The sequence below is a fragment of the Sesamum indicum genome, linkage group LG10, assembly GCF_026168435.1.
Source record: "Sesamum indicum cultivar Baizhima isolate 11 linkage group LG10, ASM2616843v1, whole genome shotgun sequence".
NCBI classification, from domain to species: Eukaryota; Viridiplantae; Streptophyta; class Magnoliopsida; order Lamiales; family Pedaliaceae; genus Sesamum; species Sesamum indicum.
Window position 1 is genome coordinate 18017085 of NC_142666.1, and position 205488 is coordinate 18222572.

The 205488-nt window shown below is 33.6% G+C and overlaps 24 protein-coding genes and 1 long non-coding RNA gene across 42 annotated transcripts; 13 read left to right on the top strand and 12 right to left on the bottom strand.

Annotated features, from left to right (window-relative positions):
- Positions 1-5513: 5513 nt before the first annotated feature.
- On the top strand, positions 5514-10578 carry LOC105171735 (uncharacterized). Of its 2 annotated transcripts, XM_088885689.1 has the most exons (5): positions 5514-6006; positions 7165-8013; positions 8109-8294; positions 8588-8758; positions 10168-10578. In XM_088885689.1, exons 1-5 carry the CDS (start codon positions 5956-5958, stop codon positions 10270-10272), a joined length of 1362 nt encoding a protein of 453 aa, XP_088741815.1. In that variant the 5' UTR covers positions 5514-5955; the 3' UTR covers positions 10273-10578. The 2 variants fall into 2 exon arrangements, with proteins under 2 accessions (XP_088741815.1, XP_020553116.2); XM_020697457.2 differs by lacking the exon at positions 5514-6006 and having other exon boundaries at positions 6810-8013.
- A 7133-nt stretch (positions 10579-17711) lies between these two features.
- On the top strand, positions 17712-22374 carry LOC105171736 (uncharacterized). Of its 6 annotated transcripts, XM_011092939.3 has the most exons (6): positions 17712-18029; positions 18145-18215; positions 18377-18459; positions 19357-21185; positions 21329-21489; positions 21640-22374. In XM_011092939.3, the coding sequence occupies exons 4-6, from the start codon at positions 19494-19496 to the stop codon at positions 21665-21667; spliced, it is 1881 nt and encodes a 626-aa protein (XP_011091241.1). In that variant the 5' UTR covers positions 17712-18029; positions 18145-18215; positions 18377-18459; positions 19357-19493; the 3' UTR covers positions 21668-22374. The 6 variants fall into 6 exon arrangements, with proteins under 6 accessions (XP_011091241.1, XP_020552737.1, XP_011091246.1 ...); XM_020697078.2 differs by lacking the exon at positions 18377-18459; XM_011092944.3 differs by lacking the exon at positions 17712-18029 and having other exon boundaries at positions 18036-18215; positions 21329-21503.
- Positions 22375-22706: 332 nt separating this feature from the next.
- Positions 22707-24296, bottom strand: LOC148786750 (uncharacterized). Its single transcript, XM_088886259.1, has one exon. The coding sequence runs from the start codon at positions 24294-24296 to the stop codon at positions 22707-22709; it is 1590 nt and encodes a 529-aa protein (XP_088742385.1).
- A 1402-nt stretch (positions 24297-25698) lies between these two features.
- Positions 25699-30052, top strand: LOC105171792 (putative disease resistance protein At1g59620). Its single transcript, XM_011093022.3, has 2 exons — positions 25699-26728; positions 28109-30052. Exons 1-2 carry the CDS (start codon positions 25699-25701, stop codon positions 29857-29859), a joined length of 2781 nt encoding a protein of 926 aa, XP_011091324.1. The 3' UTR covers positions 29860-30052.
- A 37228-nt stretch (positions 30053-67280) lies between these two features.
- LOC105171793 (uncharacterized) lies at positions 67281-69566 on the bottom strand. Its single transcript, XM_011093023.1, has one exon. The coding sequence runs from the start codon at positions 69564-69566 to the stop codon at positions 67281-67283; it is 2286 nt and encodes a 761-aa protein (XP_011091325.1).
- Positions 69567-79059: 9493 nt separating this feature from the next.
- LOC105171794 (protein NDR1-like) lies at positions 79060-80040 on the bottom strand. The gene has a single exon (XM_011093024.2). It carries the CDS (start codon positions 79933-79935, stop codon positions 79231-79233), a length of 705 nt encoding a protein of 234 aa, XP_011091326.1. The 5' UTR covers positions 79936-80040; the 3' UTR covers positions 79060-79230.
- Positions 80041-84915: 4875 nt separating this feature from the next.
- LOC105171795 (protein NDR1) lies at positions 84916-85482 on the bottom strand. The gene has a single exon (XM_011093025.1). It carries the CDS (start codon positions 85480-85482, stop codon positions 84916-84918), a length of 567 nt encoding a protein of 188 aa, XP_011091327.1.
- A 7583-nt stretch (positions 85483-93065) lies between these two features.
- On the top strand, positions 93066-94290 carry LOC105171796 (transcription factor MYB58-like). Its single transcript, XM_011093026.3, has 3 exons — positions 93066-93255; positions 93351-93480; positions 93610-94290. Exons 1-3 carry the CDS (start codon positions 93123-93125, stop codon positions 94133-94135), a joined length of 789 nt encoding a protein of 262 aa, XP_011091328.1. The 5' UTR covers positions 93066-93122; the 3' UTR covers positions 94136-94290.
- Positions 94291-97961: 3671 nt separating this feature from the next.
- On the bottom strand, positions 97962-100038 carry LOC148786751 (uncharacterized). Its single transcript, XM_088885996.1, has one exon. The coding sequence runs from the start codon at positions 99881-99883 to the stop codon at positions 98054-98056; it is 1830 nt and encodes a 609-aa protein (XP_088742122.1). The 5' UTR covers positions 99884-100038; the 3' UTR covers positions 97962-98053.
- Positions 100039-103336: 3298 nt separating this feature from the next.
- LOC105171798 (putative disease resistance RPP8-like protein 2) lies at positions 103337-107151 on the top strand. The gene is made up of 2 exons (XM_011093027.3): positions 103337-104462; positions 105209-107151. The coding sequence occupies exons 1-2, from the start codon at positions 103472-103474 to the stop codon at positions 106972-106974; spliced, it is 2757 nt and encodes a 918-aa protein (XP_011091329.1). The 5' UTR covers positions 103337-103471; the 3' UTR covers positions 106975-107151.
- A 1543-nt stretch (positions 107152-108694) lies between these two features.
- On the top strand, positions 108695-111464 carry LOC105171738 (large ribosomal subunit protein uL14x/uL14z/uL14y). 2 transcript variants are annotated; one of them, XM_020697284.2, is made up of 5 exons: positions 108695-108840; positions 108926-109210; positions 110010-110062; positions 110885-110926; positions 111174-111464. In XM_020697284.2, the coding sequence occupies exons 1-4, from the start codon at positions 108828-108830 to the stop codon at positions 110900-110902; spliced, it is 369 nt and encodes a 122-aa protein (XP_020552943.1). In that variant the 5' UTR covers positions 108695-108827; the 3' UTR covers positions 110903-110926; positions 111174-111464. The 2 variants fall into 2 exon arrangements, with proteins under 2 accessions (XP_020552943.1, XP_011091247.1); XM_011092945.3 differs by lacking the exon at positions 110010-110062 and having other exon boundaries at positions 108696-108840.
- Positions 111465-113849: 2385 nt separating this feature from the next.
- Positions 113850-115160, top strand: LOC105171739 (acid phosphatase 1). Its single transcript, XM_011092946.3, has 3 exons — positions 113850-114336; positions 114470-114679; positions 114800-115160. The coding sequence occupies exons 1-3, from the start codon at positions 113951-113953 to the stop codon at positions 114975-114977; spliced, it is 774 nt and encodes a 257-aa protein (XP_011091248.1). The 5' UTR covers positions 113850-113950; the 3' UTR covers positions 114978-115160.
- A 134-nt stretch (positions 115161-115294) lies between these two features.
- On the bottom strand, positions 115295-117714 carry LOC105171740 (peroxygenase). The gene is made up of 6 exons (XM_011092947.3): positions 117411-117714; positions 116928-117077; positions 116421-116506; positions 115879-115973; positions 115673-115798; positions 115295-115588 (listed from the first exon to the last, which is right to left on the bottom strand). Exons 1-6 carry the CDS (start codon positions 117532-117534, stop codon positions 115435-115437), a joined length of 735 nt encoding a protein of 244 aa, XP_011091249.1. The 5' UTR covers positions 117535-117714; the 3' UTR covers positions 115295-115434.
- Positions 117715-124733: 7019 nt separating this feature from the next.
- Positions 124734-126755, bottom strand: LOC105171741 (peroxygenase). Its single transcript, NM_001304394.1, is given in 6 exon segments — positions 124734-125123; positions 125214-125339; positions 125415-125509; positions 125610-125695; positions 126029-126178; positions 126598-126755. Coding segments are annotated over 6 exon segments (738 nt in total). The 5' UTR covers positions 126725-126755; the 3' UTR covers positions 124734-124969.
- Positions 126756-129623: 2868 nt separating this feature from the next.
- On the top strand, positions 129624-138724 carry LOC105171743 (uncharacterized). Of its 2 annotated transcripts, XR_848595.3 has the most exons (3): positions 129641-129876; positions 136619-136693; positions 138046-138724. It is a non-coding gene; the product is annotated as an uncharacterized LOC105171743 (long non-coding RNA). The 2 variants fall into 2 exon arrangements; XR_016067837.1 differs by having other exon boundaries at positions 129624-129876; positions 136619-138724.
- On the bottom strand, positions 136643-138291 carry PGR5 (proton gradient regulation 5). Its single transcript, XM_011092950.3, has 2 exons — positions 138034-138291; positions 136643-136887 (listed from the first exon to the last, which is right to left on the bottom strand). Exons 1-2 carry the CDS (start codon positions 138289-138291, stop codon positions 136783-136785), a joined length of 363 nt encoding a protein of 120 aa, XP_011091252.1. The 3' UTR covers positions 136643-136782.
- Positions 138725-141056: 2332 nt separating the features above from the next.
- On the top strand, positions 141057-144662 carry LOC105171744 (uncharacterized). Of its 5 annotated transcripts, none has more exons than XM_011092954.3 (2): positions 141057-142489; positions 144286-144662. In XM_011092954.3, the coding sequence occupies exon 1, from the start codon at positions 141611-141613 to the stop codon at positions 142478-142480; it is 870 nt and encodes a 289-aa protein (XP_011091256.1). In that variant the 5' UTR covers positions 141057-141610; the 3' UTR covers positions 142481-142489; positions 144286-144662. The 5 variants fall into 5 exon arrangements, with proteins under 5 accessions (XP_011091256.1, XP_011091257.1, XP_020552742.1 ...); XM_011092955.3 differs by having other exon boundaries at positions 144323-144660; XM_020697083.2 differs by lacking the exon at positions 144286-144662 and adding an exon at positions 143185-144279.
- Positions 144663-146581: 1919 nt separating this feature from the next.
- Positions 146582-149088, top strand: LOC105171746 (uncharacterized). Its single transcript, XM_011092956.3, has 2 exons — positions 146582-147402; positions 148541-149088. Exons 1-2 carry the CDS (start codon positions 147170-147172, stop codon positions 148593-148595), a joined length of 288 nt encoding a protein of 95 aa, XP_011091258.1. The 5' UTR covers positions 146582-147169; the 3' UTR covers positions 148596-149088.
- Positions 149089-149564: 476 nt separating this feature from the next.
- Positions 149565-151164, bottom strand: LOC105171747 (FK506-binding nuclear-like protein). Its single transcript, XM_011092957.3, has 3 exons — positions 150917-151164; positions 150734-150828; positions 149565-150650 (listed from the first exon to the last, which is right to left on the bottom strand). The coding sequence occupies exons 1-3, from the start codon at positions 150998-151000 to the stop codon at positions 149879-149881; spliced, it is 951 nt and encodes a 316-aa protein (XP_011091259.1). The 5' UTR covers positions 151001-151164; the 3' UTR covers positions 149565-149878.
- Positions 151165-155569: 4405 nt separating this feature from the next.
- On the top strand, positions 155570-158601 carry LOC105171750 (heterogeneous nuclear ribonucleoprotein 1). Of its 2 annotated transcripts, XR_002287959.2 has the most exons (3): positions 155570-156018; positions 156448-157529; positions 158164-158601. XR_002287959.2 is itself a non-coding variant. In XM_011092960.3 (2 exons), exons 1-2 carry the CDS (start codon positions 155797-155799, stop codon positions 157438-157440), a joined length of 1215 nt encoding a protein of 404 aa, XP_011091262.1. In that variant the 5' UTR covers positions 155571-155796; the 3' UTR covers positions 157441-157832. The 2 variants fall into 2 exon arrangements, 1 of the variants encoding a protein (XP_011091262.1); XM_011092960.3 differs by lacking the exon at positions 158164-158601 and having other exon boundaries at positions 155571-156018; positions 156448-157832.
- Positions 158602-162258: 3657 nt separating this feature from the next.
- LOC105171748 (heterogeneous nuclear ribonucleoprotein 1) lies at positions 162259-165240 on the bottom strand. Of its 2 annotated transcripts, XR_848599.3 has the most exons (3): positions 164844-165240; positions 163327-164408; positions 162259-162685 (listed from the first exon to the last, which is right to left on the bottom strand). XR_848599.3 is itself a non-coding variant. In XM_011092959.3 (2 exons), the coding sequence occupies exons 1-2, from the start codon at positions 165063-165065 to the stop codon at positions 163416-163418; spliced, it is 1215 nt and encodes a 404-aa protein (XP_011091261.1). In that variant the 5' UTR covers positions 165066-165240; the 3' UTR covers positions 163024-163415. The 2 variants fall into 2 exon arrangements, 1 of the variants encoding a protein (XP_011091261.1); XM_011092959.3 differs by lacking the exon at positions 162259-162685 and having other exon boundaries at positions 163024-164408.
- Positions 165241-168826: 3586 nt separating this feature from the next.
- LOC110012746 (heterogeneous nuclear ribonucleoprotein 1) lies at positions 168827-171926 on the top strand. Of its 2 annotated transcripts, XR_002287960.2 has the most exons (3): positions 168827-169199; positions 169629-170694; positions 171337-171926. XR_002287960.2 is itself a non-coding variant. In XM_020697517.2 (2 exons), the coding sequence occupies exons 1-2, from the start codon at positions 168978-168980 to the stop codon at positions 170604-170606; spliced, it is 1200 nt and encodes a 399-aa protein (XP_020553176.1). In that variant the 5' UTR covers positions 168827-168977; the 3' UTR covers positions 170607-170996. The 2 variants fall into 2 exon arrangements, 1 of the variants encoding a protein (XP_020553176.1); XM_020697517.2 differs by lacking the exon at positions 171337-171926 and having other exon boundaries at positions 169629-170996.
- A 199-nt stretch (positions 171927-172125) lies between these two features.
- LOC105171751 (uncharacterized) lies at positions 172126-181896 on the bottom strand. Of its 2 annotated transcripts, none has more exons than XM_011092962.3 (25): positions 181757-181896; positions 181477-181669; positions 179980-180200; positions 179779-179884; positions 179593-179691; positions 179423-179482; positions 179194-179272; positions 178803-178950; positions 178168-178291; positions 177352-177532; positions 177222-177250; positions 176561-176709; positions 176207-176309; positions 175990-176085; positions 175821-175876; positions 175611-175734; positions 175287-175349; positions 175143-175202; positions 174896-175057; positions 174184-174257; positions 173603-173696; positions 173350-173486; positions 173181-173261; positions 172860-172965; positions 172126-172508 (listed from the first exon to the last, which is right to left on the bottom strand). In XM_011092962.3, the coding sequence occupies exons 2-25, from the start codon at positions 181648-181650 to the stop codon at positions 172434-172436; spliced, it is 2601 nt and encodes an 866-aa protein (XP_011091264.1). In that variant the 5' UTR covers positions 181651-181669; positions 181757-181896; the 3' UTR covers positions 172126-172433. The 2 variants fall into 2 exon arrangements, with proteins under 2 accessions (XP_011091264.1, XP_088741686.1); XM_088885560.1 differs by having other exon boundaries at positions 178803-178956.
- Positions 181897-186654: 4758 nt separating this feature from the next.
- On the bottom strand, positions 186655-194591 carry LOC105171752 (uncharacterized). Of its 2 annotated transcripts, XM_011092963.3 has the most exons (25): positions 194553-194591; positions 194259-194442; positions 193171-193388; positions 192923-193028; positions 192721-192819; positions 192580-192639; positions 192357-192435; positions 191953-192100; positions 191242-191365; positions 190868-191045; positions 190734-190762; positions 190016-190164; positions 189816-189918; positions 189595-189690; positions 189351-189406; positions 189144-189267; positions 188827-188889; positions 188673-188732; positions 188436-188597; positions 188264-188337; positions 188090-188183; positions 187666-187802; positions 187497-187577; positions 187198-187303; positions 186655-187027 (listed from the first exon to the last, which is right to left on the bottom strand). In XM_011092963.3, the coding sequence occupies exons 2-25, from the start codon at positions 194439-194441 to the stop codon at positions 186953-186955; spliced, it is 2604 nt and encodes an 867-aa protein (XP_011091265.1). In that variant the 5' UTR covers position 194442; positions 194553-194591; the 3' UTR covers positions 186655-186952. The 2 variants fall into 2 exon arrangements, with proteins under 2 accessions (XP_011091265.1, XP_011091266.1); XM_011092964.3 differs by lacking the exons at positions 194259-194442; positions 194553-194591 and adding an exon at positions 193689-193925 and having other exon boundaries at positions 186657-187027.
- Positions 194592-199767: 5176 nt separating this feature from the next.
- On the top strand, positions 199768-204271 carry LOC105171753 (protein unc-13 homolog). Its single transcript, XM_011092965.3, has 5 exons — positions 199768-200556; positions 201214-202095; positions 202194-202649; positions 202732-202918; positions 203002-204271. Exons 1-5 carry the CDS (start codon positions 199990-199992, stop codon positions 203970-203972), a joined length of 3063 nt encoding a protein of 1020 aa, XP_011091267.2. The 5' UTR covers positions 199768-199989; the 3' UTR covers positions 203973-204271.
- Positions 204272-205488: the final 1217 nt, after the last annotated feature.

The following is a 205488-nucleotide window of genomic DNA, read 5'->3' on the forward strand; positions in this document are numbered from 1 at the left end:
GTACTAAACGTAATAGTGTCAAAGACCACTTCAATTTTTTGGGGTTACTCATTGTCTACAAACTAGAAAATTTATTTTTTTAATTATGTGATTTGGTCAATACTGTTTGATTCGAAATTTAAAGTGTAAATACGTTTGAGCATAGGAGTGTTTGTGAAAAATTTTATTTTTGAATGAGTTACTTTTATAGATAGAGTGAAAATTATAACAGAATCAAAAAGTGAGTAATATTTGTGAAAAAAATAAAAAGTAAATAGAGGTTGAGTTGGATAGTAATTGGAGAAAAAGTATTTTTAGAGCAAGGTTAGGTCTGATTTATTTTGTGGTATGAGTTATTTGAGTTATAGTATAAATTGTTATGATTTAAAAAAAATCGATATTAATTGTAGGTAATTTACTTGGATTGATTATTTTTTAAAAATTATCAATCACATGTTTATGTGTATTTATGATATGAAGAATTAACTAGTGATTTACTTATTCACCCTCTTTTATATATAACAAATAAAATTATAAAAATTAATTATGTCGAATTTTCAAGAAATATTTTATGCAAAATTATGATGAAAATTACGGTTATTTGTATTTTCATTTGTAGATTTCTATCTATATTTTTATTTGTAGATTTATTGCAAAAAAAATAAGGTTGGAGGGGAAAAGAAGGGGGGGGAGGAAGAAGGCAAGGGGCAACGGAGGAGGAAGAAGGCAGGGGGCGGTGAGTGAGAAAGAAGGAAGGAGGGGTCGCGGATGGAGAGGAAAAAACAAATTTTATGATTAATATATCAGTTCAATCAATACAACAATATAATTAAGAACATTGAAATAAATTACAAATACCCATACACATCGGAGAGGCTCGAACCCAAAACCTTGAACTTGTCATAAACTACCCATATCATGTGATTAGTATACTATTAATAAAAAAAAAAATCAATTACACTTATTATGTAATTGATTGGATCCGATTAGCACCGGCCAAATTCAAAGAACTTCATTCCATAACAAAGTGCCTTTCCACTAGAAATGATCACTTACCATGTTGGCTAAAATCTAGTACACAATCTTATAGCCATCAAGTCACTGTTTGGAATATGTTTGTTCTATGTGACTAAGAAGGAACTAAACTGACCTGAAGTGAAGTTCACTAGCAAGAAAAGAACATAATCTGAGATTCTTGCTCACCTGATCTTTCACCAGACAACAGTAAAGGGACTTTGGATTGTCGAATTCTTGCCAAAAAAGGGAAGAGGAAGATGTCCTATTTCCCATATAAAGCTATGGGAAGTTGCTAAAATTGGCAATGCAGTTGCATGTGTAAATGCTATTTACCAGTCAGGCATAAACATAAGATCAAATCAAATAAGAATCTCAATCCTTAGTGTTTTAGTACCTTGTTTCGAATCAAGATTACCGAAAAAAAAAAAAAAGGAGCTTTTAAACGCTTTTAACTTTGTGTGCATTGTCGAATCCAAGTCTGTATAGCCAGTAATAGTACAAGAATCCAAGTCAGAGTATATGCCATGTCAGCTCAGTTTGAAATCCCCATTTTCAAATTCATGTTTCAGATTGTATTCTGATCGAATGTGTACCATAATAAATTCTAATTTTCTATAATATAGATATACTGTATATAGGTATTTTATTTCTATTTTCCCTATGAAAGAATGCTTCAAAGTATCGGCCAATGTTCAATAATTTTATTAATTTTTTGACATTCTATAACGCATGTTCTTCATATCATTCAGTAACACCTCGACACATCGTATCCGACATTCACAACTTTGAACTATGTAAGGAACCCTTCCGTTCCTGTGGTACTATCTCATTGTTACATACATAAAATCGCATGAATCATAGGATGTCTGGACAAATGATAGTGGAGGTGTTATTTGGTCAAAAATTTGAATGTAATTTGAAAGTAAGGCACAACAGATGCCATACATTAAGGAAGCAGAAGAGAAATGAAGGTCATTCATGATTTGATGCAAAGTAACTTAGGAATCCTTCATAGGCAAATGCGCCTTCTGTGCCAAGTTTTGGAGTATAGAGTGTAGGCCTCCTTTTTAGATTTGCCTTATTGTTTTTCTCGTAGGGAAAATCGAGAAAAGTTCCCGTAAAAAAAACAGTTAAAAAATCCAATTAAATTCAACTACACTATGTTTGGACGAAATAATTTGAATTTGAAAAAATGAATTCAAATGACTTAATAATAGAAGAATTTGAAATAACTCAATATTTCACAAAATATTTTCCGAAATAAGATTTGATATCGTATCAATTATCCAAATAAATATAACTGAAGTAACTTAAACTCTTTCTTCTTTTTTTTTTTTGATCGAAAGTCAAAAAAGCGACAAAAACCGCATATGTGTTGGTGTGGTAAGTCCAAGGTAAGTTAATGTATGAGCTAGTTAGCAAGTGCAAAGGTTAATGGCACGTTAAGGATGGCATCATGTCTGAATGTGGAAAGAAATAAAACAGTGAGAAGATTGTGCATATTGGGAACTGTATTGATTCTCCAACACAACAACCAAACTCTTTGCATAAATGATGTCCAACTTTAACGGATGCCTTTACTGTGATGCACAATGTGCCATTAACCTTAGCACTTGCTTTTACTGTGATGCATAAATGTACATATTGGGAACTTTTGCTTTTATTTACATTGTAAATGGTAAAGGAAACTCAAGAAAACTAAGTGTTTTCATTTTAATTAGAAGAAACAATACTCAATCTATCACAAATAGGCAAAATTATAAATATAATGTCACAGTTTAGGGTCATTTTTAAATTTAGCAACATGTTTTATATGCTTTTAAATTTAACCCCATATTCTATTAAAAATTACAAAAGTTGGCCAAATCGTTGCAAACAAGCCACAACACTTACTGGCGTTAAAACTAATAGCGGAGAATCTGTGTAAAAGTCTGATGAACATAAGTCGTAAAAATGGTCAGTTGTTGGTTTTAATGTCTGTTAGTGGGAGGGCTGGTGAGCTTTTTTCTTCTTTTACAATATATTGACCTCTTTTTGTAACTTTTAACGGGACATGGAGTTAAATTTAAACTCATGTAAAGCGTGAGATCAAATTTAAAATGATGTAAATGTGGGACTAATTTTGCGATTTTGCCTCACAAACATATGTTTTGTTTAGTTAAAATGTTTTTGTTGTAATTTTATAGTTTATGTTGTATTTTACTTGACATGTACAAGTATTTTTTAATAAAATATTCCTTTAAATATACAAGTAACAATGACTTTATATATAATTTTTAAAAATAATTACATATACACTCCCAATTTATAATCTATTTACATTTCTATTTTTTACATTATTATAAAAACCACCCCAAACATCCACAAAATAGGAATAGTTTGGTTAATGATGTTGATGTTTTGGGAAAATGTATATGTAATTTTTCAAAAAATATGGATCTTTTGTGTAAATAAATTCGACGTTTCTGGTGGATATATATATATATATATATATAATATTTTTAAAATATATGGATGGTCTGTATAAATAAACCATAAAGCAAGGGTGTAAATGTAACTATCCCATATTTTTATAATATTAAAAATTATCATTAACAATAATTAGTGATCAAAAAATTATGTATGAGCTCATCACTGTAGACAATACCTACACAAGTATAGTGACAATGCAATATTACTCAAAATTATGATTTACCCCTATACATCGTTACTATAAATGTGTTATTAATTATTTATTTTTTGACACGTCTGTGCACTATTTTTGTCATTAATTATAATATTACAAAAAGATCAAAATTATTATCACTTAATATAATATATATACATCAGTGACAACTTTAACATGCGCAACTTAATATTTTATCATTAAAATATTATCTTCTATCGTAGTGTATTGTCTTGTGGGCCGTGGCTCTAATTCTTGCGACTGAGAGAATTAAATATGAGCTGAACTTTTGACGAAAAATGAAACTTTAGTTTATTCATTTACATTTTAAGACATGATAATCTAATTTAAAGTATACTATAATAAGTTAAAATTTCAATAAACTTAACTAAGCACCCTCTTAATTATCACCAAATGATCACAAGGAATATTGCTTTGATTTTTCAGTTGTGCTTTCCTACTGCTTTTTCTTGTACTAAAAAAAGGTTTAGGAATAAAGTAAAAAATATTAAAAAAAAAGCTGTTATTTTGCTTTTATCATGTATATATATAATCTACTTTTATAATTATTTAACTTGTTAATCATTTGCTTAATTAATTTAGCCGAAAGTTAAATGCCTTTTACGCCGTTAGATCCAATTTAATTAGATCTTATTTTCGTAGATTAAATGTAAAAGAAAAGCTTGTGACTTTCTCTACTACTACTAACAAAGTAAATTCTATAATAGATCGATGAATATCAAATGCAAAATAGACGTAAAATCTATACAAAGGATGTTTTATTATGGGATATATTTGTTCACTTATATTTTGTATAATCTTTACAATGTTGTTTTGAGAAGGCACCTCGCTGAAGAGATGAGGACTTGGAGCTTCCAACCTCCTCATATGTAATTAATGTGAGACAGTTGCATCCATCTTCAGTACCCCAGACGAGGTATTTGGAACGGATTACATGACCTTGCTCCCACAAATGGTGCAAAATATTTGGTTTGATTGGTGTCCCACTGCACAAGGTATTATCTGTTTTGACTTTGTATCAGCTTCACAGTATTGTCCAGAAATATTATACCTAAATGTTGTCAATTTAAAATTATGAAAATTAATAAAGGAATAATTTTTTTTTGTCACTTAATACATAGATAATTTTAATGCTATCATTTAATCTTTTGACGATAAATATTTTGTTTTGTGTAGTGAAATAAAATTATCAATATAATTTTCACAATATAACATTTATAAATCTTTAATATTTTGGAAATAAAATAAAAATACAAGGTAACACATATTACTATTAATTATAAATGCTGGGTCGGTTGCTAAGATGCCTCCAATGTTTCTCATTTTTTATTTTTTTTCCCACGTGCATATAAACCATGTTTTATGAATAAGTTTAAGATCATATGTTCAACAATATAGTACTTTGATCAATATATTAATATTATTAAAAACTATGAAATAGTTCACAATAAATTCATATAAAGTCAGACAAACTCCTGCATGTTCTATGAAACTCAAACCTATGATCTTAATTTTATTCATAAAACCTCAACTTTCACCATTAAACTAAAATATTATTAATGACACTCGTATTATTAATACAAGTTTATTATAATATTAATTTATTATATTGTGAATTTAGTAATGGAAACAATATATATTTTTAATTTATTGATATTAAGGTAACATGAATAACATGAAAACAACGTGGGAGTGGAGAGACAAAAGAAACAAGAGTCAAGTGTAGGGCTCAGCGGCAACCTCGGTTTGACTCTCCAGTGTACGGACACCCCTCCCAGCTATATAATATAACCAAGTCTCAAAAATTAAAAAACAAAACTTTAACGTGCACCACATGTTTAATATAGCCATCTCCCATCCTCCTCCTACTTCTTCTTGATCTTCTTCTTCCCCTTAATTTCTCTCTCTACTTCCTCTTTCACTTTCTCTCTCCTCCCTCTAAAAAGAGGGCCCCCCTTTATATTGTTGCCCGATCTGCCTCAACTTTTCTCTTCCATTTATTAATTTGTTTTTCCAATTACGTACCATCCATCCATGAAATGAATAATTCCAACCTCACAATAATAAATCAAAGTCGTGTGATTCTCATTAGCAACAACAACGTTGTTACCATATCTAATTCTTCCTTCTTGCCCTGTCAGGGAAGCTGACCACCTCGTTTTTTGCAACCTTTTTTCTCCCAAGAAACAATTCATATTACTTCCTTTTTTTTTTTTTCCTTGTTTTCTTCTCTTTTTTTGTCATAAGTTTTAAGGGGGGAATTAAAAGCAAGAATGTTGCAGAACATGGTTCATCCTGATCATGAAGATCAACAGCTTTCCATTGTAATTATTATACATCTCTACGTTCTTGAATTCTCTAATTATATATGTATTTGTTTGTTTTTCATGCGATTTCAAGGTTCATGCATTAATTTATACAGAAAAAGGGTTTTGTTTTCTTCGTTGATTCGATCGCTCGCGCACATGTTTATACTACGTACGTGTCTGTCGAGTTGTTGATGAATCATGTTACTAAGAATCAACGTAGTTTTTCGCAGAATTGTTTAAATTTTTGCCGATGATTTGAATTATAACTATGTCCGTCTTTGATGATCTATCTATATGTTTCTGTTCGGGTTTTCAAGAATTTCGTAGGATGATCTTCCTGATGCCCTTAGTTTCTTGCACTCCCAGAAATTTAAATACAGTACAGACATGTTTATTCTGTATACTAAACTCATAGGAATATCAGAATCTCAAGCCCTTGTAGATAGCTTTTGATCAGCTTCAAAGAAATTAATACGTTAACGACAACATATGATTGTCGTTCCTGCAAATGAATGGATGCATAAATGCCTGATCATGAACCCACATCATGCACGGCCATGAAAACAGATTGAATTCTACCAGCTTTTCTGATGAATTAATTGTAAAAATTCCAAACAACAACTTGTGCTTATTCTTCACTCCATTTTCTTTCCAGGAAACGCTTCTCTTTTTCCAGCTTATTTCTTAAGTTTTTGCAGTCTTTGATTCCTTTATTCAGTTTGACTCAGAAAGGAGCTCAAAGTTGAGGAACCACTTCACATGCATATATATATATATGATGTAACGGGCTATTATGCTTTAAGGTTCCCAATGTTTGTCCAGAAATGGACATCTCTATCCTCTCTCCAAAAATACAATGAATTTTCACCTCCTACATCTCGCATGAAGCAGAATTCACTTATTTTCCTCATCAAGAAAAATTGAGTGGTTTCGATCAAACATAGTTGCACAAATTCTTGCAAAAATCCTCGACTATATGGTCAGAATGTCTGAGAAATGATGTCGGGATGAATTATTCTTGACATTATCATGCATGAAGATTTATATATGATTGATCATCAGGAAGGAAGCTGGATGTCATCAAGATTTTGTTTCAAGTGACAATATATGTATATACACACACACATATACATAATTTTGATTGTAACATCTGTAAATTCATGTTCTTGGCAGGACGAGATCACGAGCCCCCTCGGAGCTCAACTGTTCGAATTTTGCGAGTCCGAATTATTCCCGGAAACACTGCAAAATTCAGATGTCGCGTCGAGTTCAAATTGCTGCTATGAGGAGCACTCCTCCTATCCAACAAATCTCTCCACCACTCCAGATATGAACAAGTACCAAAACAGCAGCGTAGATCATGAGATCAAGCAGCCGCAGCCCGTCTCGGCTGCAGCCAACGGCGGCAGTAGCTCCACCGGGCCCTCCACGCCGACAGTCACCGCCACCAGAAACAGCAACCTGTCGATAATCTTGGACGACCCGGCGGAAGATCAGCTAGAGAACGACATCTCAGCTTCCATAGATTTCACCCCTTCACCATCCTTTTCAGCCCCTAATCATCAATACCTTAGCAACAACAATCAAGAACCATTCAGCAATATCTCTTCCCTGAACAACCAGCTTTCATTAGGAGATATGGTGCAGGCAGCTCATCAATTTGGGCAGGAACGGTGGTCAACGGAGGTGGCTCCACCACCCCCCGGAGTGGTCCCGATGCTGGGACCGCCACTTCCGACGGCTTACGAAGAGGAATGTCTGCCTTCTGTGCCATCTTATATCCGCCTGAGATCCTCTCAACCTGCCTGCTCCATAATGGACCCCATGATGGCGCCGTATTTGCCGTCAGGCGGCATGGGAGGTCCATTTTCTGCTGAAAATTCAGGGATTTTCACAGGAAGCGGGTTGATGCTGGGAACTGATCTTTCTTCACATCAAGAACTGGAATTTCAAGGAGATAATGGTGGGCTGTTTCTGCCTGATACAATGCAAAGGGTTTTCAACTGCTCCAGTGAACTTCAGGTACTTAGATTAAAGCTCATGAACTTATAATTTGTAAATTAGGGGTTGTTTGGATAAAATGTTTGTTGTTATTCTTATTCTCCTCCATTATTAAGGCACTTAGCAGTGAGAGTCAGCATCTAGTTCATGGAGGAGGAAGCACTACTCCTCTGGCATCAGAGATTTCAAGTCTTGAAGATCCCACTTTTAAGGTGGGCAAACTCTCTGTTGAAGAAAGAAAGAGGAAGATCCATAGATACATGAAGAAAAGGAATGAAAGGAACTTCAGCAAGAAAATCAAGGTCCTCTCTCTCTCTTTGTTGTCTGGGCCTAGACAAGAAATCTGTGTCTGATACATGTAATATGTTGAACATTGGTTGCAATATGATTAAACCTTCTAGTTAGTTCATGAAAAACTCAGTTGTGCATTGTGGTTTTTGAGTCAATATAATAGTGTCGAAACGTTTAAAATCGACATTAACTCGTGATATTCAAACAATTTCGGTGAATTTGCTGTCATGGAGTCGAAGTTCTTGATTGTCAATCATGTCAGTCCATAGACATTCTTCTAATGGTGAAAGTTGGCAAATTGCAGTATGCTTGCCGCAAGACGCTTGCAGACAGCAGGCCTAGGGTCAGAGGAAGGTTTGCGAAGAATGATGAACTGGGAGAACTCGCCAGAACTACCGGAAGCAACCACGAAGACGACACCGATGAAGATGTCAGCCTGTTTTCAAATTCGAATATCCCTGATCACCAAAGAAAGGTATACATATACATACACAGTTCAAAATCATCACATTCTATCTAGCAACATTGAGTGAACATGACATCAGTTGGTGGACATCTTACCTTTCCAAAATCATGATGACATCTTTAAAATGCCTTAAACGTATCTTTAGTGCCGTAATTTAAGATATTTAATGTTTTATTTTTTAATTTTTAGAATTGTATCATGCATTTTTTCAATTTTTGTTATTTCAATCTTTTTTCTTTTGTCGAATTTCACTCTTCTCACGGAAAGATATATATCCATCTTATGTGATCTTTTAAAATTGAGGTTATTATTACTATTGACTAATTTTTAAGGGCAAAATACCTTTTTAGTCCCATAAAACGAGAGTAGAATTTTGTTTGGTACAACAACAATGCTTTTAATCCCATAAAATTTAATCACGCATTTTTAGTCCTAAAAAGCAATGTGCATTGTGATTTTGGGACTAAAAAGACCTTATTTTGGACTAAAAAAGGGTTGTAGTTTTGAGACTAAAAAGTCCTAATATCATACCTTTTTTGGCCAAAAATTCGTGGTTTTGAGTTTTATGGGATTAAAAGCATCACTTGTCATAGTTGTGGTATCAAAAAAAGTTTTGCGTTTATTTTATGGGACTAGCATTTTGCCCTTTAACTTTTTAAGCACTAGAAAAAATATGACTTTCCACTACGATTAATTATTATAGCAAAAAAAAAAAAATTACGGTAAAAACAAATCAACCACGGCTGTGCAACGACTGTTGACCATTGTTTCTGCAAGTGTAGCCAAAATAATAGCTATAGTCAAAATCATGGTGAATGTTTTGACTATGGCTCAAAAAACCATAGCGAATATTAATATCGTAGTAATAAAATTAAGTTTTTGCTTTGGTTTTATTTAACCGTGATTAATAGTGTTGATTTACCATGATTTTGAGTTGTGATTATTAATAGTGTAGCGAAAACTCAATATTTTTTTTTAGTGTAGGTAGCATTTTAGTCCTACATCAATTTAATTTTTTTAATTTCAATCTTTTTTTCTACGAAATTCACCTTTCTCGTCATTGGAGGCGAACTTCAGTGAGAAAATGACTAAGAAAGCAAAAATTTTAAAAAAATATAAGACCAAAATAATATTTTAAAAAATTAGATAAAAATAAAAAATAATTTCGGTCACGAAACCAAAAATACATGTAATCTTGAATTTAAGTACTAGACTTCACAAAAGAATGTGGCCTACATGTCATGTAGCATGTTAAAGATATTAAACATTTAAGATTTTTAAATTAAACTCGTATGCTGGACTTGCGCTCGTGTTAACTAGAAAGAATACAATTAAAACTTCTTCTTATTTTTTTCAGAACTTAAACTTTTAGATGAGAAGATCTGTAATGAACATATTCATGTCTGATTCTTGCACAGGTGAATGTGAAAGAAGAAGAGGACTTGGACTCCTCAGACATCTTCGCACACATAAGTGGAGTAAATTCCTTCAAATGCAACTACCCCATCCAATCATGGATTTGAGGAGATCAGTACTGTTTTTCCCACTGTAGCCCTTTCAGCAATTTTGCATCATCAGATGAATACGTTCTCAAGTAGTAGGAAGAGGGAAAAAAATAAAAAAAAAATAAAATGACACACTTGCTTTTACAACATATATTTTTACAAAAAAAAGACAAAAGAGAGATGTGTAATAGTCATTTTACTTGTTGCAATAATAGTGTAACTTTGTATATACTATACAAGTGATCAATGACATTGTAGAAAAAACTTTAGCACAAATTAAACTAAACTTTGATAGAAAGCAATATGAGTACGTACGTACAATCGAAGGAGAAATCGAAAATGGTTATTGTTGTATTGTTTTTTTTTTCTTCTTAATTTGTATATTAGTCGATTAATTTCACATTTGAGTAAAAGGGCATCGTCTCTTTTAAGATACGTACGTACGAGAATATATTTTTCGGATAGATATTATCTATTTACATACATTCTCCAAATATATATATATAATTTTCAACCAAAATCTAGAGGTTTTGATTTTCAGGTTGAAGACACCTTTTTTATTTAAATTTATTTTTATTAATAATTGATTGTCAATACATAGTGTCGTAGTTGTGGATTATCGATAAAAAATTATTAATTCATTATTGTAAAGTTCGAGTTCTTCTATTATAAGATGGTGCTTCATCTTATATTTTATTTTAAATACACGACGTCATGCTCATAAATAAAATTGTATGGATTATATATCTAACGAACCTTTTATATATGCATGTTGTGTATATATTAAATACAATATCAAATGAAAGAATAATCTGAAATAAAAAATTTAATTTTTAGTATTTAATATAATTATATATATATACTATTATATTAAGCCTAAGTTTCTTAGAGTAACTAATTTGGTCCGACAAATATTACATTTACTATCTTATTCATTAGTCAAAATTTATAGAAAATTACTGACATTTACAAAAATATTGAATAAAAATCCACATTTATGGCCAACTGACTTATTATAGACTTATTACAACCCGAATAATTTTTTTATGATCAAACTACCATTATAATAGTAAAGATATGTTGAGTATCACACACAACAGTAGTAGGTTGCAGCAGCCACGGTTACGGAGTTGGAGCTCAAGGTTGAAGAAGAAGACATGTTTGATACTAGATAGTCGTGTTTTTCATATTACGATTTCTTTCTTTTCTTATGTGTGTGGCTGAGTTGCTGGATCTATTTATTGGATAGAAATAAATGTCATCGTATTGGTATTAGATGTAATTTTCTTAAATCATAACAAATTTTTATATAATTATGTCAAAATTTAGGCCAGAACCATATAATTAATCATATATATAAATAAATAGAAAAAGGTGGAAAATTAAATTTCATTCTTGAAAAAACAAATAAAAATCCCCAAGAGGTCTACGTTAGTTTCATTGGAACTTTCAAAAAACTTTTACAATGTGAGTTTTCCACCTTAAAATTATAAATCAGATGGCAAATGCATGACAGTGAATAGGGATATTTGTAGCCCACCTTACCTTGAAACATTAGTCCTAATAACATAATTTCTCGTACATCGTAATTAATGCTCTAATTTTGAAATTATCAAATAGCAGTTGACATGTTAATCTAGAGTGTAGACATAGACAAAGCTGTAATTATTTGACCATTCACTTTACTAATGTTTGGTTATGTATGTCCATTTTCAAAGTTGGCTTCCATACCATTCACTTCTCTTGATGTTTTGCATATTTAAATAAACAAAGAATGCACCATCTATGCATATCATATCACTACAAGATAATAGGGTTTTAGAGACGGATTTTCGACCTAAAATTGGAAGACGGAAATTTCTGTTTCCAGAAGTACGGCTCAAAGGGTTTGCAACAGTTTGTATTTTGTGTTGGGAATAAATTGTAAAGAAAGTTGTAAGTTAAACGATAATAAAATTGTAAATGTTTGAAAATAAAAGTTAAAAGTAAAAAAAAAAAATTGAGTCGGAGTGTTTGGAAAAACAACTTAATAGATTTAATTTTATGAATAACTTGCAGAAGTTGGTAAGGAGTTGCTTATAGCTTTTAATTAAATTAATTTAATTAAACAGTTAGAATAAGTCAAGATTTTATCTGCCTTCTGCAAGATAGAAATTTTTTTAATTTAGAATATCCCTATCAATCAAGATTTTTTTTTTGGATAGAAGCGAGAATTACATTATTACGTTAATGTTTGAATAAATTAAATAATTGAGCAAATTTCAATTCAAGCAATACACCAATAGAACTAAACATTATGAAATTATAAATTACAAAAAATTACATAAAAATAAAATAAACACTGATCATACATATAATGAAACTCAAATTCATAATTTCGAACTGGATCAGCAACTCTTAAAAATTTGAAACTACATCAAGAATTTGGAGCTATTAATTTAATTGTCCATATTAAGAGTTATTTGGGTCCCCACTTCATAAAAATTTGAATTTTTGAATTTCAGAAATGGATATGGGCAAGAAGAAGACAAAAAATCACTCCTGTCAATTGTTAGTGACCAGGACAAGTTAATTATAAACTATTATTAATGTTATATATATGTGAAAGGTTTGAATATGTTGATTATTTATCAATATTTATATACAAGAATAGCGATTTAACTTATTAAAAGTACATTAATACTCTTATATATAAGTCCGTAATGTTTTTGCATGGGATGTAAATAAAAGTGGATATAAGAAAAAAGAAAATTTTTGTCCCGTAACTTTGGTTTGAATATATTTTGGTCATTTATCTTTGATAATATTAGATTTAGTTATTTATTTATCAATTTCGCAAAAAATTGGTCCTTTAGCCTAATTTATGACTCTTTTATTCTTTTGATGACAAAGGCTAATAGCCCATTCTAATACTTTAAGTGTAATGTAAACAAATATTTTTTCAATGAGCCTAAACTCTTATACCATTTTAGGGTAGCATTAGCTACAAGATGCAAAATGAATGGATAAATATGGACTAAATTGCTCTTGAAAAGCTATGTAGAGGTAAAATTATTTGAAATTGGGTCAAATGACTAAAATTGAACAATGTTGAAAGTTAGCGGACTAAAAATAAAATGGGTAAATTTAAATAATTAAAATTAATAACATGCAAACTTATAGGACTAAACAAATAATCGAGGGTAAATATTAATTTTCATTCAATTTTTTTGCTGAAGTTAGCAAATTCTGTGAGTTTTACAAACAGGTGAATCTATATATTGAACAAAAACAAACATTAGGAGTACTAATTGTAATTTTTCAAGTCATAAGGAGTTTTCATATAATTATACCGAATCTTATGGAAAAACCGTGTAATTATCCCCAACATAAAATCATCAACACATGATCTTCAAAACATATGCCATCAGTCATACATCCTTTATTTTCCCATTAAGATAAGGATAAGGGATAATTACACTCTCCTCCTCTGAGGTTTGGTGTAATTACATAATATTTTATGTAGCTTGAAAAATTATATTTAGTACCCCTGAGGTTTGCTTCTGTCTAACAAATAAGTTCATACGTTAGTGAAAATTCACTGAATTTGCTGATATTAACCAAAAAATAAAAGAAAAATTATATTTACCTCCTACTGACTTATAGTAGGTCATAAATCGTTTTATGATTAAATTATCCTCATATATCTTCACGTGTTAATGCATCTGAGGAGGTATATCTTCACTGTTATAAGCGTAGTATTGAAAATAATTATTGACTTTCAATAAGTCAGTAATAAGTCAATTGAGAGTAAATATCAATTTTTTTATTTAGTTTTTTTTGTTAATATAAGCAAATTCAGTGAATTTTGATTGATGAAGGGACTTATTTGTTAGAGAAAAGCAAATATCAGAAGTGTTAGATGTAATTTTTCAAACAATAAATTTTTTTTAATATAGTTATATCAGACCTTTAGGAAGAAGAATGTAACTATTTCTAATGATAACTACAAACATTGTGATCCTTAACGCAGTGGGACTACACAAAAATCACAATATGCCAATTAAACTCATTCATTTATGCAATGAAACACAGACTAAAACCGGCATCACCTATGTATTTGCTAACCTCTGCAGCACCACAAATATTGTCTTAGCCCTACAACATTGTGGCCACCTATCCCTCAACTAGTTCATCACTAATGCTCACCACATGTTTGAATATTTGTCTCAATTAATTTGAGTTTATTATAATTTTAATTTATTGATCGAATCGATATATTAATCAATTTATAATATTAATATAATAATATGATCACTATTTAACAAATAAAATTAAATTATACAGCTAGAAATAATTATTCTATTAACACACAAAATATCAATTATATATCTATATTAATATTCGACTAGTATGAATATACATATATATTATTTTTATTCAAAAGTTTAGATAATAATTCGTCATTCTTTTTGTTACTGAAAAAAGATTATTTATTAAATATTTATTCAAAATTAAATTAATGTGTACTATTTATAAAATCATTTTAAATTTTTTTAAAATAAAATATGTTCAGAAATAACAACTTATTCGATTCTAATAATATTCTGTCCATTTTAATCATTTTACCAATTAAAAAGTTTATTATGCTAAACACCCTAACATCTTATAAACTTTAGCATCTTATTTTATCCAAACGATTTGAGAGCTTATTTTTAAAATAAGATCCAACATCTTATAAGCTCCTAAAATATTTTATAAAATGTAAGAGCTTATAAAATATTTTAAGAAAACTTAGCAAAACACCCTCTTAATCCAGGAAGCGACTATTGCAACATAGGCCAAACTTATACAAAGAACGACGCTTGCACTAAAAAAATAAATTTGATCTGTACACTGATTAAAATAAAAAATAAAAAGATCTGAATCTTACCATTGGATCAAAATTTTCTTAACAATACAAGCTTCAATTTATTAAAAATATTTAAATCAACACCAACATTTATTATTTATTTTTTCTATTAAAGAAAAAATAATAAATTTTAAAATGTCTCGTGCAATTTCATTAATTGTATCACAACCAAAGGTAGGTATACATGACTTGCAGACAACTGTAGTGAGTCAATTCTTGTAATTGGGAGGAGGGTCTAATTATTCCCCAACCACAAGTATACAACCACCACTACCACTTAAATTATGTATAAATTTAATTATGATAAATGGTCGCCAAATCTATATTCATATAAAAATAAATTTTTTATTTATAAACGACATTTTATGATACTACAATACTGTTTTATTTATTGTGTCGATAATATATTTAAGTTGAGTTTTTTTTTTTTTTTTTTAATATGATGTGTTGGTGTACATATTTGAATTTTATTTATAATATATTTTAAAATGTGAAAGATTATTTATGATAAACAGACATGAACGACGTACCATCTTGAGTAGTCTTATTTAATATTTAGTATTTTAACACATTGCCGTCGCATGAAAACTCCGAATGTACAACCTTTATTTTATGGATGATAATGAAATTCAAAATTGAAACCTATATTAAACAACAAAGTCGTCTAAAAATTGGAACGGGTAAGGGAATAATTATTTAATATTTAATATTTTAATAAAATTTAATGAAAAATGCGTATTTTTGTTAATGTTTACAGGGCTAAGCTATGCTAATTTTTTACCATACGGACAGTGCAAGCAATATACAACAAAATTACGCTATGCCTAATTTTGAACTATAGACTCAGACTCAGTGCTAAGTAATAACCACTATTTCTTTTTTTTCATTTTTTTTGAATAGGAGGTGGTGGGTGGGTGGGGGGGGGGGGGGTTAGCAACAGAGAAAAGTGATATTAGTTGAGCAGTTTTTCCCTTTTTGAAAATTTTATGAGGGAAGTAAAGTTAGGGCCTTAGGGGACTTTTTCTACAAAGCCACTTGTTTCATAAATTCATTCGACTTTAATCGCCATCACAAGTTGGAATATGTTTGTAAGATTGCGTGTTGTTTATCTAGGTATTTACAAATTATCCTAATAACAATAAAAAAAAAAGTCAAATACACAAATATCTAATTGAAAGTTATTCATTCTTACCAACAGAATCCAATCACCTACAAGTCAGGACATACCCTCAAAAGTACGATTCAACACAGTCCTAATAACAATAAAAAAAAAGTCAAATACACAAATATCTAATTGAAAGTGATTCATTTTTATCAACAGAATCCAATCACCATCACAGATCAGGACATACCCTTAAAAGTACGATTCAAAACAGTCCTAATAACAATAAAAAAAAAGTCAAATACACAAATATCTAATTGAAAGTGATTCATTCTTATCAACAGAATCCAATCACCATCACAGATCAGGACATGCCCTCAAGAGTACTATACACCGTTTATCAAGATACTTTCAAAAGTCCTCGCATCCATTAAAAGAATCAAATACACAATCATCTAATTGAAAGTGATTCGTTCTTACCAACTGAACTCAATCACCGTCACAAATCAGAAAATGCCCTGAAAACCATATGTTGTTTGTAAGGGCATGTATTGATTATTTTAATATAATTCTCGCATCCATTAAAAGAATCGAATGCATAATATCTATTTAAAAGTGACTCATTCTTACAGATTAAGTCATGATGAATTGGGTTGACCTGGCTTTTCACGTCCTACCAAACCAACCACAAAATTGTTCAAAGGTAGAGATCCAAAAGTCTCAAAAACAACAAGAAAGATGCCACTATTCTACTACCATACATGACAACATTAATCAAAATAGCATCCTATTTGGATAAGAGGTGCCCACATTAAATATCACCCTCATCATCACATTAAATTTTCATGTCCCATGAACACAACACCTCCAAATTTAATGTCCTTGTCCCAAAATTAGAGAGAAATATTTGGTTATAGCACTAAGTGTTTAATATAAGTTATAAAATTATATTGCATATAAAATTTTAGCAATAATCCAGACATGTTATTACAAAATAGTACCTATCTCGTATTTTATTTAATATATATATATTATTATATAATGTAAATTATATATCATTGTTTTAGAATAAATGTTTTACTATACTAACATATGTATATATATTATCTTGTTAATAGTGTACGATTTATTATATTATTTAATTTATTCAAATTTAAAAATTAATTTAATAGATTAATAGTTCAAATCAATAAATATATTTAAATTAAATAAAAAATAAATTATTTTAAAAATTAACATAAATCCACGATCAAGATTTAAATTTAAAAATCATGTATTTATGTCTAATAATGTGCGTATAAAAAATAGTGATCCACAGAGATTAAATGTCACATGTTTGAGGAATAGGACAACGGTCCACTGTGTCCTTCCTTTTGTCTTCGGACTTCATTTGTTTTTAATGGCCGATGCGTCTGTTCATATGCGCTCGCCTTTTGCCGCCTAGTGGGCAACAGGGCATATGACTCCTGTATCTCATCGTGCATACCAGCTCATACACATATACTTCATTCTCTCTCTCTCTCTCTCTCTCTCCACTTTCTCTCACCTCCTATACACACAGAATAGTTTACACTCATAAATATATATTCATTTTTCTGGAGTTTTCGGCATTTATCATCAGTTCTTATTTTGAATTATAGTTTATATCTAACACGGCCGCGGAATAGGGGGGCCGGAGGCTTGATTGGACCATGAAAACACAAGAATTTGTGGCGTGTGGGACCGACCATGCAAATTTTCCAAGACCAAACGTGGCTTACGCCATTGTATAACCATTTTTCAGTTGAGTTTCTCAGTTTGGCTTTCTAGATGGGTGCTTGTATTTATGTGGGGTATCTGTAGTTTGCTATACTGGTTTAGTTTTCAACAACTGGGATCTGTTTTTTTGTGAACTCAGTAATTTCTAGTTGTGGGTTGAAAAGATTGGAGTAGTGGGGATGAAAGCTTAAGTTCTTCTTCCATGTGAAGGTTGGTAAAGTTTTTCGCTTTTTTCTCTTTTGCCATCCCATGTGTTCTTGTTTTACTTTGAGCTTACGTGTGGTGTTTTTCTTGTTAATTTTGGTAAGTTTTTCACTTTGTGAGTATGTCTTGGGAATGAATTTAAAAGGGTTTTCTTTGATGGGTTTTAGCTTTTTCTCCTGGAGATGAATGCAGAGGTTGCTTCAAGTATTGGATTGATGGTAGTGTTTTGGCTTTGAGTCCATATCTTTAGGTGAGTAAGTAGTCCTTTTGATGCATGTTTATGATGTGTTGAATTGTTTTATTACTGAGTCTCTACTTCCTTTGTGTGTTTTCTTGTGGTTATTAGTTTGAGGAGTTATTTTAAGGTTCTAGAGTTCATTGGAAAGGTTTGTGACTTACACTTCTGTGATTGTAAGTGAAATTACTAGAATATTGTTAGTATTTTGTTGGATTTGATTGGCTAGGTTCTTCTCTTTTATGCTAGTAGAATCTTGTTGGAGCATATGTAGAATCTAGGCTAGTTGCACCCACTTCTCTGTATTGGTCAGTGCATCCTCGTCTGTCTGATGGTTTGTTTTGATATTCAGACAAGAATAGTTGAATAAGAACTCGTTATTTATCTTAATGCTTTTCTACATGGTTGATGATTAAGAACCATTTTATATTCCAGAGTCACGTGAAAGTTTTAACTCAAAACTTTTCCTGTTCGCTTGTCTTTTATCTGGTTAAGAATCTTGTGTTTTCACCTTCCCTTATGCTTTATCATGTAAGTGATATTTTCCCTACTGATGCTACATTGTTGATTGCATACAATATATAATGATTGTAAGGAGGAAAGGCGAGCAGCTATTCTTGAGTTTGAGTGTATGTTACTAATCCTATTTTCTTGAACATTGAGCTGCCGTCTTTCCTATTTGTTCTTATTGATCTATGAGACCATGTGTTAAGAGATAAGACCCCTTTCCAGAGGATTTTCTATTAATGTTTCTAGTAAAACCTTTTTTCATCTGATTCAGTGGTTTAACTTGTATGTTAATTGTTTATCGATTTCTGGCGCTCTGTGGGATGTTATTCACTTCTTTTCTGTTTGTTATGGATTGCCATTCAAACCAAATTGTACTAACTTCTTATTTTATTTTGTTTCCAGATTGGTTCAGAGTATCATTTGCTTGACAGAGAGCTCGGCGCTGAGTTTTTAATCTTAGTGGGTTTGTGTAATCAGAAGCTTGAAGTGAAAAAGTACTATTTCGCCATTAATGTATTCTTCTCCCTTGAGGACGGGATATGGACGGTGTAAGCATGAACGTCCAGAAAGAGAGTAGGAAGGACAAGAACACAGTGCAGTATGCTACTGAAAGTCTAGAACCGAAAGGAGAAAGACTTGTTTCCAACAGATGCGGGAGTGAATTAGATCCTCCGCAAGCTCCGATATCAAGTGTTAGAGGATCAACAGCAAGTTCTTCCTGCCGGGAGTTGTTTCTTGCAAATATTCGTGGTCTCCATAGTACTATCCCTGAGCAAATTATCACATTCGATGAAAAGTATGTTCTTCATTGCCTTGAATTGATACGGTATTGTGCATTGAGTGCTGCAGCTTGGAATTCTGTCCAGAAAGTGCGTGTTTTGCCTAATGACTCGAGTAATTTAGCAGAAAGCAAAACTAGATGTTTGTATAATATGGCTGGATTAGCTATTGAATGTCCTTTGGTTTCTGAAACCGACGTAATCGTTGAATCTACTGATGAGTGGCCTATTGGCAGCATCACGGGTAGCCAGAGCATGATAAACATCCTGAAGAGCCCTTTGCTTAAAGAATTTGGCTCGAATGACTTTGATGTCAATTTTAGTCGAACAAGTTTAGTTGATGCTGGCAAACCAGTTTATTCTGACTTCCCTGGCTCTCCACGTGATTTAAGCAATCCGTTATCGCATAAGCCCCAAAAGGAGGTACCAGTTCTTGATCATAGAAATGTATCTGCACTGGGGCATAAAAGGCTTGTTTCTATATCGAGCACAAACTCGAGTTCCTCTGACAAGTCATCTTCTTCTGCATCGGCTGCTTCATATCAGGGAATGCTGCAGTGTACGTGGAATGATGGGTTACCGCACCATGTTTTCAGCGTCGATGATAAGAACGAGGTTTATGTAGCCAACTTGTTGAGAGTCGAGTCTTTGGAATCCAAGGTTTTGGATTATGTCTACACTTTCCATTCAAGTAAAAAAGGCAAGAAAGACTGTGATATTCAAGAACTCGAGCTGGAACTTGTCGGCAAGATGCGCGTTTCTACTTCAATCACATTGTGTTCAAATAATTCAGAAGTCCGGGAGACTCAGTTTGTTCTGTCAGTTTCCAGTGATGATCCAACAGGGGAGCTTCAAGTCTCGACTCATGTCCAACGGAAGAATAAGAGATTGACAAGTAAGGTGGTCAATGCTCTCCTGCCCAGCCACTCTTATAAACGAAGATCATCTTCGAAATTTTGGGGGTCAAGTGCTATTTTTGAAGATGCTCCTTGGGAGCCATCTGCAGACATGCGTAACAGTGTCGATTGGGTCAAGGCCAGAGCAGAAAACATTTATTTCCTGAATCTTGAGTTGGCTGCCATTATCGTAAAAGACATCTGCAAGAACCGTGAGGAGGCTGACGTAGGAGGATGGGGGCTGAAATTCCTCAGAAAATCAGGGAATGATGCTTCTCTAGAAACTTCCGTACCTTCCAAATGCTCCCGAGATGATGGGGAATGCGCAACGAGCATAGACGTTCTAATTCCTGCAGGCCTTCACGGTGGACCAAGAACAAGAATCGGTGGCCCTTCAAGTCTTACTGAGAGGTGGATCTCTGGTGGCCGTTGCGATTGCGGTGGCTGGGATATCGGCTGCCCAATAACAGTTCTCAACATCAGGTCAAGTAGTGCGGATTCTTCATCTGAGATGGCTGATTCAGGGGAATGCAAGTCCACTGATCTCTTCATTCAGGTTTGGAGATCATCTTCCTCCATTTCTTTCTTGCCCGAATGAAGTTTACCACACCCATTCAATCAGTCAGTTTTCGTAGTATACCAATTACACGAAAAGTGCAAAACATAGATGTAACCATGCCCTTTTGCTAATTCTTACAGGGTTCAAAACAAGAAGTACCAGCATTGAAAATGGTGAATATCCACGAGGGTTTGTACTACATCCATTTCCAATCAACTCTGTCGACACTGCAGTCTTTTGCTATTACTGCTGCTATTATTCATTCTCGTAGTCCCCTTCTTCGATCAAAAGTGTACAGGAGGTGAAGTTATACAGGTTCTGGAGTTATTTTGTATAATTACAGCTACCACATTGATGTCACAAACTTAAATGATTTACATGTATGTTATAATCTTGGAGGTCAGCTTTTTTGCTGTTGCAACTAAATTGTTCTCTCTTCTTCACATGTCAGCGACGGAGCTGAAAACCCATTTAAATGATAAGAACCGGAACTTTAGAACCGTCTGGTCAACTTAAGATGCTGTTGTCCACGTTTGTCCAGGACCGACCCGTGAAGGTGGGACTAGAGCAACTGAAAGGTCCGGACATGAAAAGAACATGTGTAGGCTGTAAATTTCTAATCTAGATCAGATTTAACCAGATTGAAATTAATTATATGGTAAGTGAAAAAATACACTTATCGTGTAATTAGTGTAACGATGAAATAAAATGATGAATCATATAGTGATATATAATTTGTATTTACTTCACTGGGAGCCACTTGACTTGGAAGGAAGCTGATAGTACGCTGAAGAAAGGTGGAAAGTTGGGAGAGGTACGCTGAAGAAAGGTGGAAAGATGGGAGACATAGCAAGATCAGAGGGAGATTCAGAATCCTTGCAACAAACTAGTAACCACCTCTATAGAAAACAAACGACGCGTTGCTGAAGTTGGGATGATTTATCTGAACGGAACACCGATGTTTGGGAATTCATACTTGTCACATGTTCAACCATAAATGTTTTTATAAATAACAAGTCAAATATTGAAAAATTCAATATACACATGCTATGTGTACAAAATCTTTCTCTAAATAAAATACATTATGCGATCTTTATACACGTTACATGTGTATGTTGAATGGAGTAGGAGGTGAAATATGATTTAAAATAGAAATTCCAATCCGTTACCGGACCCTGTTGTATCAGCCACTTGTAGGGGGTTTATGAACAATACAAGGAATTATCATTTAAAACAAGAAGCTACCATTTTTAGTCTGAAAATTGGCAAGTGTAGAAGGAAAACAAGCCTGATCGGAAGTTGTGGAATTGACATCATACAAAGCTAGCAAAAGATGTTCCTAAAGCATATAGATTATGCTTCATGCATGATTTGATCCGAAGTCCATATGATGATTACAAGGACAAATGGTTTTTTGCAGTGGTTTTAGAGATGGACTTAGAGTAGCCATACATGATTTGGTGGAATTGAGTCATAATCCAATAATGTTTGTTTATTACAAATGTATTAAGAAAGAAATTAGGGCTTAGGAGGTCTGAAATATGACAATAAGGCCAAGAAAGTTTGAAGAAAAGTAAGAAATACAACCAAGTTAACAACTCCTTTGTAATGAATCCATGGGCTGGAGTAACCCCTGATCTGTCTCCTCAGCGTGTGAAATTCATGCGTCAATCTTATGTCTTCAGAACTCAGCCTGTACAGTATTCCCGGCAACTTCTCCACATCGTCTGAATTTCCTTGAATGATTCCTCTTTTTTCCAGGAGTTTTGCATCTTTGGTTGTCTGAATTATATCGCTCATAACCCGAAGGTAAGAGCTAACTTCTTGCCTATGTTTCCCCGGTTGCTGATGACTTATCTCATACGTCTTCAAGTTTCGGAATATTAACTCCGTATGATCATCAACGGGAAAAACAGGCAGATAAAGATATGCCCAGACATAGTAACTCTTGAAACAAATGCTTCTAGCTCCCCCACTCTTGAGTTTCTTGATATGAACACCAGCCCGTTTCAATTCTGTCGCACACGGAAAAACTCTTTTGCGATCATCAATTGCACTACGAAAGCCAATGGCATTGAGAAACATTCTTACACGATCAAAATTGTTAGGCGGGGAAGTTTCATTGCCATCGTCAATGGCTCTAGCAAAAATTCTTTCATAATCCCCAATATCCTCTTCATTGGCTTCCAAGTCAATGTCATCGTCTGCTTCATATTCACCAGAAAGATCACCTGATGTGCCCGGTCCGATCACCAGGTGTTGGAGGCCGTGGAGCATATCAGAAGGCTGCTGGTCTGCTAAGTTACTGCCCCATTTTAGAGGCACGTTTCTTTTAACTGCAGGCAAAATCAGCAACTCATACAAGGCCTTTTTACACAAATCTGATGGGGGTGTTTCCCATTTTCCTCTCGCAATCACGTCCTGGAAAAACTTTTGGTTCATTAATTCTTTGAGAATCACAAGTGGGATTTGGTTGCCGACGAAGAACATTGCCTCCAACCACTTCTTGATATCCTTCTTATTGTGTTTTCTGCCGAAAATGGGATCATTTGAAGGGTATTTGAGTTGCTCGGAACATCCAAGAATAAACAGCGCCAATTGGAGAAAGAAACAACCATCTTTGATCATCATCCATCGGAAATCAGATCCTGTTCCTGGTATTCTGTCAGCATACGTTTCCCTTGCTTCTTTTTCAACTTTCCTGATTGCTGTTGAGTAGATCTCCATAATTACTGAGGGGTCGTCCTCGGATGAATTTTTCAGAACATGCTTCCACGCCTTCTTCTTGGTGGCCTGCACTGCTTCTATGTCGATGCCGTACAAAGGGCCAAACCTTGGAAGTGAATCTTTCAGCCTCCCAACCTTATTATTGCCACTTGAAGCTTCTTTTTGCTGGCCGGGATTGTCACCGGATAATCTTGGCTGGCCGGAAGTTTCACCAGGATAACTCACTGGCCGGCTATCTGCGGCAGACTCTTTTACTTTGCTGGGACATCTAAGGATCCTTCGCGCAGGCTTTTCTGTGGATTCAGATTCAACCAGGGGCATGAGCTCGACTCCATTTACTCCCTTCAGAGCTTTGATTTGCTTACGTTTGCTGAAGTACATGATGTTACTTACTCCCAAACAGGAAAAAGTTGGAGCAATTTGAAAAGAAAATTTAGATAAACAGAGAAAGAAAGCATAAATTTCTGGCGAAATTTGGACTGGATTGTCTTTTTTTCTTGATGAATTTGTAAGAACTGCAAGAACACAGGCAGGTCAGGCCGACAACACCAGAGACTTGGGAGAAAATGTAGCAGTAAGCGAGGAGAGGAAAATGTGAGTGGAAATTCAACATTGTTGAAAATTTTAATCCAAATTCCAACCTAAACTTTTTGATAAGTATAATGTATCTATAGTGTTATTGATGCATAATTTCACAAAAATTAACAATAATGTAAATTTTGTGATTGGTTTGGTTCGATAAAATCTAATTGAAATATTTTTTTTAACATTTTTTAAATACTAAAAATGTAATTATTATCATTTAAATGCAATTTTTTATGAATTTATTGCAATTATGTTATAAATTTTATTCAGTAACAATCAAATACATTAATTTTTAATATTAATATATAAGGTAAATTACAGTCATTTTTTCTAAAATTTAAAAATAAATACTTACTCATTATTTAAAAAATTACAAATACTCTCTCATTTTAATGTTCTTTTAACATTAGACCCATTTCGTTATACTCTATTAAATTTTCATCTATTTTTATGCTAAATTGATAAAAATATATTTTTAGATTATAATTTTATATATTTTATGAACTAATATAACTTATAGATTTTTTTACATTACTCACTCTCAAGTTTCTTTTTATATTTTTTAAAGAGAAAAAGATTCAGTAAAAATAAAATAATAATTTCCACATCACCATCTAAAAGGTACATGATTATTTTATATTTAAGAAAAAATATTTGTAATTTTTTTAAAATAATAAAAAATATTTATAATTATATTAAGAAAGATAATTATAACTTACCCTAATATATATATAATTAATATTATAATAAATCAAATACCTCCATCAACTATTTCAACTACTTTTTCTCTTTTTCTTGCTGGTCTCCCTTCCCAAGTCAATAGCAACACCCAATGAGGCCTTTTGCTCACAATTAATTTTCTTCAAAAAAAGAAAATTTCCGTGGTGATTTTTAAGTCAATGGGGTCGTCCACTTCATTCCACCACACAAATTTTACATTATCTATATTTTATTATTAATAGAGAGTAATTCTTGTTTCGTGTATCATTTTGGTTTTATAGAGTGTGCGAATTCCACTGGATGCCAATTGTTGACTAAAAGCAGTGAAAAAAGAACTTCTTTTAGTTTTAACCAAGTTTTGATCTAATTAAATTAATTATAAAATATTGATCATATTATGAATCATGTTTTCTAGATGGAAAGACAACTTTGTATCCTTGCAAAGTGAGTAAATCTGGAAAGAAAACCTCCACCAAAGATGACGACGGTCTCCGCTGTGCGTACGGTTGTGGAAAGGCTTGATTATTTACTTTTGGCTGATGATGGAGTTCCGGCGAGATATGCAGGAGATTTGAGGGCTGGAATTGTACAGCTCCGGTTAGATCTCAGTGCAATAGAAGAATTCTTAATCGAGGCAGATGGAAGTAAAAATATCATTAATGGGGACTTGAGGAAACGAGTAACGCACCTAGCTTATGAGATCGAGGATGCTGTAGAATGTTACGCCCGACAGGAGGCTACAGGGAAATCATCAGGTGGTCTGATCATCAGTTACCTTCTCGAGTATTGCTTCACGGGCAGGAGCCTCCATAAGGATCTTTACATCTTCAGGAGCAGAATCGATCAGCTCAAACATTTCATGGACGCCGTCAATCCAGTAGCAAGAGCTGGTGCAAGACAAATATCCAGCAGCAGTAATTTGGATGAGCAAGAACAAGTAATTGGTGCAAATATTGATCATTCGCCGCCTGTCCTCATCGGGATGGAGGAAAATAAAGAGAGGTTGAGGTCGTATTTGCTGGGAGGAGGAAAACCTGAGTTGTCAGTGATTGCAATACGGGGTATGGGAGGTATCGGGAAGACGACTCTGGCAAAATTGTTGTACAATGACCCTTTGCTGGTGAAACATTTTGACAACCGTGCTTGGGCTGCAATAGGGCAGGACTTTCAGGCCAGAGATATTCTGGAGACTATGTTGCTCTCTCTTGCTTCGGGCCTGCGGAGTAAGAATGAGATCGCAGAGATGGAAACCATGGAGTTGATGGAGCAGCTTTACCAAGCCCAAAAGGGCAGGAGATACCTTATTGTTTTGGATGATCTCTGGTCTGAGGAGGCCTGGGACAACTTGCGGTTTGCCTTCCCGGATGACTGTAATGGAAGCAGAATTCTGATCACAACCTGGTCGATAAGAGTGGCAGCAATAGCCACAGATGTACTGGAGGTGCGCCCGTTGGGCATGGCAGAGAGTTGGCAACTGTTCGAAATCAAATCTGGACTGAATGACCCAGGTTTGTTTCCATCTCACTTCTATTATGTTCTTGGATGCATATGGTTGGAATCTTGAAATGTTGTATACAGATGCAACCGTGATCCATAGATATGCGATAGGTAGATGAACATTGGTTGGAATAGTATATGAAGCTTATATATACCAGTTAATTCAGACACCAAATCAAATTGTTACGCTAGAATAAAGGATTAATTACACTTGGATTTCCTCTAAAAATATAAAATTATATGTTCTCCCAAAAAAAATTTAAAAACCCCCTTAAAAGATTTACTGTTTACACCCGACCTTCTTATATTAAAATTTGGACGAAAAATATTGAGTTAACAAAAGGATTATGTAAAATTTTAGTTTTGTCCCTCATTTTATATTATCATGTAATAATTTGTACTTATAAGGGGAAAAAATGAAATGATATTAACCTCAATATTATTAGCTCTCTCTCTCTCTCTATATATATATATATATACTTTATATTTAGCCTTTTATAAGTATAAGAGTATATATGAGAATGTTAAATGAAGGGCAAATTTAAAAATTGATTTAATTTATTTTACTAATATCAGTATTTTGTGTCCAATCCCTAACAGAAGAGAGTTAGATGTAAACAAATATTTTTTGGAGGGGGTGTAAGTGCATTTTAAATTTTTTTTAAGGGAAAGTGTACTTTGCATTTTCGAATAGAGTTTAAATGTAATTAACCTTAGAATAAATTAAATAAAGAGTTAATTACATTTAGAGCGTCCACTGAAAATTCAAAATTATACTTTTCTTCCAAACTTTTTGAAATTACACTTACAACCCTTTTCAAAATTTTCGTTTATAACTATATCTTTCCGTTAAAATTTGGATAGAAAATGCAGCCGATAACAAAAGAAAATCACAAAATTTCTAATATTACGCCTCATTTGGCATTTTACATAAATTATCGATAATATGCCAAATTCTTGTATTAGTCTTTCATAAATTATCATTACATAACTTATTATTATCTTATTTGCAAGAAAGATGTGGCTTTTACCTCTTTGTTTTCGTAATTATAGATATAGATCTATGTACATCTGCTATCACTCACGACTCTGAAATCTTAATCAAATGTTTCAATTATAAATGTCAAGAAAAATTGTCTTCTATTTACAATTGTGCAAATTATATTGGGATTACATAAATCTCATTTGCTTTTCCTCTTAGCAATCAAACTAGGCTTGTTCTTGCTCTAAGCAGAACAGTGTCAAAGCATGGAGAGTGACTTTTCTGCTAGTATGTGAACTGAATTACTAGGCAGAGTTTGATCTATGTAATTATATCAAATCAAATATTGTAATCATATGGTATTTTTGGATTAAATGTGTGTACTGCTTTTATCTTTGGTTTTTGGCAGACATTGAGTACATTGCAGCTGATAAGATGGAGGTGATTGGGAAGGAAATAGTCCGACATTGCGCAGGCGTCCCATTAGCTATAGCTGTGATCGGTGGTATCTTGAGGGCGAAGAATTTGGAATACTGGGATCTGATACTGCACAGACTGCAGCAAGACTTTCAAAACCTGCACCAAGACTTTCAACGTACTGTTAAGTCGGTATTGCATACTATAATTTTGAGCTACAAAGAATTACCATTTCATTTGAAGCCGTGTTTTATTTACTTGGGACATTTCCCACCGGATCAGGCTATATCAGTCGAAATATTGTACTTATTGTGGATGGCTGAAGGGCTGATATCAGCGGGAGATGAAAGTGGTAAAGCAAGAATTGAAGTTGCTGAAGATTATTTTAACGAATTGGTGAATAGAAGCTTGGTGATAGTGGAGGAACAGGAGCAGGCGTCATCCTCGAGAAGGTTCAAATCATGCCAGGTTCATGATCTAATACGTGATCTCTGTGAATGGAAAGGCACACGAGAAGAGTTTTTTCAGGTTATTGATTTTGGACCTGGAAATAAAAAGAGCTCCTCAACACACAGAGTTGCCATATATTTGAACAAGTTTGAAGATAGAAACGACTTTTCTGTAAACGTTCCTGAGGCCAAGCATATTAGAGCTATTCTTTTCTTTGATACAGAAAAATCTCTGCCTAGATCAACCTGGCCTAGAGAGTTTTCTGACCTTAAGGGGTTCCAATGGACAAGAGTTTTGAACTTTGATGGAGTTGATTTTCGAGTTAGAAAGCTTCCAAGAGGTATAGAGAAACTAGTTTACTTGAGGTACCTAGGTTTCCAAGGATGCTATCTCCTGGAGTTTCCATCTGCTTTAAGCAACTTTCCGTTCTTGGAAACGTTGGACTTACGTGTAAGAGTTTCCTGTGTAATGACTATACCGAATGTCCTGAGGAAGCTATCAAGATTGAGGCATCTATACTTTCCTTCAGCATTTCAAAGTGATACTAAAGATAAGTTGAAGCTGGACAGTTTGAAAAAGCTTGAAATACTTGAAAACTTCAATGCTAGCATATGTGATGCGGATGATCTCCTACAGCTTGAAAACCTTCAAATTCTGACAGGGATTGTGGATGGGCACAATGTGGACTTAAAGAACACTATCAGCACTTTGAATAGAGTTAAATTATTAGGCCGGTCGTCAATTGTGGTGAAAAACTTCGATTCTTACTCGGTGGCAAGGCTCTCTATTGTGGCAGCATTGCTAGAGTGTAACGCGCTTAATGCTTTGGACATAGAGGGATACATTGGTGAGTTACCACTTCATCGGGAGATTGGTTCAAATTTCACTGAGCTGGTGTTTAATGGATCTGAATTCAAACAAGACCCAATGCCAGTGCTAGGGAAGCTTCCCAATCTCAGGAGCCTTGTCCTGTGCAATGATGCATTTGTAGGAAAGCAAATGGTGTGTTGTGAGCTAAATTTCCCCCAACTCAGACGTCTTAAACTGGTAACGCTGCATTTGATAGAGGAGTTGGAGATGCAGACAGGAGCCTTGGCAAGGCTTACTATTTTGACAATCGAGCAGTGTGATAGATTGGAAACGATCCCTTATAAACTGGCAGGAATACCAACTCTCACGACATTGATGATCGGATCAATGCCAGAAGGATTCCAGAACGGAGTTAATAAACTCATCGAGGAAACGAGGGAATTAGCCAACGATGAGCTGACCGTCACGTTCTACGATTGTTGATTCCACCTCCCTCTTGGGGGGATGATTGAAGGAGGCAATGAGGTACTTCTCTATAGCCGTTATTTTCATTTCCAGATATTTTCTTGTTTCTCCGAGAAAAAACATCAACAGTTTGAAACAAATCCTCTTCTTCATGATCATGGAATGTATGTACGCATTGAGATATATAGCATGAACCAAAGTTACAATGATAGTTAAACTTGTCCGCTGTTGAAAAATCATAACATAAAGTTCTTCAGAAAGGGATAGAAAAAGCTAAGAATTACCTTATCACGTACATCCAAGAATCACCTACCGTTCCATGTCACGTGCATATAATTTTTCCTTAGATAAAATTGGTAACGTAAACTTTACACACTTGGCTTATATGAAATAAAATAAAAGATGCAACAAAAATTGAAAATCCAATCCGCCATTACTGTGCCTACACGAGATGATTTGTTCTCGTGTATTTTCTTAATTTGAGTATATATAGGATTAAGAGATTGTTGATGAGCATACGAGTTTGGTCAAATTGAATCAATTCTTATCTTCTGATACGTCTAGGAATTTTCAATGTTCCGGACAAGTTAACAATTAGACCACATAAAAATAGTAGTACTGTAAGTTTATTACTCAGCAACTATTGCATTCAATATCAATAATAATTAACGTTTCTCTTCTTCTTTATCGCATTGTACTTTGATTAAGAGCTGATGTCTCTTAATTAAGTGAAAAATGCAAGCAACTCATATGTCATATTATAAATAAATAAATTATTTTTTATGAAGAAAGAATTAGTAGTCTACTCATGTATTTTGTAAAATTTAATAATTTACTTTCCTATATTTTTTTATAACGAAGTCAAAAAATAAATTATAAGTTTTTTTTTATAGGGCATAATTTGTTCATATGGGTAAATTGCATTAAACCCCTTAATTAAAAATAAGCTTAGGGGATGGTTGCGAATTAAGGAATTGATGTGAACAATTAAGTTTTGATCATGGAAAATCCAAGGAGGAATGATAATTAATTACAAGCATAATAATTTATTGGGTCAACTTAATTAATTTGCTGAATTATTGAACATAGATCTGATTAACTGAAGTTGGGCTCAACTGGGCATGGTTTTTATGGAAAGCCCAATAAAGAAAAAAGAGATGCAGTACAAAACTAGAATAATGAAATTTGAACAGTAAATTCCAAAAAAATTACAAAATAGCTCCCTTAAAAATCGAAAAACACTAAAAAAAATGACTATTGATTATAATTTTAATAGTTATGAATTGACCGTGTTAAATAAGTTTTATTAACCACGGTTAAATAAAATTATTGCAAATATATAGAATTTTCATTAAGAAATAGTTATTTGACATGGCTAAGAGCCTTGGTCAAAATATTTGCCATAGCTAAATGTTTTAGCTACCGTCGCAAATACCACAGTCAACAACCGTTATATGGTCACGATCAATGAATATTTGCTACGATTTTTTTACTTTTAACCATGACAATTAGACATAGTTAAATATTGCATGTTTTTTGTAGTGAAATCTAGCAATTGGGTCTTATTTTAATGATTTGTGTTTGAATCTTACTCATATGATATGTGGGTTATTTAATTATTTTATTGTTATATTGATGTATTGATCGATTCAATAGAATGCCCAATTTATTAAGATATGAATGTAATTATTATTTTAAAAAAAAGCCGAATAATCTTACATAATTTCAATATAAAAATATTAAGAGGTTGGTTGACTATGATCTTAATATCCTTGGATTCTTGAAAATATCTATTTTCATGAAATAATATTGGTCTAACTGTAAGTCATGTCTTCCACGTAATAGGCAAGCATGAACAAAAACTTGTCACATTAGCAAAAATAATTATCTATTGACGAGGAAGTTGTTACTTGTTGGAGGTTAGTAGGGCTTGTCCCGGAACATTACAAGCAAAAAGAAGACAAAACTTGGTGTACGATAATTAAAAATGCAAGTCTAGAACATTGTATATCAAGAAAAATAAGAGATAAGCAAATTTGGTAATAAGACAAGTGACCAGGGAAGTAGAATGCAATTGGACTTAATTTAGAGTCCCATCGAAATCAAATCTCTTACCCCAGTGTCGTCTTTCGGAGACTGTGTATGTTTGTGTAAATAGAAGTGTGTGTGTGGAGTGATTTTCCAAATAAAATACTTAGCCCACAAATATATATATATATATATATATATTAGGTGGGTGGTAACGATAAGTAGAACCAGTGAGACTTGCCTTAGGAGAATGGAAGCATCCAACAGCAATTTGGGGCGAAGAGAAGTTCACAGCAATGATAATGAGTCAGTGGTGCTGCATATGCCGCTGTCGAGATTTGGCCTCTGTATGGCACTGAATCGTCTAAAATCCAATGTGCCAAGCAAGTGGCATGGGATTATGTTCTGATATGCTCATAAAAAGAGGACAATGTTGCAGAGACTAAAGCGAAGTATGCATCTGCGGTTGGAAATGTTAGAGAAGCTGTAAGTAATTACTATGCTGAAAACACAAAAGGTATTTGGGAAGAAGACTTAGACTCGATGATGATTTGAGATGGCTGTTTCTTCCTTCAATTGTCGCTGTCGATACTTGAAAAGTCTGACCTATTGGAACGCCATCCAGGTGATGCAATTTTTGGTATGATAGCAAGTAGAAGTGATGCTGCTATGTTCGTAAAGTCGATGTTTTTCGTGGGCAACCAAGTTTCTGCCGTGGTCCTCAAAGTACTCATTTCCCAAAAGTTTTTCCACGACACATTCAAGAAAGAAAAATGGGATTCAAGGCCATCAGGTTTGTGCAAGAGAGCCTTGTTTGAGCTATTATTTTCCACTCCCCCAGAAAGAAACGGACCTCGTGACCTTCTTGATGCTCTGTACAACATTGTGGTTCAACCAGATCTGCCAGACCCTCTGAATGATACCATTGAAGCCAATAGAACACGTTCTCCAATGTTTTTTTTTTTTCCGATATTAAGAAAGTACTGAGTTCATTTGATAATGATCAGATTATTCCTTCTGCTACACAACTTAAGAAAGCAGGCATCCGCTTCTGAAAACAAGACAAAACTTGGTATACGATAATTAAAAATGCAAGTTAAGATATCAAGAAAAACAAGAGATAAGCGAATTTGGCAATAAGACAAGTGACCAGGGAGTGTATATGTTTGGCAATAAGACAAGTGACCAGGAAAGTGGAATGCAATTAGACTTAATTCAGAGTCCCATCGAAACCAAATCTCTTACTCCAGTGTCGTCTTCCGGAGACTGTGTATATTTGCATAAATAGAAGTGTGTGTGTGCTTAAGTGTGTGAAGTGATTTCCCAAATAAAATACTTAGCCTATAAATATATATATATTAGGTGGACAGTAATGATAAGTAGAACCAGTGAGACTTGCCTGAGGATAATGGAAGCATTCAACAACAATTTGGTGCCAAGAGAAGTTCACATCAACGATAATGAGTCAGTGGTGCTGCACATGTTGCTGCTGAGATTTGGCCCTCTGTATGGCATTGAATTGTCTAAAATCCAATGTGCCAAGCAAGTGGCATGGGATTATGTTCTGATATGCTCATCAAAAGAAGACAACGTTGAACAGACTAAGGTGAAGTATGCATCTGCGGTTGGAAATGTTAAAGAAGCTGTAAGCAATTACTATGCTGAAAACACAAAAGGTATTAGGTAAGAAGACTTAAACTCGGTGATGAGATGGCTGCTTCTTCCTTCAATTGTCGCTGTTGATACTTGAAAAGTCTGACCTATTGGAACGCCATCCAGGTGATGCAATTTTCGGTAAAATAGCAAGTAGAAGTGATGCTGCTATGTTTGTAAAGTCGATGTTTTTCGTGGGCAACCAAGTTACTGCCGTGGTTCTCAAATTACTCATGTCCCAAAAGTTTTTCCACGACACATTCAAGAAAGAAAAGTGGGATTCAAGGCCATCAGGTTTGTGCAAGAGGGCCTTGTTTGAGCTATTATTTTCCCCTCCACCGAAAGGAAACGGACTTCGGGACCTTCTCGATGCTCTGTACAACATTGTGGTTCAACCAGATTTGCCAGGTCCTCTGCATGATGCTGTTGAAGCCAATAGAACGCATTCTCCAATGTTTTTTTCCGATATTGAGGAAGTGTTGAGTTCATTTGATAATGATCAGATTATTACTTCTGCTGCACAACTTAAGAAGGATTAAAAGCAATTCTCGTCCTCTAACTTCAGGCCATTCTCGTTTTAGTCCACTAAGTTACTAGAGTTCTATTTTGATCCCGTAAAATTGAAAAAATCTCAATTTTGGTACAAATTTGATTGGAAATTTGAGTCACTCGCCGGAAAAAGTCACATGCTAGGCATGTGACTTTTTAAATTGGGGCTTGCATTGTGATTGACTGAAAATAAAAGGCTTAAAGACAATTTTCATCCCCTAACTTCATTCCATTCTCGTTTTAGTCCCCTAACTTCAGGCCATGTTTTCACCACATCATCTTTTTCAGCCATATTTTTAAAGTGGTGAAAGTGTAATTAACCCTTTTCTTTATTGCACTAATTCAACTAGCTTGCTATTTAAGTAATATATATATATATATATATATATATTTGTAGTTATTCTTTTTTTGAGCTTGGTCGATATCAATTTCAACTTCCTATTACATATTTTCTTTGGCATGCATGTACTAGAATCAACTTTGATTACGACATATATATTTACTGCAACAATCATGCACGTCCACGCTTTTATTTACTACACATATACTTAGTACATCTGGAGAAATATAGTTTTGATATTGAAACAACTTGAAACATTTGAAGAAATATAGTTTTTCATTATGGTTAATTTACTATGGTTAGAAGTAAAAAAATTATATATAATAAATACTAATTAATTATGATTGCACAACGTCTATTATATAGCCAGTTTTTGCAAGCAATACCAAATTATTTACTACAGTTAAAAGCTGTAGCAAATATTTTCATTATTTATAAAATTAATCATAATAGATAATAATTAACTGTGGTTAAAACTTAAATTTTTATCGGACCACAATAGAAAGTATTAATTTATTATGATTTTCAGAAATCATGCGTGGTAATATATAATATAGGAAATAATCATTTTTGTTTTAGTGAAATTAATATGAGAATAGAGATTACTTTATCACGGATAAAACACTTAAACGGTCATCAAGTCAGTCAAGTGGTACTCCAACCTTCATGACGATTGTATAAAATTAAAGTCCATAATATGTGTTAAAATTGGCTGACAATGACATTTTTTTTCCTCATTTCATCTCTCATGTCCAATAAAAAAAAAAGATGTTTTTGAAAAAGGTTATAGTAACCTTTCAATCGTATGCATGCATCGTTATTATTTCAGCCAAAGAAAATGCCTAGTTGGTTGGATGATGATTGGGCGCCATCAATCATCATCAACGTGTTACAAGCTGGTTATACATCGCGCATCGTGATCAATCACTTGTTATGATTTAATTTGATCATCTAGTATCGGCTTAAATTTTTGTCAAACTTAAATTTTATCCATTTAGATGGAATTCTTATCTAATTGAACCATAATCTATTTTGCCACTTTTGACTTCCCATTTTATTCTCAATTTCGGTATGTCAAATGTTCATTATATTCTTGCTTTTCTCCATATACAAATACATATTAAGTGGGTCTCAAATGGATAAGACCCACCTCTACCTAATTCTTTTGGATATGATTTGAGTAAGACTCTATGTGTACATTATAGGGTAGAGTACAAAGAAATTAGTATGGATATGTATTGGTGGGACCGAATTTGGATAGACGACAACCGACCATTAACAACCTTACCCTTTTGTTTCACACGATCTCTTCCCAGGCCAAAAAGTTGATGAAGCTGGTGACGTAAAGCCCCTTGCTCCTGGTCAGGTCCTTTGCCGATATATGTTTCTAACTGCTCCTTTAATTCCTTGACCCTTCTCTTCAAAGCTCTTTAGCCTTTTGTTTTCACACGATCTCTTTCTAGGCCAAAGAGTTGACACAGTTAGAAATAGTTTGTTATAATTAAGAACAGTTTACCTAATACTATACAAAAATGACATCATTTTGTTCTATTTGGCACGGGAGTTTGGCACGGTTACTAAATAGGAATAATTTTTTAAAAAATAACAAAAACCTTTAGAAAAAGTCTACCAACTATTAAAGTAAATGGGTCATTATCGACATCATCAAATTACCAAATCAAGCGCAAACTACATTAATGTGTTTTTAAATAGTACCATTTTTCCAAAAACTTTAAAACTTTAAATAAATAAATATTAATCCTCTCTCTCTCTCTCTATATATATATATATATCACATATATAAATCAAATATCTATATGAAAAATTACAACATACCTGATTACTAGATATCAATTGGGCCATGACTTAAAGTCATTTATGAGACCTCAACTTTGACAATTGAACTAGATCTCATCGATCGATCAACAACTACTTGAAGCATATTAAAATTAATTTATCCAACTCTAATTTATAGATTTCTCAATTCACTGATGATTAAATTTCACATGGCCTAGGTCTAATTACCATTAACATCATAATTCATCTTATTGATTGACTTAGGATATATATGTGATGCGTTCAAAAAACGCACGGGTCCCAATCAATATCGGCTATTGTTCCAAACTTGCACTAAGTTTTGCGTACTTCAAAAGGCTGCCTGCATCGCGCTGCAGCTTTCACCCCTACCAATTTTCTTACAAGTCCTCATCACTTGCTAAATTTTTCCTCATTTTGCTGTTTACTAAGTTCAAGTTGTAAACTACAACTGCCATTTTCAACACCAAAACTCATATTAAGTCGGTAAGATTTTCGTGCTTGTGGCTTATCTACGAAATATTTTGACCTTCTAGTATGGGCTTACATTTTTGTCAAACTTAAATTTCATCCATTTAGATGGAATTCTTATCTAACTGAACCATAATTTGTTTTGCCACTTTTAACTTCCCATTTTGTTCTCAATTTCGGTATGTCAAATGTTCATTATATTCTTGCTTTTCTCCATATACAAATACATATTAAGCGGGTTTTAAATGGGTAAGACCCAACTCTACCTAATTCTTTTGCGTAGGGGTGGCAGATGAGTCGAGCTGGTTTGATTTTGAGCTTGAGTCGAGCTCAGTTATGGCTGTTCACCAGCTCGCGAGCTGGTGAATATTTTATTGGCTAACAATAATGAGTCAGTGGTGCTGCACAGGTCACTGCCGAGATTTGACCCTCTGTATGGCACTAACTCATTATGGGGGCATGTTATGCTATGCTCACCAGCAAATGACAACTTATCACAGACTAAGATGAATTATGCATTTGTGGTTGAAAAAGTTAGAAAAGATGTAATCAATTACTATGTTGAAAGCGTAAAAGGAATTAAGCCAAAAGACTTGGACTGGATGATGATTCTGTTGGAATTTTTGTTTTTTGTTATCCAAAGTTTTGCAATACATCACCTATTTATATTACTAGAATTTTGAAGGACAATAACAAATTTTAAGAGACACTTTGACCAATACAAACAAAGAACAAAAAAAATTCAAACTTCACATTAAAATTTTGATTTACACCAACAATGCCTCCCCTAAATCAGATTTTCTTTTAACTCCTAATGCAGCAACATTCCTTGAGAACATAGGTCTGTCAATAGGTTTTGTAAAAATATCAGCAACCTATTCGTCGCTTCGGCAATATTCAAGTTTAATTTTCCTTCACTAACAAGTTCTCTTAAGAAATGAAACCGCAAACGTATATGCTTGGTTCTTCCATGTAAAACTGGATCTTTTGAAACTGAAATTGCTGAACTATTGTCACAATAGACAACTATAGGATTCTTTTGTTTGAAATTCAGTTGCGCCAAGATTCCTCTTACCGTAAGGTTTGACATCCAGCTGAAAAAGCTGCGATGAACTCCGCTTCGGTGGTGGAAAGTACCACAATTGACTATTTCATGGAACTCCATGAAATTACTCCACTTTCAAGAGTCAACACATAACCAGATGTACTCCTTGAATCATCAATACTTCCACCAAGGTCACTTGATATATACCCAACAAGTTTTACCGGTTCATGAGTTTTGTAGAAAATACCGTAATCCATCGTTCCTTTGATATATCGCAATATCCTTTTTGCAGCTTTCCAATGATTTGAATATGGCTTCTCCATAAATCTTCTGAGGAAACTTACAACAAACATTAGATCGGGTCTTGTTGCTGTGACGTACATCAAGTTCCCAACAAGACTTCGAAACATTGTTGTATCAACTGGCTTTCCTTCACCCTTCTTGCACAACATCAAACTTGCAACACATGGAGTTGCAACTGGATTTGCATTTTCCATTTTGAATTTTCTCAACAATCCAACAGCATTTTTTCTTGAGAAATGAAAATTCCTCTCTTTGATTATTGAATATTTATACCAAGAAAGTGGTGCAACTCTCCCAAATCAGTCATCTCAAATTCATCCATTATAGATTTCTTAAAATCTATTAGCATCTCCATATTATTTCCTATGAAAACAAGATCATCAACATATAAACTCACAAACACAATATTTGCTCTGGAACCATTTTTTATGTAAAGAGTGTGCTCATATGGACGCCTATCAAAGCCATTCTTGAGAAAATTATCATTGATTCGATCATACCACGCATGGGGTGATTGCTTTAGCCCGTATAATGCCTTTTTTAGTTTGTACACCTTTTCTTCTACTCCTTTTCTTATAAACTCGGGAGGCTGCTCAAAATAAATTTCATCTTGAAGAAGATCATTTAAGAATGCCGGTTTTACATCCATTTGGAATAATTCCAACTATTTTGAGCAGCAATTGAGATCACCAGTCGAACTGTGTCAAGTCTTGAAACAGGAGCAAACACATCACTAAAATCTTCTTCTTCCTTTTGTTTGTATCCCTTTGCAACTAATCGAGCTTTATGTTTATTTATTGTGCCATCCAAATTAATTTTCAATTTGAAAACCCACTTTACGCCAATAGCAGATATGTGCGGAGGCAATGTAGTAAGCACCCATGTTTCATTCTTTTCTATTGAGTTGAATTCTTCCTTCATAACATGAACCCATTTTTTCTCAGATGATGCATCTTCATAAGTAATAGGATCCTCTCCAGCAAAGAAAGCAAAGTATACTTGTTCCCCAATACTTACTTCTTCAGTTGTATCATAAATTTCCCGCAACGATCTCGTTCTTCTTTTCGGCGAAGCTGTAGAATTTTGCAACTCTTCAACAACTATATTAGAATCTTCATCAACTTTATTAGAATCCTACTGCAAAAAGTCTTCAATTGTAAAAGTCTTCCATTTTGCACTCCAACAGATTCTGAAAAATCATAGCAATTCTTTTCATCAAAGCAAACATCTCTACTTATCACAATTTTATTTGTTCTTGGATTGTAAAGCTTGTAAGCTTTAGTTATTTGGTTGTAGTAAATGAATATGCACTTCTCAGTATTTATTTGAGAATTTTGTTTGAAGGATTCTAGCCTCATGATCCTCCAATCTTCCTTGCACACCTTCCATAGTCATTGAAAAAAGATCATTTTATTCTTCAATTGCAACCACAATATGATCAAACTTAACTGGTAAACTCCGCAAAATTTTTCTCGACTACCCTTTGAGTCTCTACGACTTATCACGTACATCCAAGAATCAACTACCGTTTCATGTCACGTGCATATAATTTTTCCTTAGATAAAATTGATGACGTAAACTTTACACACTGACTTATGTGAAATAGACTAAAAGATGCAACAAAAATTGAAAATCCAATCCGCCATTAATGTGCTTACACGAGATTATTTGTTCTCATGTTTTTTTCTAAATTTGAGTATATATAGGATTAAGAGATTGTATATGAGTGTACGGGTTTGGCCAAATTGACCCAATTCTCATCTTCAGATTTTCGTGCAAATTTCCAGTGTTCAAAATAAGTTAACAATTAGACCACATAAAAATAGTAGTAGTGTAAGTTTATTACTCGGCAATTGCATTTACTTTTTATTACTTCTTCTATGCTGTAAACTTGAACTAACAGTATGTAAGAGAAGGGCATATAATTTTTCCTTAGATAAAATTGATTACGTAAACTTTACACACTGGCTTATGTGAAATAGAATAAGAGATGCAACAAAAATTGAAAATCTAATCCCCCATTAATGTGCTTACACGAGATTATTTGTTCTCATGTTTTTTCTAAATTTGAGTATATATAGGATTAAGAGATTGTTTATGAGTATACGGGTTTGGCCAAATTGACCCAATTCTCATCTTCAGATTTTCGTGCAAATTTCCAGTGTTCAAAATAAGTTAACAATTAGACCACATAAAAATAGTAGTAGTGTAAGTTTATTACTCGGCAACTGCATTTACTTTTTATTACTTCTTCTATGCTGTAAACTTGAACTAACAGTATGTAAGAGAAGGGCATATAATTTTTTCTAGATAAAATTGATTACGTAAACTTTACACACTGGCTTATGTGAAATAGAATAAGAGATGCAACAAAAATTGAAAATCCAATCCGCCATTAATGTGCTTACACGAGATTATTTGTTCTCATGTTTTTTCTAAATTTGAGTATATATAGGATTAAGAGATTGTTTATGAGTATACGGGTTTGGCCAAATTGACCCAATTCTCATCTTCAGATTTTCGAGCAAATTTCCAGTGTTCAAAATAAGTTAACAATTAGACCACATAAAAATAATAGTAGTGTAAGTTTATTACTCGGCAACTGCATTTACTTTTTATTTCTTCTTCTATGCTGTAAACTTGAACTAACAGTATGTAAGAGAAGGAAACGTACTAAACCCATCAATGCATACTGAATAAGAATGTCACAAATTTCTTTTTCTTTTTTCATTCATGGCTGGAGAAAATGGTCAAAAGGTGGAGAGACTTTTGTGTACTTCTTCTTCTTTTATTGAGATTTAGTTACATAACTCTTTTTCTATTTTTCCATTTTGTGTACTTCTTCTTCTTTCTTGATGTCTATATATACATATGTACATCAATCTAACTTCAAAGAACAAATCAGTGGAATCCACTCTTTCCCTGTGCATTCTCGATAGTCAACAAAGTACTCCATGCATTACATAATTTCTCTGCTTTTCTTCATTTTTTTTTTACTTTGAATCTAACATTCGTGCTTTACATACTTATCATCCAGTGAACTTTTTTTGTAGAACCAGTGAGACTTGCCTGAGGAGAATGGAAGCATCCAGCAGTAATTTGGTGCCAAGAGAAGTTCACAACAACGACAATGATAGTCAAAGGTGATGCACATGTAGCTGCCAAGATTTGACCCTCTGTATGGCACTGACTCGTCTAAAATCCAATGTCCCGAGCAAACGACATGGGATCATATTCTGATATGCTCATCAGAAAATGAAAACATACCGCAAACTATGGCAAATTATGAATATGTGGTTAGAAATGTTAGAGAAGTTGTAAGCAATTACTATGCTGAAAACGCAAGAGGTATTAGGCAAGAAGACTTAGACTCGATGATGATTCGAGATGGCTGCTTCTTCCTTCAATTGACACTGTTGATAATTGAAAAATCTGAACTATTGGGACGCCATCTAGGTGATGAAATTTTTGGCACGACAGCAAGTAGGAGATGATGGTGTTAAGTTCGTAAAGTTAATGTTCTTCGTGGGCAACCAAGTTTCTGCCGTGGTTCTCAAAGTACTTGTGTCCCAAAAGTTTTTCCATGACACATTCAAGAAAGAAAAGTGGGATTCAAGGCCATCAGGTTTGTGTAAGAGGGCATTGTGTGAGCCACTATTTTTCCTTCCATCGAAAAGAAACGGACCTCGGGACCTTCTGGATGCTCTGTACAACATTGTGGTTCAACCAGATCTGCCAGGCCCTTTGCATGATACCGTTGAAGCCAATAGAATGGCTTTTCGAAAGTTTTTATCCTTCTATATTGAAGAAGATCAGAGTTCATTTGATAATGATCAGATTATTCCTTCTGCTGCACAACTTCAGAGAGCAGGCATCCGCTTCCAAAAACTTAAAATGGAGGTAGTAGGGGTATCTACTTCAAAAGCTTCCATTTTCGAGCATATATATATTTGCCAGTTCTGGAAGTTGACCGTTACTTGGAGTTGATATTCCACAATTTGAGGAGCTATGAGGCAAGTGAGCATTTCGGAAGGCCTAATACGGGACAAACTAGCTCCTATATTAGGATCATGAGCAATATCATTCAACAGAATGAGGACGTACATATCCTCGCGAAGAGAGGAATTATTGAAGGAAATCCAAGTGATCTGGAGCAGTTGCCCCAACTCCTGCAAAGACTAAGTTCCCAAGACACAACGACACTAAATTCTCAATATCACTCTCTAATGTACTTGATCGAAGAATACACTACTCCGTTGACTAGATGCAGAAGAGCATTCAAGATATTAGTAATTATCGGTACAGTTCAAGCCATTATTGCAACTTTGAGGTATTTTTTCCCCCGTAAGGCCTAAACTTGTTTCTCAATTTTATTCTAAATATTAGTATTGATGGTTAATTTATGTTATAGATGATTACAGTAATTTGAAGCTACTACTTATATAATTAATATTCAATAATTGTATTTTAGCATGAATGCATTTTCATTCATATCATACTCGTGTTTAGCATTGTTAATTCCATTCACATGATAAGATTTTTGGAGCTCAACACAAGTACGTAATCCCTAGGCTAGCCAGTAGGCATATATGCAACTTATTGAAGTCTCAACAAAAATAGTTGATGAAGCTAGTGACGTAAAACCCCTTTGCTCCTGGTCAGGTCATTTGCCTATATATGTTTCCAACTACTCCTTTAATTTCTTGACCCTCTTCTTCAAAGCTCCTTACCCTTTTGTTTTCACGCGATCTCTTCCCAGGCTAAAAAGTTGATGAAGCTGGTGACGTAAAGCCCCTTGCTCCTGGTCAGGTCCTTGGCCTATATATGTTTCCAACTGTTCCTATAATTCCTTAACCCTATTCTTCAAAGCTCCTTACCCTTTTGTTTTCACACTATCTCTTTCCTGCCAAAAAGTTGATGAAACTGGTGACGTAAAACCCCTTGCTCCTGCTCAGGTCCTTTGCCTATATATGTTTCCAACTGCTCCTTTAATTCCTTGAACCTCTTCTTCAAAGCTCCTTACCCTTTTGTTTTCACACGATCTCTTCCCAGGCCAAAAAGTTGATGAAGCTGGTGACATAAAATCCCTTGCTCCTAGTCAGGTCCTTTGCCTAATATGTTTCCAACTGTTCCTTCAATTCCTTGACTCTCTTCTTCAAAACTCCTTACCCTTTTGTTTTCACACGATTTCTTCTCAGGCCAAAAAGTTGATGAAACTGGTTACGTAAAGACCCTTGCTCCTGGTCAGGTCCTTTGGCTATATATGTTTCCAACTGCTTCTTTAATTCCTTGACCCTCTTCTTCAAAGCTTATGCTACTCAATCAAACCCTCTCTGACGTTGCGCAAAAACTTGGTCACCATAATCATCTGACAAGTTCCTCACACCTACTGAGCCAGTCCATGTACGTACTTGGTTCCTGCTTCTTATAAATGAATAAATTATTTTTTTATGAAGAAAAAAATTAGTAATCTACCCATGTATTTTATAAAATGTAGCAATCTACTTTCTTGTATTTCTTAAAATGAAGTCATTTTAAAAAATATAGAAAAATAAATTATAATTTTTTTTTATAGGAGATGATTTGCTCACATGGTAAATTGCATTAAACCCCTTAATTAAAAATAAGCTAGGGGATGGTTGCGAATTAAGGAATTGATGTGAACAATTAAGATGGACCTAATACTGATCATGGAAAATCCAAGGAGGAATTATAATTAATTACAGGCCTAATAATTTATTGGGTCAACTTAATTTCATTTGCTGAATTTTTTAACATAGATCTGATTAACTGAAGCTGGGCTCAACTGGGCATGGTTTTTATGGAAAGACCAATAAATAATAAAGAGATGCATGTTCTACAAAACTAGAGTAATGAAATTTGAACAGTAAATTCCAAAAAAAAACAAAATAGCTCCCTTAAAATTCGAAAAACACTATAAAAAACTGACCGTGTTAAATAAGTTTTATTAACCACGGTTGAATAAAATCATTGTAAAAATATAGATTTTTCCTTCAGAAAAAATTATTTAACATGGCTAAGAGTCTTGGTCAAAATATTTGGCATAGCTAAATGTTTTAGCTACCGTCGCAAATACCACAATCAACAACCGTATGATTTTTTTACTTTTAACCATGACAATTAGACATGGTTAAATATTGCATTTTTTTTTTTAGTGAAATCTAGCAATTGGGTCTTATTTTAGTGATTTGTGTTTGAATCTTACTATATGACATGTGGGTTATTTAATTATTTTATTGTTATATTGATGTATTGATCAATTCAATAGAATGCTCAATTTATTAAGATATGAATGTAATTATTATTTTAAAAAAAGCCAAATAATCTTACATAATATCAGTATAAAAATATTAAGAAGTTGGTTGACTATGATCTTAATATCCTTGGATTCTTAAAAATATCTATTTTCATGAAATAATGTCGGTCTAACTATAAGTCCATGTCATTCACACGTACTAGGCAAGCATGAACAATGAATTGTCACATTAGCAAAAAGAATTGTCTATTGAGGAGGAAGTTGTTACTTGTTGGAGGCTAGTATGACTTATTCCGGAACATTACAAGAAAAAAAAAAGACAAAACCTGGTATAAGATGATTAAAAATGCAAGTCATGACTTACAGTATGCATGTGTGCTTAGTCTGCAAAGTTACCCAATCTGTATGGGGGATGATTTTAAGTGAAGCAACACGCAAAGATTCAAATATTATGGCAAGAAAATGATGGCCAAGATAAGAACAATCCAAAACCAAATTTGGCAATAAGACAAGTGATCAGGGAAGTGGAATGAAATTAGACTTAATTCAGAGTTCCATCGAAACCAAATCTCTTACCCTAGTGTCGTCTTTCGGAGAGTGTAAGTAAAAGTGTGTGTTTTTGAGTGTGTGGAGTGATTTTCCATATAAAATACTTAGCCTATATATATATATATATATATATATATATATTAGGTGGGCGGTAACACGTGGGTGTGTCAAAAATTCTATCCCCATTTGTATATTTTTTATTTCTTATTTCTTATTTCCTGATAACTTTTGTGAAATTATAATTTGATCCCTAGCTTCATAAACATTTATAATTTGCCCCCAAATTATTTCCTTCAAAATTTGATATGTATTCCAATTTCAACCTTTAAATTTAAATTTTTTAGACAATTTCCTATTAATCCCTCAATTATATATGAAATGTATGAGCATTACATCAATTCACATAATCAGCTTTTTTGTGTTTTCTAATTAGTGATAGTCACCACTTATAACCATTGAATCGTTAATAGTACTACAGATTATCCTAACTATCAAATACTACCAAAATTTCAACATCAACCACAGATACATTTGTGTAATATAATTAATTAAACACCGATCCATCAAACTTTAATTTCTTTTTAAAATATTACAAAATAATTAAATTAAGCCAATATTAATAATTATATATATATATATATATACACACACATATATTAATTAATCTTCTGTACTTATCAATACTAATTAATATTACTAGCTAGAACATGTTTCAATTAAAATAATTAAAGATATCGTATAATACTGCTTTTTATTGTTACTAAATAAAGAACATGTTATTGTTACTAAATAGTTAATAAAACTGCTTTTTAATTAGTGCAATTATACATCAATCATGCATGCGACAGGATTAAATAAAACAATGATTACGTACTTAAGTGTAGATTTACAATTAATATACAATCAAATTTTTTTATCCTTTTGTAGTAGACTTCGAATTAATTAATATTAATTAACTGCAATAATTATCCTCAATCCAAATTAAGGACTATACACACATATATATATATATACACACACTTACTAAATCCATCAATGCATACTGAATAAGAATGTAATAAATTTCTTTTTCTTTTTTAATTCATGGCTGGAGAGAAGGGTCAAAAGGTGGAGAGCCTTTTGTGTAATAAATATCTATTTATGATTTTTATTTAGATTTAATTACATAACTCTTTTTTTATTTTTTCATTTCTGTTACAATAAAAGGACTTTTGTCCATCTCTAAGTGTCAGCTATGTAGCTTTTCGTCTAACTTTTGATCCTATAAAAAATCGACATATTAATTAGAAAATTGTTAGTTTGCATGGCTTGCTATTAATTAAACATATCATCTTTTTTCTTATATTACTTAATATTTATAACCTTGTATATATCCATCTTTTTTGGGTACGTATTTACATTTCCAAATATTAATTATTTGGACGAGTTTAAATGCAGTGAGACTTTTTCTGTCGAACCAGTGAGACTTGCCTGGGGAGAATGGAAGCATCCAACAACAATTCGATGCCAAGAGAAGTTCACAGTAACGATAATGAGTCAGTGGTGCTGCACATGTCACTGCTGAGATTTGGTCCTCTGTATTGGCACTAACTTGTCTAAAATCCAATGTGCCAAGCAAGCGGCATGGGGGCATGTTCTGTTATGTTCACCAGCAAAAATGACAACTTATCACAGACTAAGATGAATTATGCATTTGCAGTTGAAAAAGTTAGGAAAGATGTAATCAATTACTATGCTGAAAACGTAAAAGGTATTAGGCCAGAAGACTTGGATTGGATGATGATTCTGGTGGAATTTTTGGTTTTTGTTATCCAAAGCTTTGCAATACATCACCTATTTATAGTACTAGAATTTTGAAGGACTAACAAATTCTAAGAGACACTTTGACCAACACAAACAAAGAAAAAGAAAACATTCAAAATTCACATTAAAAATCTGATTTACTCGAACAATGCCTCCCCTAAATCAGCTTTGCTTTGAACTCCTAATGCATCAACATTCCTTGAGAGCATAGGTCCACCAAGAGGCTTTGTAAAAGTATCAGCAACCTGTTCATCGCTTCGTCAATATTCAAGCTTAATTTTTCCTTCACTAACAAGTTCTCTTAGGAAATGAAACCGCAAGCGTATATGCTTGGTTCTCCCACGTAAAACTGAATCTTTTGAAACTGAAATTGCTCAACTATTGACACAATAGACAACAGTAGGATTCTTTTGTTTGAAATTCAGTTGCTCCAAGATTACTCTTAACCGTAAGGTTTGACATCCAGCTAAAGAAGCTGCAATGTACTGCGCTTCGGTGGTGGAAAGTGTCACAATTGGATGTTTCATGGTACTCCATGAAATTACTCCACTTCCAAGATTAAACACATAACTAGATGTACTCCTTAAATCATCAATACTTCCACCAAGGTCACTATCAGTATACCCAACAAGTTTTACCGGTTCATGAGTTTTGTAGAAAATACCGTAATCCATCGTTCCTTTGATATATCGCAATATCCTTTTTGCAGCTTCTCAGTGATTTGAATATGACTTCTCCATAAATCTTCTGAGTAAACTTACAACAAACATTAGATCGGGTCTTGTTGCTATGACGTACATCAAGTTCCCAACAAGACTTTAGAACATTATTGTGTCAACTGGCTTTCCTTCACCCTTCTTGCACAACTTCAAACCTGCAACACATGGAGTTGCAACTGGATTTGCATTTTCCATTTTGAAATTCTCAACAATCCAGCATCATTTTTTCTTGAGAAATGAAAATTCTCTCTTTGATTGTTGAACATTTATACCAAGAAAGTGGTGCAACTCTCCCAAATCAGTCATCTGAAATTCATCCATCATAGATTTCTTAAAATCTATTAGCATCTCCATATTATTTTCTGGGAAAGCAAGACCATCAACATATAAACTCACAAACATAATATTTCCTCTGAAACCATTTTTGATGTAAAGAGTGTGCTCATATGGACGCTTATCAAATCCATTCTTCAGCTAATGATCATTGATTCAATCATACCACGCACGGGGTGATTGCTTTATCCCGTAAATGCCTTTTATAGTTTGTACACCTTTTCTTCTTCTCCTTTTGTTATGAACCCTGGAGGCTGCTCAAAATAAATTTCATCTTGAAGAAAACCATTTAAGAATGCCGATTTTACATCTATTTGGAATAATTTCCAACCATTTTGAGCAGCAATTGAGATCACCAGTCGAACTGTATCAAGTCTTGAAACAGGAGCTTTATGTTTGTATCCCTTCGCAACCAATCGAGCTTTATGTTTATTTATTGTTTCATCCAAGTTGATTTTCGTTTTGAAAACCCACATTACGCCAATAGCAGATTTGTGCGGAGGCAATGTAGTAAGCTCCCATGTTTCATTATTTTCTATTGAGTTGAATTCTTCCTTCATAGCATGAACTCATTTTTCATCAGATGATGCATCTTCATAAGTAACAAGATCCTCTCCAGCAAAGAAAGCAAAGTATATTTGTTCTCCAATACTCACTTCTTCATTTGTATCACAAAATTTCCTGCAACGATCTCGTTCTTCTTGGCGAAGCTGGAGAATTTTGCAACTCTTCAACAACTATATTAGAATCTTCATCAACTGTATTAGAATCCTGCTGCAAAGAGTCTTCAATTGTAAGAGTCTTCCGTTCTTGCACTCCAACAGATTCTGAAAAATCATAGTAATTCTTTTCATCAAAGCAAACATCCCTACTTATCACAATTTTCTTTGTTCTTGGATTGTAAAGCTTGTAAGCTTTAGTTCTTTGGCTGTAGCCAATGAATATGCACTTCTCAGAATTTATTTGAGAATTTCTTTGAAGGATACTAGCCTCATAAGCCTCCAATCTTCCTTACAGACCTTCCACAGTCATTGAAGAAAGATCATTTTATTCTTTAATTGCAACCACAATGTGATCAAACTTAACCGGCAAACTCCGTAAAATTTTCTCGATGACCCTTTGAGTCTCTATGACTTCTCTATTTGCTACCATTTGATTTATAAGGGAATTAACACGGTTGAAAAAAATCTGAAATTTTTTCATTGTCTTTCATTTCAAGCTTTTCGAATTCTGCCCTCAACGTTTGTAATCGAATCTTGTTTACTTGATCATGCCCAGAATACGTGGTCTCCAATATTTTCCATGCATTCTTAGCACATGATGCTTTTGAAATTCTCTCGTACACTAGAATTTCCTATGCTTGGTAAATCTGAAATAGAGCCTTTCTATCATTTTGTTTTTTGTTCTTCATGAGGTCCCATTGTGCGGCGGTGAGTTGGGACTCGTTGTCCGTTGCACCAACACCTTCTTCAATAACACTCCATAAGTCTTGAGATTCAAGATTGCTTCAATAATCGTACCTTTCACCATTGAATTTAAGTGAAGCAACACGCAAAAATTCAAATATCATGGAAAGAAAATGATGGCTAAGATATGAACAATCCAAAAGCCTAGCTGGGATCAATTTTCATAACCTTGCTGTATCAAGTGTCAACTCAATTATAGGAAAGGAAGCAACAGTGTACATAGAAGGTTCAGTAACCTTCACTTTTATCATATAACGTAGTTCAGTGATATAAAGATTGAAGATTATTAATGTACCAATAATGGCCCAATAGCTCTCAGACAACCAAAGTGATATTCCTAATATATTATGTTATACTTCTTGCCACATTAGTAGCAAATAACATCGAAAATCCACAAATACATACACAAAAGAAGATTGTGTATCAAGAAAAACAAGAGATTTCCATGATTATATAAGCAAATTTGGCAATAAGACAAGTGACTAGGGAAGTGGAATGCAATTAGACTTAATTCAGAGTCCCATCGAAACCAAATTTCTTACCCCAGTGTCGTCTTCCGGAGAGTGGGTATGTTTGCGTAAATAAAAGTGTGTGTGTTTGAGTGTGTGGAGTGATTTTCCAAATAAAATACTTAGCCTATATATATATATATATATATATTAGGTGGGCGGTAACGTGTGGGTGTGTCAAAAATTCTATCCCCATTTGAATATTTTTTATTTCTTATTTTCTGATAACTTTTGTGAAATTATAATTATTCCCTTCAAATTTTGATGCGTATTCCAATTTCAACCTTTAAATTTAAATATATAAATTGTAATCGAACCTTCTTTACTTGATCATGCCCAGAATACTTGGTTTTCAATATTTTCCACACATCCTTAGCACATGATGCTTTTGAAATTGTCTCGTACACTGGAATCTCCAATGCTTGGTAAATCTGAAATAGAGCCTTTCTATCCTTTTATTTTTTGTTCTTCAAGAGGTCCCATTGTGCGGCGGTGAGTTGGGACTCGTTGTCCGGTGCACCAACACCTTTGTTCAATAACACTCCATAAGTCTTAAGATTCAAGACATAGCCTCATTAAATTGCTCCAATAATCGTACATTTCACCATTGAATTTAGGAACAAGAGAAACAAGGTTGTTAGCCATTTTTTTTACCTTGCTCTGGTATCAGTTTGTTGGAATTTTTATTTTTTGTTATCCAAAGTTTTGCAATACAACCTATTTATAGTACTAGAATTGACGGACAACAACAAATTCTAAGAGACACTTTGACCAACACAAACAAAGAAAAAAACATTCAAACTTCACATTATAAATCTGATTTACTCCAACAGATTCGAGATGACTGCTTCTTCCTTCAATTGACTCTGTTGATACTTGAAAAATCTGACTATTGGGACGCCATCCAGGTGTTGAAATTTTTGGCCCGACAACAAGTAGGAGTGATGGTGTTAAGTTCGTAAAGTCAATGTTCTTCGTTGGCAACCAAGTTCCAGCCGTGGTTCTCAAAGTAGTCATGTCCCAAAAGTTTTTCCACGACACATTCAAGAAAGAAAAGTGGAATTCAAGGTCATCAGGTTTGTGTAAGAGGGCCTTGTTTGAGCTACTATTTTTCCTTCCACCGAAAAGAAACGGACCTCAGGACCTTCTCGATGCTCTGTACAACATTGTGGTTCAACCATATCTGCCAGACCCTTTGCATGATGCCGTTGAAACCAATAGAACGCATTCTCCAAAGTTTTTTTTCTGATATTGAGGAAGATTTGAGTTCATTTGATAATGATCAGATTATTCCTTTTGCTGCACAACTTAAGAAAGCAGGCATCCGTTTCCGAAAACTTAAAAGTGGAGGTACTAGGGGTATCTACTTCAAAAACTTCTACCTCCAAGCATAAATATACTTGCCAGTTCTGAAAGTTAATTGTTACTTGGAGTTGATATTCCACAGTTTGAGGAGCTATGAGGCGAGTGAGCATTTCAGAAGGCGTAATATGGGAGAAATTAGCTCCTACATCAGGGTCATGAGCAGCGTACATATCCTCGCGAAGAGAGGAATTATTGAAGGAAACCCAAGTGATCTGGAGCGGTTGCCCCAACTCCTGCAAAGACTAAGTTCCCAAGATAAGACGACACTGAATTCTCAATATGACACTCTGAGGTACTTGATCGAAGATTGCACTCCTCTACTGGCTAGATGCAGAAGAGCATTCAAGATATTAGTAATCACCGGTATAATTCAAGCTATTATTGCATTCCTGTTGTATCTTTTCCCTCTAAGGCTAAGACCTAAACTTATTTCTTAGCTTTTCCTAAATATTAGTAATTGATGGTTAATTAATGTAATAGATGATTACATTAATTTGAAGCTACTACTTATATAATTAATATTCAATAATTGTATTTTAGCATGCATGCATTTTCATTCATATCATACTCGTGTTTGGCATTGTATATTCCATTCACGTGATAAGCTTTTTGGAGTTCAACACTAGTACATACTCCCCAGGCTAGCCAATAGGCATATATGCAACTTATTGAAGTCTCAACAAAATAGTAGGTAGACATCAATGAGATCACATAAGCTTCGATCAGCACCATAATTAAGAATCATTATGTAAAGGATATTAACATAAGATAACAAATGTAAATAGAAACTGTTCCTAAATTCCACTAGATATCTAGTTTAAATAAATTTGTACATCGAACTACATCTGTAACGGGAAAAACCCGTTCAAAAATTCATTTCAAAATTTTTAACGAATTTATTAATTCGATTACAAAAGTTTTGTGGCACTACTAGCATAGACGAGCTTTTGCCCATTACAAAATCCATCTCAAAATGCGACAACTCGTTCCAAATTAAACAAAATCTATTACTTTAAAATTAACGAAATTTACATTTACATAAGAACCAAAATCGTGAAAAATGCAATTTCAGCATTGTAATTAATGGAAGTAGCATTTTTAATTTTAAACGAATTGATTTATATAATTTAATTCTGCTACTTTAAAATTTTAACAATTTTCATCATCATTCAACCAATTTGGCTGGAATGTGATTTGCACATGATTCAAATAAATTATAATTTTAGTCCTATAACTTTGGGGGCGTTGTTTTTGGTCCTATAGCAATTGATTCACATGACTAAAAATTGAGTCGTGTGAAAGTCACATACATTTTTCTATCCAAATTGGCCAAAAAATAATAATTTAAATTACCAAAATTATAAAAATTAATTTGTAAATGACAAAAAATATCACTCCCCCTAAGTTATAAGACTAAAATTGTAATTTCTAACCAAAATAATATAAAGGAAAAAGTATTATTTTAGTCCGCTAAGTATGCATAATTTTAATTTTAGTCCGATAACTATGTCCATTTTTGTTTAGATCCAGTAACTTATGAAATTGCTTACTTTTAATCCTCTGGCAGATTTTCAGATAATTTTACCACTATACAACTTTTGAAAGGCAGTTTTAGTCCATATGCACTCATAGGCAGTGAAATATAGCAATTGGGTCTTATTTTAATGATTTGGCGTTTGAATCTTACTCATATGATATATGGGTTATTTAATTATTTTATTGTTATATTGATGTATTGATCGATTCAATAGAATGCTCAATTTATTAAGATATGAATGTAATTATTATTTTTAAAAAAGCCAAATAATCTTACATAATTTCAGTATAAAAATATTAAGAGGTTGGTTGACTATGATCTTAATATCCTTGGATCTTTGAAAATATCTATTTTCATGAAATAATATTGGTCTAGCTGTAAGTCATGTCATCCACATACTAGGCAAGCATGAACAAAAATTTGTCACATGAACATAAAGAATTGTCTATCGAGGAGGAAGTTGTTACTTGTTGGAGGTTAGTATGGCTTATCCCGGAACATTACAAGCAAAAAGAAAACAAAACTTCGTATACGATAATTAAAAATGCAAGTCAAGAAGATTGTGTATCAAGGAAAGCAAGAGATAAGCAAATTTGGCAACAAGACAAGTGGCCAGGGATTGTGCATGTTTGGCAATAAGACAAGTGACCAGAGAAGTGGAATGCAATTAGACTTAATTCAGAGTCCCATCGAAAGTGTAGTCTTCCGGAGACTGTGTATGTTTGCGTAAATAGAAGCGTGTGTGTGTTTGAGTGTGTGCAGTGATTTTTCAAATAAAATACTTAGTCTATAAATATATATATATATATATATATATTAGGTGGGCGGTAACGATAAGTAGAACGAGTAAGACTTGCCTTTGGTGCCAAGAGAAGTTCACAACAACGATAATTAGTCAGTGGTGCTGCACATGTCGCTGACGAGATTTGGCCCTCTGTATGGCACTGAATCGTTTAAAATCCAATGTGCCAAGAAAGTGGCATGGGAATATGTTATGATATGCTCATCGGAAGACGACAACGTAGCACAGACTAAGGCGAAGTATGCATCTGCGGTTGGAAATGTTAGAAAAGCTGTAAGCAATTACTATGTTGAAAACGCAAAAAGTATTAAGGAAGAAGACTTAGACTCGATGATGATTCGAGATGGCTGCTTCTTCCTTCAATTGTCGTTGTTGATACTTGAAAAGTCTAACCTATTGGAATGCCATCCATGTGATGCAATTTTCGGTACGACAACAAGTAAGAGTGATGCTGTTATGTTTGTAAAGTCGATGTTCTTCATGGGCAACCAAGTTCCTGTCGTGGTTCTCAAAGTACTCATGTCCCAAAAGTTTTTCCACGACATGTTCAAGAAAGAAAAATGGGATTCAAGGCCGTCAGGTTTGTGCAGGAGGGCCTTGTTTGAGCTATTATTTTCCCCTCCACCGGAAAGAAACGGACCTCGGGACCTTCTCGATGCTGTGTACAACATTGTGGTTCAACCACATCTGCCAGACACTCTGCGTGATGTCGTTGAAGCCAATAGAATACATTCTCCAATGTTTTCTTTGGCATGCATGTATTAGAATCAACTCTGACAACGACATATATATTTACTGCAACAATCATGCACGTCCATGCTTTTATTTACTACACATATACTTAGTACATTTGAAGAAATATAGTTTTGATATTGGAACAACTTGAAACATTTGAAGAAATATAGTTTTTCATTATGTTAATTTACTGTGGTTAGAAGTAAAAAAATTATATATAGTAAATACAAATTAATTATGATTTCACAACTATTATTATTTAGCCAGTTTTTGCAAGCAATATCAAAATATTTACTACAGTTAAAAGCTGTAGCAAATATTTTCATTATTGGTAAAATTAATCATAATAAATAGTAATTAACTGTGATTAAAACTTAAATTTTTATCATAGCACAGTAGAAAGTATTAATTTATTACAATTTTTAGAAATCATGTGTTGTAATATATAATTATACAAAGAGGAAACTTGCATTGGTAATAGGTTTAGTAGAAAAGCATACACATAACAACAATCTACCTTTGGTATCCACTTCCAACTCCAACTCTTAAGATCATTCCAGAAACAAGAAGTCCAGCAAATGGATAAAGAAATCTAACCCCCATTGGCCTTAGTCGAGGTGTCCAATGTAGAAAGGGAAAAGGAGAAAAAAGATAGTGACGAGGCAGTCCTATCGAAGACCGGTGGAGAAAGTCGGGGGATGGTCGGTAAAGAGTCGTGGGGGTGAGGGGACTCCAATGTCGACGCTGGTCGCCAGAATGGTGACTGATGGAGAGAAATTGAGTAGATTGGTGAAAAAAGGGGGTTTGTGTTGCAGTCTTAAGAAGCACGTGCGGGCGCGTGGGAGGGTGGTCAATGATGGAGTTGGGCAGCGACGGGTCGCCGGAACATAAGTGGGTCGCCGACAGTGGTCGCTTGCCAAAGTGCCTGGACGTGAAAGATCAATTTTGTTGATGATAGAAGAGAGAGACAGGGGAAAAACCTCTTTACTAGACAGAAGAAATGAACACTTCCGCAGAAACGCAACTGCGGAAAATCAAGAACACAAAGAAAACTACATATTATTTCATTTTTATCTCTTTATTTCTTGTTCAAATATATAATTTTCTCTTCTCTTCTCTTCGATTTTAATTCATTTTTTAGTGAAAATTGCACAATTTCGATTTTATGTAGCTTTTTGCTTGAAATTATATCATTTTTATTTTAGTGAAATCAATATGAGAATAGAGATCACTTTATCATGGATAAAACACTGAAATGGTCATCAAGTCAGTCAAGTAGTACTCCAACGTCCATGAAGATTGTATAAAATTAAAGTCCATAATATGTGTTAAAATTAGCTGACAATGAGATTTTTTACCTCATTTCGTCTCTCATGTCCAATAAAAAAAAAGAAAAAGATATTTTTGAAAAAGGTTTTAGTAACCTTTCATCCTAATGCATGCATCGTTATTATTTCAACCGAATAAAACACCTAGTTGGTTGGACGATGATTGGGCGCCATCAATCATCATCAACGTGTTACAAGCTGGTTATGCATCGCGTATCGTGATCAATCACTTGTCATGATTTAATTTGATCAAAATAAATTTATTATTTAATTTGTGATTCACAATTTTCCAACAATTTAATTATTTGTCTTCATCATCTTCATCCATACAAGCAAGATGTTTTTGTTACTATGGGAAACAAGCTCATTTGAGAATATCATGGACAAATTAAAATTAAGGAAGAAGATTTAACACTTGTGGTAACTCATTAACATCAAATGGTTGCAACTTTTTCATGTGAGAAGATAGCCCGATGTGTGAAAGAGTCAAGACTGTGACTTTCGATTTATTGTGCAAACACTATAAAAAAATATGTGATTTGGTATGATCAGGGCACCCATTCCAAAACCCGTTCCGTCTTGGCATGATTTTGGAACACCTAAGGAACGGTTATGGAAAGATGATATCAGGTGGAATATCTTTTTTGGGTTATAAATTTGGAATAGTCCAACCGTCTCAAGTTGAGTTCCAAACGAACCGTTCGCAAAACCCGTTCCACATTTGGTGCCACAATGGCAATGGAAAATCGTTGAAACATACTTTTAAACATAATATTAGATTTGAAAATGGACACAGCTTTACTGTTCCTATATCCGTTGCAAAATATGTCCCAAAATTTACAGTTCGAAAATGTATTCCTAAATGAGGTACAAATTGGAACTGTTCCTTCGAATTTTTGCTATTGTTACTGAGTTCGTTTCAAATGATCTTCAACGACTATATTTCAACGGTCAAAAAATATTTCCAAAAATCGTGTCAATGGTCGTTCCTGAAGTAGGAATTAACGGCTAATTTTTAACAGCTACCTATGTGTTCCTATGCTCGTTCTTAAGATCGTTCTAATTTTTTTTATATATATATGTGTTCAGCTCTTTCCATTTAATCTCACTATCTTCTTCAATTCTTCTTCTCTCTCTATTCTCGCTCTAATTAGAAAATTAAGTTTGAAAGTTATACTTCTATAACTTTGAAAATTAAGTTGAACTTGCACTATCAACATTGTTTTTCACTACTTCTCTTGATGACCTCTTACATAATTTCGTCTCGATCACTTGTAATTCCTCATCAACTCCAACCATAGTCTCATTTTCATAATTAATGGTCGGAGTTGATGAATAATTACTAATGATCGAGAAGAAATTACGTAAAAGATCATCCAGAGAAGTAGCGAAAAACAATGTCGATTGTGGAAGTTAAAACATAATTTTCAAAGTTATAAAAATATAACTTTCAAACTTAATTTTAGTTTTTGAAACGGTCAGAAATTGGGACACTGTTCCAACCACCGTTCCTAAGTGTTATTTATATTGAATACCCAAAAAATATTTTTTAATTTAGGCACGGTCACTTTTTCCAAACCGTTCTCCAACCATTCCTATATATAATATTTTTACACATTGGAACAGTCGACAACTACTAGGCCGCTCTTAAAACCGTTCCTATATCTGGCTGATTTTCTAAAAAGAGAGAGAAATTTGAAATTTCGGCACGGTCACTTTTTCCAAACTGTTCCTACGTATAACATTTTTACATCTTGGAACAGTCGAGAACTGTTAGACCGCTCGTAAAATTGCTCATATATCTGGCTGATGTTCTAAAAGACGAAAATTCAAAATTTAGGCACGGTCACATTTTCCAAACCGTTCCTAGACCGTTTCTATGTATAACATTTTTACACCTTGGAACGGTCGGGAACTGCTAGACTACTCGTAAAACCATTCCTATATCTGGCTGATATTCTAAAAAGAGAGGAAAATTCGAAAGTTGGGAACGGGCAACTAAATTTAACTGCTCCAAATCCGTTCCAATAAATTTAATTACCTGTCAAACGGAAAACTGAAGGAAAAATTAAATTAGGAATTATTTGATATTTTTCACCATTTCTAAATTTGAATTTTCCCAAACCTATTCCTAAGAGTGTCGATAAATATGTTCCAAAAATTTTTTTCACGGACCATTGCTAGATGATATTCTGAATCCGTGCCTATGAATGTCCACAACTTAATCATTTTGTTCTCGATTATAATATCTCTACATCCGAGGCCCTAATTAATGCCAAATTTAAATGTATAACAATACTTACCATATGTGAACATTTCTAGCGGTCCGGTCTAAGATCAAAGAGTCTGATGGATAGTTGCATCATGTTTAACATCGTCGATTGTGTATCAAACACGATATCTCAGCATTCGTATAATGAAAATATTCGGATCATAGAATGTAGTATTTTGTCGATTTAATAATATCCAACGGTCCGATTAAAATTTTAATGATCTAATTACGTGATCCAATACAATAGTATAAGATGTTATTTACAATCTATGTAAGACTAACAATTATGTACATGCAAATATACTTGATCTTTTGAACGGTTGATAAATTTTATTCGCAATGTTATATGTTTCCAATTGCCTTAATTAGTTAATTACTTGTTGATCCACTTTTTTCTGATCATTAACATGTTTGGGATGATTTTTCCTATATCTTTTATTTTTTTTAATTTTTGAAAAATTAATTTTGAGACACAGTTAGGAACAATTTGTTATAATTAGGAACGGTTTACCTAATACTATACAAAAATGACATTGTTTCGTTCTATTTGGAGCTGGTGATGTAAAGCCCCTTGCTCCTGCTTAGGACCTTTGCCTATATATGTTTCCAACTGCTCCTTTAATTATTTGGTATGTTAAATGCGTAATTTCTTTTGAAAAATTACACATATGCCTACCAAATCTTAAGGAAAAGGTTTCAAGTGTAAACGATAAATTTTTAGAAGAAGTGCAAGTATAATTTCAGAATATTTTTAAAGAAAAGTGTAATTTTATATTTTTAAAATGGTGAAAGTGTATTTAACCCTTTTCTTTATTGCACTAATTCAACTAGCTTGCTCTTTAAGTAATATATATATTTGTAGTTATTCTTTGTTTTTTAGCTTGGTCGATATCAATTTCAACTTCCTATTATGTATTTTCTTTTGGCATGCATGTATTAAAATCTTATTCAATATATATTACGACATATATATTTACTGCAACAATCATGCACGTGCATGCTTTTATTTACTACATATATACTTACTACATTTGAAGAAATATAGTTTTGATATTGAAACATTTGAAGAAATATAGTTTTTCATTATGTTTATTTACTGTGGTTAGAAGTAAAAACATTATATATAGTAAATACAAATTAATTATGATTTCACAACTACTATTATTTAGCCAGTTTTTGCAAGCAATATCAAAATATTTACTACAGTTAAAAGCTGTAGCAAATATTTTCATTATTGGTAAAATTAATCATAATAAATATTAATTGTGATTAAAACTTAAATTTTTATCATAGCACAGTAGAAAGTATTAATTTATTACAATTTTTAGAAATCATGCATTGTAATATATAATTATACAAAGAGGAAACTTGCATTGGTAATAGGTTTAGTAGAAAAGCATATACATAACAATAATCTACCTTTGGTATCCACTTCCAACTCCAACTCTTAAGATCATTCCAGAAACAAGAAGTCCAGCAAATGGATCAAGGAATCTAACCCTCACTGGCCTTAGTAGAGGTATCCAATGTAGAAAGGAAAAAGGAGAAAAAAGGTGGTGACGAGGCAGTCCTACCGAATACCGGTGGAGAAAGTCGGGGGATGGTCGATAAAGAGTCGTGGGGGTGAGGGGACTCCAATGTCGGGGCTGATCGCCGGAACGGTGACTGACGAAGAGAAATTGAGTAGTTTGGTGAAAAAAGGGGGTTTGTGTTGCAGTCTAAAGACGCGCGTGCGGGCGCGTGGGAGGGTGGTAGATGGAGTTGGGCAGCGACGGGTCGCCGGAACATAAGTGGGTCGCCGGCAGTGGTCACTTGCCAAAGTGCCTGGAAGTGAAAGATCAATTTTGTTGATGATAGAAGAGAGAGAGAGGGGAAAAACCCCTTTACTAGACAGAAGAAATGAACACTTCCCTAGAAACGCAACTGCGGAAAATCAAGAACACAAAGAAAACTACATATTATTTCGTTTTTATCTCTTTATTTCTTGTCCAAATATATAATTTTCTCTTCTCTTCTCTTCGATTTTAATTCAATTTTTAGTGAAAATTGCACAATTTCGATTTTATGTAGCTTTTTGCTTGAAATTATATCATTTTTATTTTAGTGAAATCAATATGAGAATAGAGATTACTTTATAACGGATAAAACACTTAAATGGTCATCAAGTCAGTCAAGTGGTACTCGAACATTCATGAAGATTGTATAAAATTAAAGTCCATAATATGTGTTAAAATTGGCTAACAATGAGATTTTTTTCCTCATTTCATCTCTCATGGCCAATAAAAAAAAAAAGGAAAAAGATGTTTTTGAAAATGGTTTTAGTAACCTTTCATCCTAATGCATGCATCGTTATTATTTCAACCGAATAAAACACCTAGTTGGTTGGACGATGATTGGGCGCCATCAATCATCATCAACGTGTTACAAGCTGGTTATGCATCGCGTATCGTGATCAATCACTTGTCATGATTTAATTTGATCAAAATAAATTTATTATTTAATTTGTGATTCACAATTTTCCAACAATTTAATTATTTGTCTTCATCATCTTCATCCATACAAGCAAGATGTTTTTGTTACTATGGGAAACAAGCTCATTTAAGAATATCATGGACAAATTAAAATTAAGAAGATTTAACACTTGTGGTAACTCATTAATATCAAATGGTTGCAACTTTTTCATGTGAGAAGATAGCCCGATGTGTGAAAGAGTCAAGACTGTGACTTTCGATTTATTGTGCAAACACTATAAAAAAATATGTGATTTGGCATGATCAGGGCACCCATTCCAAAAACCGTTCCATCTTGGCATGATTTTTGGAACACCTAAGGAATGGTTATGGAAAGATGATATCAGGTGGAATATCTTTTTTGGGTTATAAATTTGGAATAGTCCAATCGTCTCAAGTTGAGTTCCAAACGAACCGTTCGCAAAACCCGTTCCACATTTGGTGCCACAATGGCAATGAAAAATCGTTGAAACATACTTTTAAACACAATATTAGATTTGGAAATGGACACAACTTTACTGTTCCTATATCCGTTGCAAAATATGTCCCAAAATTGACAGTTCGAAAATGTATTCCTAAATAAGGTACAAATTGGAACTGTTCCTTAGAATTTTTGCTATTGTTACTGAGTTCGTTTCAAATGATCTTCAACGGCTATATTTCAACGATCAAAAAATATTTCCAAAAATCGTGTCAATGGTCGTTCCTGAAGTAGGAATTAACGGCAAATTTTTAACAGCTACCTATGTGTTCCTATGCTCGTTCGTAAGATCGTTCTAATTTTTTTTATATATATGTGTTCAGCTCTTTCCATTTAATCTCACTATCTTCTTCAATTCTTCTTCTTCTCTCTCTATTCTCGCTCTAATTAGAAAATTAAGTTTGAAAGTTATACTTCTATAACTTTGAAAATTAAGTTGAACTTGCACGATCAACATTGTTTTTCACTACTTCTCTTGATGACCTCTTACATAATTTTGTCTCGACCACTTGTAATTCCTCATCAACTCCAACCATAGTCTCATTTTCATAATTAATGGTCGGAGTTGATGAATAATTACTAATGGTCAGAAGAAATACGTAAAAGATCATCCAGAGAAGTAGCGAAAAACAATGTCGATTGTGGAAGTCAAAACATAATTTTCAAAGTTATAGAAATATAACTTTCAAACTTAATTTTAGTTTTTGGAACGGTCAGAAATTGGGACGCTGTTCCAACCACCGTTCCTAAGTGTTATTTATATTGAATACCCAAAAAATATTTTTAATTTAGGCACGGTCACTTTTTCCAAACTGTTCTCTAACCATTCCTATGTATAATATTTTTACACCTTGGAACAGTCGACAACTACTAGACCGCTCTTAAAACCGTTCCTATATCTGGCTGATGTTCTAAAAGAGAGAGAAATTTGAAATTTCGGCACGGTCACCTTTTCCAAACTGTTCCTACGTATAACATTTTTACATCTTGGAACAGTCGAGAACTGCTAGACCTCTCATAAAATTGCTCATATATCTGGCTGATGTTCTAAAAACAGACGAAAATTCAAAATTTAGGCATGGTCACATTTTCCAAACCGTTCCTAGACCGTTTCTGTGTATAATATTTTTACACCTTGAAACGGTCGGGAACTGCTAGACTACTCGTAAAACCATTCCTATATCTGGCTGATATTCTAAAAAGAGAGGAAAATTCGAAAGTTAGGAACAGGCAACTAAATTTAACCGCTCCAAATCCGTTCCAATAAATTTAATTACCTGTCAAACGAAAAATTGAAGGAAAAATTAAATTAGGAATTATTTGATATTTTTCATCATTTCTAAATTTGAATTTTCCCAAATCTATTCCTAAGAGTGTCGATAAATATATTCCTAAAAAATTTTTCACGGACCATTGTTAGATGATATTCTGAATCCGTGCCTATGAATGTCCACAACTTAATCATTTTGTTCTCGATTATAATATCTCTACATCCGAAACCCTAATTAATGCCAAATTTAAATGTATAACAATACTTACCATATGTGAACATTTCTAGCGGTCCGGTCTAAGATCAAAGGGTCTGATGGATAGTTGCATCATGTTTAACATCGTCGATTGTATATCAAACACGATATCTCAGCATTCGTATAATGAAAATATTCGGAACATCATAGAATGTAGTATTTTGTCGATTTAATAATATCCAACGGTCCGATTAAAATTTTAACGATCTAATTACGTGATCCAATACAACAGTATAAAATGTTATTTACAATCTATGTAAGACTAACAATTATGTACATACAAATATACTTGATCTTTTGAACGGTTGATAAATTTTATTCGTAATGTTATATGTTTCCAATTGCCTTAATTAGTTAATTACTTGTTGATCTACTTTTTTCTGATCATTAACATGTTTGGGATGGTTTTTCCTATATCTTTTATTTTTTTTAATTTTTTAAAAATTAATTTTGAGACACAGTTAGGAACAATTTGTTATAATTAGGAACGGTTTACCTAATACTATACAAAAATGACATTGTTTCGTTCTTTTTGGAGCGGGAGTTTGGCACAGTTACTAAATAGGAACGATGTTTAAGAAATAACAAAAACTTTTAGAAAGAGTCGACCAACTATTAAAGTAAATGGGTCATTATCAGCATCATCAAATTACCAAATATTAATGTGTTTTTAAGTGGTACCATTTTTCCAAAAATTTTAAAACAATAAATAACTAAATATCAATCCTCTTTCTCTCTCTCTCTCTCTCTCTCTCTATATATATATATATATATATATATCACATATATAAATCAAATATCTATATGAAAATTACAAATACCTAATTACTAGAGATCAATTGGGTCATGACTTAAAGTCATTTATGGGACCTCAATTTTGACAATTGAAGTAGATCTCATTCTATCGATCGACAACTGCTAGAAGCATATTGAAATTAATTTATCCAACTCTATAGATTTCCCAATTCACTGATGATTAAATTTCACATGGCCTAGGTCTAATTACTATTAACATCTTAATTCATCTTATTGATTGATTTAGGATATATCCGTGATGCATTCAAAAAATGCATGGGTTTAATTGATATGGACTATTATTCCAAACTTGCACTAAGTTTTACGTACTTCAAAAGGCTGCCTGCATCGCGCTGCAGCTTTCACCCCCACCAATTTTCTTACAAGTCCTCATCACTTGCTAATTTTTTTCCTCTTTTTGCTGTTTACTAAGTTCAAGCTCTAAACTAGAACTGTCAATTTCAACACCAAAACTCATATTAAGTCGGCAAGATTTTTCCTGCTTGTGGCTTATTTACAAAATATTTTAACCATCTAGTATCGGCTTACATTTTTGTCAAACTTAAATTTCATCCATTTAGATGGAATTCTTATCTACCTTAACCATAATCTGTTTTGCTAGTTTTGACTTCCCATTTTGCTCTCAGTTTCGGTATGTCAAATGTTCATTATATTCTTGCTTTTCTCCATATACAAATACATATTAAGTGGGTCTCAAATGGGTAAGATCCAACTCTACCTAATTCTTTTGGGTATGATTTGAATAAGACTCTATTTGTATATTATAGGGTAGAGTACAAAAAAATTAGTATGGATATGTATTTGTTGGGACCGAATTTGGATAGACAACACCATTAACAACCTTACGCTTTTGTTTTCACACGATCTCTTCCCCAGCCAAAAAGTTGATGAAGCTAGTGACGTGAAGCCCCTTGCTCCTGATCAGGTCATTTGCCTATAGGATTGAGGATAATTCTTGCAGTTAATTAATATTAATTAATTCGAAATCTACTACAAACCGATTAAAAAATTTGATTGTATATTAATTGTAAATCTAAACTTAAGTACTGAATCATTGTTTTATTTAATTCTGTCACATGCATGATTGATGTATAATTGCACTAATTAAAAAGCAGTTTTATTAATTATTTAGTAACAATAACATGAGTATTATACGATATCTTTAATTATTTCAATTGAAACATGTTCTAGCTAGTTATATTAATTAGTATTGATAAGTACACAAGATTAATTAATATATATGTGTGTGTATATATATATATCAAATTAATACCTGTTACGTTGTTTTCACCATAGTATTCGGTTACATCTTCTCTAACATTTCTAACCGCAAATTCATAATTCATCTCAAATACGGAAGTAGTTTTTAAGATAGTACGAGTATATATCAATCATATAGTACTATATACATCCAAAAAATACAAATTAAAGACTATATACATGTATATATATACGTAATAAATTCATCCATGCATACTGAATAAGAATGTAATAATTTTTTTTTTCTTTTTCGATTCATGGTTGGAGAGAAGGGTCAAAATTGGTGGAGAGATTTTTGTGTAATAATATCTATTTATGATTTTTATTCAGATTTTGTTATATAATTCTTTTCCTATTTATTCATTTATGTTACATAAGAGTAGTTTTGTCTCTAAGTGTCAACCACGAACGTTTCTATCTAATTTTTGATTGTATAAAAAATCGACATATTAATTAGAAAATAGTTAATTTGCATGGCTTGCTATTAATTAAACTTATCATCTTTTTTCTTATATTACTTAATATTTATAACCTTGCATATATCCATCTTTTTTGGATACATATTTACATTTCCAAATATTAACAGTATGTTTGTTTTCATTTCTAAATTATTTTTGAAACAAGTCAAAACATATTTAATGTTTGCCATCATTTAAAAACACCTAATTTTAGATATTTTTAACTGTTTTAGTATAAATACATACATATATATACACACATATATATAAATACATATATAAAAAAGACATGATTTGATAATGAATAGTAATTTTTGTCTCCCCAAACACAACATTAAACATATAATACTTATTTTAAATTATCTCCAACAATAAATCCAAACATACATACTATCTTTAACACACACTTATTTATCTTTGTTTTTCTCTCTCTATCTCCATAAAATACAAAAAAATACTTAGAAAACGAATCCAAACATTATGTAATTGTTTGGATGAGTTTACATGCACATATATACATATATATATATATATCATATTATTAGAAATAACAAAAACTTTTAGAAAAAATCGACCAACTATTAAAGTAAATGGGTCATTATCAGCATCATCAAATTACCAAATCAAGCGCAAACTATTATTAATGTGTTCTTAAACAGTACCATTTTTCCAAAAACTTTAAAAACAGTAAAAATAACTAAATATCAATATCTCCTCCTCTCTCTTTCTCTATCTATCTATCCATATATATATCACATATATAAATCAAATATCTATATGAAAAATTGCAACATACCTAATTACTAGAGATCAATTTTGACAATTGAACTAGATCTTATTTGTCGATCGGCAACTGCTAGAAACATATTGAAATTAATTTATCCAACTCTAATTTGTAGATTTACCAATTCACGGGTGATTAAATTTCACATGGCTTAGGTCTGATTACCATTAACATATAATTCATCTTATTAATTAATTTAGAATATATATATTTTATTGGTTAAATGCATTTACGTGACTGTAATTACCTTCGGTCCAGTGCGCGGTTTAATAACTGATCATTCAGGTAAGTTTTCTTTATTCCTCTTGTTATGTTCTTTTAATTAAAGAAATGGTTTTCATGTTAAATGCATCAAGTTTGCGACATGATATATATATATATATATATATATATATATTGTGGTTGAAAATGATATATTCTTCTTTTTTTATTTCATTATTGTTAAGTATGTTTTTAATTCGTCAGAATTAATATTCTGCTTTAAATGGGAAATTCCGCTTCAGTATTAATTTGATATGAATTTGATTTTTGCGATTAATGGACTTTGAGCATAAATGATTTGTTAGCTTCTGTTTTTGTACAAATTGAACGCATGTGGTCTGGATAGTTTGAAATCGGAACTAGCTCTAACCAACTATAACTTGTGCCACACCCTACCTACGTCTGCCTCTGCGTATAATTTTTTAATATTATTTAAAATAAGATATTTATTATTAATTTAATAAAGTATATATAAAATACTAAAATAATATTAGATATCTAAAAAAATAATGACAAAAAAAGATGCATAATAATAATAATAATAATAGCTATCAATCTCGAAAAGCAGAAAGATATAGATAAATAAAATAAAATAAAGATTTAAAAAATAAAAATACCAAAATGATACTCTCCCCTAATATTTTTTATAGATTAACGGGTACAAAACTTATTTCGACAGATCTCCATGTGGTAACAAATGAGATTCACATTTATGTCTAATTCCTGATCTATATATGGTCTATTTACATATATATTTATATAAATAATATTTAATATATTAATTTTATATATTAGTACACTAAAATCTCTATAAATTAATAAATTCTCTAAAATAATAAAATTTTTCGATCCCGACTTGGACCTTTGTAAAAAATCATCAAATTCGATAAGATAATAAGATAATAATTTTTCGAAAAATTCCTTTATAAATATTAGGTCCCATTAAAACTCTAAATTAATAATCATAAATATTAAAACTATAAATATTATGGTAATTTGCTAAAATATGAAGTTTGTAATGCTTTACGCATTTGATTATTCATAAATGATTTTGTGATGCCTTTTAGATGAGAAGACATGATTGGGTGTTATGAACTATTTTATTTTCATATTGAGAGTTATATAATATATGTTTCATTCATCATGCATGAATATATTTGATTGACTATAATAATTATTTAAGTGCAACGAATTAATGTAAACATATATATATTTAAATAATTTTAATAAATTGATACATGCGTCCACTTAAAAATTTTAAAAAGTTCATGCTGAACAATAATAGGTGGATATATATGTACGTACATAGACGTAGATATCCATAATTCCATATAGCAATAAATTATAAATGGAGGAAGCCGGTAGGTATATACAAAGATATAACTATAGAAGATCCCTGATGGCTAGATTATTTCTTCGTTGAAAATTCCTGACTGCAAATTGATCAGCCCTCCATTATTGTGATGAAGACATGGTCTCCACTATTTTCTGGTGGAACATTTTCGCTGCTGGACAAAGCGTTCTGTTGGATCCCGTTTTCCAGCTCCATCATAGAACGCCACCCGTCAATGTATGCTGCTTGTTCTGAATTAGAGCTGATTGGCAGTTCACGCCGCCAAAGCAGTTCAAGAATGTCTTCAGTTTCACCCAGAAGAAGAGCCGCCTCACAGACACTTTTCTCCCTTACTTCTATGGTGCTGCGGTGGCACTTTATGGTTATAACACGAGTTAAATTGGTAAGACAGGCTGACAGTATGTCTGCAATCATGTCAGACAACAGCTGGAACAAATGCTCGTCTGCTTGCTGCTGATCATCGTGGTGATCGCTCTGATTGTAAATCGATAGAATAGTTTGGCTTATCCTGTACATTGAGTTAGCAGAAACAATGTTGTCAGGCCAGTTAAGTGGGTTGCTCATCATGAGGCAACCCCCCGTCTTCCTCTTGAAATCCAGCACAGTCTTTACGGCTACTGTTGCAAGATTTTCTAGCGACTTCTTGGAGTTCTCGCTTTCACGAGATAGCTTGCCCAGATCCACGCCCTGCCATTTGCGGTAGAGCTCAACTTCTGCCCAAATTTCTGCAGCCTTTCTAATGTTGGCTAAATCTCCACTGTTGTACAGGCATTTCTCTATGAGCTTGGCGTAGCTGAGTCCTCGGCGGACACTGCTTATTAACCCATGGACACTCTCCCTTGGAACTCCGGGCAGCGAGATTGCAATGCTTGTCAGTGTCACCACCGGTAGAGACCAGCAGTTAGGTGGTTCTCGATAATGTAGACTTGGAACTTGATTGCTGTCAAAAGCAATCACCCCATTGAAGCTGTGGGACTGGCGTAGAAATTGTAATAGACTGTCTGATCGCTGCCTTCTACCAATCTCAAACACTTCATCAACCTCATCGGATATGCTCCTGAGGGTGTCATCAGGCAGCGGTACCTCACCGTCGAGTCGTAGAGCATAAAAACGAAGGTCTGCAACAGCGCCTGATTGATCAGCATCTCTTGGAAGTGAGTTTATACGACGCTGCATTCTCAATTGTTTAATGCGCTGGAAGCACAAGTAAAATGGACCTAACAGAGAGGTCGAGACTAGAAGAACTAGTTTGCTGGAAAGGATAATGAAGATCTGAACTTTCGTCAACAGATCAAGAGTCAGTCCTTTTGCATCATGAACAAATTTTCTTAACTTGCGGTGCCTGATTCCTGAAGCAGACGAGCTCCCTTTCCACTGCACAAGCCTTTCAGTCCAATACTCCCTGATCTTGAATTTGTCCCTGGAGAAACAATTGTTACGGTTTTCCCTTGAGCAACTGAACTTTATGGCCCTGCACCATCTGAACACAGGAGCGACACTGCCCACTATCACTCCGATGGACTGAACTATTAGAATCCAAGTAGTTGAGTTGCCATAGACGGAAGCGGTCTGCACTAATCTTTTATGTACCAGTATCATTCTTATCTCAGCTTCTGCCGTGATTAGCAAAACCACGGCAGATATGACACCACAAGCAGTACAGATTGCAGATCCGGCGATAACAAATTGAGGGTTGCTAGTTTGTGCCATTACCCAATACTTTTTCACTAAGGCTCTCAGTCCCTGGGTTGTAACTTCCCTCATGTCCCGGAGTTCTTGACTTAAAACCGCACTATGCATCTCCTGATATTTTCCATCTAGATATCTTTTGGTGGATAAAACCATTATGGCTAAAGAAACCAGCAGAAACAGCAAGAGAAGCATAAAAGCAGCAGCCAATACTTCTTCAGGGAAAACCAGATGGCGATGAATGAAAGAACGCATTTCAGCAATTTGGATGAACACATCAACGAAGACTGTAATTACGAGAATAAATAGTGCAGTAACACTCATTATAATGTCCTGGTCACCCATAGACCCCAGAGACGTCATGAAATTGGCGGTGGCAGTGGACATAAAAGCAAGGCTGCTCACCTTTGCTAACCGGTCCGTTACCGCCCACATGTTAGTGGTTAAGTCCACCGGCAGCTTCAGTGCTACAGCTAGCAGCGTCAGGGAAGTGGCGTTGAGAGAGAAGAATTTGCATGGAAACCAAAGCTTTTTGCAACGGAATCCATAGACAACATCGGCCGCCATTGCAAGCGAGCAAGCTACTGAAGCTGCAGCCACATATACGCCGATCCATGGCATAGGTGCATTTAGTCGTGTTTGAAGGTATTCATTGTCATCGTCGCCTGACAAATACGACACTGACATTACTATCATGAACATGGATGATTGAGTATTGTCCTACTGTGAGGGTCTATTTTCTTTCCAGGAATGGAGATGTGTGATGTTTATAATTTTTGCCGAGGTAAGGTGTGGAGGATGAGTTATATAGGAGCAAAGGGTTGGTGCCTTGCGGGGAAGCTGCTAGCGAATCATATCCTAATTTCGTGCAGGGCCTGAAGCAATCCCCGTCACAAAAGTTAACACCCTATTAAACAATATGATATTAGAACAAAAGGTTCCATTCATGAAAATGGGGTAGTTCTTGTGAATATAGATGCATTTTTATTGAAAAAATTATAATTGTGATCTTGTAAGTATAAGAGTGGTAATCTTGATCATGTTCAAACTAATTTCGACAATTTGATCCTCTAACTGAAAATTCATAGATTTGCTAAAGAAATTCTTGAATTAGCGTGTGGCGTACACAACATATGCATTTTTCTAGTCAATTTATAAGTTTTTGGCCAGAATTGTCCTTGAATTATAATTTTTTTATAAATTTTAAAACCAAACTCTTAAAATTGATTTCAACATGACCAAAATTATCATCCCATATACTTACAGAATTAAAATTATAATTTTTTTTCATCTCTATTTTTAGAATGGTTTTTTATGATCGTATTTTCTTCATATGTATTGTTTAATATAAAATCATTAATTAAATATTTAATTATTTTTTATATTTATTAAATATGAAATAATGCAACAATTTGTATCTGGTGAAAAGATAATGGAGTTTTGCATAATTTCTAATGCTTTAAAAGAAGAAAAATGTTGTCTATAGCTTAATTACTTTGTTTTCTTACACAAAGAAACATCACATAATATAGTATTTAAGGATTAAAGTTTACTGCATTGCTGATCCGACATGTAAGTTTTCAAGATCATTAACAAAATATATTACACCAAAACTTTTTAATCTATGCTTGAGAAAATTTTTACACAAATTAAGTTTGGTTAAACGAAATTAATCACAAAGCAAGTGTGATACACATGTCATGTAATTGGTCATTTCCCCTGAACTGTACACCAAATCACTCGATAAGTTTTTTATACTTACCATATAATTGATTCAACTCCTACATCCTTTTCACTAATTATTCCTCAATTCTGGCCTTATATAGGGGGTATCAAATTGATCATTGTACCTACCAATATATATTTTTATATAATAAAAAAATGAATAAATTTGTATTAAGGTTTGCAGAGGATTGATTGTAGGATTGGTGGTCAGCATACCATATTTTATATCAATGATATAAATATAAAATTTATCATCACTTCAACCACTAATATTTATTATTATAACAATAAAAATTGTATAAATTAATTTGTCTTGCAAGTTTTGCTTCCGGCCCTAATTAATAGCGTAAATCAAATATATTTCTTATCGATTTAAATTTTTTAGTGATGTTATATCAAATTAAATTTTATTTAAAAAAATTATTAATTTACGAATTGTAATATCAATTCTATATATATAAAATATAATAATAATTGAGATGAGAAAGACAATAAAATATATTTTGTGAGAATATATATAAATAAATACATTTTGATTTTTATTATTATTTTAAAAATTGAAAATTAAAAATGAAGTGTTAGTTCCATGCCTTGGCATCAGCAGAACTTAAATGACCAGTGCTGCTTTCTTTTCCGCAAGGTCAAGCCGCCCTCCAGCATTTGACTGTATATAATTTAATTGATCACTAATCTGCTTTATAGAGGTAAAAAGTTGGGAATAATTATCTTTCCAGGATAAAGTGTACTCATCTCCCAAATGTAAAATAATCAATTCTCCTAAATTTTATTTAATTGATATATATCACTATACAAGGATTAAATGTATTTTGTTGTTCTCGTAATTTAGGTTATTTGACATTTTTATTTTTTAATTTTTTAAAGTAGTGTTTTGCTCTTATATCTTTTTAATTTTTGAAAATTATAATTTTTTTTTAACCGGAGTTCATCTCTAACGGCAGGACAGCTGAACTCTGGTGGAATAAAATCGCGAAATTTAAAAGATATAGGATCGTAATGCTATCTTATAAAGTTAAAGGATAAAAATACTTACAAAAATGAGCTAATAGGAACTGTAATCCCAGAAGGTCATGTTTCCGCGATAAGAATAAACTCCAGTAAGAAAAAAATATTGAAATTGTGAAATTAAAAAAATATAATACCAAAATGCTACCCTAAAAAAAATAAAAAAGTTGAATGACTTAAATTACAAACAAACATACATTTAAGTGTACTACAAAATTTTGTTTTTGCAGAAAATGAGTTAATTACACATATATATGCATCAATATAAATTAGCTTATAGACAATTTTACATAACATTAAGAAAATGTGCTGTAATTATAACGATATAACTTACATTTTTTATATTTATTGAATATTAATTTACTTAATATGATTTTCATGTGACATGTGTATCAATTTCGTGGAAATTCTTATGTAAAAAAAATTAAAATTATCATTAGTAATTATATTATATATATATTTATTGATGGCAATTCTAACTTTGCTTCTGGTTGCTTATGGATAACACACACTAGAAAAAAAATTATTATTGATTACAATATTAATAACTATAATTAAAAATAATGATAAATAATTATTATTATACATGGTTAAATAAGATCGATGCAGAAAAAACATACTAACTTTTTTCCATGAAAAATTATATATTTGCCACACTTGAGAGTGTAACAAATGTTTTGACCACCCTCGCAAGATTACGGTCAATAACTGTTGTTAGGCTGTAGCCAATGACTATCTGTTATTAATTATTTATTATTTATCATAATAATTAATTATAATTAAATATTATAATATAGTTTAACTATTGGATGAGAGGTACGTGAGTGCTAAGTTGACCTCATGTGTATGGAGTCAATGTGTTTTCTCTGCATTCCATTTAATTAATGTTTTCTTTCTCTTGATAATTAAAAATTCCTTAGATTTGGTAGCTAAGGGTGTAATTTGATTAGGACAAATAACAATAAACAATTTGTTCACACATCCAGAAAACGACGTCTTCCAGCTCATACATTCATATTATGTTTGAACAGACTGATGAAAACACTTGTCATCCACTTCCAGAAACAAAAGTTCTTCAAGTCCTTAAGTGAGTGTAAAAAACAAATTCTTCAAGTCCTTAAGTGTAAAACTTTGAGCTCTGTCTCAAGTGTCCTCAAGTGAAAAGGACAAAGTCTTGAAGCCCTCAAGTGCAAACAACAAAGTTCTTGAAGCCCTTAAGTGAAAAGGACAGTTTCTCAAGAAAAGTTATAACGACAAAGTGTCGGAAGACAGCGAATCCCCGGAAAGAGCGCAACCTCCACACGGATTCTACTACTCGGGAAAACATACGTCTTCTTTTACTATATACTTTGCTATTATTACCTTTTTAAACTGCATCACTAACATTATTGTTATTAGGTTCATGCACCGCCACTCGCATAAATCTTCCTTCCTTTTTCTTTTCTTCCTTGCTTAATTGGTTAGTTCAATGAAGGAAAATTTTATTTCGAATTTCATTCCGTCAAATTTGAAGCAATTAGTTTATTTTGGTGTACAATTCGAAAAAAGTGACCAATTATATACATAACACGTATGTTATATTTGCTCTATAATTAATTTAATTCGATTAAACTTGATTTGGAAAAAAATTCTTTTAGTATGTAATGTTTTGGAAAAAAAATTGAATAGCTTTCAGATTATTCACCTTAAATTTTGTTATCGGGAGGCAAATCAAACAGTGGATCAACTATCAAAACTAGAAACCACGTCAACACATGATGAATCATAATTGTCCGAATAATTTGACGCCAAATTTGTAGATTTTATGTATCTAGTCTGTACATAAAGTCTCCCATCAGGCAGTATTATTAAAATTAGGGGCTAAATACAATTTACCCCTATGATATATAAAATGAGCAAATACTCTCCTGAATAAAAAAATAGTAAATTACCCCTCTATATTTCAACAAATAAAGCAAATTATCTCTCTATCAATGATTTAGATAGGGGGTAATTTACTTCTTTTTCCAAAACACATACAAAGAGTTTTTTACTCACTCTCATATGCCTCATTAACCCCACCATTTTGGAGGAAAAAGGCACATGATGCTGCAAAAAATTGAGGAAAAATTAGTATAAGTTAGAGCTTTCAACATCCCAATTTTATTTTCCCTTCATTTTCTTTTCCCACTTTGTTTTTTTTTTTTTTTCATCTTTTGATCAACTTTGGCCACAAACTATAAGAACTTTATTTTTTTTACAAAAATAAAAATATTAGAAAATTTTTATTTTAATATATATAATAAATAGTTAATTATAATTATTTTTATTTCAGATAATTTTTAAGATCTATTTTACTATTTTTAAAATTAAAATATTATTTGATCTAAAATATATTAATATTTGAGCACAAACTATAAAAATTAAAATTTATTTTGAATAAAAGTATTAGATAAATTTTATTTTACTAAATAATAGATTTATTTAGATTATAGTTATTTACACTAGAGATAAATATTAGAAATAAAACTAAAATTTATCGCTTACTTTTTCGGTCAAAAGTTTATTAAAATATTTTTAGAATAAATAATAATTTAATTTTAAAAATAATTAAAATATGCTAGAAATTTTCTAAAATAAATAATTGTAAATTATAAACTATTTTACTATTTATATTAAAATAAAATTTCTTTAATTTCTTATATTTTTAAAAGTAAGATTTTATTTCTTATAGTTTATGGTCAAAATTTATTAAAATATTTTCAAACAAAATAAAAGTTTAACTTAAAAAAATTAATAGTTGCTATGATTTATCTCGAATGTAAATAATTTTAATTTAAAAAGCAATTTTTTATTTAATAAAAAAATATATCTAATAATTTTACTCAAAAATAAATTTTAATTTTTATAAGTTGTGATCAAATATTAATATATTTTTAGACCAAATAAGAATTTAATTTCAAAAATAGTAAAAAGTATCTTAAAAATTATTTGAAATACAAATAATTATAATTTTAGAGCTATTTTATTATATATATTAAAATAAAATTTTCCAAACATTTTTATTTTTTTTAAAAAAAATTCTTATAATTTGCATCAAAGTTCGTCAAAATATTTCTTTTCATTTAACGATACCAAAAAAATACGTTCTTTTTATTATTTTGGTACCCTTAAACATAACCTTTAAAGTCAAGTCACGTGAGTGAATAGGAGGTGACGGCCGTTAACACCCACGTGCGAGGCACATGGCTTTTGCCGTTACTTAGGGGACCAAAAAGACGTATTTTTGTATTTTATGGTACCAAAAGCGACACTCGCCATAATTATAGTACCAAAAGAAAAAAAATAATGGGACCAAAAAAAGATTTGCCCTTTAAAAACTTATGCATTCCTATATTAATAGGTATTACAGATAATGTACAATAATTTCAGAAGCAAAATGATTATTAAAATTTTCAATTTGTCGGGTTGTTTTTTTTTTAAATAAAATTTATCAATTCTTATTTATTGAATAAATAGATGACAATAATATATCCAATATTTGTATCTAACAATAATAAATAACTATGAAAATTATATACTAATCATCAATATCAGATAAATATATCTAATCAATGACTATTATTAAAATAGATTAATGACACCTACCATTAAAGTAAAACAACATGCTCATACGTTGGTAGAGTTCGATTCCATAACCTTAAAGTCATGGGATCTCAATTAGAAGCAATCTATAAATTTAGAACGAAATTATTTATCATTGAATACATCAATTATAGATAGCTTTAGCGTTAACACAGGAGGGGTTAGATTAGGTTTGAATTTTTTTTTCATTTTTGTAGTTAGATAATTTTTCATATTAATATAATATTTTTTCTTAATTAGTCATATTTCATAATGTTTTATTACATTCCATCATTCATATTTATTTAAGTAATTAAATTCATAAATATAATTAATTAAAAATTTATTAAATTAATTTAATTATATATTAAAATATATAAATTTATTTATTTATTACAATTTATGAAGTATATGAATAAATTATAAAATATAAATAAATTATAAAATTATAAAATAGGAACGATTTTAGTGATGGTAAATAAATATTACGAATCTAAATAAATGATCGTTCTAATACCATTACTAAAACAGTTCTAAACGCGTGTTCCTAAACTGCATTGACCGTTCAAAATACTATTACTAAAATCGTTTCAAATAAGTGTTTCCAAAAGGTGGCTAATCATTCTTAATACCATTACTATTTCAGCTTTAAGTTTGTTCCATACTCAAAAAGCCCGTTCCCAATACTATTACTAAAATAATTTTATATACGTATTTTTAAATAAGACTGACTATTCCTAAAATCGTTCAAATTAAAAAATAATTCCTTTTGACAAATTCAATGTTAGGAATAATTTTCATAGAGTGTTATAATTTCCATCACAAATAGGTATGATTTTGCCTAAATCATTTCTAATATTTTGTAATACCATTTGTAAGGACGGATTTTCAACCATTCAAAAAATCGATCCAAATAAGTTCAGTGTTCTGCAAACTGTCCAAAAATCAGAAATTTTTGGTGCTTAAAGAAAATTCAAGTAGGTCAATATTAAAGCCTCAAAGTACTGAGAAATTTACATGTAACTTCAATTCCAACATTATTTTTCCAACATTTCTATAATTAAATTATAAAGAAATATATAAATCTTGGAAATCAATAGATGAAATATATACACAAATAAATTTACAAAAAGTCATCTTCATAAAATAAAATATTGAGTTTTCCATAATTAATGATTTTTTTTTAAAAAAAATACACCATTATTTGTGAAGCAATCAATATACTATTACAATATTCATTATATATTTTTAAATTAGTCAATAATTTCAGATGGAATAAAGAAATAATATTAATATACTACAATAAAAATCGATAACCCAATCCTGGCTAGCTCATCAAATGATAACATGAAATCAAGCAACTTGAATTTCACTTTGAAATACCAATCAAGTTTATTTTTATTATCCATAACAACATTGACCCAAGAACATTTCGAAAATATTCCCACGGGAGAGTGCGTTCTAACACTTTTAATTTTTTTTATGGAATTTTAAAATAATTTTAACATTGAAAAACTTAACATATATAGTTTTAGATTTAACGACATTTGTAAAATAGTTTCAAAATTGAGAAAACTCAACATAATTAATTTTTTATTTTATAAAATTTTTGAAATGATTCAAAATTAAAAAAATTCGACACATTTAGTCTTATATATGTTTTACGTAATTTTTAAAATGATCGAAAAATTAAAAAAAACTCAACACATTTAGTCCAGTATTTTATAACTTTTCAAAATGGTCCCTAATGGATATGGCCCAAAAGATATTGACCCAAGAAAAAGCGCTAAGCCCAGATATAAGACTGCCAGCCCAAAAGAGGGACATCCTGTCCAAGTGGTCATGTCTAACCCAAGAAGAGGACTATTTTTAAGATTCATTCATTATCCAATAATACTTTTATTCACTTATATATTTACCTTTCTTATGTTTTCTTCCTTTTGCATTTCTCAAACTTCAAACTTTAGATATATCATTCTATGTGACTAAAAATTTAATGTAACTTAGTTTTTTAAATTATTTTTATTCAAATTGAATTTGCATCAATTCGAATTTATTGATGGACAATTTAATAAAAGTAATTAATCAATATTTATTAAACAACATTTATATATGATTTTTCTTGGTATGGTTATATTTGATTAAGAATTTTCACAAAAATTGCACCAACCAATTAAAACAATTCAAAAATTAATGTTATACAATTTTCTGAAAAATATTTTAGAATATTCTGGAAATCTCTATCCACCATTTGATATAATTAATTTCTACCATTTATGTGTGCAAATGATACTATAAATAGATGTTAAATGTTTTTATTTGTGCTTAAGTTAGATGTTCGATGCAACTTCTTTTACCGAAGTCACTTAAGTTAGAGTTTTTTTTTTAAAAAAAATAAATAAATAAAATAAAAGCAATAAATTATTATTTTGAGTAAATTTATTTGACCTCCAACAAATTATAAAGTACCAATTCAATAGAAACAACATACTGAATTTTGTAATAAATACAATAGAATAAAGGGAGAGTTTCTTTCTGTTGTATGAATACTTTGGACATGTTGTTTGTAATATAAATAGTTATGGCATTACCAATCATTCTCCTTGAGGTCTCATAGTGAAATTTATAGTGAGAATAAAAAGAAGTAATATGAAAATTAGAGGCATGTTCGGGAATATGAAGAACATATTTAAGTCCAATGTTCTCTAAAATTCTTATTTTGCCTTTTCCAGCAGTACTTGATAAATTACCACATGAAATTTTAAACTTTTTTAACTATGGAACTAGGGCTGGCAACAAGTCGAGCTCGAGTGTGAACAATGTGAACAGTTATGAGATAAGTATTAGTTTGCTTACCTATTCTTGTTCGCTGTAGAAACCCAAATTTTGACATTCAAAATTGCATCATCTCTACAAGGGTGTCACTTTTGGCCCAGGTGCACGTTGGTGAGCTTGGGGTGCGGAGTCTAAACCTGCACAAGAAATATTTTTCTTTATCAATCGCGATGGCATTTACTCAAGAAGAGCTAGAAAAGATGGTCAAAGGACTCGAGGTGCCCACGTATGAAGAGAGCTGGCGAGTATTTAAGGTATTCGTTAAAAAGGAACTCTTCTTGTGCGGGTTGAGGATGCTGACGAGCATTATTGTGTTGAGTGTAAAATACTATATGCTTGTATAAATGCCTATGCATAGGCTGATCTTGATGAGTTTCTGTGTTTTATGCATTGGGGTTATGTTGTTGCGCCGTATGTGGAAATACAGTATTCCTTAATTATGGATGCTTGTGATTGTTTTGAAAACTAGCAATTGTGGGGTTTGGATAATTACTCTTGTCATTTTTGTAACCCTGTTTCGAGATTTGCTTTAAGATATTTGTTGGTGTTTGTTCTCCCACATTATCTGTAGATTTTCTTTATTGGTTCTTTCCCACCATGGATCTGATTGAATTTTAAGAATAGATGAGGGAGGGTAAGATAGACACATTAATAACAAGCAACTTAGATGATAAATACATGAAGCAATTTGTGGCAGTGAAAAGGCAATGTGTGTGAATGTAGATACTATATTTTTTTTAGTTATAGATGGATTGAACTATATATATTATTGATATATCAAATTATATTTTTTTATATGTGTTTGGCTTGTAGTTGGGAACGTATTTTCAATGAGAGAATACGTATAAATAGATATATATTCTTGCGTTAATTTCTGTTTGAAAGACTGAAAACTGAAAATGAAAACACAACCCTATTTCTTAACGTGCATGCAGCATAAAGGAAAAACACACAACATGAGGAACAGTTAAATTAAAGTGATTCAACTTGCAAATGTATAGCATAAGGTCGAGAAATAAAAATCACGAAAAAGGAAAAACATATAGATTTGCATACACTGAATTGGAAAGTTACACACACTGACAGATAAACAAAGCTAACACCGCCAATCTCATTCATCCAAGCTAATTGGGTCTTAATTGTTCTGAGCTAATCTTCTCACTAATTAATACAGCAGCACCAGAGAAAGCACGAAACCTAAGAGAACCTGCAGAACGCACATCCTCCCTGAACCACAGCGCCGCCCGTGTGCGGCGGCGGACTTGAGAGGGATCGGTTCTTTCTTGACTTTCTTACCAGTGGCGTCGACCTCCACCTTGGCCCCAACCCTTAGCCACCTCCGTTTGGAATACCAAAACCAGTACCTGAACGTGGGCTTTGCTACCAAATCCACCCTGAAAACCGCCCTGGAGCCATTCAACACCTTCCCGATGGCGTCGTCCCAAGGCAGATCGTGACTTTCCACCACGTCTCTGCGGTACGCCTTCTTTTCCTTTCCCTGGTAGAATCCAGGAACCCTGTAATTTGCTATGGTGAAGTTTCTATCAGGGCCATAATAGAAAGTCAGATTAATATCACTGTAACGGACGCTGTGGTCGTTCATCGTGTTTTCGAGTTCCAGGTCGAAGAAGAGGGTTGGGTTGATGACGCCGGCAGCCGCCGTGGCGTTGGAAGTATCAGAGAGGTCTAGGGCAGGCAGGTAAAGCTGTTGGAGATGGCATTTAGGCATATGAATGCGGAAAGTTAACATGAACCAGACTGTAACTGGTAAGGTGATAATTATGCAGATATATTTCCAAATGCAGTCTCCTATTCTTTCAGGTTCACAATCCTGTAGTGGTTCTAATAAGGAGGAAAATTCCTCAGCCATTTTGGTCTCTCGATCCAACGGTTGCTGAGAATCTGGTTGGAATATAGTTGGAGGGTTTCTACTGTCTGTGTGTATCTTTCTTATTTGGTTCTTGAATATGAGAGCATATATCTATATATATATAGAGGGGAGAGAGAGAGAGAGAGAGAGAGAGAGAGAGAGAGAGAGAGAGAGCTTTCTTAATTGGTTCTTGAATATGAGATATAGAGGGGGAGAGAGAGAGAGAGAGCTAATGGGAAACTTGTATCTAGGAAGTTTGTAAATTAAGAAAGACTGGAAGTCAATGTTGTAGTACTCCTATTAAATGTTTTCTTTTTCATGTATTATAGTGTGAGGAATTGTTTTTAGTCATATTATATCAATATTTATTGTGAAGAATTAAATATATATCTCGATAAAAATAAAATTTTTCACAATTAATTTATGCTATTATGAGAAAATTCAAATTAGTCATAATTTTAGGAGTTCAATACAATTTATCCCCTGTGATATTATAAAAAAGCAATTTATGCCCTTAAAAAAAAGTAGCTATTTACCTTTTTAAATTTTTTGGAATGAAAGAATTTATCTCCTTTGTACGTAAATTATTTTATTTAAAAAAATACAATGAAGCAATTTGTTGAATTTTAAAATGTACGAGGAGGTAAATTCATAGAAAAATGCGTGCATTTTCCCCTAATTTTTAGTATATAATGTGATGAAACCTATTCTGTCACATTTAACACATTACATATGACAAGATTTAATTTGGTGACATAAAGACTTGTTTTTGTAGTGTGGCCTTTTGATAGTAAGAATTTGAATAATACTTTTGGTGACTTATCAAAGTAATTAAGGTTCGGATTATAAAAATACTATGCGCAAATGCTTAATTCCGTCTAAAGTTTTTGAGTTTAGTGCATTTTTGGTGCAGCATCAAAGTAAGTAAACACTGCACTTAATTAGAAAAATAGAATTGATGTCATGTTGAATGGTTATTTCAGCATTAACATTAACATCAAATGTCAATATCACATACGCATACGTTCACACACATACTTTATTGTTGAATTTAGGACAAATATATATGTCTATATATATATACACACACGAAAGTCAATAGATCAGTAGAAGCATCTATATATTCACATGTTTTATTCATATACTTGAAGTCTCAAACAATATTTTTTTAGTCCCAAAATCATAATGTATGTGATGATTTGTAGCTAAAAATGTGTGATTATGAGTTTTATGGAATTAAAAGCGGCGCTTGCCATAATTATGGTATAAAAAAAATTACCCTTATTTTATGAGATTAAAAAAATATTTTTCCTAAAAAATTTTAGAATTCTTAAAAAGAAAGAGAGAAAGAGTGTATAATTAAGAATTAAAAGGGGTGTTTGCCGTTCGGTAAACAAATTGAAACAAAAAATTCAGTATGCACCGAAATCATACCAAAAAAAAAAAAAAAATGGTTCGATTGTGATTTTTAGTATCGGTTCACCCAATTATCTTACTTGATACCGAAATATTATTTTTATTTAATTTTTATATACATACTTTTTTATATGTTAATTAATTTTTATATTATTTTTTATTTTAATTATTTAAAATATAAAAAATAAAATAAACATAATTATTATTTTTAATTAACGAAAAATTCAATTTAATCGAACATCAAACCAAAATGGTAACTATCAAAACCAAATCAACTATATAATTCATCAACTTATTTCAAGTAATAATAGTTGATCGCTCCTACTAAAAAAAACCAAATCGACTATATACTTCAGTTCAACATTCAATATAGTATTTTAGCTAATGAATTCAACTCGATTTTACCTTATGAATGCATCCCTCATAATTTATTACACCAATTTACTAGAGAAATCATTAATTGTAACTAACAGTGATAGCAATTTCAATAAGGTGAAATTCAATTTTAGTTCTGTAACTTAGGAGGGGTGGTAATTTTGGTTTTACACGAATTAATTTTTGTAATTTAATCCTATAACTTAAAACATTTAACAATTTTCATCCTTTTTCAGCCAATTTGGTTGGAAAATTGTATATGACTTGCACATGACTCAATTAAATTGTAATTTTAATCCAGTAACTTAGGGGGCGTGGTATTTTTTGTCCTATAACTTGGAAGAGTTGGGATTTTTTGTCCTGCACGAATTTATTTATAGGACAAAATTAAAAGGAAATTGCAGTTTCCAGCCAAATTGATCGAAAAAAGACTAAAATTACTAATATTTTAAAATTATGGGATTAAAATACAAAAATCAATTTGTATAGGACTACACATGCCACCCCTAAATTATAGGATTAAAAGTACAATTTTCCCAATTCAATACTATAAAAAGTCTGCGTAATTTATGAACTGAAAGAAAGTTTATTCCCACAATAAACAAAGACTTTCAAGTCGGAAAAAAAAATGAAATGTTTAAAGTTATCCTTCGTAGTCTCTTAATTTATTTCTGAATGATCTATTGAAGATTTTGTTGTCTCTTAATTGGCTAAATGAACTCCAATCTTGGGGAGAACATTAATTTAATTAAGTTATTACAACCACCACATTCCCAAGGCATGTGAAATCAAGACCAAAGGGTTACTAGATAGTCCAAGACATGGCAAGAAGAGTATACCGTAACCACCGTACTTAAATAGCTAGATGAGTTCCCAACTACCCTATTTAAATTGAATTATAATTAAAGGTCATTTAGAAGTATATATATATATATATATATATATATGTGATCCACGTCTTTCTATTTCGGACCAGATCACATCTTTTTAGTCGAGTTCAAATTATAATATATTCATTTAAAGTGAAACAAATATCCACACGTTCAATAAAATTCGAACCCATGACCTTAAACTAATTCATTAAACTCGCTCTTCCAGTTTGAATTTCAATCCATGCACTTGTCTTACATGAAAATAAAGCAATCTCTATGGTTTATACTTCCAAGTCAAATATTATAGGGGGAAAAATGTATACATTGATTCTTATAGTCCCTTAATTTATTTCTTTGGCATGGAAAGTCTTTCATACTTATCATTCTTAATATATTTTGGAGATAATTACTCTTTCTACCTCTAAAGTTTGGTGTAATTACACATAAATTTTCTATGATTTAGAAAATTACATCTAGCACCCTTAAGGTTATCTTTCATCTAACAAATAAGTCATTTCATTAGTTAAAATAAACTGAATTTGTTGATATTAACAAAGAAAATTAGGGAAAAAAAAATCTATACTCACCCCTGATTGACTTAATACAGACTTATTGTAGGCTAAATAAATCTTTTTATGACCAGATTATCCCCATACGTTTTCACATGTTAATGCATATGAGGAGGTATATCTTCATCATTTTAAGGGTAGTTTAGATCAAAAAAAAATTATTTGACCTACAATAAACCAGTAATCAGTCAATTAAGGGTAAATATCAATTTTCATTCAATTTTTTTGTTAATATCAATAAATTCAGTGAATTATGACTTATGGAGAGACTTATTTGTTAAACGGAGGCAAACTTTAAGGATGCTATATGTAATTTCCCATACTATAGAGAGTTTACGTATAATTACACCAAACCTCAATGTGAAGTGTAATTATCCCTATTTTTTTAATTGTCTTTGAATAATAGAAACAATGTAATTCCTTTTATGAGTTGAATTTCGGGCGCAAAACCATGAAAGAAAAGAAAACAAAAAGTATATGAATTAATTAACCGTGAGCAACGGTATCATTAAAATTAAGGTTTAATGCAATTTATTTTCTGTAATATTATAAATGAGCAGATTATCCCCTTATAAAAAAAATGATCCCATGTGACGATTAAAATGAGAGAATTTACCCCCTGTCAAATTAATACAAGAGGATAAATTGCTGCATTTTAATAAAGGGGAATAAATTGCTGCATTTTAATAATGGGGAATAAATTGCTGTATTTTAAAAAATACAGAGAGGTAAATTACTTTTTTTTATTTTTATAAAATGATAATTTGCTCATTTACAATATCAGATAAAGTTACTCGTATTTTTCCCTTAAATTAATAATGTACAACTAAACCAATTCAAACATTTAAAACTCGAGTAAAAGCCATTGGTAGTCCTAGGTTACTCCACATGCAAGTTACCTACCGCATGCATCTTAAAATTTCACTTTAATTAGCTTGAAAATTAAGTTGAATATTCCATAATTATAAACAAAGACTTTGAAGTCAAAACTAAAAGGTAAAAAAAAGAAATGCTTTTTCGTCTCTTAATTTATTAATTTCTATAATGGTTGATTGATGAGTCTTTAATTAGTTTGCTCTTTCATTTCCAACTTTAATCAACACCTAGTTTGCATCTAACAACCCATGCTTTGTCGTGGTGGTATATGATTTAGGATTTCAGTTTCTGTCGTGGTGGTATACTTTTTTTTTTTTTTTTATGAAAGTGATAAATTATTATTTTTTTAATATGCCGATTACAATCATAAATTTCAATATTTAACAACTACCAATAATAATAATGATCATATACTCTTTATCATATCAAATAATATGATTAAATATAATGATTAAATAACTCGATTATAATAAATCATGTTAAATATCAATATCCAACAAATACAATTATAACAATCATTCTCTGATCAATAATATTATATAAATAAAATTATGAGATCTCAATTTCACCAATTGAACTACATCTCGTTAGCTTCAATTTAGTTGGAGACGCTATCGACGAATATATATAGTTTAGGCCCATGAAAAATGGGAAACTCATTGTGCTTGAATCGATGTATTATTAATCTATCCATCATCGTATCAGCAACCAGTGCGTGGATCCAATCAAGCGTTAGCATAAAATATCCCAACGATTTACATAAACAACGCAGTCATTTTATTCATGAAAGAAAAGCAAACTACAACAGGAAAAGGAACCGCGAAACTGGAGAAATTACATAACAAAAACAAACAATCAAAGCTCCCAACTTTTCATCTAAGTCTATTTGCTTTGTTGTTTTCCTTTAAACCTGCACTGCCGACGCCCACAATACCTCCCACCGTAAGCCTCTGCTTCTTGGCATACCAAAAATACTGCTTGGACTTAACCTTAGTAGCCAAATCCACCCGGAAAACGGCGGTCGACCCATTGGAAACTGCCGCAAAGGCGTCCCCCCATGGCACTCCACGAGTCGTGGTAACGTCTCTCTTGTGGGCTGTCTTCCTCATGCCTTGGTAGAATCCTGGCACCGTGTGTCGGGCTATCGGGATAAAGAGCGCGCTCCTGTCTCCACCGTAGTTGTAAGAGATGGTCAGGTTTACGTTATCGTAGCGAAGGCCATTGAAAGGCATTACGTTTTCGAGCTTAAGGTCGAAGAAGATAAAGGTGTTGGCTCTGGTGGTGCTGGAATTGGTATATGTGTTGAGGGCCGGAACAAATAAGTCAGTTATGTAGCATTTTGGCTTGTGGTTCTGAAAACTCAGGAAGAAGCAGATAAGGAGCACAAGGACGCCCAGCAGGCATTTGCAGGCGGCTTTTACCTCCTCGGAACTACTCATGCTTACACGGCTGGCCTGGAGGAGTCTAAGATGAAGAGATGGTGTGGATGCTGCTTTATGTCTACCTTCCGGGCACCATTATATAAAGGAAAACCTCAACCAACAGCACATCACAAGAAAGAAACAAAGTTAATTATAGTTGTTACAATCGAAATTTTAGTCCGACCCGTTCGATCAAATTCAGACCAATTTTTATGTGATTGGAATACAATTTAAGAAAAGTGACGAATTACAGAAAAAGTGTCACACACTTGCTTTGTGATTGATTTCATTCGTCCAAACTTAATTCGAGGAAAATTTTTTCTGTAATAAATCACTAATTTTAATTAAATAATAATTAACAAACATGTGTTATTATGAAAATAAATTTCACAAGTGACATAAGTCTATACATTCATGTGGTGAAAGCGATAAGAAAGTGTGAGGCCCTGGTTTCCTTGCTTGGTTTCATTCTCACTCTTTGTTATTTCAATTTTTAAAATAAGGGTCAAAGTAAAAATAGGTTTATTTATACATATTCTCATTAAAAATAGTTTATTATCATTCTTATCTCAATCACTATTTTTTTTATATATATTCAATTACCAATTTTTATGAATTAATAATATCTCTTTTCATAATACTTTGATATATACGACACCACTAACAATTCTATAATAACATAATTTAACAATTACGAAAAAAATTGATATTAAAATCAGCGTCGAGCTAATTAGTAATAAAACTGTCGTTTCTAATCTACAATTTTTAATATATATTTTTAAACAATCCGTTTTTACAATTTCAGACACGACGATGGGATATTTTCAAAAGATTTTAAAATTATTGCAATTTATTTATCAGGTCAAAATTCTTCTTAAATTAATTAAATAAATAGACGCAAAGAAATAAATTAAACATAAACCATCATAATGCCGTTTGCCTTTCGCATGTTTCTCCTCCTCATTCTTTTCCGTTTTCTTCTTCCCAAAGCGTATCAATTTCTACTTATAATTATTACTTTTAAACACTCCTAATTTTTATGTTTATTCACTTTTTCAAAAAAAATCGACCACTTTTAAAAAGTTATAAGTCTGCGTAACTTTTGAGTTAAAGACTATTTTGACATTTTCGTCTTTTAACTTTTTAGAATTTATATCAGTTTGATCCGACATTTTCTTAATTTTGCAATTTTAATTCTTTTCTTTGCCGTATTTTACTTTCATCGATGAGAAGGGTGAACTCCAACAAAAAATATTATTGATATTGCAAAAATAAAAATACAAAATCAAAATAATATATTAGAAAATTGAAGAGCAATAATACAAAATAATCTGAATTACAGAACTAAAATTGCATTTAAATCATTACTTTTCAACTTAAGCTTCCAAATAAACTAATAAAGTATTCCGCGAAATTTGGGCATTACAGTATTGCTCTAGTACTAAAATAGAGATAAGTCCACTTTTTTTACTTTTCTTTTTAAAAAATACAGATAAGTCAAACCTGCAAAGATCGATGGTCAATATTATATAGGAATTAGGGATAATTATAATCATGGTCAATATTATATAGGAATTAGGGATAATTATATCATGGTCCTCGTATATTGTGACTAATTCATTTTTAGTCTCTAGATCTATTAAAATTCTATTTTAATTTTTTAATTCTTAAAATGTTCATAGTTTTGACCCTTAAACCTAATTAATAATTACTTTGCCCTTTCAAAGAAAATATATATATAGTCTAACTATCTTTTTTTTTATGTTCATGATCAGGCTCAATATGCTTCCAAAAATAAAATTATGTCTGTATAAATTCGTACACCAAAAAAAAATAATATTCTACAATATTAATGACTATGGCTAAAAACAATGATAAATGACTACTATTAACTACGATTAATCAAAACTTATGTAAAAAATCAGTTTTTCCACCCGCTACAAGAAAACAGAAGATTAGTGACAAAAAATTCAAGTGACAATTTTAATATTGTTACTACCTATATATATTTAATGACAAGACTGTTTAATTTGTGATAATAAGAAATTTTATAATTTTAATAATTACTATTATTTTGTAAAAATTATTATTAACATGAATTAATGATAAAAATATGTCCACAATGTTGTCACTAAATACAATTAGTGATTCATGTATAGTGACGATTTAGTGATAACAAACAATAGTTGTTACTATCATATATTGTCGCTAAATTGTCACTATAAATATATCACTAATTGTATTTAGTGACAACTTTGTATATATTTTTTGTCACTAATAATTACATAGTGACAAGATAAAAGTTGTTGTCACTCAATATATTTTATTAATGATAACTTTAAAATTATCACTTGATAATTTGTCATTAATATCATACTTTCTTGTAGTGACCATTAAAAAATTATTTATCCCACTATGAAAAATGGTCAAAATATTTGCCACGATTAAGATCCATGGTAAAAATACTTGCCATGAGTAAAAGTCACCCTCACAAAAACCACGGCCAACAACCGTTGCATGGCTTGGTCAATAAATATTTGCTACAACTATTTGTTATTAACTATGATAATTAATCGTAGTTAAATGTTATAATTCTTCTAGAGATACCTTTCTTTGACTGCCTTATTCCCCGGGTCTTCCAAGTCCTCGATTTTACAGACTTTTTTCAAGTACACTATCCAGGAATACCGAGGATTTGGAATACTTGGGAATAAGACGGTCAAAAAAATGTATGAATTTATGAAGATTTAATTTCCTTTCTGAAAGCATGTTGGGATAAGGAAAAGATAGTTGGACTATATATATTTTTTATAAGGGCAAAATAGTCATTAATTAGGTCTAAGGACCAAAACTGTTAATATTTTGAAAATTAAAAGACTAAAAAAGAATTTCAATATATTTAGGAACTGAAAACGAATTAGGATGAAAATTTTCTTTTTTCCTTATGATCTTTAAGTAACCTTGAAAAGTTATTGGGTCTTTGAAAATGTATTTCTTGAGAATTTTGTAAACGTTAATTAAATATATTTCAATAGTGAATTAATGAAGATTTTAATGAATTAATTAATAGTAGATGAATAAGAAAACAATTATATTTATCTTAATTTATTATTACCTGTTGTGTAAATTATTTCTTTCGCAACAAACGCTTGACGTGAGGGGGAGGGATGGCTATATTTTTGGACGGCGAACTCCGGGCGAATATGAAGCGCATGGATACAAATTATGCGAAAGACAATTCCGAATCCACTTTGTCTACAAACAAGAAAGCTATAAGTAATGCAACTATGAATTTTATGGAGAGTTTGATCCTAGCTCAGGACGAACGCTGACGGCATGCTTAACACATGCAAGTCAGACGGGAAGTGGTGTTTTCAGTGGCGGACGTAAACAAAGAGACCAAATATATGTGTATTTTCACTTTTTTTTTGTTTGTTTCTACTTACTTATCATAGTTGAATTACATCTGTCGTCGTGATGAAAATTTCTGATCCTGAAATGGTTTCTGAAATGCTCCATGTGTCCGTTGACTAAATCATTAATTAGTAAATAATTTTTAGAATGTTTTTAAAATTTTATTTACCAATAGCATTAAAAACTATAAAGACCCAATGCTAACCAATAAATTACTATGAGGATTTATTTAAGTTAGATTGTGTATTCCCAATAACATAATCTCCCACCACGATATGATAAATTACAATGTGTTACCACTAATTATTGAACTAAACAAACAATTACGAATTTGCAAGTTCAATTGGCTAGATAATTATTTTTGGCAATGAACAATGGGCTCTATAATTCATAATAAGAGCACAAAGAATAATACAGATACTATTCATAATAAAAGCACAGAGAATAAGACAGATACTTATAATATGAATGAAAGTATAAAGTATAAATTAAATCTCATAATTCATTGAAATGGCATTAATTTGGATATATGTTTTTAGATATGGCATTAATTTGTTTGTTATCACAGTAGTTGAACTATTGAATTTTTTTCTTTTTTAAATTGATTTGTTGATTTGTAGTATTAATGTTATATGATTCTTTTATATGTAATAATTTAAATTTGTTTATACAGTGATTATTTAATATAGTTTTAAAGTCAGATCAAATAAGTAGTTCTGAATTTAATTTTCATTGCAATTCATTTATAAAAATAAAAAAAAATTACATATAAAATTTTATATCCTGCAACATTTCAAACTTTTTAAATGGATAGTCATTTAATCTTACATGATCCGTACGTGGATTAAATTATCAAATACTAAAATGTTTGGAAAAAATGAATTGCTGGCACACATACATATACTAAAGCTTACATTTTTCAAACCACAACCTCGTAGTGATGAGAATTGGATTTCGTAAACTATACTAAACCTTGTCGGTATAGATGTTAAAATTACAAACATGTATCAGTTCTTGAAAATAAAAAAATAAAAGAAAATCAAATAATTTTATGAAAATACTTGTTCTGAACAAATTGTTATCAAATTAATTGTTAATTACAAGTAGGTATGTGCATTTCGATTAATCAAACCGAATAAAAAATGATGGAGGGGTGCGCCGAACATGTTCTCCAAGCTGTGAATGCACATGCATATATTCAAGAATTATTTCTATTTTTTGTATTGAATAAAATTTTATTTATGTATAACGTTCGTACTGATGATCAGGATATAATAAATGATATCGTCAGGCCTCGTTTTAGTATTTAATATCTGTAATTAATGTTACTGGAGATGAGGACATAAAATAACATACTATTAAATTGGATTGTAAATAATAGAAATAATATTATTTAACAATGGACCCTTTTATAACTTTTATTTTTTTTGATATAGTCCTTTAAATTTGATACTAAGGATATATAGAGAAATTCTTTTATAACATAATCACTTGTCATCGAAGACGTTAGAGGGTATCATATAATTAAGTGTTGGGAAAATAAAAAAGAAAAAGAAAAAAAAAGGAAAGGGTATGGTGTGTAATTATATTAATTTTGAGAAGAGATTTTGTAATTAACCCTTTTATTGATGCTTTAGGTCATGCTGTTTGTTGTTTTCTTAAATTTGTTTCAATTATCCTAAATAGAAACAAACCCCTGTTTATGCGGTCTAGACAGCTTTATCATTTTCCTTCCAAGATCTATGAATTATTATTATTGTTTCTATTAATATTTTGTAACACTACTAGGAATGTAGCATTTAATTATGACTTACTTATAATAAATAGTCGCAATAAATAGTTATTGACCATGAATCAAGCAACGGTTATTAGACTGTGGTTTTTACGAGAATGGATAAAATATTTGTCATTGCTAAAATTCATGATAAATAATTTTAGCATGACTTTTAATCATGGAAAATATTTTTTTGCATTAATTTTATTTATTCATGATTAATAATATTTATTTACTATAATTTTTAGCAAAAGCCATTTATATTATAACTAATAGTAAAAAATTTCTAGTCAAAGCTAACAGCATAGATTTATTCATGGCTAAACATGTGAACAAAAATAGAGAACTAAAAATTCATTATTTCTAGATAGTAATACAATGATTAAGTTTGATATTATGGGTCAATGAAAATTAGTTTAATTGGCGAAATTGAGGCCCATAACATTAAAGATCATGAGTTTAAGACCAACCTTATATGTGGGTAGTTGTTTCTATTAAATAGTAGGCCTTGTCACTTTAATTGATGTTGGTTGTAACGGATTAGGGTATTGATTGTTGTAGTAATTTTTGTCAAATATTGATATTTAAAGGAAATTATTGTAATTAATTTATTTTGATAAATAATAATTGATCGTTTTATTTAAAAAAATAACTTTATAGATACAAAGTCCATCAAATTTTATGTGAATATATTATAATCTATTTTATGTGATCAAATACTCAAAAATAATAAGTTTAAGAAAAGATCATGTGAAGTGTGAACTATTTTGTCTTTTCTTAAATATTTTGTCTAGGGAACTACAATTTTGGGTTCACACTTGATTGCAATATACGATGACATGAGACTTGATTGCAATATAAGATGACATAAGACAACTCAATTCTTACATACGTCAGCATCATGCCCCATTATCGAAAATAAAAGAAAGAAACCCCAAAAATAAAATTGACCACCTACTATACTTGCAAGAAATATGTAAATACCTGTATGTTGGACATTTCTTGTTGCTACTAATTGGAGTGGGGAAAATCAATTTTAATCCTGTAATTTAAGAGTAGTGGTATTTTTTGTTCAATATAATTGCTTTTCGCGATTTAGTCATGTAATTTCATAATTAATTTTGATAATTTTAGTCCTTTTGATTGGTTGAAAATTTCAATTTACGTGTAATTTTGGCCCTGTAAATAAATTCATGCAGGACCAAAAATATCAACTATTTCAAATTATAGGATTAAAAATGCCAACACCCCTAAATTACCAGACTAACATTGCAATTTAATTTGGTCATGTGCAAGTCACATGCAGTATTCCAGCCAAATTAGTCAGAAAATGATGAAAATTGTCAAAATTTTAAATTTATTGGACTAAATTACAAAAATCAATTTATGCAGGATTAAAAATGTCATCCCCATAAATTACAGGACTAAAATTGCGTTTTTCAATTGAGGTGACAATATAAAAAAGTTACTTTTATTAAACATATCAAAAAATAGAATTAATTACACTTCTAAAAATATGAAATTATATCTTCATTAAAAAGATTTCCGAATAACAATTACAATCTTCATAAAAATTCTCCATTAACAACTGTATCAATTTGTGAGAGTTCGAATGAAAAATATTAATATCAGCAAACAAGTTACATAAATTTTTTTATTTTAGGCATCAGTTACTAACAATATAGTTAGCTTTTTTATACAATAACCGCTATTTTTATCCAATAACAATAGTTCGAAAACAATATCTTTAACTTTATATATTACAATTATCCTTTATAAGTATAAAAATATTATTAATGTATCTTAGTTAATAAATTATACGGAATGCTAAATGAAGGATAAAATTGAGTGTTTTTGAAATTTTTTACTAAGGTTAGCATTTTTCGTCCAAACACTAACCAACACGAAACATGGAAAATTCTCAAAGAGGGTGCAGATATAATTTTAAAATTTTTTGAAAAAATATAATTTTGTATTTCTAGAAAACTCTAATGTATAATTAAGTATAACTCTCATATATACAATTTAGGAAAAAATCTTATCTAAACCAAGTTGACCAAATAAAACAAATCAGATAAAAACTATAATACAATTTTCATGCAATTAGTCATTTTTTGGATCGTACACTAATTATACACGACAAACATATTATATCTATTATTTAATTGGTTCATATATGATTGGGATTGGATTAGAACTTCCTATCATTTAGAAAGCCAAGATAAGCACGTGGACAAATAAGAAGTCTCTTTGTTCCTTCCATTTTTCTCAATATTTTCAAGTCCCTTTCAAGTTTCAAGCGCATGGGTGTTGAATAAGCATAATATAGATTAGGACACTCCGGTTCCTATGTTGCTTCCTACTTGCGGTTCTACTATATAAGTAAGAGTGGGCTCATTTCAAACGTAGGGTGTGGAGTAAACTGATCTGAGATTGGACTTAGATAAGGAAATTAGGTGGTGTACTGAAAATGGTGAGGGCTGCTCGTGTTGACGAGAAGGGACTGAGAAAAGGCGCATGGAGTGAAGAAGAAGACAACAAGTTGAGAGCTTATATTCTAAGATACGGCCACTGGAACTGGCGATTACTGCCCAGGTTTGCTGGTACGAAATACACCGATCATTAGCTAGTCCACATCTATGTATTCATTTATATATTTATTACAACACGAATGATTATTCTGCAATATGTTTTCCAGGTTTAGACAGATGTGGGAAGAGTTGCAGATTGCGCTGGCTGAATTACCTGAAACCAGGCCTAAAACGTGGGAGTTACACCAAAGAAGAACAAGATCTGATCGTGAAGCTTCACGATGAACTTGGAAACAAGTATGATTTACAGTTCATAATCATGGACGAATGTTTCCTGTGTAGAACTCAGCAATTTCGTGTGTAATGTTACTAGATGGAGAAAGCAACTGAAATTGATTGTATATTAAGCTCATTTGTGATTTCCAGGTGGTCTGCTATTGCAGCGAAATTGCCCGGCAGAAGCGATAATGAGATCAAAAACTACTGGCACACACATTTTGAGACGCGCGGTAGAAAAGCTAATAAATCAGGCGGGCAGGCTGGAATTTTCCAGGAGGAGCAATCTTCAGAAATCACTCATTGCAACACAAGTTGCGGAAAAGCTTTTGCCCGCAGTAGTTGTGATGATAAACCTGATGATCAGGTGTCCTCTGATATGTACATTCTGGAGTCGTCAAGCTCCGAAACTGTGGTTTCTGGTGCTGTCAAGTGGGATTCAGATTCATCCGACGAACAAAACTGCTCTGAAATATTTTCAGGGTCGGATTCTTTATTTTTCTATTCGGGGGATTTTGCCCGTTTGTCAGAGTCAACCTTTGGATTCCACGACGGTTTCTGGAGTGAGCCATTTATGGTAGACAAATCCTCATGCGTCCAAGATTTCAATTGTTGGGCACCAGATGAGGAAGCGCTGTTTTCTCCTGGCCTTTCAAGTTTTGATGACTACTTGTAGAAGTTAGACAAGTATGGATAATTATTGATTTAGATATAACTGTTTACTAATCAAAAGCTGCACAAATTTATTCTAATTGATTTATGTTTACAATTGAATCCGCATATTTTCTGGACTAAATTACTAGGAAAAAGTGCAAGCAACTCTCTTATGTGTTAAGGACGTAAATTGTTATTCTATTTATATAAGGAATAATTTGTTTATTTACAATATCATTTGGACATAAATTGTTATTCACTCTGAATTACTATTAATTAGTTTCACAGATACGTATGGTTTTGATGGAGTATGAAGGATGATTCAGATCGTACATAGTCATTTAATCAAAGATCGATAATTATGATAAATCAAAAGAATTTTATAAGGTGATGTAATTGATTCATCAATTACTGTTAATTTACTAAGTATTTAGTTTGAATCTATTAACTAATTAAGATATAACATTAATATAATACAAATTATTGACTAAAAATATAACCAAAGTCGAAGTTGAATAGACACTAAAAAAAGATTATTAATTGTGGATTTTTTGGGCGGAAAATATCCGTCCCGATTAGCAGGCGCAAACAAGATGTCCTAAAATTCATCACCAAAAAAAGAATAACAACAACAAATTTTTAATTGTGATAAATAATTTTTTTATGATGAAAATATTAAAAAAAAAATTTTTTATTAATTTTATTTCATGGTTAATAATATTTATTTATTACGATTTTTAGTAGGGATGTGAATTTTGGCGAACCAAATTTAATTTTCGGTTAACCAAAAATTTGATTCGAGTGGTTTTAAAAACCGAAAATGTTTGGTTTGGTTTTTTGGTTAAAAAAATCAAAAAATCATTTTTTTCTTTAATAATATATATAATTAATTTTATTGAAAAAAATACATGTATCAAAATATCAAAATTTAATAAATAAAATATATCATGAAAAGAATATTTATGAATACAATTCAATGTTTCAAATGAAAAGAAAAGAACACAATAACAATCCATTCATTTCATTTAAATTCAAATTTAATAGTACAACTACAATATTCAATATCCAAATATGTAATGTATTTATTTTATATTATATTAATATTACTATATAATATATAACAATATATTTTAATATAATTTAAATAATAAAAAAAAAATTCGGTTCAATTCAATCACCAAGAACCGAAACAAAAAATCAAAATTTAAAAAACAAAATATTGAAAATGATCGGTTTAACCGAACTTTCACACCTTTAAATTTTTAGCCATAATCATTACTATTGTAGGCAAATATTTTTCTTTCATCCCCTATATATTTAAGATTATATTACAGATCAGACTTCCCAAGGCGCATATATATATATATATATATATATATTAATTAATTAGAATCCCAAGATGATTATTAATTAGAGAATTGATACTGTTCAACTAATTAAGAAAGTAGACCAACACTTTTCTTACTCAATCTAAAACTATAGTGGAGTCATTAATTAGTTCTTCACCAAAAGGGCTGTAAGAAAATGATTAAGAAAGAAAAATAGAAACAATGGGAAAATAAAACATATATGCCTATCATACAAAATCAATTTCCTCTGTAAGAAAAATTCAAAAGGTAGTGGATCATGTGGTTTAGCTCGATTCACAAAATTGTGGTCTTATAACTTTAAGGTCATAAATTTAAATTTTACCTACAAATAGAATGTTATTTTATTTTAATTGTTCTATTTTAATATTAAGTGTTGATAAATATAATTATATGATATTAGCATATTTTTTCTTCTCTCCCTCGATCACTCCCCCTCGTTTTCTCTCTCTCTCTTCTCTCTTCTCCCATTCGTCTCCCGTCGTCCGCTTCCTCGGTCCGTTTGACTCTTCGCCCATTAGCCTCTCGGTGAGTTTTCTTTTCTTTTTTTTTTTTTTCTCGCCCTTCTTTTTTTGATATACTTTTGAAAATATTTTCAAAAATATCTTCCCACCCATTTTTCTGAAAATTTTTTCAGTTAAAAGTTAGTGAAAAAATTTCTGAAACTATTTTCAAAAACAGTTTCTTAAAAAATAGTTTCAGAAATTATTTCTCAAAATATAATATATTTTTTGAAATTATAAAAGTTTCTGAAAATATGTATTTTACACTGAAATTAAAATATAATTTTCTGAAATTATAAAAATTTCTCAAAATATAATATATCTTTTTTGAAATTAAAATATATTTTTGAAATTATAATATTTTTCTGTAATTTTTATGTAATTTGTGTAAATTTCGAAAATTTATTGTATAATTGTATAATTTTTGAAAATTTATTGAAGAGTTGTGTAATTTATTGAATAGTGTAATTATTTGTGAAATTTATTGTATAGTTCTGTAACTTAAGCAATTCTTGTGTATTTTGCTCATATTGTTAAAATTTTTTGTGAAATTTATTGTATAGATGTGCAATTTATTGTATAATTAGGCTAGTTCATGTAATTCTTGTTTTTTTCATTAATATTATTATTTACGCAATATTAGGCTAATTTTTCTAATAATAATATTATTTACATAATGATATCAATAATCACAAAATTAGACCAATATTCCCAATAATGATATTATTTACATAATAATATCAACAATCACACAATCAGACTAATATTCTCAATAATAATATTATTTAAATAATAATGTCAATAATCACAAAATTCAGACTAATATTCTCAATAATAATATTATTTACATTATTAGTGAGTACAATAATAAAAAAGTTCAGGTGATAGACTAAAGAAGCTTAAAGCAATACTTGACTTGTTTGTATATGTGCAAAAATGAAGTATACATTTTTAAATAATTAATGAGTACAATAGCCATAAGTTTCATGATAATATTTCCAATGTGTAAGAATAAGACAACCTCTTTTTAATAATTATTAAATTAGGGTAATTTTTTCAACAATTACAAAAATTAATACATCTCAATAAAAGACTACATGAATTTATCCAGATTCTATTGGACCCGGTAAACATGAAACTTCGAGTAAGCAAACGAGCCTGGACCCAGATTTTATGTATTTCACGCCTATTTAAAGTGTAAAGCAACGGAAAGCTCGTCGGAACAGTATTTAATATAAATTAGAGGGATAATTAATTAGACCCAAGTTTGATGGACTTACACATGAATTGCTTGTGGTTTGAGAAATTGCATTTAGCATATATGAGATCTGCTTTTATCTAACTCCCAGTTTAACAAAATTCATCAAATTTGTTAATATTAACAAAACAAGTGAATGAAAATTAATATTTATAATCAATTGACAATTTATTTGACCTGTAATAAATCAGTAAGAAGTCAATTTACTTAACCTGTCTCCCCTTTCCCTTCCTCCCCAACCCACCGTTGCCACTTCCCTCCTCCCCACCGGCACCATCTCTCTCTCTCTCTCTTTTTATGTAAATATGTATTTTAGATATATTTAAATATATATTATTATATAAGCATATATATATTTTAAATATTACTTAGTTAAATCTAAAATATTGATTCAAATAAGATTAAATTTAGTCCATTGATCTATTAGTTAAACTTGAACCTTAGATTGAAATCAAGATCCAACCGTCTTTAAATAAGGGTAAATGTCATTTTAAATTTTAAATAAAAAAATAAAAAAAAGGCGCATGTAATTCACAAAATGCATCGGGGGCATTTTACTTTATTTTCTATAACACAATCTAAGGGGGTAAATTGCAGCTTTATTTTTCACATGGGGATAAATTGCTCGTTTCCCTTAACATTGGGGTAAAATTGCATCTAACCCGTTTTTGAAATGAATGTAACCGTGCTAGCTAGATGGCGACAAACAGGCAAGGAAACTAAGCCATAAATCTTCTCATTCTATGTATTCATCAATGACATCAAATATTTAAGAGCACAGAGGATGAAAAGATTCAGAACTATGATTATGACTAGTTGCTCTTGTAATAGGGGAGAATTGTGTAGACAGTTTGCAGCACTGTTATAACAAACGCGAAACTAATAATGTGCCAATACTTCTTCCATATCGGTGGCGAATAATCACTAATCTTTAGCTTCACAATGCGAAGATTCTGATTGTAGGTGTCCCTGGAAGCCAGCCCTCTTAAGATCCCAGGCAGTTTATGCTTACGCTTAACTTTCCCCTGAATGATCCCTTTATCGGTAATGAGCTTGGCATCATCGGGCGTCCTGATTAACTCACTCATGAACCGAAGGAAAGAGCAGACCTCCCTTTTATTCACGTCCAATTTCTGGCTCATTTCGTAGTTTCTTAGACACTGAAACATCAGCTCTGTATCATCTTCCATCAAGATTGGAGGCAAGTGAAGAATGGGATATCCATGGCAAAGGAACATAGTATTCGTGAAATGAATCCCTCGGCTGCCAATCCCTGGGGAAAGCCAGAAATGTACCCCTGCTTGTGTCAAATCAGTGGCAGATGATGACATCGTCTCATCTATGGCATCCGAAGAATTGGCTTGCTCATGTTGAGCTTCCAAGTCTTGATTTTCTTGCTCGTCATTATCGTCTTCTTCTTCCTCTTCTTCGTCTTTCTGATCGAGTTCTGGCCCAAGAACCAGCAATTGGAGGCCATGGAGCAAATCAGTAGGCTGTTGCTGCTGCAGCCAATGCATCCTTGACGCAAAAACCTTTCCCCAAAGCCCGTTCACCGCTCTCCAGGCTCTCGGCCTAAGAACTTCTACTTCAGGCAACAATAGCAACTCGTACAAGGCCTTCCTAGAAAGCTCTGAGGGCTGCTCCCATTTCCCTTCCTTTATCACTTTCTGGAAGTAGCTTTGCTTCAATAGCTTCTTGAGCACCACTAGCGGAATTTGGTTCCCGATAAAAAACATGGCCTCTATCCAATCCTTGACATCCCTAAATCTTGGACTTTTACTTGTCTTACCAAATATGGTATGATCAGGAGGATACCCGAGTTGCTGTGGTCCACCGAGTACATACAACGCCAGTTGGAGGAAGAAACAGCCATCAATTATCATCATCCGCCGAAACTGAGATCCTGTCAAGTAATCAGCTGCCCCATCAGCATAACAATCTCTCGCTGATTTTTCTATTCGTCTAATTTCAGAAACGTAAATTTCTTCTGTTTCAGATGGTCTGCCGGGGCTGTTCTCTAGCACAACCTGCCAAGCCTTGTCTTTAGCTGAGGAATCGCCTTTATTAAAATATATCGGACCAAACCCAAACCTCGGTTGAGATTTCTTGGGTTCTTGGTTCCGACATATCCTGCGACGGGGCTTTCTCGTTTCAATCAAAGGCGTTGGTTCACTCTCCTTTGCACCAGATTCAGGGATGGGCTCCCCGAATCTAATTTCTATCTCTTGTACGTACTCCTCCCATTTCACCACAGATTTTGAATCTCTCGCCGCCATGAACTTTGTATGCCAGCGGAGAGCTTCGCCTTCCAGGTGAATTGATGCAAGTTTCACCTTAGAGTCGTCGGGAATCGTCCTGTAAAGCTGGAAGAATTGGTTGCACTTATAAGACCAGCCTCTGAAATCTTGACCGCAGAACCTAGGAAACTCGATCCGGGGCAACGCCGCTGCGTTAGATGATCCACTGCTAGTTTCCATCTTCAAGGTGAGGGCGTGAACTTGGCTGCTCAAGTCTTGGATGGATTGGGTTTGAGTTTGGTGGAATGCTTCCATGGCCTGCTCATGCCTGTCAAAAGCTTCCTTGAGATGCGCAAGTTTAGCCTCCAGATCTCCGGTGTCCGAAGGGAAATTGGCTTCATCCATTTCCGACCATATGGGTCGTCTACCCACATACCATATCAATATGGTCAGCTCAGCTAGGTTAATTAGTCCAATCAATCTTGAGTAAGATTCTTCGTATGGTTTTGTGTTGAATTATGTGTTCAGTGTGGATCAATTCCGAATAAATTACATTCAACGTATAGGCTAAATTATAGTGTGACATCCGAAAATATGTTCAACTTTTTATCTAAAGTTTTTCGGGTCAATTTATTATTTTAATTTGATAAATTTATATTTTGTCCAATATGATCGTTTTTATACTTTGTTTGTGATGTTTTTCAAAAAGAAAAATTTATCAGAAAACGATCATATATAACAAAATGTAAATTTCACAAAATTAAAATGATAAATTAGTAAAAAAGAAATTAAATAATAAAATATAAAAATTAATATAATTCAAATAATAAAATATAATTTACCCTAATTAATTTCCAGGGCATTTAGATATGATTTAGATAAATATTTCTCTTTTTTCACATAGTTCAGACAGAATGGTAACATTTAAATTTTACACTTAATTTGGGGTTAATATTGTTGCGTGCATCTTAGATCTTTCATCGACTAGTTTAGGTGGGATTAATTATTTAAATATTAATAAAAAAATATAACTAAAATAACATATATAATAGAATACGATGAGCCGTGGACATTCACCCGAATTCTCTTTTTTCTTTTCAATTTTCGTGCTATCCACAATTGCAAGTGGTGGATATCATTTGAGTCAATTTTTTTTATTAATATTAAAATAATCAAACCAATTTAGGTGACCAGAAGAAATTTGACTTTTTATTTTGATTAATTATTATAATTAAAATAAAAAATTATGATGAATATTAATTAATTAATTGCACAATCACTACATTTAGCCCATCAATTTTGTAAACAATGCCGAAACATTAGCTACAATTAAAAATCATGTCTAATATTTTGACCATATGTGAAAACATAATAAATGTTGATTAATTGTGATAAAAACTTATGTCGGTAGCTTGGCACATCAATTTTATTTGATCATAGTAGATAATATTGATTTGTTATAATTTTCAAGCCGTGGTATGATTTATTTTGTATGTAATAACTTTTTTTTTGGGAGTCGTGTACTAATTAATCAAAATGCTTGTATATCATTTATTTATCAAATGTGTGTATACTGCTGCAAGAAATATAATATTTAATTATAATTAGTTACCATAATTAATAATAAATAATTATAGCAAATAGTCATTGACTGACGGTCACGTAACGATATTTGATTAAAAAATCATGGTAAATATTTTTACCATAACTCTTAATTGTGACAAATAATTTTTTCATAATAAAAATATTAATTTTTTTGTATCGATTTATTTCATCATGATTAATAATAATTATTTATTATAATTTTTAGTAGTAGCTATTAATATTGTAGACAAAAGTTTTTTTGTTTTAGACCCTCATACTTAAGCTAATTAACTAATGCAAATGGCTGTCCCCTACATATTTAAAAACTATTGGAGAAAGTAGACCAAGACTTTTCTTACCAGATCTAAAAACTATTCTGGAGTCATTAATTAATTCTCCTGGAAAAGGGCTGTAAGAAAATGACAAAAAGTAAGAAAAATAGAAACAATGGAAAGATAATATAATATGAAAAATTCTTGCCCGAATTAGATTTGGTCAAATCAAATCAATAACATAGCAAGTGTATATATTTGTTATATGATTGGTCAATTTTTCTAAACTGTACACCAATCAAATAATAAGTATATTACGCTTACCATATAATTGTTTCAAATTCGAGCGGATCGAGTACAAAGTAGAATTGCTATATGATTGATAACTTTATTTTAATTAGAATTGGTAATGGTTCATGTTCAGATCAGTGGATTAGCTAAAACTAATAATAGTTCATTAAACCAAACGAATCTCGAACACGGGGTTGACTAGATTTGTTAAACTCTACTAGTCATTTTATAATTTTTTGGGATAATTATAATTTTTAAAGGTTTGGTGTAATTAAAAATAAATATTCTATAATTTAAAAAATTATATTTAGTACTTTTAATGTTGGATTTTATTTAATAAATAAGTTCTTTTGTCAGTTAAATTTACTAAATTTGTTAATATTAATAAAAAAATTAGATAAAAATTAATATTTATTATCAATTGACTTGTTACTGACTTATTGTTCGCCCAAGTATATTCTGGCTAAATTACTCTTATAATAGTGAAAATATACCCCCTCACATGCATTATCATAAGAAAATATATAAGAATAATTTAATCATAAAAATATTTATTTGACATGCTATAAATTAATAATAAGTTAATTGGAGATAAAATATGGATTTTTGTCCCATTCTTTGTTAATATTCAAAAATTCGACGAATTTTGACTAGCTGAGTGACTCATTTAATTTGTTAGACGAAAGCAAAAATATCAGAAATACTAGATATAATTTTTCAAATTATACAGAGGTTATGTATACATCGAACTTCAAGGGACGAGAAAGTAATTATCCCCAATCTTTAAAATTATTTATTAACTTTATATTTTTAGTTTTAATATTTTAAAAGTGTTATAAACGTAGTTTAATTTGTTATGTGCATGTTAACTAATGTACACATGTGTTTCCAAATACACATTTACATACAAATGAGTAGATCACTTATTTATTTTACTTTCATTATTTTTTATTTAATTTGACAAAATGTATAATAACCACACATTCAACTACTAGTGTATATATATATATATATATATATATTTGTTTGTTGATGCTATTATGGTTAAGAACAAATTGTGCTTAATAATTTTTTTTTTCAGAAACATGTACGTACGTACTGTTTTTTTCTTAAGGGATAATTATATTTATACTACTTTATTTATTATTTTTTTATACAAACCATCACTGTCTTTTCAAAAATTACAGAAACCACCCCTGACAGCTTTTAAAACCCCAAAATACCGTTGTTGACTTGATCAAACTTTAACTTAATCTTTCAATGCAAAAATGCCCTTAGCGGTATTCTGTAATTACCAAAAGGTGGAGGGGGTGTCAAAGTAATGTTTATGGGGATAAATAATATGATCCCATATATTTCTTTTATTATTTATACTATTTTTAATTTAAATTTAAATTATTGTATTAACTTTTTTTATTAAATCTGAATATAAAATTGTACCTTTTAAAAATTAAAATATTAAATTATTTAATTAATATATTAATAAAAAATAGTTACTTGTTTCTGAATTCAAATTAAAAAATTATCCACTTGTATAAAAAATATATAAATCGCTGCATTTAAAAAATACATAAAAATATTTATTATTTTTTTTATAGAAGGCATTTGTTTATTTGCAATTAGTTGTATTTTCCGGGATGATGTTCACATGTTGTACCTTCATCAAGTATATATGATGAGTAAAAAATTTGCTTGTCTCGTTTCCAGCCGCCTAGTTTCTTACATCCAATTTCTTTCCTTACTTCTGTCGTTTAACTTCTTTCTTGACTACAGATTTCAGGCGCGGTTTCTTTCAGTGATCGGCCTCAAGTTCCCTTGAAAATTAGTGTGTGAACATCACATCAGAATGGCCGAGTCTGTGGCTTTCGCTGTTTCCCAGTTTCTCGAACTGCTCGATGTGCGTCCCGGACTACAACACAACAAGGAGACCTCCCGAATACGAGAAAAGCTGCTGGTGTTTGAACAACTCTCTCAAAACCATCAAAATTTAAATCAGGAAGGGTTGAGTAAATTGGCGAGGGAAATTAGAGAGGTTAGTTACATGTTTGAGAATCATGTGGAGGCCTCCATCATCAAGGCCGGAGCAACAGACCCTGATCAGGAGGACTACTCTCGAGGAAGAATAGCTGGAAAAAGCGTCCTGATGTTTTTGTGCAGAACATGGTCTTGCTCTCCGAAGAAAGCAGCATTGCTAGATATTCACCAGAGGCTTGTATCTGTCCAACGTACATATCAACAATACGTAGAACACTATTCTTATGCTCTTGCTCCCGCAGAGAATCTCACGTCAAGGAACGTAGCATACAGACGGCCCTTTGAGTTTGTTAGAAGAGAGAAAGAGATGGAAGTACTGCTTCCATATTTGCTTCCGGACAACGACCTGTGCCAGGTTGTTTCCATAAGCGGTGCGGCTGGTATAGGCAAGACCATACTTGCCCAGCAGCTGTTCGAAGCTCCCGAAATACAGTACCAGTATCCTACAAGAATCTGGGTTAATGTGTCAAAGAAATCTCGGAGGGAAATTATGGAACAGATTGCTAAAAGTCTACTGACGACCTCAGTAGAGGAGATGTTTGCGGAACAGTTGGGCAGATTGATTTTCTCTCATCTAGATAAATTGAGGACATTACTTGTGTTGGATGAGATCTCGTCGATGGATGATTTGGAATTCCTGGAGCCTATCCTTCCAAGGACCAGTATGCGACGGAGCAAAATATTGATAACAACACGGTCGAAACAAGTAGCGGAAGTTGCTCATACGACGGCACCGAGATGCGTCCACCTCAGGAGGTTAACCGACGATGAAGGATACCAACTACTCTTGAAGAACGTTCCGGGTATGCTCAATTTCTTAACATAAGATATGGTGGCACACATTACCTACTTGTACAATTTTTTATAGTAATGCTTTTATTTTAGAATTAATTATACTCTCTTCTTTTATTGTTGGGTGTAATTATACGTAAATTTTTTGTGGTTTGAAAATTATATCTAGTATTCTTAAAATTTGCTTCCATCTAACAAATAGGTCTATTCGTTAGCAAATATTCAACGAGTTTGTTAATATTAATAAAAAAAATTGAATGAAAATTAATATTACTTATTGTAATATATTAATTTAGTTTGATTATTTAATATATACACGCAAGAACAGCGTGAGATAACGGCTTGCAACAGTGTAGAAGATAGACGAAAGGTCAGAGTGGGTTAGTATAATTTTCAGTTTTATACTAAAACAAAAAAGAGAAATTAGCTTTGGTCTAATTACACATTGACCACCTCAAGTTTAGAAAATTACATCAGTTCCTATATTTATTTGTTATTAGACCTAATTATTAATTATCTTAACAGAGTTTGGTGCCGTTGGTATAAATGAAAATCCAATTTTACCCCGAGATAGTACGATAGTAATCATGACACTATTGTTATTGATTGTTCTTGGACATAGCATATGTATTTTTAATATGGTGTGAAGTACTGTGAAGTGCTAAGAGTTTGATATGCTTGAGAAATTATAGCTTCTGTAAAGATTTGGTTGTTACATTTTCATGTAACTTCATCTGAAGTGTTATTACGTTTGCAGACTTTTTGGTCCGTGGAATTGAGGGGGAGCTGGGAAAGAAAATAGTTGATTTCTGTGGAGGCCTGCCGATGAGCATTGTTCACTTCATAAAATCAATGGCAACAAAGCATACATTGGAGGAGTGGGAGGAGACTGTAAATCAAAGGCTCTGCTCTACATTTCGGGAAAGACTAGAATTTCCGGAAATACAAGCATCGCTAGAAGTTTTAACGTCAAGTTATGATGACTTGCCGTATATTCTAAAACTATGTTTCCTTTATATGGGAGTTTTACAAGATTATCAACATATCCAACTGGAGAAATTGTACCTTTTGTGGTTGGCTGACAAGCTTGTATCATTGAAGCGCCTTCAAAGAGGAGAAAGACTAGCGGATGTTGTGCAAAGCTATGTGACGAAACTAGCTGACCGAAGTATGGTTGAGCTGCATCATGAAAGGGATGCGCGAACTATCACAAGATTTCAATATTGCCAGCTTAATGAGCTCATGCGGGACCTATCATTGTTGAAGAATAAGCATGAATGCTTTTTCAAGGTTGTGGATTTTGTACGTGGAGGTCAGCTGGTGCCGGATTCATTTTCTTCTTTGTCAGAGTGTAGAACGCATCGAGTTGCAATCAATTTTGATGAATGTGAAGAAGGATGTGTTTTGCCTTTAACAGATGAAGAAAAGATGCATGTCCGAGTCCTCCTATTCAGTGCAAAAAAGAAGCAGGTCTGGCCTAGAGAATTGTCCAGGTTGACCATGTTCAAATATCTCAGGATCTTGGATTTCAATGGATTCAACTTTGATCTAACGATATTACCGTACGGTATAGCAGCAGCAGTCCATCTGAGGTACTTGAGTTTTAGAGATTGTGTTTTGGCAGAGTTACCATCATCGATTGGCAACTTGAGATTCTTGATCATTCTTGATTTAAGAGTGCAAGAATCGACTAAAATGATCATCCCGAATGTGTTATGGAAGATGAGAAACCTAAAGCACCTCTATTTTCCACTCCTGTTTGAAACACCAGATGCCGGAAAAATAAGACTTCACGGCTTGACAGAGCTCGAGACAATCACAAACTTCAACACGTGGATGGTCAACGTCGATGATCTCCTGAAAATGCCTAAACTTCAGTTCTTAGCTGCAAATGTTGCCGGAAATCTTGAGGACATCGAATCCATCATCAAATGCATGATAATGAACTCAAATCTTGAAACATCCCTTGAGATAAGAGACTTTGATTGCTATACAGAAGAAAGACATTCTGTTTTCAGAAAAGTTTTGGCATGTCAGTCTCTCGGAGTCCTCTGCATGGAGGGGCACTTATGTCGAATGCCAATGCACTATAAATTTTCTCAGAATCTCACTAAGATTATATTCATTGGTTCAGAACTTATAGAAGATCCAATGACAACACTGGAGAAACTTCCTAAACTGCGTGTGCTAGTCTTGGATGATGCATTTGTGGGGAAAGCAATGGTCTGTTCTTCATCCAGCTTCCTCGAACTCAAAATTCTGGAACTCCTGAATTTGCATGCGTTAGAGAAGTGGACAGTGGAAGATGGAGCTATGCCTAAGCTTTCGACTTTGGTTCTTGCAAATTGCGGAAGATTGGAAATGCTGCCGGAGGGATTACAGTTTGTCCATCGCCTACAAGAGTTGGATGTCTCACGAATGAGCAAAGATTTTCAGAAGAGGATCCGCAGTGTTGATCCGGAGATGGGACGAGACACGCACAAAGTCCAGCACGTGCCGTCAATCGTGTTTGATGACAAATGACTTCCCTAGTAGGTATCCATGCAGAACAATGAGGTAATTTCATGCCCATTAGTATCCTTGATCAATAATTTTCATAAATATTCTGTAAAATTTGTTTTCATTGTTTTAGTGTGTAACAAAAGACATAAAACGATATAATGATGATTAAAAAACTAATACACTCGAATTTTAGTTCAATGGTTACATATATTTATGCATACAAATGTATTACCCAATCATAAAACTGGTTGTCCCTCGTGTACTTAAAACTGCTAGAAAAAGAAAAGAGGTTCAAACCATATAAATAAGGTTATGCTGCACTATATATGTTCCACCTCTTAGCATCAAGATTAGCTTTTGATGTTGTAGTTGCATGAAAATTGTTATCCAAATCAGGTCTGTTCGAATCAAACCAATCACAAAACACGTATAACACATGCCATATGATTAGTCACTTTTCTGGAACTGTACGCCAATCACACGGCAAATATATTACACTTGACATATATATTTCCATAGTTAAGACTGAGAAGTTGAACACTTGTGTTGAAAATGATCTTTGTAATTGATTATTCTTATTGCAATATACATCAAAAGCAGATTGAGCTAGCACCATGCCACCCTGTTCTGTTAGCTTAGTCCTCCATCTCCCTGAGGTCTGGTTCTTGTTTGAAAGAGATCGGTAATATTCATGCATGATCTTTCGGATATCGTTTTATTTCATTCCAAGCTTAGCATTTTAAGACTGTACTCTTTACACAACCAAACATCTAATTGTGATGCATAAGACGCTTATCAGTTGGCATGCTTCGTTCCGTCCCTCATCGTCCTCAGCTATTTTGCAAGCAACCGTTGTCCGGGCGCATGTTAAAGATTTTATGTTCGGGTTTGTTGTAGGTGGTCTGTCCCAAGACCTGGAACACTAAATCATAAAACATGTCCATGCTATCAGTTGGCCTGGCAGATTTACGTGAACAAATTCTGGTTATGTAATTTTATGACAACTGAGGGAGCTAAACCAGATTATGACAAAGTAACTCACATCACCATTCTTTGTCCATCCCATTTAGAACTTTGGTTAATCTCTTGCATGATAACACCAAAACATTCTCTTTGCTTCAATTTTGAGGTTCCAATAAACGAAAAATGACTCAATTTGGAGAAACTGGAAACCATGTGTATATGTGAAAATCCAAGTTCATAACCACATGTAAAATTCGACTTTCAGTAATGTCTTTGAAAAAACGACGTGTTTCCATTCAATTAACTTTAAAAAAATTTACTGATTTTGGATAAGTTCGTTCTACTCCGCAAGTGATATAAAGTTAAAGATGCTAGTTGGTCTTTCTGGTAGATGGGTTTGGTAATGTTGTCCATGTAAATTTATATCCACATAAATTATCAGCAGTTAGATTATACATGATGTAATCATCATGTGTTAATCATGGATAATACAAAAATATCTCCATATAGTCCGTGGTTTTTTTGCCTATCCAAATCAAAACAAAATACTCACAAAAAAAAAAAAAAAGGAACCAATGAGGCCTTAAGGCAAATATATTTATTAATTTGAATTGTTAACATATTAAATTAAATTTTAAATTTAAATATATTAAGTGTTGTGATGAATCTCGTATTAAAAAAAAAAAAAACCGGAAAAGAAAATGTGAAATAGGCTTAAGTTCAAACCAAAGCCCACAATCTCCCCAAGCAAACTACCCAAATTTGAAATTACTCTTAAGAACCCCAAGCCCAAATGTGTAAATTCACTGCAATTGAAACCCTAAACCCTAACCCTTCTTTCTATATATCTCCCCCCACAGACAATGTCACAAGGCCACACTTCTTACCCCCATCCCGAACCCTAAGCGAAAATGTCCAAACGAGGTATGTTGTTGTCTGATTTCATTTTGCAACGGTTAAGTCAAGGCAGACGAGGAGAATGAGAATTTCTTGGAATGTGTTTTCTCAGGTCGCGGTGGAACGGCCGGAAACAAGTTCCGGATGTCTCTGGGGTTGCCGGTGGCGGCGACCGTCAACTGCGCCGATAATACCGGCGCCAAGAATTTGTACATTATCTCCGTGAAGGGAATAAAGGGAAGGCTTAACCGTTTGCCGTCGGCGTGCGTGGGGGATATGGTGATGGCGACGGTGAAGAAGGGGAAACCTGATTTGAGGAAGAAGGTGATGCCTGCTGTTATTGTGAGGCAGCGCAAGCCCTGGAGGAGAAAGGACGGAGTTTACATGTACTTCGAAGGTCATTTCTGAACTGTTATGTTGGTTCAAGCAAATTATTTAGGTTGTTTTGGTGTGTACATTGTGGGGTTTTCTTACTTTCTCCTTTCGGATTCGTGCCTGAATATGATCTTCATTTTTCTTTTCTTGTATTGGATTGTATAAATTATGAGATCTGTTAATTATATCATCAAATAAAACTGCAGTGGCTGGTTCAGCGGCATCTTGAGTTGTGCCACTCTGCAGAATTCGGGGTTGTGTATACATGATAAGATGCTCCTGAGACCAGCTATAGAAAAATTTCTTCAACCATAAGATCGAGTGGGTTCTTTTTGTTTTCCTGAACCTCGCTCTGTCAAGGTTGATACATGTCTTATGATTTATTATTACCTTATTTTTCTTTATGGATGCATTTACTGGACAGGCTCATTGAAGTTGTTTTCTGTTTCCATCATTTTCATGTTTACTTTGCTGGTAATGTGGTGTTGAGGTTTTACAACCAGTTTCCTCTGCACGTCCCATGACCAGCTACATGTAAAGTCTCAATCTTCCCCTTATCGAATGATAAAGTTGTTGCCTTTGTCATTCCTGTCAAGGTTGGGATATTTTTCTCTGAGCGTCCAGTTCCCAAGCAATTCTGTTGTTGCCCTATTCAAGTGGTCTTGGAATTTTGGTCCATATGCACCTCCATATATTGAACTTGACCTATTGTTGTCATTAGGACTTCCTGAGTAGAGTAAAATTCAAAGGCCTCATCTTGGTTTATGATGTTTGTGCTGATTTTAGGAACAGTATCTTATCTATGCATTCCGTGGTTGCAGGCATGTATGCCTGTCAAGTACTTAAAATCTCAAATGCTATCATCTTTCATTCGGTATACTTCCTCTCAACTTTAATGGATCTTCAGATCGTTCTAGGAGTTTTCCTTTGTATTCCTTTCATCTATGATTCTATATGGTGTTTTTACTTGAGTCACCCTTGGGTTTTGGTACTTTTTAATGAAATAATAATGTTAAAATGCTGGTTAGGGGGTGTCTTGATGTATGTATGGCCCAGAAACATGGGTTCTACTTGCAAGATGACATGATGCTTCCTTAAACCAGCTACATAAGCTAAGCAGTCGAATAATTTATCGAGTGGGATCTCTCTTGTTGAATCTCACTTTTCGCGATTCGACACATCTTTTATTTGATATTTGCTAATAGAATGACAAGTACGCCATGTTATATTCATTTCTTTCGTATTACCAGATGTTAGTCATGTGTCCATCTGGATATTATGATGTTGATACAGTTACACATCTGGAACAATGAAAAGTGTCCCTCGTTACAGATGTGATCATTTGCTCCAAGCTCATATCTGCTCCATTAGGACCCAACATAATGAATTTGTAGTGAGTTTTCCCTTTCATGTCTGCTTTGTGTATCGGAGCTAGTGTATTACCTCCAGAGTAATACCAATAAATAGAGGTAGAAGAATTTGCATCATTTCAAAGTTATATCCTGGTGAACATAATACAGTCTTGTAATCTAAAAGATTCTTGAAATAGTTAAGTCTTTTTTATTTTTTGTGTGTGTGTGTGTTTTGCTGAAATCGACCCTGTGTATACTCTATAATTTGTTTTCAATCATTTTGAATGATCCAATTGCTGATAGAATGGTATATGATGTTGTTTTTCTACTTTTTCTGTTTGCAGATAATGCTGGAGTCATAGTAAACCCCAAGGGAGAGATGAAAGGTAAAACTAACCTTTCATCTTCATGTGGATATCTTTAATTTAATTAAATCGCCATAATGAGGCCAATATAGGCATGTATCAATGCTGAAACATCACGCGTCTCTTGATGTGAACTTTGAATTTCATAATGTCTTTGAGAAAGGTTCTTGAAAGTTTCTCATTTGAACTTGAGCTAATTATAATTGTAGACTCATCCAACTTCCAAGCTAATGATTTCTTGGTAACAAAAATCTCTGTTTGCTTTCAGGTTCTGCTATAACTGGTCCGATCGGGAAGGAGTGCGCCGATCTATGGCCAAGGATTGCTAGTGCAGCGAATGCCATTGTTTGAGAGACTTGCTACGTACTTTGTTGTTTAAGAGTGACTTATGATTTGCAAATTGCAACACCCATACCATACATTCTTTCACAAATTTACTCATTGTGTTCGAGTCCGAGCCTTTCTATTTTTATTATTACTGTTGTATTCAAATCCACAACATTTAAAACTGTGTCAATAGCTGCAAGAAATATTAGCTTTTCGCATGTTGGAGGCTGAATTTATGGCCAAACGAATTAAAATAGTACAAGAGAAACAAGGTAAATCGTCAAAGAAACTTTAGCTGAGCCAACGGAGCTAAGATGATAGAGTAAGGAGGTTGTATGACTTATAATAATAAGGGATAATTACACTCTCCTATTATGAGGTTTGATATAACTATATGTAGATTTTCTATGGATTGACAAATTATAGATAGCACTCCTGAGATTTGTTTTTATCTAATAAATAAGTCTTTTTGTTAGATAAAATTTATCGAATTTGTTGATATTAATACAAAAATTAAAAAAAATTATAGTTATTCTTGATTGACTTATTATAGATCAAAGAAATTTTTTCATGACCAAATTACTTCAATACGTTTCCATACGTTAATACATATGAGGATGTATATTTCACTGTTATAGGAGTAGTTTAGTTCGAAAAAGATTATTTGGCCTACAATAATTAGTAATAAGTTAATCGAGTGTAAATATTAATTTTTATTTAGTTATTCTATTAATATCAATAAATTTAGTGAATTTTGATTGATGAAGAAACTTGTTTGTTAGATGAAAGCAAACTTTAGAAATACTAGATATGATTTTCTAAATACAAAAAATTTACGTATAATTAAATTAAATTTCAGAAGAGGAGAATATAATTTTCCCTAACAATAATAATCCAACATGGTGAAATGTGTTTTATGATCCACTCATGGGGCAATGTAGATGGCTTGGTAGATGTTGCCAACCATCATTACTTTGACCAAATTGCAGTTTAGATAAAAAGACCAAGACATCCTCATTTGCTGGTTGATTGACGATCGATCAGCAGAGCTGTGTCTTGACATTTTCCTGGTAAACGTGCCCCCTTTTTGGTTCTGTCTTTTTAAAAATTCATGCTGATAATATTTGATTATTACCTTTCTTATTGGATACCAGTTGTTGTCTGAACTGCCAATCCCAGCATCCTATTCTACGTGCCTCCCCCTCCTCATTTATTTATTATTATTCACACAAGACTCCATGTTTTACATCACTGCACTCCACATGGAAAAAGAAATGCACCTTTTCAAACAAAGGTATTATCTTACATACCTATTTATTATTTTTATTTTTCTCTTTTTATCTTAATAAAATCAAACATAATGATTATCTTTTGTGTCCATGTTCAAATTTGAACACCCTTTTGCCTCTTAATCAATCTACCTTCAATCATGGTAATATATTCAACGGAATTGATCCCTTAATTTTAAAAATAAACAATGTATCAATCATTCAATTCCTCGAAACTCCACCAACCTTTTATTTACATTATTAATCTAAATATTTCTTCCTTTTATTTTATCTGCAACTTTAACTAGATAATTGTCCACTTTTTCCTAAATGCATTAGAGGAAAATAAACTATGGACAAATATATATATAAATATATATTATGAGTAATGGAAATTATGACCAATTTGAATGGTATGGACGAGACAATAATTGCGACTCGCACGTAGAAATTGGATTATTGATGTACTGCACATCCACATTGCCGATTAGGATAGCTATAATTTGTGCTCCCAACCACTCATTTAAAATTGACAGAATATGCATTCAGCGACTTTCTTAATCAGACCATTAGTTTACATGTTGCAGAAAACATATAATATATACTAGCTATCGTGTCACATCATTTTTTATATGTATATAATAAATAATTTATTACGTTTTTAAAATATATTATAAATAAGAATTAAATATATAAACTAACCCATCATATTTCAAAAGAAAAAAAAATAATTTAGGGATATTATTAACACAATAGAAGAATTGGTGCCGCCGTGTCACAAAACCACCATTAGTGAATAAAAGATGTCTTTTTTATATATATATTAACATGGATATATTGCTAAATTAATTAAAAAGCTTCTTTCCCACAATCATAAACCGGTGATTTAGAGATTTTAGAGCGAACTTATTTAAAATATTGTATAAGATGTCAAATTTTATTTTTTAAATGATTGAATTTGTAATTGAATTGAAGGGGGCTATTAGAATTTTCAAATTAAGTTAGAAATTTCATACTTTTTTTAGAACACCATTTTGAGTTACAAAAATAACAGCAATATCTTATAAGATGTTTTAAAAAGCTTATAAGCTGATATAAATACAAAGTTAAATCCTCAACCGTCATATTTAATTTAATTTATTTTATAGTTGTACGACATTTTTTTTTTTTTTTTTGAATATTTTGAGGGTGTCAAAGGCTCAGAATGGGTTAGCTGGGAACCATATCCATGTCCAAAAATACCAAAAATTTCACAACTTAATTTAATCTGCCAGCCTGAATGTCCATGTGATGATGAAGCAATACAATCACTTAGTGCCAAACAAGTCCTATACCCATGTGAACCTACATGAATCCAACTCCCACTTCCCTGCACAACTATAAATGTTATTAAAACCTCAACATCACCAAATCTGCACTGCACATAACAATTCCATTCATCTTGAAACCAATGGCAAGAAATGTTGGCTTTCTCATATTAGTCATCCATGCTTTGCTCCTAGGCCTTGCAGCTGCAGACTGGAACATCTTGAATCAAAAGAAAGCCAAATATGGTCTCCAGATCACATTGAAGAACTATTGTGAGAGCTGGAGGATGAATGTTGAGCTGCACAACATTCGTGACTTCGACGTTGTCCCTGAGGAATGTGTGGGGTATATAGGAAAGTACATGACATCAACTCAGTACAAGGTGGACTCTGAGAGGACGATCGATGAGTGCACCGTTTATCTCAGTACCAACTGTGGTTTGAAGAAAGACGGCACGGATGCGTGGATATTCGACATCGATGACACCCTTCTTTCCACCGTCCCATACTACAAGAAAAACGGGTTCGGGTAATGCCAAGCTATAAGATGCACCTTTCTTTACAGGGAGTGTCGGTGTGATTACTATATCCAGAGTGGATGGTGTGACTCTAATTATCTGTTATATCATAATGGTGCTTATTATGTATTTGGATGCATACAGGGGGAAAAAGTTGAACTCAACATGCTTAGAAGAATGGATGCAGCAGGCGAAAGCTCCAGCATTAGAGCACTCCTTGAGGCTGTTCAACCAGCTGAAAGGGCTTGGAGTTCAGATCATTTTAGTGTCTTCAAGAAGGGAGTGCCTAAGATCTGCTACCATTGATAACCTTGTCGATGTTGGTTATCATGGATGGACTAGTCTCATTCTAAGGTCTGGAACTTGTCTCTCTAAATGATTTCATAGATCAAGACATTCACAACAGAAGTACTCGTAGAACTTGTTAAGAGTATGTAAAGGGTATTAAGAATGTTTTCTTGAATCTGAATGCAGGGGTCCAGATGATGAGAACAAGGACATACAGAAATACAAGGCTGATGTGAGGAAGCAATTGATTAGCAGCGGGTACCGTATTTGGGGGATTTTAGGCGACCAATGGAGCAGCGTTGAAGGGCTTCCAACGGCTAAAAGAACCTTCAAGCTGCCGAATCCCCTCTACTATGTTGCCTGATGAAATGTCTCTAAGTTCTTTTTGTTTGAGATGAACTGGACATTCTACTGCAACTTTTTCCTTGTGTTCTCACTCGAGCTTCAGCTGTACCGTATATCAAGGCATTGATTGATTTTATGGAAAACAATAAATTTTTTTCATTAACTTGTAAGAATTATTGAATGCAAGTGTGATTCTTAGCAAGAGATCTTGTCAAGACTCAGCAAAAATGTTACTTTTTCTTGATCAAAAAAATATTTCTTATCTCATTTTCGAAATCTTGGTACCAGAACTTTAGGGGCTCATTGTGCTGGTTCAGCATAATCCTAAACCAAAAATTTAAGTTCAAAGCTGGCTTTTATTGATCATATACGTGTCCGAACTACTTCCATCAGAAACATTGCAACATACATTTTATTTTTTATTCTTTCACACAGCACACGAACAACTGATACCATGAACAGCAGCAACAATAGCTTTATTCCATCTTCTCCTCAGCACCTCTCTGTATCCTGGAGCAGTACTCGAACAAGCTGCCATCATAACAGCGTCTTATTGCCTCTTTCGACAGGAAACCATCTTCATCCCTTGCTAGAATGTAGAGAACAGCCCACTCTCCTTTGCTAAAAATCCTGCAAGCTCAAAATCCAGAAGAATATGGATATTGCCCCAGTATTCAAACTACAAAAGCAATAGATTGAGCACAATCAATATACCAGCCAAGGAAGTCAAATGAAACTCTATTGCCTTCAGTCATGTTCCACAACTCCCGTAGCGTGAGCTTGTCAGGAAATGTTTGGCCGTACTTGCTAAATATATTCTCAAAGTTTACAGGGGAGTACCTGAATGATGAAATAGATTTTGGTACTTCATTATCTTCATACTTCATTTTAGTTTGAGATATACATAGTTTCATATGTACCTTCCTTCCGTGTCAAAGGTTCCAGAATCACTTCCATGCTTGCCCTTGTGTATGTTGTGGATGTATATAGGGAAGAAAGGAGAGGGAATCCAACTCTGTTATGATTAAATAATCACCAAACTCGGTAAGAAGGTTGGGTAGTACAAAAAAAAAACATCCAACTACCATAGCCGAAATGCTTAGCACTGACTTAAGTTTCAGACATTAAAGGTAAAACAATGTTAATAAATTTCATAAGAAGATATGTTCTATATTTATTAGGCTAAGAGCATCAATAAGTTAAATTAACACCCAAAGGAAAGAGCAAAATGCAAATCTTGCTCAATCCATTAAATTGGATAAAAGGTATTATCCATTGCACCATATACTTATCCGCAAAAATTAGAGATCACGAACACCAATGTTCGCATCAATGGTCTTATTTATTGTCCTTTTATCAAACAGACACATTCATCCATAGGCATCATGCGAGACGCTTAAGTTCAAGCATAATAACAAATGAGAAAAAAATTGAAGATCAGCATTAACATGCATCAACTTACTGGAAGTGTAAGGTAGCTCAATCCAACATTAATGACGACCGCCAATATAAGAGATAAAATCCTATTGAACCCAATTTGGCGACATCCTGCAAAAAAAAATTGAGAAGAAGATGACATCAAACAAATGAATAGAAAATCAACATGCTGTCCATAATCAAGTTATATTAACAAGCAAATAGCCCCTGTTTTCATCATTGCTTTCACTATGTTGCTATTTAGGATGTTAGATTGTATGTATCGTGAATAATGCATGACGTAAATTTGGCTTATGCATGTAATTCAGCTGAATGAACTTATTGCCCTTGGCTCCATGAATATGAAAAAATATGGAAAAGGTATTCACAGCTAAGGTTGAACATGACAAGCAATGAAGGCAGACAATAAAAAGACCTCCGAGGCAACTCTAGAAAAGATAAGTTCAATTGCAGAGTTTGTCGACGGACTGCTTTCCTGGAAGTGTGAAGCATATTCAAGTAAAAAGTAAACAAGCCACGGCATGATAATTACCAGCATAAGTCTCCCATGGATAGATGATTCCGTTATTGTCTTGATCAAAGAAAGCAACATGCTGCTGCAGTACACTCAAATCATGATGCATGTGGCCTGGTGTTCCATTGGGGTGATCTATATCAGGGGCAACCAACCCTCTTACCATATCTGAGTTCTCCACAGAAAATAAAAGAAAAGTAAAACTTTCAACAATTTATCTCACTGATGCAAGAAGATTAAAACTCTGTGGATTATGAAGATTGAAATTGTTAAATCCAACTTGGGTGAAAACTCTGAATGTTTTAAAGTTTGCACACATGAATTCATAAAAACACAGCAAAGCAAACATTCAACTCTGGCTCCACCGAGAATTATACATCATAATCCCAAATCCGAGAAAATTCGAAATTCCATACATCACTTCTACAACCAAAATCCGCAAAAACATTCACCAAATCATAGCATCCAATCTTTCAAGGAAAGAGGAATACAACAACTCACATGGCTTCGGTATTTTAGTTTCCAAGTCGCTGCGTACCGGCCGCTCCAAAGTGACCGGAGCAAGCGGCGCCTCGGACGACATTGCAGGATTTCTCTCCATTCCCGTAGCCCCAACAGTCACCATCGCTCTCCTTGCACAAAAAATCTTACTATATCACCCTTCTCTTCTCTACGCTCGATTTCTCAAGAAACTCTTCTGTTATACGACCACCCAAATGCTTCTTGATATATATAAACGTTATACGGCAAACAATTAAAGCTCTATGGCGGGGAAATCCACCTCGTGAAGTGCGCGGTGGACATGCAGACTTTCCGTCTCCAAAGGTTAAAGCTATCGTCACCTTGCGGACTCACATTTAACACGTAGAATAGCTAATGGATCAATCCATCGCCCACCCAATTAATTCCTGACCAAGAAATAAGCTTTCTGTCAGTTTCTTCAATCCGGGAATGAAAATTAAATTGCCGGAGTACTAGATTCATACGTCGTACATGCATATATATGTGAGAGCTAAATAAACTTTACTCAACAACGTTCTCGACCTACGTAAGATACGGAGGAAAAAAAAAATACTACTTTGGCCCACTAATTTTAGAACAATTGTAGTTGAGTACGGTTTGATTTGAAAATTGCAGTTGAGGACTATAATTAAAAAGAAATAACATATCTAAGTCCAAAACTTGTCGGGAAAAGCTAAATTATCTGAAAATTATCACATGTCTTGCACGTAACCTAGTTAATTTAAGTCTTTTTATTTTTTTATGACCACTTTTTCTCATGTTTGATAAGGAACATATAAGAAAACATACAATTTTAGTCCTATAATTACAGGAGACGATGTGTTTTGTCCAAGCATTATCACTAGGGCAAAAATATCATATTAGTAAAATTAGTCTAAAAAATAAAAAATTCCTAAATTAAAGAGGCTATTTTTTAAGCGTATGCAAACTTTTTCGACGAATTTAGCATTTTTTTATGACATCCAGACCAATTGTGTGTTTTTTTTTTTAACTATGCTCCTCAATTGTAAATTTGGAGTCAGAAAGAACCACAAGTCTCCACCCCAATAGTTAGAAGACCCAAATGGCATTTTTTTTTCTCGAAAGAAGTACATTAATTGTACGATACGTAAAAAAATTTAAAATAGTTAATACAACGAATGTCTTAGTATCATAGTTAAAATGAAGTTCTATGAGGAACTTAAAAATTATGGGTTTGAACTTCATCGGTCGTGATGGTAATTATCCCACTTAATGTAAATTTATTACAATTTATTTCATCGTATTCAGTTACGTAAATATACTAGCATAAATCCAGTACAATGCAAGAAAATTTACAAATTCTAATAACATTTTCATAAACTTGAAATGACTTACAATATATAATAGTGTAAAGTTATATAAAACTTAATATTGAATTATTCGCTAAATTTATTTACTGAATAATTTTGTAAATACCCATTAAAGATTTAAAACACCAATAAAAATTGATTTATAGTTTCAAATACTATATGTTTTCTTATTCAATTAATGTATTTAGTAAAATGAAAACATTAATATTTAAATACATTCTATCATGTAAAAGATTTTATCATTACTACTTTGTGATATGAAACGATTTCTCTATTTGTAATCAAATTTCTGAAAATACAAAAAAATAAAAAGAAACACAACATTAACTATTAATAATATTGAGAGTTACGTGTTTTATAGTGAATTAACTTTTTATCATGTTGAGTCTCCAACTCTAAAATTGGTTCTTTTTCATTTGATATTAAATTTACTTTATTTTTTTGTCCGTTCGGTTTACTTTTGTAGGTCCACAAATAGAAAAAAAATGCATAATCTACTCTTAAATTTTAGGATTAAATACATTTTGCCTCTTCAGTTATATTTGAAGTAGTATTAATTCTCCTAAACTAACAAATGTAACACTTAACACTTTCAAATTTGATCCTAACGGCATCTAAAATTTGGGACAACACAGATATATTTGGAAAGTCGTCCCAAATCTTATACGAAATTAAATATGAATTTATTTGGCCTGTAAACGGGGTATATATAAATTTTTATTTGAAAAATTTAACTATCAGTAAATTTGATAAATTTTGACTAAGGGGATATCTATTTATTAGATAAAAATAAATATTATAAATACTAAATATAAGTTTTTAAACCATACCAAACCTTAAAAAACCTTATTTTCAGTAATAGGCTAATAATCCCTTATTTTCAATACTTACTAGTACCCCTAAAGTCTTTGGGTTCTACACCAAACATAATTATGATCTACATCAAAGTAATTAAAGTATTATGACTATAATAATAATAATAATAATAATAATAATAATAATAATAATGTGTTTGAATTAATGAATTTGAAAAGGTGGATTCCAAATTCAAATAATAAATTATTTAAATAATAATTTTAAATTAGTTTATCATGTAATTATTTGAAATTCTTTTTTCAAGAACTTTTTTTCCAAATTCTGAATCGATCGAATCCAAACATTTGAAAAAGTCGTACATTATTAACTATAACCATCGAAAATACAGAATTCGAGCAATAATATTGAAATATATATATTTTTAAATCAATATTGATATATGTTTTAATATCACCTAAACGTAATATTTTGTGTAATATTCAATATTGTTTAATTTTAATGATACAATAAATAGAAATACATCTTATTTATCAAGATCTTGAAAATATTTCACCATCCTAGGGCTAGTGAATAGTCTAACCAACTCCCAATACCGAGTAAAAGTTAATCCAATTAAAAATCATATTGTAAGCAATAGTTATAATAATTAATATACTAATTATCAATATTAAATTAAGTATATAACCACGTGTGACAAACTTTTTTCCATGAGATTAATTTCAGTCATAATCATTCAATTTTGGGGTTAGATTCACTTTATCCACTTAAACTATACATTAGGTCAATTTTAATTAGCCCCTAAATAAATTGATGTATCATTCACCCCTTAAAATAAATATTTGAACAACACTACCCTTATGCATATATATTTGGTGACAATAAAGTATATTTTTTAATATTTACACTCTAAAAAATATATACTTTTGATGCGCATAAAAATAAGTTGGTTCAAAAAGGTCCAAATGACCCAAAAAGAAAAAAAAAACGAAAGGCCCGTGGTACCCTTCAGAAAGCTCAGGGCATCCCACGCCCATAATGCTCCCAAGAGGTGCGTAGCCTACAGTGTAACTAGACAAGCTCAGACAGCCATGTAGCCCAAGAAGTCCAGGAAGAAGGGAGGAGACCTAAGACATCCCCCTACTCGAATTATGGTTAAGCCCGACAAAAATATTTGGCCCAAAAAGCCCACACATGTGGCAGCCCACACTCCACTCTAGCATCCAGTTGACTTAGGTGTCAGCAGTCACTTCGGACCACATCAGCTCAAGGAGTTCCCCACGAGCAAGAAGGACTCTTTGGTGGCTAGGACTCTTCCCAAGCAAGGGGTCTTCTAAGACAAAGAGGACTCTTACTAAAATATTTCTATTTACGGATAAGGATGATTTATCCCTTATTCCTACCATCCCAACCAATTTTCTCAAGATTCTCAGGAGTGGGATATACCCGCTGCAAATAGAGGCACTCCCCCTATAAATATAGATTTAGTCCATCTATGAGGGTAATGACCCTCTCACTTTTTAAGCACTCTCTCACGTGTTCTTGCTCTTTTCATCAATTTTATTCAGCATATCTCGATTTTTAATCATAGTTACTTTTTGGCTTTATTCAATCTTAAATCTAATACTAATTTAGGCGTATGAATGTTAATGTCTTTTTTGCATGCCCCAAACCTTCTGGATCAGCATACGCTTTGGCCTAAGTTTTGAACAATAATTTATATCCATTGAACCCATGCATTTTTTAAACACATCATTGGCGTCGTCTATGAGAACACATATCTAAGACGTGAGAGCAATAGAAGAAATGCACGCCTCCTCGGATGGCTCCCCCAAAAGGATGGTCCACTCAAGCTGGAGGACCTCCCACGGACGATTACTGCCTCTATTCAAAGCCCAACTTCGACAGCCCTATCATTATCATTACTTAATTTTAATGTTCCTATTAATTCAATTTTTAATGTGCATGACATCCCCCTAGAAGAGCAGGATGACATCCTCCTCAAAAATAAGCCCTGCCCCCAGGCAGACATCCTCCTAAAAAATAAGTCCTACCTCAAAACAGGCATCCTCTTTAAAAATAAGCCTTACCCCTAGGCAGGCATCCCCCTCATAAATCTTCACATATAAGTTTTCCTTATAGAGTATCTTCAATATTTTAACTTAATAATATTGGAGGTTTATTTTACCACCTTCGATGTGTTAACATGTGCCTTCTTGTAGGGATTTCACAATGGAGACATCATTCTCAAACTTCTCAAATTAAAGCCCTACCCCCAAGTAGGCACCTTCTCATAAAAAAGACCTTGTCTTCCACATAAGCACAGAAGCCCTCCTTTGGGCAGGCACTTAGGTTCTTCGATGGAGGCCCTCCTTCTTGTAAGTTGTGGCCCGTGCAAGCACCTAAGTCCTCTTCCACATAGACATCTAAACCCTGCTTCCGACGGACACTTTACTGTTCTCTGGCAAGGTCTCTAAATCCTACTCCAAGTAGGTCCCCTCAATAAGTCTTCTTCGAGGAGGCACAATAATCTTGCTCCGCATAAGACCTATTCGTAATATATACACATCTTTATTATTAACATTCTATTGCAGAAAAATAAAGTCCTACATAAAAGTCATTTGTTAAGCTCTCTTTTGTGTAGGCACCTTCATAAAAAATAGTGCTCCGTACAAGCATGAAGTAAGCTCTTCTTTTTTTAAGCATGTTTATGCTACTAAGACTTTGCAGGAAACCAGGAAAGAAAAGAAAAAAAAAAACCTTTCTTCGAGCCTCACCTCTAAAAACTCTACTCTAATAAGTGTCTAAATCTCCACTTGTTAGAATGGGGGAAAGGAGTTATTGATGTGCATAAAAATATGTTAGCCCAAAGATGTCCAAGTGGTCCAAAAAGGGAAAAAAAAATTGAGAGGAATAACACTCCAAGGAGGCCTAGGGCAGGAGGCTACCCAAATCATGAGAGGGTCGTAACGCCCTCGAATGTCCAATGGGACCTAACAAGCGGGCTTAGTGGGTGTTCCCCATAGAACAGGTTGACAAAAGAAAACCTAACAGATCTCTTAGGGACACGTGACTCCCTTAAAGAGAAGGATTTTAAACTCTAACAGACTCCAACAGCCTCCCTTGAATTTGGGGGGTATCCCCCCTGAGTACCCTTCAAATCTAAAAGGGATAAGCCAGCACCAAAATTGAGAGAGATCAATCTTATCCTACACCTTTGATGCCATAATCCCCCAAATTCGGGACCTCCTCCAACAAACTTGTTGTTGTGTATAAATAGCGACATCTCCCAACGGAAGAAGGGGAGGCAAGGTCAAAAGATACGCAACCAAAAGGAGAATTGGCCTTCATATATTCATCCACACACGACTACATCCACACAACCATATTCACACAATATGAAGGACCTCCTCCAGAAAGAACAAGACGGGAGGAACATCCTTCTCATCTTTTTTGCTCCTATATTAGCTTAAAACAGTCTTGTACTTCGTACTTAGAGCTTTGATTGATATGTACACCCAAACTCAAGCAAAAAACACTATCTTCTTTACTTATCTCACTATTTTTACCTTCTAACACTTGTTCCATCACTTCCCACTTCAAAAAGGTCAAGCATCTCACATCATCTATTCCATACATGCATTTTTTGAACGCATCATACTTAGCTATAAGCTAAATTAGCTTTTTGGTCCTATAAAAAGGCACTTTTTCTTATTGTCTCACAATTTGTGGGATTTCTATTTTGATCCATATTGCAAAAAGTTTACCAAGTTAGTCCTCCCACTTTTGCCCTCAATTTTTAACGGCAAAAATGATCAAATTGTAGAATCTAATTGCATTTACAGTATGAGATTTTTGGAGGCAAAACTTGGCGCCAACAAAAGGCTTATCCTCTATAAGAGGTGTTTTGCAGCTGCTATAAGAGGATTAAATCCTTTGTTTTCATCGTTTTCACTCTCTTCCTTGCTTGCTGGAGAAAAAAAAAGAAGAAGAAAATGTCTAAAATAAACACTATAAACTGCTTTGCGGAGAGATTGCTGAGCTACATAAATCGCGGACAAATGCAGATCTGGCCATATGTATTGACTTCACTGATGACGTGAGACTGCAAAGGAATTCTTTCAGTAGATAACGTTATATCTATAATTAATTCACGACACACTATTAAAATAGAACCACCCAAGTACCCATCTATTGACTTACTATTCTGTTGAACCCTTACATTCATTAACTTAACTAAACTTTACTCACAAAATATTATCTACTATTATAGTCTTCATTGACAATATATCACCCACCTATAATTACCTTTGAGACCTCAACTTTGCCAGACTAATCCAGACATCATAACTATCCTACTTGATGTGGCGATGCTGACACTCAACTTTGCCGACTAATCCAGACATCATAACTATCCTACTTCATTTGGCGATGCTGACACTCGCTTCATCGCACCTATCAGCCAGGCAAGTGCGGGCACTATAGGGGCTGCTGTGGAGGCTATGCATTGCACCGATGCCAGGCAAGTGCAGGCGCTATTGGGACTGTTGTGGGCCGCTATACCACGGGGCAACGCTGAAGGTTAGCTGAGGCAGGCTCGGCAGTAAGGAGTTTGCCTACTTGTTGGTTGCTTTGGTGGAGCTGAAATCAGATGGTGTTCGAAGATCGTGATAGACGCCCATGGAAGTTATCGCCCAATCCCAGGCACTACAACTCCAGACTGCTCTGTCGAATGTTCGTGATAGACGCCCATGGAAGTTATCGCCCAATCCCAGGCACTACAACTCCAGACTGCTCTGTCGAATGTTCGTGATAGACGCCCATGGAAGTTATCTCCCAATCCCAGGCGCTACAACTCCAGACTGCTCTGTCGAATGTTCGAGGCCATATTACAAGGGGAAAGGGGTAGGCAAGATGAAAGGATAAGTTTACATGATTCTAAAGGTAAGTAGAATGTAGTAGCAAGCGGCATGATCTCAGAATAACGCTCATATCCGGTCACACATGTTTAAAAGCTTGTTAGGGAGGTGGGCGCAGAAGCAATTCACAGTGCAGCCGAAAGCAAAATGATTGAATTTACAGTTTTGATGTTTCCTCACCCTTCAAAACTACATTTAAGATCCAAACACAGAATAAATATTTAGAAGAAAAATGACAATTTCGGAAAACAAAATTCCCCATCTTTCCCTGCAAACCAACCAAATGTCAAGAGTTGGACTTATTGAACAAAAACAGGAGTCAACATCTTCTCCACAGTTACACCAATTCCGAGACCTTAAATCTGTACACAAAGGTTATTACACAAGACTCTGCCACACAACTTAAGCACTGGCACTTTCAATCCATCATACACACCACATCATAACTTACACCTACCGCGATAGCCGATTTCCTTCATTTCATCTTGTCCTCGGCTCCCCTTTGCATCTTTGCACAGTACTCGAACAAACTGCCATCGTAACACCGCCTGATGGCTTCTTTCGACAGGAAACCGTCCTGGTCTCTTGCAAGAATGTAGAGGAGAGTCCACTCCATTTTGCTTGCGATCCTGAGAACCATGCAAATCCAAGAAAATGTGTGTCTCAAACTACGACAAATGAGATAAAACAGGACTCATTTTTAGCCCAATAGCACATACCAGCCGAAAATGTCAAATGCTTCTCTGTTAGCTTCAGTCATGCTCCATAGCTCCCCTAGAGTGAGCCTATCGGGCATTGTCCGGGCATGCTTGCTGAACAGGTTCTCAAAATTCATAGGTAGGTACCTAAAGAGTGGACCGTTATTTTCGATACCACACTGTACTTCACTAGGCATTTACATGCAATTACCCGATGTATACCTTCCTTCAGTATCATAGGTTCCGGAGTCGCTTCCATGTTTGGCCTTGTGTATGTTGTACAAATATATGGGGAAAAAAGGAGAAGGAATCCAACCCTGTTACAACAAGGGAAATCTGCTTCACACTTCAAATGTACACCGATCTACACATCAAGCAGAGTCTACGGTGAATGCAAGTAGGCCAACATAAGCTTACCGGGAGAGTAGGATAACTCAGCGCCACATTAATGACGATAGCCATTATAAGGGAAGCTATCACATTGAAACCAATCTGGCGAAGTCCTGCAAAATTTGAACAGAATGGTGAAAATCAGAAATTAACATCCACTCCCACACTGCTGATTGAACCAAAGCATCATCATCACAAACTCAGGTGGCCAAAACTGATAATCTTGAAGTAACAAGTATCTCAAATCACTCATGCAGTCCTGCCCTGTAATGCAACTAAAATCCTTCATATCACATGACAAAAGAGTATTCTCTTCTCAACATGACAATTGCAGAAGTAGGAAAAACAGGCAATGCAAGTGTTCTCCATGCTCTTAACACTATCAGTAATCAGGTCAATTGCAAAGTTGAAGGGAAAACTCCGCAAACAACGAGATCATAAATTACCAGAGTAAGTCTCCCATGGATAGATGATTCCGTTATCATCCTGATCAAAGAAAGCACAATGCTGTTGCAGCACACTCAAATTATCATGCACATGGCCTGGTGTTCCGTTGGGGTGATCCATATCAGGTGCAACCAATCCTCTTGCCATATCTGACATTTGAATAGAGCAAACGAACATCTAAGGTTCAACTCTTAAAGAATTAATTAACAGAGCAAATGATGCAAGAACATCAACTGCACCAATTATCTGCATGGATTGCACGCATACATACATATGTAATACATCTCGGGGAAGGCAAAAGAAAAAAGGAAAAAAATGAAGGAAAGATTTAAAGAACTCTGGTCCGGACATAAAACATATTTCAAAAAGTTCAACTCCACCTTATCCAATGGATAATCAAGATTAGTTTTTGAGCTATTACTATTTGGTAAAAATCCAACCCCCTGTGGGTCTAATTTTACTGCATTAGACCCTAAGGCTGCATTGATTCAATTCTCATTTTCCCCAGTTTGTGGGTCGGCGCGCGGGCTTTCAAATCGTACAAGAAAATGTGAATATAAAAACTCACAGGGCTTCGGGATCGAAGTCTCCAAGTCAGTGCGCACTGGGCGCTCCATAGTCACCGGAGCAAGCGGGGCGTCCGGCGCCAACGCAGCATTTCTCTCCGCCGCAGCAGCCAAAACATGAGTTGCCATATTTCCCTTGACAAAATCACCTTTTTTCTCTGATTCTATACAGACCCTTTTGCTATATGACTACGCAAATGAATTATCAAAAGAAAGAAACGGTAAATATAGCAAAACGGCGAAGCGGTGTGGGGGAGAAAACTGCACAGTGCGTGGCGAACATGCAAAGAATAGGCAGCACAAGTGACGGCTCGCATGACACTTCGGCCCTCCTCATTTGACACGTACACTAGCTGATTTGTCCATCCATCACCTCTTTGATTCCTTGGGGAGAACAAAACACAAGGGATTAATAAGAGGTAATTAAATTGTGGGGTTTTAGGTTTCTTTTTTTTTATATATGTACAATATTATATTAAATTTTTTGGTACTCAACCTTACGTGTATTATAATTAAATATTTTTATTATTTTTTAAATTATAAATATTTTTTTATAATTAACGATCTTTTATTAAATACCTATTACAATGGACTGTTAAAAAAAAAATGCAAAATCTCTATAGTATAAATGTTAATATCTATTTTTCTGTTTTAGTGCTTTATGGTCAAATGTTCTCATGCCCACGATGAGTTTAACATTTTTCTTAAGGTGTTTGGTGGGATTAGATTATGACATGTGTTGATTTTCACGTAATTAGATTTTTAATTCTAGATAATAATAAATCAACTATGTTTATTGATTTCCACATGAGTATGCTTTCACTTTTTGCCGCAATGGATTAACTATAATGATTTTGGTTCTTGATATTACTAATATAATAAAAGAAAGATTTTTGTTTATTTACAAACGACGGTTTGTGACACCCATGAAATTAATTTTTTTTGTGTCAATAATATATTTAAATTAATTAATTTATTTATATATTTATTAAAATATGTATGTTGGTTTATATATTTTATTACTAGCCGCAATGGCACATCGTCCCTGCATCCATATAATAAATAATATTTTATATTTTAAAATATATTATAAATATAAAATTTATATATAAACTAGCACATTATATTTAAAAAAAATTAGAAGAAAAGAAAATTAACTAAAGGGTATAATAATAAAATTAGTGTTGCGTTATCATAACCGTCGTTTATGAGAGAAAAAGTCATTTTCTTTTTATATTATATAGATTATGCATAATTATTTTAAAGTGTAAAAAATTATTTATTATATACACATAAAGACGACGTGTTATAATGTTATTTAAAGAAAAAAAAACAGAAAATCATTCATCTTCCTCTCACTCATCTTCACTCTCACGCCACCACACTTTAACCGCCACCGCCGCCGTCTTCAACAACGGGGGAAGCTTGGCTCAAAATTTATTGAAAAAAATTAAGAAACAAGGTAGGAAAAAATCTAACAATTGGTCAAATTCCTGTAAAAAGCGTAAAATCATGTCCCTAAAATCATGTCCCTATGTAATAAATCTCATCTTACGACTCATAATAGGCAAGAAGAAATTGCAATTTATGTCTTATAATTTTTTTTTTTTGTTATTTTAATGTCATTATTTTAGCATTCATTAGATTTAATCCCGTAATCACAAAACTTGCAATGTAGTTTTTTACTATTTGTAGATAGGGGGGAAATGGGGTTTAATATAATTTATTTCTATAATATTATAAATGAGCAAATTGTCCTTTTTAAAAAAAAATAATAGCAATTTACTCCCTTATATTTTTTTAAATTAAGACAATTTACCCCTGTCTAGGAATGCAAATTGCTTAATTTTAAAAAATACAGGGGGTAAATTATTGTATTTTAGAAAATATAATATGATCAAATTTTTTTTCTTTATAGAAGGATAATTTGTACATTTACAATATTACAGAGAACTAAATTGCATTTTTTCTAATGGATAGTAAGTAGAAAAAAAAAAGAAAAAAAATTATCTGACCAAGACACTGAAAGAGTGTTGGTCAATAATTATATAATATAAATGCATGAGTATGAGGTCAAATTGATTTGTTAACAAATTCGATGGAGTACATTTGGAATTTAATTTCGATTCTGAATTTATTATATTCTTTTTATTTGGGTCAAAGTATTTGATTTTTTTAAAAAAAATAATATAGGAAGTAATAAATAAAATCATACTAATCGAATTTGAAATTTATTAATGTTCTAAAAAAATATAATCTAAAATAAGCATTAAAAGAACCTTAAATCATTCTCAATATGAAATCACACTAATTAAAGAAAAAAAATACTTTTAGAAATTTTTCAAAATTTCTACCATCAAATCATAAATCCAAACATAATGTAGATTTAATTTCTTTTCGCCTTATTACTAACTAAACCTTCAAATTAATTTTTGCAAACTAATTCGTAGTCAATATAGTAAAATTTTGAGTCTAATTTTATAAATTAATTGGGATAATTACACTTTCCTCCCATAAAATTTATTGTAATTATATGTAGATCTCATATAGTTTGAGGAATTACATATAACATCCCTAAGTTTGCTTCAATTTAATAAATAAGTCTATTTGTTAATCAAATTCACCGAATTTTCTGATATTAACAAAAAACTGAATGAAAATTGATATTTACTTTCTATTGATTTTTTATCACTGACTTATTGCAGGAAAAAATTATTTTTTGATTAACTACCCTTTTAACGATAAAAATATATCTTACCACATGCAATAACGCGTGAAATTGTATGAGATTAATTGATCATAAAAAATTTTATTTGGCCTGCAATAAATAAGTAATAAGTCAATCGAGAATAAATATATATCTTTTTCTATTTTTGTATTAACATCAATAAATTCAATAAATTTTAACTAATATAAGAACTTATTTATTAGATAAAAATAAATATTAATAATATTAAATATAATTTTTGGAATTATATAAAATTTATGCATAATTACGGCAAATATGGTTGCCGAGTATAATGGAAAGGTCTAATTAGTAATTTCCTTCTTTCCATCTTCAGAACCAAGTTATTGCGAACATTTGATTTGATAACATGGCAAGTGAAATGGCAGGTCGGAACTTCCGGCTGAGGGGCCGGCGGCCGGGAAGAAGCCTCCGGGCAGGCTGCAGAGGAAGTGGACGTTTTGGTTTGACAGCCAGTCGAAGCAAAGCAGGGCGTGACGCAGGGAACTTCACTTCGCAAATTCTACACTTTCGGAACCGTAGAAGAATTCAGGTGGTGCGTTTTACTAAACCCTCTAATAAGTTTGTGGTAATTGATTAAAGCTTCTAGCTTTACTTTTTTATTGTGATATTACTGGTTGTGAAGTGTTACTTTTCGAAGTATTCTAGCGTTCAAGGATCTTTTCCTTGATATGGGCAAGAAGTAGCCTTATTTTGTGCCGAGTTTTTTAAATTAGAGATTGGTTTTTTGAGGAAGGACGAATTTCCATTTCCTCTCCTGTGGCTCTTATGTTAATTTATGCATGGAGATGCAGTTTTGGATGAATCTCTGGAGCTGTTACTGAAGCTGGTCTTGTCTCTAAGAACCGTAACTGGGGCTCGGAGGGAGCTATATGTTTGATATGTAGAGGGGATGTCCTTGGGGCTAATTGGACTTCCATAAGCATCTGTTGGGTGTAGACGTTAAAAGGAAAGTTGTTTAGAGAATATCATTGAGAAATTTAAATGAAGAGGAGTTCAAGGAAGGGAAAGAAGAAGAAGAGAGCGTGATACCCTCGAACCAGCTTGGAAATTTACAAAACACATCCTTAACCTCTGATAAGAATCGTCTCTATTCAAAGAAAGAGATGACATGTAATAGAACCAAAAGGTTTAACTAGGACCAGGAGGTTAAAGTCCAAGTAGGAAGCTCATGAATAATTGATTGTTAGACCAATCCCGCATTATTTAGATGCCAGTGGTTATTGGAAGGAAATACTTTAAAAGTATAGTGAAAGTAGTAAAATGATTTTAAAAGTGAGTATGGAACTAGGACACATACTTCATTCCAACAGTTCTGAAACTTCTTAATCCGGAACGTACATGCTTGTGCCTAAGTTCTGCTTTGTGATACATGCAAAGTATGCAGTTTGGGTTTTACATTAACCGAGTCGGAACTATTCTTTAGTAGATTTCTAGCCATTTTGAGTATTGAGGATCTTGATTAGTTGACAATCCTAAAATCTTACTAACTTGGAATTGATGTCGTTTTCCTCCTTTAGAAGTTAAACTAGAAAATAAACGATAAAAGAAGGAAAAAAGAATACATGGTAAAGAAATTATTGTAGCTGGTCAAAAGTTGAGAATTTTTCTTTTTTGGTGAAAGACAATAGATTAGAAAACAAGAGCAGCAGATAAAGGAAAGTAAACAGATAGAAGTAAAAAGGAGAAGATGTAGGAAACTGATAACCAAAAGTCTTAATTTTATGTCTGAAAAATGCTTTGCGCTTGGTGTGTTTTTCATTAAAACGATATTACTGTCGTTTGTTGTAGTTTATACAGTTGTATTTCAAATATATTGAAATAAAGTAAATCAGAAAAACCTATCAGGCGACATGGATAAGCAATCTTTTAAGTTTCGTGCATATTAAAATAAACACATAAAATGGTCCATGAATATATATGATAACCCCTCCTTGTATGAAGGTCTATTTATATTTCTTATCAATTAACTCTATTCTTTTTAATATAATGACTAAGTTAGTTAATTTATTATCCATTCATTTCACAATAATAGATGTATTTTCGACTAGGCATGGTCTTTTAGATTAAAGTTATATGCAAGTTTACACCATTGTCCTCGTAGCTGGTTGAGAGCTTGTGGTGTCACCTCATTAGTTACTTCTATTGAGAGGTTCGGAGAAAAAAGTAAAAGAAAAGATTGTAGAGACTAGAAAATACATCTTATTTCTGGACATCCCGGAGATAAGAGTATATGAGAAGCAAGTAATAAAGTTCAAAGATATCAAACTACATCACCTATGTTATGGTCTAAAAGACATATTACCAAACTTAAAACTTAAACAGCTGACTTTGTCATGTGCTAAAAAGGGCATCCATTGTTGGATGGAGTTATATATTAATATTTATGTGACTATATAAAAATATATTCTGATTTAATGCATTGAATAAAAGTGTGAATCTGAAAATTAGTTTGGGTGATAAGATTCTTGACATTCCGTTTTGGTCAGTTTGTTGGTATAAACTACGTATTAGAACTTTCTCATCATGTACTAACTAACAAATATATACATATATACATATATATATGCTAATATATATTTAAATAAATAAATAAATCAGCACTTTAACCAAACTGGTGACTACTTTTTCATGTAGGCTCTAGAGAGACTAAGCAAAAAATTATTCTTTGTTTGACCTATTGTGAATTTTTATTGGTACTAATGGTTGTAAGTTCAGTTCATTGTGCAATGTGAAAAACCTTCTTAGTAGTTCGTTTTTCGTTTTCTCTATCTCTTATAGTTTTTTTTGTCAAGATCTATGCTTTGGCAGTCATAACATTTAGGTCTACAAGTAATTGATGTAACAAGGTTTTGGTTCATAATTTTCTTGACAATCTTTTTGTAAATTGAGCTGAAATGCGAGCACGTTCCTCTAAATAGGGTTTGCACTTACAATAAATACTAGATATAGTGAGTGTTTGCGATAACTTTGGAAAAGTGTTTTTCAGCTTCTGGCTCCAACAAAATACTTTTGAGGTATTTGGGATGCTAACTTTTGCATTTGAAACTGCTAAAAAAAATGCTTTTAGGCCAAAAGTTAGAAGCACCTTACCTTGGGGGTGGTGGGGTGCTTCAGTTGCTTTAGCTTTTTTGTAAATAAATCCAACTTTATTTTTTATTACTTTATCCTCATTATGATAATCTTGATTAAGCTGTACCGTTTTTAATTTGTTTTTGAAGTTGCATATTTAAAGTTGATATTGGAGTTTTCAAATAATTTGAATAAATAACAATAATCAAATTTACACTCACATATTTAATATTTTAGAATTATATATTTTATTTGCTATATTATCTAATTATATTATTCCTATATCATTAAAAAAATTTAAGCCAGATGGCTATAATTAATTAATAAAACAATATTTTTTTGCAATCATGCAAGTTTAATTATTGTATATGAATCAACAATTATATCACTTAGTGGGAGCATTAATAAATTAAACATTCAGTTTTTTTATTAATATTTTAAAAAAATAAAATATGAAATATACTAATCGAAATAAAATCTATAACTTTTTGTGAAAAAATATTTATTATTGATAAATGACAAGTGCAAACATAGGCAAAAATAGTATTTTTCTAACACATGGGGATAAAATGGTTTTTAATAAATTGAGTTTGTTTTAGAAGTGATTTTTCCCCAAACATTATCCAATTTAACTTTTGTGTGCTGTTCACTTTTTCTACAAACACTATACATTTTTTATTCTGCTACAATTTCCAACCTCTTTCCACAAATCACTTCTCGGAAAAGCAGAAGTTTTCACGAACACTTCCACAGCACAATGATAAGCCACTGTCATAAATTCCTTATCTTTCTTTGTAGCATACTGGCTTGATGAATGGCAGTCCAAAATTATCCAGAAATGTATGGATGCTAGACCAGTAGCTACAGCAGTAAACGATTTGATTTTGGAGTAAGATATAAATCAATTGTCTTTGTCTAGGGAGTAAGTATATCAGCCCAAATTAAATGGTATTTAAATTTCAACTTATTTATACTTGCATAAAAATAAGAGCTGTGTTCTTAAAACAATTTGACCTGTTTGTTGTTTGGGAATGGTCTTTGTTGATTAAATGAATTATTTCAGTCTGACTAAGAAGCAATTTGATATTAATCACTCATGATTGTGGTTGTAAAGTAATAGGAATTCCAATATTTCTTATGTTTTTCAGTAGGTTAGAAATTTTTATAATTGCTTGTTTAAATTTTGAAGGCAGATTTTTTGCTTTTATGGTAGAGTTATTAAGGACTTGAATGGTTGAATTTTAGGAAGATGCTTTTGCGTGATTGTGGTAAGAAATACCAGAGCCATAATAAATCGTAATCTATCTCTTGAAAACTAATAATTAGATTTGACGTTTGACTGGAGGTAGCACAACGCATTCAATATGTCATTTGTTATGAGAATCTTGTATGTGCATATATAAATTTCGTGCTCCTTTACAAAGGCCTCATCCTTTTCTCGACCTTGTCTTCTCCTCTTGCTTATCCATTTGTTTTGGTCAGCCCAAATTCTTTTGTCAGTTTGATGTTTCACTCCATTTCTCTGAATCTTTCCGTGTGTTTCTGAGTTAATCTGTATTGTCATGGCCTTGTCTTGGAGTGAGTTGAGCACTGATCATAAAATTGTCTTTCTACTTGAAGGTTTAGCGAATAAGAAAAATCAGCATACACCAATTGCCTGTCGCTTATGTGATGAAATTTTCTTTGACAACAAAAGGCTTGTAAACCACTTCCAGTCTCATTTTCATCGAGATGGAACTTTTAATCCAAGATCACTGGTTGGAAGCTCTGTGTCACCGGAGAATGGTATAAAATTCTATCAGGGTCCTTCGCAATATAATCATTCTTTGTCAGCGCCAGTGGATGTTTGTAACTCAATTGCAAATGGTCACCTAGGGCCATGTGCTTGGCAAAACATTCCCCAAAACCCAGCAAGTGTATTTCTGGGTAAGTATCAGGTTTCACCAATGTCAAAAGATTCAACCAGAATGAGTGGGCCTACCTTGACCCATGGGTCTCATTCCTATCCATCACCATCAATTTTCTGCTCATCCATAGGCCCTGGTGCATTTGCCTCGCCACTTAACCAGTCCTCGAACTTCCATTCGAGATTTGCCTCCCAGACTACTGGACCACAAAACTTTCGTTCTACTGTAAGGCCTATATCACCTGGTGTCTTTACTTCACGAGCTACCCAGATCTCCAACTTCCATTTCCCTATGAATCCTGGTACATCTGCTTCACAACTTATCCAGCAATCAAGCTTCGATTCACCCAACAAAGGTGCCTGTGCTTCAGAATCTGTTGCAGGTACCAGTTGTCTTGCTCTTGATGCAACAACCAGTTATCTCCCTCAAACAGCTGTGGAAAATCAGGTTGAGGGTCCTTTCAATGGCTATACAAAGCCATATATCATGGAACTAGAACAGCCCATTGAAGAGATGAGGGGCCATACTGACGTGGGTGGTAATAGCAACCTTGATGAGATGGATCTCACCTTGAAACTTTAATAACTGTCATTTGTATTTCTAGTGGATAATAAATGGACTTGAGAGTGTCTTAGTTTGAATATTTCTTCGTTTTCTTCTTAACATCATGACATTCAGATGTTTGCTTATCTAATTATTTATTATTGAGTTCTCCGTGAACAAGGACTCTTTTGAAAGGTTTAATGTCCACTAGATTTTTGGACACATAATAAAGTGATTACTTTAGCACATTTATGGATTTTCCACCCAAAGGAAATGCACATAGTTCTTTTACTCTCTATGCGTACGCATAGTCTATTATTTATCTCCGTTCTTATTTCATTGCAGTAAGCCCAAGCTCCACCGTAGAGCATCTATTATTTATCATCACATGTTTTTTATCACACGACTGAACATCTTAGATTGGTTTATCTCTCTTAGTTAGGTGTGTTAAATGTTGTCTGGATTTTCTATTAACTTATACAATACAAGTCTGACAATGATGGCAGCTTCATTCTCCTATCTTCACTGTTTTATTCTTTTATCTATGTTAATAACCCTTCTGTAGGACTTCATCTGAGTACCGGATTCTACTCTCTATGATGATATTCAAAATATTAACCTGAATAAGAAAATTTTCCATCATTTTTTGGAATATTTACTTGTTTCGTGAAGCTTTCTGCCAATATTAGAGCAACAGTCTCTTACATAAGAATTTAGGATAGATTTTGAAATGTTGGGTTTATATATCCTTCATTTCAAATGTCACCTTTACATCTGTTCTTTCCTCTCTGGAAAAGGGAATCCACTTGATGAAGGATGTGTGTTAAGGCCTTAATTTCCATGTTACTCTTATTTCTTTGTTGAACAGCAAGACAAAGGAACTAAAAGTGCATCTTTAAGTTTAAATGCTCTTCAAAAAACTAAATCCCTTTGTTCAGTAATATAAGCACAGAAACAAAAATAGGGTTACTGCGAGTTACTTGGAACAGCTCCTTATTGCTTTTCCTGAATGCTTAGATTGATCGAGTAGGTTAGTAGACAGTTGATTTGTCATACTCTTTCTTACTGGAACTATAGGGAACTAGTAACTACAGTAAATGGTATAAAGCTGTCATTACACGTGAAGGAAGATGGTTCTCTTGCAGTTATACTTTTACCGCCAGGTTTCCAGACCCAACAACTAGCCAGGAAATGCTGACTTCCACTTATTCAGAGCTGAGTGGAGCACCCAAGTTTTCTGATGGGGGCAAGTAGGCTGTTACTAGAAGCCGAAAGGCTGATCTGGATAACTCGCGGCCTGAAATGACAAGAAAACTTTACATCTTCTGTCCTTGTTCCTAAGTGTCTGAATCTTGATAAATGAGTACTAAGGGCTTCCCCTTGTGTAAGTTAACCAGGTCATTGCAGATGTGTCTTGAGCTACGTGCCTTCTTTTGTTACTATGTTTTTCCTGTTCTACTGCAGGATAATTTCAGGTGGAAAAGACCAGCAAAAAGTCGAGACAGTGTATGAAGTTCCCCTTACCATATTGTTGAAACATTTCCGTTTCCATTCCACAAAACATGACACAAAAATCTGCTATTAGTTTAAGCTCTTATGTACGGCATGTCAATCATTAATATTCTGTTTATCAAATGCATTTTGTGTTATCAATTTGTGTAATCTGATTGATTACTTACGTTATTCATCTTCCTTTTATCAATCATTTATAGTTTATATTTCAGATATGATTCTGTTTCAATTTGTGATTTACAGCACCACTGAAGAATGCAGCTGGACTAATGAGTCAAAACATTCATCTCAGATTACAAGGGAACTCAGCTGAAGAAGGTATATGCTTCTGAATTTTATCAGTACAATCTAAAACATCTGTATATTGAGATAATGAAAACATTGATATAATATGGCCATGATTTCTTTCATGCAAGAAATCCAAGCCTTTCTCCATTTTTCTTTGCTAGTCGAATGAGCCCTTGTCGTTGTTTTGCATCTGCTCCTATGGATTTACAGAACTCGGTAATCACCTGAAAATTTTGATGGATTCTGAGAATTAGCTAAAATCATTTACAATCTTTTGGGAATAGTTAAGATTATTGCTCATAGACATAGGTGTGGGAGAACATATACTCTTCTGATTCAGTTCTATTACTACTACCTGCGGAAAAATGGTTTGTAAGACATAGATAACATGATTCTGACATTTTGAAGCTCTCAAGCAGAGAGTAATTCTTAGTAAGTGGCCTAAATAATGGGATTAATTACACGTGGACCCCTTTGAAAATGCAAAATTACATTTTTTCCAAAAGAAGTGTTGAAATTATACTTACATCTCCTCCGAACCCGTTTACACCAAACCCTGTTTTTATAGGATTTGGATGAAAAATGCTGATGTTAGCAAAAGAAATTATATATACTTTCAAATTTGTCCTTCATTTATCATTCCCATGTATATTTTTGTATTTATAAAGAGATAAATGTAATATCTATATACGGAGTGAGGTTAACACCATTACATTTTTCCCCTTATAAGTACAAAATTATTACAAGAGAATGGTAAATGAGAGGTAACATTGAAAACTTATATAATAATTTTTCAACATTAGCAATTTTCGTCCAAACCCTAACGAAATAGAGTTAGGTGGATATAATGAATTTTTGGAGGGGATATAAATATAGTTTTATAACTTCTTTGGGGAAAGGTGTAATTTCGTAGTTTCAAAGCGGGAGTTTAAGTGTAATTACCCCTAAATAATATGATTTTATCATTTGGAAATTTTCAGCAAGACAGCAGAAATTCTTATATATATTATGAAAGCTGACAATATAAGTAAAACATAGCTAATTGTGATAAATTGATTATCCTTAGGTTTAGGAGAAAAATCAGAACAACTGCAACTGACACAAATAATAAATTATTTGTTTCTACATATTTATTTTAAAAAGATGCAGACAGAATATACTTGGGAAAATAATAGTAATGCCGTCATCTGCTAGATATGTCTGCACAATGTTTCAACCGTAGGCTGTAGCAGAAAATAGAACTATAAAAAGGCCAGCTTAATCAACCAATACCATAATCTAGCCAATCACAAACTGTGTACACCAGAATACAAATAGCCATCCTCATCACATGCATGCAAATGAAAAACAAACTGATTAATTCAAGTTACCTGTGAGTGCAGAGCAATGGCTTTTCCTCTAAGCTGGTTGAACCTCTTCTTCCCAATAATATTACGCGTGACAACAACAAGTGGAGCAAAAACACCCTTTCCTTCATTAACATTCTTCATCATCGGCTGTGCTCGAACTGGCCGTGCCATCCTCACCTGGGCCGGCGCTGCCTTGGCGTGCAGCATCGCATGGTCTTCCCCGGCCACGGAACTGCCCCAGCTCCCAAGAAAAGCAGAAGCAGAAACTGATGTAGCCATTGAAGAAAAGAAGGTAAGCAGCTAGCTAACTAGGCTCTAGATAGTGCTTCTTCTTGGAGAAGAAATCTTGATGAGGTTCTTGTTTTTGGGCTTAGAACTTGTGTTGGAGATTTTTCCTCTGTTTTGATGATTTTTTGATGCTATAAATATTGGAGATTTGGTGTTTAAGAGGTTGTGGTGATTGTAGTGACGAATGAAAGGTGTGAAAGAAATTGATGAGGAGGCATGTTTAGAGCCACAGAAAGGAGTGGTTGGCTAAGGTTTTGCCTTTTGATTTTCTTGTCCAACGTGTGAATTCTTATAGTTGATGGTTTGTTTGAGTTTGAAGCAGGATTTTCACATAATGGTTCCGTTGCACTTCCACCCCATTTGGAGATCTGTATCTTGTATACTACTGGTTCGTTTTCTGCCAATGGTCCCATTTTTTCGAATATTTGACACGTATATTTTCTTCTTCATGCAATTCTAGCCGTTTAATTTAGTGATAATTTTATGAAAATTTTGGGTTGAATAATTATTCGACTGCTACCACCACGCCTTTGCACACTAATGTACAAAATAAAATATTACATTAATTATTTTTTAATTTGAGGTTTTTTTAAACTTTGTGAATCTATTATGTATATTTCACGACAATATTACAAAATAATTATTATTTAGAAAGAGAAGCAAAAAAATACACAAAATGAAATAATATAATTCAAAAAATAAGGAAAATATAGGAAAAATAAAATAGTGGAACATGTGCTCTGATAATGGTGGTTATTCGATAGACCAATTATGTGATATAGACATCAAATTCTCCCATCTTCAATTACTAAATAGGATAGATAAATCAAGAAAATTAATATTTTTAAGTTTAATTAAGAAACCAAGATTTTGGAAAATGATATTTACAGCTTGGTTTGGTTGTGGATACAAATAAAAAGCTTAAATTAGTGAATCAAGTATTTGTAAAATGTACCATTTTTTGTGACTAAAATACTTTGCGTAAAGTGTTGACATTTCCTTATCATTACATGAGCGGTGGGCGTGCGAGTATTCAATCCGCAATGCCGGCCGGCCGAACGCTGCGGTCAAGTCGTCTGACGAATGTTCCAAGAACGGTGGAGTAAGAGGGTGATTGTGTTGGCTTATACTTTTGTAGAAATATTTTATATATTTTCAAAATGAGATTTTAAATAAGTTTTTAAATTACTAATAGATTTATGTAATTAATATGGTCAAAATTGAAGAAATATGTTGAAATTCTAAATGAGTTAGGAAGAAACTTCTTAGTTTGGCGAAAAAGTTTTTAATATTTTATCTTAAAATATAGGGTATATTACGTATTGTTCAAACTCCTCATCCACAATTAAGTAAGATAAATGTTTATATCATCAAGCACTCAAATGAATGGCTCAAACAGGCACATGGAATCGTTTCTACCTCCCTTCCCTAACAAAGGACCTTTGTTTCACCTTTTTATTTGAATTAAATAAAAGCTCTTATTTTTTTAAAAAAAAATGTATTATATTTCAATTGAATCTGATTTTAGGTATTGCTACCATTTCACACTCCTAATAATTAGAAAGAAAGAAAGTAGGATGGCTTTTGGACCAACCAAACCCATTTCTTGCAGCCGATCAAATCAAAATCCTACCGACCAACCATACACCGCAATCCAACCGGCCACAGTTGCCCCAAACCCTACCTCCTCTGTCTAAACCCCTTCCCCAATGCTATTACATACATACTATATTATATTTAATTATGTATTATTCCTTTATAGTACATATATCTATAAGTATGGTATATATTACAAATATATATTAATTAATATATATTTTTTAGAAAAAGAATATAACGAGCATCTTTAAATAAACAGATTATGGCATTAGGAATTTTGAATGGCAAGAACAAGATAGCTTTTGCATTGTAATTAAGGGTTAACAAAAGGGTCTTTTCTGCAATTTTTTCTGATATGAAGAAGCTTTTGGCAACTTCTACAAAAAAGAAAGAGGAACTTTTTGCAACTTATACAAAATAACTTTGGGAAATTCGTAATTTTGAAATTATACATGTGTCAGTTTCGTGGTATGAATAGCAATATATGCATTTATGTGGGTGATGAAGTGGAATTATTTATGAATAAGAGGGTCAAAACGTAAATCTAAAAAGAATTAGGTTAAATGCAATTTACCCCCTTATATTTAGGGAATGAGAATTTACCCCCCATGTGAAAAAAAAAATAGTAATTTACTCCTCCTGTATTGTTAGAAATAGAGCAAAATACCCCCTAACGCGTTATTAGTAGCATAAGCATGTTTAAAAAAAGAAGACTTAATCAGGACTTTTGTGAAGTTACCTCCACAAAGAAAGGGTTAACAAGTGCCTTTGTGCCTACCCGGTGTAGGATTTTATTTTTCTACAAAAAAATATTAAATAATAAAGAGATGTATATATTATGATAGGTCTTGTATGGAGCAAAATTATTGTGCTTCTTTGGCTCATTTGGGTCTATTTTCTTTGAACTAATTTATTTTTATGCGCATCAAATTTTATATATATATATATAGATAGGGAGAGAGAGTTGCCGGTGGGAGGGAGAGGAAGGAGGAGTAGGAGGCACATCCGAGTGCCGGAGGGGACGGGTCCGATCTAGGCGTGGGAGGGGGAGGAAGCTGCGGCCATGGGAGGGAGGAGGTGGAGGTAGCGGGGCCGCGAGGACGAGGGAAGGGAAAGGAGGATGGGGGTTGCTACGAGGAGGAGGAACGGGGAGCTGGGGTCGGCGATGGTGCGAGGAAAGGGAGATGGTGGCTGCGAGGCGACGGCGGCAGTGTGAAGATTTGAGGACAAAGAAGAAAGAAAATATTTATATATATAATTTTTATATACAAATATCCAATATTAATATATTAAACATTATTTCATGTAAAATATATATTAATATATTTAAATTAAATATATATAAATAAAATAATATTTTATTAATTAAAAAAAATAATTCAAATGCACACAGAGTCGCTGGACTGTGGGGATATTTTAATAACATACTAGAATAGATTACTGTTTTGTTTTTCATAAGAATTAAATTACTTATTTCTCGTATAAATTGCATTTTTGCCAAAAAGAATTGCAAATGAATTCTGGGATTTCCGACAGTCAACCCCTCCTCCATCTACAACTACAACAAAATACACAACTCCGAATATATCATCTGATCGAACAACCATGATTCTTTCAATTTCGCCCTAGGACTTCCATTATTCGGCTTTCTACTGCATTTTGCTCTGAAATTAGCAGCTGGTGAAGGAAGAAAAGTTCTAGTATCAAGAGAATGGCATCGTTGGCCGCCCATTTCACGGCCTCGCTCTTCCTCTGTCCCCTGGGCGTCCGCCGCCTTTTCTGTTCTGTTTCTCTCTATCTTAGGAACCCATCTCTATACAGATCAAGAATTTGGTATTTATCAGAACACAAGTGGAAAAACTTCGATCTCTATACTCTTCTTCTAGTTCTTCCCATTGCTTCATTATCCCACGTCTTCATCTTTCTTGCGTTCTCGGACAGCCCCACTTACAGATTCTCATTCTTGCAGCAGTCTCTTGTTATTTTCCTCTTCTGGGCAATCTTGATTTTGATTATTTTGAAAGAAAGTTTGGATCTTTGCTTAATCCCTGATGGTTTTATCTTCATATTTGCTGGCATTGCGTTTGCAATTGAGTCTTACATGAGTGGGAGGGGAGTTGTCGGTCTTGGTGGTGCGGTTTATGGATTTTTGGGTGGTTTGGCTGCTTTCTGCGCGGCCTGTTGCTTGTATTTGTCGGTTAGACCATCGGCTTTTTTTGCAGAGTTTTTGTTGTCCTCTGGGCTTCTTTTGAAGGGTACGTGGGTCCTGCAAGTTGGCCTATCTTTATACACTGATGCATTTGGTTTAAAAGGTTGTGATAAGATATCTGGGCAAACCTTAGCTAAAGGGGAAATTGATGTCAAGTGTGAGCTTCAGGATGACAAGTGGAGAGGCATGGTATTGATGAACTTGGTGTTTATCGTGCATGTTATCTTGGTTATGACAACCAGCTTTGTGCTGTTTGCCTTGTTGCATCAGAATAGGAACATGAGATGGGGTCAGGGAGGTGGACTCTTGCCAGCTGAGATAGGATCTGAAAGCATGTTGATGCATCCACTACCGGAACTTGAGATGGAATGAGAGGTTTTGGTACTTCTGCTGTTCAAAAATTCACTTATAAGCATTGTAACTTTAGAGCTGTGATGAAAAGAATTTTCAGTTTTATGGTAGATAGTTTTAGGTGTTGCATCATCTTTTGGATCATATTTGCAGAATATAGAATTTTGTTGATGACTTTATTCTCAAACGAAATACATTTTCGTCATCCTTTGTGAGTATAGATGCACTGAATGCTGGAGTAGGCTGCAAAAACTTCCAAAGCAATGCTGTCCTATCAAGGCTATGATAAATAACTATATACTAGTCAATTGCCATAAAATGTCTTTAGCCGTCACTACACTCCATTTGGCTGTAGAAGATAATCCTTTAATTTCAGTATTCGGTTAAAAATATTTCAAGCAGATGTTAATTCAAGTCTTAGTTCATATATATGCTTTGAGGTTCCTATTCTCCAAGTGCTGAATCAGAATCAATACCAAAGCAGGGATGAAAGACATCCTTTTCTTTAAATCCATATAATCTACATAACCGATTTGGTGCACATTAACTAATATTCCAGGCTATGAATTTCTTTACGAAAAGTTATATGACTATTGCCAACAAAAATGTTTTGTTTCTATTGAAATGCTTTAAATTCAATGCATTTGAAAGTGTTTTCAGGCAATGACTCAAAACTTGCAGTCTTCTTAGGATTATTGTCATTGATATTTGTTATCTATATACAGCTCAAAGATTGTGGACGGCAGAAGAGACAACAACCATCATTACTAATGCACACTAGCCAAATTCGCAATTCTTACATAATTGGCTGCTTCTAGCTGTTTCACAACACATCTTTACAGCAACCTCTAGTGTGTTTCAAAATATCATTCTTGCAGAATATTAGTGTTAGGGGAGTTGATACTAATTTTTTATCATTCAAGTGGTTGAGGGAGTTGGGACCTTGATGTTGACGATGTCCTGGATCAGCTGTGCTGTTCTAATATTGCCTGGCCTAAGCTTTTGATGTTGCTAGTGTATGGTTTCCAGTTTAGTTCTTGTATTGTTTGTTGCTAGCAAGTTTAAAACTCTATCGTAAAACTTATGTTCACCATTGAGCTAAGACGAAGTTGCATCACAAATTACATTTAAGTGTTTACATTATTTTATTTCATGCTCCAATCGTGAGGAAAATGTGAAAGCTTTATGCTCCAATCATTAAATCATTCTGAATGTACTACTAGGATGAGTAGTATGATTAATCTGTGAGCTTCGTTATGATGTTCTACAATAGAAATCTCTGGTTGGTTTGTAAATTTCCTCTTTCGTGCAACTTGTTCTTGTGCTTCTTTCCTCATCGATATAGAAATGGCTTTATACCATATTGTAGTGCATTGGTGGAAACTTCCCGTGCTGATGAAACCTGTTTGAAAATAAAGGTGAGAAAGAAGGAAGTAGGCGTATTCAAATTGTATGGCATGTCTTGTGGACAAATCGAAATCATAAATACAGCCATTTTGAAATACAGATATTGAATTACTTTTTGACTGCAGAACTGAAGATTTACCTTCTAAATCTAATCTTTTCTGTAATGTTTCACTTAGAACAGTCAAATAGCATATTATGATAACATGATGTTTACCATAGGTATGAAAGTAATAAGAGGCAAGATATGTTCCCATACTCATCATCAAGAAACAACTCTTCTGATCCAATTTTGTATAACTTGTTGCTCCAGAAAATTTGATGCATTGTCAGCTATCATCCCCCAAATGGCTTAAGCTATGAACTTTGATGCTTGCGCTATTCTCTTAATCTTGTTGGTGAAGTTATATTTTCAATTTTAGGATTCCGGATTGTTAACATGTTGCCCATTTCCTCAAGCGTTTACATCCTGGATCAGAACTTTAGCTTCTGCACATAGAAAAGGTGTGATGAAAAAGAGGAGACGACGGGAAGAAAGAGGCTGCCAAAATAGGAAAAACAAGAACACTGCTGCAAGAATTAAAGAGGTACTTGTTGGTTTCATATTCTGTAGCCATTGTGGACAAAATAAATTTTAAAAGCTGGCCGTGATTGTGCCTGCTACTCTAGTGGCCTCAAACAGAAAGAACCACCAGTTTACCTAACTGTCCATTGAACAGCATCCTTGCCATTCTTCTTTATGTTCATCTTCTTAATTCCATTGTTCTTTTACCCCTCACTTGTGTTTTCCATGAATTGGCTGAAAGTGAAGGAAACATTACCTTATTGATCACAAAGAAGGTGTCCTCCAATGATGAATGAGTTGGACTCGTTTATATTTCATTGAATTAGCATTCTTAGCATTTGTATCACCTTGCACTAAGAAATACACATGCCAGTACACATGAGTTAGAACCTAAAAAGAAGCGGTCATTTAGCAATTTGAATACCCTTTCGACGTGTCTGATTTGTGTAAATAGATTATAGATTAGGGGTGTAAATATAATTATCATAACCATTTTCTCTGTGGCCTTTGAGGTTAGCCACTTATGGGACCAATGTGGTCTGAGCAAGCCCATTTTTAGTTTAGGAGACAAATTGTCACTATTAACAAAGATACTATTATCTTTAAAGCAAAAAGAAGTCAAAACTCAACTTCATTTAATACACAACTGCCGCAGCTATTCATCATTCGCCGACATCTTTTCCTACATCCTTACACATGTTTTTTTCTTAAAACCAATTTTTGTTATTCAAAATACTAATTAAACACTATTAATCTTACTTGTTATTTTAAAACTGTAATAATATAAAATTACCCACTTTTCCTTTTCAATTCTTTGAGGTTTCATTTTGAGGAAGGGGGTTGTTTCCAAATCTTTAAAATAAGCACTTATTAATTTATTACTAGTAATAAGTCTAAAAGAGTATCTTTCGTTTACAACTTATATTTGAATTGATTAAATTAAGTTAATTTATTTTAGAGTTTATAAGTAATTTTTTACTATTTTTGTAGCTTATTAAATATTTAATTATCATTCCAAACACGTCAGTTTCAATTTTCTCTCATTAATAATTTTACTTTTAAAAAAAATCTCAATTTTCACTAAGAGTAAATTCATTTTGATGTTTCGTCACTAACATTATTTTTCGTATAATCAATTGGTACCTGAGTTTCACTATTAATATCACTTTGATACCAAATCATATATTTTTCCTATTATTTTTTATATAATAAACCATTTTACCCCTTAGATACTAAAATAAAAATAATTGATATACCAAGGCATTTTAAAAATTAAATATGTTGGTTGATACTTGTGCAAAAAATTTTAAAGCATATTTATTATTTTTCATTTTGAAATGGGGTAAAATGGCCGGTGTTTAATTTAAAAGATTACAAAAAATATATATATATATATATATGAAAAACATCAATGGTATACTAATATGGTATTCATAGTAAAACTATATACCAATTAAAATTACGTACCAAAATAATGTTATTAACAAAACTTAAATATCAAAATAAGTATTTACTCTTTGTACTGACTGTTTAACTTATAATTTAGAGTAAATTACATTGACCTTTCCTAAAGTTTGTTATAATTATGAATACTCTCTTATTGTTTGAAAAATTATAAATATCTCTTGATATTTGATGAAATTATGTAATCCTTGGATGAAAGATGAAATTGTCAACTTTACCAAAAAAAATATAAAAACTTATAAGAAAAAACAAATGTGGTGGATGAAATTTTTTTAAAAATTATTCACTTAGTCCATAAAAAAATAAAATAAAATTATAATTTTTTAGTTCACAAGGATATTTTAATCTGTTTACTACAAAAAATAAAATAAAAAAAAAACTAATTTTGGGATATTAACAATTTTTTAAATAATGAGAAAATATTTATAATTATGTCAAATTTTATAAAAAATCATTGTAATTTATGCTAGTATTTATTTTCACGGTGCAAAAAGTTCCCTGAAGTATATTTAAAGCTGATTATCCAGTAGAGACATGGATAGATAATGCAGTAACTAACCCCAACCCCAAGGTCGAGGAAAACTATAAAATGTCTTCACATGAACTCAACGGCCACCGAATTTAAGCCTTTAGATTTCATTCATTTATTCATCTGATAGCCCCCACAAAACACGTAAAAGTTAACATCAACAACCCAAAAATGGCAGTCATTTGTAATTTTATTTTTTAATTATTTCAATACTAAATCAGACGAAGCACACACGCAGATTCTCTCTTTCTCTCTCTCTCTTCCTCAAATCTAATCCTCCTTTTCCAGGGTTTTTCTTCTTTCATCCTTTGTTTCTTGCTTTCACATTATCCAAGATTGCAGTTTCTGAATGTTTCTATTTTCATAAATTTTTGTTTTTGGTTTTCCGTATTAGGTAGTTGTAATGTCGCGTCCTTTTCCCTTGTTTTCAAGAAGCTTTTTCTGGACGTATATTCATCAGACTTTCAAGAATTTCTGAGCCTGTGATTCAGCGGCATGCTTGCGCAATGTTTTGGTTGTTGCATCGGTCACACCATGCGTTGACTTTTCGGGGCTTGTGAAAGATATGCATTGATTTATCCTGGCGATTCAGTACACAAGATCGCGAATTTGTATTCTGGGTTGCCAAATTTTTCTGTTTTGGCAACTGGGTTCTGTCAGGATGTTCGGAATCTCTGAAGATCCAATCTTTTCTCGTGGAATGAACAGTGATCTCTTGTGAAAATTTTGATAGTTATAGCATTTCTTGATGGACACGACTCGCAACAGTTTAGAAAGTGATGTAAATTCGGAGGATTTGGAGGGAGTGGAGTCTCCGGAGGTTGTAAGGAATGGGGAGAGTGATGGGGATGATGAATCACAGGCATTGTTGAGTTCCCAGGACAGTAAGGTGTCAAAACTGCCTGAAAAGCCTAGGAGGAAAGTTCAGTGGTTGGATAGGAACGGGGACAAGCTTGCACAAATCTTGGAGTTTCAACCAAGGTGATCAAAGATCGTGTCTTCTTTTTTTCGCTGTTTTTCTTGTTGAAGTTGCACTGTTCTCGTCCATATTGTCTGGTTTGATTCCTGTTTTTGCATCTATACAGTTAGATCGTTTACCATCTAAATTCAGAATTACTCAAACCGAGTTGTTGTGTCTTTAATTGTTTTTGTCTTCATCCTTCATGATTTATGTTCCTGTTGTGTTTGATAAATTTTGTTTAGAAGTTTGGGTAAATATCTGTTAATATCATGGTTTGCTGTGTACTATTCTTGGGATATGTGATTAAGCTAACTGATGGAGGCAAAAATCCCACAAAGAGCATAACCGCCATTTCCGCAAAAGCGTGAAGAGAAAGAGACCACGGATCTTTGAATATAATTACTTAGATTAGCCTTAGTTAGAAAATTATGTCCACATGCAGAAGGGGGGGGGGGGTGTTTGTAAGATGATTTTATATGCCACATTAATTGCTTGAGTTAGTATAAGTACCCCCTCAACCCAGTGAAAAATGGAGTTTTGGTGGAATTGAAGGTGAAGATTGACTCAAGAGCTAGAGTTTCTAGTTTGCAAGTTTGAAGTTTGCTTGGATCACGAGCTCCCTTTTTCATCCCTCATCACTAACTGTACTTTTTCGGTGCATAGACATGTTGCTGATTTGATGCAATCTTTGAATGGCTGTTTCTTGAACACCTAAACGTTATCAAACAGAACACCATCTATGTTTGTACATCCTTCAACTCTACCATACATATATATTCAAAGCACAATACACTATCGCTGTTCTTTGCTTTGTGTTTGGTCCACCTCTCTGTGTCACATTGAGGCTTCAAGTTTCAGATAGTGCAATTCAGACAAGAAACCTCACGATTATGCTCAAACCTTTTCGTCTTCACTTCATTTTTATACACTATTTCCTGAAAAGAAATTCTTAATCAACATGTTGAATTCTCAGCACCATGCTGGTCTTGAGCAGCAGCTCCTTTAGTTGCATTCAAATGATTAAGGCTAGGATGATTTCTTTCTGAAAATTCATAATCAAAAGAATAAACTCTTGCTTTTAGAACAGTATGACGAGTTGTTGAGGGGTATTTGTTGTTGTATTCCTCACAAAAAGTTGCATCGTTTTTGTGCTTGCAGTGATGTGAGCTCAGATGAGGAAGATTCAGATCCGTGCTTCTGTAGAATAATGTAGACGACATGTTATTAGAGTATCTCCCAGTAACTTTCTGGTGGGCTACTGAGAGGTTGTTCTCCCACTAGAGCTCAAGAGTTTGCAGGATTTGGTGTGTCGTGGACCAGAAAACCCGTTGGCTTCAACTTCAGGTTATTAAGTTCCACAGTAATTAAAGAAAGATGCTAACTCGAAGTCGATTTAAGTGGAAAATCTTGTCGACTTCTAAAAAGCTGATCAAGATGATCCAGATCTGTACTTCAGATGCTGTGCATGCAATGTGTGGATGATTGTTGTGTACTTATATATAGAATCATAGTATGAATTTTTCCCTTCAAGAAGCAGATGAAGATGCTGGAGGGATGATTGTTTCTGATTGCCGTGTGATGTCTATTCTCTTAACTTTTCCCCACGTCTGCAACATAAGTAACTTAAACTGATTGTATCTTTGAACACATAATTTTGAGATTTCTCACAAATATCAAGTCCTGCGCAGAATACTAATTTCTTTTCAGAGCTTTGATGTTTGTGTTTTCTGTTTGTTTCCATCAGTTTTTGTCTATATCATGGCTATTACAGCACTGTCCAGATGACCACACTTGAACATTTTAAATGTGACTTGGACGTGTCTCCGATAGAACAATGTCTCTGGTTTTGTTACTACAGACTGATGTATGGAGTCGTTTGATCTAATAACAACTGATCCTTACAGAAAAGTCGATTCATCCACTTAAAGCAGACTGAACGGCATTTCCATTGATACTCTGATTACCTTGATGATCATCAATGTCTATGTTTCATACCTTAGGTTTCAACTTACTCAACATTGTACTATACTTAATATTTCCATTGGCTGTCTTCATCGAGTACACGTCAGAAGAACTATATCGTTATGCAGACATCACCAACCAAACATGGGATTGGATTTGATGTTTCTCAAAACAAACTTTGCATCCATTCTTGCTTACATGCCAGTTACAGATTCAAAAATTACAAACAACAAATATCACTCTGTCACATACAGAAATTTGCATGTACTAAAACTGTAGACTGGAAAATTTCGAGACAAAGAAACTCAAATCAAACAAACACTGACATTGGAAGCCAGGTTCTTGCAAGCACAACAGACGATGATTGTTCTTCGTTAGGCCTGCCTCAAGGATTCTCAAGTGTATTTCTCTGATACAGAATTGCTAATAGGCCATGAAAGCCTATACCAACCTCATGCAACTTTGACACATTGATTTTTATATGCCCGTCAAGTTTCTGTCGAACAACTGACCTGAAGTACCTTTCTTGATGATTTATTTTTTCTCCAAAGAGCCCAACCAGTTAGATAAACTGGCATCAACCGCAATGGTAGGCTGTTGAGGCCGAGGAACGCTCAAACTTCTTGTTTTCTTGAATGCAAAAGAATCAGATTCAGCCCTTGTGCTCGAATGGTTTTGTCCCTCTTGCTTCAACATTGAATTCTCCTTCTGATACTTCAATTGTGGTGTTGCTGTCTTAGCCTTAACTGCTTTCCATTGACTCAGATTTTCGACCGGATTCAGCACAGACGACACATACTGGCTCCTGTCTCGAGCATGGAGATTTGATCCGAGTCCCACCTCTCTGCTCTGCAGATCAATTGAGTTTCCGTTTTTCTCTTTAGTGATTTGATTATTGATGACTACTTCATCTGATTCTATAACAACAGAACTCGATTGCCAGGGGAAATCTTCTTCGCTTAGTGTTCCATCATCACTTCGATTGCTACAAAAATCATCCACTTCTTCATCACTATCCTCAACTTCCTCAAAATTCAATTCACCATCCTCTATACTCAACTCATCATCTTCATCATCATAGCTGTCTAGGCAGTTCCGGTATCTATAGCTTGCAGGATTACTGTATTGAATTCGCATGCTCTTGGTTTCGGCATCGAACTCCCATTTTGTCTCCTCTGCACCCTCAGAAAGGTACGTGCCGATATCATCATCATCCTCGTCTGGAATTGGTTCGTAGGCCTTAACATTTAAATTAAAGGTGACTTTCTTCTTGATTTTTGATATTGATGGCTCTTTCACCTTCACTCTATGAAATCATAACATCAACAATAGCAATATAGGAAAAAATATAAAGAAATTGAGAGAAAAAGACTAAGATAAGTGGCTTACTTCAGCTGACAAGAATCTGATGAAGTGATGTGGTTTTCATCAATATCGAGTTTGATTGAGGCCTCAGAATCAAGAGGTACGTAACTTCCATGATTCTGAAAATACAAAAAACATGCATCGGTTAAACAGAAAAATGAACAACCTGAATTACTACATCAGCATTTGAGGTTGAGGGGCTCTTACATGTTCTAGGGAGGGACTTTTCTTGCCGGGCTTTCGACGATTTTTCTTCTTTTTGAAGCCAAAACAGGCAAGAAAGCATCCCATTTTCAGCACACAGCCACAACAACGTCCTCCAACCGATCCCCGGGCTTTGTATGACTTCTGTCTGTGTGTGAGTGTGTGCAAATGTGTGTGAGTGAAGTAGAGAGAGAGAGAGAGAGAGAATGATTTGATTTTAATGCAATGGGCTCCAAAGGAATTTTGAAAATAATAACGTTGGGAAAGGAAGCGTTGTAATAATGAAGGGCTTGAGGAGGTGGGCGCACATGAGTTTAATTACTTAAAGATAATAAAAGACATGGGACAAAACTTGCTTTGTATTAGATTTTGCGTTTTGGATGTTTGAGGATCCCACCAACTCTGACATTCCCTCTCTAGTTTTGGAATTTATGCACTTTCACTTCTCTTCTTCTTCCAAACTCACCTGCTAAATTATTCCATGGGATAATCCAATAATTTGAATTTAATTTTTTTTACAGGGAGATTTTATGTTTAAATCTGAGTATGTGAATGAGTGTGTTGGGTGTGTGCATTAAAAAAAATACTAGATACATTTATTGCCACAAATAATGTTGAGTCGATGGGGTTCAAATATTTTATTATTATTATTATTAATATTGTACAATATATATTAATAAATATATTATGGGATGCAATATAAATGCCACTTTTGTCTTTTTTTTTTTTTTTGGGGGGGGGGGGGGTTAAGTTGAAAATTTTTGGTGAAAACTGGTAGTTCATTAATAATATTCAACTATTCGTTTACTTGAAATTGAAATGATTTTATGGTAGTTTCAATAAATGTCCAAATTTAGTTTAATTGACTAATTATGTGGTCCCGAATATTTGTCAATTGATTCAAATTTCAGTCTGTCTTGTTGCTTTATGTTACTTTAGTTTAATATGTTTAGACCCTTTTGATTGATAATATGGGATTCCTAATTTAATGTGAGTTTCTACATTTTGATACCATAATAAATATTTTTTTATTATTTAAGAAATTATCGGTATTCTTTTGAAACTAATGTTACTTAATAATGGACCTAACCATTAGCTTTCATTCAAAGTTTTTTATTTAAGTCTTGAATTATGATTTTACAAATTTTATTTTAAAAATGACAGATTAAAATGTCCTTTTTAAAATAGACAAGCCATAAACACATAGGGGCAAGAGGGAGATTGCACAATATCATTTACTTTTTTATATAGTTTTCCAAAATGAAAAAAAATATATATCTGAAAGGCAAAATTGACATCCCATCCTGCCCAAGGGTTATATAATAATGTAAAAAATAAAGTACTGATATTTTTTAAAAAAATTAGAGAATATTTATAATTATATAATTTTTGGAGGAATTTGATGCTATTTACCCTGGATCCTATTCGTCAATTGTGCTAAATTAATAATTTATGATATTTTGATATAACAATTGGGGAAATAGTTGGAATGGGAGTGATAAAAATGGTTGGCTTGATTTTATTTAATGGATCAAGGTTGAAGGCAAAGAAGAAGAAGCTTCCTTTCATTTTGTAAAATTGTGTTTACGCGTTGCGTTTCTTTACATATTATAATTCTGCTTTTATGATTTTGCTTGATTATTATAATGTATCTGATTGGGCCACTTGCGGCCACATCAAGCGGTTAGTTGGTTGAATTAGTTAGGGGCAATTCCGATTGTATTTAAAGGGATCTCCCCCCCCCCCCACCCCTTTCCCACACATAGCAATACAACAACATTGATTCAGCTTGCGCACTGAAATTATGGCTTCTCCATTCACTCATAATCTTCACATGGTATCAGAGCCTCATTTTGAAGGTCTCCGCATAATCTTCACAGTAATGCTTTCTGTTACGTATACTAGAATCAGAAGATGGATCACTGCATTAATAGTGATCGGGTGACTGAGAAAGATGACAGCACTGCTCCTCAGTTTGAAAAGAATGTGTTTTACTTACATTCCTTCTAATCATCCCGGAATGGCATAGGTTACGTCGTTGAACGGAGCAAACTTTCTTGCTTGGAGTGAGGCAATATATATTTTCCGCAGTGTGAAGTTGAAGCTAGGTTTCATTGATGAAAATTTTCCTAGACGAGCAGTTGGCACGGCAAACTTTGCACAATGGAAACATGTGGATTTGATGGTAACACCGTGGATATGGAATTCAATCTTCTTTGGGGTTGATTCAAGAAGTGAAGGCATATTTAAATGATCTTTTTACTATCAAGGACATTGGTAATGCTCCTATTTCCTTGGCCTGAAATTAGTCGAAATTCTGATGGACTATATGTGGCTTAGGCTAAATACATAATGGACATAGTCCAAAACACTGACTTACACAATGCTAAAGGGTCAACACCTCCTTTCCCCAAGGACTGAAGTGAACTGTTGATAGAGCGCTTTTGACCAGTCCTGATGTTTATAGGTGCCTTGTGGGTAGATTACTCTACCTCTACTTTACCAGGCTGTATATTTCTTATTTCATATAACAGTTGAGTCAGTTTTTGACACACCCTTTCGAAGTTCACTGGTAGGATGTTGTGCATGTGGTTAGATACCTAAAAAGATGTCCATCAAAAGGAATTTTTCTCCTTTCCACCAATTCCCTTGAGCTCAAGGTCTACTGTGGTGCGGATTGGGCTTCATGTAAAGATTCCAAACGCTCTTGATTGATTTCTTTTGTTTCTTGGTGTTGCCCTCATCTCCTAAAAAATAAAGAAGCAGACCATTGTGCCTCGCTCCACAATTGAAGCGAAATATCATAGTATGATTGCTACAATATGCGAGCTTCATTGGATCTCGTACTTATTATAGGATGTTGGAGTCACAATCTAGTTTTTCATTGCTTTGTATAGTAATAACAAGGCTGCCTTTCACATTATGGCCGACCCAATGTTCCATGAATGTACTCATATTTATGTAGACTGCTATATCGTCTGGGATTCTTATAAGGCAAGCTCTGTTTCCCCCTCTCATGTACTTGGAGGGTGCGCCTAAACTTATAAGCTCTTCAAAATATTTTATAAGATGTTTTAGAACTTATAAACTCTAAATATTTGTTCGGATAAAGAGCTTATAGACGTACAAATATTTGTTTTTTTAAAAAGTTAATAAGATCTCAAAGTAAAATATTTTGGATCTTATTAGTTTTTTTTTTTTTTAAAAAGTTAACTTTCCTAACTTTTTTTATAAGATCTCTAAACTATATAAAATTAATATGTTATAAGACAAAAATATCATATTCATACATTTACACACTCCTCTCTCTCTCTCTCTCTCACTCTCACTCTCTTTCACACACACACACTATCTAGGATTTAAAAAAAAATTGCTATTTAATTTTTCAAATATTCAAAAAAGAGAAAATACTTCATTATTTAATAATAAATTATTATAGTTAAATGAAAATAAGATTGGTACTGATATTATGTTTATTGAAAAATATAAATTCAAAACATTATAAATTATAAAATAGATATACTCATTGCATTAAAAAAATATCAATTATATATCTATATCAATATTCAACTAACATGAATGTAGATATATATTATTTTTATACAAAAATTTAAGTAATAATTCGTTATTTCTTTTGTTATTGTAAAAGATTATCTATTAAATTTTTATTTGAAATTAAACAAATGCATACTATTTATAAAAGCGTTTTAATTTTTTAAAACAAAAACTGTCAAGAAATAAGAACTTATTTGATTATAATGATATCATGTCCATTTTAATCATTTCACCAATTAAAAACATTATTACGCTAAAAATCCTTTACACATTTTTATAAGCTTTAACATTTTATTTTATTCAAACACTTTAGGAGCTTATTTCTAAAATAAGATTCAACAAATCTTATGAGATGTAAGAGCTCATAAGATATTTTAAAAAATCTTAGCCAAACATCCTCTCAATCATGAACAACTTACAGATGTCTTCACCAAGATATTTTTTTTAGGATCCTTTTTCAGACATAGAAATACAGAAACATAGATTCAGCTAAGCATTGAAATCACGGCTTCTCCGTTCACTCAAATCATCATTATTCATAATCTTCACAATATTAGCATCATTAGTTTTCTTAAAACAGAAAATAAAGACAAGTACTAATATGATAAACTATGAACATATTATTTTGAAATCTTACGAGCTTTATAGAAAAAAAACTTAGTAAACAATTTTGTAGAGCTTAATAAGATATTTGAAAAAGCTTACAAGGTCAACCAATCACCCACTTATGTACATATATTATTATGTAATGTTCAAAAATTGAGTAACAAGAATTTTTTTTAATAATTTTTTAAAATTTAAATTTAAATTAATTATGTATGCACATTTGAATGTAGCATATGTATATATTAATAGTAGAAATATCATAGAAAAATATTGGACATTGGAGAACAGGTTACATATTTTATATCATCTCTACGAATCAATCTTTTTATTTAACTAATTATTTTTATTTTTTAAAAAATAATATAATAATATTTAAAAAAAAATGTTGTGGAGGTCTTTGTCCTATTTAAGGGGATGAGTTGACTAAAAAAGAGTTTTCACATTTTCTCTCCCACCAAAAGAATATCCAACCATCAAATCGAAACCCTCCGTTGTCAATCCCTCGTCGTCCTCCTTAAATCGCAGCCGTCTATTCCTCACTACATGAATAAAAGTTCCACTCTTGTTTCCTCACCGTCTCTCTCTCCCCCTCCTCGCGGCCGTCCTTCGCAGGAACGAACCCCAAACCCTTACTGGTTCAGACCCTCAAACCGAAGTGACTAAATCCTCGTCTACTTTTCCCCTATAGTACATAGTAAAGACTTGTACTTTTGTAGATATCAATGGATTCAGATCAGGGGAAGCTATTTATTGGAGGGATTTCTTGGGAGACAAATGAGGAGAAACTGAAGGAGTATTTTCAAGGATATGGTGAAGTCGTTCAGGCCGTTGTTATGAGAGATAAAATCTCTGGGAAGCCCAGAGGGTTTGGCTTTGTTGTATTTGCAGATCCGAACATTCTTGACACGGTTCTCCAGGATAGACATGTTATTGATGGCCGCACGGTAAGTAAGATTAGTCTGAATTGCGGAACAAGTAGTGCCTTTTGCGTCATTTTTTGTGTGTTCCTGGTAGTTCTTACTGTTAAGCTGCTAGGAAATTAGGTTTATGAGTTTGCGTTTGTTTTTGTTATTGTTCTGTATCAAGCTAGTTCTTTGGAATCTTGGTACATAAGTGCTCTTTAGATTGAAGTTTTGCTTTTAAATTTTTTAAGGGTTTATTGGTGTTTCTTTTAACTGTTCTATTCTAGCTCAGGTGAAATGACTTTTTGATTGGGGGTCCATCATGTCAAATATACCATGTTAGTTCAATTTTGTTATCTATCTGGAGTTAAGTGTTTTGTCTTAGTGTTAACCCTATCCTGGAATTAAGTGTCTTCTTCTTGTTCCCATTTTTCTGCCTAACCACATCATGGTTTTCATTTTCCCATATAGGTTGAGGCTAAAAGAGCTTTATCAAGAGAGGAACAACAGGTTTCAAGAGTTGGAAATTCTGGTGGTGCAAGAAACTTTGGAGGTGGTGGAAGTACCAGGACCAAAAAGATTTTTGTTGGGGGTTTACCACCAACACTGAGTGAGGATGGATTCCGACAGTATTTTGAAGCTTATGGAATGGTAACTGATGTGGTAATTATGTATGACCAGCAGACCAACCGTCCACGTGGATTTGGGTTCATATCATTTGATTCTGAGGATGCAGTAGATAGGGTTTTACACAAGACCTTCCATGATTTAAATGGTAAGCAAGTGGAAGTGAAGCGAGCTCTTCCTAAAGACGCCAATCCTGGTGGGGGAGGCCGGTCTATGGGTGGTGGTAGCAGTGGAGGATATCAGGGTTATGGGTCTTCTATGGGAAATTCAAGCTCTTATGATGGTCGAATGGAATCCAACAGGTACATGCAGTCACAAAATTCTAGTGGTGGTTATCCATCATATGGTTCGTCTGGGTATAATGCACCAGGATACGGATATGGTCCAACCAATAATGGAATGGGTTATGGCTATGGAAATTATGGTGGTCCTGCTGGTGGAGGGTATGGAAACCCTAATGGTCCTAATGCCGGATATGGTGGCCCTGGAAATGCTCAAAGAAGTTCATGGGGTTCACAGGCTCCTTCTGGATATGGCTATGGAAGCTCTCAATGGGGTGCTACCGGTGGCGGTGGTGGCTCTGCTACTGGTCAACCACAAACTGGAGCTTCTGGTTATGGGAATCAAGGTTATGGTTATGGTGGATATGGTGGGCATGATGGAACTTACGGAAACCAGGCTGCTTATGGTGCTGTTGGCGGGCGTGCTGGAAGTGGTCCAAATGGTAGCTCTTCTGTAGGAGATCTTCAAGGTGGTTCTGCTGGTTATATGGGGGGTGGTTATGGTGATGGAAGTGGTAACTATGGAGGTGGCTATGGTGCTGCTTCAACTCGATAAGCTCAGCAGCAACAGTTTATTGCTTGTTTCTCTCTACGTTCCTTGCTGGAGTGTCTTATAGTTGCATGAGATCCAATTTGTGGTGCAGAGTAGGTGGCTTTTGCAATGTCACCTAAACTGTACTTTTTCTTGCTAGCCCATAATAAGTCATGCTTAAGTAATAGAGTTAGCTAATCTATCTTTTCTTTCAACTGTAGTTTTAAATTTGTTCGCTTATAGCTTAGCCGTGTTGGAATCTTCACTTATCGTAATGTTTGAGATATAGTAGCTTGTGTTGAACATTCTGTGCGTTAATTGCTAGTGAGGTATTGGGCTGTGACGTGAAGTTAGTGATTGAACTCCAGCCTTCTTTTGCAGGGTTTATTTGGTATTGAAGCTTCATGATTATTACATTTTGTGGTATTGGTACTTTCTTGTTTCTCAAATTGTTGAATGTCGCTAACTATAAACTGAAAGTGTGTTCTTGAAATAGTATTACAATCTAGAGACTTGGTTAGCCTTGAGCCAGGGGAATTTGCTTCTACATGTACTGGGTAAATCTTTTATTACCTACTGGAGATGTCAGTCGTAGTTAATCTGGTGTCCTTTTGGGTCATTGTTTTAGAAGTTTAGCATTAACACCTCTGGTCGATTAGTCTCGTTACAGGTAGCGATAATTTTAGCGGTAGATAAATTTTGGCAATGGCATAATCTTCCCCCTGTATTTGGCGTTGTGTTGTACAGGCATGGAGATGCTCGTGTGCTAAGGTCGGTGAAGTGTCCACTCAGCTAAATATGGGCATAATGCTGCATGTCTTTAGTATCTAATGGAAACATAGAGGTGGTTGTGGCTGGGTTGGTCTGATGCTTCACCTTCAAACTTCTAATAGAGGAGGTCCTGGAGCTACTAATGGGAATGTCTCAATCTTCATTCAGGTTTTAGTCTCACGAAGAATCAATGTGCTAACTTTGTTATGTTGGGGGCAACAGTCTAGCGCTCATGATATGATGTATATGTTTCAAAGTTCTAACTTCTTGTTAGTCTGTTTGCGTTATGGAGTAGGAGATAGAATTGATCTCTTAAATTTCTTGACAATGTTAGCAAACTGGTCACCATTCTAGTAATTCATAGGGTGTCTTTTCTGAAGCAAATACAGTTGAGATTCACTGCTTTTTCATTTATTTCTGAAGTCCTCTTCCCTTGGTCGTTGCTTTTGGTTAGATAGCTATATATATTTCATTTGAAGCTGAGAATGCTTTTCCTGCTTGTGGATTCCTCAGAGCTGTCTACTTGTGCTGTAATATGGTTTAAATTCCTGTTAGTGATGCCTACTTGTGCTTCAAGATTATTGTTTCCTCCATTTGTCGAAAGCCTAAAGTAGAGAATTTTGATTACCAGGTGTTCTTCGTTGTTCTCTTGGAACAGCAAGCCTTTGTCGGAAGCTGGTAGTGGTTGTAGTGTTAGGAAGTGAGACTTAAACATAGGGTGCATTCGGAATTCTCAAAATAATGAACAGCAAAAGGTTTATTGATCGTATGGACCGGTACTTTGTTTCTCCTGCTACGCTCATCTTTAAGGTTGTAATACTTGTTTATTTTTCTAGGAATCTTCTTATTCTCATTGAAGATATTGCTGAAGAATTTAAGGTTTATTCATCCATAATTCCAGCACTGCTGGCTTTTCTCATAGAAAAAGATTAAGACTAGATGTTGAAAAGAAAGCAAATAAGAGCACCTGCAGGCGTATTCAAAGGCATCAAGTATTCGTAATTCATCATGTGTTGTGTCGCGTTCTCTAGAGTCTGTTTCGGTCATTGTCTGGATTGTTTTCAAGCTTTTCAACATAACTGGAATTGGTGAAATTCATTTTGTATCAAATTGAGCTTGACACGCTTGTTCTGAATTAATTTAGGACCCAAAGCAAAAACTAATATTGTAGCCAAAAGAACACCATATCTGCTTGTAATACTACTTATGATGATACACCATTCTTGAGCTTAACGATTTCTCTAATCATATTCCAGAAGTACGGATTTAATATTCGTCGTTCGTGCAAACAAACTTGAGAACCCGTTTGCGTTCCCCCATTCACATCCTTGACCCTCATCCAAGCTCACAGAGAATGACATGTCACAGAGCTCCCTGTCAACTCCAACACTCTCCAACAATTGGATGGTTTCTGGATACATAGCCTATCCAATCAGTCAATACCATCTCAGGCAATGGTTAAACCATCATGAGACAGAATTTTGATCAAGGCTCAATCTTTAGTAACATTTAAGGTGTGCAGAAATCATTTTCCAGGACAAAACAGAAGAAAAAAGAGAACTTATTTGATCATTTCTGGAAACAAAAAACCTGTCCCATAGTTGTCGCGCATAGTTGGCCACTTTTTCTGTTTCTGCTTGAGTTTTCAGAACAACAAACCAAAATGCTACATAACTGACTTATTTGTTCCGGCCCTCAACACATATACCAATTCCAGCACCGCCAGGGCCAACACCTTTATCTTCTTCGACCTTAAGCTCGAAATGTGATGCCTTTTAATGGCCTTCACTACAATAACGTAAACCTGACCTTATCTTACAGCTACGATGGAGATAGGGAGCATGCTCTTTATCCCAATAGCTCAACACACAGTGCCAGGATTCTACCAGAGCATGAGGAAGACAGCCCGCAACAGAGACATGACCATGACTCGTGGAGTGCCGTGGGCGAACGCCTTTGCGGCAGCTTCCAATTCGTCGACGGCCATTTTCCAGGTGGATTTGGCAACTAATGTTAAGTCCAAGCAGTATTTTTGGTATGCAAGGAAGCAGAGGCTTACAATGGGAGGTCTCGTGGACGTTGGCAGCGGGCTTAAAGGAAATCAACGTAGCAATTAGATTAAGATGAAAAGCAATGTGTAATGTCCATCTTATATTATTATCATCTTTGGCAAAAGAATGTGCTTGCTCTTGTTGTGGTCCCGACTTGTGCTTCTATCTGGTCTTGCTCTTCAGGAGTAATGAACTTCTCAGCAGAAAATGTTCTTGTTTCTCCAGGTAACCAGAGTTTAAACTACGAATGCTTGGAAAAACAAGTACCGGTCTATATCATTAAACTACCTTAGCGTGTAAACAAATGAATTCTAACACTAAAGCTGGTTGAATGTTTCTTTAGTTCTTAGCAATAGCTGATGAGAAGTATGACGACTTCAGGCTTGGCCTGGGCTTCATTAAAGAATATATCTTCTCTGGTGGATGTCTGCCTTTGCTTAGCAGAACATCTGCTATGGCAGCTGCATTCAGACTTGGGAAACAAAAAGTTCTTTATCATTTATGTGTCTAAGGATAAGTTATTCCTGATAATAAGCAAACAAAAAATCCACAAAAATTAATGTTTTCTCGTACAGTGTGTTGCACTTAGAAGAAATAGACTGCCATTACTTTCACACGCTCGGACGTTGGCAGGACAACCTCCTAAAAAACCAGAGGTAAAAAATCTATGATTTCAAAGTTCTATGTATCTAAATGACTTTTATTCAGAGGATGTCCGCGCAGTAAAGAAACCAACCTCAAGTTAAACTCATGCTACTAAAATAACCTAATGATTCTTGCATCCCTCTAATTCATAGTAGTTGCACTGGTTTGAAGTATTATTACACTCTGAAATAAACATAAATCTTCTACTAAAATTTTGGCTCTGGGCTTCGACGAGAAGTTCATACGCACTTTGGAATACTACTTTGACTATTGTGCTGCTGAGTTCAAATGCTGTATTCTTGGAGATTGTAGGTATGTGCTTAGCTCCTCTCACACCCTTCTTTTCTCTATATTTGGACAAAAAAGTTCACAAAATTTGCGTCACTGGTCTTGCTTGATCAGAACTTCCATGCATTCCGATAAGCAATCTGGTAAAATTTCTTCCTGTGATTGATTTGTTATCAGAATGTCCGGATGATTACAAGTTTTGCTCATTTGTTTGCTTCTCATTTTGCCTTCTCTGTTAAGGATAGAATATTGAGCATGGATTATAGTTTCACCATTGCATCTATCGTTCAAACAAAGACCTGAAACACAGTTCTGTGTTTCATCAGATGCTAAGTTTAATTCTTTAACTCCCTTGAATGCAAATATGCCAGGGTCATGATACTTGTTTTCGTTCTTTGCCTTCTTGGCAGATTGTAATGAGTCGACCAGGTGAACTTGCAACTAAATATCATGGCTTCTACCTCATGTGGTTCTATAATGTAATCTCTCTGTGTTGAGCTGTTGAAACAAAGAGTTGAAATGTAACAAAGAAAACTCCAGTCTGAACATTAATAATGGTTGTTACATCAGCAGACCACCAACTAATGCTTAAGAGGAGTATTAACTCTACATTATTTCTTCTTTCTAGCCTTCTATCGTTCTCATAATTTCAATGTGTTTGAGTCAGAAAAAGGCATACTCCACAGATAATGAAATACCATTTTTCCATCAACCGAGCATTATTGATAATAAATAACCTTTTGCAATTCATTATTTTGAGAATTACCAGTTCACCTTATACTCCCAAGTCCCAAACACTACAACCACTACCACCTTCTGACAAAGGCTTCCTGTTTCAAGAGAACAGAGAACACTTGGTAATCAAAATTCTCTGCCCTAGGATTTTGACAAATCAAGGAAGAAATAATCTTGAAGCAGCAGTAGACATCACTAAGACAAATTTAAACCATACTACAGCACAATAACCACCAACTCCGAGGAACTCACAAGCAGGAGAAATATTCTCAACTTTAAATGAAATATAGCTATCTAAACCAAAAGCAACGCCAAGCGAAGAGGACTTCAGAAATAAATGAACAAACAACAGTGAACGTCAACTGTATTTGCTTAAGAAAAAGATACCCTATGAATTACTAGAATAGCGACCAGTTTGATAACATTGTCGAGAAATTTAAGAGATCACTTCAATCTCCTACTCAACAATGCCAACAGACTAACAAGAAGTTAGAGCTTTGAGCCATATACATCATATCAAGAGAACTAGGCTGGTTGCCTTCCAGGACAAACATAGAAAGTTAGCACTTTGATTCTTCATGAGACTAAAACCTGAATGAAGATTGAGAATTCCCATTAGTAGCTCCAGGACCTCCTCTATTAGAATTTTGAAGGTGAATCAGACCAACCCAGCCACAACCACCTCTATGTTTCCATTAGATACTAAAGACATGCAGCATTATGCCCATGTTTAGCTGAGTGGACGCTTCACCGACCTCAGCACACGTACATCTCCAGGCCTGTACAACACAACGCCAAATACAGGGGGAAGATTATGCCATTGCCAAAATTTATCTACCGCTAAAATTATTGTTACCCGTTACGACACTAATCTACCAAAGGTGTTAATGCTGAACTTCTAAAATAATGACCCAAAAGGACACCAGTTTAACTACTACTGAGATCTCCAGTAGGTAATAATTCAAAGATTTACCCAGTACACGTAGAAGCAAATTCCCCTGGCTCAAGGCTAACCAAGCCTCTAGATTCCAGTAATACTCTTTCAAGAACTGTCTTTCAGTTTACAGCTAGCAACATTCAACAATTTGCGAAACAACAAAGTACCAATACCATCAAATGTAATAATATGAAGCTCAATACCAAATAAAACCTTTCAAAAGAAGGCTGGAGTTTAATCACTAACTTCACATCACTGCCCAATACCTCACTAGCAATCAACTCAGAGAAAGTTCATCACAAGCTACTATATCTCAAACATTACGGTAAGAGAAGATTCCAACACAGCTAAGCTATATGTGATCAAATTTAAAACTACAGCTGAAAGAAAAGATAGATTGAGCTAACTCTTTTACTTAAGCATGACTTATTATGAGCTAGCAAGAAAAAGTATAGTTTAGGTGACATTGCAAAAGCCACCTACTCTGCACCACAAATGGACCTCATGCAACTGTAAGACACTCCAACAAGGATATGTAGAGAGAATCAAGCAATAAATCCTTGCTGCTGAGCTTATCGAGTTGAAGCAGCACCATAGCCACCTCCATAGTTACCACTTCCATCACCATAACCACGCCCCATATAACCAGCAGAACCACCTTGAAGATCTCCTACAGAAGAGCTACCATTTGGACCACTTCCAGCACGCCCGCCAACAGCACCATAAGCAGCCTGGTTTCCGTAAGTTCCATCATGCCCACCATATCCACCATAACCATAACCTTGATTCCCATAACCAGAAGCTCCAGTTTGTGGTTGACCAGTAGCAGAGCCACCACCGCCGCTGGTAGCACCCCATTGAGAGCTTCCATAGCCATATCCAGAAGGAGCCTGTGAACCCCACGAACTTCTTTGAGCATTTGCTGGGCCACCATATCCGACATTAGGACCACTAGGGTTTCCATAGCCTCCACCAGCAGTACCACCATAATTTCCATAGCCATAACCCATTCCATTATTGGTTGGACCATACGCATAACCTGGTGCATTATACCCAGACGAACCATATGATGGATAACCACCACTAGAATTTTGTGATTGCATGTACCTGTTGGATTCCATTCGACCATCATATGAGCTAGAATTGCCCATAGAAGACCCATAACCCTGATATCCTCCACTGCTACCACCACCCATAGACCGGCCACCCCCACCAGGATTGGCGTCTTTGGGAAGAGCTCGCTTCACTTCCACTTGCTTACCATTTAAATCATGGAAGGTCTTCTGTAAAACCCTATCTACTGCATCCTCAGAATCAAATGAAATGAACCCAAATCCACGAGGACGGTTGGTCTGCTGGTCATACATAATTACCACATCAGTTACCATTCCATAAGCTTCAAAATACTGTCGGAATCCATCCTCACTCAGTGTTGGTGGTAAACCCCCAACAAAAATCTTTTTGGTCCTGGTACTTCCACCACCTCCAAAGTTTCTTGCACCACCAGAATTTCCAACTCTTGAAACCTGTTGTTCCTCTCTTGATAAAGCTCTTTTAGCCTCAACCTATATGGGAAAATGGAAACCATGATGTGGATAGGGAGAAAAATGGGAACAACAAGAAGAAGACATTTAACTCCAGGAAAGGGTAACACTAAAACCAAACACTTAACTCCAGATTAACAATAAAACTGAACTAATATGGTATATGTGACATGATGGACCCCTAATCACAAAGTCATTTCACCTGGAGCTAGAATAAAACAGTTAAGAAAACCCAATAAACCCTGAAAAAATTTCATAGCATAACTTGAATCCGAAGTGCATTCATATACCAAGAACTAGCTTGATACAGAAAAAAAACACAAACCCAGTAAAAGCAATCCATAAACCTAATTTCCTAGCAGCTTAACAGTACAAACGACCCAGAAGACACCAAAAAAGGCCAAAAATGACGCAAAAAGCACTTCTTGTTCAGCAATTCACACTAATCTTACTTACCGTGCGGCCATCAATAACATGTCTATCCTGAAGAACCGTGTCAAGAATGTTCGGATCTGCGAATACAACAAAGCCGAAACCTCTGGGCTTCCCAGAGATTTTATCTCTCATAACAACGGCCTGAACGACTTCACCATATCCTTGAAAATACTCCTTCAGTTTCTCCTCATTTGTCTCCCAAGAAATCCCTCCAATAAATAGCTTCCCCTGATCTGAATCCATTGATATCTACAAAGCACAAGTTTACTATGTAGTGTAGGTGAAAAATAGACGAGGGTTTGGTCACTTCGGTTTTAGGGTCTGAACCAGTAAAGGGTTTCGGGTTCGTTCCTGCGGAGGACGGCCGACTGGGAACGAGAGGAGGAGGAGAGAGAGTGAAGAAACAAGAGTGAAACTTTTATTCATGTAGTGAGGAATAGACGGCTGCGATTTAGGGACGAGGACGAGGGATTGAGAACGGAGGGTTTAGATTTGATGGTTTTATATTCTTTTGGTCGGAAGAGTAAATGTGAAAATTCTTTTTTAGTCAACTCATCCACTTAAATAGGACCAACTCCTCCATAATATTTTTTATTTTACTTCATTTTAACATTAAGTACACAAATATGTTAAAAACGTGAAAAATTATTTATTATATATAAAAATAAATCACATATCAAAACCACTTGTTAACTATATTAAATTATATGTTTACAACTTACAAATTTGGATTTTTTTCGTTTTTTTTATAATATAGATTTAGAATTAGTCATGTATTATTTTATTAGCTGTCAAAATAGTAACATTACGTTTAGACATGGACCCATATCAAATTGTAATCGTGTAATCGCTCGGACAATGTGCGATATGCTAGACCGCATAACATATGATCGTGTACTTAAAATCATTTCAAGAATATATTTATACTACCAGTAATTATACACTGATTTTGTAACATTGAATTTATTCAAGTTTTGCTGGCAAGAATATGACATGAACTTACAATGCATTACAGAGTTGTCACTGGAATGCAAATTTGCAATCCACAGTTGTAAACATCAACATATCCCTTGATCTTCTATACCCTTGTAGAAATACACCATCCCCAACAGATTTTTCACCAATTTAAAATGAAGGAAAATATTTTTTATGTGCCGTCGCGTATAGGAATAGATTGATACCAACAACACTTACAATGCATTATTTGATAGCAGAAACAATACGACATGATTGTGCTCTGGCCGTATATATCCAATGAAATAGCACAAAGTATGGATATGCGGAGTGGTAAAATAACATAATATGTCACTTCGTATCATTATCTGCTGAGAAACTTGTACAAAGTGGGTATTAATTTAGAGATGCATCATTATTCCAAATTGTAGTACATTAACTAATAAACATACTTTATTCAAACATATTTTTTCTTTCCTTTAAAACTTACATACTTACACTATTTTCAATTTACTTTAGACTAACCAGATGGAATCTAGACCAGACTATATCGAATACTAAATCAAATTCTGAACCACATTAGGGGCATATCCCAAAATATTTATCGAATCATCAGACATCAACGAGTAGTACAAGACATGGCTCTGAAAATCATTTGCCACAACAGAATGTTCATACAACATCTCACATGATTAAGTTGTGATATTAGACCAGATAATATCGAATGATTATATCAAATCTTGGACCACATTGGGGGCATATCCCAAAATATTTATCAAATTGTCACACAATCAACGAGTAGTACAAGATATGGCGCTAAAGATTATTTGCCACAACAAAATATTCAAGCCGCATCCTACACTAGAGAAGAAGTCGTAGCAGGAGGTCTACTAATACAATATAAGGAAATAGTATTAGGGTAGACATAGCTGGTCCATCTACCGAGAATATATCTCTATTTCTACCTCAAAATTGCTTCGTGCTTGAACTGTCACAACTAGATAATTGATCGATTCCATACATGTCAAGATATATGGAAGGTTATTCGATCCATGTTGACCTTGATCTTGTTTTGGTCTTGACATCATTCAGACATATGCATTAGGACATAATATTTCATCAATCCAATTTTTATCATTTAGTGCATATCGTTATCCAATAGAGTCAAGCTCTAAAACATCATCAAATCAATTGCACATTTATGTTGGTTATGATGATTAAGTGCAAAACAAATCAACATAATCACTGGATCAGGAAAAAAGAAGACCTGAACAACAACGGCAACAACAATGGTGTACTTGTGAGATTGACAGACATTATTAAAATCTATAATTTTACATTTTCTTTTGCTAAGTATATAATTTTTGAATTTATAACTTGCTAAAAATTAATTAAATATTTAATATATTTTTTAATTATAAAAATATTAAATAAAAAATTATAATATTGTATCGTTAATAATTTATATTATCAGTTATGTAATAATCAATAATTAATAAAAAAAATCAAAAAATTGTGCCAAGGCGTCACTAGAACCAACGACTTGGCACAAACTACAAAAGAGGCATGAGTTGTCAGTGCTACTAAGTATATGCATAATAAATAATATTTAATGTTTTAAAAGAATTAGTGTGATTGTATAATATGGAGGACTCGGCCTATGCGCTACAATAAATATATCATTGAACTATAATTAATTGTCATGTTTAATAATAAATAGTCGTAGTAAATAGGCATTGATCACGGTCACACAACAATTATTTCGTGGTTTTTGAGGGGACGGCTAAACCATTTGCTATGGTTAAAAGGCATTGCAAATACTTTACCATGACTCTTAACTTGATAAATAATTTTTTCTTGGTGGAAAATTTTAACTTTTTGCATTAGTTTTATTTAACCATAGTTAATAATAATTTACCATGATTTTGGTCATTGTCATTAGTATTGTAGCTAATAACAATTTTTTGGCCAAATAACTCCCATGTATTTTAAGAATAAGCAAAAAATCTCACGTAATTTCTAAAATCCTACACAAAACCCCCTTTCCCTTAGAAACTAATGAGAGGTGGGGTGAACTCACTGGCGGTGTGCGTGGGGATGATTTTTTTGCGAATTTTAACCTTTTTTTGCTGTAAAATTGACAAAAATGCCCTATATTGTGTTTAAAATTATCATGATCAAATGTACTTGTTTTAACAATATTTTTTAATGATTTCTTTTGCAATTTCATCCTTCTAAAGAACAAAAACTTTGTTCTTAAATATATTTATCTAAATATCAATATACGCAAAAAGTACATAATTTTTTTATTAATTTATTATTTAAATTAAAAAATTCAATTAAATCACAATAAAAAAATAATGTATTAAGTTTATTTTTTGAATTTAAGTATTTATATCAATGTAAATGTTAATGAAGAATAACATAATATTTTATTAACTTAATAAATTATACAATTTACTATAAATAATAATTAAATATAAATTACTAATATATGTTTTTACAACAAAAGTTTTAATACTTTCTTTTATTATTTTTAAATTTTTAAAAATTAAATAAATTTTCTATACATTTTTAAATTTTCCTTTCTCAAAAGTTTTTAGGGGGTGTTAGAAATTAATTTATTAATTTTTTTATAATTAATAATATGTATGATATATAAATTTATAAATTTATTAGATCTTCATCTTTAATTTTTTAAAATTCAGATAAATTTATTTGATTATATAGCTTTTATATATTACAAAAAAATTCAACCATCATAAAAATAATAATAAGGACATAAAAATCACTTTAGAAAAGACTAAAACTGTTAATTACATTTAATAAAAAAGAGAAGATTAAATTGTATTTAAAAAAAAATAGATAGAAATTTTTAGTCTAATTTTTATGCTATTTGACTTTATATTATTTGTAGTGAGTTAAGGGCATCATGAGTTGACTAAAAACGAATTTTCACATTTTCTCTCCCACAAAAAGAATATCCAACGATCAAATCTAAACCCTCCGTTCTCAATCCCTCGTCGTCCTTCTTAAATCCCAGCCGTCTATTCTTCACTCTCTCTCTCCTCTCGGCCGTCCTTCGCAGGAACGAACCTCAAACCTTCACTGGATCAGACACTATAACCGAAGTGATCAAATCAAACCCTCGTCTACGTTTCACCTACAGTACATAGTAAACTTGTAATTTTCCAGATATCAATGGATTCAGATCAGGGGAAGCTATTTATTGGAGGGATTTCTTGGGAGACAAATGAGGAGAAACTGAAGGAGTATTTTCAAGGCTATGGAGAAGTCGTTCAGGCCGTTGTTATGAGAGATAAAATCTCTGGGAAGCCCAGAGGGTTTGGCTTTGTTGTATTCGCAGATCCGAACATTCTTGACACGGTTCTTCAGGATAGACATGTTATTGATGGCCGCACGGTAAGTAAGATTAGTATGAATTGCTGAACAAGAAGTGCCTTTTGCGTAACTTTTGGCCTTTTTTGGTGTGTTCTTGGTCGTTTATACTGTTAAGCAGCTACGAAATTAGGTTTATGGATTGCTTTTACTGGGTTTTTGTTATTTTTCTGTATCAAGCTAGTTCTTGGTATATGAGTGCACTTCAGATTCAAGTTATGCTTTTAAATATTTTCAGGGTTTATTGGTTTTTCATAACTGTTTTATTCTAGCTCCAGGTGAAATGAGTTTTTGATTAGGGAGTCCATCTTGTCACACATACCATACAATTTATTGTTAATCTGGAGTTAAGTGTTTTGTTTTAGTGCTACCCTTTCCTGGAGTTAAGTGTCTTCTTTTCTTTGTTCCCATTTTTCTGCATAACAAAATCGTAGTTTTCATTTTCCCATATAGGTTGAGGCTAAAAGAGCTTTATCAAGAGAGGAACAACAGGTTTCAAGAGTTGGAAATTCTGGCGGTGCAAGAAACTTTGGAGGTGGTGGAAGTACCAGGACCAAAAAGATATTTGTTGGAGGTTTACCACCAACACTGAGTGAGGACGGATTCGGACAGTATTTTGAAGCTTATGGAATGGTAACTGATGTGGTAATTATGTATGACCAGCAGACCAACCGTCCACGTGGATTTGGGTTCATATCATTTGATTCTGAGGATGCAGTAGACAGGGTTTTACACAAGACCTTCCATGATTTAAATGGTAAGCAAGTGGAAGTGAAGCGAGCTCTTCCTAAAGATGCCAATCCTGGTGGGGGCGGCCGGTCTATGGGTGGTGGTAGCGGTGGAGGATATCAGGGTTATGGGTCTTCTATGGGCAATTCAAGCTCTTATGATGGTCGAATGGAATCCAACAGGTACTTGCAGTCACAACATGCTAATGGTGGTTATCCATCATATGGTTCGTCTGGGTATAATGCACCAGGTTACGGGTATGGCCCAACAAATAATGGCGTGGGTTATGGCTATGGAAATTATGGTGGTCCTGCTGGGGGAGGGTACGGAAACCCTAATGGTCCTAATGCCGGATATGGTGACCCTGGAAATGCTCAAAGAAGTTCATGGGGTTCACAGGCTCCTTCTGGATATGGCTATGGAAGCTCTCAATGGGGTACTACTGGCAGCGGCGGTAGCTCGGCTACTGGTCAACCTCAAACTGGAGCTTCTGGGTATGGGAATCAAGGTTATGGTTATGGTGGATATGGTGGGAATGATGGAACTTACGGAAACCAGGCTGCTTATGGTGCTGTTGGTGGGCGTGCTGGAAGTGGTCCAAATGGTAGCTCTTCTGTAGGAGATCTTCAAGGTGGTTTGGGTGGTTATGGTGATGGAAGTGGTAACTATGGAGGTGGCTATGGTGCTGCTTCAACTCGATAAGCTCAGCAGCGACGATTTATTACTTGATTCTCTCTACATATCCTTGTTGGAGTCTTACAATTGCATGAGGTCCAATTTGTGGCGCAGAGTAGGTGGCTTTTACAATGTCACCTAAACTATACTTTTTTTGCTGCCCATAATAAGTCTTGGTTAAGTAATAGAGTTAGCTCAATCTATCTTTTCTTTCTACTGTAGTTTTAAATTTGCTTGCTTATAGCTTAGCTGTGTTGGAATCTTCTCTTATCGGAATGTTTGAGATATAGTAGTTTGTGTTGAACTTTCTGTGAGTTAATTGCAAGTAAGGTATCGGGCAGTGATGCGAAGTTAGTGATTGAACTCCAGCCTTCTTTTGCTGGGTTTATTTGATATTGAAGCTTCATGATTATTACATTTCATGGTATTGGTACTTCGTTGTTTCTGAAATTCTTAAATGCTGCTAGCTATAAACTGACCGAGTGTTCTAGAAATACTATTACTGGAATCAAGAGACTTGGTTAGCTCTGAGCCAGGGGAATTTGCTTCTACGTGTACTGAGTAAATCTCTGAATTATTACCTACTGGAGATGGCAGTAGTAGTAAAACTGGTATCCTTTTCGGTCATTATTTTTTAGAAGTTTAGCATTAACACCTCTGGTAGATTAGTCTTGTAATGGGTAGCAATAATTTTAGCGGTAGATAAATTTTGGCATTGGCATAATCTTCCCCCTGTATTTGGCGTTGTGTTGTACAGGCATGGAGATGCTCGTGTGCTAAGGTCGGGGAAGTGTCCACTCAGCTAAACATGGGCATAATGCTGTATGTTTTTAGTATCTAATGGAAAAATAGAGGTGGTTGTGGCTGGGTTGCCTGACGCTTCACAATCAAACTTCTAATAGAGGTCCTGGAGCTACTAATGGGAATGTCTCAATCTTCATTCAGATTTTCGACTCGTGAAGAATCAAAGCGCTAACTTGGTTATGTTGATCCTGGAAGGCAACTGGTCTAGCTCTCATGATATGATATATATGGCTCAATGTTCCAATTTCTTGTTAGTCTGTTTACATTACAGAGTAGGAGACAGAAGTGATCTCATAAATTTCTCCACAATATTCGCAAACTGGTAATCGTTCTAGTAACTCATAGGATCCTTTTTCTGAAGCAAAGAGAATTGACGGTTCACTGTTTGTTCATCTGTCCTCTTTTCTTGGCCATTGCTTTTGGTAAGATAGCTATCTTTCATTTAAAGTTGAGAATATTTCTCCTGCTTGTGAATTCCTCAGAGTTGGCTATTGTGCTGTAATATGGTCTAAATTCCTTTTAGAGATCTTACTTCTGCTTCAAGATTATTGTTTCCTCTAGCTGTCAAAATCCTAGAGTTTAGAATTTTGATTACCAGGTGGTGTTCTTTGCTCTTTTGATGTTGCTGATTGCCAACACAGCAAGCCGTTGTCTGAAACCAGCCGGCAGTGGTAATAGCGTTAGGATGTGAGACTTAGATTTATCCCCCTTAGCATAATGTGCACTCTAATTCTCAGAATAATGAAAGCAAAAGGTTTATTTATTATCAATAATATTCAGTTGATGAGAAAATGGTATTTCATTCTCTGGATTGGGCCTTTCTCCGACTCAAACGGAAGACTTATAAAGAAGAGAGGAAAATCCTCTTAAGCATTGGTTGGTAGTCTGCTGATGTTACAGACATTTTTAATGTTCAGACTGTAGTTTTCTTTGTTACATTTCAACTCATTGTTTCAACAGCACAACAGAGAGATTAGATTATAGAACGACATGAGATAGGAGCCATGATATTTATTTGATGAAGCAGCTAATTCCAATCGAAGCACATACTCAATAATCACCAGGCACAGCGTTGTATGGTTTATTGCTAAATGCTGCAACATCGCCTGGTCGACTGAATACAATCTGCCAAGAAAGCAAAGAATGAAAACAAGTATCATGACTCCCGCATATTTGCATTGAAGAGAGCTAAAGAATTAAACTCAGCATCTGATGAAACACAGAACTGTTTCTCAAACGATAAATGAAATGGCAAAACTATAATCTATGCTCAATGTTCTCTCCTTAACTAAGAAGGCGAAATGAGAAGCAAACAAGCGAGCAAAACTTGTAATTATCCGGACATTCTGATAACACAAGAATCATAGGAAGAAATGCATGAAAATTCTGATCAAGCAAGACCCACGAGACAAAATTTGTAGACACTTTTGTCCAAATATAGAGAAAAGAAGGGTGTGAGAGGAGCTGAGCACATACCTGATAATCTCCAAGAATACAGTATTTGAACCCAGCAGCACAATAGTCAAAGTAGTATTCCCATGTACGTATGAACTTCTCATTGAATCCCATAGCCAGAATTTTACTAGAAGATACAAATATATCAATTCCAAAGTGTAATAATACTTCAAAACAGTGCAAGTACTATGAACAACAGGTCCGCAGAAGTATATGTGAAAGACACATTAGGTTGTTAATAGCATGAGTTTAACTTGTGTTTGGTTTCTTTACTTGGGCATATATCCTCCACATCTGAATAAAAGTCACTTTACAGAGAATTTTGAAATCATAGATTCTTACCTGTGGTTTTTCAGGAGGTTTTCCCGCCAACGTCTGAGCGTGTGGAAGTAATGGCATCCTATTTCTTCTAGGTGCACAGCACTGCATAAGAACATTATGACGACTTTCTTTAGGTTAATTTTGACAAAGAACCTACTTAATGTAGACATGATGATGAACGTCATGTTACCTAAGTCTGGATGCAGCGGCCATGCAAGATATTACATGGCTAAGCGAAGGCGTACATCCACCAGGGAATATATATTCTTTGACGAAGCCCGGGCTGCGCCTGGACTCATCATACTTCTCATCAGCCGATGCTATGAACTAAAGGAAAATTTAACCAGCTTTAGTATTAGAATCCATTTCTTTACATTCTAAGCTAGTGTAATATCCGGACTGGTGCTGGTTTTCTGACCATTGGGAATTTAAGCACTGGTTACCTGGAGAACAAGAAGACCGTTTTCTGCTAATGCAGATTCACAGCACCTAAAGAATTCTTCCATAACTTCATGCCCCACATGCTCTATCATCCCACTGACAATTCAGCATTCAGATTGTATAGATTTAGTGCAAGGCAACAACTGAACATGGTTGGTGATCTTGAGTAAGAAGTTATATTGATTAGGTCAAAAATGCAATATTAGTCCTTTAACTTAGGGGCGGTGGCATTTTTGGTTCTTCACAAATTGGTTTTCACAATTTAGTTTTATAACTTTAAAATTTAAAAGTTTTAGTCATTTTGGCATATGACCTTTAAAACAGGGGCTTTTCTGGCCATTATGATGAAGTGATAGTCCAATTGACTGCCACATCATAATAAAAAATGCCAACCCAACTGGACTGTCATGTCATAAATCTGCCCAGAAAGCCTCAAAATCAAAAGGTGTTGGCCGGAACATGACTAAAATTGGCAAAAACTTAAAGTTACAAGACTAAATTGCAAAAATCAACTCGTGCAGTACCAAAAATGCCACATCACTTTGCATTTTTCCTGTTGGTTACATATTACAAGAAGGCTCACCATGAAATTATCCTGTCATATTTGTAGCTCTTAGGCAATTGGCGGTAGTCACACAGAAGAAGTTCAATTCGATCCTGAAATTGCAATTAACTTCACAAATGAAGAACTGCCCCATGACTATTCAGTTTGGATGCAACAAACCTGTTTGTTTATGTTTTCATTTTCAATTTTTGAAAAAGTAATTATAGCGAAAACATATTTATTTATACGTATTTTCATTAAAAATATAGTAATATACATCATAGTCGAATATAAGACACAATCTCATGAAGTATTTCAAACATATTCAACATATGTCATAAAAGTGCACGTCTGTGGGGCGCGGAAGATTAATATTTATTTTACTTTCTAAATATACTGATATTTCAAAAAGATAGTTGTAAATATTATGAACACGTTAAAAAATTGAATTGCTCCATAAAATGTGAACGGCTAATGATTATTCAGTAAGTACAAATATATTAACCTTTAACATACACTGCATAGTAGTTTTAACTACCAAGATTTTTCTATTAGATATTCTTAAGGTTTTTTTGGATTCAAAAGTATTTTGATGGGTTTTTCATATACACAAATTTATTTTCCATGTAATATAATAATAACAAGTATAAAAGTATATGTAACAATTTTCAACTGAAATGAACAGTTCATTTGATTTTGATGATGAGTATAAAACTGGCTTTTGAAGCAATCAGTGAAGCAAATGGCATACCTGCAGGCCAGCTTCTTTCACTTTGAGTTGTGCATATTGCAGTTGTTTCTCAGAGAGAGTGATGCCGGTGTACTTACATCCAGTCCGTTTGACTGCTTCAAGAGCTAAACTTCCCCATCCGCATCCGATCTCTAGAATGTGATGCTCCTTACTAATTCTTGCCTGTGCTTGGACACAATTTAGCTTCCACCATAAATCATTTGATGAGATCATGTAAGGGATATGATGTGTCCTACAAAAACTTCACCTTTTCAATCAAAGTATGGGTTTTCCTTAGCTGTGCATTCTTCAAATCTTCATCTGGTGTCTTCAATGAGAGTTAAAAACAGGAGTTATATGTTGTGGAAGTTTGCTACACGGCCTAATGGACAATAAAAAGGTTGATGCCAACCTTAAACATTGCGCAAGAGTAGGTCATTGTTTCGTCCAAAAATAGAGAAAATAATTCATTGCTCTGCAAAGAACAAATAGAATGATACCGTATTCAGATATTGGAATAGATTGACATATTGATGCATTATGGTATCAACAAATAGAGGGTAAAAGACAAGTTTCCAAATACATGTGATTTTCTTTGTAAGAGAGATGCATGAAAACTTTACGAAATTCTAGTAACTTCTGGACCATGCATTAAAGAAGCTCAGTATGTTCAGCATCTGCTGTTAACAATTAGAAACTTTTCTTGTGTTATAGTCCAAGGAAAAAGGCCACTTACTAGGTCATAATGCTGTGAGATGTTTCGGCGCGCCTGAGTTAGTGTATTCTTCCTTGCAGCATGCTTAAAGAAATATTTTGCAGAAGATACTATAGAAGTGTAAAGCAACGGTGTCCACCACCCTCTAATGATGCAGAAAATATATTCTCAAAGCACGTATTGCAAAACAACTGAATGGCATCAACGTAGAAATTCCACTTAGCCAATTACCTTTTCTTGTTTAACTTTGTCATATAAGTATTCAATTCTGTACTGGCTATGCATATCTGCAAAATACAAATCCAGGAAGGTCTTTATCACAATACGGACGTGGTCCCTACAACGAGAGGACGAGGAGAAAAAGCTAAACATCTGAAAGAATTTGGCACCATTTCCTTACCAGGAAAAGGTTGAGAAGGCCCTCATCCTTATCAATGAAAGAGAAGTCCCCATTAATGTAGGCATCAGCAAAGCCTAAATCAGCTTCTGTTGCTACCTGTGACGATGGTATTCAGTTTGAGACACAAGTACTTTTCTCTTAGTTACTAGAGTATTTCATTCTTAATATGATTGTTTTAGAAACATAAACTATTTTTAAGTATAATCATCGACATTACCTTCCAATAGAACTGCGGTGTATGAACTCTCAGAGTAACTTTTAAATTGCTCTTTCTTCTAGTACCTTCAAATGTAAAAGCGGTACCTCCTTCTTCCAATAAACTGTTTCACAAACGGTTTTACAGGGTATAATCCAATAGCTTCATTTAGTGTATAGTATAAAAGTATACTGTTGCACGGAGTTTAGATTGGAACAGGGAAAACGTTCTCTTAGCGGATAAAGACCAATGAATGATTCTCAAGAGATTAACAGTGGAGGTTTAAAAATATGAAAGACATTATTACTAATTGGCAAAACCATACGACATGGAAACAAAAATGTTAATAAATCAAGTCTCTGAGTAGAAGCTCACGTTATGCAGCCAGTAGCAATAAATCTCTCAAGAAACCTCGTGACAAGACCTCGCGCCCCAATTTCAAGCCACGATGGTATCGTGTGTTTGCGATTATACTGAACAGTATAACTTTTTCTAAGCAAGTCGTTTGCAGCAGATATACCTGCCTGTCATGATCAAATATTGGTTATTACAATGTGTTAGTTAAATGCAACGTCAAAAAGGATCTAGTGAAGTGGATAAAAGGACTACAGTGTTTCGAAGGGAATGCGAATCAACTTTGTTTGCTGCTTCAATATATATACGGTCCTTGTATGTTTCTCTAAAGTATGGCGTTAAATGCACAAAGTGAAGATCTACTTCAGCATGTCTAATGCTTGACAAACTCTGTTTTCGTATTTTAGTGAATCAAACTAGAATGTATAAATTTATTTTGCAACCGAAATATAAAAAAGATAATGCAGATTAGTTCCACTTGTTTCCTAATTGTCATTCTGCTCATTCCATGCACTGAAGGCACCAACCGGAACCAATAAAACTCTGCGTATACCATTAAAATATGTCTGAAATTTTGTCAAACTACGTTGATTGATAAAAACTAGGATGAACTAAGATAGATAACATAGAGTTGAAGAAATGTTACACGATCCACAGTTTCTCAAGTACTGCCGTAAAATACCTTGATTCCATCCTCGGGGAAGCCATAGCCTGCAAAAAATGTAAAACAAGGTATATCATTAAGTTCATCACACACAATGAGGTATTCTACATATGGCTACTGGAAATGCTTATGAGGATCTCCAATGCACCTTGATATGCTCCATAGAACCACAATCTCCTCTTTCCTTGGATAAGATTGAGTTGACGTAAAGCTTTTGAAGCAGCAACAGATGGGATTGGGTGCCTGGTTGACCACTTGAATAAGGTACTTTTAGGTGTGTGAGGTGGATTCAGGGTAAAAAAGAACAGAAGCACAGTGTCGTTGATATTCTGCACATTCATTAAAAACAAAACAAGTCACAAGAAGGCAAGGATTTAATTATCATGAAAAGTGGCTTTGAAAAGGATATAGCAGGAAGAGCATTCCATTTTATAAATTTAAGACCCCATAGTTTCTGCAAGTACATCAACAGCAAAGTTGTAGCAAATGTCTTTTGTATGTTACAGGTTTCTGCAGAAAATACGACCAGAACTTTTTCCCCCCAAAAGATGACTGGTGTATTTCAATTCGTGTTCAATATATCAGCTATTAATATCAATTCAAAGAATTTGAAATCGCACACAACACTCTATATATCCTGGCAAGTGAATGACCAAAAACAAGCTTTGATTGACAATTAACATGATTACGCTTACAGTAGCATTGCCAGCAATAGAATCCCAATAATTAATGTATGTAACAGCACTGGTCGGATGCTGTCGAACTTTTTTATTGTTGACAAGTTCTTGCTATCTCATATCACTATATTAGCAAGTTATTTAAGATAGCTGAACTATTCATCAGTGACTCTCTGTTGCACTATTTACTCTTCTTTAAGAATGAATCATTATGGTCTGAAATTTCAAATTATGCAGAAACATGCAAAACTTATCTGTTATTTAAATGCAGAAACTTATTTACAAACCTGCATATTGTTAAGCCAATATGTTATATAAGCTTTCTTATCGATAGTGCCAAGAAAATTCCTTGAGCTCCATAGTGCTGGGTTTTTGGGCATTAAATCATTGTCACGATGAAGGAAAGTATCACTGCAATAAAGTTAAAGAATGGAACTGCATTCATGATCAGGAAAATCAGCTTACTTCCCAGAAAACTGAAACAGGAGAAATGCACGGCTTGCAGAGTGCTGCAGAATAATTTGCTCTGAGTACATGATCTACGATTCTTAGAGAATTCATTTAGCGAGGTGGGAAATAGTTAATAAACAAAAGGTCTGGATTAGGCAGAGCAATAAGCGTTCTGTAACTGGCTGAAGCTATGCAAATAATATACTACTTACAAGAAATGTATGCTATGCGCCTTGAAAGCAACTAGTGAAAATTAACAAGTTATCTATTCTAAAGTTGTTTATTTGGCTATGTTCGTATCTAAGGTTGTAATTCTTATTCTCCAGGAGCTATTGACTAATGCCTTTCTGCAGATGTAATATTCATTTAAGATACTGCTGAAGAATTTACGGTTTAGCTCATCATTCAAACACTAGTTGCTTCATAGAAAAAGAAGAAGAATGGAAGTCAAAAAGAAAGCAGACGAGAGCACCTGCAGGCGTATTGAAAGGCACCGAGTATCCTTAATTCATCATGTGTTGCATGCTTCCCTAACATCTTGAGAGCATCTGGAGCATCCGTTGCAATTATGCACCCGTCATATCCTTCTTTCGAGCCATCCTTACAAGTTATAGCACAACCTGCAACTATATATTAAATTAATTTCCGGAAAAAGAAGAAAATAACAGAGAAAGTTAAGAAATACATTGATAATCAATATAGTAATTTTTCCGCATTCACATCTGACATATAGCACAGTATTGTAGTAACACTTGTAAATTTTACTAGTGAAACTTCCTTATTTGATCGTCACTCCTGCTTTTAAACTTGGAAAGGGAACAGATAATCAGAAAATGAACACTGAATTTGAACATAAAACTGACCCTCATCATTTGCAAAAACTGAACATATTTCAGAATTGGTTCTTATTTGGCAGCCTCTACTTTCCAGCTCTTTCTTAACCTGGTTTTGCATTTAATCCATTGAGGTAATTCAATCAGAATACACTTTAAAATGAAATCACATGATTTCAACATTTGAAATATTTCAAGTTGCAACATTTCTGTAAACGATTGTTGTTGAACTAAGGAATCTCAGGAAATCTGAACGTACCTTATCAACATAACTTTCCGAACGCCATGTTGGAGTAAGTCTTTGAGAGCGACCGATAAGCTGCAGAGTAAATCATTGTAAAAGGTACATACAACTCGAACCCCAAAAACGAAACTAGAGCAAATACAGTAGGCATGCTGCATACATTTGCAAATCACAACATAAATTACCTGCAAAGTGGGGTCATTTCGCAAAACTGAAAGTACAGAATAAGCAGAGAAGTTCATTACTCCTGAAGAGCAAGACCAGATAGAAGCACAAGTCGGGACCTCCAAAAAAGTTGGAATAGCAAGAGTAAGCATATTGCTATAAGATGGACATTTCACAGTATTCAATGTTTTAGTATGTAGTCTCACAAGAAAAGCCTTCTGGAACAACTCAGAGTAACCACATGACTGAATGAAGTGCTCTAGAGTCTCATTTCGATCAATGTCTGGATTGCTTTCAAGCTCCTCAACATAACTGCAACAACGAGATTTTTATTACAAATCGAACTTGACATACTTGTTCTGAACTAATTTAGGACACAACATAAGTCTGCTTGTAATAGTACTCACGATGACGCATCATTCTTGAACTTAACCATTTCTCTAATCATATTCCAAAAGTAGGGATTTAAAGCATTCGTCTTTCGTGCAAACAAACTTGAGACCCCGTTTCGGGTCCCCCATTCACACCCTTGACCCTCATCCAAGCTCACAGAGAATGATGACATGTCACAGAGCTCCCTATCAACTCCAAGACTCTCCAACAATTCAATAGTTTCTGGATGCATAACCTGTCCAATAAGCCAGTAACATCTCAGCCAACAGTTAAACCATGAAATACAATTCTGATCAAGGCTTTGTCTTTAGTAACATGTAAGATCTATCAAACAAAAAGTAACAATGTAAGTAGTTTTGATAATCCCAAGATTTTGTATTGATTTTTGTTTAACCATAGTTTTAATTCATAACCAATAAAATTGTAGCTATAGTAAATTTTCTTCTAGTAATACAACATATATATATATATATATATATATGTATAATAGGGATAGTTACACTTCCCTCCCCTAAAATTTGGTATATTTATATATAGGTCCCCTGTGGTTTGAAAAATTACATCTAGCATCTCTAAGGTTTGTTTTCGTATGACAAATAAGTCCCTCCATTAGTCAAAATTCACCAAATTTGCTTATATTAACAAAAAAATTGGAAAAAAAATCTATACTTACAATACGGTTTCAAGTTTTGTTTTAATGTTATATTTATCTTGAATTAGTATCAACGATTTTACCAAATTATTTGATTTTAACTTAAATTCGAAATTGTACAAGTTTATGTTGGTTTCAGATGATTTTGTATAATGTAACACTTCTATAAAAATAAATCTATTAAAAGAATTACAAAACTAACAAAAGAGCAAAGGTCGAAAAATCAAAATACATAAATTGATATAAATAAAACAAAATTTGAAAAAAATTATAACTTGGTGTTGAGAAAATTTCAAGATAAGACTAACTTTTCTTCTTAACTAAGTGGAAATTAGAACTTTAAAATTTTAATTAGTGAAGAACGAATATGTGGTATATTTTCTTTCTTGTGTATGATCAATATGCAAGATAGAAGAGATTGATTTTTGAAAAGTCCGCAATATCGTCTAGTTCTCAACTTTTTTTAAGTTTCAGAAAAATCGGAATATCGTCATATTTAAAGTCTTAAAAGTAATTTTTATTCTAAATCAGCTTTAATATATATATTACTAACTAAGTTCATTTTATTTTGAGTTGAATTTCAGTCAGATGAAATTAATTCTTCAATATTTTTATTATTTTTACAAGAAGTTAAAACATGAAATATTTTGAGCTTATTATTATTTAATACCATGTATATACATAAATATATATATGTGTAGATGATTAAAGCATATACATTCTGATAAAGAAATATTTTTTTAGTAATTTTAGATATGAACTTATATGATTTAACTAATAGCTTGTAAAATCTCATAAACATAAAAATTTCAATAAAGTCCAATTTAATATAGAACAAGAATAATACATATTAATTTACCCGAGTAAAGACAGTAAAACCAAGGTCAAGAAGAGTGCCACCGATGTCAACTGTCTTGGCACGGCCACCTAAGGCGTCCTCCTTCTCGTACACCACCACTTCCACCCCATCTTTTGCTAAAACATATGCGGCCGCCAGCCCGCTTACACCGCCTCCCACCACGGCTACCCTCATCCTCGACAAGCTAGTCGAACTGCATGATATGTTATGTTAACATATCAATCGATATCAAAATCAAAGTCGAAGGAGATACATGTAATAATATCAATGTAGTGAATACCTTTTAATTCTCAAGTGTAGAGGACAGACTGTGCATGCACTACTTGATCACACAATCTTCTCTAGCCTGCAGGCTGCAGCTTCTATCGATTTATAATATATGTGCATATGCTATGGTAGCAACCCACAGCTCTATTGTTAGCCTCTGTTTTTGTTAATGACTAATTAAAGCTGCATAACAACTTTAAGAGTGGGGAGGGAATTGACAGCTCCAGTTTTTATAGCAAATCTGATTATATCTTCTATTACATTTATTGCAAATCTGATTATATCTTCTATTACAGTAGGATAATTACACTATTCTCTCTTAAAATGTAATCTAATTACATATAGACTTTCTATATTTTGAAAAATTATATTTAGTATTCTTGAGGTTTGTTTCTATCTAACAATAAAATCCCCCGTCAACCAAACTTTACTGAATTTGCTGATATTAATGAAAACCTGAATGAAAAATTGATATTTATACATCCTTGGTTGACTTATTGTAGGTTTAATTGTTTCGGACTAAAATATCCTTATAACGTGAAGATATACCTCCTCATACGTATTAACATGTGAAGACATATGAGGGTGATATGGTTATAAAAAGATTCATTGGACCTGCTATAAGTCAGTAATAAGTCAATCGAGGGTAAATATAGATCTTTTTCTCGATATTTTTTTGTTAATATCAGCAAATTCGGTGAATTTTGACTAATAGATCGACTTATTTGTTAGATGGAAGCAAACTCCAGGAGTACTAGATGTAATTTCTCAAACCATTGGAGATCTATATATAATTACACCAAATTTAGGGGAGGGAAGCATAATTATCTCTATTAATATATATATATATATATATATGTTATATCACTAGAAGAAAATTTACTATAACTACAATTTTATTGACTATGGATTAAAACTATGATGAATAATTACTGTTAATTATGATTAAATAAAAATCACTACAAAATCTTAGATTATCTACAATAAAAATTACTTTTATCATATCTATAAATCGAAATAAGTATTTTTACTATGACTTTTAACCGTAACAAATATTTTAACCACAACTGTTAAAGCTGCATAACTACGGACGGAGTTACATTTTTGTCTCTAAAATTATTGTCCCATTGTTTTACGAGAAACTTTCATTTATTATTATACGAACGCAGGAAAGATGTTTGCAGTTTTCGGTGTAAGAAAGTTTTGTCCAAATCTAAGTACCTCCCCACCCTATCCCAAAAATATGAATGTGGGCTGTAATAATTTTGCCGATCCTACTCAATATTAAAAATCTTTTTGCTTAGCCCTCTAGCAAATTTTAGAAAAATTATATTGTAGTCCTTAAATAATATTAAAATAATTTTGATTCCCATTGTTCTACATTTTTATCTCTAAAATTATCACTTTTGAAGGGACCAAAAATATAATTTTCTCAAAATTTGCTAAGGTCTAAGCAAAGAGATTTTTAATATTGAGTAGGATAGGCAAAATGATCATAAATGACATTTATATTTTTGGGATAGTGGTGGGGAGGTACTAGATTTGGGCAAAACGGATAGGGTTCAACTATTTTTTTTTTTTTTTTAAAGTTTGGTATAATTATAAATATTTTTTAAATTTAAAAATTAAATACAATTTACTTCTGTGTTAATAGAAAAATATAAAAAATTTTTGTAAACAAAAAAAATGCAATTACCCCATTGAGATTTAAAACATGATGTAATTTACCACCCTCTGGAGGGGGAGGGGGAGGGGGAGGGGGGTTAAATTGCATCACTTATAGTGTCACAGGGAGGTAAATTGTACTTTATTTTTTACAGGGCCTTTTTTGCATTTTCTATTAACACAGAGGGGTAAATTGTATTTAACCCTTAATTTAAATATTCGTCTAATAAAGAACCCGTACCATTATCCTCCTTTAGATTTCTATATAACTTTTATGGTGAATTGACTAAAATACTTTTGGAATTATGAATTATAATTATTTTAAATATTTTTATAAACTAATATGTCCTTTGAATTATTTACTTTGGTCTGCCTTAATTTTCTTTCTTCCATTTTTTCAACATTTTTTTTAAATTAGCGAGGGGGTAGAGTAGTCATGTCTACATCACCCTATGAAAGCTATATAATTATTTTTTATTTGAGAATGGTATTTGAAATTCTGACAAATTCCAAGAAAAAAAGTGTTTATTCGGTGTGCTTTTTAATATATTGATAAAATTACCCCTATATAAAAAAATAATACCAAATTAATTTTTCTCCATTTATCTTTTATCTCCCTTCTCCTCTTTTCGCTACCTCTTATTATCTGTTTCATTTTATCCCGACCTCATTTCTCATTTCACTTTTCTTATTTTTTTATTTCTTATTTATTTTTTGTAAACAACTATCGTACCTTTTTTTTATTTTTTATTTATTCAGTCATCATTAGTAAATACCTAAATAGTTAAAAAAAATGAATGCATATAGTTTTAATAAATATTTATAATTTTAAACTTAGAATTTGACAACAAATCGAGTCACTAGAAGAAAATTTATTATTGACTATAATTTTATTATCAATAGGGTAAAATCGTAATAAATAATTATTATTAATTATTGTTAAATAAAAATCAATACGAAATTTTAAATTATCTATCATGAAAATTATTTTTGCCATGGCTATAAGTCGTAATATTTTTTTCATGACTTATAGCCATGACCATATTAGTTATGATTAAATGTTAAATATTTTTAGTGAGTGTGTAGATGGTACTAGTTACAGTAATGATGTAACGGGTGTTTAAGAAAATATATATGAGTGGTAAAATAAGGACTCCAAATATAAGTTGGTAATTAGTAACTCGGAATTAATTTTTTTTCTAGCCATTGAAAATTTTAAAGTGATTGTAATTACTGAGGCAGACAAAATTAAGACTTTTTTATATGGAGCTTTTATTGACTGGACATTTTCAACCACCAAATAAGCACTTACATAAAAAAAAAAAGATCAAATTGCATAAAATAAATTTTAAATTATATTATGTATATAATTATAATTTATATACATAATATAAATGAATGTGAAGAGCTTATCCTTCTCCGACATGTCTCGGATATCCAACGTCAGTGCCAAGAAGGCTTTCACATAATCCCACACGGAGCTTGTATGCTCCAATTTCCACAATGCCCGCCTGGCAACTCGACGTTCTCTGGAAAGAACCACTATGTAATCGCTTCCCGAATATGGGTCCAGGTATCCTGTCACACCTGGTTGGCTTATATTTCAGTATATTTGGTGCACCACCACAGCTTGGCATCACCCACCAAATACATTATCGCAGTCGGCACCTTCCTCGCCTCATCCACCATATTTGCTACAAGAAAGTATTGCTTCATGCTGAAAAGAAAGTTCTCGACCTCCTTCACATCACGAACACCATCATAGGCCTTCGGTTCAGGAATCTGAAGCCTAGAACCAAGATCTTGAGCAACAATAGAGGCATTACTCACTGCAAGTTTGGAGCAAACCAATCTGAATAGACATCTACTCCATCTCATCCCGCATATCAGCAGTGCCGCCACCTGCAAAGGCATTATCCATTTCTTAGATCACCTGCCGACATTCCTCCAGCTTAAAATTCAGCACTGTGATCTCTGTTTCCAGGGAAGAGATCTTCTCATCCAGGTTCATCACCGTCTTAGCTAACTGGGAGTTTTCATCCTCTAGGTTCGCAACTTGCTTGCTAGGTGACGCCGCCCGCCTCAGGCTCTCAGCATCTTGGCCCGCCATTTTCGCATTAGAATTTGCTTGGGTCATAGCAACCCGCCTCGGCCCCATGAAGGTACCAAGGCTCTAAACCACTTCTCATGAGGCGCCTTCCACAATGTTGGGAAAAGGGCACCGTGTGGTTAGTAGTCCGCAAATGCTACTCTTTCCAAATAGGAACACAACAACAGGACTCCCACCGACACTAGCACAATGCGCCGACAGGAATAACACACAGAATCAGACAACAACAATAGAAATAATCAAGGTGCAGCAGGAAAGCAGAAAATTGAGCGCAATTTCAAAATATGGATTTTATTGAATGCGAAAAACAATATATATTGTACAATCAATACTAGCGCAAGGGGATCGCCTTGCGGGGGCACTAACGTATAGACTACACCAAGCTTCGGATACTCATTCCCCCCTATAATAGCTTTAAAAAGATTTTCTATTGACAATAATAGATACTAAAAAAGTTGAACAACGCACCTCAGGGGGCATAATTGCCCCCATGAATAAACAAAAGGAAATACATGCTTACAGTATGTATAAGACAACCAACGCTTAAAATCTAAAACTATGGAAGTCCAATGTCTATTGGTGAAGGTTGTTGGTCGATTGGGTTGAGCAGTTGCGTGGCCGAATGTGCGTCAAGAGTGCCGAGAATGGGGGTGGCCCTTGACACCGGGGGAGGGGCTAAATGCAATTCTGGTCCCATAGTATAGGTCATTTCATATTTTTGTCCTTTAATTTTTTAGTGTGCGTTTTAGTCCTGCATCTTTTAAATTTTCATGATTTCAGTCATATTTTTCTCCAGAATTTACTGCAAGAATGGTAAACTCCGATAGAAAAAAAGGTTTGAAATCGAGAAAAATTTAAAAGATCATGCAGAACCAAAATGCTACTCTAGAAAGTTAAACAACAAAGTTACAAACAAAAATGAGCCAATAGAGACAGTAGTCCCTATTTAAAACTTACATGAGATGTACATACATTTGTCCGAAAAGAAGGGAGAAGTTCAACAGAAAATAAAAGAATTGAAATAGTAAAAATTAAAAAAATATAGTATCAAAATATTGTCTTAGAAAATTAAAGAAGTAAAACGCTGTATGACCTAAGTTACTGAATCAAAAATGCATTTTCAACCTTTTTGTTTCGGGTAACTTAATTTATGCCAAAAACAGATACAGAACATCAACATGAACAAGATAGAAGGGCTGAAACTGAAAGGAAGACAAAAAATTCTCAAAACATGGCCTGATGGTCTGTTGATGTTGCTATTACATTATTATTTGTTCAACAGTAGTTCCCTTTATTACATGAACATAATAGATGTCTCAACTCTTTATTCCAACAACGTAAATGCAGAGCATAAGATCACTGAAGAAGTATAATATGAGATCAGACCCATTCTATATAGTTGAAGAAGAATCGGATTCCCCTCAAATAACATTATCAATGATCAGCAGGCACGGGGTTGTATGGTTTATTGCCAAATGCCGCAATATCTCCAGGTCGAGTGAATACAACCTGCCAAGAATGACAAGAGCGAAACAAGTTGCATGATTCTTGATTTTGGGTTTAAACCAAATCAAAAAATTAATCGTAGCAGCTGATGAAATGAAAAGGCAATAGCTAATTAAACTCTTAATCGGCCTAAGTTGTTTCATACAGAGAAAAAAATATCTCTTATCACATACCTGATAACTTCCAACAACACCATATTTAAGTCCAGCTGCACAATAGTCAAAATAATATATCCATGTGCGCATGAACTTCTCATCGAATCCCAGCTCCAGTATTTTACTAAAAGACCAAATATATTAATAAGAACTCAAAAGAGTGAAAGTACTATAAACAACAGATCTGTAGCTTCTAGCGAATCAGTTTTGATCCTCCTCAAAACGGGAAAGGTCTGTGGAAGCATACTTGAAAAGAGGCATTAAGTTATGTTGTTTTGCAACCTGATATGTTCAACTTTTAAATTGTAGATTCTCACCTCTGGTTTCTGAGGAGGTTTTCTCGCCAACATTCGAGTGTCTGAAAGTAATGGAGTCCTCTTTCTTCTAGGTGCACGACGCTGCATCAAAACTAATTTTTATGAATTTTTGTTTGCTTTTTTCAGGAGTAATTTATCCTCAACACATGATAAAGACAATTTTTGTTACCTAAGTCTTGATGCAGCAGCCATGGCAGATGTTAGTCGGCTAAGCGAAGCCAGCCATGAACCAGGGAATATATATTCTTTAATGAAGCCCGCACTATGCGTGAACTCATCATACTTCTCATCAGCTATTGCTATGAACTAAAGTAAAAATTGAAATCAGTTTTAGTCTTGGAATCTATTTGTTAACATGCTAAGGTAGAATTCAAGCTGTACTTATTCTCCGAGCAAAGGAAATTCGATGAGATGCAGTAAAAAAGAATAGAAAAGAGATAAAATTATACTAATCAATTGAATGTGGAAAGACCAAAAGCCGCTAAATATCCTTTGTGGTCAGGTTGTAACATATTTGAAGGACTACTGCCAATTTGGAAGAATTTTTTGAGACAGAATGAAAGTATTGACAATTAAACAGTAACAACAGTTACCTGGAGAACAAGAATACCGTTTTCAGTTAATGCAGACTCACAGCACCTAAAAAACTCTTCAATATATTCATGCCCCACGGCCTCTATCATCTCACTGAAAATTTAGCGATTTGATGGTTGGAGATCTTTCAGATAAGAGGTTAAGTGGATTCGACCTATTGTGAAAAGGCTCACCATGATATTATCCTGTCATACTTGCAGTTCTTAGGCAATTGGCGGTAGTCACATAGAAGAAGTTCTACTTGATCCTGATTAGATTTAACCAGACAATCAAAAACTTCACTTTAGAATTGAAACGAAAAAGTCCATCTTGATCATGAGGAAATCAGGGAAGTAAATGGTATACCTGCAGGCCAGCTTCCTTCACTTTCGACTCTGTATACTGCAGTTGCTCTTGCGAAAGAGTGATGCCTGTATATCTACAGCCAGTCCGCTTGACTACTTCAATTGCTAAACCTCCCCAACCGCATCCAATCTCTAGAACATGATGTTCCTTGCTAATTCTTGCCTGTAGTTGGAGACAATTTAGCTTCCAGCATAAATCATTTTAATTTGAGAGGAACTTGGCGTACAAAAGGTCCACCTTTTCAATTAAAGTATGGATTTTCCTCAGCTGTGCATTCTTTAGGTCTTCATTTGGAGTCTTACAAGAGAAGTGGAGGAGCATGTCATGGAAATTCAGCATCCGACAAAGATAATTTTGCTAAAACAGATCTATTAAGAAAAAAGATGCTAACCCGAAATATGGCACAAGAGTAGCTCATTGTTTCATCCATGAATAGAGAAAATAATTCATTGCTCTGGGAAGAAACAGTAGAAACATTCTTAAGATATGCATATCCATATATCAAAGTAAATTGATATCATGGTTCATTATGGATTAGTAAGTAGATGGTAAAAGATAAGTTCATGACACATGCATGCGATTTTCTTTGTCTAAACAAAGAGATGGATGCATAACATGTTTAGAATTTACGTTATTCTTAATGGATAATTCTATTGACAATTCAAAACATCATTCATATGCTAGATCCCGAGGAAGCAAACCACTTACTAGATCATAATGGTCTGAGATGTTTCGACGTGCCTGATCGATTGTATTTTGCCTCAATACATGCTTAAGGAAACTCTTTGCAGAAGCTATCATAGAAGTGTAAAGCAAGGGTGTCCACCATCCCCTAGTGATAAGGAGGTATGTTGTCAAAGAATTTTGGAAAACAACTAGATAAAATCAACACAGAATTCCTAGTATAGTTATTACCTTTTCTTGCCTAACTTTGAGATATAAGTATTAAACTCTGCATTGGCTATGAATATCTGCAAAATAAAATCCAGGAAGGCCATATTATGATACGTACATACCAAACTTTATGCAAGGAGGGGCAGGAAAAGTACAATATCCTGTTGTGATCTAAAAAAATAGAAAACCATAAAAGGTATTCCATATGCATCAATAGGAGGTAAACGGTACACCTTTTAAATGGAATTTGGATCCATTTCCTCACCTGAAAAAAGTTAAGAAGACCTTCATTTTTATCAATGAAAGAGAAGTCCCCATCAATGTAGGCATCGGCAAAGCCTAAATCAGCTTTTGTTGCAACCTGTGACAACAATATCCATTTTGAGCCGCAAGTTACTTTTCTTAGTCACTTAAATTAGTATTGATTGTTGATACAATTGCTTTAGAAACATAAACTACTTATAAGGTTTAATAATCAAATATCACCTTCCAATAAAACGCTGGGTTGTGAACCCTCAATGTAACTTTTAAGGTGCTCTTTTTTCTGGTACCTTCAAAGGTAAAAATTGTACCTCCTTCTTCCAGTAAACTGTTTCACCAACATACATATAGTATTTTAAGTAAATGGTAAACCATAAAACCGAAACCAAAATGACAGTAAATCAACTCTTTGAGTAGAAGCTCACATTAAGCAGCCCGTAGTTATGAATCGTTCAAGAAACCTTGTAACAAGAAGGCGTGCTCCACTTTCAAGTGAGGAGGGTACCAAGTGTTTGGAGTGTTTCTGAACAGTATAACTTTTTCTAAGCAAGCCATTTGCAGCAACTATACCTGCCTGTCATGGTTATTACCATCAAAAGCCTTGGTTAAATGGATCGCCAAAAGGAATTTAAAAGGACTATGTTGTTTAAAAGGGAATGCCGATCAACTTTATTTGCTTCTTTAACTCCTATATGGCACTCACGTTCTTTTGTACATTATCTTTACATTTTTGTACATCTCAAAAGTAAAATAGGCACTAAATTGAAGCATCTACTTAACTATATGTAATGCTTGGCCATCTCCTTTTTCGGGTTTTACTATAAATTTGTCTGACCTAGTTTGCTCAATTAATTTGGTTCTCAACTAGACACTGAAAAGAAAACCTGGATGATATCATTTCCATTTGTGTTCAGATATTCAATCTGTGCATTGCATGCACTCAATGCACTAACTTGGAGCGAACAGGCTCTGCTTATACCATTAAAGAATATTTGATTTTCTTTTCTTAGATTATGTTGATTGAGAAAAAGTAGAACTGGATAAAAACTAGTTCAAGAGAGCTTATCTCTGCAAAACAATAAGATAGAGTTGAACAATGATTCATATGATCGATAAAGTCTCCAAACAAATGCCATGAAATACCTTTACCCCATCCTCAGGGAAACCATAGCCTGAATGAAAATGTAAAACCAGGAAAACCATTAAGTTAGCATATAAAAAACGAGGTATTCGTTATAATGTACTACTGAAAATTCTTGTAATGACTTCTAAACCACCTTGGTATGCTCCACAGAACCACATTCTCCTCTTTCCTTGGATAACATTGAGCTGATGTAAAGCTTTTGATGCAGCAACTGATGGGATTGGTTGGCTAGTTGACCACTTGAACAAGGTAAGTTTAGGTGTTTTTGGTGGATTTAGAGTCAAGAAAAATGGAACAGTCTCACCAACATTCTGCACATTCATTAAAAGAAAAGGAGTTCAAGAAGACAAGGGTTTAATTAACGCAATAAAGTGAAGCCTTGTATTTGATGGAAAATTTGCAGATAGCAGAATTATCATGAGGGACTCTATCTTGCAATTGAACTTTCAGTTTATGCAGAGAACACACAATGTTATGTGTATTAAATGCTAAAACTGATTTACAAACCTGGAGATTGTTGAGCCAGTATGTTATATAAGCTTTGTTCTTGATGGTTCCTCGAAAATTCCTTGAGCTCCATACTGCGGGGTTTTTGGGCATTAAATTGTTGTCATGGTGAAGGAAAAGATCACTGCAATAAGAATCAGAGGACAGAAATGCTTTCAGGATCAAGAGCAACAGCTTACTTCCAAGAAACCAAGCAGGAGAAATATAAGTCATGTAGAGTGTTGGAGAATAATTTTCTACCAATAGATAACCTGTGTTCAACGCTATATATCGAAAGGATTGATTGAATAATAGATGGTGGTTTGCATTTACTTTTTATGGAAAAAAATAAATAAACAAGAGCATGTTGTTTAGGCTTAGTGTTAAGCTTTTCCCAATGGGCTGGTTGTGCATAAATATCATTTGTAGAACTGTATGCTAAAGTGCCATAAAAGCAAACTAGTCATGAAGGAAGAAGCTGATGAAAATTTGAGGTGTCCTTGAAAATTAACAAGTTATATATTAAGAAATTCTTTGATTTAGCTATGCTCATACCTAATAAACAAGATCACTGCTCGAATCGATTATGAAATGTACGGTACAAATAAATAAGTTAATACTTTAGGAGATTTTTCTTATTCTTCATGAGTTTTTATTTATGACTCCAACACTCCAACACTTCCCGTAGAAAAAATAAAGAACAGATTTTGAAAAGGAAGCAAATGAGAGCACCTGTAGGCATATTGAAATGCACCAAGTATTCTTGATTCATCATATGTTGCCTGCTTCCCTAACACCTTCAGAGCATCTGGAGCATTTACAGCAATTATGCATCCATCATATACTTCTTCCAAGCCATCCTTAGAAATAATAGCACAACCTGCATAATTGTTTTTTAAAAACATATAAAATTAGAAAAAAGGAATATTACGTATGAAGAATGTAGTAATGATCAATATAGTACTTTTTCAGCATTAACATGGATATATGGCAGAATATTGAAGCAATTTTCAATATCACAGATGAGAAAATTTCATTGATCTTTCTCCCGTTTTTAGACTTAAAAAAGAGCACATATCATAAATATTCGAATGAAGAGAAAATAGTAAATGAATGCTCTCTTTATATATACTCACCCTCATCATTTGTCAAAATTGAGTATACTTCAGAATTGGTTCTTATATGGCAGCCTCTACTTTCCAGCTCTTTCTTAACCTGGTTTTGAATTTAATACAATGATAATCCAATCAGAATCTGCATATTAAATGGAAGTACTGTAAACCTGAAATAATAATTGCTAAACCAAGGAAGTTCAGAATATCTGGAATTCAAACTAAGGAAATAGGAAAATTTAATTACCCTATCGACATAACTTTGCGAACACCATCTTGGAGTAAGCCTATGGGGGCGACCGATGAGCTGGAAAGCAAATCATTATGTAAGTTAAACAAAATTCGATGCCCAAAATGAAAACATAGCAAATGTGACAGAAAAATCAACCTGCAAAGCGGGGTCATTGTGCAAAAGTGAAAGTACTGAATAAGCAGAGAAGCTCATCATTCCTGAGGAGCATGACCAGATAGAAGCACAAGTTGGGATCTGGAAAAAGTATGCATAGTAAGAGTAAGCAAATTGCTTCTGCTGAAGTTTTTGGTAATATAAGAAGGATATCTGCCTAGATTCAATGTTTTAGCAGCCTCACAAGAAAAGCCTTCTGGAACAGCTCAGAGTAACCGCGCGACCGAATGTAGTCCTCTAGAGTCTCATTGCGATCGATGTCTGGATTGTTCTCAAGCTCTTCAACGTAACTGCGATTGGTGCGACCATATTGTATCAATGTTATTGCAAATCAAACTTGGCACACTTGTTCAATATTCATTATGATCGCCCGACACAAAATAATATCAAAGTGAAAAGAAAGTCGTGCTTGGTGCTTGATATGGTACTTACGCTGATGCATCACCCTTGAACTTAATGATTTCTCTAATCATATTCCAAAAGTATGGATTCAACACGTTCTTCTTTTGAGCGAACAAACTTGACAATCCGTTTCTGGTGCCCCATTCACATCCTTGGCCTTCATCCAAACTCACAGAGAATGATAAGTCAGAGAGCTCCCGATCAACTCCAAGATTTTCAAACAATTCCATCGTGTCCGGATAAATAACCTGCAAATTTGTCTCAGGCAACACTTACAACCATGTAACTGAACTCGATCAAGGCCTAATCTTTAGTAACAGACAAGGTGTGTACGCAAATCATATTACAGGACAACATCAAAACAAAAGAAACTTCACTATTATTAGAATCTTGGAGCATCTACTTCAACAAGAACAAATATAGCAACTCCAGAAGTGTGTTACTGACATGGGAAGAACTCCAAGAAAGCAAGGGATCAAAAATTGCACAGGGGAGCAATACGGACAACCAGTTCCAATAATAAGCAAACTAATATAAAGGGCACTAACCATGAATGATCTTGCCACCATTTCAAAGCAATTTGTGAATAAACAGAGAGAGTGATGAAAGTTTGTACAATAATTTGAAGGAATCCCATCCGGGATTTTTGGTTGTCTTAAGAAAACAAGGAGATTCTTAGAAGCTCGTCAGCTAGAGTTGAAAGGGCACTCAAGAACTCGGATCAGATAGAGGGTCCTAACAAGAGCTGCAGTCCCAGACTAATTTCTTCAATGAAGTTCTACACATAAAAATTTAGAGTTCTTTGCAATTTTATCCCTTTATTTTCTTTTATTTCGATTATTCTGTGTATTTAACTAATCTTTATTTTTTTAATATATATATATGTATTAAATTATATAAATCTGACATAAAATTCTTTAAAATATTTAATATCTTTGTAGAAGATTACAAAATAACAACTTTTGGAAATGCGTTTTATTGTAGTACTAATATAGCTAAAATCATAGAGAGTTAATAAATGAGTAAATTCCGTACTTGTAGGAAAGGAATGACTATTCGTAACACTAATTTATACCAAACATATAATTAAGAATGAGCTTGAAATGAATACAACTTACGCGACTAAAGACCATAAAACCAAGGTCGAGAGGAGTGCCATCGATTGTGGCCGTCTTGGCCTGGCCACCCAACCTATCCTCCTTCTCATACACCACCACCTCTGCCCCGTCTTTTGCCAAAACATATGCGGCCGCCAGCCCGCTTACACCGCCACCTACCACGGCCATCCTCATCCTTGACATTCTGTATTTGTTAAACTGCATGAATTAGTTTCAAGTATGCATATATAAATCAATACTGTTGTTGATGAACAATAAGTTCCAAGCAGATAATGGGGTTGGTGTAGCTTTTACCTTCTTTCAAGTTTTTGTGCAAAGCTGAGATGTATGCAGGATTGATGGTCTGTGCTCATTACATAACCACACCACCTTCTATTTATATTAGTTGTGGAAATATGTTAGCCTTCTTTTTCTACTCAAGATATTAAAACCGCATTTAAGTGCGAGAAAATGAGGAACGAACGAACAAGCTTGTGAGTACGTACTTGGGGGTTTAATCTGATTTACTTTCATCAGATATTGCAAACGTGCAAATTAATTACTATAAAAAAATATTAATTTATTTTTTTGTATTTTTTAAAATAAAAGAATTTGTCTCCATGTCTAAATTAGAAGCAAATTGCTTTGTTTTAAAAAGTATGAGGAGGTATTTTGCTATTTTTTTCATAGATAGGTTATTTGTTCATTTGCAATATCATAGAGGAGTTGTTTGCATTTTTCCCTACATACGTATATAGGTAGGTTTGATTTATTAAAACTTTCAACGTTTTCCTGTAAGTATTTTCGAGAAATGATAAATATGTGATATACATTTAAAGAAAATAATTAAAACAAACTTGTTTGGAGTAGTTTATCGATGTATCTCTAATATGTTCACTAGAAAACAAAATAATTTTTCACTAGAGTTAACTATTATGGTAAAAAAAAAATCATGGTGAATATAAATTAACCACAGATTCGCAACAACTAATAGCCATTATTTCTGCAAGTGAAGCTAATACATTGCCATGGCCAAAACCATGATTTGGTCAGAGTTAAAAATCACGGTAAATATTGATTAATTTTAATAAAAAATTAATTTGGCATTTATTTTGTTTTGACGGTAGTTAATAATATTAATGACCACGATCTTAGCCCTATTAACTGAAGTTTTTTTAACCGTGGTCAATTAATATAGCGAAAAATTAATTTTCTTTTTTGTAGTGATTGTTGCCAGAAATTGAGAATTCAATTTGTTTATATTACTTTGTGAAAATTATATATATATTTCAAAGAATAACACATTTGAATATCTTAGATTATATATTTTTGTTTTTCAAAAAACAATTGTTGCTCTTTGAAAATGAGGAGACAGAGCATATTTTCTCAAAATGAAATGCAAAGATTTGTCATGGAATTACTGATACTTCACAAGAAATCTTAAAGTATTTTGATTTCCTTATAAACATGCAAAATATTGAGGGAGTATTCAAAAACATTTTTTAAAATTTCAAAGACAGGTAACATATTAGGTACTATAATCAATTTTTCCGCAGTAGATACCTCCATCACGTTTTTAATGGAATGGTCACTTGTAGTGTACGTGGCCGTCAAGCCTTTTATGTTGGTGTCTATGTGTTGACTGAACGGCACGTACTCATGAAAAGAAATATTGCTTTTAAATATAGTTAATTATTATGATTAAAAGCAAAAAAAAAAAAAATGGCTGATTAAATGCAATTTTTCTTTTTTATCTTTTGTATTTTGGCATTTTAGTTCTTTTCTTTTTCTAGAATAGCAAATAAGTCTTGTAATTTTTTTTTCTGTCCTTCAGTCGCCGGTATTCGCAAATGTTGCCAGGAAAAAGAAAAAACATGTGCCCGGCATGTGCTTTATTAATTTGAGTTTTTTGTTCCCATTGGTCAATTAAATGAGCAAATTCGAGAAAAAATAAAAGTTATGGGAACTAGTTTGCTATCCTAAATAGATTAAGGACTAAAACGTCAAAATACAATAAATACAAGACTAAAAATTTCCTTCTATATTAACAGGAATTACCAGTGAGAACAAAAACAACAAATTAAAAAAAAAAAAAATCACGGCTGTTAGCCGTTATTTCTGCGAGTAATGCCAAAACATTTGCTAAAGCAATTTGAGTCTAATGCAGCATATTTAATTTCCATTAGAAAAGAAATTGTACACGGTTTTCCATCAAAATAGTTAACGATGAGGCATAGGACACTGTTCAAAAAATTAATGTAGGTACTGAACTAAAGGGCTTAACTGCATTTTTTGCTCCATAATTTAGGTTATCGACTTTTTTGTCCTTTAACTTTTTATGATAATATTTTGGTTCTATATTTTTTTATTTTTTGGGCTTTTAGTCATTTTTTCACCCCAGTTTATATCTTTCTTGTCGAAAGAATGCATGTGCCTCTCATATGACATTCCAAAATTCCGGTTGTTCTTCCTATTGGTCCATTTTCATTAGTATTTTTATTGTTTAACTTTTTAGGCGCAACAAAAAATATAACATTTAATCATGACTAATTGTTATAGCTAACAGTAAATAGCAATAACAAGTAGTTATTGACCGCACCCACAAGATGACTATTGACGTAGTTTTTTGCAAGGGCGGCTACAAGTCATAACAAATTGTCTCTTTTTTGTAGCAAATTTCATGATGGAAAAATTATTTGTTTTTTTGCACTGATTTTATTTGTCCGTGGTTAATAATAATTATTCACCATGATTTTTTAGTCACAACTATTAATATTATAGTGAATAATAAATCTTTTACAGTGATGGTAGCATTTTGATCATACATCTTTAAATTTTTGCAATTTTAATCATTTTTTCGTTGTCGTTCACCCTTCTCACCGGTGGAGGTAAACTCTGATAATCAAAAAGACTTAAATCGTAAAAAATTAAAAAAATATAGAACAAAAATGCTGCTATTTCAAAAAATTATAGGACAAAAACGCATTTAATTAAACTACAGGACATTATGTTTCACGGAAATTGATATATGAAATTAAAATTAAGGTTTTGAGAAGCGTGGCGGCACAAAACTTGCGATTTTATGTTCAAAAAATTAATACAGGTACTAAACTAAAGTTTCGTGTTACGGAAACTGATATATGAAGTTAAAGTTGAACTTTTGAGAAGCTATTGCTTTTTCATCAACTGTTCAGATTAAGACCTCGTCTATACTTCATACATCTTATAATTTTATTTTTAATTTTTTTTTAAATTTATAAGACGTTAAATATATGATTTCAAAAAAAATTATTAGAACGTTCGAAAATAAGATTATAGAGCTTATAATATATTACTAATGTCAAATTTATAATTAATATTAAGAAAATTGAATAACTTATTAAGCTTTTTAAAATAAATTCACGTAACTTCTTATTTTTCTCGATGAAGTCCTAACATTTTAGTTTGGCTCTTACAACCTCTTTTTGCTAAAATATTTATGAAACAAAGATGCAACATCTTATAAGTTCAACCAAACATCCTCGGAGTATTGGACTTGCTCTAATCCAAATGCTAGAGTCGTGCAACTTCTCTCGTTGTTGTCATTATTCTCGGTAGGTTGTATTCTGTCGAACTGAAGATGCTGCGACGTTTGATAATAAATAGTACAACCCTACTCCTGGTGATTATACACGACGGTCTCTAAGGGAATCAAATCCTTCTTCATCTGCATAATACAGTTCTGATCTCATATACTTCTGTAATGATTTTATACATCTGGACAATATATGTGTTTGGAATAAAGAGTTGACATCTTTTGCCTTTGAGTAATAAAGAAAACTAGAGTAAGAACAATAATATAATCACATCAAGACACTCATTTATTTCGATTCGATTCGTTCGATTTACCGCACTGTTAACACCCCTAATTTAACATCTCCAAAGCCCCTTATAAAATGGGGAGTAAATTAATTTCAACCAATAATAGCTCATTCCTTTTTCTTTTCTATTTATGCCCCCAAATCCTCATATTGGGGATCTTCCCTCAATAAGGGCAGAATTGTCGATATGAACCTCTGCTGTCAGATGAGTTTAGATTAATTCAATAGAAAAGTAATGGGCCAAGTTTAAGGCCCATATACTATATCAAATTGTAAAATGAGGCCCATCCTCATCCATCTAGCCCAATTCAGATTTTGCACATCCATAATTATCGTTAACAGTGATGGATTCAAAAGTGAAAGTTTGAGAAGGTCGAACAATAATACTTGGGTTCACTTTGCTAGATTATTAAGAGTAATTAAAATAAGAAAAAAAAGAAAATATTCGTCCTATAACTTTGATTTATATTCATTTTTGTCTTTTATCTTTGAAAATTTTAGATTTAGTCCGTTATCTATCAATTTTTCGTAAATTTGATCCTTTAGTTTAATTTATGATTTTTTTTGCTCTTTTGATGATAAAGGCTAATAGTACATTCCAATGGTTTAAGTGTAATATAAATAAATATTTCTTCAGTAGACATAAACTGTTACACCATTTTTAGGTGAGCATTAGTTACGAAATGCAAAATAAATTGATATATATGGACTAAAATTGCTCTTGAAAAACTATATAGGAGTAAAATTATTTGAAATTGGATCAAATGACTAAAATTAAACAATTCTGAAAGCTCCAATTAAAACTAAAATGGGTAAATTTAAAAGACTAAAATTTAAATGATGATCATGAGCTTACATAACAACCCTTCCTCATCTATATATTAAGAAAATTAATGTTTCAAATGTATATTTCTATATATAGTTTGAAATATTTTTTTGACTAACTTATGAATTTGATTAAATAAATTCATGGTGATGAGCATGGCAAATAGGTGCATGCTTTTAATTAAAATTTAGATAAACGAGCAAAGTGCGTATGATTTTTTTTTTTAATAATTGAACTGAATTATAAATGTATTGTACTTTTATTTAATTAATTGCTGTAAATAAAATCTTATATGGTCGAAGAAATTTTTTAAAATAACTATACCTATTTTATTGGAATAAATAACACCATTTCTTAAAAGAAAAGGGGAAAATCCATTGTGGTAATTTTGTTAATTTATTTGGGTACTTGAATAATTTAGAAAAAATGAATCCATAATAAAGGGGTTATATATTTATATATAAATTCTTAGAGAAATCAAAATCTTATAAATATATAATATGATAAGAAATGGTGTGATAATATTATTGGATAATTATATTTATTCCCCTGATATGTTGTCTTTATATATAAACTATTCTAGTTTTCGTATAATTACAGAAAATAATCCTAATAGTAAAACAGGAAAAGTAGTTTATTAAATAATATTGACGTTTTCAAGGGTGTATGTTTAATTTTTTAAAATATAGGGATGATTTATATAAATGATGTTGATGTTTTTAACGGGCTTATGTGTAATTTTTAAAAAATATGAATAATTAATGTAAATAGAAGTGTTAATGTAATTTTGTGTAATATTAATATCTGGTTCTGGATATGATCATTTGGAGTCTTCCACAGCCTTTCCCTTCTCGCCTTCTTCGCTTTAAGGCCAACCATCAACACTTCTCTCCTCTCTCTCTCACCTAACGTTGTCTGTCTGTCTGTCTCCTTTGTCTCTGTCATCTTTCTATTTCCTTCCCCCTCTCTTCGCCAAATACACACACACACCGTATAAAACTTGACCACCTTCTCTCCTCTCCCCGCCCCTACGTCGTTCTCTTCTCGGCCAGACAATTCCCACCCAATGGCCCCTCATCTTCGCCTCTCCATCAGTCCCATTCGACGGCCCGGCGCGGCCCAACTCGCCTCCCCTCCCGTCCACGACCTCTTCTCGCCCTTCGGTCAGCTCGATGGCCTCGACACCACCGACTTCCGTGAAGCGGCCTACGAGGTGTTCTTCACGGCGTGCCGTTCCTCGCCTGGGTTCGGGGGCCGGAGCATGGCCGCGCACAACAACAGCTTGGATGAGGGAGGGGAGGGTAATGGGTCGAGTTTTGGATCGGGTCTCGGGTCGTCGCTGAAGCCGCCTGGGGTGGGGATGGCGGTGACCAGCCGGGTGAAGAGGGCGTTGGGGCTGAAGATGGTGAGGAAGCCGGCGGCGGGGAGACGGACCAGTTCATGTGGATTAATTAACCCATCCTCGCCGAGTGCATCTGGGGCGATGAGCCCAAGGGTGGGTTCCACGTTGCCGGGGGCGGGGAGGCTGAGGCGACCATTGACGTCGGCGGAGATCATGAGGCAGCAGATGCGGGTGACGGAGCAGAGTGACAATAGGCTACGTAAAACTCTTATGAGGACACTTGTTGGCCAAGTACGTATACAATGCCGATGTTTGTGTGTTATAATTTTGCATGCATGCATGCCCTTTTACTATAGAAATTATGACATGGTCAATTTAGCCCAAAACAATTTACTACATCTAATGGCAAAAATTGCATGCAACAAAGGAAAAATGAGAAACAATTTTCAATATGTTATTAGTATTTAAATTTCCTTAAAAAGTTTATGGCTTTTCTTGGCAAATATGTAATAAAATCTTAGGAACGGAAACCATGTCGGGTTTGGGTGGGTCTGGCAAGACCTAAGACCCCTCTCGATTAAAAAGCAGAAGCCCTTACCCCGCCACGCCATGCCCCACTCCGCACGGCCCCAACCTAGCCGATACATAACTTCTTTTTGAAGTTCAAGAATTCAGGACAAGGCTTGTTCTTGATAAATGTTGCATGCAGACCTTGAGATGCAGAGGACAAAGTTATTGCATTTAGAATAACTAGTTCATGTGTATATATATAAGATTGTAGCTGATGGGCTCAAATGCTTTCTTCCAAGAATAGGACAAGATATTAATGGTTTGATTTTTGGTAATAAAAAGGTCCAAGAGATGACATTTTTGAACTCCTTATAATATACAATTTCATAGATTCTACTAACATTATATGTGACATTGGTTGACAAATGATTATGTCAGATGGGCAGGCGCGCAGAGACAATAATCCTTCCCCTAGAGCTGCTACGTCATCTGAAGCCGTCTGAATTCATTGACCCTCACGAGTACCATCAGTGGCAGAAGCGGCAGCTCAAAATACTGGAAATAGGACTTCTACTTCACCCTTCAATTCCACTAGAAAAATCAGACGCATCTGCTGCAAAACTTAGACAAATCCTTCAGGCGTCTGAGGCTAAGGCAATAGACACAGGTAAGAACTCTGAGATCATGAGAGCACTTTGCAACTGCGTTGTTTCCTTGGCGTGGCGAAGCCCTGATGGTGGAACTACCGACGTTTGCCATTGGGCCGACGGTTACCCCCTAAACGTTGAAATATACAATGCTCTGCTCCACTCTGTTTTTGATTCAAAGGATGAGACTTTAGTCCTAGATGAAGTTGATGAGCTGCTAGAGCTTATGAAGAAAACTTGGTCGATGTTGGGGATTAACCGGCCAATACATAACTTGTGTTTTACTTGGGTACTTTTTGAGCAGTACGTCGTTACAGGACAGGTTGAGCCGGACCTTCTTGCAGCGTCGCTTACTATGTTAAGTGAGGTAGCAAATGATGCTAAAAAGGTTGATAGAGAGCCTGCTTATGTGAAGATGCTGGCCTGTGTATTGACTGCAATAAAGAAGTGGTGTGAGAAGAGTTTGCTGGATTACCATGCGAATTTCGATAAGGGGACAGTTGTGTTTATGGAGAACATTCTTCCTTTACTTTTCTCAACTACGAAGATATTGGAAGATGATGTCCCGTGTTACATTACTTCACCCCAAGACAGTGGAGAAGTAGTTGATGACTCTAGTGGGAATAAGGTTGATCATTACATTCGATCATCTTTAAGAAACGCGTTTGCTAAGGTTGACTTGTCTATTCATCACCCTTTCTCTATTTTGCTTTGATTAATCAAATACAATGCTCTTTCTCTCATACTAATGCAGCTTCTGCAATTCTGAAGATGCTCGAGGATCAAAGTGCCAATGGGACAGAAAACATCGAGGCACAGAAAGTGAGTGAGGTGCTCATTAAAATGGCAAGAGAAACGGAAGAGCTGGCCTCAAAGGAGAAGGATATCTTCAGTCCTGTGCTCAAGAAGTGGCAGCCGGTCGCTGTGGGAGTTTCAGCAGTAACTCTGCACACTTGCTATGGAGCTCTCCTGAAGCAATACCTGACGGGAATGTCGCCCCCCATAAACGAAACAATCTTGGTGCTGCAGAGGGCTGGGAAGCTTGAGAAGGCTTTGGTGCAAATGGTGATTGACGACTCTGTTGATTATGAAGATGGAGGAAAAGCAGTTGCAAAAGAGATGGTTCCTTATGAAGTTGAGACTGTCATACTCAAACTATTGAAACAGTGGATTCAAGAGAGGCTGAGGACAGGAAAGGAGATTCTCCTGAGATCCAAAGAAACAGAAGTAAGCTTATTAAATATTCTTGAAGTATAAAACTGTCAGCACCGATTGGCTAATGGGAATTTGTTGGATGTTTGTTTTACAGACATGGAATCCCAAGTCGAAAACGGAGCCGTATGCTCATTCAGCTGCAGAGCTAGTGAGATTTTCCAAGGAAGCTGTGGAGAATTTCTTTGAAATTCCAGTGAATGTATCTGAGAATTTAGTTTATGATCTTACTGATGGTTTAGAGCATTTCTTTGGAGATTACATCAAATTTGTTGCTTCATGTGGTGAGAATTAGCTCTTCACTTTGAAAATCAAGAACCGTTAATCCTTGAAAATTTTCCTTCTAACATACTTTTCCAATTTTCAGGATCGAAACAGAGTTATCTTCCCACACTTCCTCCACTGACACGATGTAGCCGGGACTCAAAGTTCTTGAAACTATGGAAAAGAGCTGCATGCAGTGTCGGCATAGACGATCCAAGTCAGAATACTGCAGCAGAAAGAAACCATCCTCGTCCTTCCACAAGTCGAGGAACACAACGCCTCTATATCCGACTCAACACATTGCATTACCTTCTCTGTCAACTCCACTACCTCGACAAGACACTATCTCTTTCCCCAAAGGTCACCCCTCCAAAAAGCCGGTTTGGCAACAGAAGGCAACTAGGAAGTTCCTATTTCGAGCATAGCCGATCCGCCATACAATCGGCCTGTCAGCATGTCTCAGAAGTTGCTGCCTACCGTCTAATATTCTTGGACTCGAACTCTGTTTTCTATGGAAGCCTATATGTCGCTGATGTAGCGAATGCACGGATTAGACCAGCACTGAGAACACTGAAACAGAACCTCACTCTTTTGTGTGCAATAGTTACCGAGCGGGCTCAGCCACTAGCATTGAAAGAATTAATGAAGGCTTCTTTTGAGGCATACCTTATGGTTTTGCTAGCCGGAGGCAGCTCAAGGATCTTTTCTAGGCTTGATCATCCGATGATTGAGGAGGACTTTGATAACTTGAAGCGAGTGTTTTGTACATGTGGAGAAGGTTTGATTGGGGAGGATGAGGTGGCAAGAGAGGCTGAGACGGTGGAAGGAGTGGTCGGGCTGATGGGGCAGTCGACTGAGCAGTTGGTGGAAGATTTCAGCATTGTGGCTTGTGAAGCAAGTGGGATGGGAGTAGTGGGGGCGGGGCAGAAGCTGCCGATGCCACCAACAACAGGAAGATGGAACAGGTCAGATCCTAACACCATATTGAGGGTACTTTGCCATAGGAATGACCGAGGAGCTAACAACTTCCTCAAGAGAACATTCCAGTTAGCAAAGAGGAGTGGATCTGCATGATCCAAGAAACTGCATCTACGAGGTTGAAACTGAGGAAAAGAAAAGGTTGCTGTCTAGATGAAAAAATCTGTCGATTTGTTCTAACTGATAAAAAACAAAAATGTGTAACTGATCTGTGGTTGTAAAGACACTTCTTCTATCACACATTTCATATACTTTCTAGTGGTGCTCCAAGACAAGGATATAGAGATTGGAAGACCAGTTTGCTAATTTTCTGTCTTGTTCTTTTTCTTAGATTAGGATGTATTTTTATGTAAACATTGGTGGTGGGACAGGAGAACTCGGGAATTTGTTTTGCACTTCTGCTGTTTTATTTCTTTCATAACTTGGGAAAATCACATGTTGAAACATCCTTTCTGAACTATTCTGCATTGAAGTATTTTGTCAGCAGGAAGACAAAATGAAGCAAATCTACCTCTAAGTGTACAAACTACAGTTCATGCATGTGTTTGCAGTATTTCAGCCCTTTACCTGCCTGAAAAATGTTTGCATTACATTAAAAATAGAGCCACATTCATGGTTCAATATCCAGACAACATAGACTATATATACTTTGGATGCATGCTAAATCAATTTCCTTCAGCTGCTGATTCCACTTGATGCATAGACGAGTCGGAGACCTCAGCATTGTAACTGTAGGACATCATGATAACTTTAAACACAATGTAGTTCAAGAAACTCAGCACTGAAAGAAAAGCTAAGTACAGGTCAAGACAGGAGGCGTTAAGGGTGTCCAGTGTCCATCCTTTGTGACCATTCTCCTTTGTTATACGAGTGACAACAGAGAGAATGAAACTGTTGAGGTCAAATAGGATGATGTCCCTAGACTCTCATGCATCTTTGCATGAGGAAGAACTCAATCTTTGCCACTTCTGCACATGCATCAGCCACTCCCATGAGCACAAACTGTGGAAGCAACATGCATATCATCAACGGCACTTGCTCTCCACTCTCGACTAGGCCATGTTTCTCGGCCACGTTGTGTCTATCATTCGGTAACAGAGGCTATTACCATGATGATGATGTGAAGGACAAAGCCGACCCCCAGTCTTTGGAGCAGAGTGATGCATCTTTGATTCTTAGTCCAGTTTCTAACAATCTTTACAAATACACGACCATAGAAGACGATGCAGGCCAGCATCATTACTGTCACAAAAACACCTAAACTGGCTGGAGGCAGCTTGAAATGGCCCATACTTTTGTCAAGTGTGGAGCCTTGCTTGACGAAAAGAGTGTTGCTCTGAGCCACCATAACACTTCGAAAGAATGTGGAGATCAAGATTGGTAACATCTTCAACATTCGTTTTGTTTCTTCTGCTTCAGTGACTGAGCATAGCATCCACGGACTCTCTGTATCTGTTTGCACACAAGCTTCATTCAGAAACCTGCGTCAAAATTATAAGCACTTCTATATCAGATCACTAGGTAAAATTTGTGATGTAAATTTTGAAGTGTAGTATGTTAATTTAATTTTTCAGAATTAAAAAATCATTTTATGCTAGTGTAATATGAGTGC

Bases quoted from the DNA above. Each gene is read 5' to 3' on its own strand.
- LOC105171735 (XM_020697457.2), top strand. From the start codon at position 7,099: ATGTATATACACACACACATATACATAATTTTGATTGTAACATCTGTA. The intron at 8,014-8,108 runs GTACTTAGATTA...TCCATTATTAAG, and splicing joins ACTGCTCCAGTGAACTTCAG to GCACTTAGCAGTGAGAGTCA. The intron at 8,759-10,167 runs GTATACATATAC...ATTCTTGCACAG, and splicing joins TCCCTGATCACCAAAGAAAG to GTGAATGTGAAAGAAGAAGA.
- LOC105171736 (XM_011092939.3), top strand. From the start codon at position 19,494: ATGGACGGTGTAAGCATGAACGTCCAGAAAGAGAGTAGGAAGGACAAG. The intron at 21,186-21,328 runs GTTTGGAGATCA...TAATTCTTACAG, and splicing joins CCACTGATCTCTTCATTCAG to GGTTCAAAACAAGAAGTACC. The intron at 21,490-21,639 runs GTGAAGTTATAC...TTCACATGTCAG, and splicing joins CGATCAAAAGTGTACAGGAG to CGACGGAGCTGAAAACCCAT.
- LOC148786750 (XM_088886259.1), bottom strand. From the start codon at position 24,296: ATGTACTTCAGCAAACGTAAGCAAATCAAAGCTCTGAAGGGAGTAAAT.
- LOC105171792 (XM_011093022.3), top strand. From the start codon at position 25,699: ATGACGACGGTCTCCGCTGTGCGTACGGTTGTGGAAAGGCTTGATTAT. The intron at 26,729-28,108 runs GTTTGTTTCCAT...GGTTTTTGGCAG, and splicing joins ATCTGGACTGAATGACCCAG to ACATTGAGTACATTGCAGCT.
- LOC105171793 (XM_011093023.1), bottom strand. From the start codon at position 69,566: ATGTCAGTGTCGTATTTGTCAGGCGACGATGACAATGAATACCTTCAA.
- LOC105171794 (XM_011093024.2), bottom strand. From the start codon at position 79,935: ATGGCTGAGGAATTTTCCTCCTTATTAGAACCACTACAGGATTGTGAA.
- LOC105171795 (XM_011093025.1), bottom strand. From the start codon at position 85,482: ATGAGTAGTTCCGAGGAGGTAAAAGCCGCCTGCAAATGCCTGCTGGGC.
- LOC105171796 (XM_011093026.3), top strand. From the start codon at position 93,123: ATGGTGAGGGCTGCTCGTGTTGACGAGAAGGGACTGAGAAAAGGCGCA. The intron at 93,256-93,350 runs GTACGAAATACA...TATGTTTTCCAG, and splicing joins ATTACTGCCCAGGTTTGCTG to GTTTAGACAGATGTGGGAAG. The intron at 93,481-93,609 runs GTATGATTTACA...TGTGATTTCCAG, and splicing joins CACGATGAACTTGGAAACAA to GTGGTCTGCTATTGCAGCGA.
- LOC148786751 (XM_088885996.1), bottom strand. From the start codon at position 99,883: ATGGATGAAGCCAATTTCCCTTCGGACACCGGAGATCTGGAGGCTAAA.
- LOC105171798 (XM_011093027.3), top strand. From the start codon at position 103,472: ATGGCCGAGTCTGTGGCTTTCGCTGTTTCCCAGTTTCTCGAACTGCTC. The intron at 104,463-105,208 runs GTATGCTCAATT...TTACGTTTGCAG, and splicing joins ACTCTTGAAGAACGTTCCGG to ACTTTTTGGTCCGTGGAATT.
- LOC105171738 (XM_011092945.3), top strand. The intron at 109,211-110,884 runs GTCATTTCTGAA...TTCTGTTTGCAG, and splicing joins AGTTTACATGTACTTCGAAG to ATAATGCTGGAGTCATAGTA. The intron at 110,927-111,173 runs GTAAAACTAACC...GTTTGCTTTCAG, and splicing joins CCCCAAGGGAGAGATGAAAG to GTTCTGCTATAACTGGTCCG.
- LOC105171739 (XM_011092946.3), top strand. From the start codon at position 113,951: ATGGCAAGAAATGTTGGCTTTCTCATATTAGTCATCCATGCTTTGCTC. The intron at 114,337-114,469 runs GTAATGCCAAGC...GGATGCATACAG, and splicing joins TACAAGAAAAACGGGTTCGG to GGGGAAAAAGTTGAACTCAA. The intron at 114,680-114,799 runs GTCTGGAACTTG...ATCTGAATGCAG, and splicing joins TGGACTAGTCTCATTCTAAG to GGGTCCAGATGATGAGAACA.
- LOC105171740 (XM_011092947.3), bottom strand. From the start codon at position 117,534: ATGGTGACTGTTGGGGCTACGGGAATGGAGAGAAATCCTGCAATGTCG. The intron at 115,974-116,420 runs GTAAGTTGATGC...TAATCATAACAG, and splicing joins TGAGCTACCTTACACTTCCA to AGTTGGATTCCCTCTCCTTT. The intron at 115,799-115,878 runs GTACATATGAAA...TTCATCATTCAG, and splicing joins ACCTTTGACACGGAAGGAAG to GTACTCCCCTGTAAACTTTG.
- PGR5 (XM_011092950.3), bottom strand. From the start codon at position 138,291: ATGGCTACATCAGTTTCTGCTTCTGCTTTTCTTGGGAGCTGGGGCAGT. The intron at 136,888-138,033 runs GTAACTTGAATT...CAAAATTTTCAG, and splicing joins CCATTGCTCTGCACTCACAG to GTGATTACCGAGTTCTGTAA.
- LOC105171744 (XM_011092954.3), top strand. From the start codon at position 141,611: ATGGCATCGTTGGCCGCCCATTTCACGGCCTCGCTCTTCCTCTGTCCC.
- LOC105171746 (XM_011092956.3), top strand. From the start codon at position 147,170: ATGGACACGACTCGCAACAGTTTAGAAAGTGATGTAAATTCGGAGGAT. The intron at 147,403-148,540 runs GTGATCAAAGAT...TTGTGCTTGCAG, and splicing joins ATCTTGGAGTTTCAACCAAG to TGATGTGAGCTCAGATGAGG.
- LOC105171747 (XM_011092957.3), bottom strand. From the start codon at position 151,000: ATGGGATGCTTTCTTGCCTGTTTTGGCTTCAAAAAGAAGAAAAATCGT. The intron at 150,829-150,916 runs GTAAGAGCCCCT...TTGTATTTTCAG, and splicing joins AAAGTCCCTCCCTAGAACAT to AATCATGGAAGTTACGTACC. The intron at 150,651-150,733 runs GTAAGCCACTTA...ATGATTTCATAG, and splicing joins TCAGATTCTTGTCAGCTGAA to AGTGAAGGTGAAAGAGCCAT.
- LOC105171750 (XM_011092960.3), top strand. From the start codon at position 155,797: ATGGATTCAGATCAGGGGAAGCTATTTATTGGAGGGATTTCTTGGGAG. The intron at 156,019-156,447 runs GTAAGTAAGATT...TTTCCCATATAG, and splicing joins ATGTTATTGATGGCCGCACG to GTTGAGGCTAAAAGAGCTTT.
- LOC105171748 (XM_011092959.3), bottom strand. From the start codon at position 165,065: ATGGATTCAGATCAGGGGAAGCTATTTATTGGAGGGATTTCTTGGGAG. The intron at 164,409-164,843 runs GTAAGTAAGATT...TTTCCCATATAG, and splicing joins ATGTTATTGATGGCCGCACG to GTTGAGGCTAAAAGAGCTTT.
- LOC110012746 (XM_020697517.2), top strand. From the start codon at position 168,978: ATGGATTCAGATCAGGGGAAGCTATTTATTGGAGGGATTTCTTGGGAG. The intron at 169,200-169,628 runs GTAAGTAAGATT...TTTCCCATATAG, and splicing joins ATGTTATTGATGGCCGCACG to GTTGAGGCTAAAAGAGCTTT.
- LOC105171751 (XM_088885560.1), bottom strand. From the start codon at position 181,650: ATGAGGGTAGCCGTGGTGGGAGGCGGTGTAAGCGGGCTGGCGGCCGCA. The intron at 175,350-175,610 runs GTAAGTGGCCTT...TGTTCTTTGCAG, and splicing joins TCTCACAGCATTATGACCTA to AGCAATGAATTATTTTCTCT. The intron at 172,509-172,859 runs GTATGTGCTCAG...CTTTCTTGGCAG, and splicing joins GTATTCTTGGAGATTATCAG to ATTGTATTCAGTCGACCAGG.
- LOC105171752 (XM_011092963.3), bottom strand. From the start codon at position 194,441: ATGTCAAGGATGAGGATGGCCGTGGTAGGTGGCGGTGTAAGCGGGCTG. The intron at 191,046-191,241 runs GTTTGTAAATCA...ATGAATGTGCAG, and splicing joins ACTGGCTCAACAATCTCCAG to AATGTTGGTGAGACTGTTCC. The intron at 190,763-190,867 runs GTGGTTTAGAAG...ATTTTCATTCAG, and splicing joins GTTCTGTGGAGCATACCAAG to GCTATGGTTTCCCTGAGGAT.
- LOC105171753 (XM_011092965.3), top strand. From the start codon at position 199,990: ATGGCCCCTCATCTTCGCCTCTCCATCAGTCCCATTCGACGGCCCGGC. The intron at 200,557-201,213 runs GTACGTATACAA...TGATTATGTCAG, and splicing joins TGAGGACACTTGTTGGCCAA to ATGGGCAGGCGCGCAGAGAC. The intron at 202,650-202,731 runs GTAAGCTTATTA...TTTGTTTTACAG, and splicing joins TGAGATCCAAAGAAACAGAA to ACATGGAATCCCAAGTCGAA.